Here is a 288,358-nt window from a genome sequence, read left to right as displayed (position 1 = left end):
TCCCAGTTCTCCAGAGGAGTCTATGCCATCTTTGGATTCTATGACCAGATGTCAATGAACACACTGACGTCCTTTTGCGGGGCACTGCATACGTCTTTCATCACGCCCAGCTTCCCAACAGATGCTGAGGTTCAGTTTGTCATCCAGATGCGTCCAGCTCTGAAAGGGGCCATCTTAAGCCTTCTGACATACTATAACTGGGAAAAATTCGTATATCTCTATGATACCGAACGAGGTAAGAATACATTTTTTTCCAGATGGTTTCTGTTAGATACTTGCTTTAACTACAATGGTTTCCACCAAGGTCCTCTGCAAACACTCACTCCTTCCACGGCCAGCTCAAGCCCGAGTGTACCGGGAAACGTATCTGGGTTTTTTGCAGGCCCGCAGTGAGCTCCGAGCAAACCGGCTCTAGAAGCTCCAGCCGCGGCCTGTGAAAGGTTCCAAGAGCTTCCACCAAGCGGAGCTGCGGAGCAAACAGGTCTGTCCAACCTGTCCAAGGAAACCCCTCCTACTGAACTGTGCAGGTCAGGCAGAGCTACCCAAAAGCCAGCCTACCTGCGTGACTACGTAACTAGTAGGATTGTTCCATCCAAGAGGGGAGGGGTGTTAGATACTTGTCCTAACTACAGTGGTTTCTACCAAGGTCCTCTGTTCCGGCGGGAACAGAGGTTTAATCTTATTGGTCGAAGGGTCTGACAGCTCCCTATAAAAGGGCTGCTGTCAGACTCAACCTTCGCTGGATGGTTCTCACTTGTTGTACTTAATAAAGAGCTGTTGTTACCATTAAGCCTGTGGGTGCCTATGTATTACCCAATCTAACAGTTTCTTTCCAACCCCCCAACCCCCCACGCCTCTTAATGCAAAAAGTGACTTCATATAGGTAGTTCTCGACTTATGACCACAATTGATAATCAATAGGAAGGCCCCTGAAGGAAGTCAACGATTTGAACCATTCATTTGAACGTCATCTGTTTGTTTTGACGCAGAATGCCAATTGGATTGATCAGTTTGATTGAATTCAATCAAACTGATTGAATTTCCTTCGGGATTGAATTTCCAGATCAAAAGTCTGCAGCTTTCCTATGACAGGGTTCTGACGGATGCCCTAATTAAATCATGAGCCTTGAGCCAAGCTTCAAAAGAAATCCTGTTATTTATTAGGAACAACATGTCGGCACATACCCCAGTGAAGTCAACTCTGACCCCACATTATTTACGGCCCAATTAGGACCCTGTTGCCCCCCTCCCCCCAGGGTGTGTCATAAATCACGTTCTCCAACATCACAGCCCCTCTGACTGTTGCAGGTAACCTGGGATACAGCCTTGAGAAAGGTATGCGTGGAATGTGCTTCAGTTGTGGCTGCCATAGTGCTCCATCACTTTCCCCCCCTCTTGCCTATGGCAACTCAAGAGCAGGCCAGGGATGCTTTGCAAATCGACATCTTACTTATAAATGTACAATATCTGGTTGCAGTATTTGGGTGTCTCTAATGCCTGTAATGCTATTGGGGGATGTTATGATGCCGCAGTGCCTTAAACTGCACCCCTCAAACCCCAGATCTTTTCTTCTGAACTAGGGGTGAGCAACTATCAGGAATTCTGGGAGTTGAAGTTCACTGTTTCTAAAAGGCCCATAGTTGCCAATCCCTGTTCTAAAGGGTTGCAAAATGAATTTTTGCCAGCATCTTGAAATATGGGGCAATTTTGGACAGGTTCTCCTAATGTACTGTTAAAGAATTTTCAACCCCTTTTCCAGAACCTCTTCAGTCACAACAGTCAGTGATAATTTCTCGAATTAGATAGTAGGGATGAAAGTTCTTGCATATGTTGCTGCCTTTGCAATGGGAAGGGTGGGGAAGATCTTGGAACTGTCATACTTTTTAATAATTTGCTCTGTCAATTTTTTTATTTTTATTTTTTGCTGCTTCGGGGCACAAGCGCTTCTGGAAGACAATCCGGAACAATTTTCTGTCAGTTCTGGAAATATATTATCATTTAACTATCTCCTCTCTCTCTCTTTCCGCGCGTGTAAACATTATTAGCTTACTAGGGTATTGTTGAAATTGGACAATCGGTGAGAAATTGCAGGGAGCCATTTCTTCCCAGCTTAAATATTGCATTAGTGGGGGAAATTGCATTTGCAAGCATTTTCATCGCAAGCGGCTGTGTTAGCATCTGTCAGAGCGAAGGGAAGCCTGGAGCTCAATCTTAGAATAAGGTGTCACTGGAGCTCTGAAGACGGAAATGATCTCTGTTTCAGATGATTAGGAGTCTGGAATATGCTTTGCCAGCTATGAGAAAGGCTCATGGCACATGGGCACTGTCATTTACTTCCTTACCTTGGCGTCCCATTTTAAGGTGGCTAAGCAGCAAACCTCAGAAAGCGCTTGGCTTTATCTCGGTTTTATCTTGGTGTTATCTCGGCTCAGGCTACCATGGTTGGGGAGTCTGAGGTTAGATTGTGTCCTGGAAGGCATTGCTTAATTTTTCTTCAGCTGCATAAAATATCATTTAACTCTTCTTATGAACTGGAGCATTAGGGCATTGGGGTTTGAAAGAGAAAGGAAGAAAGAAAGAAAGAAAGAAAGAAAGAAAGAAAGAAAGAAAGAAAGAAAGAAAGAAAGAAAGAAAGAAAGACAGAAAAAGAAGGGGGAAAAAGAGAAAAAGAGGAAGGAAGGAGGGAGGAAGGAGGGAGGGAGAGGAAGTGGGGAGAGGAGAGGAAGTGGGGAGAGGAGAGGAATGGAGAGGAGAGGAGGGGAAGAAGAGGAGAGAAGAGGGGAAAGGGAAAGGAAGAGAAGAGAAGAAAAGAATAAGGCTTGTGTCATAGGATAACTGGTCTTTGAAGAAGCAGGGTAGGAAGAGGAGTGATACTTTTCAACTTTGGTATTGGAGAAGACTCCTGAGAAAATCATGGACAGCCAAGAAAATAAGCAAATGCATCACTGAACCAATCAACCCAAAGTTGTCAAATAACCAGGTTTACAATAAGACTCAGCTCTTCGGAGAGGGCTCCAATGCTGGGAAAGATGGAAGGAAAGAGAATAGAATATAGAATAAGACAGTTGGAAGGAACCTAGGTGGTCTCCTTGTCAACCCCCACCCCCCTCTGCTCAAGCTGGAGATCCTATACTATTCAAAACAAATGGCTGTTCAACTTCTTCTTAAAAACCTCCAATGTTGGAGAACCCACAACTTCTGAACTTCTGAAGAAGAAGAGGATGGCCAGCAAAAAAGTGGCTGGAATTAGTTCCCATGGGAATGAATCTTTGGAACACGTAAGGACCACATGAGGGTCAGCTCATCATAGAGCAAATCTAAGATTTGATCTCACATAGTAAATTTTAAAAGGCCAGGCTGATGACCCATAAAGGCATTACTCTGTATACAGTAGAGTCATTCCGGAATTCCTTCGTGGAAACTGGACTTCAGCTTATGGTTTAGTCTTCTGTCCGAACCATGTCCATTATAGTCCCAAAGGTTGCCTATACAGTCTTATGGTTGTCTCAAAGGTGCTTTTTTGTTCAAGAGGCAACTGGATTTTCTGTTTTTTTTCTTGGAGACGTTTCGCTTCTCATCCAAGAAGCTTCTTCAGCTCAGAGCTGAGAGGTGAAACGTTTTCAAAGAAAAACCAGAAAGTCCCGTTGCCTCTGGATAAAGCACTTTTGGGACAGCCATGACCTGGATGATGGAAAATCTCCATAGACATGTCCATTATAGTGGATTGTTTATGATAAGCCATGATAAACCAGCCACGGCTTATCATAGTTTTAAGCCCAGTTTAAATATCAAGGAAGTTCCAGAGTTTGTTTGAAGGGACCAAGAAGATTTTGAGAAGACATTAACTAAGGCTTGAGGGTTGAAGTGGGGTATTCTTGGTGCTTTCTGATGATACAATACAATACAATACAATAGTAGAGTTGGAAGGGACCTTGGAGGTCTTCTAGTCCAACCCCCTGCCTAGGCAGGAAACCCTATACCGTTTCAGACAGATGGCTATCCAACATCTTCTTAAAGACCTCCAGTGTTGGGGCATTCACAACTTCTGGAGGCAACTTCTGTTCCACTGATTAATTGTTCTAACTGTCAGGAAGTTTCTCCTCAGTTCTAAGTTGCTTCTCTCCTTGATTAGTTTCCACCCATTGCTTCTTGTTCTACCCTCAGGTGCCTTGGAGAATAGTTTGATTCCCTCTTCTTTGTGGCAACCCCTGAGATATTGGAACAATGCTATCATGTCTCCCCTAGTCCTTCTTTCTCTTAAGCTAGACATACCCAGTTCCTGCAACCGTTCTCCAATCCCAGCTTCAGGAAGGTTCAAATGATATAGTTGGATAAAAATATACGACATAGTTGGATAAAAAAAAATGTCTAAGGCAAAACAACCAAGTTCAGAGAGCACTAAGGACTCCACGGTAGGGCATGCGAGATGACAATAATCCTAGATTTAGGAAACCAAGCCCAGTACTTGTGAAAATATGGCTACTTGAGAATCTGAGCCACATGTTGTTGATAGGAAGGCTCCCATTTTAATAGATTCTCATTTAAATTTTAATGAGAGCATAAATATGCATGCTTGAGCTAGTCTTTGCAGGGGTAAGATAAAGCATGTTTAATTTTCATAGAGTATATAAATCAGTAAATAATTTAAGGAAAGGATACTTTGTTCACCATGCAAGTTGGATTGTAGTGCACAGGTCTGCTGTTGAAGGCAACTCCTTGCGCATCTAAAATGAGATGAAGGACTCATTTAATTTCTATCCCCATCCCCTATTCTGTCTGGCTGTTTCCTGGAATCAGAGTTGGGACAGGGTTAGGATCTTATTGCTTCCCAACAGGGGTATTCAATTACGTTCCCTACCGATTCGTAAATGTGAGCGTGCATGCATACACCTCCGCTCATGTATATAGTGTTGTGGCCCACCAATGGCTAGTGGCCAGCAGAGCTGGCACAGAGTCGGACAGTGAGGAGGTTGGGGAGGAGCATGGGCCAGTCCTGGAGGCTGGGGAAGGCTCAGACAAGGGCTCTGCATCAGAGGCAGAAACGGGGCTGAGGCCGTCTGGCAGTGATCAGGTGCCTACTGAGCTAGGCAGCAGTGAGGCAGAGGAACAGCTGGAGCCTATTCCCAGTGTGCGCATGCGCAGAGCTGCCAGAAGAAAAGAACAGCTCAGAAATCAGGGTCGACTTGGGAATAAAGCCACAGATGGAAGGAGATTGGCCCTTCCCATAGGACGTAAAAGAGGAGCGAAAGGGGAGTGGGCTTTTGTAGGAAACAATTTGTTCATTTGGTTGTTAGATTCGTTTCAGGAGTGTGAAGATCTGTCCGTGAATCTCAGAGACTCTGTGCCCAGTCTTTCCTTGCACAGCACCTCCTTTGGAAAATATTTACAATGGCAGCTTTCCAAGATAGATAAGGTCTGTAGTCCTAAATATTCCTTTGAAAGACTGTTTACCAGGCCTTGCTGAATGTGAATGAGAGGAATTCACATTCATTTAATAAAAGGGGTTTTGTCGGGACCAGGACTCTGCCTTGTGCTTTCTGGGGAAGCCTAGGTCAGAACACACAGCGTTCCACACTTGCGCTTTTGGCGAAAAAAGGGCCTAAATGAGATGCCATAGAACCTGGGTGGGTGGGTGGCACCACCCGTTATTTCCGTCACCAGTTCGGGCGAACCGGTCCGAACTGGTAGAATACCCACTCTGCTTCCTAACCTGCTGGCTTTGTTTAGGAGATCCAGAATTAGAAGATTGTTTTTTGCACTGATGTCATCTGAAGTTTTATTTTTGTCTTTGGGGAGAAGCTACTCCAAGAACCAGAGAACTGTGTTAGGCAGTTGAGCTCAGAAGAAGCCATCAAAAGAAATAACTCTTTTGATACAGACCATAATAACAGAATGCTGAAAGCTGGCAGCATTTTTCTATCTATCCCTCATAGTTCCAAGGCTAAAAAAGATGTTTTAAATCTCGGTAAAATGATTATGTGATTACAAGAAGAGCAACAACTACGGGGCCCTTGGTGCTGTCTGAGCTTGCTAGTTTTCTTGCAGATGTTTCATTACCAAACTAGATAACATCATCAGTTGAGTGGTTGACTAGCATTGATGATGTTACCTAGTGAGGGAGAAGGAGGAAGAGGAGGAGGAGGAGGAGGAGGAGGAGGAGGAGGAGGAGGAGGAGGAGGAGGAGGAGGAGGAGGAGTAGGAGGAGGAGGAGGAAGAGGAGGAGGAGGAAGAGGAGAAGGAGGAAGAGGAGGAGGAGGAGAAGGAGGAGGAGGAGGAGGAGGAGGAGGAGGAGGAGGAGGAGGAGGAGGAGGAATATTGTTTCCAAATAATCCAATCATAGATTATAAATGTCCTATTATACTGTAACTGGTTTTCTCATTCAGAGGCTGAGGCTGAGGTAAAAGCTATGCATCTTTCATAGCTTGTCCCAAATTCCCTTACGTAATGACAATATAATAGACGGAGGTACTTAGGAAACCCCTTCTGAGTTCATCCTATTCCTGGCCCATTAAAATAAATAAATAATGCAGTGGATTTTGAGAGCGGCTGTCAGTAAACTGTCACTGCTGTGTTCCTTTCATCTATCAAGGCGACAGAGAGGAGATAACACTGCAGCTGCTTTATCGAGTATTTTTGAGGAGAAGGACTCCGGTACAGCTAAGGTGGCTGAATTTCCACCCTCCGGTCTCTTATGAAGACCCCTCGAAATCATGGAATCTACCTTGATGGTTGATCGTGGCAGGGGTTCCCCCCCTGATTTCAATCAAAACCCTGAGCTCCCAATGTGAGAAAATGACCGAGCATTTTATAAAAGCTTTTTTCAATCAAAGTACTTTCTTTGGAGTTTATAATGTGATTCAGATAAGCTGCCAGATCCAAGCAAGCTCCGTTCGCTCACCGTATTGGGGTATTCCCCCCCCCCAATCCTCCTTCATATAGTTCGCTGAATGAGGGAGTTGTCTGAACTGCTTCCAAACATTAGCTGGGCATTCTGGATTATTATTTTTTAAAATGTTTTATTCCCTTTTGCCTAAGCAAGAGAGCTATCCTATCTCCGCTGAAGCCATGTTCCATACTCCCTACACAATGGCCCATTCTATCCGCACCAAAAGAGGAAGTCGTGTTTTTTGTAGGAAAATTCTCCAGTGGATGGAAGAGGTTATTTTGCAAAATCTCGCCCCAAACGAACCGAGGAGCCAAAACATCATGGAAAAAAAAAATTCTCTAGAGATCTGGAAAGCCAGCTGGAGCAAAGGAAATAATAGCAATAGCCCTTTAGACTTATATAGCGCTTCATTTATAGCACTCTCTAAGTGGATTACAGAGTCAGCCTATTGCCCCCAACAATCTGGGTCCTCATTTTATTGGAAGGACGAAAGACTGAGTCAACCTTGAGCCGAACAAGATCGAACTCCCGGCAGTCGGCAGAATTAGCCTGCAATACTGCATTCTAGCCATTGCAGCACCACAGCACGTCCTTCCTTCCTTCCTTCCTTCCTTCCTTCCTTCCTTCCTTCCTTCCTTCCTTCCTTCCTTCCTTCCCTCCCTCCCTCCATTTCCTTCCTTCCTTTCTACCTTCCCTCCCTCCCCCTCCATTTCCTTCTTTCTTCCCTCCCTCCCCTCTCCATTTCCTTCCTTCCTCCTCCCTTTCTTCTCTCCCTCCCTTGCTCCCCATTTCCTTCCTTCCTTCCTTCCCTCCCTCCCTCCATTTCCTTCCTTCCTTTCTACCTCCCCTCCCTCCCCCTCCATGTCCTTCTTTCTTCCCTCCCTCCCCTCTCCATTTCCTTCCTTCCTTCCTCCTCCCTTTCTTCTCTCCCTCCCTTGCTCCTCCATTTCCTTCCTTCGTTCCTTCCTACCTTCCCTCCCTTCCCCATCCATCTCCTTCCTTCCTTCCACCCTTCATTTCCTTCCTTTCCACTTAGCACTATCACTTAGACTTATATACCACTTCACAGTGCTTTTACAGACCTCTCTGCACTGCATGTAGCCTTTGGGACAATTTGGGGGGGGGGGCGTTTTTTTTTTAAAGAGCAGAAATTTGAAGGTGCTGTTGCCTTGTTTATGGATCTTTTTATCCCTGTCTTTTAATTTGGTTTACTTATTTATTTTATTTATTATAACTAATTCCCACACCACTTGTCAAACTACCAAGTAGGGCTGTACTGTATGACTATTATCCTTCTCATCTTTCCTATTACCTATTTCCTTATCTTCTCATGACTATAATTTCCTGGCTTGTACCTTATGATTTTCAAAAATGGTTTTGCTTATTTCCTAGTAAGCATAACATATATGTTAAAAAAGAAAAATAAACGGACTTTCGTGGGCTTTGGACATGGAAATATTGCTTGAAATTATCCCTAGAAGAGGTGCAATTTTGCAGGGAGATAATGAGTTAATTAGCTTGGGCGGGGGGGGGAAGGCTGCAGATTCTGGATAAACTTGGGAGGGGAAGGATCCAGACCCATCTACAAGACTTAACGCTGCTGTTGGCAAAATTATCTGCAGAAGGAGATCTTCTGGGAAGAAAAGGACGAGGTCTTATACAATCAAGTTGAGACAGCAAAGGGCAGCTGAGCCAAATATATGAATGAGTCGTACGGTTAACACCTAATAACTAAAGATTATGCTTTCCTTGACACTGATGCGATAAAGGACAGGATATTAATGGCATCCAACTCATAAACAATGAATGTGGAAGGAAGGCCTGACCCAAAAGAAGAAGTGTTAAAAATAGCCCCGGCTTATGAAACGTCTGAGCAAAAATGTTAATACTGCAGAATTAAATGCCAAGAAATGTGTGTAATTAAGGGACCAAAGCCAAGTTGCAAAGTAGCAGGAAAGCAGGTCTCACCACTAGTAGTAGCAGGGAGGCTGAAAGAAATGTACTGCTGTGGCCCCCTAGCAGAGCTGGCAGCAAATTCAGACAGTGAGGAAGTTGGGGAGGAACATGGGCCAGTCCTGGAGTCTGGGGAAGGCTCTGATGAGGGCTCTGTATCGGAGGCAGAGATGGGGGCAGAGCCGTATGCCAGTTATCAGCTGCCTTCAGAGTCAGACATCAGTGTGGCAGAAGAACAGCTGGAGCCTGTTCCCAGTGTGCGCATGTGCAGACTTGCCAGACGATGGGAAGAGCTAAAGAACATGGGTCGACTTGGGAGTAAGACCACAGGTAGACGATGAATGGCCCCTCCCTTAGGGAATAAAAGAGGAGCAAAAGGGGAATGGAGTTTGCGGGAAACAATTAGTTCGCTTAATTGGTTCGTGACTCTCCGAGACTCCTTGCCAAGTTTTTGCAAATATCGGCCTGGCAGCTCTCCAAGCCAGATAAGGTCTGTGACTATAAATCCTCCCTTGAAAGGCTTTGCTGGCTGTGAATGAGCAGAATTCACAGTAAATTAATAAAAGGGTTTTTTTGTCGGAACTAGGAGTTTGCTTCATGCTCTCGGGAAGCATCGGTCAGAATATGTAGACAGTGAATGGTGGAGAATGAAAGGATTGAAGGAATGAAAGCCAAAGGAGTTATGAGTGCAAGGAATACAAATCCTTCCATTCTCCACCATTCAGTCAGAACTGAAGAAGCTTCTTGGATAGGAAGCAAAATGTCTTCAAGGAAAAATAAAGAAAGTCTAGTTGTCTTTGGGACAACCGTGACCTGGATGACTGGGAATCTCCATAGACATTTATTCCTGGGGGTGCTTCTTATCTTGACTACCTTGGGAGGGTGCCCCCCCCTTTGAGGTTCGTGGGCCTAGAGTGGATGGCCAGCTTGCTTGCTCACAAATTAGTTTCCATCGAGACCTCCTCTTGAACTACTGTATTTTTTTGGACTATAAGATGCACCGGTGTATAAGACACACCAAGATTTCAAAGAGGCAAGTAAGAAAAAAAGAAGTTTTTGTCCTCCCTGGCCCCCAGGAGCACTCTTCAGGCTTCAGCGGGGCTGGGGGAAGGCAAAAATGGCCCTGTTTTTGCGAAAAATGGGAGGAAAATGGGCCATTTTTCCACAAAAACGGAAGTGTTTTTGCTTTTCCTCAGCCCTGCTGAAACCTGCAGAGTGCTGCTGGGGGCTGGGGGAAGGCAAAAACGCCTCAGTTTTTACGAAAAACGCCCCTTTTTCCCCCCAAAAAAAATTGGATGCAGGGATGGGGCTTCAAAAGGCCAAAAATGGCTGTATTCGGTGTATAAGACGCACCAACATTTCCACACTCTTTTTTTGGGGGGGAGGTGCATCTTATACTCCGAAAAATACAGTAATTCAAATCATATCTCCTTTGGAAAAGCGTTGCTGAGATGTTTGCTAATAAACAATGGGGAGAGAATCTGAGAAGAAGTCTCAGATGCCAACATGTGTCCAAATGGAAAATTGATCAAGATTGATACTCTAAGCCAGGGGTGTCCAAACTTGGGAACTTTAAGACTTGTGGACTTCAACTCCCAGAATTCCCCAGCCAGCTGGGGAATTCTGGGAATTGAAGTCCACAAATCTTAAAGTTCCCAAGTTTGGACACCCCTGCCATACACCATATTTGTACCTTATTCGTCACTTTCTTCTCCCTCTTTCCTCCTCCTCCCTCCCTCCTTTCTTCCCTCTGTCATCTTTCTCTTCTCTACTTCCTCTTCCTCTCTCTTTCTCCTCTCTCCCCTTTCCACTCCTTCTTTCTCTCCTCCTCTTCCCTCCCCGGCCCTCTCTCCTATCCCTCTCTTCTTCCCTTACCTCTCTCTTCTACTTCCCACTCTTCATCTCATTTATTTGGTGTATTTCAGCTTCTGAGCGAGCTCCATTTTATGTTGCTGGTATTTATAATTCCATTTCATTATACATATTTAATTTTAACATATATCTTCCTCCTTTTTTTAAAAAAGAAAAAAAAAGTATACATATATAGTAATTGTATTTTTTAACACCGCCCAACCTATTTTTGGCTGAGATATAGACCTGGTTACGATTCCCAGCTATTCTCATTATATTTATATAGTTATGCATCCTTACATGTCCCAAATTTGTGGCGGGAGAATACAACTCTTTTTGCAGCACCTTTGAGCGTAGAAAAAGCAGAGGAAAGAATGAGGAATTCTGGGAATGTTCTTGCCGGCTTGCTTTAAAAGGGAAATCGCCTATAAACTGTCCTCATGGACCCATTCTCGGTGTTCCAGGCTGATGGGCATTTGTTTTCCTGGCAGTTGAACTCCAAATAAGTTCAGGTTCTTGACCTGGTTGCAATAAATGTCCCTCTCCCATTTATCAAAGAAACGAAGAGAACGAATCGCAGAGCCCGCCAGCTGCCTTGGTCACATGGCCACGCTTTTTATTTTTTATTATTTTTTTGCACACTCTCTTTTCTCTTGGAGAAGGTCCATCTGAATGGTCCTGGAGATAGGATCAGCAACGGTTCTGCACCATTGGGGGGTGGGGGCTCCTTATAGCAGTTAGTAAATGAGGGAGATGCTTGTGTTTGCCTCTGTTGTGATTGACCATCAGGTAACACTGGCAGATTTGGTCTGTGTGCATTTCTTTTTGTAACCTGTCCAGTTGTGTTTGCAGTTTTGCATTGTGTGTATGAGTGTACATATACATATAGATATATACATACATACAAATCTGTCTGTCTGTCTGTCTTTCTCACACTCTCTGTCATCTATCTGTCTATCTATTTATCTATCTATCTATCTATCTATCTATCTATCTATCTATCTATCTATCTATCATCTATCTATCTATCATCTATAATTTATCTGTCTCTTTCTCTCTCACTCTCTCCTCTATCTATCTATCTATCTATCTATCTATCATCTATCTATCTATCTATCTATCTATCTATCATCTATCTATCTATCTATCTATCATCTATCTATCTATCTATCTATCTATCTATCTATCTATCTATCATCTATCTATCTATCTATCTATCTATCTATCTATCTATCTATCTATCATCTATCTATTTATTGCTCTGGAGAAATATGGTAGCCTATTGGTGAAGACTCCCACTCGGAAGGCTAAGAGTTCAATCAAGAAGATATCTGTGAACTCCACATAGGCATCAGGAAGGACATCCAGCCAATAAATGCTCAGCTCCATCCATCCGGTCACCTTGACTCTTCCCCGAAATAAGGGGATTTCAGGATAGTAAAAAGAAGAACATTATATAGATTGGTCAGCAATTTTCACCCAATGCTCTTTCCACAAATGGATATATTTTTGTCTTCCTCATTCAATGCAGTGAGTGAGATTCAACCAGGGGAAGGCAATTTAGGATCACCCCTACATACAACAAGTAGGACTTGTTGGGCAACTGCTTGAAATAAAGACGTGTTTTCCTCGGGTTGAAATGAAGGAGTTTCAAGAATCCAGGAAAAACAAAACAAAACCGCTTCTCTAGTTGTTGAAGTTGTTCCGTGTTGTATATGGCGCCCTCCGAATCATCTTTTCCCCACTAAGATCCCTGCAGTGAGTGTGTATGTCTGTTCATAATCTAAAGGTTCATGTTTGACCCGCACCTCTAAAATGAACATGAATCGTGGGTTTGTATTTATCTATATTGTGCAAAAACGAGCTCTTGATTGTCATTCAAATGGAGAGCTTTGTGAATAGCTCATTTAAATTTCACAGCACCTTAATTGCAGGTTGATTAATACGGAATTCAGCCATACATGCTAGTTCAGAGAGAGGGAGGGAGGGAGGGAGGGAGAGAGGAGGGAGGAGAAGAGAGAGAGAGAGAGGGAGGGGGAGAGAGAGAAGAGAGGAGAGTAGAGAGTGGGAGGGAGGGAGAGAGAGAGAGAGGAGAAGAGGGGCGAGAGGGGAGAGTGAGGAGAGATAGAGAAGAGAGGAGAGGAGAGAGAGGGAGAGAGAGGGAGGGAGTGGGAGAGAGAGAGGAGAGGAGGGAGAGAGGAGAGGAGAGAGAGGGGGAGAATATGACATTGCCAGTACAAAGCTGATTGCTAAAGAATAAGATGATCCCTGAGGAAAACTATTCATAGCTTGCTGTTTTTTTAAAAAAAAAACTCAGTACCTTTTAAAAAATAACTTATTTAAATGAAAATTCTCAGAAACAAAACATTTTTTATCTGCTTGGGGTAGTTTCTAAATATGTATTTATATGCATATATGTTTGTGTGTGTATGTGTACACACAGAGAGAGAGAGAGAGAGAGAGAGAGAGAGAGAGAGAGAGACATATATATATTCGTAGATTTTCACGGGTGTAGGTATGCTGGTCTTGTTGTATTTGGGTCTTTTCCTGTGTAAGATTGAGATTGTCTTGGCAACGTTTCAGCGAGGTCTCACTCGCCATCTTCAGGCTGGTGTTTTCGGCTTCGTGTTTGTGTGAGTAAAGTGTGGTCGGAGCTGCCGTCTTTCTATAAATCTTGGTGGGGGTGTGTGGAGTGCTGGCCCCGTTTCAGCAAGTGGATTGATTGGCTGTGTGGTTGTATCATTATTGGTAGATTGGTGCTGATTGGTGATGGCTGTGTGTCCATTGTTGTTTTGTGTTGTAACGGCCTGGGTGGTGGGTGGGGCTTGTTTGTTGACTAGGGCTGGTTTCCAGATGTCTGGTAGGCGGGATAAATGTATGTAAATATGTATATGTATATATGTATATGTATGTGTTTGTATGTATGTACACACACACATATATATATATACATACATACATACATACATACATACATACATATATATATATATATATATATATATATATATATATATATATATATTACAGGTGCAGCTTAGTAAGAGGAAAAGGGTATATTTTTAAACCATTGCTGATGAAGGTTAAACATCAAGAGTCTTTTGATGACACAGGAAGACAATTCAGATAGCCCAATATTCGATTTTTCTAGGACATTTATCTAAGGCACAGTAAGTAACACAGAAATTCATACTTTATGAATTCTATTCTAATTCTAATTCTATTCCTGGCTTGATTACCATAATCTGCTGTGATTGTTTCTTCAAAGGAATAATGTTTATCATTATTTAAACTCAGCAGTTGGGAGACTTTAATTTTTTAAAAGAACCATCTAGCATTATGCAGGCAGAAGTATAAAAAAATTAATTTGCTCGGTAAGTAATTTAAGATGATGTATGCTTTGGAAATTATTTTTATTTATTACACTTTCCTTGCATATTTTTGCCGGTAGGAAAGGCATGAATCTTTCTGTACCACTGTCGGTGTGAGGGAGATTCCACTGAGCATTTTAAGCAAACTAGTGTTTGAATCCAAGTCCTTGAACACATATTACAACTGTTTAGACGATGTGATGGAAGGAAAGCTCATCGTAGTGAAGATTTAGCATCGCTCCAGATTTTAGCTGGGCTGCTGGAAGTCGATCTGATGTAGAACAGAATAAAAAGGAATGGGAATTGGATGGGATGGGACGGGACGGAACAGGACAGAATAGAATAGAATATGAAGAGCAGAGAATAGAATAGAATAATATAATGTAGAATAGAACAGAAAATAGAGTAGAGTAGAATAGAACAGAGAATAATATAATGTAGAATAGAACAGAAAATAGAGTAGAGTAGAATAGAACAGAGAATAATATAATGTGGAATAGAACAGAATATAGAATAGAATAGAATAGAATAGAATAGAATAGAACATAGAATAATATAACATAGAATAGAACAGAATATAGAATAGAATAGAATAGAATAGAATAGAATAGAATGGAATGGAATAGAATAGAGAATAATATAATGTAGAATAGAACAGAGTAGAGAACAGAACAGAACATGGAATGGAATGGAATATAAAATAGAATAAGAAGGAAGGAAGAGAGGGAGAGGGAGAGGAGAGGGAGGGAGGGGAGGGAGGAAGGAAGGAAGGAAGGAAAGAAGAAGAGAGGAACGGAGGGAGGGAGAGAGGAAGGAAGGAAGGAAGACTTGCCCTTATAATTGCAAATGTATCGTTAAAATATGTTCAAAGTAGGGAATCTTTTTTTTTAAAAAAACTAGGAGAATTTTGATGAATAAGGAAGATGATTTGTAACTCACTCAATCAACCTTTTTTGTGCCATTCCCTGGATGTATCTTTTGAGGGCCTTTGAACAGACTTCAGCTGTTTTCTTTTTAAGCAGCCGCTGCTCACCTCCTGCTGAAAACTACCTGATTATAGAACTATGCAGTTCCTGACTTCAAGCCTTCCCGGAACAGAGATCAACCGTCTCCCCCAGCGACCTGGGATTGTCCTCCAACCCACTAATTACTAACTGCAGGATTCCTAATTAGATCCCTTTTCCTTGCATAAATACATAAACAGGAGCAGGCCGATAATCATTTGCATCTTTCCACTTCGGCGCCAGCCAACACCAGTTGTTGTTGTTATTGTTGTCTTTTTGCAAACTCCCCTTTGCGATTTTGCACTTGCCAATTCTCAAGTGTATTGTGAGCTCTTCATGGCAGCTATCTAGCCAGCCACTTTCTCTCTTCAAATCTCAGCCATGTCATAGGTTTCCATGTGAAGGTTCCCCCCTCGCACATATGTGCTAGTCATACCCGACTCTAGGGGGCGGTGCTCATCTCCGTTTCAAAGCCGAAGAGCCAACGCTGTCCGAAGACGCCTCATGTGGCCGGTATGACTAAACTCCGAAGGTGCACGGAATGCTGTTCCCTTCCCACCAAAGTTGGTTCCTATTTTTCTACTTGCATTTTACGTGCTTTCGAACTGTTTGGTTGGCAGAAGCTGGGACAAGTAACGGAGCTCACTCCATTACGCAGCATTAGGGATTCGAACCGCCAAACTGCCGACCTTTCTGATGGACAAGCTCAGCATCTTAGCCACTGAGCCATTTCCATGAGGGAAAGCTGTGCCGAGAGAGAGTGTCCTTGCAGAATGACCCAGGTTCTTTCTCCAAATCAGCCTAACGTCCTGCCTGGATGATACGTAGTTACATCAGGAGAAATCAACCAACATGAGCAGTGACATGACAGCAGTGTTACAATATCTCAGGGGCTGCCACAAAGAAGAAGGAGTCAAACTATTCTCCAGAGCACCTGAGGGCAGGCCAAGAAACAATGGATGGAAACTCATCAAGGAGAGAAGCAACCTAGAACTAAGGAGAAATGTCCTGACAGTGAGAACAATTAATCAGTTGAACAATTTGCTTCCATAAGTTGTGAATGCTGCAACACTGCAAGTTTTCAAGAAGAGGTTGGGCAACCATTTGTCTGAAATGTATAGGGTGTCCTGCCCGAGCAGGGGGTTGGACTAGAAGGCCTCCAAAGTCCCTTCCAACTCTGTTATTCTGTAGGGCGCATGAAGGTCTTACCCATTTTTGTATCATTTGAGATGCCTCCGGAGTCACACTTCTGATATCTGGCTACAACACTGAACTCAGAATTGATCTTTCCTTCTCCTCCCTTTCCTCTCTCTCCCCCTCCTTCGCTCAAAAATATAAATCAAACCTGGAATCATCTTTACATCTCTACTTGGATTAATCCCCCTAAGCTCTCCGGCCTTCTCCAAATGGCAGCAAAAATAAATCCTGCCCTTGTGAGGTCACCACATCCTTGATCTGTCCACTGTGGTCCTTGGAAGTTAAAGGAAGAGGAAATAAACGAATCCAAGCCCTGTTCTGAGGAAAGGCATCGAGTCTTGGCCAGCGCCTGACAGAATGAGATACATCATTATCTCAAGAAAACAGACAGTTCCTTCTATCTCGCTGGCAAAGGGTGGAGGCACATCAACTTGTGACAAAAAGTGGAATTGTCCTTCAACTTGGCTGCTCCTGAGCCAGTAGATGTTATTTAACCAAAGAGGGGTAGCTGTATTTATATCTTCCCTGTCCAATTAGTTCTTAACGTCTTTTCTTCTTCCATAATTGTGTGTGGAGCTTCCGAATAACAGAGTAACAAAGATGGAAGGGACCTTGGAGGTCTTCTATGACGACTCCCTGATCAAGCAGGGGACACTATAGCATCCGTGACCCAAGAGCCGCGGTGGCACAGTGGTTAGAGTGCAGTACTGCAGGCTGCTTCTGCTGACTGCCTGTTGCCAGCAGTTCGACAGTTCAAATCTCCCCAGGCTCAAGGCTGACTCAGCCTTCCATCCTTCCAAGGTGGGTAAAATGAGGACCCAGATTGTTGGGGGAAAGTTGCTGACTCTGTAAACCACTTGGAGAGGGCTGTAAAGCACTCTAAAGCGGTATATAAGTCTAAGTGCTATTGCTATCCTTGACAAATGGCCGTCCAATCTCTTCTTAAGAAGTGATGGGGCCCTCACAACTTCTGGAGGAAAGCCATTGCATTGATTAATTGTTCTGTCAGGAGAAATTTCCTTCTAAGTTGGTTCTGTTCTTGATTGCTGTCCATCCATTGCTTCTTTTCCTGCCGTCAGATGCTTTGGAGAAGATGTTGACCCCTTTTTCTTTGTGGCACCCCCTGAGATATTAGAAGACTGCTATCACAGTCCTTCTTTTCATTAAACTAGACCTACCCCAGTAGATATCATTTAACCAAAGAAGGTAGCTGTATTTATGTCTTCCCTGTCCAATTATGTCTTAAGGTCCCTTCTTCTTTTATAATTGTGTGGAGCCTCAAACAGGAGCAGCTTGGAAGCCCATCATCCATGTCTTTCTGTTTGGAACCCTTCCTTCTCTCTCTTTCTCTCCATTATGGGCAGCGGAAATATGTCAGAGGTGGAGGAAAGTTAGGCAGAAAAGGCCTAATCTACGTGATTCGCTCTGGGAATAGACCCAGGGCCTGTCATAGAAATCTGCATCTGACTGAGGATATGTGTCACTGTAGCCATTCCATGGAAAGCTTTCACTGGCTCCCTCATTTGCTTGGTTGCTTTCAGTAGGCACCACATCGCCCTGCGATGTTTAATCAAGCATGATCTGTGTGCTTATGTGCTTGTGTGAGTTTATTTGGCCCATCCCTGCCAGAAGGAGAATAAGAAGCTAAGAATCAAGAGACTTAGAAGTTGTATTCTACAATGTGTATTCTCTCTGTGTGTGTGTCTTTCTCTCTATGTGTGTCTTTCTCTCTCTTTCTCTGTCTTTCTCTCTCTCTCTTTTTCTGTCTCTCTCTTTCTCTGTCTCTCTCTCCGTGTCTTTCTCTCTTTGTGTGTATTTCTCTCTCTTTGTGTGTATTTCTCTCTCTGTGTGTCTTTTTCTCTCTGTCTTTCTCTCCCCCCCTCTCTCTGTCTTTTTCTCTCTGTGTGTCTTTCTTTCTCTGTCTTTCTCTGTCTTTCTCTCTCTCTCTCTCTCTCTCTCTCTGTGTCTTTCTCTCTGTGTGTGTCTTTCTCTCTCTATCTGTCTCTCTTTCTCTGTCTTTCTCTCTCTCTTTCTCTGTCTTTCTCTCTCTCTCTTTCTCTGTCTTTCTCTCTGTGTGTGTCTCTCTCCCGCTCTGTCTCTCCCTGTCTCTATCTGTCTGTCTGTCTGTCTGTCTGTCTGTGTGTCTCTCTTCCGGCTTCTGAAAAAGACCAATGTTTATACGCTTTGGGGATGTGACTAAACCAGGTGTGAAGCTCTCTTTTTTTTTTCATCTCAGCTAGTGATCTTCCTGGAGGACAAATTTGGTCTCAGAGGAAAGGGCTTGGAATAGTAGATCAGATGTGGTATTTGTTTCTGTTTAACATGTACCTAAGACAAGTCAAAGGCATGCTGTACTGTGGATGATCCAACCTCTTAGGATGTGGTTTTTAATGCAGCTCTTCTTTTTTTCCATGAAATGGGCAGTTTTATGCGTGATGGTTAACAACCATCATCATCTTCTTTTAATGATCCCCAGAATCCCTTGTGGGCTGGAGAACTGAATGGAGCTGAGCATTGATTGGCCAGATGCTCCTCCTGTCACCAATGCGGAGTTGGTTTTCAGCAGATCTATTCTCATTGTGCACAGTGTGAGAAATATCTGCCTCTACCTAGGATTCAACACACAGCCTCCTGATTGTGAGGCGAGAGCTCCACCTCTAGGCCCCCGCACCACTCATGAGGGTTAGCAACCATTGCCACAACAAAATGCTAATGGATGAGTGATTTCTTGATGTGCAGTAGACGAGGGCGTGAACAATTTTCTCTTGTGGTCAACGGGTCAAGCTAGTGAGTTCTAGTGCCACCTTGAAATGATAGAAGATGGTGACTTCTAGTGCCACCTTAACCATGAAAGCTGGGTAGGTGATTCCCTCTCAGCTCAGCTTACCTCACCAGGTTGTTATTGTGAGGGGAATAGAAGAAAGAAATATGAGCTATATTCACTACCTTGACTTATTGACAATACAATACAATAGCAGAGTTGGAAAGGACCTTGAAGGTCTTCTAGTCCAACCCCCAGCCTAGGCAGGAAACTCTATACCGTTTCAGACAAATGGCTATCCAACATCTTCTTAAAGACTTCCATTGTTGGGGCATTCACAACTTCTGGAGGCAAGCTGTTCCATTGATTCATTGTTCTAACTGTCAGGAAATTTCTCCTTAGTTCTAAGTTGCTTCTCTCCTTGATCAGTTTCCACCCATTGCTTCTTGTTCTACCCTCAGGTGCCTTGGAGAATAGTTTGACTCCCTCTTCTTTGTGGCAACCTCTGAGATATTGGAACACTGCTATCATGTCTCCCCTAGTCCTTCTTTCTCTTAAGCTAGACATACCCAGTTCCTGCAACCGTTCTTCATATATTTTAGCCTCCAGTCCCCTAATCCTCTTTGTTGCTCTTCTTTGCACTCTTTCTAGAGTCTCCACATCTTTTTTACATTGTGGCGACGAAAACTGGATGCAGGATTCCAAGTGTGCCCTTACCCCAGGCATTTATAAAAATAATTAAAGGTGGGGTAGCAATAAATAAATATTAGAAAAATATGTCAATCAAGTGCAGGCAGTCTTCAACGTACAACCAAAATGGAGCCCAAACTTTCTGTTGCTAAGTGAGACATTTGTTAAATGAACTTCGTCCCGTTTTACTACTTTTCTTGCCACCGTTGTTAAGTGAATCACGGCAGTGGTTACCTTAGCGATCTGGCTGTTAAATGAATTTAGCTTCTCTCATGGACTTATCTGAAGGCCACAAAAGATGATCCCACGAACACCCACCCACACCCTGGGACATTGCAACCGTCATAAATATGAATCAGTTGCCAAGATCTGAATGTTGATCACATGTCCATGGGGATACTACAATGGTCGTAAGTGTGAAAAACAGACATAAGTCTGGTGTCTGGCCCATGACTGTAATCAACTGAATTGAAGAGTCAAAAGTCATTGTTACTGCCATTGTAACTTTGAACCATCACTAAAGGAGCTGTTGTAAATTGAGGACTAGTAGTGATTCCAGATTCCAGATTTTTTAATGGAGGACTCTTTTGTTAAATCCAAAGCTTTCAAGAACATTTGCGTAGACATTAGGAATTTTGCAGATGATCATGTGTCTCTATTTTTAAGGATCCTGGTCCTTCAACTTTGCAGGTTGTCTTAAGAATAAGAAGTACAACGTTCTGTAGATGCTTATAGAATGTTTTTGTTTTTAAAATGTTTATTCGTTAACAGATAACCCATCATGACAATAATAATGTAATAATAACTCTAACTGGTAAAAACAATTTGGATATAAACTATAATATGGGACCTGGGGAAAAGATTTACTAATTTTATTAATATTTTTCTGTTTAGATTTTATTATAAAGATGTAATCTCTCCTGGGTACTTATAAATTCTAGCAATAAATTTCTGTCTAGATTTATTATGATATAAATATAAATGATTCTAGACAAAAGCACGTTTAAACAAATATAGTTAAATGAGAATGATGGTATATTGATGGTATAAAGATTTTTGATTTAAAATGTACAATTCAATATGAATGAAATATAAAGAATGATTGTAGTAACGCACGAAATTTATTTGTAACCAATCGACATGCTTTCTGGAAGATGTAATGAAGAGTGTTTTTGTGTGTGTTTTTTGTTAATTAAAACAATAAAAATAAAGAAGTACAACGTTCAACACTTTTAAAGCACACATAGTAAAGCAGCAATCGTTTCCCCCCCCTTAGTTTTTTTTTTTAAAGATGTAAATTTCTACTTTAATTGCACTTGGAGTTTTCAGCTATCAAATGAGTCATTTGTAAGCTGATGAGTAACCAAGCCTTGTATCTACTCTTCTCTCTGACAAGTAGCGGAATTGTAATGCTGTCTCACCCATCACAGCCATCGTTGTAAAATACGATGTTAAGGAAGGCTGGATTCATTGTATTCTACATATGTAAATCTTCTTGTTTTACCAGACTCTGGGGAGTGTGGGGGGAAAACAGACAGCATTCCCAAGCACAACATGTATTAATTGTGAGGTAATAAAGTGCAACTCGTGAAGATCTAAAAGATGCGAAAGTCAAGGCATCGTTGAGGGAGTCTGAAAACCTCGTTCAAAAGTTAGAATTTAAAACAGGCTGTGCTTCAAAGAGCACAAAAGCAAGCAAATAAGTCTATTAGCACTTTTACGCATCATGAGGACGAAAATCCCACATCAGTAGTAAACTGTGGAAAAGTTGCCACCATAAGGAAGGCTGAGCGCTAAAGAATTAAGGCCTTTGAACGATGGTGCTGGAGAAGACTCCTGCGAGTCCCTTGGACTGCAAGACGATCAAACCGGTCAATCCTAGAGGAGATCAACCCTGACTGCTCTTTAGAAGGCCAGATCCTGAAGAGGAAACTTAAGTACTTTGACCACCTAATGAGAAGGAAGGAAGGACTCCCTGGAGAAGAACCTCATGCTGGGAACGATGGAGGGCAAAAGAAGAAGGGGACGACAGAGAATGAGGTGGCTGGATGGAGTCACTGAAGCAGTAGGAGGGAACTTAAATGGACTCCGGGGGATGGTAGAGGACAGGAAGGCCTGGAGGAACATTGTCCAGGGGGTCGCGATGGGTTGGATACGTCTTCACAACTAACAACATTGATCGGGCAAGCTAGCTTCCATGTAGTCAGCATGACTAAATATGTCCAGATGAAGCCTTCAAGTGAGTTTTTCTACTGTACTGTAGCTTCTCCGTCATCTTCAAGGACAGGTCAACCCAAAGCTAATAATAGTAGTCTAGCCGAGATGTGACAAGGCACGAGTCAGCTCCTTACATGTGCAGGATTCCATCGTCTTTCATCCCCAATGAATGGGAGTAGCAATGACACAATTAGCTGGCCCACAAGTTCTCTCTCCTTGTATGGAAGAAGACTCTCTTGACAGCAGAGCTGCTCTTGGTGTCAGCTGGCTACGGAGCTATAACTTTGAAGGTCCCGTAAAGGAGAGAATTATTCAATGCTCAGGACGTAATCCCATTCACTTATTCTAACATGTTTATCTCAGCCCTAGGAAGGAAAGAAGGAAAGAAGGAGGGAGGGAAGGAAAGAAGAAGAGGGAAGGAAGGAAGGAAGGAAAGAAAGAAAGAAAGAAAGAAACTTCATGATAGCCTTCAAGGGAAATTACACTTTCCCAGTTGCTCTGCAGTCAGCTCTCTGGAGTTTGACTCAGTCTGCTTAAATCGCAGCCTCCATTGTTCATGGGAAGTGAATTGCCCACTTGCGAGCATAAACTTCCCACTGCGACTGGCTTTGTTCCTTCCCCGCTTCCTTTCTGTTCTGTTGAAACGGCTAAATGAGTCGATATTACCTTAATGGGAGCTTTAGAATTGTTATTTAATATGATTACTTTTTTTTTTAAACACACCACATGAAATTTTTGAAAAAATGAATCTGGGTAAAAAGCACAGGTCCCTTATTTTGCGCCTTGGATATTCACCGTAATCACTTAATTGGCATTTTCCTACATCTGGGAATGTAGTCTGTGCCATTTTAAACCCTTTTATTGGTTCTCATCCTGCTCCAGTTTTGGAAGCCTGGTAACCTAGAGGTCAGAAGACCTGGCTTACCAGACCTAGGTCTGAAAAAGAAATAACATCCCTTTCTCAGAAAGTCAAGGACATCTTGCCCTGCAGCTGGAGTGACGTGACTGGGAGTCATCTTCAGTTGGGACTGGGCCTGATTGGGCCCTGTGATGGGCATGTGGGTGCTGGGCAGGGACTTAGATTTTCATTTGGGTGAGGAAAACCTGGAAGCTTTCAGATTTGGGTTTTCCCAGATGTGCCAATATGACATCTCTAATAGAACTTTGAGGACCCTCAGAGTCTTCTTTGGTTGCGGGTGTTACTTGGAACCCTGGCATTAGGACGGGGATGGAAGCTTTGGGCTGGATAAATACCGAATCAAAGCATCTTTTGCTTCTTCCAGACACTTGCGATTTTAATTCCCACCAGCCCTAGACAGTGTGATTCGATGGGGAAGCTGGTGTCCAAGACTGCTTGGTGGTACAGTGGTTAGAATGCATCATTGCAGGCAAAATCTGCCCACTGCCAGGAGTTCAATCAAAGTTGACTCATCCTTCCATCCTTCTGAGATTGTTAAAACGAAGACCCAGATTGTTGAAGGGAATAGGCTGACTCTGTAAACCACTTAGACAGGACTGTAAAGCACTGTGAAGTGGTATATAAGTCTTAAGTGTTATGGCTATTGTCCTTCCTTCCTTCCTTCCTTCCTTCCTTCCTTCCTTCCTTCCTTCCTTCCTTCCTTCCTTCCCTCCCAGTGGTTATAATGCAGTATTGTAGACTAACCCTGCCCACTGCCAGGATTTGATCCTACGCCGCTGTAGCTTGAATCAGCCTTCTGTCCTTCCGAGGTCGGTGTAAAATGAGGAACCAGATTGTTGGGGGCAAGATGCTGACTCTGTAAACTGTTCAGAGAGTGCCGTAAAGCACTATGAAGCGATATATAAGTCTAAGTGCTATTACCCTCTGGAGCACATGCAGTCACCTTCTTCTATGCTGTCCTGGTAGTTGCTATCACAAAATTAAGACTTGGATGCCTATCAGATTTGTTTTCCTCTTTGTGTTTTGCTTTACTAGTGTTTTACTACCCAGGTCACTGATGTTCTGCCTGCCACCGGAGGTGGAGCTTATTTTTAATTCCCCAGCCTAGGACTTTGCTTCGTGGCGATCAAACTTCTAAATAAGAGCTCCTTTAAAACCCAGAACTTGAGTTTTCATGTCTTGTAGCTCCTCTCTTCCTCTTTGTTTTCATTTGCCTTAGGTTTCTCCATCCTCCAAGCAATTATGGAAGCTGCTGTGCAAAATAATTGGCAAGTGACAGCCCGATCAGTGGGAAACATCAAAGATGTCCAGGAGTTTAAGGCAATCATCGAAGAAATGGACAAACGGCAAGAGAAGAAATACTTGATTGATTGTGAAGTGGAAAGGATAAATGTCATCTTGGAACAGGTGAGCACCAACTTGCTTCCTGCTGGACGTATTTCTTGCATACCTTCTTATGATGAGCGTTGCCCCACTGTCTTAGGGAAGGTCATCTGGATGAGGGAAAGAATGTCATGCGCCCTTTATTAGATGCTCTAGGTCTCTGGGTCTCAGTTCCAGGATCTCATCACCAATGGAGAGAAGAACTCCGATCCGATCTTGAGAAATCTGTTTCTCAAATCCCTATACTTCTGAACTCAGTTGCAGTTTTTAATATATGGTATCATCCAGTGGTGGGTTCCGGATCCCGTCGCAACTGGTATGCTGCTTGGCAGAGTGTCGCGCAGGCAGCATACGCTGAGTGCGTGTGCGCAAATGGCCCAGTTGGGTCAAATACAGGTAAGGAACGCGGGCGGGTGGGCCTCCAAAGCACCGTACCGGAACAGCAGCAAGCACCGGTACGCCTGTACCAGGGTGTACCGGCCAGAACCCATCAATGGGATCATCATCAGTTAACGACCCCATAATCCCTGGCGGGGTGGAGTCTGGGTAACTGAATGGAGCTAGCAGAGCGTTTAATGGCCGGATGCCTTTCCCTGTCGACAATGCAGAGTTTTGTTTCAGCAGATATATTCTCATTGTGCCCAGAGAGAGGCTACCTACGCTCGAACTCACAGCCTTCTGATTGTGAGGAGTGAGCTCCACCTCTAGGCCACTGCACCGCTCTAGTTTTTAATATATGGTATGCCAGCAAAAAAAAAAAGTAAGAAAGCAGCGTGACCAGCCTACTTACCTGTAGTAAGCCAATAAATTTAATGAATGAATGAATGAATGAATGAATGAATGAGGGAGGGAGGGAGGGAGGGAGGAAGGAAGGAAGGAAGGAAGGAAGGAAGGAAGGAAGGAAGGAAGGAAAGAAGGAAGGAAGGAAATTTTCTTTGACTTTCCCTTCCATGGACACTTGATATTTTATTTTATTACTTTTAATATATTCATTAAATTTCTATGCTGTCCATCTCACTATCTGAGGTGACTCTAGGCAGCTTCACTATATAATTTTAAAAAAATAGAAATATAAAAAGCATTCTAAATATAAAACCAGCATAAAAACCACAAAAGATTAAACACAGAGTAAAAGTCCATGAGTTTAGAATGGAGCAGGGGTGATGCTTTCTCTGTCAGTACACCCACCACCTCCAGCTTCTCCACCAGGGTCCCAAACCAACCAACACAGTCAGGTTTTAAGGCTCTCCCAAAAATCTGGAGACGGATCTCACCTCTGGTGGCAAGATGTCCCAAAGGGCAGCAAAAAGGTCTTCTTCTGGACCCCACCAGCCAGTAATACCTTGACTGATGGGGTCTTCAGAAGTCCCCTTCTCTGAGAACGACTAGAACGGGTCATTCCCACTGTGGCAAAATAGTTCCTCAGATATCTTGGTCATTTTACTCCGCTGAGGTCATTGAGCCTGCACTGTCCAAACACATTTCAGCGATCCCATGGCCGGCATGATGTCATGGAGCTCTTAACTTATCTTCGCACCTAAAGTGGTACCTATTTATCTACGCGCATTGGCATGCTTTTGAACTGCTAGTTTGGCAGGAGCTGAGGCAAGGAGGGGAGCTCACCCTGTGGCGTGGTACTCGAGTCTTGAACTTGGGCTGCCGGCTTTCCAGCTGACAAGCCCAGCATCTTAGCTTCTGAGCATCTGTGCCATCCAGCAAATATCCTGGACCTATGCCATAAAGAGCTCTAAAGATCATTTTATGCTCCTTCTTCATTGGCTTTTCAAAGCAGCTGTGTCTTCCCCCACTGAAGATATTTTCAAATCTTGCACATTAATGGAGGAAGAATTCAGGATCCACTCAAATTTCCTGACATTGTGTAAGAGTTGTGGTTGGGTGGGGCTTGTATCTCAGTATATAAATTCCCTACCAATGCATGTATCATCAGACAGAGTGGGTGATTGTCTTAAGGTAGGAGAAACAACCTCATTATTTAAAAAAAAAAAAATCAGCTCGCTGGCAAGCTCTGCTGTCAGCGGATGGAAATTATTTATAAAAAGTTTAAATATTCTAGGTTGCAAATGAGTTTAAACATTATTTATGGATAGCTTAAATATTTTATAAACCCACCGCACGGGGGGCCTGTCCCTACTGTTTTGCAAAGCGCCTGGTATGCTGCAGTTATAAATAAACCAGCTTTACAGCTCAGAATTCTCTAGAAGAAAAAATACGGACAGCCTAACCGCATCCATTTGACTCTGCAAAACTTTCGTTCTGAGGAGCCGTAGCCTGGAACTTCGTCTAATATTAGAAAATTCATTTTTAAGTCCATGATATAATTGACTGGGGGGGGGGGGGCGACGATCAGCGAGTCTTCTCTGTTATAAATAAATTGGAAGGAATGATTCTGACAGCCTTCGGTTTCCAATTAAGCCTTAGGATTAATCTCCTGCGGTAACACGGATCCCTGGTTTACATTTGGCAGTAAGCAATAAGGTTGCAAAAAGAAAATAATGATTATTACCGGGTCCACGATATTATTTCTTCTGGAGATGGACAGCTGAAAGTTAGCAGTTGTCAGCAATTGTGAATAATTGGTTCTACCTTTGGTTTCTCGACCTTGAAGATGGGAGGATTTCTATTCCCAGAATTCCCCTGGGAAGATTGCTGGCTGGGGAATTCTGGGAGTTGAAGTCCCCACATCTTAAAATCCCCAAGGTTGAGAAACACCGAACTACATCATACAGAATGGATGGGGACCTAGTAGTCAACTCAATCCCTACTGGAGATCTACATTTCTACCTGGCCTTCAGAATGTTGTTTTCTTACCTGCTGCCTAGCAATTGAGCCCCACATTTCTGTTGCTAAGTGAGACATTTCTTAAGTGAATTTTGCTCCATGTGGTGACATTCCTTGCCACCGTTGTTAAGCGAATCACTGCTTTTGATAAGTCAGTAACCTGGTTCATGGGTGAATCTGGTTTCCCCATTGGCTTTGCTTGTCGGAAGGCTGCAGGAGGGGATCCCTTGAGCGTGTGACACAGCAGCGGTCATAAAGATGAATCCATTGCCAAGTGTCTGAATTGTCATCACCTGATCATGGTTGTAACTACAAAGGTTGTAACTTTGAAAAACGGCCCTAAGTCGCTTCCCCCCCCCCCCCGTTGCCGTTGTAACTTGGAACAGTCTTTAAATGAACTGTTGTATGTTGAGGACTACCTGTAATATGGAGCACCAAAATATCTCTGGGCGATTTGAGATATAAACGTGTATAAACTCGTAAACTTCAGCTCATTTATGGTGTGCACAGGAGTCGAAATACTTGTGTTTGCAATTTGGCAGTTCGAATCTCACTGGCTCAAGGTTGACTCAGCCTTCCATCCTTCTGAGGTGGGTAAAAGGAGGACCCAGATTGTTGGGGGCAAGAGGCTGTCACTGTAAACTGCTTAGAGAGGGCTGTAAAAGCACTGTGAAGTGGTATATAAGTCTAAGTGCTACTGCTATTTTCCTTCCTTTCTCCTTCCCCTCCCCATCCATCCATCCATCCATCCATCCATCCCAGCTCAAGGTTGACTCAGCCTTCCATCCTTCCAAGGTGGGTCAAATGAGGACCCAGATTGTCGGGGGACAATATGCTGACTCTATAAACCACTTAGAGAGGGCTGTAAAAGCACTGTGAAGCGGTATATAAGTCTAAAGGCTGCTATTTTCCTTCCTTCCTTCCTCCTTCCTTCCTCCTTTCCCTCCCCATCCATCCATCCATCCATCCCAGCTCAAGGTTGACTCAGCCTTCCATCCTTCCGAGGTGGGTAAAGCAGGATAACTTATACCACCTCAGACAACTGACTGTCCAGTCTCTTCTTAAAATCCTCCAGTGATGGAGCACCCACAATGTTCCACTGGTTAATTATCTTCACTGTTAGGAAGTTTCTCCTTCATTCCAGGTTACTTCTCTCTTGGATCAGTTTCCAACCATTGTTCCTTAAGTCCTGCCCTCTGGTGCTTTGTACAATAATTGGATGCCCTCTTCTTTGTGGCAGCCCCTCAAATACTGGACGACTGCTATCATGTCATCCCCGAATTCTTCTTTTCTTTAGACTAGCCAGACCCAAAACCTGCAGCCATTCTTCATACGGTTTAGTCTCCGGGCCTTTGATCATCTTAGTCGCTCTTCCCCTGCCTTGAAGATAAATATGATTGCCAAAGCGGAGACACTCAACCACATTTTCATGCAATTGCTGGAGCGTCTCTCTCAGTTTTCTCTGGGCTTAAAAAAAAACCACGAGAACGTGCAAACAGAGGAAGCGAGGCATGCTTTCTGCTGTGTGCTTTGGTGCTGCAGGAAGGCCTGATTAAATTATTATTAAATTCATTTGCTCCCGAAGGCCTGATGTCACTGTGCTCGATTGGTTGTGATAAGCCTGCCTCTCCTTCTCTTCAGATCCTCCAAATATTTCTTGATGACTTACATGCCATTTGCCTTAAGCTAGAAGGACGGGCTGATTTTTTAAAAGCACTATTTTTGGGTTCCATTAAGCTTGGAGTTCTGTTTGAAGAAATAAAATAAAATAAAATAAAATAACGGGTTGCGCGCCTCCTGGAAATGCTACATTTCCTCACGCGGACGCCGTCTGGGTTCAACCTGCGTGCAGCCCTTTGAATCTCTGCTGGAAATCTATTAGGTTTCGCAGAAGCTCTGCAAAGTGTTGGGAGCCTTGTGTTGTGGATCCAACGAGGTGGGGTTTGGATTGAGCCTATCTGCGTCAGGAAAGGTAGACGATGGGATAGGCCAGGCATGTCCAAAGCGCGGCCCGGGGGCCAAATGTGGCCCTTTTTCAAATTTCAAGCGGCCCGCAGTCTCTTCTCCCCACTGGAGTTATTTGTTTAGTCTTTCATAAAATACCGTATTTTTCAAAGTATAAAGATGCATCTTTTTCCCCTCAAAAAAGAGGCTAAAAATCTGGGTGCACCTTATACACTGAATACAGCATTTTTTTGCCTCCCAAAACTCTGCCCCCTTCACCAAAATGGCTGTGCATAGCCTTTAGGAGGTTTTCAGAGTGATCCTGGGGGCTGTGGAGGGCATAAATGAGCAAAAAACGGGCCATTTTTTGCTCAACTTTGTCCCACCTAGCCCCCAGGAGCACTCTAGAAGCCTCTTAAAGGCTATTCATGCCCTTTTAAAAAAAGCCCATTTTCGTGAAAAATGGGCCATTTTTGGGAGAGTGCAAAAACTTTTTTTTTAATTTGCCTCTTCAAAATCTTGGTGTGTCTTATACTCCGAAAAATATGGTAGTTAATTCGCATTTAATGTTAAGGGTTCAAAGAATGTCAGGCTGAATGATCGGCCCCACACATTTTCACATCACCAAATCTGGCCCTCCTTGCAAAAAGTTTGGACACCCCTGGGATAGGCAGACTAAAGGGATAGGGGTAGTCCTTGACTTACAACTGTGGCTGAGCCCCCACATTTCCATCACTAAGCAAGACAACCCGTAGAGTTTAAGCCAGAGATGTTTTTATTGGGTATTCTACCAGAGAAATACAGTAAAGAAGATTCATATTTGATTGTACAAATACTAACAACAACTGCAAGAAGTGTACTTGCACACAACTGGAAAGCACACAAAATCCCATCGGACAGGGAAGTAATAAAGAAGATATTAGATTGTGCAGAAATGAACAGGTTAACACTGAGAATAAAAGACAAAGAGGAATCAGTGTACTACAGGACATGGGGGCGACTTTACGCGTGGTTTGAAAAAAAAAAAGGCACAAATAGAAAGAAAAAGGAACAAAACCTGAAATAAGTATCTCAGACGACACGCGATTAATACAGGGGGAGGGGAAATAAGAAAATATTAAAATGTAAATATACAGGCGGAAAAATGATATGAATTGACATATGATAAATAACAATTATAAGAATGTGTATCTAAGAATGAATTTGAAAGGAAAAATAAAAAACTTTTTACAAAAAAAAAAGAAGCAAGATGGCGGTTAGGAGAGTTGTGCCCCACTGTGCGCCAGAGTTGACTGCTGCAATGCGCTCTACATGGGGCTGCCTTTGAAGAGCTTCCGGATGCTCTAGTTGGTGCTTCAATGGAGAATCCGGATTCATTTAACATCCGTGTTGTTAACTTAACAACTGATTCACTTAGCAATTGTGCCCCACCCCCCAAATGCTAACAAAATAGAGCAAAATTCACAGCTGTCTTGCTTTGCAGTGGAAATGTTGGGCTCGGTGGTGGTCGTACGTTGAGGACTACCAATAGAGTCTTTCCACACAGGCCTTTAGCTCGGTCTTTGAGAAGTCCCGCTAGAAGAATGAAATATTTTAAGGAATATTATAAAGGCAGAATATTATATTTCCCTGCATGAGAAATGCAGAAACATGTTTTTTTAGAGGAAGAAAGCAACCCCGCTCTCCTTAATAGCCCTCAGCAGATGCCAGCACTTAAGACATAAAGAGCTTATTGAAAGAAGCCAAGCACCTAGGAAGCCCCATTCATAAGCAAATACCCTCACCCAAGAGCCAAAACAGGAAATCCATTAAGCCATGATAGGAATTGCCCAACACCCTTTCAGATCACAAACCATTCATTGCATCATCTCAGTTGCACACACACACACACCAAGCAAACTTCAACCAAACCTGGGAGCTCAGACGACCTATAGAGCCAGCAATGACCCCTACATAACCCCTAAAGGTAAAGGTTCCCCTCACACATTTGTGCTAGTCGTTCCTCACTCTGGGGGTGGTGCTAAACTCCATTTCAAAGCCGAAGAGCCAGTGCTGTCCGAAGACATCTCCGTGGTCATGTGGCTGGCATGACTAAACACCGAAGGCGCAGGGAACGCTGTTACTTTCCCATCAAAGGTGGCTCCTATTTTTCTACTTGCATTTTTATGTGCTTTTGAACTGCCAGGTTGGCAGAAGCTGGGACAAGGAACAGGAGCTCACTCCATTACGTGGCGCTAGGGATTCAAACCTCTGAACTGCTGACATTTCTGATCGACAAGCTCAGCGTCTTAGCCACTGAGTCACCATGTCCAGCAGTGGGATTCACTTCCCTTCACTACCGGTTCGCAAAAGGAGCATGCGCCCATCTTCTGCACATGCGCACCGCCTTCTGCGCATGCATAGAAGTTCGCACATTATGTCGGGGCAGGTGGGCAGAGCCTCCTGCAGCCACCCCCAATACTGGTTTGCCCAAACCGGAGAGAACCAGTTGAATACCACCTCTGACCATGTCCCTCATAACCCCTACAACAGCCAATAGAATACATGTTCTTGAACAGGAACAGGAAGCTCAAGTGCAAAGCCCAAGAGAAGGTATAAAAACCCCTCACTCTGAGCCCCATGGTTCAGCTACCCAGAGCCCACGTGGTTTTGCTTCATCATTAAACAATCTTTCCAATCAGCCTCCATGTTTCCAGTGTCTTTCCCCTGACTTGGAACTGAACTCGTTGGATATTTCTTCCAAAAGTACCATCTTTTCTGTTCCTTCAAGTCCACCTTGAAGTTGCCTGCCCTAAAGTTTTGGGTTGGTTTTTTTTGGGTGGGGGGTGGGGCATTCTTCTGGCCCAAGTGAGTTGCTCTTTTTGTCAACAACTTTCAGATCTGCTGCAGATCCAGAAGTCTTTCCCCTGCCCCCTAAAGACAGGCTGGCCAGAGAGAAGTAATTAATGGCCTGCTTTCCCTTCGCCCACAGGAGTGACTGAACTTTAGGGCAGGCAGGAAGGAAGAAGCGGCAAATCTGTGTGTGGGTAGCAAGCATTCAAAGACCAGCTGCAAAAAAAAATTGCTCCCACTTAATCTCGGCAGGAGAATGACACATGAAAGATAATTTCTGGAGATGCAGAAGCTCTAGTTTTCTTTTTTTACCCCCCATGGATTGAAAACCAGGTTTTGAGAAGCTTTTTCTCCCATTTATCAAACCGATTTCTGATGTTCATTTCCATCATTCTGCCTCACCTGCCTACCCCAGGTGTCATTTTTTTGTTTCTTTTGGAAAGGTTTTTTTTTTTAATTTGAAATTTAAAGAGAGAGGGAGAGAGGAGAAGAGAGAAGAAAGAGAAAGAGAGAAGAGAGAGAAAGAGAGATGAGGGAGACATAGAGAGAGAGGAGAGAGGAGAAGAAAGAGAGACAGGAGAAGAGAGAGAGGAGAGAGAGGGAAGATAGAGGAGAGAGAGGAGAAGAGAGAAGAAAGAGAGAGAAGAGAAAAGAGAGATATGAGAAGGGGAAGAGAGGAGAGAGGAGAAGAGAGAAGAAAGAAAGAGAAGAGAGAAGAGAAAAGAGAGAGATATGAGAAGGGGAAGAGAGAGGAGAAGAGAGAAGAAAGAGAGTGAAAGAGGAGAGAAAAGGGAGAGACACATAGAGGAGAGATTTTTCAGAAGTAGGTTGCCATTGTCTCCTTCCTAGGGCTGAGAAAGAGGGACTGGCCCAAGATCACACAGCTGGCTGTGTCCCTAAGGCCGGACTAGAACCCATGACCTCCTTAGTTTCTACTTTGATGCCTTAACAACCACATCAGAGGTGGGTTCGACCTGGATAGGGCGAACTGATAGTAGCGGCGAGAGGAGGCTCCGCCCATGCGCCCATCACGCACATGTGAGAGTACGCGAGAGCGTGAGAGTGAACCAGTAGTAAAAAATTCAGAAACCCACCACTGTGCTTCACTAACCTCTCCCTCAGGGGAAATTTAATCCAGCACCTCTGACGACCACCGAGTCGGCAAGGCTGAGTTAAAGCAAAATTCAGTATAAAACATGATCTCAATAAAATGTATGGTTTAAACTTTTCTTTTTGGTCAAAATTTACCCGATTGATTGCCAGGATGACAGCGTCCGTGCGCCAGAGGCCACGTTTCAGGAAAAAAGCGAGCAGTTGTATTTAAAGTTCTTAACAACGCATCTCATTCCTTAGCAACTCATAGAAATTTCTCCATGGATACCTCACACGTCTCAAACTGTGGTGCTGTTTCATATTATCGGCCTCCAGCAATACTAGATGCGTTTGAAGCAAATTCTTCTAACATTTGCCTGATAATCCAATATACTGCGCTGGGAAAGCATGAATGCAAATGTCGAGACGGTTTTGCAAAGAGGGCCATTAGTGGACACAAAGCGACGACTTGCAGGTCAGGGGGCAATGGAAATCCATTTGTGAAGTTTCTCTCAGCCTGCGTACACACCAAAGCCTGGTGAGAAGACTTGTGCTCCTTAGACGCACAACAAGAAAATAGCTGGTGTGACCAGGGGTGTCAAACTTGATTTCGTTCAGGGTTGTGTTTGACCTTGTGGGGCTGGGATGGGCGTGGCCAGGATGCAGGGGTGGGCAGCTACGGGTTTGCCTGCCTTCGGGAGAAGCCATAGCTAACGTTATGGCCAGTTTGGAGAACCTCCAAATCCCACCCCTGGCTGGCCCCACCCACCATGCCCCGCCCCTGCTACCCCACTCCTCCTAGGAGTCTCCATGTGGCCCGTTTTGGATGCAAGGTAAGTGCAGGGCCTGCGGGAGGCTCCGGGAGGGACAAAATGGACCTCCTGGAAGGCTTCCGGAGACCAGGGGAGGCAGCTTTTGACCTCCCAGAGGCTCAAGAAAAGCTCCTGGAGCCTGGGGAAGGTGAAAACATCCCCGCCACACCATGGGGCAGGAGGATGACTACGCCCACCATGGGCATGGCCACCCAGCAACCAACAGAGAACCCATTGGTGAAAGTTTTGAAGCCCACCCCTGGGTGAGCGTGGCCAGCTCGATGTCACTCATATTGGGGACATCTGTGGTGGCTCAAGATTAAGTAACAGGTGCCTCTTGAGTAGTCTGATGGATTGTCCTATAGATAAGTACATCTAGTCCTTGACTTACAACCACAGTTGATCCCAAAATTTCTGTTGCTAAGCGGGACAGTTGGTCATAAGTGTGAAAATGGTCACTACATGAATTGTTGTAAGTTGAGGACTACCTTTAGGGCTAAACATCTCAAGAAGATCCTAGAATCCCAGCTCTCCATCACATTAAGAGCAACTTTGCCATTAGATGTGTTCCTTTACAAAAGACTTTAATTTAAATGTGGAATATGCATGGAAACTCTCCTTGGCTAAGGGCATTTCCCTGTTTGGGGACTTTAGTAATAGAATCCATGCAAATGTCCTCCAAAAATCTTTCTCTTGAAATTGAAGAGAGTTTTATTTCTGCTAAGTGCTTCATCTTTTTTTTCTCCTCCTTTTACACAGGTTGCAGCCCTCAGTAAAAATTCCAGAAGTTACCACTACATGCTTGCTAACCTGGTAAGTTCTCTATGCACACATGTGCATTACATATACATGTCCAAAAGACATCCAGTTATTCTTATTCTTAATATATACCTGCCTAATTTGCTTTCCCTCCCCCCAAAATCTCACAAACAAACAATAAAATGCATTGATCCCTTGATAGCATCGTGTGTCTCCAAATTTTTCACAGGGATGCCCACATATACACATCCCAAAATGAGAACATAATTAGACATATTGATGTATATATTTATTAGGCGAAAGCATTAACTTAGAGAATGGGAACAGTGGTTCAAATAATTAGAAATATATAAGGGGATGTTGTTTGCAAAAATGCTTATAGAGATGCAGGGGAAACATTTATGTTGTTTTCTGTTCTATTCTGTTCCACTCCGCTCCACTCTACTCTTATTTCTGTTCTTCTTCTCTTCTCTTCTCTTCTCTTCTCTTCTCTTCTCTTCTCTTCTCTTCTCTTCTCTCCCCTTCCCTTCCCTTCCTTCCCTTCCCTTCTCTTCTCTTCCTAGTCCAGTCCAGTCCAGTCCATATTTAATAAAAACAAAATATAACCAAAGAAGTGAGAAACTTAATAAGGTCAATCTGCAGTGTTCAGGCCCTCTGTCCACCAGAGAAAAGTGATAACATAAGAATTAGCCCTTTGTTGTTGTTGTTTTAAAGAAACTGAGTTATGTGGGGCTTTAATAATCAGCACTGAAAATTGAATCCAGAAAGGAAGATGTGGAGGTTTAACCCATGACATTTAAACAGAGATTCTGAAACTCCCATTAGAATGTATCCAAAGTACATGGTGAGAAACTATTTTTCAGTTTGTGGCTTCTATACCAGGCTGTGCACCAATCTCCAACATGCTTAGTAAATACATTGAAGGGGGCTTACTTATTTTAATCATTTAAACCAAACTGTATCATTTGTATTTGCTCTCAAATCATAACAGTTTGATAATCCAAATCTCTTTTTCATAATACAAAACTGACTCTTGGGAAATACAGTGCAAAGCTTAGTTACTTTATACTTTGTGATAAAAAGTCAGAGTTAATCCGTAATTCCATCTAGTCAAATTGCCGAGCTATTTAAACAACTCACATCTCCAATTTTGGCCATATAGCTAAAGCTGATTGTGAAGAGGAGAAGTGATGATAATAACAATAATGGGCAACTTATTTAAAAGCTTGCAAGTGATGTCTATTTTTTTTAAATGTTAATTTGCATTCCGATGCATTTACGTGCACTTTCAAAGGCCTTCCTTGCTATACGCTATGCGCCAAACCCTAACAAACTTTGTGGGTCAGTGTTAGAATTTAGGTGGTGCATCTAAATAGGCTTCTGATAGACTTAAGAACCATTTTAGTGTATTGGTTAAGGTATCAGGCTAGAATCTGGGAGTTCTAGTCCCGCTTAAGGCACAAAAGCAAATGCATGATTTTGGGCCAGCCCCTCTTTCTCAGCCCTGGGAAGCAGGCAATGGAAAAACAGCTTCTGAAATTTTGCCAAGAAGGCGGCAGGTAGTTGCCCAGGAGTCTAGAATGATCCGTTCTGCTGAACCAGTAGTGGAATTCAGGCCCTGGGTCGTAGAACTGGCAATGACCCAGGCCTGCCATGTCCCCGAACCGGTTCCCTCACTGCCACTGGGTCACCACCATTTTGGTTTTTAGTGGCTGCGCGTGCGCAGTTTACTGTAAATTGTTTTGCGCGTGCACGAAGAACGATTTACATTGAACAGTGCACGTGTGCGCATTGCGGATCGGTAGTAAAATTGGCAGCCACCCACCTTGAAGTAGAGGGGAGGAAAGGAGTAGGAGAAAGGGAAGGAGAGGGAAGTGGAGAAGAGGAGAGGGGAGAGAAGGAGAGGAAAAGGGAGGAGAGGGAAGGGGAGAGAAGTAGGGAAGGGAGACAGAGAGAGGGAAGGAGAGGGAAGCAGGGGACAAGGGAAGGGAGAGGAGGAGAAGGAAGGAGACCGAAAGAGACTGACTGTCGTAACATTGAAAATGTGCTGCATTAGAAAGGAAAATGTGTAATAAAAGCATTTTTTTAAAAAAAGAAATTATTTAAAAAGGACAAGAATGGGAACCCACCAACTGGACTCCGCAAATTAGCAGCCCATTTAAACCCGTGTTTCTTTTCTAAGGTCAGCGACCGTGTGTGTGTTTGAATGCTTCCAAGCTGGCCATCAACCCCTCAAGTGTTTCCATTCTCTTTCAAGGGTTTCACAGACATCTCGGTGGAGAAAGTGATCCAGGCCGGAGCCAACATAACTGGATTTCAGATTATTAATAATGATAACCCACTGGTCCAACAATTTATGCAGCGGTGGGTGAGACTCGATGAAAGGGAATTTCCTGAAGCCAAAAATTCTCCATTAAAGGTAAGTTTGCAGACTGTTGGAAAGAGGGTGGGGTGGAGGTGGGAAGGGAAGGGCCACCGTTTACAGAAGGCACAGATTTGTTGAATCCTCTTTGATGTTAGCTCACCTATGGATGCTGTGGGTTGAGTGATAAACTGTTTGTCAGGGTTCCAAATAGCATCCAAAAGTAAATCAGAGTCCAAGGCAAAATAGTGCTCAAAGTTCCAATTTATTAAGAGAGTCATGTTGGCACATCTGGGAAAACCCAAATCTGAAAGCTTCCCGGTTTTCCCCACCTAATTGAAAGTTCAAGATCTTTCCCCCTACACCCACCAGTCCATCACATGGTCCAATCTTCCACTGCCTTGTTGGCAGTTCCACCCATCCAGTTCTGGCCAGGTGCAGAGGTGCAAAGAGAAAGGATGACCTTGGCTTTCTAGAAAGAATGTTGTTATGGCTGCACAGCATCTAACTCCGTACAATCCCCCCCTTCCATTTTCCCACAATGGAAAATGCATAGTAGAATAATAGAAAGTGGGCAGGCCAAAGATCGAAAACAAAAGATGGCTGCATGGCTGACACTGTTATTTGCTTTGAACAAATAATCTAGTCCTCTGGATCCATAACCTCCATATCCTCTAATAAGTCTTAAACTTTGGTTGACATACTGCAATGATTTGATTCAACCCAAACCTATTGTGATGTAGGGAATCAGTGGTCTACCTTGAAGTCCTGGGAAGCCGCTCCCTACAGCTTTATTTCTTCAAATTGCTGCTTCTCAGAGATGTTGACATCCAACTTGCCTACTGTCCATCTACAGTAGGGATGTCCAATCTTGGCAACTTAAAGTCCTATGGTCTTTGACTCCCAGCATTGCTCAGTTGCTAAGGTTGGCCACCTGTGATTTACAGTGTCCAGAAGTAAAATTTGATAATCTGGAAAGAGAAGTTGGAATGGCTGATGCAGATAATAAGATGATCTATGATAGATCATCTCTCCTACATTCCTCAGTACGTTCAGCTATTTAGTCCCCCTCCCCACTATTCTGTGGAATGAAGGAAGGGCGGTGGGCAGGATTTTTTGCTATTCTATGAGTAACTCCAGTGATAACTCGCAAGTGGGTAAGCTGGGAGAAAATGGGATGGAGTTGACGGACTGATAGCATTGTTTGGGAATTCCCTTCCAAAGGCACAGAAAGGGGGACAACTGTGGATTGATTTTGAACTGCATTACGAGGTTGAGGAGCTGATATTATTTACTGAAGTAGGAAGATACGGTATAAATTCCTCCCTCCCTCCCTCCCTCCATGAATGGTGGCCCAAAGGTGCTTTTTCCACGGGCAACTGGACTTCCATTGTTTTTCCTTGAAGGCATTTCACTTTGCATTCAAAAAGCTTCCTCCGTTCAAAACCGAAGAAGCTTCTGGGATGAGAAGCGAAACATCTTCCAGGAAAAAAAACAAAGAAAGTCCAGCTGCCTTTGGGGAAAAAACACCTTGGGGCCAACCATGGATGAGTGAGACTCTACATAGACACGGATGGTTGACCTTTGCTCTTGGATGCCAAAAACAAAACAAAACAACACACGTGTCAGGGAGGCCAAATGGACAAGAGAAACCCAAATTATTCTTCTGAACAAGGAAGAACAGCATGGCATCTCCCCTCTAGCCACAGCTGTCATGCTGGGACGCCAGCAGGCAGCTTCATAACTACGGTAACCTGAAAAAGCAGCGATGCATAAAAATCCAACATGCATTAAACCAGGTCGAGTGAGCAATTCGTACATTTTATCAGCTGCTTAACTGGGGATGGTGCGCTTCGCGTACTGCGGTGGGTTTTTTTGTTCTGTGGACAGAACTCTCTGTTTCCTTGCTTATTTCTTTTTTTTTTAATTGATTTTTTTTATTAAATACATTTCTTAGTGCTTAATAAACATGTTGTTATCCGGGTATTTAATTTGCTTAACAATACAAATTTACATTCTTCATCTCCACCCCCTTTTCTCTCAACCATTGGTAAAATAGATTCCACGTTCTATATCTTCTTCCTTGCTTCGGTTTGCATCTTGCTTTTATTTGGGAGCTCAAGAATGGAACATACATCACTGTCTACTTCTTTCTCCCCCGACAAACAACGTTACGAAGTTGGTTGGGCTGAGACTGAGTGACTGGCTTAAGTCACCCGCGAGCTTCTCTGGCTCAAGGTGGACTTCAGCCTGGTGCTTTTGGGTCTCAATCCAACACTGTAAGAAGTTACAGAAAGCGCGAAAAAGTAGGGCCGGAGCTGATGCGAACCAAGGTGTTGTGGCCTGCCAGCAAAGCTGGTACCAGATTCAGACAGTGAGGAGGTTGGGGAGGGACATGGGCCAGTCCTGGAGTCTGGGGAAGGCTCTGATGAGGGCTCTGCATCGGAGGCAGAGAGGGGGCCAGAGCCGTATGCCAGTTATCAGCTGCCTTCAGAATCAGACATCAGTGAGGCAGACAAACAGCTGGAGCCTGTTCCCCGTGTGCGTATGCGCGGAGTTGCCAGACGACGGGAACAGCTAAGGAACATGAGTCGACTTGGGAGTAAGGCCAGAGGTGGATGGTGAATGGCCCCTCCCATAGGGAATAAAAGAGGAGCGAAAGGGGAGTGGAGTTTGCAGGAGACAATTAGTTCATTTCTGCATTCTTGCGACATCTGAAAGATATCGGCCTGGCCACTCTCCAAGCCTGATAAAGTTTGGTAATTATGAACTAATTTGAAAAACTCTGGGCTGGGACTTTGCTAGAGAGAAATTCACTGTAAATTAAATAAAAGGGGTTTATTGAGACAAGGACTTGGCTTCGTGCTGCTAAGGAAGTCTAGGTGAGAACACAAGGTTGATCGCACAAAGTCATAAAGAGGAGCTCTGAATCCTAACTTAATCCTCGTTAACTAGAGCTAGTTTGGGAAAGAGCTTTTTCTGCAGAAACGAATCCTTCCGCTGTTGTCTTTCCTTATTTACTTATTACATATACTGTATCAATGAAAATGACTCCCAGTGGCTTACTCAGAAAACAAAAAGAACAATTTAAAAACCTTTCCCCAGCTCGTGTAAAACCCACAGGAACTCATAAACGGCAGTGATAATAAACGATAGCAATCAATCAATCACCAACCACCACCCCCGAACAAAAATAGCCACTCCCACGAAGCAGGTCACACCTACAGAAGAGGTTCTCAAATTTTTTGAAACCTACCACTGATTGTAACATAAATAGTATAAAGAATAATCCCTATGCCAGTAATTAGTAAAAGAAAAGGGAAGAAGGAAGAAGAAGAAAAACTAGTCATACGTTTCCACGTCTGCATGGAGGGATTGTAATTGTGTTTAAGAGTTTGACCCTAACTCATATTTATGACGGTTGCTTTGTCCCCGGGGTCATGTGATCTGCTTCTGCAACCTTCTGACAAGCAAAGTCCGTGGGGGAAGACTGATTCACTTAATGACTGTGGCAAGAAAGGTCATAACATGGGACAAAACTGACTGGATAAATCTCTCGCTTAGCAACAGAGGTTTTGGGCTCAATTGTAGCCATAAATCGAGGACTACCTGTACTGTTAATGCTGGGAAGCATTGTCGATTTGTAATACACAAACAAGTGTTTATTAAAGTGACAACCCCACCCTTCAGAGCAAAAAAGAAAAGAAAAGTAAATTTGATTAGGAAATAAAATTGGCTAGAGATGAGAGCCTGGGTGTTTTAATTTATTCAATATTTCACCAGCTCTCTCTCGTTCCCACACCGGCTTCACATGTTCATGCATTTGTTAGCAGCATATGAATAAAATAGAAAATTAGATCTGTCGCTCGGTGTGATGCGGAAAGGATGGCAGGACGGTTTCTGATAATTGAGGCAGCCTGATTGGAAAACTGGGGAGGGGGGGCCCCCATTGCCGAAAGACAATTGCAGGTTGATGTAAATGTTTAATTGGACGGCTATTGGAGAACAACAGTTGGAATTCTTTGTGCGAAAACAGCTAGCGAAACTCTGGGGCATCTTACAGCAAACGCTGTGACAGCTGATGACCTTTAGGTTTTGAAAACAAGGAATCACCTTTGCTTAAATCCCTGCAAAACTACATCGGGTGTAGGAGGTTATGAAGCAAAGTGGGGAAGAAACATATCTTTTGGGTTAAGGAGGCAGGCAATTGGTAGCTCAAGCTCTAGGTTGGACTGGTAAGAAGAAGACCAACACACGTTGGTCAAGGTAGAAGGCATCTGCCAGCATCTTATCTTTTCAGACCAAAAAAACTTCCAACAGCCTGAAATGTGGTCACATAACTGTGTTTGTGTGTGCGCGGGTGTGCACGCATGCATGCGCCTGGCCATCAGAACATTGGGACCAGATTGAAAGATGTGGGAGGTCCATTGTAACGTCAAACAATTGCTAAGGGACCTGTCGTATGTCAAGGGCTACCTGTAATTCTTGAAAATTAAGCACTGATTTCATTTTAACAGAATAGCAGAGTTGGAAGGGACCTTGGAGGTCTTCTAGTCCAACCCCCTATTCAGGCAGAAACCCTATACCATTTCAGACAAATGGCTATCCAACATCTTCTTAAAGACTTCCAGTGTTGGAGCATCCATAACTTCTGAAGATAAGTTGTTCCACTGATTCATTGTTCTTACGGTCAGGAAATTTCTCCTTAGTTCTAGGTTGGTTACGTGTAGTTTCCACCCATTGCTTCTTGTCCTGCCTTCGGATGCTTTGGAGAATAGGTTGACCCCCTCTTCTTTGGGGCAACCTTTTAGATATTGGAAGACTGCTATCGTGTCTCCCTTAGTCCTTCTTTTCATCAAACTAGACATACCCAGTTCTTGCAATGTTTTAGCCTCCAGTCCCCTAATCCTCTTTGTTGCTCTTCTCTGCACTCTTTCTAGAGTCTCAACATCTTTTCTACATTGTGGTGACCAAAACTGAATGCAAATATTCCAAGTGTGTAGCTACAGAATGCTGATCCCAAAAATACAATTTGTTCAGAAAAAGAAACAGATCTTTAATGTCAGAATGCTTCCTATCTTTTTATCGGAAGTAAATATGATGCATTTTTGAAAAAAGAAAAGAAAAAAAACCATTTATAGATTTTTACCTTCCTACAAGTGGGAAGGTTTATCAGATTTATAAAGTCGATGAGAACTGTAATTTTGAGCAGCGTGACAAAAAACTGTGGAAGTATTTTTGATTAAAAAAAAACCCAACCCAACTCCTGGCAATGGACAGAGTTAGCAATAGCACTTAGACTTATATACTACTTCATTGTGCTTTACATACTCTCAAAGCAATTTACAGTGCCAACATCTTGACCCTGACAATCTGGGCCCTCATTTTACCGACCTTGGAAGGATAGAAGGCTGTGTCAGCTTTGAGCCGGTCAGGATCGTACTCCTGGCAATGGGCAGAGTTAGCAATCGCAATAGCACTTAGACTTATATGCCACTTCACTATGCTTTACAGCACTCTCTAAGTGGTTTACTGTGTCAACATCTTGCCCCTCATTTTACCGACCTCAGAAGGATGAAAGGCTGAGTCCACCTTGAGCCTGTTAGGTCGAACTCCTGACACTGAGCAGAGTTAGCCTGCAATATTGCATTCTAATCACTATGCCACCACAATGCTATTACTCAATGTTATTTAAGGAGGGAGATGATAAAAAAAGACTTGCAACATTTACAGGATGAAGTTCACTTACTTGTCTCTTTTACATCTCTTTTAGTATACATCTGCGTTGACCCACGATGCGATCCTTGTCATAGCGGAAGCCTTCCGGTACCTCCGAAGGCAGCGGGTAGATGTATCCCGGAGAGGAAGTGCTGGAGATTGTTTAGCAAATCCAGCCGTGCCTTGGAGCCAAGGGATTGATATTGAGAGAGCATTGAAGATGGTAAGGATATAAAGTTACGGCAGCTACTCTGTATTGGTTAAGTGGGAAAGGCCTTTGGGAAGGAAGACAGAAAAGATCGGAGAAGAGACAGCATAGCCCGCAGCTGCATAATGGGAAGTTCAGAATAAACCCTCCCCTGAGGGATTGGGTTGAAAAGGTGAGGGCGGTGAGAATTGTACTCACGGACTTGCAGGATTGATGCCAGGCTTAGCCAGGAAAGGGACAGGAAAAGGGAATCGGGCAACTTGTCACTGCCAAGTTGCTGCGGTTAAGTCAACATGGCCAACTTGCTTCAGGACAACTTGCCACGGCCAACTTGCTGCGGAGGAGCGGGTGCATAGTGGCGGAGCTGGACTGGGGCGACAGCTAGCGTGCTCGCAGAAAGGACAGTGTGTGTGGCATAGGTTCGCCATCACGGACCTATATTTTTCTTGTTACACGCGTTCGTTTTTTCATGTATTCATCTTATTTAGTCATTTTAGATTGACCCGTCTATCTAATATGCAATGTTTTTTGTATATTTTGCAAAGTTACTCGAACCATTAAAAATTTCTAAAAAAAATGTTTATTTTCTCTTCCCCTCCCCCCCCCCCCCAAAAAATCCCAACCAGAAGGTAATGGAAGCGATAAAATAGCATTAACAGATATATAACACAGGAACACACGCAAAAATGCAGAAAATAAACTGCACTGCAGAGGAGGCCCTGAAAATCAAAATGCACTTTAGCAGGCCCTGGAGAAACAAAAGGGAGAAGAGAAGGAAAACCTATTTTGGTTTTGGAAAGATATTAATGAAGATGCCCAGCATATTTCTTTATTAAAGGCTTTCATAAATGCTCACTCAGAGGAGAGCTAGACAGCTGAGAAGGACACCCCTCCCCCTTACGAGGAGGGGAAGAAGATACAGTTGGCAGAATTAGCCGCAAGTGGATAGGTCACCCTTCTGTCTTTTGCATTCCCTTGGTGACATGATTAAGGATAAATCCACCTGCTCTTTGATGTTGATGGAATTGCTAAAAAAAAATGACTTTTTGTGAAACCGTGGTTTTTGCATACTGGCCAATGCAGGGATGCTTCCTGTATCTTGTTATGTTGCAATTTTATCATTGTCAAGGTTCAGGTTCAAGGAATGACAGGAAATATCCAGTTTGACACCTACGGACGTAGAACCAATTACACAATTGATGTGTATGAAATGAGACCTGGCGGGCCACGGAAGGTATGCCACAGTTTGTTTGTTTGTTTCTTTCTTTCTTTCTTTCTTTCTTTCTTTCTTTCTTTCTTTCTTTCTTTCTTTCTTTCTCTCTCTCTCTCTCTCTCTCTCTCTCTCTTTCTTTCTTTCTTTCTTTCTTTCTCTCTTTCTCTCTTTCTTTCTTCTTTATTTATTTATTTATGCCTCCTTCTCTTCCTCCTCCTCCTTTCCTCCTCCTCCCCCCTCCTCTCCCTCCTCCTCCTCCTCTCCCTCCTCCTCATTGCAATGGCCTTTTCTTTTGATGCAAACTATTCTACAACTTCCAATTCCTTGGCTAACCCAAAGCATCACCTGGTACCAAACAAGGACAATCTTTCTTTCTTTCTTTCTTTCTTTCTTTTTTTTCTGTCTTTCTCTTCCTCTTTATTTATTTATTTATTTATTTATTTCTTAGATTTTAGACCGCCCCTCTCCCAAAAAGGGACTCTTTCTTTCTCTCTCTTTCTTTCTTCTTTCTCTGTTTATTTATTTATGTCTCCTCCTCTTCCTTCTCCTCCTCCTCTTCCTCTTCATTGAAATGGCCTTTTCTGTTGGTGCAAACTATTCTACAACTTCCAATTCCTTGGCTAACCCAAAGCATCACCTGGTACCAAACAAGAACATTGCTTGCTTTCTTTCTTTCTTTCTTTCTTTCTTTCTTTCTTTCTTTCTTTCTTTCTTTCTTTCTTTCCTTCCTTCCTTCCTTCCTTCCTTCTTTCCTTCCTTCCTTCCTTCCATCATATCTATCTATCTATCTATCTATCTATCTATCTATCTATCTATCATCTATCTATCTATCATCTATCATCTATCTATCATCCTTCTAATCTACCTATCTATCTGTATACCTATCTACCTATAAATACCTGTAACTCAAATTCACTATCTAACTTGTCAATGCTCTCTTCAACCATAGGCTGGTTACTGGAATGAATATGAGCGATTTGTGCCTGCAATTGATCTTACTGTGTCCAACGATACATCCTCAGTTGAGAACAGAACCATTGTGGTGACTACCATCCTTGTAAGTTGTTACCTCCCTTTAGCCATTCTTTTCTAATCTTGATTCCTTTGGGTCAAATTCAGCTTCTGATGCTTTCCTGGACACACAGATCTACGTAGTTTTCTGAACAATGATATGGATTGGTTGCTCAGCACTTGATTTTCCCAAACTTTGATTGTTCTTCCTACTTTCTGAACTGACAGGCAGATCAGGTTTTCCTTAGCATGTTGGTGTTTGAACTTATAACTTAAAATGAGCCGTGGTGTCCCAGTGGTTAGAGTGTGCTGTATTGCAGGCTACTTCTGCTGACTGCTGGCTGACTGCAATTTGGCAGTTTAAATGTTACCAGGCTCAAGGTTGACTCAGCCTTCCATCCTTCCAAGAGGGGTAAAATGAGGACCCAGATTGTTGGGGGCAAGAGGCTGACTCTGTAAACCGCTTAGAGAGGGCTGTGAAGCACTGTGAAGCGGTATATAAGTCTATGTGCTATTGCTATTAAAACCAGAGGGTTGCAAGGGACCTTGGAGGACTTTTAATTCAATCCCCTGATCGAGTATCTTATGTCATTCCAGACAAATCACTGTCCAACTCTTCATGAAAACCTCTCGTGATAGAACGTGCATAATTTCAGGAGGCAAGCTGTTCCACTGGTTAATTGTTCTCCCTGGCAGGAAATTTCTCCTTAGTTCTAGGTTCTTCCAGCTTCTTTGGTTGGGATTTCTCCCCGTTCACTCTAACGTTGATGCATTTGAAGGAATCCCTTCCTTCTAACTTATTTTCTCCTTGTGTCATTTTCCAGGAAGCACCCTATGTCATGCGCAAGCAGTCACCTGACCAGAAGGAAGGGAATGAGAAATACGAAGGCTATTGTGTTGACCTCGCTTACGAAATTGCAAAACACGTTGGGATTAAATATGTCCTGTCGATTGTTCCTGATGGGAAGTATGGAGCAAAGGACTCTGAGACTAAAATGTGGAATGGTATGGTGGGTGAGCTGGTCTATGGGGTAAGTCTTGATATGTTGTGGTTTTGCTACTCATTTGCCTTATGACCATATCACCAAAGTTAAGTGGATCACCTCTCCATCTGTCTTTCTTGGCAAAGCTGCTTAGATGTACAGTATCCTGCAAGAATATCCTGCAAAATCCACGTAGATGAACCATGTTGGCTATCCTTATGGGTGTCCTTAGCTCTGTGATTTCAGCTGTTCACCAGTTAATGGTGTCGACCAACTCAAACATGCAGGTTTGCTGAAAACCGTTTAATCATGTCCCGGAAGAGTTCAAACTCCTATCAGAATTCATTGCCCCAGGAAATAATGGGGATTCTAGCAAGAATTTCCTCTTCATGGCTGCCCTCAAGGAACTCTGAGAGTGAAAATTCTCTTTGTAGCAGCTCCCTTTATAATTCTGAGAATTAATGGTGAGAACAGCAGATTTTGTGATCTGAACTCTCGCTGTTTCATTGGCAAGGAAGAAATGGAATTGATCATCGGTAGGCAGCCCAAACATGAAATGTAGAATTTTGAGAAGGCCGTATCTTACTCCCACCTTCTTATGTTGTTCTCCTATGTTAATTGTGCTTCATTTCCTCTTCTCTTTAAACAGCTCTTGGCATTGTTTAAGTGTGAGTGACAGAAGAATAGCGTCTCTTTAGAATCTTTGTTCAGACTTTCCACAGCTTTGTGGCGTTTCTATTCATCTTTGGGTTGGTTTTGACTTCTAAGAGAAGGCTCAACCCTTCCACAAAATTGCATTTGATAGCATAGCTTGAGGTTCTCCTCCTGGCATTTTCAGTGCCAAAATATAGGGTATTTGCATCAAGCAGAAAACTCTGTCATGAAAAATATATTCTTAGCATTGTTAAAACGGTTCTCACATGAAAGAAACAGATGCTTGTTCTAAAGGCAGAACACAAGCGATGCTTTAACATTACAAGGATGTTGGCATTAGGTTAAACAAAATTGGGTGTGCTCCCTTGCCATCCGAGCTCTTGAGGAATTAGAATAATTGGAAGAGGTCACTGCTGTATCCTAGGCTTCGGGTTAATGTGCCGAGTAATATTTGGCCCGATTTTTAACCTCAAAGAATGTGACATGGTAAATAGTGGATGAGTGATATGAGCTTGATCTCTCCCAGCAAGGATTTGTAAGACACCTGGTGTCTTTGTGATGTAAATGTTCTCGCTCAGTTTGAAAAAGCAATTCCTCTCCATACCGAATGTCACCATTCAGATTGTTTCGGTATACACATCAGGAAGCTGTGTCTTCACGGACAGTCGTTCAATCATCACAGCCTTTGAAAAAATCTGCAGAGTGCTTTAAAACAGGCATGCAATCAGATCTTGTCAAGGAATTGTGCAGCAGCTGTCCAAGTGAAGCCAAAGACACTGACGCCAACATGGAGTTTAATATAAATCAATATATTTAACATTCATATTTGCAGCAGACAAGTTAGTTAAGAACACAGGGATGTTGTGAGGTAAATCAAAGAGCATACAGATCTCACAGAAAAAAAGGCGGGAAATAAGGGGAACTCTCCCTTACACCCACAGCAGCCAATCATAGCGTAGCTTGCCTCACGCAGGAGCCAAAACTCTCCAATCAATCAACTACAGCTGTGTCTTCCGTCCCATTGTACACTTTACTGTTCCAGCTACTAAATTTAATATCCTAACAGATCTTATATCTGTGTTGACTAAGAAAGAAGCCCCATTTTATCTAGTAGACTTTGCACTGCAAAGCACAGCTGATCCTCTGTATCATTATTCATCTGTACGATCAACAAGAAGAGATTGTTGCTCAGTGAAAGTATTTAATAAAGCATCTTCTATGTTCATTCGTTCCTAACCACCCAGAATCACTGGCAGCATATAAATGCAATAAATTATGATTACGATTAGTGTTAGGCCTGCCCAAGGTAGATATATTTATAGGATATTTAATTCTTTTTAGTGTTAGGTTAGCTCCCCTAAATGAAGTTCCTCTAATAATAAAATAGAGAGCTTTTTTTCTTTAGCAGAAGCAAAAGATTTTCTATTCCCTTTCCCCCTTCCATGAGTAATTTGCATTACTTTGATATGCAGTAGCTTGCAAAAAATATTCACAGCAAGAAGAAAGCTAAACTAAACTTCACAAGCCAATACTCTAACAAGCTAAATTCAGCAGAGAGGCTTCTGTTTAATTGGTTGTTGTTGTTAACATTGCCTTTATCCAACAGGAAGGGTGTGATTTAAGTTCCATTGATGTAACCTTTAGCAAAGCTGTGTTGCAACCAAATACATTTCACTGTACCTAGGGATACAGCACAAGGGATGCGGTGGCTCAGTGGCTAAGACGCTGAGCTTGTCGATCAGAAGGTCGGCAGTTCAGCGGTTCGAATCCCTAGCGCCGCATAAATGGAGTGAGCTCCCGTTACTTGTCCCAGCTTCTGCCAACCTAGCAGTTCGAAAGCCTGTAAAAAGGCAAGTAGAAAAATAGGAGTCACCTTTGGTAGGAAGTAACAGCATTCCATGTGCCTTTGGCGTCTAATCATGCCGGCCACATGACCATGGAGACGTCTTCGGACAGCGCTGGCTCTTCGGCTTTGAAACGGAGATGAGCACCACCCCTTAGAGTTGGGAATGACTGGCACATATGTGCGAGGGGAACTTTTACCTTTTAGGAATACAGCAAGATTTGATAGGCTACAGAGCCAGTCTGGTTTAGTGGTTAAGGCACCAAGCTAGAAACCAGGAGGCAGTGAGTTCTAGTCCCACCTTAGGCATGAAAATTGGTTGGATGACTTAGGCCAATCACCAGGAGATGGTGAGTTCTAGTCTCACCTTAATCATGAAAGTCAGCTGGGTTTCTTCTTGGACCAGTCCCTCTATTTTAGCCCTGGGAAGTAGACTTCTGAATTCTTGTCTAGAAAACTGCAAAGACAGATTCAGCTGCCTACAAGGACACAAGATACAGGGAGAGATGGCTGGCTTTGGTCTTCTGTGAGACCTCAGTTTTATGCCCTCCATCATTTTACTGTTTATACTCTATTTTACAACTACCTCCCGAGACCGCTTGCCTTCCTATGGTCATGACCCAATAAGGCTTTGTGGATTTGGGGAGAGGTTATGCCACTTGCAGATGCGCAAGGACTCCAAGCGAGTCTTTCCGCTTGACCCCTCCTTCCAGCCTAGCTGGAAATTCCCCAAACCAAAGCCTGTTATATTTGAAGATGTCCAGATGATTGACCGCAATTATGTAAACGAAATAACTTGATGGAAATGAATTAAACTGGTAAGAATGGCTTCCATTTTGTCCATTTATTTATTTTTAATGCCCATTCAGTTCCAACTGGCACTCTTTCTATTTGCTACAGTTGTCCATTCAAGGAAAGCTCATAACAACACAAAGGTGTGTAGAACCTGAGGTACCTCCTGGGAACATGTGGCTCCCAGGGACTCTTCTCCCAATTGCCACCAGCTTATAATTTCTGATTGCTAAATAAACTGCTAAAATGAGAAATACTCAGATAAGGAATTGTAGCTGCTGCTGACAACGTTATCCATTAGTCCTACCCAACTCTTGGCTATTCTATGGGCCAGGTTTTCTCCACATCTTCTGATCTTGGACTACTTCTTTGAGTTGCTCCATGGTCTGGCTAGCATCAGTTGTAATGGTGGAATAGTCGCTAATAGTTTTCAGTTAAACAGTTCAAATGAAGCTAAGTTTTGTTCCTACAATGGCAGCATTCAAGTCTTCTCCCCCCCCCCTAAATTGTAGAGCATGTCATTCAAAAATTAGATGTGGCCAGATTTAAATCTCATCGTCAAGTTTTGAAAACTTCAATTGCCTGTTGGTACCGGTCCCTTTTAATCTTCCTTGGAAGATATCGAAGCACATGCTACTCTTACGATCCAACTCGTGATATTGTCGGAGATATTTTGATCTGCACCAGATGCATCCTGTGAATGAAGAAGGGCTTATCGCTAACTCAACTTTTGCACAAATGCCAAGGTTTCATAGAGTGATTTGGCTCCAGCCCAAACTCTCATGACTTCTTTTGAGATCAGTCCAACTCAGAAGGCTGATTCAGGAATGTCTGACTTGGAGCCCAAGCAGGAGTGCACTCCTCCATCTCGCTCTCTCTATGGGGACCCTTGCCAAGTTTTGCTGAACTGAGCAGAAAACGTGTTGCTTTTAACTAAGCTAAGGATTTTTCATACGTTTCTTGAACTGGGGAATGGCCAAGGCAAGGAAAACATAAATGCATGATGTTTGCTTGTACATGGCCATTTGCTTAAAAACAAAAGGCATTAAATAGGGAAGACCCAATTTGCAAAGTTCAGGTGAGGGAGGTAAGTTGTCCAGAACACAAACTAGTTAAGTCCAATTGGTAAAAATAAAATAAAATAAAATAAAACCCCCAGATAGTTTCAACTTCATGATCCAGTATTTTTACACCTGCTTAGCTGCTGTTGTAGGAAGTTGGGCTAATTACCTGTGGTGGATTTGGGGGAGCAAAGGCATCAGTAAGGGCTGTTGGTACAGACTCTATTGATAGATAGGATCTTGTGTTTAGTACAGCCCAGTTTATAAAGCAATCAAGCAAGGTTCTTGATGCTTTTAATTCCAGGCCATCAACTAATCCACTCAACTCTTCTTCCTGGTTCTTGAAAGGGAAAAAGGAAAGCAGCAGGGTGGATCCTCAAAATAATATTTGGTGACCCACCATGAAAACATCCTTCTCATTCTTTTCTCAGATATGTTCATCTCTTATCTTCCCAGCCGTTGGGACTAGTAATGTTAGTTACTGAGCTAAATGGAAGCTGGATGCATCAGGAGTTTTACTCAGCATCAAATTCCAAAACACACACAATCTCTGCCCAAGAGTTGTCCATCACACACCCCAACCCTCACCCCAGCAGAAGACCAGAGAATGCCATATGGAAATTCCCTGGAAAAAGGAAGGCAATGCCTTCATAATAAGCTCACAATACATTTTGAGGATTAAACATCTTGATCAGACTAATATATGGGTCATTGGCAATGCACTTGGGCTTCCTCTCCAGAACTTAGAAATGTATTAATAAAGTTAAAAGCAAGGATCAGGGTGTTTCTCCCCATACCTTCCCTCTGACATGCATTGTATATATAAAAACTGATTGACAGTGGTTATGCTAGCAGGTATGGGGTGACAGATCTGAAGAAACTCAGCTTCTGTCAGGCTCAAAAAAATCAAGAAAGACATACCGAGATTCTTCTAAGCAAGTTTCTTTATTGTTGCTCACCTGTAGACAGAATCTTGAAAGACTAAAGCAAAATACTTGTATCATTAAAGATCTGGGGCAAAACTTTTCTAGGGAGGAGCTGCCTTAACTCTCTTCCTCCAACCAAATTATTTAAACTTCATTGTCTCTTGGTCCTCTGGAATGCAGCCCCTCCCTCCTGGGATCCAGACTACATTCTACCTCAGTTTCTGGCATAACACGTCCACCCAAGAACAACCAAGTGGAATAGGTACACAAGCCATGTTTTCATCTCATCTGTCACAGATTTGACAGCTCTGTAAAACAAGCTACAGCCGAGCCCCATAGCCAGCGGACATGAATTGAATCCATATTATTAATTCTCGGGTCCTGAGAGAAAAAGGTTTCTGCTTCGCTCACAGCCAGGATTAGAATTTCCCTAGATTTTGTCCGGGAGCCATTTTGGATATGTATGGATGTGTTTAGATTATGTTGGTTGCTTGGCTCTGTGTTTTTCATTTGTGTGCACCACCCAGAGTCACAAGCACGAGATGGGTGGCTATATAAATGCCATAAATAAATAAAATCAATTTATTGTTACTGCATGACAAAGGGAATTGGTGGAGCTGGCTTTCTCAGTTACACATCTCTCCAAGTTTATGCAGCCTTCATTGCTACTTCTACGTCCTAAAACTCCTAGGTGATTTTAAGGCAAAGCCCTCCCCCATCCTCCTTTTTCTGCAGTGGACTCAAGATGAGACCACGAGAAGAGCATGATTGGATGAAGCTAAGGACTCCAGCCCTCCAGAATTCCTGGTCTCTAAAAAAATGACCAACCCAGACATGTTTGGGAAACATACAACGAGTTGCAGGAACATGGCTACCTCTTCACCTCCTGCTTCTTAGATCCTTGGTCTGGCCAGTCTATCACTAGAGTAGAACATACTGCTTGCAAATCTGTCAGAGACATGTTGAGTACTTGGGTCTCTTCCAAAAGCAGGAAGCATAAGGAACTGCAGATGGCCAACCAAGCCAGAGCAGCTTCCCCTGTGAGGTAGAACGTGGTAAGAGCTGAGGCATCCCATGTCAGAGTGGTGAGGACTGTTGTTGTGTTAAAACAAAGATACCTTGCTGTAATTTTCTCTTCTTCTTTTCTTTTTTTATGTCTGTGTTCTGTCTTTCCAGAGAGCAGATATAGCTGTGGCCCCATTGACTATAACCTTGGTCCGAGAAGAAGTCATAGATTTTTCCAAACCTTTTATGAGCTTGGGCATTTCTATCATGATCAAGAAGCCCCAGAAATCTAAACCGGGGGTCTTCTCCTTTCTGGATCCTTTGGCCTATGAAATTTGGATGTGTATAGTCTTTGCGTACATTGGCGTCAGCGTAGTTCTCTTTCTAGTCAGCCGATTCAGTCCTTACGAGTGGCATTTGGAAGATAACCAGGAAGAGCCTCGAGACCCTCAGAATCCACCTGATCCTCCCAATGAATTTGGAATATTTAACAGCCTTTGGTTTTCCCTGGGTGCCTTTATGCAGCAAGGATGTGATATTTCTCCAAGGTTGGTTTTTGGTTTCTTTCGTATTCTTCTTCTACACCCATCACCCTTTGTGCATTTTATGGTTGGTTGGGAGAGAGAACCATGGTGCATATACGTTTCTCCGAGACGTCGTCCGATCCACTCGCCAAAGTTGTCTTCCCGATGCACGTAGTCCTCGACTTACAGCCATCCGTTGCCTGGCCGTTCGAAGTTAGAACTCCCGCGTCTTCCCTTTTCACATTCCCGTATGGCCGTTTTTTCACACGGACACCCGGTGCAGGCATTCCCACGGTCACATGATCAAATTTCAGACGCAGGGCAATGGACTCCTACTGATGATAGTTGCGGTGTCCCAGGGACACGCGCAGGGGTGAGCTTCAAAAATTTCAGAAACGGGTTCTCTGCTCGGTTGCTGGGTGGGCGTAGCCTAGTCGGCCTCCTGCACCACGAGAGGGAGTGCTTTTGCCTTCCCCGTGCTCTGGAGACTTTCCTTGAGCCTCTTGGAAGGCAAAACTGCCTCCCCCAGGCTCCAGAGACCCTCCGAAGGGTGGAAACGGGCCTGTTTCCAACCTTCCAGAACTTCTGGGAGGCCCGTTTCCCCCTCCCGCTCCCTGAGCGGGAGGGGGACCCTTCCCTCACACCCAAAACAGGCCGCATGGAGCCTCCTGGGAGGGGAGAGGCAGCGTTGGAAGGTGTTGTGTGTGATGAGTGGGGCCAGCCAGGGTTGGGATTTTAACCGGCCATAACGTTAGCTACAGGTTCTCCAGAACCTGGACGAACCCGTAGCAAGCCCATCCCTGATCCCCTTTCGCGACCTTCTGATGAGCAAACTCAATGGAGAAACCAGAATAAACCTAACAATCATGTCACTAATTTAGTAACGGTGGCAGGAAAGGACATAATGTGGAGCAGAAACTCCCCGAACGGGTGTCTCGCTCAGCAGCAGAGACTTGGGGCTTCATTGTTAAGTCGTAAGTCGAGGACTACCTGTATATCCTTCGCTGACAGAAGCATCCTCTGTCAAGCGGCTGTCACCAAGGATATGGCTAATCGGTGCCTTTTTTTTCCTCGCGCATCGCAACCAGAACTTATATCCACCATGTCGAGACTGTAAAATGCACTGGGTTTTCTTTTTCTACATTCTCTTGGCGATGCTTGGAGAGCTACCGTGTTTTTGCTGCATAGCTCATTTTTTACGGTCATCCGCTTGGTGCATGTCACACTTTGATTTCTGCTTTGCAAGACGGTGGCTAATGCTTGGTGGAGCTCACATGTCGTAACAGCATTTAAAATATAAGACATCCTCGTGCTTTGCTGTTCGTTGCTGCCTGTGCTAACCTTTTCGGTCCTTCTCTGTGGGTTTTTGTTTGCTTGCTTTAATTTTGTCAGATGCTTTTTTTTTTTGTCGTGACCCTTTTGTCTTTGATTTGTATCATCCCTGACACTCAGGGCACGTTGGTTCCTCCATAGATCCCCTTTCAGAGAATTGCGATGTATTGAATTCTGTGCCTCTCTCCCTCCCTCCCTCCCTCCCTTCCTCCCTCTCTCTCTCTCTCTCTCTCTCTCTCTCTCTCTCTCTCCTGTCTCTCTTTCATACACACACTCTTTCCGTCTCTCTCACACACATACACACCCACACATTCCTCTCTTTCCCTCTCCCCCCTCTCTCTTTCTCTCTCATACAGACTCTCTCTCTCTCTCTCTCTCTCTCTCTCTCTCTCTCTCTCTCTCTCTCGTCTTTCTCTCATGCTCAAAGATTTCTCTCTTTCTCTCCCCCTCTCTTCCCCCTCTCTCTCGTCTCTTTCTCTCATGCCCACACATTTCTCTCTTTCTCTCTCTCTCCCTCTTTCTTTCTCTCTCTCACACTCTCTCACACTCTCTCTCGTCTCTTTCTCTCACACCCACACATTTCTCTCCTTCTCTCTCTGCCTCTCTCTGCCTCTCTCTTTCTTTCTCTCTCTCTCTCTTGTCTTTCTCTCACACTCACACATTTCTCTCTCCCTCTTTCTCTCTCTCTTGTCTCTTTCTCTCAAACTGACACATTTCTTTCTTTCTCTCTCCCTCTTTCTTTTTCTCTCTCTTCCTCTTGTCTCTTTCTCTCACATTTCTCTCTTTCTCTCTCTGCCTCTCTCTTTCTCTCCCTCTCGCTCTCCCTCTCTTGTCTCTTTCTTGCTCATGCAAACACTTTCCATCTTTCTCTTTCTCTCTCTCTCTTTCTCTGTCTCCTTCTCTCTCTCTCATACACACACACACATTCTTTCTCTTTCTCTCTCCCTATCCCTCCCTCCCTCCCTCTCTCTCTCTCTCTGTATGTGTTTGTGATTTTGGCAATTATCCCAGCAAAGGTCAGGGAGCCAGAAATTCAATGGTAATGGGGAAGGTCCAGCAAATAACCAAAGTCTAGCATATGGAAAGGAACACCGTATAATTAATTATCAGTCCTCCTTTTTTTTCATGAGAGGACAGAGATCAGCCTCTAGAGGGATAATTTAGCAGGTCCCCAAAAAAGGCAACCTGGAATGAGGTTAAAAATGGATTCTCGTTCTAAATGATAGGTTTTTATTTGGAGCTCTGAAATCCACTGGTTTTCTTTTATTGTACATGGAACTGTGCACGCCTCATCTTGTTGGCTCGGGGACTTAGAGCAGAGCCTGTTGTTTTTGACAGGCGACTGTCAAAGGGCAACGCGGTAGGACAATGTGGCCAGTTTAAGATGCGTGAACTTCCAGAATTCCCCAGCTAGCGTGATCTGAATCACTCAAGAGGGCCAAGGAATTCTGGGAGTTGAAGTCCACGCACCTTGTAACAGCCATAGTTGGAAAATGCTGCTGTAGGAGATGAAGGAATAGTTCAAAAGCAGGCTATCTCTGGCCACTTCCACTTGAAATCTGTCCACCTGTTCAAAATCAGCTTGTTGTCTATCAAATCACATGATGTCATCTGGGAACTGAGTTAATTACTGGCTAATGCAGACTATTTCACATGGCAGCAAAGTTTTGCACTTTGTGGACTCCAATTCTTTGTCCTGTGAGACCCATGGGAGGTCTGGCCTCCACCCTAGCTCCTTCCTTCCTTCCTTCCTTCCTTCCTTCCTTCCTTCCTTCCTTCCTTCCTTCCTTCCTAGATGTTCAGTTGCTTCTCAAAGTTTAGAAGAAGGAATGTGAAGGTGGTTATGGGCTGCTTTCAAACTACTTTGGAAGACTGGGGGAGGATAGAAATGATGGCAGTAGTATGGAAATATATTGGTAGTTGTGGAGAAGACAAAAGGAGAAGCTCATTGTCCAAGAAGTCCTCATTTTGGTTTAGAAGTATCTGTGTTGTGGCCTCTTGGCCACTGGCCCCTCCAGCAGCCGAATCAGAGGAGGAGGAGGCGGTGGTGTGGGAGTCTGGGTCAGCATCAAGGCAACCTGAGAGCTCCAAAGGGGAAGAGGGAATGGAACTGTCAGAGATAGAGACAGAGACAGAGCTTGGGCAGTCCATCAGTCTTCAGATGGAGAGTCAACAGCCCCTAGGTTTGGAGGTGGCTGATGAGGAAGAGGAGGAACAGCTGGGCCCAGTGCCTGATGCATGAATACACAGAATGTAGAGGAGAGGAGAGCAGTGGAAATCTATGAGCTGATCCTCAGGATGGAAGAGCGACCACTGCTAGCGAAGCCTCACCCTAGCTCTGGGGATAAAAGATGGGGGGCAGAGATGAATAGATGCGGCAGACAACTACAGTATCTTCCAGATGGACAGAAGGTGTGAGAGAAACTGGCACTCCTAATAAAGGAATCGTTGGTTCAGCTACAGAGGGTTTGGTGTTTTTGGCGAGCTGGGTCAGAACAATCTGATTGTCCATTTGTGGGAAGTCAGGAACTGGATTAAGTAGATGTCATTTCAGTCATTACAATTACTCTGGGATTAGTTGCATAACGATTGCAAGGATACTACCACAATTCTTTGGGGCCCATAACAAATTAGTGGAGGGCTGTTTGCAGAAATAAGTGGCTTTACTCCCCACCCTCATAGCACAATAAGCAAAGGCGAACTTTTGTGAAGAACTTTAAAGTTTAACCTGAACTGAATCGTTCCTTTGATCCATTTCAACTTGGATCTTTTTTTTTTTTTTTTGGTCCTCTGTTAATGCAATGTTTTACAGTCTCTTCTCCATGCTGAGACTGTTCTTAAAACCCGGATTTAATTTGGAATCCCAGGCAGCAGGAAATATCTTCCACGGCACTAAGCAGTCGGCCGTTCTATAATTGTTCCTCCAGTCTTTCAGTCTTTATGAGCAAAATTGACGGAATTGGGATTATCCTCTTCTCCCGTCATGGGTCTAGTTTAATCCACTTTGTCCTTGGATAAACACTGCCGTATTCGGAATAGTCTTTTTGTTATTCACAAAAGAGCTCGGCGTATGTGTGCGAGGTTTATCCAGGCCTAACATGTCTGCTTAGAAGTGCAGTGCCAGTAGCTTTCCTTTCCTTTCCTTTTTTCTTTCTTTCTTTTTTCCTCGTTGACCTTTTAGAAACATTTGTTTTGCAAACAAATGCTTTATTGTATTCAATTAGACTGGAGTCTGCCAAGCCTGCAATCTTTCTCTCTCTCTATCTCTCTCTGAACAGTTTATTTAGTTAGTTACAGAGCAAATGAAGGGACGCTGAGCTTGTTGATCAGAAAGGTCGGCAGTTCCGCGGTTCGAATCCCTAGCGCCGCGTAACGGAGTGAGCTCCCGTGACTTGTCTCAGCTTCTGCCAAACTAGCAGTTTGAAAGCACATAAAAATGCAAGTAGAAAAATAGGAACCACCTTTGGTGGGAAGGTAACAGCGCTCCGTGCGCCTTCGGGCGTTTAGTCATGCCGGCCACATGACCACGGAGACGTCTTTGGACAGCACTGGCTCTTCGGCTTTGAAATGGAGATGAGCACCGCCCCCTAGAGTCGGGAACAACTAGCTCATATGTGTGATGGGAACCTTTACCTTAGAGCAAATTGAATGGCTATCCGTTTCATACAAAGTGACTTTGGGCAGCGTGCAACCATTCAAACAAAGCAATAAACGTAGATACAAAATTATTTTAAAAGAGCCATTCAAAATACAACTGTCCTGCACAGGAGAGAGTCAATATTAACCACAATGGTGGAGCCATCTCAATGTGTCACACTCAGAGGCCTGATGAATGTAGCCAGGTTTTGGAGGACTTCTGGAACATCTGGAACTAAATTCTCACTTTGTGGCAGAGGAAAATGCTCCATAAGGTGGCTTGGAAACATGTATCAATATACAGATGAGGACATTTTAAGTTTTAAAGTATTTTGGCTAGAATTCAAAATATAGTGGAAGGATTTGGGAGATTTGAGAGGAAGTTGGATAGACTATTGTTTCCCATAACAAAAGATGATGGGGTTGGAGCCCCAAAAATTAAAGAAGAGAATAAAGACATAGGAGATAAAGATAACAGATGAACTTACTAATGGAGCAAACCTGGGTGAAAGTGGAAAGAAGGGAATATGGAAAAGCGAATTTGACAACCTGGAGCTCTATCCCTCTTTTCAAGAAACACTTCATTGTTGTGATGAGATCCAGCAGAAGCCACGGAAGTTCTTCAAGGGATTCTTGTGGCCTCCAGTGTAACACTGGGATCCTCCAAGCCAGGATTCTTGGCTAGGATTCTGGGCCAACCTGTTTTGGGCATCCAGTCCAAAACTGGTGAATCTTACTGGCGCTTGCAAAATATATGGTCCATGCATGATTTTTCTCTTGGCTTCTGGTAATTATGGACTTCCGGGGGTGGAGGGATATCCAGAGGTAGCTATCTCATTCCTTCCAATCATTAGCAGAGGCTCCAAAACTACCTTTCCTCTGTAATGAAGATAAACCATATACATTTCAACCAGTATTTTTAGGACTAGACATATAAACTGAAATGTCCATCGATGTTCATTGTAGAACAATGTTTTTCAACCTTAGCAACTTTAAGATGTGTGGGCTTCAATTCCCATTTGCTGCCTGGGGAATTCTGGGAGTCAACGTCCAGCCGTCTTTGCAGTTACAAAACACTGGTTTAAATAATGTGCAGAGCGAATTAACCTGAGAGACTTAAGCCAGCTTCCCCCAGGCTCCAAGAAGTTTGTTTGTGTGCTATCAAGCTTTGTTCTTTTCCAACCAAAGTTTTTTTCCCATTGTTCCCTCCTGTTTGAGCGCAACTTCTAACTTTCTCCTTGTGCATGGATGCTTTGCAGTTGAATCCTACAACCACAAGTGCAATTTTGCTGTTTGCGTGCTCTAAAGGTAATGTGTACCGCTAGCATTTTAAATTGCTGTTGACCATGTACTTAGCCATTAATGGACCGGGAAAATAAGCATAGGGCATCATGTGGAAAGCTGTGGGCGCTCAATTGGTTGGCTGGTTTCCATTTCACTTGTTCTTCTTCAGTGATCGAACCTCATCGCTAATCTTTGTTAAGCGTCTTAAGATAAGCCTTTGGTGCATTGTATGGCACTTTGGGTTTCAAAGGCAGGAAGCTACTGCAGGGGTCAACAACCCATGGCTGTGAAGCCACGTGGCTCTTTCATCCCTCTGCTGCGGCTTCCTGTCACCGGTCAGCTCCACAATTGATAGGACTTTCAGTTAGGACAGGTAGAGGAAAAAGGGACACCGTGCTAGGAGGAGACTCTATGGTGGGGAAATTGGACTTCCAGTCGGAAGAAGAAAAAGGACGCCTTGCTAGGCGGAGACTCTATGGTGGGGGAAAAGGACTTCCAGTCGGCTCCAGTAGTGAATGAGGGGGGCTTCCGGTTAGGACCTGTGTGTTTAAGGTTGCCAACCCCTGGTCTAAGGGATACACAGACACACAGACACACACACACACACACCAGCTCACCTTGCATCTGTCTGCAGCTTTGCAAGGCAACACCACTCGGCATGGTCTCCAGAAAAGATACATTCACTTTATAGGATAGCAGACACATGTTTTCTTCCTAGCCCCATACCCTCTGAAGCATCATTTGGCCTTTGGGTCTGAAATACCACACAGCTTTCATTTTTTTACTTATTTAGGGAACTCAGGTTTTTATACTAGATGGGACATTTTCCGCCACTCCCCTTTGGGGAGGTTTGAGAAGAAAAGTCCACAGCCTCATATGATCTTGGGAAGAATGGATGTCCTTGAAGTCGGTGGCCGACCCTAGCTCTTTCCCATTGGCTGGAAGTTGCGTATCAGCAGGCAGTTCTAGAGCTGAGGCCAGATGGGGAAGTCAACAAAGCAGCCTTCCTAGCTAAGCGTTATACGGAGCAATTATCATTATGGAATTCATAATTATAGAAATAATTCTTGGCCAGTACTTAATCGAAACTGGCTGAAAAATCCATCCGCAGATGACTGCGCAGCATACAATTGGGGCTTAGGGGGATGAAATCCACACTGAATGCTCAATTAAAGGGAAAAAGAAAGATCCAGAAAGTTATTTTTACGACTGACTACCGAGTTGCATGAAGCTTTGGTTTGCCTTGAGCAATTTTTTACATTTTCCATCGTTGCAGAATTGTGTGTTCTGCCAATGACTGTCAAATGCGGCCAGTTGCCAAGTGCCAAAAATGTGATCCTGGGATCACGGGGTGGGGGAGGGATGGACTGACCTCAAAAATCAAGTCCTACGTCCCTTTTTTGGGGGTGGGAAGGGATCCGTCCTAACTTTGAACGGTCACTAAGTAACTGATGGTAAGTAGAGGGCTACCTGTACTCTGACCCAAATATGTTCTGCATTTAGGCAAGAAAACTCAAATGCACAGGTATAGTATAGGTGGCACCTTGCTTATAATATTGAGAATTACTATAACATCCGATGGTTTTGCCCTCATCGATAGCATCTTAATACTTTAACTCCACACAGCAGCCTAAATCTTTCTCTCGAGATATCTCTTTGATTGGGCAATAATCTTTGAAATCCCTTTATTGATCCTTTAATTGCTATCGATGTTTAGAGCTTGCTTCTTTTTTATATATTTTTTATTTTGTTTTACCCAACTGGTACCCAATAGGAAGTCACAGACGCTGCAAGCAAAGGAGTTTGTGTAAACTCCTTATGGGTGATTCCTAAAATTGCTTTTGGGACTAAAGCAGAGGTCGGCAAACTTAAACACTCAAAGAGCCATTTGGACCGGTTTCCCACAGAAAAGAAAACACTGGGAGCCCCAAAGGTCCTAACCGGAAGTCCCCTGTTCAATTCTGGAGCTGACCGGAAGTTCAGTTCCCCCACCATAGAGTCTCCTCCTAGCACGGCATACTTTTTCCTCTAGCTGTCATAACCGAAAGCCCCATCAATTGTGGAGACAACTGGAAAACCCTCCCCTTGTCATAGAGTCTTCTCCTGGCACACTGTGCTTCTCCCCCCCCCCCCCCCGCCGGAAGCTCCTCTCAAAATTGTGGTGCCGACCGGTGACGGAGCCGCAGCAGAGAGAGGAAAGAGCCACATGAGGCTCCAGAGCCGCAGTTTGCTGACCCCTGGCCTAAAGAGATCTGTCTTTTCCAATCATAAGGAATACGATTCATACATTGGGGCTGTAATAATGACCATTTCAGGGGTGGCCTTCAAAAATTTTAGCAAGGGGTTCTCTGCCCGGTTGATGGGTGGGTGTGGCCATGGTGGGCGTGGCCTAGTCGACCTCCTTCACCATGGCGGGGGGGAGCCCTTTTTGCCCTCCCTGGACTCTGGAGTCTTTTCTTGAGCCTCCAGGAGGGCAAAAACAACCTCCCCAGGCTCCAGAGGCTCTCTGGAGGCCTTCCCAAACTTCCAGTAGGGTGTTTTTCACCTTCCCCAAGCCTCCCCGCGCGCCCTGCACTTACCTGCATCCAAAAACGAGCTGCGTGGGGACTCTTGGGAGGGACAGGGTGGGCGCGGCCAGCCAGGAGTGGGATTTGGGGGTTCTCCGAATGGCACAGAATCTTAGCTAGATGTTCTCCAAAACCCCTGCGAACCCCCAGCAGCCGGGAACAACTGGGTTTTCTCGGTTCGATATTGTGAATGCGGAATAAAACTGAATATTTCCATCTGTGATTGGTGGTGAGACAACACTGAGGCCGCTCACTGGCGTTAGTCAACTGGTGAGGCATTTCGTCAAAACAACCCCGTAAGACTTTTGCTGATTACCAAGGGGGAGGAGAAGACTTAGAAGTAAGTGGATAGAAAATGGGGTGAATTATGAAAGAAAGAAAAAATGTTTAGCTGTATTTTAACAGAGAGTGATAAGTTGTTAATGTTGGTTATACTTGCAGGGAGCCCTATCATTTTTCCTTTCTGCTTTGTGTGTATGTGTGTGTGTGTTTTTCCCATCTGAACTGTTTCCGGCCTTCCAGAATTTCTGGGAGGCCCATTTCCCCCGCTCCCTATGTCTCCGTGCACTTACCCTGCATTCAAAATGGGCTGCATGTAGACTCCTGGGAGGGGTGGGCGGGGCCAGCCAGGGTGGGATTTAGAGGTTCTCAGAACCAGTCATAACATTAGCTATGTGGTCTCCTGAACTCGGCCAAACCCGTAGCAGCCCACCCCTGGTTACAAACAGCTTGCTTGTCGTGTTTGGGTCAGAATAGATAACCAGAGTTCATCACCACCTACATTTCATAGACCTCAATTTCCCTCTCTTGCCTACCTCCGATTCTTGCATGGAATTCCTCACCGCCTGAATTCGTCGCAGCAAAACAGCCAGAGAAGTGGCCCATCTTTAGTTTTTCCTTTCTTGCCTTTAAAAAAAAAACGCAGTTACTGTACGGTGGGAGAAAAATAAAGATGTTTGCACATCTCTCCTGTGAGAGCTGCCAGCTGAAAGGGAAATCTGGAGCTGAGGTCTCTCACCTCGCAAATCACGTTTATAAATTATAAATGTTTGTGCTTTGCAATCTTGACTTGCAGACGGGCGGGCTCTAATTAACGTCAAACGGGCGCTGGCATCTCTCCCTTGCAAGAGAATGCAGAATTCTGATAAATGGGACGGAAACTTGGGTGGCAGACAATCTTGGCTTTCTTTCTTTGTTTTAAACGCATAAAACGGCAAAGGGAATTTCCGTTTTAACTGATAAGGCGAACAGGAGGACAGGAACTACTGTTGCAGCCAATAGGATTGGAGTCCACAGAGAGCCGCTCAGAATTAAAAGCAGGATGCTGGAATTTGCCACCCTGAGTCCTTTTGGAGAAGGGCGGCATATAAATCCAAATAAACAGAAAACATACAAACAGAAACAGAATTTGGCAGAAATAAGAGCAAATCTGAGATATCCTGTTAAAAGTGGTACAATAATGTTGCTTAACTGTTTAGGCCATGGTTAGCTGACTCTTAGCTGGTTTATTCAGTTTTTCTCTGCTTCTGGTTTTTCACAATGCCTTTAAGCTTCACTTTGGAGACTAAAACATAATGATGAATTGGGCTTGGCTAGTCTAGTGAAGAGAAGGACCAGGCGAGACAGGAAAGCAGTCTTCCAATATTTGAGGGGCTGCCACAGAGAGGAGGGGGTCAAGCTATTCTCCAAAACACCTGAAGGCCAGACAAGGAATAATGAATGGAAACTGAACAAGGAGAGATTCAACCTAGTTTGATGAAAAGAAGGACTAGGGAGACATGATAGCAGTGTTCCAATATCTCAGGGGTTGCCACAAAGAAGAGGGAGTCAAACTATTCTCCAAGGCACCTGAGGGTAGAACAAGAAGCAATGGCTGGAAACTGATCAAAGAGAGATTCAAATTGGAAATAAGGAGATAGTTTCTGACAGTGAGAGCAATCAATTCGTGGACCAGAAGTTGCCTTCGTAAGTTGTGGGAGCTTCATCACTGGAGGTTTTCAAGGGGAGATTGGACTACCATCTGTCAGAAATGGTGTAGGGTCTCCTGCTTGGATGGGGGGGGGGGGGGGTTGGACTAGATGACCTACAAGGTCCCTTCCAACTCTGTTAATCTGTAATCTGTAAATTTTAGATAAAGGACCTGGGTTTGGCCACACTTCACACTGGATAAATAAAACCATTAGCGATGTGGTAGCAAGCATTGTCTTTCACACTAGACTTGAATTACAGGTAGTCCTCTGTTTACAACGGTTCATTCAGTGCCTGTTTGATGTTACAATGGCACTGGAAAAAAGTGACTTACGACCGTTTCCCACAATTACGACAGTCGCAGCATCCCCCTGGTAATGTGATTAAGATTCAGACGCTTGGCAACGGACTCATACTTATGATGGTTGCCTTATCCCTGGGTCACGGGGGCAAAGCTCGCTTAACAATGGTCTCGCTTAGCAACAGAAGTTTCGGGCTTGATTGTGGTCATAAGTGGAGGACTACCTAGGCAGTGTTGTGACATTTCAACGCCCGGAATGTAATGCTCGGTGAATTTCTAGACTCCATTAACGCCAACATTGGTTCTCTTTCTTTTTATTCCCCATCTGTTTGGACCGTTCTCTTCCTGCGGAAGGCCGAAGACCGGCATATAGCAAAGTAACCGCCTCTCCAATCTCTTAGGTCTCTCTCAGGGCGAATCGTGGGCGGAGTTTGGTGGTTCTTCACCCTCATCATCATCTCGTCCTACACCGCCAACCTGGCTGCCTTCCTCACGGTGGAAAGGATGGTGTCACCCATTGAAAGCGCGGAAGATCTGGCTAAACAGACCGAGATCGCCTACGGGACTTTGGATTCCGGTTCAACCAAAGAATTCTTTAGAGTAAGTGTCTCGTATCCTTCAAGGGGTTATGAAGTCCTGGTTGAGGTCGGCAGGTGAGCTCGCTGTGGGTGTCCAGACAAAACCCCTTTTATTAAATGAATGTGAATTCCACTCATTCAAATTCAGCAAAGGCCTGGTAAACAGTCTTTTAAAGGTGAATTTATGACCACAGACCTTATCTAGCTTGGAAAGCTGCCATGTACCATATTTTTTGGAGTATAAGATGCACCTTTTTCCCTCAAAAAAGAGGCTGAAAATCTGGGTGCGTCTTATTCACTGAATACAGCCTTGCGAAACACCGCCCCTTCACCAAAATGGCCGGGCATAGCTTTTAGGAGGCTTTCAAAGTGCTCCTGTGGGCTGGGGAGGGCAGAAATGAGCAAAAACCAGGCCATTTTTTTGCTCAATTTTGCCCCCCGCCCCAGTCCCCAGGAGCACATTATAAGCCTCCTAAAGGCTATGCATGCCCTTTTTTGATGAAAAAACGGACCCGTTTTTGCAAACAAATGTGCTGGTTTTTGCTTGTTTTTGCCCCCCATCCCCCATGAGCACTCTACAAGCCTCCTAAAGGCTACTCATGCCCTTTTTTTGGAAAAACAAATGGCCCTGTTTTCGCAAAAAACGCTCCATTTTTGGGAGGTCGGCAGAGGGCCAAAAAAACTTTTTTTAAAAAAAAATTGCCTCTTCAAAACCTTGGTGCGTCTTATACTCCGAAAAATATGGTAAATACTTTCCAAACGCAGTGCCATGCAAGGAATGACTGGGCACAGAGTCTTTGAGATTCATGGACAGATCTGCACACTCCTGAAACCAATTGTTACCTGCAAAAGCCCCCCTCCCCTTCCACTCCTCTTTTGTTCCCAATTGATAGGAAGGAAAATTTGTTAAAGCAAAGCCAGATCAGTTCCGGGTTGTGGAAAGAGTATTCCTTTAGTCCAGTGCTTCTCAATTATTTTCTGTCATGCCCCCCCCCCAGGAAGAAGAAAACATTTCGCGCCCCCCACACAACTGTAAATAGTATCATTTGTCTATAAAATTGTTATAAGTACACCTCTGCATAACACTGTATCCTTATTAACGTATAAGAGAATAAAAAAAGAAAGAAATGTGGATCAATTTACAACAAAGAAGAGCTTTATTAACTGTAGCAGAAAAGATTTAAAGGAGCACAGGATTTAAAGGAACACAATATTAAAAACACTTTAACCTGCAAAACAAAAATATATAAAATAATTTGAGCTGAGCCCCCCTTTACGGAGCCTCGCGCCCCCGCTGGGGGGCCCGCCCCACTATTTCAGAAGCACTGCCCTAATCCTAAGTGGAATTTTCCCCAATGGGATTTTCCCATGTATTTTGCCAGGAAATGTACATAAGGCAGGCTCAAAAGGCTTCCCCCCTCCTAACCATACCGATGGGCTCTGAATCCAATGGCAGTGTCGGTTTTGCTCTGTGAATTCGTGGGGAGCTAACCCTAACCCTAAGTGGAATTTTCCCCAATGGGATTTTCCAATGTATTTTGCCAGGAAATGTACATAAGGCCGCCTCAAAAGGCGTCCCCCCTCCTAACCATACCGATGGGCTCTGAATCCAATGGCAGTGTCGGTTTTGCTCTGTGAATTCATGGGGAGCTAACCCTAACCCTAAGTGGAATTTTCCCCAATGGGATCTTCCCATGTATTTTGCCAGGAAATGTACATAACACATGCTCAAAAGGCATCCCCCCTCCTAACCATACCGATGGGCTCTGAATCCAATGGCAGCATCGGTTTTGCTCTGCGAAGTCATGGGGAGCTAACCCTAACCCTAAGTGGAATTTTCCCCAATGGGATCTTCCCATGTATTTTGCCAGGAAATGTACATAACGCATGCTCAAAAGGCATCCCCCCTCCTAACCATACCAATGGGCTCTGAATCCAATGGCAGTATCGGTTTTACTCTGCGAAGTCATGGGGAGCTAACCCTAACCCTAAGTGGAATTTTCCCCAATGGGATTTTCCCATGTATTTTGCCAGGAAATGTACATAAGGCAGGCTCAAAAGGCGTCCCCCCTCCTAACCATACCAATGGGCTCTGAATCCAATGGCAGTGTCGGTTTTGCTCTGTGAATTCATGGGGAGCTAACCCTAACCCTAAGTGGAATTTTCCCCAATGGGATCTTCCCATGTATTTTGCCAGGAAATGTACATAACGCATGCTCAAAAGGCATCCCCCCTCCTAACCATACCAATGGGCTCTGAATCAAATGGCAGTATCGGTTTTACTCTGTGAATTCATGGGGAGCTAACCCTAACCCTAAGTGGAATTTTCCCCAATGGGATTTTCCCATGTATTTTGCCAGGAAATGTACATAAGGCAGGCTCAAAAGGCGTCCCCCCTCCTAACCATACCAATGGGCTCTGAATCCAATGGCAGTGTCGGTTTTGCTCTGTGAATTCGTGGGGAGCTAACCCTAACCCTAAGTGGAATTTTCCCCAATGGGATCTTCCCATGTATTTTGCCAGGAAATGTACATAACGCAGGCTCAAAAGGTGTCCCCCCTCCTAAACATACCGATGGGCTCTGAATCCAATGGCAGTGTCGGTTTTGCTCTACGAATTCATGGGGAGCTAACCCTAACCCTTAGTGGAATTTTCCCCAATGGGATTTTCCCATGTATTTTGCCAGGAAATGTACATAAGGCAGGCTCAAAAGGCGTCCCCCCTCCTAACCATACCAATGGGCTCTGAATCAAATGGCAGTGTCGGTTTTGCTCTACGAATTCATGGGGAGCTAACCCTAACCCTAAGTGGAATTTTCCCCATTGGGATTTTCCCATGTATTTTGCCAGGAAATGTACATAAGTCCGACTCAAAAGGCGTCCCCCCTCCTAACCATACCGATGGGCTCTGAATCCAATGGCAGTGTCGGTTTTGCTCTACGAATTCATGGGGAGCTAACCCTAACCCTAAGTGGAATTTTCCCCAATGGGATTTTCCCATGTATTTTGTCAGGAAATGTACATAAGTCCGACTCAAAAGGCGTCCCCCCTCCTAACCATACCGATGGGCTCTGAATCCAATGGCAGTGTCGGTTTTGCTCTACGAATTCATGGGGAGCTAACCCTAACCCTAAGTGGAATTTTCCCCAATGGGATTTTCCCATGTATTTTGTCAGGAAATGTACATAAGTCCGACTCAAAAGGCGTCCCCCCTCCTAACCATACCGATGGGCTCTGAATCCAATGGCAGTGTCGGTTTTGCTCTACGAATTCATGGGGAGCTAACCCTAACCCTTAGTGGAATTTTCCCCAATGGGATTTCCCCATGTATTTTGCCAGGAAATGTACATAAGGCAGGCTCAAAAGGCGTCCCCCCCTCCTACCCATACCGATGGGCTCTGAATCCAATGGCAGTGTCGGTTTTGCTCTACGAATTCATGTGGAGCTAACCCTAACCCTTAGTGGAATTTTCCCCAATGGGATTTCCCCATGTATTTTGCCGGGAAATGTACATAAGGCAGGCTCAAAAGGCGTCCCCGCTCCTACCCATACCGATGGGCTCTGAATCCAATGGCACTGTCAGTTTTACTCTGTGAATTCATGGGGAGCTAACCCTAACCCTTAGTGGAATTTTCCCCAATGGGATTTTCCCATGTATTTTGCCAGGAAATGTACATAAGTCCGACTCAAAAGGCGTCCCCCCTCCTAACCATACCGATGGGCTCTGAATCCAATGGCAGTGTCGGTTTTGCTCTGCGAAGTCATGGGGAGCTAACCCTAACCCTAAGTGGAATTTTCCCCAATGGGATTTTCCCATGTATTTTGCCAGGAAATGTACATAAGGCAGGCTCAAAAGGCGTCCCCCATCCTAACCATACCGATGGGCTCCAAATCCAATGGCAGTGTCGGTTTTGCTCTGTGAATTCATGGGGAGCTAACCCTAACCCTAAGTGGAATTTTCCCCAATGGGATTTTCCCATGTATTTTGCCAGGAAATGTACATAAGGCCGGCTCAAAAGGCGTCCCCCCTCCTAACCATACCGATGGGCTCCGAATCCAATGGCAGTGTCGGTTTTGCTCTGCGAAGTCATGGGGAGCTAACCCTAACCCTAAGTGGAATTTTCCCCAATGGGATTTTCCCATGTATTTTGCCAGGAAATGTACATAAGGCAGGCTCAAAAGGCGTCCCCACTCCTAACCATACCGATGGGCTCCGAATCCAATGGCAGTGTCGGTTTTGCTCTACGAAGTCATGGAGAGCTAACCCTTTAGTCCCTGACCCTCTTGCCTTGATCAGCAGAGTCGCTTTCCGTGGTCCTTCAGCTATTTTCCAATTTATATTTAAGAGGAAGGGAGGGAGAAGAATTGTTGGCTGAGGAGGTGTCATGAATGAACATGGACACGCCAATTCCCTCCCAGGATCTAAACAGAAACCCCTCTTAGAGGAAGAGGTGAGCGTGCAGGGTTCCATTTTGGGGACAAAGCAGACTTATATTTTAAACCTATCTGCGTTCTCCATTAAAGGGGGGTTAACCATTCCGAGGCAGTTTTCCTTCGAGCAAGGAGAATCTGGCATTCGACATGACGGGTAAAGGGAAATAGAGTGGAATCCAGCCTGGAGTTGCTGTTGGGAGAGTGGAAATTAATTTACTCTGACAGCAGAGCTAAAATAAGTCTGTGTGTGTCTGACAGCTGAGGGTCAGGCCAAGTTTGGGTGCCCCAAATTCCATTGCGGTTACATCAATAATTTCCTGGGGATGGATGGAGACTCAGTTTAAACCGCATGGTGTGTGTGTGTGTGTGTGTAAGGGTTTATCTTTTAGTGCACTTGACTCCATAGGTACAGAAAGTCAGGCTGTGATTTGCCCACCTACGTACATAGTCTATAAGGAGCGATGTGCCCCACTGTTGTTGACCTATTTTGCACAGCATATAGAGACGACTTTAGGAAGCTCATAAACTGAAAATGCAAGTGGTTGTCAGTTGCGAAGTCGTGTCCAACCCATCGCAACCCCATGGACAATGTTCCTCCAGGCCTTCCTGTCCTCTGCCATCCTCTGGAGTCCATTTAAGCTCACGCCGACTGCTTCGGTGACTCCATCCAGCCACCTCATTCTCTGTCGTCCCCTTCTTCTTTTGCCCTCAATCGTTCCCAGCATGAGGCTCTTCTCCAGGGAGTCCTTCCTTCTCATTAGGTGGCCAAAGTATTTGAGTTTCCCCTTCGGGATCTGGCCTGCTAAAGAGCAGTCAGGGTTGATCTCCTCTAGGACTGACCAGTTGGATGGCCTTGCAGTCCAAGGGACTCACAGGAGTCTTCTCCAGCACCAGAGTTCAAAGACCTCCATTCTCCAAAGACCTCAGCCTTCCTTATGGTCCAATTTTCACAGCCATACATTGCAACTGGGAAAACCATAGCCTTGGCTACACGCATTTTTGTTGGCAGGGTGATGTCTCTGCTTTTTAGTATCTAGATTTGCCACAGCTTTGCTTGGCGACTTATAAATGTATTATGAAATGCTGAGGCTCCATAGCAACTCTGAACATGAGAACTTTTGCTGTCATTATCCGCGGCACACATTTGGTCCGTCCCTTTTCAAATCAGGTTTATAGGGTGGCCTGCATCACAGGGGATAGCAATCAGTTCAGTGATAAATTATGCACTTTAAAATTAGTGCTTCCTTGGTGGTGGCAATTTGCCCTGCCAGTCACTTCAATTACAAGTAAACTCTTCGTTTAGTTGACAAATGAGATGAAAAGATAACGGTTAAAGCAGAATGCCTGTTAAAACTGAATGGAGGCTTGCCGATGTGTCAAACAGCAAATGAGATTTTACACATGCATATTTTATATATTTTATGCACGCTTAGAATAATGACTAGGAAATTATACAGGCCTAGGAAGATAAAGTATATAGACGTGTTTCCCCTCTTGCATCCAGTGTCCAGGAAATTGACATCGGTTAAACCGAGAATTTACTGAATTGGAGAGGGAAGAGCTGTGACCATGTTTTTTTCCACGCAACGTTCCCTTCACTGTGTAAATCTACCTTTATTGCCACCTTCACTTCAAACAGCAATCCATCCTGAAACCCTTAACCGTTTTTTTTTTTCTTAGATGAAAGGATTTTAAAAACATTTTGATTATTTTTCAATCTTGGTGATAGCCAGGCAACATGCTTAACGACAGTTAATCCCATTTTGCGCACGGCAGACTCAACCACAGAAACTAAAGAGACAACCCGGGTTTCCGAATACACTTGACTGAATTGTGGCTGGCTAATTGGTGAACATAATTGTGTCAACTGGAACCCGCTGAGTAAGCTATTTTCTACTCCATTAAGGAAGGATCTGTGCCTGGAAACACACAGGGCCAAAGCTCCTGAGCCAAATTCTACACCTGAAGCGTGAAGATCAATATCCCAGGAACCCGGTACTTGAGAGGCTGTTACAAAGAAGAACGGGGTCAAATTATTCTCCAAAGCACCAGAAGGCAGGACAAGAAACAATGGATGGAAACTAATCAAGGAGAGAAGCAACCTGGAATTAAGGAGAATTTTTCTGACAATGAGGACAATTGACTAATGGAACAGAAGTTGCCTTCAGAAGCTGTACGGTGCTCCATAACTGAAGGCTTTTAAGAAGAGACTGGACAGCCACTTGTCTGAAATGGTATAGGGTCTCCTGCTTGAGCAGGGGGGGTGGACTAGAAGACCTCTAAGGTTCTTCCAGCTGTATTCTATTCTAACTTTATCAGGAACACCATCAGGGCTATGAGTTGGCCATGGTGCATTGGCTGTGGCAAACTGACCGTCGCAAAGCGAATGTGGCAAGTTGGCTGGGGCGAATTGTCCCATTCCGACCAATAGATGACCTTCAACACTGATGGTCACTAGGTATATTTGCCAGATTCCTGTCTCTCTTCTGCCCTTTTCCTCCAGTATTTTTGTTTAACAGACAGCAACTTTTCTGGCCTGGTTGAGAACGTCAGTGAAGATAGCTAAGCCTTTATATCCGTCAGCATGTTTGTACAACTCTCTTATGCTTAGCGAGATTACTGTAGAAGCGACATACAAACAGGAAAACTGGGTCAAATGTCCTGGGCAATTAACTTGGAAGGGATTAAGTTTAGCTCCAAATTGAACCAAACCATTTTTTGTGTGCAGTTACATTAACATGTCTGGCATGCTCTATCTTCTAAATAATGGACTACAGAGTTAATTAATTCTGTGATTGGGAAAATGTCCTAAAGACACCTCTAGGCATTCTATCTCTGGGTGATTTCTGCCCTCCCGGTCTCTGTCTCACACACCCTCCATAGCTGTACAGTGACCCAAGGAAGATGAGTTGGTTACGACTCCATAACATCACTGTAGACTTTTTTCTTTTCATTCTGTGTCAGCCCTCAACATCAGTTTTTCTCAGCCTCAGCTACTGGAAGACATGTGGACTTCAACTCCCAGAATTCTTCAGCCAGCGCAGGAATCCTGGGAGCCAAAGTCCAACACCTCTTCAAGTTGTCATAGTTTAGAAACCCCGCTCTACCTCCTGGAGAGATGGGGGATTAAACTAGGAAATACCGTATTTTACAGAGTATAAGACACACTGGACTATAAGACGCACCAAGATTTTGAAGAGGCAAATAAAAAAAAGTTTTTGCACTCTGCAGACCTCCCCAAAATGGCCCGTTTTTCACGAAAACTGGCCCATTTTTTGTCAAAAAAAAAGAGGCATGCATAGCCTTTAGGAGGCTTGTGCAATGCTCCTGCGGGCGGGGGGAACATAAGCAAAAAACGGCCCATTTTTCGCTCATTTCTGCCCTCCCAGGCCCCCAAGAGCATTCTGGGAGCCTCTTAAAGGCTATGCACGGCCATTTTTGCAAAGGGGGCAGGGTTTCGGGAGGCCACAAAATGCTGTATTCAGTGTATAAGACACACTCAGATGTTCACCCTCTTTTTTGAGGGGAAAGGGTGCGTCTTATACTCCGAAAAATACAGTAGGTGCCTCCAGCATCTGTTGTTAAAAGACTGTAAACTTGGCCATGGATTGATTGATCAGGACATCTCGGTGCAGGGAGTTGAGGCAGCAACCTGAGAGAACAGATGTTTCTGTCAGTATAATGCCGATGTGTCCAAAGTGAACGGAAGAAATAACCATCTGGATTCCAACAACTCATGGCAAGTTCAGGACTTTGGAGAGCTCTACACATGGAGTTACAAACTGAAATAGCTGCTAATAGAAGAGGTGTTTTTCACGTCTCTTTGTGAACTATTAAAGTTTTACGGTTGGCTAAGCGGCAGCATTTTTAGCTCCATTCAGCCAGCTGCTGCTTCTAAATTTTCAGAGTCTCTGGTCCCTTCAGGAGTTGCAGCTAAGACAACGCAGAGGCTACAAGGAACGTCATCTTCTGAGTCTTAACTATGGAAGATCTCTCATGGAGATCTTGGCTAGCGTATGATCACAGATGTTGATGGCTTCCTTTCCATTTTGAGGGACTTCATGACAGTCAAAGACTTTATCAGAGCTCTGTTGAGTTCTTGACTCCGAAGCGGTGAAAGCATTTGAGTAAGAATAAGCATGGGGTCAATGGCTAAAACAAGAAAGCCATTTCAGGCATAGAAGCCAGCTGGGTAATTTTGGACCAATCTGGTGAGTTTTAGTACTGCCTTAGGCATGAAATACAGCCAATCGGGCCAATCACCATTGACTGAGAGTTCTAATCCCACCTTAGGCTGGAAGCCCAGCTAGGTGACTCTGAACCCATCACCAGGAGACAGTGAGTTCTAGCCTTGCCTTAGGCATGAAAGCTGGCTCGGTGACTTTGGGCCAGTCCCAACCGACCTCACAGGATTGTTGTGGGGAAAACAAGAGGAGGAAGGAGCATTATTATGTTCGCTACTTATAAAGTAAGTACTAAAACCAGGGGTGAGATTCAGCCAGTTCGGACCAGTTTGGGCGAACCGGTAGCTCCGACATCAGGTGGGCCTGCAGACTCACGCCTGTGCTTTACTTACTTATATCCTCTCAGCTGATAGCGGATTGCCACACCTCAGCTATGTTACTCCCCAGAAGGAAGGCACCATATTTTCAGACTATAAAACGCACCATAGTATAAGATGCATCATGATTTTGAAGAGATAATTTTTTTGAAAAAAGTTTTTGCACTCTGCAGGCCTCCCAAACCCTCTGCATGCCTCATTTTTTTGCAAAAAAAGAGGGGCATGCACAGCTTATGGAGGCTTGTAGAGTGCTCCTGGGGGCTGGGGGTCCAAAAATGAGTAAAAATGGCTGATTCTGTGCTTGTTTTTGCCCTCCTCTGCCCCCCAGGAGCACTTTGCAAGCCTCCCAAACCTTCTGCACATCCATTTTTGCAAAGGGGGCAAGGGTTCGGTGGGCCAAAAATGCTGCATTCAGTGTATAAGACGCACCCAGATTTTCACCCTCTTTTTTGGGGGGGGGGGGGAAGGTGCATCTTATACTCTGAAAAATACGGTAAGTTTTGTTAAAACTTTTTAAAGTTACATGTAAGGTAAGTTTTGTTGAAACTTGAATGCGCAGAATGGGCAACCGGTGTGGGCACACACGGAGTGCACACACGCACAGCACATAATCAGTGAACCAGTTGTTAAATCGGCAGGATCACACCACTGACTAAAACTCTAATAACAACTAAATAAATCTTCTCCAGCATTGCCAGAAGCATAATCCAACCCTGCCTTCTTAGAGAGACCACAAAAGTGACGTTCTCCCTTGCTTGTCAATTTTATTTTTTGGAAGGAGAAGAAATAAAGACAGTGGAGACGAGACTTCCCCCAGCAATTTATTTTGAACGAACAGATGGTGATGAATTGTATTCACCCCAGTCCTGGGCCACGATCCAGATAGCAACCTGCTTTCCGTGACTGGAACCGTCCCCATCATTCTAAGGCGACGACAGCCATTAGAATCGAAATGCTGTAGGTCAAGCTTTCCACCTGCTTTGTACGTGTGCCCTGAATTCTCCCCGTTCAATTTCCCCTGGTAAAAGGTAGACGTGGCGAATAACTCCCGTTTTCGTGTCTCTTTCCAAAGCAAAGGACCCGCAGCCTTCCATTTTGATCCTAGGGGGTTTAACACTGACAAATTACCCTCATTCCTTTTGGGCCACATTAACATTTACGAAGGAGGTGTGCTATTAATTGTGATCAATAGGTAAAGATAAAGGTTCCCCTCGCACATATGTGCTCATCATTCCCAACTCTAGGGGGTGTTGCTCATCTTTGTTTCAAAGCCGAAGAGCCAGCGCTGTCCGAAGACGTCTCCTTGGTCATGTGGCCGGCATGACTAAACACCGAAGGTGCATGGAACGCTGTTACCTTCCCACCAAAGGTGGTTCCTATTTTTCTACTTGCACTTTTACGTCCTTTCGAACTGCTAGATTGGCAGAAGCTGGGACAAGTCATGGGACCTCACTCCGTTATGCGGCGCTAGGGATTTGAACCGCTGAACTGCTGACTTTTCTGTTCGACAAGCTCAACCACTCAGCCACCGCCTCCCTAATATGCGATCAATAGCGAATGCCAATATTCAGCCTGATTTCGCCACTCGTTTTGTCCTGACATTACGGAAGACGGAAGACATTTGCATCTCTTTGAAAATGGGATCAAGTTTGTAATCTGGGCCTTAACAAGGAAATCTCTTTTTTCCCCCCCTCTCTAAGCTCCTTTTCTGTCATGAGCTTCGGACGGTTAGTCCTCATGGCTCTGCCTACATTGGCTTTGTAATTGACCAATTAGGCCTGGCCTGACCGAATTAGGTCCGGTCCTTAAGCCTGACAAATAGGCTTTTCTGTGAAATTGGCTTCCCTCTGGAGGAGAAAGCTGTGGGTTCGAGATTGGTTGCTAGTTCGTGCTGAGAAACATGCCAGTCGCAGCCTGGAGAGTCAAACAAGCTTCTTTGCCTCAAGCAGTTGCCATTTTGTGAGGGAAATTGTGACATTTTCCCTCAGCTTTACAAATGGAGAAAATGTTTCATCCTAGCAGAGGTAGCACTCCCCCCCCCTCCCAAAAAAAAGATCATTTTCATTGAGAACACAACCTGGAGGAATAAAAAAAAGGGATAGAGCAATTCACAGCTCTTGTCATAATTTCAAAGTTCATTGCAAGTGATGGCCTTCTAGCAACCTTCTATCCACCTTCCCCAAGAATATTCCTTATATACCCTGTTTCCCTGAAAAGAAAACCTCCCAGGATAATAAGCCCAATTGGGCTTTTGAGCACATGTACTAAAATAAGCCTTCTTGCGAAAATAAGCCCTCCCTGAAAATATTGTACCACAGCAGCAGCCATGAGGTGACCACGCTCGCCACTTCCTGCACCTCAAAAATAATAAGACCTCCCCGAAAATAAGGCCAAGCGCTTATTTGGGGGGGGGGGGGCGTTCAAAAGAAAATAAGACCCAGTCTAATTTTCAGGGAAACAAGGTATATTCCTTCACTCCAATATATTCTTTAGCTCAGGGATGATTTTTCAAGGGGTCAGCATCAGGTATCCACTTGACCTTCTCCATAATTAGTAAAGAATGATTGATCCAGTCATCAAATCTTGAAAGCCTTCAGCGGCTTCTTGCATGACCGTTGACTCTCTTGAATAGTCTTGGCCTCTGTGTCCTCACCATAATTTGGCAGCGTCACCCAATTAAGATTCACCCGGGTGTTTTGAGAATGCTGAGATGTTTGGGGACATCCACGTTCTTTCTCAAGGTGCCTGGCCTTGAGTGCAGGCGCAAATGGGTTCTCAGCTTCCCTGTTCTCCATCAAGCTGTCATTCCCCCCCCCCCTCTCCCGTTTTCCCATCAAGGTTTAGCACTCACTGGCTCCCCTATAACCTCCACCCCACTAGCCTTTGGCGGCAGGATGCCAGTGAGGCGCTGGGCGGAAGATGGGAGACCTGACAATATCCATAACATGGCAACATCCACCCGATCAGGTTTGGGAAGCAGAAATCAAGTAGAGGATCAGCTAATGGGTTAAGTAGAGGATCAGCTAATGGGTTAAGTAGAGGATCAGCCAATGGGTTGAGTTGGAAGTATCACAGTAGCAAATTCAGTCAATGCCCACAGGAAGCCACTCACATGCTGTTTCAGTGTTCTACTTTTGGGAGAGCAATTGTGAGATAATGGTAATGACATTGCCCGAAACAACTAAGCTTTCATATCTTCTTCTTCTTTCTTTTTTTTTCCTGCCCCCAACTTACTGTACTCTTTATATAACTGGGCTGAATTAAGTCACATGAATAGGCACTCGTTAGAAGATAATATATCGCTTTTAATTAAGGGCACAGTGTGCAGCCAGCAAAGTACATTAGCTGATTAAAACCCCTTTTTGGTCAGTTCAAATCTAACGGCAATTAAAAGGCCATCAGATGACTTTTTAAAAAGGTAAAGGAGATTTCGAGAGGAATTCTGGCTCAAACTACAGGTGAGCGATCGTTTTTGAGGACACACATTTCCCCCCCCCCCGCTGGTCAGATTGTTAGTTATGAAAGGTGTGTTTGTTTAGGTTTTCATTGAAGTTTGTAAAAATAGTAAAGGCAGAATATATATAAATAAATGACCTCTCTCTCTCTCTCTCTCTCTCTCCCAACCACCCTTTCTCTCCCTCTCCTTCTCCCTCTCTCTCTCTCTCTGTCTCTCTCCCCCTCCCCTCTCTCTCTCCTTCTCCCTCCCCCTCCCTCTCCCTCCCTCTTTTTCTCTCCCCCTCCCTCTCTCTCCCTCCCTCTCCTTCTCCCTCCCTCTCCTTCTCCCTCCCTCTCCCTCTCTCTCTCCTTCTCCCTCCCTCCCTCTCTCCTTCTCCCTCCCCCTCCCTCTCTCCTTCTCCCTCTCCCTCCCTCTCTCCCCCTCCCTCTCTCTCCCTCTCCCTCCCTCTCTTTCTCTCCCCCTCCCTCTCTCTCCCTCCCTCTCCTTCTCCCTCCCTCTCTCTCCTTCTCCCTCCCGCTCCCTCTCTCTCTCCTTCTCCCTCCCTCTCCCTCTCTCTCTCCCCCTCCCTCTCTGTCCCTCCCTCTCCTTCTCCCTCCCTCTCCCTCTCGTTCTCCCTCCCTCTCCCTCTCCCCCTCTCTCTCCAGAGATCCAAAATTGCCGTCTATGAGAAAATGTGGTCATACATGAAATCGGCAGAGCCCTCGGTGTTTGCCAAGACCACGCCCGACGGGGTGGCCCGCGTGAGGAAATCAAAGGGAAAGTTTGCATTCCTGCTCGAATCTACCATGAATGAGTACATTGAACAGCGAAAGCCCTGTGACACAATGAAAGTTGGTGGGAACCTGGATTCCAAAGGCTATGGTGTAGCAACTCCTAAAGGCTCAGCATTAAGGTGGGTGGAATAATATAACAATCTCCATGTTGTTATAGTATTCCACCTACCCTGATGTATTGTGTTGTCTTTCTTTTTTCTTTTTCTTTCTTTCTTGTGGATTTGAGGTAAACATAAACAGTTTTTTCTTAAAAACAAAAATGAAAAACAAAATATATTTTTTTAAAAAAAAACAGTATTCCATGGAGTTAAATACGATGGTAAATTACGGTTTTGTTGACCTGAATGCATCCATATATATTATATTTTGCCCCCTAAATGTTCTCTCCGTGTTGTCCCTCCGGATGGCTGCTGTTTGTTTGTTTGTTTGTTTAACTTGACCGTCCAGTGGCTTTTTTTCCCCCTCTCAATTTTAAATGTTCAAAGCCCGAGTTTAAAAACCACCCTATGTGACGAATCTTAAATTGCATGCGGTGGTGTCCTCGTTGTGTTTTTCCTTCCCTCCCCCCCCCCTTCCTTTTTTTCCTTCCTTCCTTCCTTCCTTCCTTCCTTCCTTCCTTCCTTCCTTCCTTCCTTCCTTCCTTCCTTCCTTCCTTCCTTCTTTTCTCTCTCTCAAGGCAGTCTCCCTCATCCTGCACACCTCAGAGTTTTCAGCAAATGTTTACGTATCCTTCCAATTTCACCCCGCCATTTGCTGTAACCAATCCACGCTCTCTAGCGCCACCTCCCTGTGGGAAAAGAAAACGACACTCCGCTTTTTTTAAAAAAACCAAACCAAAGCACTTTAAAACCAGAACCAAAAAAAATAATAATAATAATCCATTTTTTTTAAAAAAAAAAAGATATATATTTTTTATCCTTCTTCTTCTTCTTTCTGGCACAATTTGTCCTCCTGCTCCTTTCCTTTCTGCGTTTGAAACACCTTTTAACCGAGCGTCGCTGCATTATTCTTACGAGTTATGTTTTATCGTTTCAAGAAATGCTGTAAACCTGGCAGTATTAAAACTGAATGAGCAAGGCCTGTTGGACAAATTGAAAAACAAATGGTGGTACGACAAAGGAGAGTGCGGCAGCGGGGGCGGTGACTCCAAGGTCAGCCTCAATGTCACCACAATCGGGTACCTTAGTCAAGAGTAATCGGCAAAGCTGTTATTTGACGCATCGGGGGAGGGACGCAAAGAACTTTTATCACGGAGACCTTGTCCTGAACCCGTCAAAGCCGGGTCCCTCACTTGCCTTGTAGCTTCTTCCAATTGGACTGTCTCCTCTTCTTCCTCCTCCTCTCTTTTATTGAACTAACAGGGAGAACTTTGGCCCTACTGGGTTGGCCTGGGCTGGACGGGACCCGCAATATGGACCGGAATAGCGATAGCAATAGCACTTAGACTTATAGGCTGCTTCGTAGTGCTTTTACAGCCCTCTCTAAGTGGTTTACAGAGTCAGCATATTGTCCCCCGACAATCTGGGTCCTCATTTTACCCACCTCGGAAGGACAGAAGGCTGAGTCAACCTTGAGTCGGTCAGGATCGAACTCCTGACAGTGGGCAGAGTTAGCAATAGCCTATAGACTTATATACGGCTTCACAATGCTTTTACAGTCCTCTCTAAGTGGTTTACAGAGTCAGTCTATTTCCCTCACCAATCTGGGTCTTCATTTTACCCACCTCAGAAAGATGGAAGGCTGAGTCAACTTTGAGCCTGGTGACATTTGAACTGCCGATCTGCAGCTAGCAGTCGCCTGAAGTAGCCTACAGTACCGCACTCTAACCACTGCACCATCTTGGCTCTAAGCTGTTTACAGAGTCAGCATATTCCCCCCGACAATCTGGGTCCTTGTTTTACTGATCTCAGAAGAGCGGAAGGCTAAGTCCACGTTGAGCCAGTGAGAATCGAACTCCAGGCAGTGGGCAGAGTTAGCAATAGCACTTAGACTTATGTATACCACCCATAAAATGCTGTAAAGCACTGTGAAGTTATCTTCATAGTGCTTTACAGCATTCTCTGAGTGGTTTACAGAGTCAGCATATTTGGGTCCTCATTTTTACTGACCTCAGAAGGATGGAAGGCTGAGTCAACCTTAAGCCAGTCAGGATCAAACTCCTGACTCTGGGCAGAGTTAGCCTGTAATACTGCATTCTAATTACTGTGCCACCACAGCCCTTAAAATGTTCAGGAACCACAGCAAAAGGGCTGATAGGTATCTATTTACTTAAATATGGGCCGCCCAACTCCGATGGACTCTGGGGAGTATAAATTCTTTTTTTAAAAAACCATGAAAGCAACATAAAGCAACATAAAAAGCAATATTTATGGGGAGAAATATTTGGAGATTAATGATCTCTCAGATATCCAGGCCTTATGCCATACATTTGAATATGATGACTCTCCAATCCTATAGTTAATTATTCTTTTCCCCCTCACTATAGCAATAGCACTTAGTCTTTTTATTAATTTTTTTTTCTTTTTTTATTTTCAAAACAAACACAACACATCCTTCTTTACATACTGTAGAAAGTGTATCAGTTGGTTACAAAAAGGCTTTTGTGCATCTCTTCCAGAGTCAACAAACATAATTCATATTAACTCAAGTATTTTAACTCAGATATTTATACATGTTACCATCATACCTCCAATTTCATTTGACTATAATTGTTTAAACGTCCTTCATCATAAAATATACCAAGATTTAATACATAACCACATACTGGCATTTCATTTACTATTTCTAAAATCCTCCAATAACACTGAATCCTTATGTCCTATTCTAGCTAAACATCCATAATATTTAATAACAAAGTCTTCTAATCCTCCTTTCCAAATTGGCCGTTTTCTGCTCGGTTTTGGCCCCTTCACCCCCCAGGAGCACTCTGCAAGCTCCCTAAAGGCTATTCATGCCTTTGGGGGGGGGGGGAACAGGCCTGTTTTTGCGAAAAATGGGCCGTTTTTGGGAAGATTGCAAAGTGCAAAAACTTTTTTAAAAAATTTTCCTCTTCAAAACCTTGCTGCGTCTTGTACTCCGGTGCATCTTATACGCCGAAAAATATGGTAATTCTTCTCTGCCCCACAGGTGGGTCAGACAACAGCACCCAGGAGCCCCAAAGCTTGGGTCTGTAGTTCACCAACATGTAACTTCCCCCATTTCTTGTCCAATCTGAAAACCCCGCTGGCATAAAAAGACACTTAATAGAATTAATACCATCCGTTGAAAGTTAATTCCACAAAAGACCCCGTTAAATTTTTTGAAGGTTGCAACGGGAGGGAAGAAAGGAAAAAGAAATAACCAACTTCCTTTTTTTCCCGCCCGCTAAGAAAAAAAAAAGCATAAGCACTTTCTGTAGTTAAGCAGCCTACTTACGGCAAAATTATTAATAGCAATAAAACTGCGCGAGGAAGTTAACTTGGTCCCCGCGTGGATCCCCTCATAAAGAGAGATTTTATCAGCAATCATTTCCTTTAATCATATTTGGATAACTACAAAAAAGTGTAACGTGATTAAAACCAAGGAAGATGCATGTAATTTCCCTTTTCTGTTTGCTAGGACGAAAATCCAAGTGGGAGAAAAAGGAAATATCAGTATCCATTGGCACTCAAAGAAATCGTCTTTCTAGCTTAATCTTTGAGGTAGTGGATCCTATGCAGCTAAGCAAAACGTACTTCCAGCTGGCTCATCCCTTCAAGTAGTCCTTGAAGACAGTTGGGCCTAATTTCCATCGCTCAGCAAAGCGGTTATGAAGGGAGTCACACCTGATTTCACAGTCTTTGTCTGGATGATTTTGATTGTAAGCAGAAGTGCTCCAGAACCATCGAAAGTATGCCTTTTTTTCCTTGCTCCTTCAGTGAAAATAAGAAAATTAAATTCATTCGATGTATGAGGGGGTCGCGTATTAGGGACACAGAGGCTCAGTGGCTATGACACTGAGCTTGTCAATCAGAAAGGTCGGCGGTTCGGCGGTTCGAATCCCTAGTGTCGCATAACGGAGTGAGCGCCCGTTATTTGTCCTAACTTCTGTAGTTCGAAAGCACGTAAAAAATGCAAGTAGAAAAATAGGAACCACCTTTGGTGGGAAGGCAAGAGCGTTCCGTGATCCTTTAGGGTTTAGTCATGCCGGCCAGATGGCCAGATGACCATGGAGACATCTTTGGACAGCGCTGCCTCTTCAGCTTTGAAACAAAGATGAGCTCCGCCCCCTAGAGTCGGGAACGACTAGCACATATGTGGAAGGGGAACCTTTACCTTGTCAGGGGGTCCTTGGTTCTCTCTGGGCTTGCTCGTTTTCTTGCAGACGTTTCATTACCCAAACTAGGTAACATCATCAGTGCTAGCAAGGAGTGCAGTTTGCTATCAGTTGATATTCTTCTGCCTTGCCTGTCAGTGTTGGTGTGTGTGTGTGTGGGGGGGGACACAGTCTTAAGAGATTCTTTGGTTGGGCTGTTTCCTGTTGGCTTCATTGGCAGTTTCTTGTTTGGGATATTCTTTACTTGTGCTGGAAGAAATGTCCTTCTGGGTTCATTTCCAAGTGGGGAAAAAGTCACTGGATTCATGGAAGTTGCTTGGAAAGAAGGTTTATTGATGATGGACAGGACCACGTGGTTTGAGGTCCTGGGGAAAAAGGGGGAAAAGATGCTGAGAGTGCTCTGGTTTTATGCCCTCTCTGGGCTTTTGAATTTGAGCTTGAATACTGATCCTACCTTTGTTCGATCTTGGGCGAGGCCATTTGCCTATGAATAGACCTAGCTATCTTTTTATCTCTTCAGTTCGGACATCTTCTGTGGGCTATTGAGGAGGGTGGGTGTTGTATTCCTTGTTTTCCTCGACCTACGACCCGGAGGGGCTACTAACAGTGAGTCTGCTTCCTGCCTAAACACACGTTTCTCCATTTCTCGTCCAGGGAAATAGAACATTCTGCCTTTTTAATACTTCCTAGAAGGGACGCGGTGGCTCAGGGGTTAAGACGCTGAGCTTGTCGATCAGAAAGGTCAGCAGTTTGGCATTTCAAATCCCTAGCGCCGCATAACAGAGTGAGCTCCTGTGACTTGTCCCAGCTTCTGCCAACCTAGCAGTTCAAATGCGTGTAAAAATGCGAGTAGAAAAATAGGAATCACCTTTGGTGGGAAAGTAACACTGTTCCATGCGTCTTCGGCGTTTAGTCATGCCGGCCACATGATCACGGAGACATCTTCGGAGAGTGCTGGCTCTTCGGCTCTGAAACGGAGATGAGCACCGCCCCCTAGAGTTGGGAACAACTATGTGTGAAAGGAACCTTTACCTTTACCTAAATTTCCTAGACTATTTCATTCTTCTAGGAGAGGGGTGGGTGCTAACTTCCTACACTTGATTGTTGTCTGATGATAACCTTGGAGTTAATCTATGCTGATCTGGGTGCCGATTGCTGGTGGAGAGACTTTTTATTCTTTTTTGGGGGGGGGGGGCAGGTGATTTTTTTTTTTGCATGGTCTATAGACGTCGTTAATGTCTAATCCAAATGTATGTTGGCAAACAGATATCGTTTGCCGACCCTCGTAACCCACGTGAGGAAGTGAAAAGGGAAATAAGGACTTTTCTCTCCTGATTCCATCACTGCAGATTGCTCTTCCTCGCTTGCTTTTTTGTTTGTTCTGGCCACGCAAAGCTGCTTTTAAGTCATTTCCAGACTTAAAGCTCAAATCATCCAGACTGCCTCCCCTGGGAATACAATATGGGTCAGGCCATTTCGAGTCTCATCAAAAGCTTCAGAGCGGCCCATTACAGTTGTGTAGGGAGGTGGCGGCATCTCTTCTTTCCTTTGTATTTACTGCCTCCTGTAAAGAATTTTTTCCAAAAAACCAGGGTCCCATCTCTTCTGCTCTCTCAATGGATCGCAAAACATTCCTGTCCCTCTTTGAATGGTACCTGTAGTTGTTGCTCAAGGTAGCTTCAGTTAGTATAGCCGCATCCTAATTTTCCTCTATCCTTCCATGCAACAGGCGGTAAACAGGGCTGAATGTATGTGGGGTGTTTTCATCCATCCTGTCCATAAAAAGGAATTCCGTATCTTGCTGTTCTGGTTTCATTCTCCCCGCCTTCCTTGCTTGGCATTTTATAACGTTGTACCTACCTACACAAACCTTTTATGTCAAGTTCTTCTGGTGACCTTAAATCAGCAATTCATAACCCACATATTTCCACCCACTCTGCTTTTATCATCGTCGTGAAGTATTGGCAATAATAAAGTGACAGGCGGGTTAGCTGCTCACGGCTTGAGGATTCTGATGCGGAAAAGAATCCCGAAGCTTCTACAAGTGGAAGAAGAATTTGTGAAGATTTTGTGAAGAAGTTATTTGTGAAGGTCGGCATCGTCCATGCAGTTGTCTCCTTGGGCTTCTGAGGGGCCAGGGTCTCTCTCCCCATTTGGGTGGGGGGAGCGAGCCGACCATAACAGTGTCATGCAAGCCCTCCTTGCGTGGAGAAGGTCTGAGCTTCAGTCAGTCGGATTCTACTTATTGTTGCAGACTTCGGACATAGGAAAGTTTCCACAATTGGCTGCCTTCCAGTTCAGTGGTGGATTCCTACTGGTTCAGACTGGTTTGGCCGAACCGGGAGTGGTTTGACGGCCTGGGTCTCTGGAACCGGAAGTGACCCAGGCCTGCCACGCTCCCAAACCGGTTCTCTTCTGGTACCGCCATTGTCAGGGGAAATTTCACCCTGAGCTAATGAGGTGTAGACCGTTGGCTTTCCTAAAAAGCATATCTTCAGAAAAAGCGAAAAATAAGACCGGATAACATGTTCTAATTAAAAACAAACTTTAATATGAAAATAAAATGAAAACAAATCTATCTAATTGTTACATTTTGGCAAGAGCAATTGTCGTCCACCTTCTTGGCAGACGAACAGAAGTTCAAAAGTACAGAAGTCTCTGGAATGTGTGATGTATTAAGAAACGTGTTAAGAAGCATGCGCAGCAAATCATTGTCAGATAAGAAAAACTTCTCTACAGTATAACTCATAATAGAGGCTCAAAGTAGACAAACAAAATAACGTAGTGACAGCCATCTTGATTTTAGGTCCGGCACATGCGCAGAACAATTTTCTTTGAAAAATTCCTCCCCCCCATTTTTTAACATTCTGCGCATGTGCAGACCTATTTCTATGCAATTTATTTTTGCGCGCACCAAACCAACAGTAATGCCGGCAGAAACCCAGCCCTGTTCCAGATGTGTTGAAGGTGTTAGGTCCCTGATGGCAAACCTACCGCAGGCGTGCCAGAGGTGACACGCAGAGGCCTCTCTGTGGGCAGATGCGCCGTTGCCAGCTGCTCTTCTGGTTTCTGGAGCACTCAGGCATGCTGGCCAGCTGCTCTTCACAGGCGCTGGAAAACAGCCTGAAAACAGCCCCAAACACCAAAAACCCAGGCTGGTTTTGGCAGCGTTTTCAGGCCATTGTGGGGCTGTTTTTAGGCTGTTTTTGAGCCATTTTCAGGTCATTTTCTGGGTCATTTTTGGCTATTTTCTGGATCATTTTGGGCCATTTTCAGGCCATTTTCCAGGCTCCTTTCAGACCATTTTTCAGCTGTTTTCAGACCATTTGAGGGAATTTTCAGGCTGTTTTCAGGCTATTTTGGGGATCAAAAACGGCTCCAAAATGGCCTGAAAACATCCCCAACATTGGCCCCCAAAACAGCCAAAAACAGCCAAAAACAGGCATGTGTGGGGCGGTCAGCTGCTCTGTGGGCCTCTAGCAATCTGGTGCACATGCATGCTCATTCTGGTTTGGGTACTCATTGCCAAAAAGGTTTGCCATCACTGTGTTAAGTTGAAAAATGAATCAACCAATGGATCAGTGGAATGACTTGCTTCCAGAAATTGTGGTTCAATGCTCCAACATTGGAGGTTTTTAAGAAGAGATTGGATGTCCATTGGGTTCAACTAGAAGGCCACCAAGGGTCCCTTCCAACTCTGTTATTATTCTGTTAAAAGTGTTGGCTTTGTATGAATTGGGCACTTGAGAATGAAAAATGAGTAGCAATTTTACCAAGTGGCAACTTCGTCTAAGTTCCCCGAGTTGGGAGAATTTAATTGTTCATATTAACCTTGCTACAGTGAAGCTGGAGTTTATTGAGATGAATCATATATACATATACATGTGCATATGCATGTATGTATGTATGTATGTATGTATGTATGTATTGTGTCACAACCCCTGGTATGCACAAATATGGGAGGGAACACACTGCTTCCCCTTTCTGTCTTTCGGCTCACTCCAGGAGACCATCCATATATATATACTATATATGCTGGTCTTGTTGTATTCAGGTCTTTTTCCGTGTAAGATTGAGATTGTCTTGGTAACTTTTCGGTGAGGTCTCACTCGCCATTTTCAGGCTGGTGTTTTCGGCTTTGTGTTTGTGTGAGTAAAGTGTGGTCGGAGCTGCCATCTTTCTATAAATCTTGGTGGGGGGGTGTGTGGAGTGTTGGCTTTGTTTCAGTAAGTGGCTTGATTGGCTGTGTGGTTGTATCATGATTGGTAGATTGGTGCTGATTGGTGCTGGCTGTGTGTCCGTTGTTGTTTTGTGTTGTAACGGCCTGGGTGGTGGATGGGGCTCGTTTGTTGACTAGGGCTGGTTTCCAGATGTCTGGTAGGTGGGAGGTATCGTCACGTTTATTCATGCTGTGGGGGTGTTTCTCTATTTCGATGGCTTCCATAATTATTCTCTTGTTGAGGTGTTCTGTTTTGGAGATTAACCTGGCTCCTTCAAAGTTGATTTCATGTCCTGTAGCTTTAAGGTGCTGGAAAAGGGAGGAAGTTTTTTCTTTTTTTTCTTACTGCATTCTTGTGTTCTGTGATGCGTGCATTTATTCTCCTGTTCATTTGTCCTATGTATGAGGTTGGGCAGATTTTGCATGGTATTTCGTAGTCTCCTTGGTTTTCTAGCTGGATTTTGTCTTTGGGGTTTCTTAAGATGTTGGGTATTTTTTGGTCAGTGTTGAAGGCTGTCTTGACATTGTGTTTGTGGAGAATTTTGCTGATTTTATCTGTGGTGCCTTTGATGTAAGGGAGGAGGGCGATGCCATTGTCCTGTTCTGTGTCTCGGTTCTTGGGGAATATATATGTGTGTGATTTAAAATAGTTGTCTGCCTCTATCTAACAAATATTCACTCATTCAAGCAGATTAAAGAACGTTCTCCGTGGAGCATATTAGGCACTGGAGGAGAGATTAAAATAAAAAATAATAAAAAATTGCTTGGCCAAATCAAATGTCACTTATGCAAAAGGATAAACTGGGACACAAAAGAAACCTTTTAGGAGTAATCAGGTCATCTGTATGATTCAGAGAGCCAGGAAACTGTGCTTAGGAAACACCTTGGTACAAAAAAGGCATAATATGGCTATTGCTTTTGACTTAAAAGTGCTTGCATGTATGCAAAGCAAGACATACATTCCATAATAAGTGGATAAATTAGTAGTTGGTAGTCCCTGAATGTTGGTTGTTCTTTTGCAGACACAATGGTGCTGTTTTCAAGAGGGAACTGGACTTTCTGGTTTTTCCTCGAAGACGTTTTGTTTCTCATCCAGGAAGCTCAAAGCTGAAGAAGCTTCTTGGATGAATAGCAAAACGTCTTCAAAGAAAAACCAGAAAGTCCAGTTGCCTCTTGAAAATAAAGCACCTTGGTGCTCTCTGAAGCTTGTTTGTTCTTGTTGTGACCTGCCAGTGGCCAGTGGAGCTGGCAGCAGATTCAGACACTGAGGAGGATGGGCCCGTCCTGGAGTCTGGGGAAGGCTCGGATGAGGGCTCTGCATCGGAGGCAGCCTGGGAATTCCGAGGGGGAAGAGGAAATGCAGCTGGCAGACCTCAGATGGAGAGTCAGCAGTCCCCAGGTCTGGGGGTGGCTGGTGAGGAAGAGGAGGAACAGCTGGGCCCTGTGCCTGATGCGCTTATGCACAGAAGGCAGAGGAGAGGAGAGCAGTGGAAATCTATGGGCTGATCCGTGGGACAGATGAGCCACCACTGCTAGCAAAGCCCCACTCTAGCTCTGGGGATAAAAGGCAGGGGGTGGAGATGAATAGATGTGGCAGACAACTATCTTCCAGACGGACAGAAGGTGAGAGAGAAACTTTTTACTGGGGCTGCTGGCACTCGTAATAAAGGAATCTTTGAGTTCACTTCAGAGGGTTTGTCGTGTTCGGGTCAGAATATCTACAGCAGTTCCTCAACATCTGGCAAACTGTCATTCCTAAGAGGAGTTAACCTTTTCTTCTATCCCAGAAAAAAGCTTTTTCTGAGCAATCATGAATAATGGATGCACACCTGGTCGTATACACCTGGCCAATAGTTTTCTTTTTCCATGTCAGTGTTTCCTCCTTTTCTCTCGAGCAGTTGAAAAAGTTCTTACCTGCAAGCTTGTTATTTTTTTTTTTTTTTTGCTGTACAGTACGGAGTCCAAAGTCTGAAATTTTACAGTATGAAAGAGGCTGAAGAATCATTGTCGATCTGCCAGCTTATAGCCCTCTTTACCTGACACCTTTCCTTAATTGCACAGAAAGCAATTGAGCACAATAGTAATTCTGTCTTTTCCTTTATATCATCAACAGCAGTCAAATTGTACAAGGGATTTTTGTGTTCTTTTGAAAAGGTGTTCCCCCCCCCCCCCGAGAGAGGGAGATTATGGAATGCCGCAGACGAAGGTCAGTTGGTAGACGGAATGTTTACATAGTTTAACGTCCCTTTTCTTGACTGAAATAACGCACATACACGTAAACGACAAAAGAAAGCCTGCTATATTACGGCCTTCAAACAAACCTTGTTGGATCTCACTAAAGGCAATATTGTTTGATCAAGAGCAAGGGCTGCCAGGTTCCCTCTTTGCGCCATAACGCTATGGAAATACCTCTGCAAAAGCAAGAGGTCTGAAGTGATTGTTGCATGGCAGATATTTCTACCAAGCAAGTCAATGGAAATTTACCTTGATGTCTCAACATTGGCAGCAGTGCCAGGAAGCAGAATAACATAATTATAGAGTTGGAATCGAACCCACTGCTCAAGCAGGAGACCCCATAGCATTCCAGAAAAATGGCTGACCAATCTCCCATTAGAAACCTCCAGCAATGTTGTTGTTAGTTGTGAAGTCTTGTCCGAACCATTGCGACCCCTTGGACAATGTTCCTCCAGGTCTTCCTGTCCTCTACTATCCCCAGAGTCCATTGAAACTCACGCCGACTGCTTCAGTGACTCCATCCAGCCACCTCATTCTCTGTCATCCCCTTCTTCTCTTGCCCTTCATCTTTCCCAGCATGAGGCTCTTCTCCAGTGATGAAGCACCTACAACCTCTGAAGGCAAGTCTTTCCAGAAGCCCAGCATCTTAGCCACTGAGCCACCGCATCCCTAAGAATTTAAATGTATGCACCCCCCAAAAAAACTACTCCATTGACACTACATTTGCCATGACTAGGAGAACATCATAGGCTATATGGATCAAAAGCTAAATTTGCACCTGGGAAAGAAAACGAAACAAAAATGCATTCCATCGCAAAGGAGGAGTCTCATTGCGGGAACAAATAACTTGATGGAAAATGGAACAGAACTATTTAGAAAGACGCTGCCGTCCGTAGCTCATCAAGGAAATGCAACTCTTCTATAGTTCGTTTTTCTCACATTAAGAAAAACGCCAACGAGAAATCTCTCGCAGATACGAAGCTCTACGCCCTTCGATTGAAAACTCAGCAGACTAATTGAGATTTCGTCTTTCGGTGGGGGGGGGGGGTTGAATGGCTGATGAATGACTGCATTCAGCTTCTGACTTTGAAAGCTTTCGCTGGTGAAAAGGAAGTGAATAAGCCATCAGCAGCCAAGGTTTGCATTCCAAATCCCCCCCTCCCTTCCCAGAAAGGTTGGGAAGGCAAAACAACATCTGTTTCATAAAGACGCAGGGTGTCCGAGTGTCATCCAATGTTAGCACCTCGATGCAACTTCAGATCACCTCCTCAAGGTTGCTGCACCCCGCCACTCAGGAAGAATGGGTGGGTGGGGGGAATAGGGTTGTTTTTCCTTGTGCTTGATTGAGAGCAAAACAAAAGAAAAGAGGTTTTCTGACCCAGCTCCATAGCCATGATGAACCGTCTGTAGTTGAAGCAATGATTTCTTTACTGGAGCGCCGGCAACCCTGCCAAAAAAGTTTCTCTCTCACTGCAGGCTAACAAAGTCTATCTGGCAGGGAGCTGAATAGTTGTCTGTCACACCTATTCACCCTCTGCCCCCTGCCTTTTATCCCCAGAGCTAGGAGATGGTTAGACAAGATAGGAAGCCTTCTCTCTGGATTTTTAATCTCAGGGTTGAGATTCCTTGAGCAGAATATGTAAACGTAGCTTATAGTTGGTCGAAGTGTGGATTGGTTTGTTATTGATCTGTCTCTGGATGTTTCCATATTTCTCCCAATTCGGTTTAGCATAGGAAGTTGGAAACCACATCACCCTATCAATTGGTGCTTGCTAGGTTCCATGGCAAGTTCCCTCTTTGCGCCATAACGCTATGGAAATACTTCTGCAAAAGCAAGAGGTCTGAAGTGATTGTTGCATGGCTGATATTTCTACCAAGCAAGTCAATGGAAATTTACCTTGATGTCTCAACATTGGCAGCAGTGCCAGGAAGCAGAATAACATAATTATACAGTTGGAATCGAACCCACTGCTCAAGCAGGAGACCCCATAGCATTCCAGAAAAATGGCTGACCAATCTCCCCTTAGAAACCTCCAGCGATGTTGTTGTTAGTTGTGAAGTCTTGTCCGAACCATTGCGACCCCTTGGACAATGTTCCTCCAGGTCTTCATGTCTTCTACTATCCCCCGGAGTCCATTGAAGATCACTCTTACTGCTTCGGTGACTCCATCCAGCCACCACATTCTCTGTCATCCCTTTCTTCTCTTGCCCTCCTCTTTCCCAGCATTAGGCTCTTCTCCAGTGATGAAGCACCTACAACTTCTGAAGGCAAGCCCTTTCCACTGATTGATTGTTCTCACTGTCAGGAATTTTCTCCTTAGTTCTAGGTTGGTTTTCTCCTTGATGAGTTTCCATCCGTTGCTTCTTGTCCTGACCTCAGGTGCTTTGGAGAATAGTTTGACTCCCTCTTCTTTGTGGCAGCCCCTGAGATATTGGAAGACTGCTATCATGTTTCCCCTTGTCCTTCTTTTCATTAAAGTAGACATACCCAGTTCCTGTCACTGTTCATCATATGTTTTAGCCTCCAGCCCACTAATCATCTTTGTTGTTCTTCTCTAATTTCTTTGTGCGTTGAGAGAGAAAACGTTTTCCAGTGCAGTCTTCCAGTTACTGCCATGCATGCGCACACCTTGATCAGCTGGCTGGCATTCATGCTTATGCCGGAAAATGGAAGAGTAGGTCTTCTGGTTTCTGGCACTGCTGCATGCACAAAGGCCAGCTGATCGGCATATGTCCATGTGTGCCAGAAACCTGGAAGGGGAATGTGCGACACCATACGTGCCAGGTGACATGGCTCCTTGTTCTACTTTAGGCACATGTGCCAGAGGTTCACCATCGCGGGTCTAATCTGTGCCTCTTCTTCTTGACTACAAGGTCATTCCCACATGCCATTACATCAGGACCCTGTAGTGTCTTTTTTAAAAAACCAAAGTCTTAACTTCTTGCAGACAGTTGATGTTGCCTACAGATTTGAGAAAATGTTTGATCTTTTCTTTTGACCTTGTGTAGAGAAATCTGGATATTCTTGAATTTCTCACCAAATAGCTCGGTGTCAGGAGAAGGGATGGCAGAACCTAGAGGTGGAGTTAAAAGAGGAATCAGCCTAGAATTCCCACGTAGTCACAAGCAAGCAAAGTCCAACTCTCCTTGAATTCCGTGGGCCCTTCTTCTCCAGCCCCAACCGGGTGCTAACCATTAGTTGTAGACGATTCTTCTACGTAGTACTTTTAGCACAATATGGTTGAACAGGATTTTGACATGTGGCCGTGACATGGTGGTTGTAAAGGTTATTTGAACCAGCCGGCTCCTTTTGTTCGTTCTGTTAGCTCAGTAAGAGAGCCTTTGAGGATTAAAAAGTCTGTCTCAAAGCTACCGCAGGCTGACAAACGGTATCCACCGTGCAAGCCAACCTACCAAACGGGGAAATCAGATCCCACGCTTTCCACGGAATGGATTTAACAGCATGTGCCGATTACTCAAAGCGATATGGGCAGGACCTGGTGATCGAGTGGTGCTCTAGAAGTTTAAACTTTCTTGATAAAGGGGTTTGATCCAGTTTGCCTGCAGTATGAGCTAAATATTCCTCTCTCTATATACATATATATATATATATATGTATGTGTGTGTGTATATATATATATATATATGTATATCTCTATATACACACACTGCTAGCCTTACTAGAGCTATATCTTTTGACGTTTGCAGCCAGGAACCCTGCTTTATCGCTTTGTATAGTTTGAAAGTAGTTTAAAGCTTGAATAACATAAAATAACATCATATAATGTTATTTATGTTATTTCCCACGTAAAGAACTCCTGTAAACCTTGCAGTATTGAAACTCAGTGAACAAGGCATCTTAGACAAGCTGAAAAACAAATGGTGGTACGATAAAGGTGAATGTGGTGCCAAGGATTCCGGAAGCAAGGTCAGTTTTTGCAGTTTGCTGAAGGATTTTCTCTGATCCCCCTCCTCCTCCTCCTCCTTTTTTTCTTTTCCCACTATTCTTTTTCAGCCCTCGTTTGATCTGTCCCCCCAAAGTTATTCCGAAGCTCCCAAAGGATCACCCTCTCAGTAGAGAGTTAGCTAAAGCCTGACTTTCTTTATTTTTATTTTCCTTTGCAATATTAAATATTTTGCAGGGTTTTTTTTTTTAAGCATTCGGTGCAACTTCATTCTTGCATTCTTCTCTCTCTCTCTTGCTCTCTCTGTGTCTCTCTTTTTGGTTTTTAAAGTCGAGGGTTTTTTTGTTTTTTTTTTTACACATTTTAATTTTTCAGTCCTTGGAATGGACCAAAGTCACTCCGTATGTTTAAATTAAACTATCCGGTGGCTTTTACATCTCACGCACATTTTTTTTTTAAAAAAAAATGCCCCAAGTTTGCCTTTGATGGAAATCTTTATCCGCTCACCATTTGCAAAAGGCCCTTAGAATTTATTCATTCATTTATTTGGTAACTTCCTTCTGAATACAGTAATGGGGCAAACACAAACAAATCAAGAGACTCACAAAGACTAACCCTGATTGTTTTCGAGCGGATAGTTGAAAAAGCATAAGACATCCCCACCCCCACCCCAGAAAGACCTGGAACATTAAAAAAAAATTTGTTTAAATAATGCATTGTTTTATTGCAAATCCATTCCATTAAGTGTAAGTCTTTATCTTCAGAAGGTTAAGCAGAGAACTATTTTTTATATACCAAAGGAGACTTTCATTGAAGACTTAGCCAAAAGGATGGTCTAACTTTCTTTTTCTTTGCAATAACACGTCCCTACAATATTATTATCATTATTAATTATCATTATGATTATAATTATTGCATATGGTGCAACTCTGTTCTTTCTCTCCTCTGTCTTTCCATCTTTTTAAAACCGAGGGGTTTTTGCTTCTTCAAATTGGCCCAAGTCACTCAATATTTATTAAAAAGTCCCCTCGTGGTTTCTCCGTTTTGCCCAGATAAATACGCAACACCAACAAAAGACACCGATTTTCACCTAGAAATTTTGTCGCTTCTTTCTCTATATGGTAAAAGGAAGGGGGGAAAAACACCCCAGAACATACCCGAGTACTAAAAACGAGCATTTTTGAAGAGGATAAAGTATTTAATAAGCCTAAAACATCCTCTTATTTCTTCTTGTTTTTTTAAAAAATCTAACATTGCGTTGTTTTATTGCAAACTCATTCCATCAACGTTAGCCGTTCGGTTGCTTTTTTAACAAAAAAAAAAAAAAAAAAAACCACCACGAATTATTCATCAAACCATTTTGCTACTGTATTGCTACATTCCATACCAACAACTTTTTTTTTTGCAATCTCAGACTTTGATTTTCCTTTCTTTCTTTCTTTCTTTCTTTCTTTCTTTCTTTCTTTCTTTCTTTCTTTCTTTCCCCCCCCTCTTTTTTTCTTTTTAAACGGTATGGCTTTCGGCTTAATAGACACACAAATTATGTTGCTGGGGTGTTGTTGTTGATGATGATGATGATGGTGATGGGAGAAGCCATCCTACGGCTGGACATTAAAACAACAACGACAGGGCTCCGATTCCCAGTTTTTTTTTTTATTTTTTTTTATTTTGGAAGAAAGCACTTTCTGCCCACTTGGGATCGCAACATCGGAGAACGTATTTTAATGAGACCATTGGAAAACCCTCTTCCCTTCCCCCATCCCAACTATTCAAATCACATTTTTTTGGATGCACTTTTCGAGGCACAGAGGGATGTCCGGCTCCTAGTGTAAATAAACAGAAAAGGAATATTTCTTATTTGTGCCTTTTCCCCCCCCCCTCTCTTTTAAACAACAACAACAACAAAAAGGTCATTAGGTCATTTTCCTAATCGGCAGTCTTGGATATTTTTTTTCCCCCAGAAGGCTCCATCTCCTGGCCCTGCTGAAGTCATGAGATATGTATTGGTTTCAGGGGGGCTAGGATATAGCCTTTTCAATTTCAGTTGACTTGTGGGCCGATGGACGTTTAAATGCACCACTGCAGGGTTAGCCTCATCGTAACTCCAAATTTGAAATGGGATCAAGCGGAACTTAAAATTCAACAAAGAGCTGGGCTTCTCAATATGCCCTTGACTTTCTCTTCAGATTATATTGGGGGAAAGGTCTTGAAGGGATTCCATATGAGAAGCTGATTCGAAAGACCGCTTGTAAATAAAATAAAAATAAAAAACAACCCGGCTACTTACAGTTACTCTTACTCTTACGGTAAGCGGAGGCTCAACCTGCAAACTATTGATAAAAGCAACAGCTTTCTGTAATATCTGCCAGTTTGGTCTGGAATCCAGATTGACATCAACCGCTCAGGCCTTGCCTACGTGAGAGAGTTGTGCTGGTTTTAAAATGAGTCCGTTGTGAAGCTGGATCACACCCTTTGTGTGGACAGGGCTTATGGGGTTGTAGATTTTTCGTTCAACACGGAGGAACTCAACGTCCCGTCTCTTCGTTGCTGACTTCTAGACCCTCGGTTGGATTTCTTTTTTTTTTTTTTTGCAGGTCACACCCCGTTAATTGGTTTTGCTGGACCACGTCCCCACAACGTTAAAGTTGTTGGGTGTTTTTATGTTTTCTGACCAAGTTAGGCTTCCCGAAATATTCCCTTCTTTGGAAGTCGAGAAAGGGTTCCGTCCACACTGGGGACCTGAATCAGTTTGACTGCGATTCCGATTCACGCTCAGTGGTACCAGCACAACTTCCTCATGTTGACAAGACATCTGATTTTCTTTGTGTCACAGCTCAAAGTAGGAGGAGTCGCCATAACCGAGAACCAATCCAGCAGCAAAATGGTTACAAAGACGTTTCAGACAAAACAGAAACCCCAAAAGTTATTTTCTTCCCCTTTTTCTGACTTAAGGATTTGCAAGCTCAGAGAGTACAGAAATCCATCTTATTTTTGGGCTAGAGTTATTGTTTTCTTTCTTCGTTCGGCCCTGACGTTCAGACCGAAATTTGCGTTCGCGAGCTCAGCCTGCCCAACATCTTACGACATGGCTATTAGGATGCCAGGGAAAATAGTCAAATTTGGATGATCGATCTATAGACTTCAGTTGAAAACCGTTTTCAAAGGCCTTTTTCTCCTCCCTCTTTTTTTTTTCTTTTTCTTCTTCTTCTTCTTTTCCTTTTTTTTTTTTTTTTTGGAAATTCTTTAAATTCACCCTGCTTTCTTCAGCCCCACTCCAGTGGCAATATCTGACACATTCCAAGGGATGATTAGATGATACACAGTCATATTCACCATAACAACTGTGAAACGTGGTTAATAGCACAGAGATGACGTTGTGTCCTTGTGCGTAATTAGCACTCACGAAATGGATGGGGGATGGGGGGTGGGGGGGTGGAATGAAACTTTCTTTTCTGGGAGTGTTCCTCTTATAAAGCCTTTTTATTTTATTTTTTATTTTTTTAATTTTTCTTTTCTTTTCTGGGGCATGATTTGTAACTTTAATCTACCAAAAAATGTTGATGATTGTATTTTGAAGGATGTGGGTGAAGAATAGCTTTACGCTCAAACGCAGGAAAAGCCTTAGGTTCTCGTATCAAATCCCTCTCGTTCTTTTACCTAAGTAACACAATGTCCACCTGTCTGTTGATTTTACTCCTCTGAAGCTAACCGACTGGTTCGTTTTTCTTAGGACAAGACAAGTGCACTCAGCTTGAGCAATGTGGCAGGGGTCTTTTACATCCTGGTTGGAGGCCTTGGGCTTGCCATGACGGTGGCCTTGATAGAGTTTTGTTACAAGTCTCGGGCAGAGTCCAAACGAATGAAACTCACAAAGAACACACAAAACTTTAAGCCAACTCCTGCACCCAATACCCAGAATTATGCCACGTACAGAGAAGGATACAACGTGTACGGAACAGAAAGTGTAAAGATCTAGTGGTATGGCTAAAGGTTGAGTAAGCAAACCCACTGGGGTTTTTTTTTTTACGTGTTTTGGTGTTTTGTCTTCTCCCTCTGCATCTGGAGTAACGTTTTAGGATTGAACATCTAGGACATTGGACTGCAAGATGGCTAGAAATGCCCTTTTCTTGATTTGCAAAGTTGATTGGATTGACTCTTAAATCATTTGTCAATCAACAATTGTTAGAGTCCATCAATGGAAGGGGCTCGTTCATTGATACATCTTTGGGGAGTCCTTGGTGGCCCCTTGAGATTGGCTGCTTTATTGCAGACGTTTCATTACCAAACTGGAAAACAATATTAATGCATTGATAGTGTTACCTAGTTTGGTAATGAGACATCTGGAATAGGTTTGGTTTGGTTATCAAGTTCAGAGAGCATCTCACCCAAGCTACAAATATTTTCATCTATCAACACACCTCTTTTTCTGGCAGAAGGACTTGCTGTGATAAAGCGCAGTATTTAATATTAAAGCCATATTTTTACATAGATTAAGTCTTAGCTGGAGATGGGATGATATCCATCTTTTCCATGGCGTGACACCTTTTCCTCAGGAAATGGACATTGGGGATTATTTATTTCTCAAACATGATAAATCATTTCCCCCTCTCGGTTCAGAATTCCAATAAATTGTAGTAACGAGCAGAGAAGTCCAGCTACTTGATTCAGCTTTGGAGAGCCATACATTAAAGGGAGAATTACTATCAAGGCTGAAATGCCATCCAATTATTTCAACAGAAAAGCAGTTATCTAAGAGTAGCATCACCAAACGAGCAAGGAACTTTAAAGCAATGTCTATTTCACTCAAATTGTGATTGTTCGCCCATCAACTTGACACGCTTACATTGAGCTGTATAAACTCCTTAGTTCATTTGTTGCATTCAAAGAAGTGGGATTCAAGAGTGGGGTTCGGCCGTTTCGGACCGGTTTGAGTGAACTAGATGTTAATTTTAATCTGGTTCGCTGAACTGGTAGTTACAAAGACGCGGCTGAGCCCACCCTCCCCTCCCAGGAGTCCCCATGAGGCCTGTTCATTTTGCCAGGTAAGTGCAGGACCTGTGCAGAGTCTCTGGGGGGGGCGAAAAACAGGCCTCCCAGAAGTACAGGTCTGTTTCTGGACTCCGGGGGGGATTCTGGAGCCCGGGGAAAGCCGTTTTTGCCCTTCCGGAGGCTCGAGGAAAGCCTCTGGAGCCTGGGGAGGGCAAAAAATGCCACCCCTGCCACTGTGTGGCCACCGTGGCCAAACCCACCCAGCAACCGGGCTAAATTTTTTCAATCCCACCCTTGGTTACACATACACACACACACACACACCCCGCACACCACCAAAGCTAGCAATTTAAATCCAAAATTACAGTTAATTCTTAAATAACACGAATCCGTTGCTCCTTTGCAGAGTCTTTAAATCTGGGTTTGAAGTCAGTGTCTCATTTTTTTTCCCCTCATTAGTTCTGCAGCCCTACATTCAATCTGGTTGAAAATAATAACCCATCCAGAAGCAGACATATAAAATGATGCTGTTGATATTTTCCCCGTTTTTTTTTTTTTTAAAAACCCCTTCTATATGTGATATTCACTTGTATGTATGAAAGGGAACTGTGGAGCAAGGGTAAGTACTTTTTTAGAGATCTTTCTTCTGTTGTCCGATGGAAGAGAAATTTTGAGAAGTTCTAAGTCTCTTTGTTCTCTTTTGTTCTCATAAAAACAGACGGCTGGCAAAATAAATAGTCACATTTCTCCTTTCCATAAAGTGGAGGGGCACTAATTCCACTTTTCCAGACCAAAAGAGCAGCTTTGAATCTTGGTTTCTATCATCCAAGTCAGATGTATGGTGATGTCTCCTCTGTGGTCATTGCTACTACATGGGGATTCTCCATCATCCAGGTTACGGTTGCCCCAAAAGTGCTTTTATGAAAAGGGTTTCCTGCCTAGGCAGGGGGTTGGACTAGAAGACCTCCAAGGTCCCTTCCAACTCTACTATTGTATTATTGTAAAGGCAACTGGACTTTCTTTGTTGTTTTTTTCTGAAGAAGAACTGAAGAAGCTTCTTGGATGAGAAGCGAAACGTTTTCAAGGGGAAAACAAAAACCAAGAAAGTCCACTCTGCCTTTTGGAGAAAGAACCTTTGGGACAGGAAATGAATACCTTGAACAATCTTCTCAGGCCAATGATTTGGTTTCTACTCAGGCACATTGCTTACTCCAAAATCTTAAGGGGGCAGCCCCCAAAAATGAGAAGGGTAGACCGTTTGAGTTATATCACTGAACCATAGAAAATTAGGGGGAGGAGAAGAAAATTTAGTGAGGTGGTGATCCAGTGCTAGGAGTCAACTGGTGTAACAACCAGTTCATTGAGCGCGCCTGCACGCCAAACTGCGCAGTGCATTTGAAAGCAGCGCTAAAACTTACCTTTTCCAGAACTCTGGGTGAGTAACCAGTCTGAACCATCTGAATCCCATCCCTGAGGTGATTCCTCCTTTCTCTGGTGTTTGTTTTCCTGGTCCCTGCGTCTGATTTTGCTTCTACAGCTCAGCTTTTTTGTCATCTCGTTACAGATTCTGCATTTTATCATGGCTTGCAAAGGGAGGAACAACCGAGATTCCCAGTTACTTCAGTGATCCTGGTCACCTGAGCCAATTTTACTCTCTCTCCCGGGTGTCGGTTTTCGACACGATACTGAGGATGGTGCCAAGAACTTTTCACAGGATTCTTCTTTTTGTTTTTTGTTTTTTTTTTGTTTCTGTTTTGTTTTCCTTCAGTGCCTTAACAGGAGATTCTTAAGACTTTAGAAACAATGCAAACCATCAGAGAGAAAAAATAATAATATTTTTGCTTTGCTTGAAAAATGAACAAAAAACCTGGCAAGAGACTAGTCCGCTCAGCAGACAATATTCATAAAGGCAGAGACAGAGAGAGACAAAACAAAGACGTGGAAAGCATTCTTGTAAAAACGAAAGAAAGAAAGAAAGAAAGAAAGAAAGAAAGAAAGAAAGAAGAAAGAAAGAAAGAAAGAAAGAAAGAAAGAAAGAAAGAAAGAAAGAAAGAAAGAAAGAAAATCAAAACGTTTAACAGAAGCCATTCTTTGATACCACTGCACAGAAAACATGAACGATCTTTAGGGGGGAAAGGAAGGATTTTCACGCCCCCTCTTTCTCTGCTTATTAAAATGTTATGCTGTTCCTAATACACCTCAGAAATCCACTGCTTCTCTTCCTGGAACTGTCTGTTCATTGAAATTTGGGATATTTTCATGTTATTTTCCTGCCATTTTATTCTTTCCAGAATTTTCTGTCTACCATCACTCTTGTAGACCTCATATATATATACATATATAAGGTCTACGCATACACACACACACACACATATCATCACCATCATCTTTTAATGAACCTGTGATCCCTTGCGGGGTGGAGTTTGGGGCAACTGAATGGAGCTAAGCGCTTACTGGCCGGATGCCCTTCCTGTCGCCAATGCGGAGTTTTATTCAGCAGATAAATTCCCATCATGCCCAGAGAGAGAAATATATGCCTCTACCTTGGATTGAACTCACAGCCTCCTGATTGGGAGGTGAGAGCTCCACCTTTATGCCACTGCAACACACACACACACACACACACACATTCACACACACACACACACTTCATTTCAACTGTTCTCTTAAAAGTCACTTTGGAGAGAGGAATCAAGCCGGTAGGCAGGTGTCCCAGCCATTTTAGTGACCACCTCCAAGTGCTTTCTTAAGTAATAATAATGATAATCATACAACGATCCAGTAGAGCTTTGAGAAGTAACTGACCCCAATGTTGTTCTCTGCGATCTTATCCCCTTAGAAACGTACTTATATCTCTTCAGAACAAAACTGATTTATCACTGAATATTGAAAGGACCGGCGGGCGAGAACAACCTGTCTCTCATCATGCTGTTATAGAAGCCTTGCTTGTCCATCTCTTGTCACCTTTGCATTGTCATTTAAACAAGTAACTTTAGCACTGTGCTCAGGTGAAGCAGTTGTGGTTTTCATCCTCGCGTCGCAAAAAGAGAGAGAGAGAGAGAGAGAGAGAGAGAGAGAGAGAGAGAGAGAGAGAGAGAGAGAGAGGAAAAACAAAGACAGAATGGTATATTAAAGGGGACCAGTTTCTGTAACTTACTGTAGTTATTCTCAGCTGTTTCCCACGGCTATTTGCTTTCTCTTTAAATAATAATTTTAAAAATCATCTTGAGTTTTATAAAGAGTATATAATGCATTCCAGAATTCGACACTCAAGATGGAGAGTTAAGCGTTACTGCCTTACAGTTTTTCAGACGTAAAGAAGTGTGTGAATCCATCCAAAGTCCACTTACGTTGGAGGGCTCAGCGGTAGGGTTGGAGGATTAATAATAATATTAATAATTCAGGTTTAATCACTGATGATTCTAATTAAATAGGCTTTCAGGTTTTCAGCGTTGCGGGGGGGGGGATGAAGGTCTTGGAATAATGGGAGGCGAAGAAACGTAGGCAGAGTTGTGCGAAACGAATCAGGCTGGTTTTGAATGGCAAAATGAAACACACCTCCTTTATCCATCCACCATGAAAAGATAAAACCACAAATAAGTTTCAAAAGAAAAAAAGGGGGAAAAAATCTGCCTACTAATTACCTCTAATATAAAATGTGACAGCTCTGCAACATTTCATTAACGACATACTGGATATTAATTCAATTTTAAAATGTCAATAAGACATAGAGATAGATAGCTATATTTTTTTCTTTAAAATAATAATAATAATAATAATAATTTAAAAACAAGAGAAGACAATGTTTGAAATAAGTCGTTGGAAATATATTTGATAGCTTATTCAAAGGAAGACAGAAGATCTTTGATAATATATTTGATAAGTTCATTATAAGACAAAGAGCCTGTAGAAATAAAATGGGGGAAGTGCTCATTTCATTGTCACAAAAAAAAAAAAAAGGAACATTAAAACAAGAAGAAAATTTGTGCGGGAAACATTTTCTCCTAAAGAACAAGCTGGCATTCGCACGCGTGTGTGTGTGTGGTTTTTTTTTTTTTTTTACAGAGATGTTAAGCAAAAAGAAATTGCTCTTTTTCCTGAAACTGTGATTTTAAATTTCTGAATGCTATAATGTTCCAGCAAAAGGAAATGCAAAATGCTGTGCAAAAACATGTTGTATTTAAGTAAAAAAAAAGAGAAAAGAACAAAAACAAAAACAAAAAATGGGGGGGGGGGAGGGAGACATTTTCATAGAAGCTGTATAAAAAGAAATGTATGTTTAACAAATGAAAATAACTTTTTCAGAGTGAAGGCTTTATCCCCAGTGATAAGTTCGGTCAATGGGTTGTAATTTTTTTTTTTTAAAATGTGCATGTTAATTTAAAAATGGGGGAGGGGGAGTATCAATTGCTTAAAAAAAAATCTGCTACTAATTTGAAGCTGTGCAGACGAAGCAACAGCACCTTCAAAGGCATTTTTTTTAAAAAAATGTTTTTGTTTCCTCTTTCCTTTTCTTTGCCTTTTTTTGTGGGGGGGGGGATTTCGAAAAGTAATTTTAGGTTGTTTCTTGATTGGTTGTTAAAAATTGCACTTCATGAACAGAAGAAGAAAAAAAGCAGAAGAAGAAGAGAAAAACCTTGCCAAACGAACTTCTGGCTAACTGCATGTGTGAGCATCCATTCCCGAGCCTCGTTTGAATGGGGCGTTGTACAAAGAGTTTTAATACATTTTGTAAATAAAACTGTAAAGGAAAGATTTTTTTTCTTTAAAAAAACAATCGAAAAACAACACAACCCCAAATACACACACAAAAAGCAGCTCATTTCTGCATTTTCTTTTTTCTAAAAAAAAAAAAAAAAACAGCAACAAAATTTAAGCAGACATTTGGTTGAATGGTTGCGTGTGGGAAGATTGTTCGCCAATTTTTATCCGTGGGAGAATGTGGTTCCTTAGGAAACTGCTTTTTAAAAAGAACTTCTAGCCCTTCAGAAGTTGTAGGTGCATCGGGTGGGTATGTGGGAATGCAGAGTAACAAGTGTCGTTTTGATTTGATGGGTGGGTTGCTATGGATAGTGGAGCATGGAAAAACAACAACAAATCAACCAAATTCAACCAAATGACTAAATTAGTCATGCCTACCATGGAAGAAGTGGTTCAGTGGCTAAGACGTTGAGCTTGTCGAACAGAAAGATTGGCAGTTCGGTAGTTCGAATCCCTAGCACCGCATAACGGAGTGAGCTCCTGTTACTTGTCCCAGCTTCTGCCAACACAGCCGTTCGAAAGCACGTAAAAAATGCAAGTAGAAAAATAGGGACCACTTTTGGTGGGAAGATAACAGCGTTCTATGCACCTTCGGTATTGAGTCATGCTGGCCACATGACCACGGAGACGTCTTCGGACAGCACTGGCTCTTCGGCTTTGAAACGGAGATGAGCACTGCCCCCTAGAGTCGGGTATGACTAGCACATATGTGCAAGGGGAACCTTTACCTTACCGTAGAAGAAGATGGAATCGGATCTCCATCGGATATAGGACAGGTTGGTCATTCTTTGCGTTCTGCAAAGAGAAATACCTCAGCAAACGGTAGAATCTGCAGAAACTGAATTCTGTTGCAGAAAGCAAGCAGGATTATTTATTATGATTAGCGTGTGGCATTGTTACAGTAGCCGCAATGCTATTGCAGAGTAGGAGTTCTGCTTGCCAAGATACCAGCCCTGTTGTGGGACACGCCGGGGGGGCTTCCCAGGGTGTATCACAGTAGTGCCTGCCAGAACCCACTCCTGGAGTCAAGCTATTCCCCAAAGCCCCTGAAGGTAGGACAAGAAGCAATGGGTGGAAACTAATCAAGGAGAGAAGCAACTTAGAACTAAGGAGAAATTTCCTGACAGTTAGAACAATTAATCAGTGGAACAGAAGTTGCCTCCAGAAGTTGTGAATGCTCCAACGCTGGAAGTTTTTAAGAAGATGTTGGATAGCCATTTGTCTGAAGTGGTGTAGGGTTTCCTGCCTAAGCAGGAGATTGGACTAGAAGACCTCCAAGGTCCCTTCCAACTCTGCTATTCTATTCTAAATATTGGAAGACTGCTAACATGTGTCCCCTGGTCCTTCTCTTCACTAGGTTAGCCATGCCCAGTTCCTGCAACCCTTCATCGTAAAAAAAGGTTCGCCATCACTGGCCCAGGCTAATACAATCCTTGAGGCATTGAATCAAAATCACGCAGTAGATGGCGAGAAAAACACTCCCTTCTTCATTCACTCCTGTGCTGAAAACTTCCCTTCCCAAATACCATGTCATCCCGCCCCTCCCCGTTTCAATGGCAGCCGAAAGCAAGCAGCAAAGCAGAGGCTGACAGTACCGCTTTATAAATCCTTAGTAAGACCACACCTGGAATGCTGCATCCAGTTTTGGTCGCCACATTGCAAAAAAAAGATGCTGAGACTTTGGGAAAAGTGCAGAGAAGAGCGATTAAGAAGATGAAAGACCCGGAGGCTAAAAAATATATCAAGAATGCTTGCAGGATTTGGGTTTGGCTGGTCTAGAGAAAAGAAGGACTAGGGGAGACATGATAGCAGGATTCCGGTATTTGAGGTCAACTTATTTTCCAAAGCTCCAGAAGGGCAAGGCAAAAATGAATGGAAAAAACAATGAATGGAAACCACTCAAGGAGAGAAGCAACTTGGAACAAAGGGGAAACTACCTAACAATGAGGATATTAACTTCAGAACTTGTGGGTGCAACATCACTGGAGGTTTTTAATGAAACACTGGACAACCACCTGTTGGCAGGGGTGTCCAAACTTGGGAACTTTAAGACTTGTGGACTTCAACTCCCAGAATTCCCCAGCCAACATGGCTGGCTGGGGAATTCTGGGAGTTGAAGTCCACAAGTCTTAAAGTTCCCAAGTTTGGACACTCCTGGTACAGGGAAAGGATGTGAAATAGGCATCATCACAGCAGCGTCACGAGACGTATTGCGACTCTCCCCCCCTTCGTTAAATTGGGCATAGGCGTAGCCAGAGTGTGATACATCCAGGCCGCGAATTTGACAGCCCTGGTGTAGGTTCTCCTGCTTAAGCGGGAGGGTTGGACTAGAAGACCTCCAAGGTACCTTCCAGCTCTGTTCTGACTGATTGATTTCTAGGTGGTTTTTGGAAAAGCTCTGCTCTGAAGATTGGGAGAGTCCCAGCCTTCTGGATTGGCTCCTGGATTACGTAATATTATTTTTTTTAGAAGTATAAACTTTTAGAGAACTCTTCAGGTGTTGATCAGCAAATCCTGAGTTTTGGTTGGGGAAAAAAATAAAATAAAAGCTGGCAGAATGATTTTTGCAGCAGATGCGATGAGGTTCCTAGGTGGGCAGACAGCGAGGAGAACAGTTCTCCAAAGGTAGACATCCCCATACCCTGCTAGAAGATTAAAAAAAAACTGAGTAATGTGCATTTTTGACATTTGTCAGCTAGCTACAGTCACCTCTGCACAACATGATGAATCTATTTTTGTCTCGACTCTCCCACATGAAAATATATGGTATGCAGTAATTCCTGTTCGGGGGACAGAATTATGTTCCTTGTTAGCAACTTCATTTCGGGCTTAAAATTAAGTTGGACTGAGGTGGGCGGGTTGGCTATTTTTCCCATTGCTCTGAACATAATTTCCCTTTTTAAAAATATATATATAGATATCTTTTTCTCCGGACCCAATGCAAAAACACATGAGAAAAACAGCAAGCAGAACTGAATAGGTACCTGTGCAATATAGTCTAATCACCTGAACCCAGAGGTCAATATTTCTAGCATGTTACCAAGAAGGAGACTCTTAATTTGCGGATGATTTACAGGATGCTGTGTGAAAAGACCTATGAGGACAGACGAATAAATAAACTCTTGGGTGCACAAGATTATCTCTTAGTCAGAGATCCCAGCTGCCCTGAGAAAATAAGAAAAAGAGGCTGAAAGAAACTTCAGATGGCCACAAAGAGTCATTTTGGGACTCACGATTCCGCCAGCTCCCCCCCAAAAAATAGAATTTCCCAAGCTTTGAATAAAGAACAGGCACTACTCGATGCCCAATTCTGGAGAAATTCAACCCATTTTACTGTTTCCATTTAGTAAATTCCGGTCATTTCTGCCTTTAGAAATAATCACAATTGTAGCTGAAAATGTGAGAATTGAGAAGAGAAAGCTTCTGTCTTTATGGATTTGCTTTGCTCTTGTTGAGGTGGTTTCCATTAAAAATGAGGGCTGTCTTCAAAATCATCATCATCATCATCACCAAAATAAACTGAACTTCTGGAAACAAAACATAAAGATTGACTCAGCCTTCCATTCTTCCGAGGTGGGTGCTATTGCTATTGCCCTTCCTCCCTTCCTCCCTTCCTTCCTTCCTGCCTGCCTGCCTCCCTCCCTCCCTCCCTCCCTCCCTCCCTCCCTTCCCACCCAGTGGTTAGAATTCAGTATTAAAAGATAATTCTGCCCACTACTAGAAGTTCGATCCTGACTGGCTCAAGATTGACTCAGCCTTCCATCCTTCCGAGGTGGGTAAAATGAGGAGTCAGATTGTTGGGGGGCAATAGGCCGACTCTGTCAACCGCTTAGAGAGGGCTGTAAAGCGCTGTAAAGTGGTATATAAGTCTAAGACCTATTGCTATTACTGAGATTGCAGCCTAGCACGAGGTCTGACTTTAGTCATGGTTGATGATTTCCATGGGCTAGCCAGACCTACCCAAATTGGGCTCACGAGTAAACCCTAAAGGGAAGGTTACGCTAAGGGAACTTTTCCGTTGTTTGCAATGGATTGGCTGCGATCCCTGGTAATTTATCATTCTTTCGCTGATCCGACAATCTTTGCTGAGCGTTGCCCTTTGGCTATACCTGCCAATGATCTGGAGGGAGGGAGCAATTTGCCAAAAAGCTGTGATTGCATTGCTTTTACATTCACTGGTTCGGGAGCCTAGTAATTTTGCAGCTGACATTCAAGACCTCCTCTGAATTGGAAATCTTTCTGCTATAAATCATTTTTTTTTAATAAAACAAAGATGCCTACCTATCTGTTCCTATCCCCATCCATAACGTTTACGCTGACATCCGTTGCTGACGTCAATTCTATTTAATGCCATGATTCTGCTTAGGTAAGCGGGAAGCTTCTCTTCGTATTCTGCCAGAGAGGTGGGAAAACTCACTTTGTAGCGATTACAGACAGAGTGAATTACAAATCACCAATAACTCCAGATTTCTTATTACAGCTACTTTTTGAAAACTACAGGAAGATCTGTAGAAGTTCTCATTCGTCCAGGTCACGATTGTCCCAAAGGTGTTTTTCTTCAGGAGGCAACTGGACTTTCTTCGGGGTTTTTTTTTTTTTTTTGAAGACGTTTCGCTTCTCACCCAAGAAGCTGGATGGCGGGGAATGGAAGGGTTGATACTCCTGGAGCATCAATGCTGGAGATTTGCATTCTTTTGGAGGATCTTTGAAGCATTTGGAAGTTTATCTCTGTCCTCAGGGTCAGCTGAGTGGTGCAAATGGTTCCTGTTGTCTGCAATTTTTCCTCTGGAAATCCATTCCTCCTCCCACACCATTCCAAGGGTCTTCATCCCAAATTGTACAGCTAAAAAGTCCGTAGAGATTCTCACTCATCCAGGTCACGGTTGTCCCAAAGGTGCTTTTTTTTTTTTTTCAGGAGGCAACTGGACTTTCTTATATTTTCTTTTGAAGACGTTTCGCTTCTCACCCAAGAAGCTTCTTCATCTCTGAAGATCATTATGCAAAATGATCCTATCTCCAAATTCTGTTAAGGGTCTCCCAACTTGGACATGTTAAAAGACTTGTGGACTTGCATCTGAGGCTTTTCTCGAGCCTCCGCAGGGCGAAAATGGCCTCCGGAGGACCTCCAGCAAACAGGCCTACCGAAAGTTTGGAAGTCCAGAAAAGGGTTCGTTTCCAGACTTCCGGTAGGCTCATTTTTCGCCCTCCCAGAGCCTTTGCACTGGCTCTGCACTTACCTGACATGATAAACGGACCGCATGGAGACTCCTGGGAGGAGAGGGGCGCAGGGCACAGTGGGCAGAGTCAGCCAGTCCTTCCAACTATTGGTTTTGCGAACGAAATTTAAATTAACATCCAGTTTTCCCGAACCGGTCCGAATCGGCTGAATCCCACCCTCTGATAACGTCACCATCTTTCAGGCGATAGGGAGCAAAAAAATGCACTGGAAAACTTGGAATGTCTTCTTTCCTTATTCGGGTTGTTCACCATGCAAGGTGGAGAAGACCGCAGTGGACAGAAACAATGTTTATTTATTGAGGAAATGGTTTTCACGTTTTGGTATGGAAAAAAACGTTGGGGCCCATGCCCCGCAGGGGGACAATTTGATTTTTAATGGGGGCAATTTGAACCTTTTTTAAACCAAGTTAATGGCCCTTTAGGCTTTTCCTCTGCGTGAGTGGAGTTTACTTTTTGAGTAAAGTAAGAATTATATGTCACGGCAAGGGGGAGGGCATCAGGATTTTAGAGATGCTTAGGTGGGGCATGCCCAAAAAAATAAAAGGCTGGGAACCACTGGTTTAAAAGAAGAAGAAGAAAAAATATCACTGATGTTACGGGTACCGGTTTACTTCACAAGATGAAGTAAGTTGAAGGAACAGCATCCTAATCGAAGAACTTCACGGTTTTATTGGCTCCCGGTGGCCTCTAAGCCTTTCTGGAACATTTGTTTTACAAAGCTGTTTCCTATCTTTTTTTCCCCTTTGTATAATTTAGAGCAATGCTGACATGCAGTGGTCAGTTCAGTCCACCACTAAATATTGGTTTTTCTTCCCTTGGTCTCTTTTTAGCAGTAGGAGCCTCAGAACGGTAATATCCGAATAACAAGAGTTGGAAGGGACCTTGGAGGTCTTCTAGTCCAACCCTCTGCTCAGGCAGGAAACCCTATACCATTTCAGAAAACGGTTGTCCATCTCTTCTTAAAAACATCCGATGATGGAGAACATATCCTGGCCATTCCACTGGTTAATTGTCCTCACTGTTAGGAGGTTTTCCCTTAATTCTAGGTTGCTTCTCTCCTTGATTGGTTTTTTTCCATTGCTTCTTGATTGCCTTCTGGTGCTTTGGATAAATAAGTTGACCCCTTTTTCTTTGTGACAGCCCCTTCCACTCTAAAATACTGGACTACTGCTATCATGACCCCCTAGTCCAGTGATGGCAAACCTGTGGCACGTGGAGCCATTTGTCAGGGCACGCGAGGCACACATGCACGCTCTGGCAAGCTGAGTTCGCCCTTTTTTTACTGCTCCGGAGGCTTCAGGGAAGCGTCCTGAAGGTCCCTCAAGCCTCCGGAGCGCTCAAAACGACCCTCTGAGCACTTCCGGTTTGCCCGGAGGTTCATTTTGACTGCTCCAGAGGCTTCAGGGAAGCATCCTGAAGGTCCCTGAAGCCTCCGGAGGGCTCCTATAAAGCCTCTGGAGCCTGGGGAGGGCAAGAAAAGCATGCAGAAAATGGGGGGTCACACCTGTAGTGGTGCATGAGCACTTGGGTGTGTGTGTGTCACGCATTGCATTATGGGTGCGGCACGTCCACACACAACCCCCCTGCGCTCCCCCCACTTATGGCACGCGAGGCAAAAAAGGTTCTTGAGAATCAAAGGCCCACCTTCCAAACTTTAAATTCATTCTCTCCTTGTTTTTAAGCTCCTCCTTTTATCAAGGCATCAAGCGTTTTAGGGTTATGCTTTTAATCTCCTGGAAAAAAAACTTTTAAAGTGAGGACGGGCTGTATCTAAACTTGATAAACCAATTGTACAATTTTTAAGAGTCCGTATTCAAGGACACTCATTATTCCTTTAAAAAAAAAAAAACACCTCCTGTAAATGAAGTTAAACGTTGAACTTACCACGTAAACTTTTCTCAGCAGGACAAATCGTTACAAAATTGATTTCAAAGCCTCAATGGCCTTTTAAGCGATTAAAAAAAAAAATCACCCGGACAAACAATGAAGGCTCAATTGTTATCATCACTTTAGGAAAAGAAAGCCTGCCAATTCATTGTAAAATCAATGTTTTCCTTCCTGAATTGCTGACGGACGAAATAGTGGAAGAGACGGTGAGATTTTCCAACCTTCATTCTATCCATTTAAAACAAAAAAGCAAAAAATAACCACCCGCATTCTCTTATCCTTTGTATAAAAATAGGGAGCCGTAAAAAAAAAAAAGCTTATTTTTGCAAAATCTTTCGTCCTTTGAGAAAGATAATTACTTCAATCATCCAGATTGCTACAAAGCCTTCCGCAGCAAGTTGGTTAAATTGACAGGTTATGTCTTCGATTTTTTTTTTTAAATTGTTGTCGCTCTTTTATTACAAGGTACTGAAATCAGACATTTCCTATGGTTGCTTTTTCAATGCTTTTTTAAATGACTGAAAAGCCAAATGGATTTTTTTTTTTCAAAGAGGAGGAAGAAAAAAAAATTGGGTAAATTAGGTCTCTGCTTTTGATCAAAGTTTATAGGTAAGAGCGCAGGAATTAGACAATGTCAGCTCATTTTTTCGATGCGGCAACATATTTGCTAGTAGGGACATCGTTCTAAACATCTTTTCAGACATCGCAAACAACAACAACAAAAAAGAAAATATCGGGAAAGGCCAGGAAATGTAACCACCACCTTCGGGACGCTTACTACAACCTGCAAAATTTACTACAGCCTTTATTGTTATTGTACATCACGTATACAAGAAACTGGTTAATTTAAAAATGTTTAAAAGTTTTTTTTTTTTAAAAAAAAGACAAGACGAAAGTCAAAAACACAGCCCCGCCTGAATTCCATCCGGCCCGCGAAAACCCCGGAATAAAAGCAACGCACACAAGGATGTACGACCCATTGAGAAAAACTATTTTTTTTTTATTTAGAAAAAAGATTACACTGGTAGAATTTCAGATAAAAAAATTGTTTTGTTGTGGTTTGTGTGTTTTTTTTAAAAAGGTCATTCTGAAACTTTTTTTTTTATTATTATTATTATTTTTTTGGGGGGGTGGACTGAAGTCCCCACCGATATAAAGTTCTTGTAAGCTGTTAATATTGAAACCTAATTGGTCTGAATTTCACGTTCGGAAGAAAGAAGCTCCCCAATTTATTTTAAAAACATTATGACAAAACGTTAAGGAGCATCGTGAGGAAGAACAGAACACGGGGCTATCCTGTTGTCTCCTTTCTTCTCTTTCTCTCTCTCTCTCTCTCTCTCTCTTTTTTAAACAAGCTCCCCATGGTGCACATAATATACAAATATTTTCCTTAGCATTGCTTGGAAAGAGTGCCCCATTTCCCCCCTCCCCGCCCCACAGTTTTAGTTATTAATATTAAAAACAATAAATAAAAACTGGATTTTTTCTTTTCTTTCAATGAGGTAAAAAAAATCCAAACGTTCAATATTTATTGTTGGGTTTTTTGTGTTTTTTTTTAGTTTTCCAAACACCTAAAATAACGCGTTTCCAATTGAAAATAAAAATAATAATAAAATGACTAAACGCAGGAAGTATTTTGGATAACCTAAAGTAAAGAACTCTGTACATGTGTGGGGGGGGAAACACCCCCAAACCCCTCATTTGCAACGATGGCAACTGTTGGCAGCACATTGTGCTAAAAAATATGGAACAGGTAAACACTTCCAGCCAGTACTGAAAATAAATGTTTTTAAGAAACTTAAGCGACGATTTTAAAATTACAGTAATGTACAACTCAACCATCAACATCTTCAGCAACGGGAGAGAAAATAAAGCAGAGAGGTGAATAATTTAAGGAGATGGAGACAGGTCCTCTTCATTGACAGTCTTCTGTGCAATCAAAATTCATGTCTGGTCGCAGCTCACCATCTTCTCCTCCGAACGTCACCTAAGAGAGAGAGAGAGAGAGAGAGAGAGAGAGAGAGAAGTGCAATTACTATGTTTTAAGAAAGAAGCGGAAGCTGAAATAAGTTTAAGTAACTAGAAGGGTCCACCACTGATTGTTCGGATCTAGGCTTCCTTAAGAAGCATGAAGCAGAGTCTAGATCCCGACGAAACCTCTAATGCACAGGTACAGTACAGGTGGCACCTTGCTCAGTAGTAGTAACTGTGAGAGGGATCTTGGAGTCCTAGTGGACAACCATTTATATAGGAGCCAGCCGTGTGCAGCAGCTGCCAAAAAAGCCAACACAGTTCTAGGCTGCATCAACAGAGGGATAGAATCAAGATCAGGTGAAGGGTTAATACCACTTTATAAGGCCTTGGTAAGGCCACACTTGGAATATTGCATCTAGTTTTGGTCGCCACGATGTAAAAAAGATGTGGAGACTCTAGAAAGAGTGCAGAGAAGAGCAACAAAGATGATTAGGGGACTGGAGACTAAAACATATGAAGAACGGTTGCTGGAACTGGGGTATGTCTAGTTTAATGAAAAGAAGGGCCAGGGGAGACAGGATAGCCATGTTCTGATATCTCAGGGTTTGCCACAAAGAAGAGGGAGTCAAGCTATTCTCCAAGGCACCTGAGGTTAGAACAAGAAGCAATGGGTGGAAACTAATCAAGGAGAGAAGCAATCTAGAACCGAGGAGAAACTTCCTGATCGTTAGAACAATTAATCAGTGGAACAGAAGTCGCCTCCAGAAGTTGTGAATGCCCCAACACCGGAAGTCTTTAAGAAGGTGTTGGATAGGCATTTGTCTGAAGTGACGTAGGGTTTCACCCTGGGAACAGGCTCCAGCTGTTCCTCTGCCTCACTGCTGTCTAGCTCACTCTCTGCCTCTCTACCCATTCGTCTCACCTAACTTACACAAAACCACCAATTCCTTCAAAGCCATTCTCAACAGGAATGAGGTGCAACTACCTGCTTTATTTCCAACGAGAAGTCCCCCAAAATAATTATGCTCACCTTGGTCAGAATAGTGCTCATTATCTGTGCTTGTCTGAAGATTTATGGGTGGATCTAATGTTAAGGGAAATCTTTTTTAAAAAAATGCTTAGAAAACCATTTCAACCAATTCGAATAATAGCACAGCAAAAGGATATTGTTTCTTCTCTTCTTTGTTCCCAGTACTATCCCGTTTTTCTTTCTTCTCTGTTTTTTCTTTATCGTGCCTGGACTCCTAGACAAAAATGAGATAAAATGAAGGGGGGGGGGATTAAATGTGACTTAAACACATCATATTTTAGCAGGTTTCGTATGAATCGGGGAAAACTGAGGGATTTGGGGGGCGTGGGTGGGTATAAACTAGTGAATTTGTTTTTCCGAAACACTTTACATTTTTTGCATTCCTCTTCATTTATTCGATAGTCCCGAATCTATTAAGAGTGTTCTGGTTCAGGGGTCCCCAACCTTTCAGACCTCAGAGACCACTAAATTCATCATTTAAAATCCCGCGGACTACTAATATGGTCCGCCTAATGAGCGGCTGGGTGGGTGTGACTAGATGGTCATGTGACTGGGTGGGTGTGCGCCTTGCCAGCCTTTACTCACCCCTCCCCTCCCAGCCACTTCTTGCCTGCCCGCCTAGGCTCCCTAGGGCCCCAACAGGAAGCAGTTGCTGGAGCTAAGCAGCCACCAGGAGAAAGAGTTGGCGAAACAGCTCAGTTCAAATTGGATCTGACCGAGGAGGAGGCTCAGCAGAAGCACCTCACTGAGGACTACGAGCATAGGCTTTCCAAGCAGAGGGAAGACCTGCGGGAGTGCAAGGCCAGGTACCGGCGCCTAGAAGCTCAGTGGAATGAGATGGTCACCCAGTTCCAGGCCATGATGCTGTCCCAATGGAACAAGGCCCTCCAGCTCTTCGCCACCAGCAACGCTTCCCTCCGGCCTTCGTCCAAAGCCCTGAACCAGGAAGCTGAAGCAGGCCCCAAGTCAGAAATTCTCCCCCCCCTCCAACCGGCACGAAAAGACCACAAAAGGGGAGACTCTCTGCAGCAACACAAAAACGTTCATTGCCCTTATCTGTCCCAGGGGCCGTAGTTTGAGGACCCCTGATTTAGTGCAATATTAAAGCATGCAAATAATTTTTCTGCGGAACACCAGAAATTTCTCGCGGACCACCAGTTGGTGACCGCTGTTCTGGTTAACCAAATCTGGCCCAGAAGAGAAAAATAAGCTTTAGAAGGTACCGAAAGTCCAATATTCAACCTAATCGAGTGAAAAGGAGATTGTATCTGGTGACCGTCAACCAGAAAAATAAATAAAACAAAACTGCTTTACCTTTTTGCTGCCAGAAGAGCTTTTCTCCATCTTTTCAACTTTGATGGAATCACCTTTCTCCTTGCTTGAAGATTTTGACTTGTTCTTCTCTTTCTCCTTCTCATTGGAACGAGGGGGAGAATCGGAAGGACTTTCACTCTTACTGTGTTTAGAAGAACCGGCTGGACAGAAGAAACAAATGCGGTCAGTAAGCTACTCGTTCTTCTGACCCAGGCTTCCTTAGAAAGCAAGAGCAAAGTCTCGGTCCCCACAAAAACTATTTTATTTACATGACTGTGAATTCCTTTCCTTCACAGGCAGCAGGGCTTAGCACACAGAAGAATGTTTACCTATATCTCATCTTGTTAGGAGTGCTGGCAGACAACTAGTGTCCAAACACAGAGCGAAACAAAACTTGGCACAGTCTCTCTTAAAATCACAAACAGAACTTTCCAGACCAATGAACAAATGGTTTCCTGTAAAAGCCCCCTCCCCTTTCATTCTTCTTTTGTTTCCTATGGGAGGGGCCAGTCACCTCCAAGGTGTGACTTTATTCCTAAATCGATTCTACTTTGTTAGTTGTTCTTGTCTTCTGGCAGCTCTGCGCACGAGCACACCGGGAACAGGCTCCAGCTGTTCCTCTGCCTCTCTGCTGTCTAGCTCCCTCTGTCAGGCCTGCAGTCATATTCCATTTTTAGGATCTTTGGCCTGCCACACTCTCTATTATTTCATTATGCTGTTTCATTAGTGTAGTAATTGGGAGGGCGGAATAGAAAGGAGTAGAATTGTGGAATGTGTTGTTGTCAATTCCTTTCTAGAAGCCCAAGGTCATCTTTTGTCTTTGCACCTCTGCACCTGACCGGAACCAGCTGGGTGGCCGAAGAAGATTGGACCATGTGATGGATTTATGGGTGTGGGGATAAGATCATGAACTTTCAACTGGGGGGAATCCCAGGAAGCTTTTCAGATTTGGGATTCCGCAGTTCGTTGCCAACATGTCTGTCTTATTAAATTGGAACTTTAAGGATAGCTCTGCCTTGGACTCTTGATTTCATTCTGCATGATATTTGGAACGCTGACACCCTCTCTGCCTCCGACGCAGAGCCCTCAGCTGAACTTTCCTCAGCCCCCAGGACTGGCCCGTGTTCCTCCCCAACCTCCTCACTGTCTGATTCCGCTGCCAGCTCCGCAGGCCGCCGGCAGACCACAGCACCCATGGAGCCAACAAGGCATGATCAAGGGGAGAAGAAGAAGCAGGAGTAGACGTACTTGTTCCGTTTTCCTCTTTCCGACGCTTGGTTGAATCTTGGGGAACTTCGCGGTCATTGTTCGAATGATCCTAGATGGGTACATCATCAAGACAAAGGGTGTTTTTTTTTCTTTTTTTAGAAACACCAGTTTGCAAATATTAGGCTTAAAACGATCTGAGCTGTTTTATAAGCTGTGGCTTTCTTCCTCCTCGGTTCTTTTTAAGGATAAGCTTCTATAGACCAGGGGTGTCAAACTCAAGGCCCGCGGGCCAGATCCGGCCCATGGGGTGCTTAGATCTGGCCCGTGGGGCCACCACGGAAACAATAAAGGCCCGGCCCCACGGTACTTCTACCAGTGAAATCGGAGTTCCATTTTTGCTGGCAGAGGGCTCTAAAAGGACATCACAGGTGAAAACGGTGTCCGGGAGCGGGGGGGGGGGGAACACCTGTGTCCCCCCCACAGCTCCATTTTTGTTGGCAGAGGGCTCCAGGCCATCACGGCTGAAAACAGGGTCTGGGGGGATGCGTGCATCCCCCCCCCAAGCTCCGTTTTAGCTGGCAGAGGGTTGCAGGAGGTCGTTGCAACCCCCAGCCCTGCCCAGGCCGCCACAGGTGCCACTGACACAAATGACGTCAAGCTGGCCACGCCCCTGAGGTCAAACACAACCATCTTGATGTGGTCCTCAATGAAATCGAGTTTGACACGCCTGTCCTACAACAGTTCCAACAAAGATTTTTTTTTTTAAATTATTTAAAAAGGCTGGAGAGAAAGGGTTATCTTAAGCATTCAGTGTCACGAGTATGCAGAAATCACCAACCCTTTTTCGGTCTTTCCTTTCCTTTTCATCTTTCTTTTCTCTCTCTCGGGATCTTTCCCTTGATTTGTCCAAATCTTTCTTGTCTACTTCTCTCTCCTTACTTTTGGACAATGCCGGAGCGGCGTGGTTAATGTAGTGCTGTTAAAGTCAAAAGCAAGATCAAAAAATTACTACATCGCTTCCAGAGGCTATTCACTCCATCTTGCACCAAAACGCTGGCCTATTTCTCTCTCTCTCTCTCTCTCTCTCTCTGGGGTAGATTGTCTCATATCATGCTGGAAATATAGCGAAAAATTACAAAACGCAACCTAGATATTTGTATTTTTTTTTTAACCACGACAGTAAAAATCCCCTCTCAAAAGAGCACTGAGATCACTTTGAAGGCGCTTTAAATTTCCTAAGTCTGAAAGAAGAGAAAAAACCGAGGATGAAGAGAGGAATTCAGTCATGTTCTAAATATTGAGCTGTGAGTTCTTTAAACAAGTAGCCACAGCAGCTCATTTGGGTGACAAGCCTCTTCTGCTTTGTTTCTAGCTACGGTGGTTCTCAGGGCAACTTTTTTTCCTTCTGGTTTGTTTTCGTGTAGAGTGGGAAGGCAACGGAACCTTAGATCGATCCATCACCAAACAATGCTTCCTAATGAAATCGCAAATCCTGCATCTGGCCATAATGACAGAAACAGCTGCTGAGGTTTGGAAGGAGCAACGATTCCTTTCTCGGGTCACAGAAGGTAGATTCTCAGAGGGCAGATTCTGGAAGGTCACACAACATCACATGCTAAGAAAACGCTGGGAGTGGCTGACCCATTGGAGCCCAGTTTTTTTTTTTTTGGCATTGTAGGAGACGTCAGGGTTAGGAATGGAAACAGAAAGCTAAGCTCTACATTCCCTCCCTTGTAATATCCTAAACATGAAAAGAATGGGCCCCATGCAGGGGTGAAATGCTCTGAAGTCTGCTACCGGTTCACTTTGCACGCAGGCGCACGGCAGGCGCTGATCGTCGGAACTACCTGTTCAACCAAACCGGTAGTAAAGAAAAATGCTACCAGTTCAGGCGAACCGGTAGTTCTGACGATCAGCTGTGCGACGATCAGCTGTGCCGCCTGCTTTCTAAATCGCTCGGCACAGCTGATTGTCACACAGCTGATCATCCGAACTACCTGTTCGCCCAAACCGGTAGCACTTTTTTTTTTTTTTACTACCGGTTCAGGCGAACCGGTAGCATTTCACCCCTGGTCCCATGTCACGCTGCAGAAATTCAGATATAGTGCCCTCTGTGATCAATGATGCTCCTGGGTCTTGCTGGCTGGAGAATTCTGGGAATTGGAAGCGCACATATCCTAAAACGCTTATGGTTGAGCAACACTGCAGTGGACTGTGCCTTCTACTAGCTCACACCATCTACCAGTGGGCTGCTGCCGCTAAGGAAAAGAGGCTGTTGTGGGTGGCAGATGTTCTTTTGGGGTAAAAGGAGTACTAGGGGACGACATGATACCTGTGTTCCAATATTTGAGAGGCTGCCACAGAGAAGAGGGCATCAACCTATTTTCTAAAGCTCCTGAAGGCAGAACAAGAAGCAACGGATGGAAACTAATCAAAGAGAAAAGCAACCTGGAATGAAAAAGAAACTTCCTAACAGTAAGAACAATCAACCAGTGGGACAGATGTTGCCACCAGAAGTTGTGGGGGCTCCATCACTGGAGGCTTTAAAGAAGTGATTGGACAGCCACTTGTCTGGAATGGGATAGCGTCTCCTGCTTGAGCAGGGGGTTTGGACTAGAGGACCAAAAGATTATCATGTGACACATACATACACACGGTGACATTGCAACAATCAAAAATATGAGTGGTTTGCCAAGTGCATGAATTTTGATCATGTCACCACGGAGATGCTCCAATGATTGTTAAGTGTGAAAAATAACAGAACAGACTTGGAAGGCACCTTGGAGGTCTTCTAGTCCAACCCCCTGCCTACGTCACTTCAGACAAATGGCTCTCCAACATCTTCTTAAAGGCTTCCAGTGTTGGGGCATTCACAACTTCTGGAGGCAACTTCTGTTCCACTGATTAATAGTTCTCACTGTCAGGAAATTTCTCCTCAGTTCTAAGTTGCTTCTTTCCTCGGTAAGTTCCCAATTGTCACGTCACGTTTTTCATTGCCGTTGTAGCTTCAAACGATCACTAAAGGAACGGCTGTAAGTCGTAGAAAGTCTTCACTGTAAGGAACCGCCAGGTCTCTGGAACAGACCGCGAAAGACTGCCTGCATGCCCGAAAGAACGCAACGCTGCCTGCCATAACCGTACGCCGCTTACAATCTGGCCAAGCTGCGCTGCGCTCCTTCGCCAAAGCTTTGCTGGACCTCGCCGTCACTGCGAATGCAATTGTTAAAAATCGGAAGAGTTGAAAGGAAGGGGGAGGGGGGGGCAGAAAGACTCAAACCTTAGCTGCGGAATCCTTGAGTTCGCTGAGGTTGTCCTGTGGGAAATGAATGGAGACGACACGTAAGCGCAAAGGGTTCTCAGAAACCACTGGAGCCTGGGACGATCGAGGCAGAACCTCAAAACAACAGAACAGAACAAAACAAAAAAAGAAGCAGCAGCAGCAGCAGCTCCCCTCTCCGGGAATTAAAAACAGCATTAATACATTCTTAAGACAATTGTATGCACATGCCTAGGCTAATTACGCATCGATCAAATCAGCTCCCGAGCATTAGGTGCTCTTCGTGGTTTGTTTTTATTTTAAATGACATTCCCCACTAACCCTCAACTATCTATTCTCTACCAAAACTATCTTAAGTTCTAGCCCAATCATCATCATCTTTGTTTAACGACCCCATAATTCTTTGCGGGGTGGAGTCTGGGCAAACTGAATGGAGCTGGCCCGACGCCCCTCCTGTTGCCAATGCGGAGTTTTGTTCAGCAGATATATTCTCATTGTGGCCCAGAGAGAGAAATATCCTACTCTACCCGGGATCGAACTCCCAGCCTCTTGATTGTGAGGCAAGAGCTCCCCCTCCAGGCCACTGCACCACTCCTATCTTAAGTTCTAACCCAAGGATGGGGAGAAATTGCAATTTTCGTGTACATTTAAGATGGCCTTTGGCAATTAATTAGGGCATCTTTCGGAAGCCTGACAGCCTTATTCCCCCGCACGGTTCCCACTCTCTTGAAAGCAAACGTTAAAAAAAAAAGCAGACATCAGACTAGAAATGACGGCTGGACTTCCCGCCACAGCTAGCTGTCGTTACAACTGGCTCCCTGAAATGCAACGCACCCCAGCCCAGAATCAAGGCTTGTTCTAGAACCACGGGGGGCAAGGGCCCTGTTCTAGCTATTCTCTGTTTCAAGCCAACTTCTTAAAAAGACCCTTTAAAAAAAAGAAAACAATATTTTTTTTTCTTTAAACGTTGGCAAATCAAGAGCGACATCCCCACGCGGCCCAGTGCGCGGACGAAGTGATCGGTTAAACTTACAGTTGCAACGCTTCAACGTACTGCAAACTCAAAGAGTCCGTGAGGATGGGTGGGTTTTTTTGGGGTTTGTTTGTTGGGGAAATAAAAAGGAAATAAAACACGGAGCAAACGAATTTGCTACCCTGAGTCTCCAAGAAGGCTGCAGCCCGGGAGGTTTTTTTTGTTTTGTTTTAAAAGAGGCTTGTGCTGCGCTCGGCTGCTGTTTTTTTTTTTTTTGTCAGCTTCTTGAGTGGAAGGCTGGGCTGCCCCATCTGGTTTTAACGCAGAGCGGAAGCTCAACAGCGTGAGTAACTCAGCGGGAATAGAAACCTCACAAGGAGGTCGGGCAAGGGGCTGCCTGAATATGCACAACTATAGGAAAACTCATCATCAAGGCGAATTTATTATTATTATTTGTAAAAAAGAAAAGCAGGACTTTTCAAGACTTTTCAAAGGCTTCTCTCTGCTCCGCTGGAAGACGGTCAATAGGCAGCCCGATGAAGGTGTAGTAAGACGCCTCTGCTCTCCCGGTTTCCTCCACGAATTCTTCAAAGTTTACCAATCAAATTCTTCCCGATCAAGGCAGGGAAAAAACAACCACCAAAAACCCTCACGCTCCGCTCGGCGTGCCGCGAGAGATTCGTTGGCTCGTAGCTACCACTGCACTCCAAACAAAAAAATTCTATCTATATATGTGTATATATACGTATGTATATATAGATATATCTGGCTGTTTTAAAAAAAAATGGTGAGGCACTTCTGGCTTGGTTTGCACTTTTTTTAAAAAAAAAAATACGAAAAAATAATCTTGATATTTCCATACTCTATTTACAACGCTTCGTGCTAGGTCCTTGAAGCTTTAATTTCTTTCGCTTTTTTTTCTTTTTCCTCTAATAATCATCATCGTAATAAAAGAGGTTTCAATTTGATTTACTCTTCAAAATGGCAAAAAAAAGAGTCCACCGATCCATCGAAAGGAATGCATTTTGTTTCGTTTTTTTAAATGCATCGGGGAAAAATATATATATGCATATATATATATATATATATATATAAAACACCTCCAAAGGCTTCGACCCGGCACCAGAACTTGAAGGAAGGACGTTGACACTGGTATTCCGTGTTAGATGAGAGCCTAGAAAATGGGCGATGCCTTCCTCAGGCCATACTAACCTTTACACTTGAGGAATGTGATGGAGAAGAATGGGTATCTATTTTGCGACGTTTTTGTTCTGAAAGACAAGGTTGGGGGGGGGGGGGGGACAGAGAGAGAGAGAAGTTTGGGAGGTTAAACCTGTCCAGTCTGCGTAAATCGGATGTCAGGTTTCCTAAAAATGCCCTAATTGATTCATGAGCTGAACTTTATCTCCTTCCCTCCCATCAGTCTGTGTCATAAATCACATTCCCCAATGAGGTGCACCCTCCCAAGCTTGCTGCAATAATCTGAGATACGACTCTAGCCAAAAGTATGCGTAGAATGCGCTCCCCCCGCCCTTCCCTCACCATGACAACTTTAGGAGTTGACATCGGGTCTCCGTGCCGGAGAGTCTACAAAAAGACGGCAGATCGAATTTCTTTGCCACATCGACAGCTGGCTTAACATGACTGATCGGCTAACTGGCTAAGGCCGCCCTCCCAAAATGGGCGAAGCTCAAAGGGAAATGGGATTGAAGATCGAGATGGACTGAGAAGCCAGTTTACTCCCAATGATTAAGGCAGCAGGCGAGAAACCAGGAGATGGTGAGTTCTAGTCCCACCTTAAGCATGAAAACTGGCTGGCTGTTTTTAGGCCGATCACCAAGAGACAATGTGTTCTAGTCCTGCCTTAGGCATGAAAACCCGCTGGGTGACTTTGGGCCAATCACCAGGATACAATGAGTTCTAGTCTTGCCTTAGGCATGAAAACCCGCTGGGTGTCTTTGGGCCGATCACCAGGAGACAATGAGTTCTAGTCCCGCCTTAGGCAGGAAAACCCGCTGGGTGTCTTTGGGCCAATCACCAGGAGACAATGAGTCCTAGTCTTGCCTTAGGCATGAAAGCCGGCTGGGTGTCTTTGGGCCGATCACCAGGAGACAGTGAGTTCTAGTCCCACCTTAGGCATGAAAGCCGGCTGGGTGACTTTGGGCCAATCACCAGGAGACAATGAGTTCTAGTCTTGCCTTAGGCATGAAAGCCGGCTGGGTGTCTTTGGACTTTACACGGAACTCACTGCTGCAGCTGAGGGTGCAAAATCTGTGTTCAGTGCTTTTCCTATGAAAATTAAACGCTGACCCAAACGAAAACAAAGAGGGTCAACCTACCCCTTTCGGAATCTGACGTTTCTGACCGGGGAACAGGCGACTTCAAGGACCCAGCAAGTGGAATCTTCTCTCCTCCTCCTCCTCCTCCTCCTCCTCCTCCTCCTCCTCTAATGACTTCCTTGGATTTCATCTCCTTGCTCACTTCTCGCTCTCTTGATGGCTCCTTCTCTCTCTCCTTTTCCACCATTGATTTGGACTCAGCGTTGCTCACAATAATCTTGGATTTTTCCTCTTTGGATGGTTTTTCTTCCCGCTTGATCTTCTCCTTCTCTTTGTCAGCCTTCGGTGTCTTTTCCTTGGCCTCTCTTGCCTTGTCTTCTTTGTTCGCCCTCTCTTCCTTTGGCTTCTCCTTCCCGTCTTTCCCGAGCAATTTAGTTTCAGGAGTGCCGGCTGGGATTTTCTCTTTCTTCTCCTTCTCTTTCTCCTTCCCGCATTTCTCTTTGTCCTCTTTCTCTTTGACAAGTTTGCTGCGACCGAGACGAGGAAGCCAGGGTTAGAAATCAGAACAGTTTCAGCAACCCTCTTAGCAATAGCTGTGCAGGTTTAAGTCCTTGACTCACGACCATTTATTTAGCAATTGTTTGAAGTTACGATGGCTCTGAAAAAAGTGAGTTAGGACTGGTCCTCGCGCTTAGGACCGTCATAGCTTCCCCCACAGTCATGGGGTCCTAACCTGGGTGCTCGGCAACCCGGCATGCATTTACGATGGTTGCAGTGTCATGGGGGAAATCACATGACCAACATTTGTGACCATCCCAGCAACCAAAACCAATGGGAAAGAGGCTGGCATGAAATGCTACAATCTTATAGCATCTATAATCTGGTTCGGAAATGGGAGCTTGCGTGCGGCATGCGCAGAGCCTCTTTGACGACGTCTGGGCGGGTATGAAAAGCCTCCTGCCATTGCCACTACTGATTTGTCTGAACCGGGGCGAACTGGCAGAATACCACTTCTGGAAATAGGACAACCAATGTCATTAAACTGTGTGCAGTCACGCGATGTCTCCCTTAATGATGGCATCGCTTAGCGGCAAGAGTTCCGGTCTCAACTGCGGTCATATATCGAGGACTACCCTAACTCCTAAAAGGCTGCTTTTATCCTTTTTTTTCTAGCCAATGCTTCCTCCCGCTAGGAATTCCTGCATACCAAATACACCAAGGCAGCTAACCCCCTCACCTGGTATTTCCATTGCTGGCAATCACCTTGGGCGCCGCGTTGGCGGCTTTGCTGGCCACTTTAACCGCGCCCAGAGACTTCTCCTTCAACTTATCTGGTTTCAAAAAAAAAAGGAAGAAGGGGAAAAAATTACCGACGTCAATTCAATGACAGTGTCAAAAGTTTTGGGATATGGGTGACAATCCGTTAACATCCTAGTAAATCACCTTTCTTGTCCTGGACAAGTTGCAATGACCATGGAGGTGGATTGTGAGGTGTTTTGTGTGTGTGTGTGTGTGTGTGTGTGTGTGTGTGTGTGTGAGGAGAGGAAGAATGGATGATGAAAAATGACACCATGGACGTACTGAAAATAAACTCCGCAAATAAGCCACAGCCTTGGTGTATACAGGATGATTATTTGGCTTGTTTAATTCATCGAAAGTGTCCGTCCCCCCAGAGTTTAAGGCATAAATCGTCGAAATCCATCTTTATTTTAACTCTAGTCTTAACAAAGTAGTTTCCTGCGACAATACAGCGTGATATTTAGCATATGTGGATCTTTCTCTTGGAATCAATGTTCTAGAGAGAGTTCAGAGGTACCAAATGTGCAAATCACCAGTAAGCGATAACACGTTTTGGTTTCGTGCATTAGGCGAAACCCAAGTTTATATTAGCTCAGGGGTGTCCAAACTTGGGAACTTTAAGACTTGTGGACTTTAACTCCCAGAATTCCCCAGCCAGCCATGCTGGCTGGGGAATTCTGGGAGTTGAAGTCCACAAGTCTTAAAGTTCCCAAGTTTGGACATCCCTGTATTAGCTGATCAATTGAAATGAAGGCTTGGTTTCAACAAAGGGAAATCATCCCAGTCGTTTGCTTGCAAATCATGGCCTGACGAGTAAGACAGAAATACACACATACGAATGTAAACTAGCCCTTTCCAAGGGCAATTATGAAAACAAAGCGGTCGGATTTTTGGCACGTAGAATAAGAGCTTTTGGCTGCAAAAGGAAACAAAGGGATTCAGATTCGGTCCCCATCCCAATTAGAGGCAAAACCTGGATGGCTGAAGGCATTTCATACCTTTGGTTTCGTGATTTTCCAATTTGTTTTTAACCTGCTTGGAGTCAGACTAACAAGAGAGTGGGAAGGGACCTTGAAGGTCTTCTAATCCAAGCCCACCTGCTCAAGCAGAAAACCCCTGGACCATTCCAGACAAATGACTGAACTGTTTCACCTTAAAAACCTCCAGCACTCACAATTTCAGGAGGCAAGCCGATCCACTGATCAATTGTTCTCACTGCCAGGAATTTTTTCCCCTTAGTTCTAGGTTGGTTCTCTCCTTGGTGAGCTTCCATCATCATCATCATCATCATCATCATCATCATCATCATCATCATCATCATCTAACAAACCCCTTTAGGGGTAGAGTTTGGGCAACGGAATGGAGCTAGCCGAGTGTTTTTAAGGGCCAGATGCCCTTCCTGTTGCCAATGCGGAGTTTTGTTCGGCAGATAAATTCTCACTGTGCCCAGAGAAATCCCTGCCTCTACCTAGGATTGAACTCAGAGCCTCCCAATGGTGAGGCAAGAGCTCCACCTAGTGGCCACCCCACTACTCCCCGTGATGAGTTTCCATCCAGTCGCTTAAATGACCTGGGCGACTCTTCACATCCAAGAAACAATACATCCAAATCATTTTATGTTCACACACTTTTGAGTACATTTACCATATTTTTCGGAGTATAAGACGCACCGGAGTATAAGACGCACCAAGATTTTGAAGAAATAATTTTTTAAAAAAAAAGGTTTTTGCACTCTGCATGCCTCATTTTTTGTGAAAAACGGGGCATGCAGAGAGTTTGAGAGGCTTGTAGAGTGCTGCTGGGGGCTGGGAGGGGGGATGGGGACACCAAAACGAGCAAAAAATGGGCCGTTTTCCACTCGTTTTTACCCTTCCCAGCCCCCAGGAGCACTTTGCAGGCCTCCCAAACCCTCTGCACGTCCATTTTGGCGAAGGGAGCGGGGTTTCGGGAGGCTAAAAATGTCGTATTTGATGTAGAAGACACACCCAGATTTTCACCCTCTTTTTTTGGGGGGGGGGGAAGGTGGGTCTTATACTCCGAAAAATATGGTACGTGTTTATGCAAATGAGGTAACCACAGGCAAAGGATGCAATTGACATATATTTGCCTCTGTCTGAACCCTGACATCTGCATCTCGGACATTCAAGGGGATCTCCTGGACTGAACCCTCCTCCCTCTTCCCGCAGTTACTCCATTAAAAAAAAAGAAAAAAAGAGGATTTGGCAACGATGACGGCAAAGACCCACCTGCCTCCTCGGCGGTGCTTTCTTCCAATTTAGCTGGGTTTATCATGAGCGTAGGGAGCCCCGCTCCCCCTGGCCCGTTTTGAACCATGGCGGGCACCGCGTTCCGGGTGGGAAGGTCCTTCTGATGGAAATCGTTTTCAGGAACCATTTTTCTACTTTTCAGTTGGCCAGAGTAGCTGAAAGCCGCACACAGGGTTAAAAAGGGGCAGTACACACAGGCAGAAAAGACACACACACACACACGCACGCACACTCTTCTCTCTCTCTCTCTCTCTCTCTCTCTCTCTCTCTCTCTCTCTCTCTCTCTCTCTCTCTCTTGAAAACACTGCTGCTCAGGAAAGAAAGAAAAATTAGGGATTTTTGCTACCGCCATAAGTACCGTCTTTTTCACTAAGGCTCAGTTTGGTACAAACCGCTTTGTGTGTGGTCTCAAGTCTCCCGCAATTGCTTAATAGCAATAGCACTTAGACTTATATACCGCTTTAGGGTGCTTTTACAGCCCTCTCTCTAAGCGGTTTACAGAGTCAGCCTCTTGCGCCCAAACAATCTGGGTCCTCGTTTTACCCACCTCGGAAGGAGGGAAGGCTGAGTCAACCTTGAGCCTGGTGAGATTCGAACTGCCGAACTGCAGCTAGCAGTCACCTGACGTAGCCTGCAATACTGTACCCTAACCACTGAGCCACTTCGGCATGAAACCTAACAAGACCTCCATTGTCAAAGCTGCCCCAAATTATTCCTCCCCCCCCCCCCCTTTTTGCCTGTGCTCTAAACTGCTGGCGTGTTAAACAGAAACACGGAAGTAGCCTTAAGAAGAAAAGAAACAATTCGGGGTTTTTACGGTTGTATTTGTACAGGTAGCCCAAAATGTTTGAGCCCAACATTTCTGCGGCTCAGGGAATCATTGGTTAAGTGAATTTCGCTCCCTTTTATCTCCTTTCTTGCCACCATTGTTAAAGCGAACCAATTGCATTTGCCCCTGTGCTGCCCTTCTACCAATTTGGGATTTGGCACAGGGGCATGTGGTTCTCTTAAGCCCACTTGGGTGGGGGGAAACCTAGAAACTTTCAGATTCGAGCTTTCCCAGATGTGCCAATAGGACATGTCTAATGAAACGGAACTTTGAGGAAACTGAAGCCTCGGAGACTTCTTTTGTTGGGGGGTGTTACTTGGAGCCCTGACAAATTCTTGGGTTGGTTAAAATCCAAGGTATTTTCTTATGGACATATAAAACATTTTACAATTTTTTTAAAAAAACCCACACCAACACCCACTACCCCCGTCCCCTGCATGACTGATAACGACAGTTTTTCACCGTCAGTCAAAACTCAAACTCAGATCAAAAGTTGATCTAAAAATTGAGCTTCCGCAGCGCGTTGGGGGTGTCTTTTTGACAGACAGCTTAAACTTGGGTTTCTTGGAAAGGGAATTGTTTTGTTACCCCATGGCTAACGCATAGAGGTCTGGTCTCTTTTCTTTCTCTTCCTCGTAAATCTTACGGACTCTTCTTTCTAAGGCTTGGCCCAGGTTCACCACCTTTGGATACCACGGCAAAATTTTGGTCAGCACGATCAGGATATTTCTGATATGTGTATATTCCCCCGTTTCCAGACAGTGTACAGATGCCTGGAAAGAGAAAAAGAAAGCAAGAAAATAACACCCAACACTAGGCGTTCCTCGCCACGGCTCAGGCCCGGTTCAACGCCATTCCTGAATTTACCTTGGTTAACTTGTAATGCCATTTGTGCACCACGTGCCGGAAATTTTCATAGTCTAACTGGTCGGCTTTGTTCACAGCGTCGTAACCACTGGATCGCAGTACAGTGATGAAGCCCGGATAGTTACCACATTCCTGTGTGGAAAGAACGGGAAAACGTAGGATAGCAATAGCACTTGGACTTATATGCCGCTTTACAGTGCTTCACAGCCCTCTCTAAGCGGTTTATAGAGTCAGCCTCTTGCCCCCAACAATCTGGGTCCTTATTTGACCCACCTCGGATGGAAGGATGGGTCAACCTTCAGCTGATTTGGATGGATGGGGAAGGGAAGGGAGGAAGGAAGGAAAGTAACTATAGCATTTAGACTTATATAGCACTTCACAGTGCTTTACGGCCCTCTCTAAGTAGTTTACAGAATCAGCCTATTGCCCCCAACAATCTGGGTCCTCATTTTAGCAACCTCGGAAAGGTGGGTCAATCTTAAGCTGATTTGGATGGATGGATAGGGAAGAGAAGGATGAATGAAGGAATGAAACTACCAATAGCATTTGGACTTGCTTCACAGTGCTTTAAGGCCCTCTCTAAGCTGTTTACAGGTTTACAGAGTCAGCATCTTAGCCCCAACAATCTGGGTCCTCATTTGACCCACCTCGGAAGGACGGAAGGCTGAGTCAACCTTGAGCCTGGTGAGATTCGAACTGCCAAATTGCAGGCAGCCAGCAGAAGTAGCCTGCAGTACTGCACTCTAACTTCTGCGCCACCGTGGCTCTTTGGATGGTCTTTTGCCACTATTGAATTATCTCCACTGACTCCCGATTCCTTTCCAAATATATATTTAAGGGAAGACTCAATCATCCAGGCCAAAGAGGTGAAATCATGGCAACCGGATCAACAGTTATTAAAGCGGAGACATATTTGTTATTCATCCAAGCAAATTCCTCAGTCAAAATTCAGAACGAACCTTTCGAGCGTCGTTAGAACGCAACACACCAAATCCTGCCACACCGACCGCGGGAGGGTTTTTCCCTCCCTTGAAACACAATCAGGTGTTCACGTATTTTAAACGTACCTTTTCATATACGCTTTTGTCGCTGTGCCATTGGGTTACAGTATCTAGCATGCAGCACAAAAATCTACCATATCGACTGGCTTCGTTTTCCGTGCAGCTGGCTACTGTGTAGATGATATCGGAGAAGACCTAGAAGAAATGTGGGCATTAAAAAACAAGCAAACATGTTATGCTAAAAGAAAGGGGTTTCAATTTCCCTAACATTTCAAGGTGTTTTTTTTGGGGGGGGGGGAGGGGTGGTATTGGTTCATTTAAAACACACACTAAAGAAAAATCTTAACCTGGGATTATCAGTCTGGGACTTTGTAGGTGTTTATTTTGTTAAAATGAAAGTATGGGGGGGAGGAGGGAGGGGTGGTGGTGGGGAAACTAGGCAAGAGCAAAAATCTGGCAACCAGGGGTTCAGCCATCGTGTAAACCTGTGACCAGCTACTTCTTTCATTACTAATCTGCTAATTTTGCTGCTAATCTCTTGCTGTCTAGAGTAAATAAAACAAATTAAAAATCTTCCAGTAAAATTTATTTGTACTTTTATTATTATTATTATTTATTATTTCTTAGATTTTTAGACCGCCCCTCTCCCAAAAAGGGACTCGATCCAGGGTTTCTGTATGAGGGAGATAGGTACTTTTTAAATTAGATGATAGATAGATAGATAGATAGATAGATAGATAGATAGATAGATAGATAGATAGATAGATAGATAGATAGATGTAGGTAGGTAGGTAGGTAGGTAGGTAGGTAGGTAGGTAGGTAGATAAGATAGAGGGGGGGAAGAGAGAGATGGGTGAGATTTAGGTAAATAGAGATAGATAAGATAGAGAGAGGGGGGAAGAGAGAGACAGAGAGAGAAATAGATAAGAGAGAGAAGGAGGGAAGGATATATATGGGTGAGAGATAGGTAAATAGATTAAGATTGATGACAGATGATAGATGATAGATAGATAGATAGATAGATAGATAGATAGATAGATAGATAGATAGATAGATAGATAGGAGAGAGAGGGAAGAGAGAGATGGGTGAGATTTAGGTAAATAGAGATAGATAGATAGATAGATAGATAGATAGATAGATAGATAGATAGATAGATAGATAGGTAGGTAGGTAGGTAGGTAGGTAGGTAGGTAGGTAGGTAGGTAGATAGATAGATAGATAAGATAAGAGAGAGCGGGAAAAAGAGGGACAGAGAGAGACATAAAAGAGAGACGGAGGGAAGGGCATACCAGGGGTTGTGACACAATACATACATACATACATGCATACATATATATATGAGGTAGGTAAATAGATGAAGATTGATGACAGATGATAGACAGACAGACAGGTGGATGAATGTAGACAGATAGCGATAGCGATAACATTTAAGACTTCTATACTGCTTTATAGAATTTTAGTCCTCTCTAAGCAGTTTACTGAGTCAGCCTCTTGCCCCCAACAATGAGAGAGAGAGAGAGAGAAAGAGAGAGAGAGGGAGGGAGGGGATTCTAAGGGAACGGGAGGCCAAAGTTAAGAATGACTTACTCTGTCGTAACAAAGCAACGTTGAAAAATTGGGAGTTTTCTGTTGATGCACAAGTTCCACAAAGCGAGCGCAGTAAACAGCATCGATGGCCGAAAAGATACAGCGAGGAAATATACACAGCTGCAGAAACTTGGTTATAGTCTCGTTTTTCGTCGACTCTTAAATTTTTTTTGAGAAAAAGAGGAAATGAAGTTACTTTTCTTCAACTGTGCCTTAAGACGGCATTTCTCGGCCCTGGGCCCTTTTAAGAGATCTGGATTTCAATTCCCAGGATTCCAGAGCCAGTGTTGGCTGGGGAATTCTAGGAGTTGGAAGTCCAGATGTTTTAAAGAGGCCAAGGGTTGAGGGGGGGAAAAACTCCACCGAGGACAGGACTGAGGACGCCCCCCCCCCCGGCAACTTACTCGCAAGGAGCCAGTTGTCCTTTTCAAGCTTCAGCCTTTGCAACACCCGTTCCACGTGATCCAGCTGCTTCTTTTCCTCTTCTAGAAGTTTATCCTGGAGAGCCGTGCATCGTTCTTTCTCTTTCTTCTTTTTATTGGGAGGCTGGAGGGGGGGGAAAAATAACCACACACACTCACATTCACAACTCAGTCCTTGCTTGCCAAGTCAATCTGCACGTCTCAAAGGTGCTTTTTCCAGAAAGGCAAGCGGACTTTTTAAGAGTTTTTTTTTTCTTTCCTTGAAAAAGTTTTGCTTGTCATCCAAGCAAGCTTCTTCTGTTCTTCATCGGAACGGAAGAAGCTTCTTGATTGAGAAGCGAAACGTTATCAGTTCTTCAGAACTAAAGAAGCTTTTTTGGTTGAGAAGCGAAACGTTTTCAGTTCTTCTTCAGAACTGAAGAAGCTTCTTGGTTGAGAAGTGAAACATTTTCATCTCTTCTTCAGAACTGAAGAAGCTTCTTGATTGAGAAGCTAAACATTTTCAGTTCTTCAGAACTAAAGAAGCTTCTTGGTTGTGGAGCGAAACGTTTTGAAGGAAAAACAACAACAACAAAAGTCCAGTTGTCGGGAGGGCGGGGGGAAAGCACCTTTGGGGCAACCATAACCTGGATGATTGAGAATCTCCATAGAATCCACCTATTCTGTACCTGTACATTTCGTTTTTCTTGCCTAAATGTAGAACCTTACTCTTTTCACCCTTGAATTTCATTTTGCTAAGTAGTGCCCAATGTTCAAGCTTGTCAAGATCCATACGTACCATGTCTTGATTGTCGTCGATGGCTTTCATCTGGACTTTGAGCTTATTGACTTCCCGTTCGTAGCTACCCCGGGGCACCGCCAGGTCGTACATGGTCAGGGACCAGAAGGTGGCGTAGAACTGGGGACTGATATCATCCCAGACCTTCGGAAGGTGCAAGGAGATCACCGCATCGTGGACAGGGGCCATCACCAGCTCGCAGGACGTGATGTATTTGTGGACTTTCTGCTGTTGCTTATTCCCCTTTTCCGCTTTCTTCAACTCATCGTACTTTGACTGGTAAGGGAAAAGAAAAAAGAAAATACTAGAATATATGTGTGTGTGTGTGTGTGTGTGTGTGTATTGTATTTGTGCTGATAAATAAATAAAGGGAGACTAGTATAGATCTATTTCAATCTATTTAGCTCTCATCAGCTAGCCATACCCTTACTGGGATTTGAACCTAAGGGTATGGCTAGCTGATGAGAGCTAAATAGCTTGAAATAGATCTATACTAGTCTCCCTTTATTTATTTATCAGCACAAATACAACACAAATGTAACAAAGGCAACATTAAAAATATGGTTTTCTGCCTGGATGGTCTCCTGGAGTGAGCCGAAAGACAGAAAAGGGAAGCAGTGTGTTCCCTCCCATATTTGGGTATACCAGGGGTTGTGACACAATACATACATACATACATACACAATACATACATACATATATAATCTATATGGTCAAATCTACCATGTTTTCCCGAAAAAAAGACAGGGTCTTATTTTCTTTTGACCCCCGAAATACAGTATTTTTCGGAGTATAAGATGAACCTTCTTCTGTTAAAAAAGGGACTTAAAATCTGGGTGCGTTTTATACACTGAATACAGCATCCCCAAACTCCACCCCCTTTGCAAAAATGGCTGTGCATAGCCTTTAGGAGGCTTCCGGAGTGCTCCTGGGGACTGGGGAGGGCAGAAATGAGCGAAAAACGGGCTGTTTTGGGGAGATCTGCAGAGTGCAAAAACTTTTTTTTAAAAATATGCCTCTTCAAAATCTTGGTGTGTGTCTTATACTCCAGTATGTCTTATACTCCGAAAAGTACGTTATGCGCTTGGCCTTATTTTCGGGGAGTACTTACTATTTTTGAGATGCAGGAGGTGCCGAGTGCTGCTGTGTTGCAATATTGAAAGTCTTCTAGTGCAACCCCCGTTTAGGAAACCTGCTACCCTACTACTCATGAGGCTTTATACCATTCTGGACAAAAGAGTTGTCCAATCTCTTCTTCTTAAAAACTTCCAGTGTTGGAGCACCTACAATTTCTGGATTCGAGTTGTTCCACTGATTAATGGGTCTCACTGCCAGGGAACTTCTCTTTAGTTCTAGAAGTTTGCTTCTCTCTTTGATGAGCTTCCCACCCATGGCTTCTTGCCCTGCCCTCTTGATGCTTTAGAAAATAGATTTGACCGCTCCACTTTTTTTGTGGCAACTCCTGAGATACTGGAAACACTTTGAAGTCTTAAAGTTGCTAAGATTGGGGAGGCTTGCTGAAGACTGTGGATGATGCCAGATGGTCATTTGGGGGGGTGGGGGGGGCGTCAAGAAAAGGGGACGCTGTGCATAGGAGGTGTGTACTCACCGAAATGTGGTGGGCGTACATAGGCCTTGAAAGGAAGAAAGCAGCGTCGTGCGGAGTGTGAAATTCGTTGCAGAGGACGTCGATAGAAGGCACTCGCTTAATATAGTCCTCTGTGCTTAAATTGGATGCCAAAAATCCGCCAAATTGTACCAAAGTATCGTGGCACTAAAAGAGAAAAAAACAAACAAACACAAAAGAGGTAAGGCAAGGACCAGACTTTCTTATCAAGAGGGCAATTGCCCAATTTGAAACACGGGTAGTCCTCGACTCACAGCGGTTCATTTAGTTACCGCTCAAAGTTACAACGGCACTGAAAAGTGACCTAGGACCATTGTTCACATTTACAACCAGTTCGGTGTCCTCATGGTCACGTGGTTAAAAACCTAGACGCTTGGAAACTGGCAGGTACTTATGATGGTTGCAGGGTCCCGGGGTCACACGATCCCCTTTTGCGACCTTCTGACGAAGCAAAGTCAACGGGGAAGCTGGGTTCACGTTAAGAACTGTGCTACTTGCTTAACAACTGCGCTTATTCACTTAGCAATCGAGGCAAGGTAGGCCGTAAAACGGGGGCGTAAGTGACTTAACAACCGCCTTGCTTAACAATGGAAATTGTGATGGAGAGGAATTCCTGCAGAGCGCAGGTAATCCACCCACCACCAATTCCTTCTCCGTTAGCCTTCAGGCAAGCATGCAAATCCAACCTTCTGACACTCGTCTGCCTGTCGGGAGTATTCTAAGCATTTTAAGATCATTAAAAAAAACAACAACAACGACACGAGTCTCATCGGCTTGCCTGATCGTAGAGCTTCCCCACCAGTTTCAAATGTTTCTCCCCTCCTTCTTGAAAGATGACGCCGTTGCGCTGCTGAGCCATGAGAAGGCACAGTGGGAGGGCGAGATCGTGGTCCAGGAGGGCGTCTTTTAATCTCTGAGAAGATTTCTTTGTGTTCCTAATCTGACCGAAATAGCCTCCCTGAGCAAAAGAAGAATAACAATTTAAAAAGGTTAAGTAATAGAACAGAATAGAATAAAATAGAATAGAATAAATATTGGAATAAAGAATGGAATAGAATAAAATAAATATTGGAATAAAGAATAGAATAAATATTGGAATAAAGAATAGAATAGACTAAAATAAATATTGGAATAAAGAATAGAATAAATATTGGAATAAAGAATAGAATAGACTAAAATAAATATTGGAATAAAGAATAGAATAGACTAAAATAAATATTGGAATAAAGAATAGAATAGAATAAATATTGGAATAAAGAATAGAATAGAATAAATATTGGAATAAAGAATAGAATAAATATTGGAATAAAGAATAGAATAGAATAAAATAAATATTGGAATAAAGAATAGAATAGAATAAATATTGGAATAAAGAATAGAAGAGTAAAATAAATATTGGAATAAAGAATAGAATAGAATAAATATTGGAATAAAGAATAGAATAGAATAAAATAAATATTGGAATAAAGAATAGAATGGAATGAAATAAATATTGGAATAAAGAATAGAATAGAATGGAATGGAATGGAATAGAAGAGAATTCTTTATTGGCCAAGTGTGATTGGACATACAAGGAATTTGTCTTTGGTGCATAAGCTCTCAATGTACATAAAAGCTACAAGAAACCCACCTTCCTCGCCAATGACTGCAACTTGAAACACAAAGAACAAACGTACAGTAAGTTTCAGCTAAGTCTGTTGCTTCCTGGCACACTTGAAAATCACCCATATTTTCCTTTCCCTTCAACAAGCAACACATACCTCTGCCTTCAGCTGCTCCCCGCCAGTCATGGCTTCCAGCTGTTCCATGGTCATTTCTTCGGTGATTTCAATTCCAGCCATTTTTTGTACCACTTCTTTCAAAATGAGGAGGTCAAAACTACAGGGGAAGAAAAAAAAAATGAGGCCAAACTAAGAAATGGATTGCATGGAGACAAAACTGATTTTACAGTGCAAGTGTATATTACCACAATCTTATCAGGACCCTCCCATAACACTTTCTGAATTTTTTTGTGTCTGTGTCTGTCTGTCTGTCTGTCTGTCTATCTTCCATCCATCCATCCATAAGTGCCATAGTGGCAAAGTAATTAGAATGCAGCATTGCAGGGTAACTCTGCCCACTGCCAGGAGTTCGATCCTGACAGGGTTGACTCAGCTTTCCATCCTTCTGAGGTCAGTAAAATGAGGACCCAGATTGTTGGGGGCAACAGGCTGACTCTGCAAACCGCTTAGAGGGCTGTAAAAGCACCATGAAGCGATACATAAGCCTAAGTGCTCGCTCTATCTATGTATCTATGTACCTACTTATCATGTTTCCCTGAAAATAAGACAGGGTCTTATTTTCTTTTGGCCCCCAAAATAAGTGCTTGGCCTTATTTTTGGGGAGGTCTTATTATTTTTGAGGTGCAGGAGGTGTCTGTGTCTGTCTATCTATCTATCTATCATCTATCTATCTATCTATCTATCTATCTATCTATCATCTTTCTTTCTTCTTTCTTTCTTTCTTTCTTTCTTTCTTTCTTTCTTTCTTTCTTTCTTTCTTCTTTCTTTCTTTCTTTCTTTCTTTCTTTCTTTCTTTCTTTCTTTCTTTTTCTTTCTTTCTCATCTATCTATCTAAAAATTGCCCATGTCCCTCATAGGGTGATTCTGGGCGATGTACAAATGGAAATTGCAGAGATGGGCGGCAAACAAATTTAATACATAATAATGCTTTATATCGAAAGCACAAACTGCTTGTCTCCACTTCGATACAAAATGAGGACAGTTGCTGCAAAGACACGCCCCAAACTAAACCACCTTAGAGCCGGAGGAACTGCATGCATTCCACAGATGTTGCAATATGTTTGTTTTTTTTAAAAATGCAATTTGACCTGCACTCCTTCAATCTCCTAATCCAGGAGCCGGAAGGCAGTCAAAAGAGCCCCAGCTGCTCACCCAGCCATCCATGCTTTGAAATATTAAAGCATATGTAGTGCTGTAATGTTTCATAGGATGGCTGTGAAAAAAACAAAGACAGCTACGGAGGTGGAGATCCTTTTGAGAGCTCTATGCAACGAAATTTCATTTTCATGTATGCCGATCCGTGTACATTGAAAGTGACCATAAAGTCATTCTCCTTTCCACTCACCTTTTTCCTGCCTTGAGTTGATTTGCCACATACTGGAGGAGTCCGGCAAGTTCTATCGGGTATTTTCGAAAAACAGCACCACAGAAACTCGCTAAGCCTGAAGTGAAAAGAAATTTTAGACCAGGGTAAATACCTAACAACATAGTCCTGAGCTTAGCAACCCAGAAATTAATACTTTTGGTACCTGTGTTATGTAGTTCCCAAATATTCCAGCAGATGAATTATCTATCATCCATCCATCCATCATTTCTCTCTCCATCTTGATTCTATCTATCATCTATCTATCTATCTATCTATCTATCTATCTATCTATCTATCTATCTATCTATCTATCTATCTATCATCTATCTATCTATCTATCTATCATCTATCTATCTATCTATCTATCATCTATCTATCTATCATCTATCTATCTATCTATCTATCTATCATCTATCTATCTATCTATCTATCTATCTATCTATCTATCTATCATCTATCTATCTATCTATCTATCATCTATCATCTATCTATCTATCATCTATCTATCTATCTATCTACTATCTATCATCTATCTATCTATCTATCTATCTATCTATCTATCTATCTATCTATCTATCTATCTATCATCATCTATCTATCATCCATATCCATCCATCCATCCATCCATCCATCCATCCATCCATCCATCCATCCATCTAATAGCTCTAATATCTCTATCATCCATATCTACCAATCATCCATCCATCCATCTATCTATCCTATCTATCATCCATGTCTGTCTGTCTGTCTGTCTGTCTGTCTGTCTGTCTGTCTGTCTGTCTGTCCGTCCGTCCGTCCATCCATGTTGGATGTGTGTGGAAAGCATCTAATGGTAACTTTTATTTAAGGTGGCATTTTTCACTGTTTTGTAAACCCCTCCGTGTTCTTCCTGAAGACTGCTGTAGAAGTAAATCCAGTGAAGACCAGCTGCCTCCAGTCATTTTAGCTGGGTAAAACATACAAAAGACAAAGACTTACTCTGAAGCCAACTAGAGATAGTAGTGTCGTCGTGTTTCATCCTCTCTTTCTCAGGATTTGCCAAGGCTTCAATTATGCAATCTTAGAGGACATTAAGCAAGAATTCCACCTGAGTTGTTAATGTTAGCATTAAAAGATATTACAGGGTGAGGATCAGCTGAGACAAATCTGGCAGAAGAGAGTATTTGTAGCTTTGAGTGTTTGGTGCTCTCAGAGCAGATGTTTCATTACCCAACTAAGTAACTTGAACAGTTACTCAACAGTCGTGGCACGGATATTACGTAGTTGGGTAATGAAACATCTGCAAGAAAACTCTGAGAGCACCAAGGATCTTAAATTCAGTTCTTAAGGGAAGGCATCAAAAGGCCTGCCTCTGGGCTGTTACATTTCTTAGTAAACACCACTAAGGAAGGAAATATTTATCCAGGATATTATAATAAGGGTAACACATATTTGGTTTTACACATCCTAACGGCAACTAGGATCGTATATGCACAATGTTGGAAAAACCCAGAAAATCCTGCAGATGATACTATAATCACAGAGATGGATAGGTTAACCCTAAAAATTAAAGGAAAAGATTTGGATTATTTTACAACATGGGAAGTATTCTACAATTGGTTAAAGGACAGATACTGAGGTTGGAGGATTGGAATTAGGTGAAATATGGAAAGAAAAACAGATGAGTAAATATTGTGATGTTGTATAATCAATACTATAATGGAAGATAAGTATATGTTGTAAAGATGACTGATGATAGTGCATATTTGCTTATATATTATCGCTTATTTGTTCATGTATGCATGCATGTATGTATGTATGTATGTATATACAGTATATATATGATTATAACAACGATATGACGATGTTTGTATGTTAACGCCTTGAACAGTGCTCAACACAGAAATGGAGTGTATGATATAAAACAATAAAAATATTTTTTTTGAAAAAAGGAAATATTTTTCTAGCCCTGCCATCACCACCCAATACTGCTAATTCTTAAAACGAAGTAGGAGAAAAAAACCCCACTCTTTAAGGAGTGTTTTTGGGGAAAACTGCAGTTATATGATGGGGTGGATTACTAGATCGCAAAATTAAGGCTTAATTCTACTGAACAATGATACTGGCTGCCACCTTTGATCCCCTGTAGCTAAAATTTAATGTTTGTGCCGTGTGGCAAAAAGAAGAGGAATTCTTACCGCCGTCAAAAAGGTGCAAGAAAAAAAAGTCTGAATTCAATACGGCAAGAACTTTTAGCCCTAAATGGTGAGCAATGAGTCACCCTGGAATTATTCAGTGAGGAACAAGAGAAATGGAAAACACGACAGATCACAGTTCTTGGAAACTGGCAAAGGATACAAGCCAAAACATCGTAGTTTAGTGAAGTGAGGTATTTCAAAGAATCAACCACTGGAGTTATTAAGTTATCGTATTTCTGGATCTGGGACAAAATCTGAAAAGAAGAAGTAAAAGTGAAACGTTTAGAGATATATTTGCACATTCGCGAGTGTTTCACAGCCTCAGAGAAATTATTTCTGTGATTTGCAGGTGGTCCTCGGGTTATAACCACTCATTCAGCGACCAAAGTTACGAAGGAACTGAACGAGGGAGATTTGGGGCTGGTTATCAGAGTTTCAGCCATTGCCCTGTCCATGCGATCATACAATTGTGATGCAGGCACTTGGTGAGACACAGGCATATGATCATGACTTCTGGATGCCTGCTGGCTTTCCATACGTAAAGTCAATGGGGAAGCCAGTGGGAAGGCGAAAGTTGCTCTGGCCACTTTTTTTGCTCATTTACGCTCTGTAGCACCACCCTGTGGCACACAGACAACACACACGTACACATACAGACATACATATATATGCCACTTGTAGTCCTCATAGTTCTCACCTGCCGACCTACACGCCTGGGACCCCTGCCTTTTCCTGCTTAATGACCGGTACAGTCCTGGGGTTACAATGGCAACCAGGATTGCTGGTCTTGCTGTTTCTAAGCAAGGCAGTCACATCATGTCAAGCTGAGGACCAGATTGTTGGGGGCAATAGGCTGACTCTGTAAACCGCTTAGAGAGGGCTGTGAAGTGGCATATAAGTCAAGCTGAGGACCAGATTGTTGGGGGCAGTAGGCTGACTCTGTAAACCGCTTAGAGAGGGCTGTGAAGTGGCATATAAGTCTAAGGGCTACTACTATTTATGACTAAATCACTTAGTGACAGAAATTCCAGGCCCAATTGCCATTGTAACCTGAGGACCACAATCTCTTCTCACTCAATCCTTGCCTTTCATTTATACATTTACAATCAAGTTACAATGCATTAGTAAGACTACTTATTGTAAAATTTTGATAAACAAGTGCCGTTTTTGCACTCGGTATGTTTTAAACTACGCAGCTTCGGCACATTTGCTGCGACAACAGATACATATCGCAACTTATCTTGCCACCTACATAGTCAAATAAAATGGTTGGGTTGCTGTGACTCAGTTTCCCAATTTGTCTTCCAGAAGGCTTTACGTTCTCCTTCGTTAAACGCCTGTAAGAAAATACTGTACTTTAGTTCCTTTCTTTGCTAATTACAAAGAAAATTAATTTACTCTCCTATGAATAAAGTCTTAAGATTGTCCTCTCCAAATTCTGGGGAAAACTGCATATATGGTCACATTTCATATGTTGGAACTTAAAAGGTGTAAATCAAAATAAGAAATCGTACTTGTGTGACGCCAAGTATGGATTTTTTCCAAATGCAGGAAAAAATTAGCCAGATTTTAATTCATCCCTTATTTTATTATTCAAGCTGGCGTTATTTAAACAACAATTCCTGAGTTTCACACTGACTACAAGAGGTTTTGCTCAATGTTATACCTCAGGAAATAGAAGCCTGGTGCTCCAGTCAAATAATTTAGTCAGCAACCCTATACATCTTACGTTTAATCTCCTCTGAGTAAAACAGGATGCAAAAGAATATATATGCTCAAAACTAACTTTATTAGAATACCAACAACTGCCTTGAAGAAATTAAGAAATTAACTTTTGCAAAATGAGTGACCAACTGTACTCATGACCAACTGTACCCAGCATGATTTAGAGGACTAATAGAACGTTCCAGAACGTTCCATGCTAGACGTATCCAGAACGTTCCATGCTAGACCTATCTAGAACGTTCCATTTCAAGGCGTCTGGTTTTGCATACACTTAATAGGAATGCTTATTCAAACAAGGGCTTAACTTACTTCATTATGTATTTGGCTCTGTCAATTATCTGAGCTTTAACTCTCACTAGCAGTGGATGGCTATTGTATGTTTCGTTCTTCCATTGGCCGTAGAGACGATACCTAGAACAAGATGCAGGGAGAAAAGGAATCCATTTATGTGTTTCCCATGTATTAAAAAGCATTAAAATGTTGTATTTAAAACATTAAAATGAGTTTTTCCAAAAATAAGACCCTGTCTTATATATTATTTGCCACCCAAAAAGACAAAAAGGTCTGATTTTTTGGGGAGGGGGGGTTGTTGCCCACTGAATCGCCTCACTTGCATGCGTCGGCCCCCATCCCACGGCCTCCTTTTTACAATAATACAATAGCAGAGTTGGAAGGGACCTTGGAGGTCTTCTAGTCCAACCCCCTGCCTAGGCAGGAAACCCTATAACGTTTCAGACAGATGGCTCTCCAACATCTTCTTAAAGACTTCCAGTGTTGGGGCATTCACAACTTCTGGAGGCAACTTCTGTTCCACTGATTAATTGTTCTAACTGTCAGGAAGTTTCTCCTCAGTTCTAAGTTGCTTCTCTCCTTGATTAGTTTCCACCCATTGCTTCTTGTTCTACCCTCAGGTGCCTTGGAAAATAGTTTGACTCCCTCTTCTTTGTGGCAGCCCCTGAGATATTGGAAGACTGCTATCATGTCTCCCCTAGTCCTTCTTTTCATAAAACTAGACATACCCAGTTCCTGTAACCGTTCTTCATATGTTTTAGCTAGCCTGCACCCTGGAGTGGGCGAGGTCTTAACCAGGGCTTATTATTGGGCATATATGTTAAAAATCAAGCTAGGACTTACTTTCGGGGTAGGTCTTATTTTCGGGGAAACGCGGTAGGTAATTACTCACCGGTGCTGGTATGGAAATGTTTTAAACATCCCCCAGAGTTCCTCAGACATGCATGCGTTACAGTCCATCAGGGAAAGAGAAGGAAGCAGAACCTGGTCGGTGATACTTAGCAAGCAGCTGAATAGTATCTCCTGGGGAACCGGGAAGAGAAGGGGAAAACCAAAAATTTAGTAAAGTGGGGTCCTCTTTGTAATTTGCTCAACTTGATTTTTCTTTACAACTTCGTCAGGCCCAAAGGTGCTTTTTCAAGAGGCACAGGAAGCCATGAATATATGCCTGTTATACTGAAGGCCTTAACATTTTTCATCTTCTTCCTTTCCTTAAAACCAGGTTTATTCCACACCCATGCAACCTCTGATTTGTTGGGAGCATTGCTTTCTCAATTCCATCAAAGGACACTGATCCTTTATTAATGCACTGGACTTTTACCCCTGCCCTAGAGAGAGAGAGATCTTCACCCAGAAGATGACTAGAATGGCAGGCGATAAGAGTCAACCTGTTCTGACCCCCCTTCTCCATGCCTGTGAATAAACCAGAACACAGGCTTGGCTGTTTGCTACTGTTTAATTACTGAGATAACGAGTCCTTGGGCTGAGGGCCCAGACAACTCATGTTCAATAAAGCAACCCAGATAATTCAAATGAAGCAACGCAGATAGTCCAAATGAGCAAATACGGCTAGAATACACAGACAGATTTTCTTAACTACTAATTCGAACCGTTGTTTCCTGCAAATGTCCCCTCCCAACGCCTCACCTATAATCTCTCTTGGGAGGGGCCAATCCACAACCACCTGTGCTTAATCATATCTTCTGTGAGTCTGCCTACGGAGTTGCTGCTTCCGTTTCTCAGCCCTTCTCAATCTAGCATCAGGGACAAACTGCCTTTGATCCTCCCTACTGCTCCATGCCTCAGGCGCCTCCTGGTGGCCAACCAGCCTCTCTGGTCCCTGTTCTGAGTCTGAACCCTGCACAGGGTCCTCCACATCGTCCAGGACAGACTCATACTATGGTTCTTCGCTATCCGAGTCCCTCAGCAGCTCAACCGGATCCTGCTGGGCCACAACACAACCCTATGGGGTGTTGCTTGTACAATGCCCACAACAAATGTCCCTGGATAAGCTGATGGTTAGTTCTATCTTGCATCAAATATTACAAGGCCTCTCAAGGAAGTTTTTTTTTAAAAAAAAGAACCTACCATTTTCTCTCTGTCCTCTTGTTTGTTTACGTCCAGCTGGTACTACAGGAAAAAGAAGGCAGGTTAACTGCTAAGATGTCATGGCTTCAGACCAAAGAGACTATTCCAAGCATGTTAATGAAAACCTTTTCCAAGTTTCAGAGGGAAACATCCGAGTCAGAGCAATCATGGTGGAACTAATTTTTTTCAATCTCTGAATGGGGAAAGAATGGGAGTAGCTCCTCCATAATGTGGCATGCAGGAGAAGGAGAACTTGAACTATGGATCTCCAACCTCAGTTGGCTACAATAACGCTCTCAAATTACTCTGCTTATATGTCAACCGTTAGAAACACCCCGACCCGCATTTTAAATCCTTCACTGCTTGGTGACATTGGTATGGCATCTCTTTCCCACCTTGGTTAAACCCACAAAGGGGGATGAACCAAGCATTGGTTAAAGCATCTGTTTTATTCAGCAGAGATGACATCTGCTGAATAAAACTACGCATTGGCGACAGGAAGGGCACCCGGCCAGTCAACGGCTCCATTCAGTTGCCCAGACTTCATCCCCGTAAGGGATTATGAGGGTCATTAAATGAAGATGATGAATTCTTTGCTTCCTCATAGCTGTCCTGGAAAAAGAGAATGCAAACTTCAAGGCTGCTTATTCACATTATCCCACAGAGGAGTCGAGCATATCTGCAAATCAGGGAAATGTGACAACAGGGCCCTCGTTTGCAAGAAGCGAGCAGATAGTGAAGACATTTGGTACCAGCGAACTAAAGAACAAAGTCAGCTCTCAACCCTACGCTGTGTTTTTATTTTGCAAGACATCTGGAGATCAGCTCCCAGCAACCTGCCAAATCCTGACTTGGGTTTACAAGAGCTTCTCTAATTAACAGATGTTTAGAAGATAAATTTCACTGCACTTTGCACAGGATGCACTCTAACCGCCTGTCAGCTGTTTAACGGTGAAATTATATCGAGCACTTTTGTTGTATGAAGATGATTATAATTTTCCTCTCACACCAGACTGACAACAGCAGGGCTTTATTTCTTAGGCATTACTTGCATGGGTTAACTAGTAGCAGGAGAATTCCCAAAAGAAACGTGACCGAATCGGGCATGAAAAACGTCAACTCACTTATACAGTTTTAATAGTCACTGTTTAAATTGGCCATTTAAGATAGCAAAGTCGATGTTAACTCAGTTTTCTCTTCAACTTCTTGCTTTTGAAATAGCTTATCGATATTATTATTATTATTATTAATTATTAATTATACGATTGTATCACAGTGGCCAGTTGTTTCGCCGGATTTGGTTTTGATTACTAGTCGGGCCCCACCCAGGGGCCTAGGACGTCGTAACGTATTTTCGTAATATATGTGCGGATCCAAGCAGTGCAGCTTTTTGCATTTGACTGATGGTGATTTTGTCAAGTTTTAACTGTTTTAAATGTAATTCCAGTGCTTTTGGAATAGCACCCAGTGTGCCGATTACCACTGGAATTACCACTGCTGGTTTGTGCCATAATCGTTGAATTTCGATTTTTAAGTCCTGGTATTTCGCGATTTTTTCATGTTCCTTCTCCTTGACCCTGCTATCACCTGGTATTGCGATGTCTATTATTATTATTATTATTATTATTATTATTATTATTATTATTATTATTATTATTATTATTATTATTATTATTATTTGGTTAATCTTTGGTAAGATTTACAGCCTTTGGGACTGGTTGGTAGCTAAGCAGCTCGAGTCTTCTTCTTCTTCTTCTTCTTCTTTTCTTCTTCTTCATCATCATCATCATTATTGTTATTATTATTATTATTATTATTATATACTTCATTCATTAAACATGAAACTCAGTCAACTGAACATTCAAAATGCATCACAAATACCACTGACTGGTGCTAATGGTTGGTACGGGTTGCTGCCAGCGTCCTAGGTATCAACCAAGTACCTTCTTAAAATTATTATCATTATTATTATATGGTTAATCTTTGGTGAGATTCACAGGCTTTGGGGCTGGGTGGTAGCCTAACAGCTCGAGTCCTAACCCAGGACCTAGGAACTGTTAAGGTAACATCGGCGGATATAAGTTTTTCCAAGTAGGGTGGTTTTTTGTAGAGTCAGAATGTTCAAGTCTGATAAATTTAGAATTTCCAAATAGCGAGGTAGCCTTTTAGGCATTGCTCCAAGGGCTCCAGTTACAATCGGGACAACACATGATTTCTTTTTCCACCGTCGCTCAACTTCAATTTGCAAGTCCCGGTACTGCGCTTGTTCAGTCGGGTTCGTCCATCGGCACCTTGAAACCTACCTCCTTCATAAAGGCTTTCCCAAGACGCAACACTTTTGCGAAGAGAATGGGATCGTGGGAGAGATGCGGGCCGAGACAGCAAAGCATGTTGAACACTTCTTTCCTCAAGTCTTCAAAATGTTCGACCGGCTTTGGCGCTCTCTTGTTTTGCAGAGGGGGGACCGGGGTTCCTTTGGCACCTTTGAGGACTCCGACTCTGAAACGAGAAAGGCAGGTTCTTCAGACGGTTCTTGAAATGTCAGGTTTTGGGGAGGGCTTCTCAAAAACGCCGGGCAGGGCAAGAGGTAACCCTTTCCCAAGCCAAAGGCTTGAGGCAGGGGTGTCAAACTCAAGGCCCGCGGGCTGCTTAGATCTGGCTTGCAAGGCCGCCCTGGAAACAGCGAAGGATTGGCTCGGGATACCTCTGCCAGCGAAAATGGAGCTCGGGAGGACTGCCCTCATCACAGCCTTCCCCAGATTCCAGGACTGGCCCAGGTTCCTCCCCAACCTCCTCAGTGTCCGAATCTACTGCCAGCTCTGCTGGCCACTGTCGGGTCACAACAACCACCCTATCAGCTACGAATTCTAAAATGAAGGAAGTTTCAATTACGGAAGCCTAAAATTATGCGGTTTAATCAATTTATTCAGCATGCAGACCCCATTCACCTTCGATAGAGAGGCTCAATCATCACGTGGAGAAGCTGGCAAAGAGCGAGAGCGATGGGTTTGTGTGAAGTTGCGTAAAACGGAGGCATCTGGTCCATAATGCTTTGCGCGTGCTGCCAATCACCGATTTTTAACATGGCTTCTAATAAACCCAGTTTCTGGTTATCTGGTGGCTGAAAAAAATAACCAAGCAGAGGAAAGTAACTTTTGTTTTTTAAATTTATTTTTATATATTTATAAAGGCGGTGTGTGTGTGTATGTTCCAGCATAATTCTGGAACACCTCGAGCAATTTCAACCAAACCTGGTACACAGAGGGCTCTGTGGAAACAAATACTGTGGGGGGTAAGACACCCTTAAGATCCGTTGGGGTGTGTGTTCTGTTACGATGCAGCCTGTTGTGCCTTAAAATGGCTTCTACTGTACTGCTGTAAAATGGCTTCTCCAGCGCAGTGGAGTTGCCATAGTAACGGCTTCACAGTACTCCACAAGGGGGCTCCCCCTGGTAAGGGGGAAAATCCATCATTAGAAATTACGTTTGGTCCAGACATTTTCCCCCTATAAATAAATACCCAGACAATGCCGGGTTATCGGCTAGCCTGGTTATAAAAAAAAAAAATCCAGATGCCAGATTAAACCATATCAACACAGGTAGTCCTCGACTTACAGCCACAATTGATCCCAAAATTTCTGTTGGTAAGCGAGACACTTTGCCCCATTTTATGAGCTTTCTTGCCACTGTGAATCATTGCAGTTGTTTAGTCAGGAACACGGTCGTTGGCTGCAATGGTCATAAGTGTGGAAAACGGTCACAAGTCATTTTTTCAGGGCAGTTGTAACTTTGAATGTTTGATAAATGAATTGCTGTAAATCAAAAACTAGCTGTATAGACTTTGGCAGTCTAATCTAAGATATTGCGTATGAGAGCCCCACTCTATCAGGAGCAGAAAAAAAATATATATATTCAGTTCACGTGTCTTTCTGTCTGGGGCTAAAATAGAGAAGACTCCTTTCCCATCATCCACATCTTCAATGCAAGTCAAAGCAAAACCGATTCCCACAATCACAGCTTGTTAAAAACGGTTGCCGGATTGCGCACTAGGAAAATTCCATCTAGCTGTATTTGCCGATGATTAGCGCCTCCAATCGGATCTCACGGCAGGAAGCCTGTGCGGCTGGAACTCACCTTTTCCATTTTCTCCTCTTCCTTCTCCTTTTCTTTCTCTTTCTCTTCCGTCTTTTCGGAAGAGAGCACAACCATGGTAAGTTTCCTTACAATTAGTTTCGCCTCCCCGATTTCCCGTCTGTGTTCTTCGAGGATAGCGTGGTCGGATGGCAGGAGCTGGAGAGGCAAATTTGAATATTAGCTTTCGCATCCCGGCTCTCTCATTGATAAATATAACGGGGAACTTGTACAAGATTTTGAACCTCGACCAATCTAGAACTCAAACGCCTTTTGATGCGAACATTTGGTCCTTGTACTCATTGTTTGCTACTTAACGCACAAGCTAGAACCTGTGCCAGCTGCCTTATGGCTCACTACATTATTCCTTACGGGGGGGAAATTGTTTGCCACTCATCAGGAAAGTAAATTTATTAGGAAGAGCTGTGGTGGTGCAGTGGTTAGAATACAGTACTGCAGGCTACTTCTGCTAACTGCCTGCAATTTGGCAGTTCGAATCTCACCAGGCTCAAGGTTGACTCAGCCTTCCATCCTTCTGAGGTAGATAAAATGAAGACCCAGATTGCTAGGGGGGGGGGGGCAAAATGCTGACTCTAAACCGCGTAGAGAAGGCTGTAAAACATTATGAAGGGGTATATAAATCTAAGTGCTATTGCTATTTTCCTTCCTTCCTTCCTTTCCTTTCCTTCCCTCCCTGTGGTTAAAATGCAGTACTGCAGGACAATTCTGCCCACTGCCAGCAGTTTGATCCTGACCGGCTCAAGGTTGACTCAGCCTTCCATCCTTCTGAGGTGGGTAAAATGAGGACCCAGATTATTGGGAGCAATATGCTGACTTTGCAAACCGTTTAGAGAAGGCTGTAAAGTACTGTAAAGCGGTATATAAATCTAAATGCTATTGCTATCATATTTGGTACCATCATGCCTCCTAGAACCAATTAAGAATGAGTACCGAGTTATCACTGTATCTGGAATAACAAAGATTTAGATCCAACCTTCTCCAACCTTAAAGTGGCAAATGCAATGGAGAAGACCTCTCCCAGTAAGTATTTATTTTTATTTATTTGATCTCTATAGCTGCTCATCTCAGCAAACGACACTGGGAGGGTCAGGGTAGAACCCAAATAACGGTCCAAATCCGATACAGTACCACTGTCAACCCTAATCAATATAAATTCATTATATGCATATCAAAGGAGATATTATGCAGTAAAAGAAATAGCACTTAGCAATAGCACTTAAGACTTATATACCACTTTACAGTGCTTCACAGCCCTCTCTAAGCGGTTTATAGAGTCAGCCTCTTGCCCCCAACAATCTGGGTCCTCATTTGACCCACCTCAGAAGGACGGAAGGCTGAGTCAACCTTCAGCTGATTTGGATGGATGGGGAAGGGAGGAAGGAAGGAATGAAGGAAGGAAAGTAACTATAGCATTTAGACTTATATAGCGCTTCACAGTGCTTTACGGCCCTCTCTAAGTAGTTTACAGAATCAGCCTATTGCCCCCAACAATCTGGGTTCTCATTTTAGCAACCTCGGAAAGGTGGGTCAATCTTAAGCTGATTTGGATGGATGGATAGGGAAGAGAAGAAGGAAGGAAGGAAGGAAGGAAGGAAGGAAGGAAGGAAGGGAGGAAGGAAAGTAACTATAGCATTTAGACTTATATAGCGCTTCACAGTGCTTTACGGCCCTCTCTAAGTAGTTTACAGAATCAGCCTATTGCCCCCAACAATCTGGGTTCTCATTTTAGCAACCTCGGAAAGGTGGGTCAATCTTAAGCTGATTTGGATGGATGGATAGGGAAGAGAAGAAGGAAGGAAGGAAGGAAGGAAACTGAGATTAGAACTGCCAAATTGCAGGCAGCTGGCAGTCAGCGGAAGTAGCCTGCAGTACTGCACTCTAGCCACTGTGCCAGTGTTATGTTTTTCAGATTTCTTTCCTAAGTATGAGAGGATGGCTCATTCTTTTATGGGGACTGTAAATATGCTCCTAAATCATGGATTATGAGAGAAAAGCCCCGCATTTGGGAGGGATTATCTTCTGCACTTAACGGAACGTACATTTTGTTGCTAAGTGCAAAATAAATAACTTACGTGCACGTAAAGATCTTCCAGATCTATTAAGTTATGTTGCAAAAGGATGGCAGCAACTCTGTACAAAGAGACCGGAGTCTCTCCATTTGGTTCCTGGAGAGAAAAATATATATATATATACACTTTTAGGATAAGTAGTTATATTGTTAAGATCAAGAGTGTCATCTTTCATTAGTAGGTTTTTTAAAGGTTAAGTCAGGGATTCCCGAACCCATGGCCCATGACCGAGGCGTGGCCTATCCGGAATTGTTAAGGGGGAAGGGGGGGGAAAGGGGGAGGCCAGATTCGTTTAACAACCATTTGACTAATTTAACGACGACATTGCTTCCCTCAACAACCGTGGCAAGGCAAGTCGTAAAATGGGGCAAAACTCAACAAATGTTTCACTTAGCAACAGAAATGTTGGGTTCCTCGTAAGCCAAGGACTACCTGCATTTCATAGTGAACAAAAAATCACTGAGATAATGGAAGGATTTTAAGGCGTGAACTTCTGCGGTACCTGATAAAACTTGAATTTGAATCCAAGTATATGGCAGAGTGTTTGAGGTTCACACATATACATATACGACTCTATCAAAGGTACAAAAAATTCATCATATTCTGGTCGACATTCATAGACTTCCAAGATAATATCCAACACTCGATTAGGATCCAGGTTAAAACATCCTATTAAACAGATGGGAGTTATAAAAATATTACGTTTATTCAAGACAACTAAGCAAACGAAATTAAGAAAGTATGGTCCTCTATCGAATATTAGTTTACCAAATATCCTCAACGGTGATTAATATCAGGAATATTTTTTTTAAGCTGGGAAACTAAATTATAGAGGAAAGTGCAAGAATTGGGAGACACGAATAGAATAGAACAAAATTGAACAGAACACAATAGATATAGGAGGGAATAGAGTAGAGTAGAAAACAGGGAATGGATTGGGATGGGATGGGATATGGCGGGATAGAACCTAACAGAACAGAATATAGAGTAGAACAGAACGGAATAGAAAACAGGGAATGGATTGGGATAGGATGAAATAGAATAGAATGAAAACTCAAAATGTAGTAAATCTAGGACATACAGTAATATAGGGAAAACTACAATTAGAGAATTTGTCTCAGAAAACATGACTTACCTATTAAAGATTTAATGTTCTCTAGGATCAATTCACTAGTGATATTTCCAGATAAATCTTGTCCCAGTTCAGCAATCAGTTTTGCATAGCCTTCGTTCTCTTCTCTTAATAAATTAAATTTCTGCTGCTTATAACTACAGTTCAACAAATGAATAACAAAGGAAGCATGAAAGTTAGAAAATCAGAAGTTGGAATAAACTGGTCATTTGTCTGCCTTATTTGTTTAATAAATTTATATGGGTGCCCATCTCAAAAAATAATAATAATACATCACTCTGGGCAAGTCGTATAAGAGAGGATAAACGTTAATTCAGGGGTGTCCAAACTTGGGAACTTTAAGACTTGTGGACTTCAACTCCCAGAATTTCCCAGCCATGAAGTCCACAAGTCTTAAAGTTCCCAAGTTTGGACACCCCTGCGTTAATTGAAATAAGGGGGCTGTCTCAAAACCCCAAGACCAATGACACAGGTAGGTGTTGAGGGATTTCAGGAACATTAAAAGGGATGGAGCTTTGCGGAATGTTAACGACATACTTACAAAAGTTTTGTCTTTATTTTCACGGATTTCTGATTAAACTGCTGGGACTGCTTGATAAGCCCTAATGATTCCAGAGTTTCTGGGTCCAGACGCTCTTTCAATATAGTATCGGAAACCAGGTTCTGTAAAGAAAGGGGACGCGCGTTTTATTTACAACTGGATTGAAACTTTATTTGGCCAGAGTTGTTGAGCAAATCCTTGCAGTTGGTTGAGTGATTCTAGCTAGCCTTGCTTCTGACCTCTGGCATAGCTGTTAAGCGAGCGGTTGCAGTTACTAAGTGAATTATGTGGTGGTTAATCTGGGACTTTGCTTGACGGAAGCTGGCTGGGAAGCTTACTAATGGTGATCACATGACTGCGTGAATTTTGATCATGTGACCATGGGGAACGCTGCAATAACCAGCCACAAGTCCCTAAACAAACGATTGTAAGTTGCAACTCTTCCAAGACAAGCAGAATAAGGGCAATTAAATGGGGAAAGGTCAGGAAAATAACTCAATTTGATCCGGTGTCATTTATCCTGAATTAAGATTCAGAATTACAGTCAGGATTTTGGTGGAAATCCGGATCTAATCCCAATGTTCAGCAGAGGCGTTTCCGTTATAAATTGGGCAACAATAAAAAGTGTGGGACGTAAGTCCTAAACATTTCCAACATGCACATTTTGATAACTTCTCTTCTTCTTCAATTAAGCTTTGAACAGCAAATAAAAAAAATAACTCACCAAGCAAGCTAACACCAACTGCATGAACTGGTCTCTTTTGCTTTTTTCTTCTAAGCAACTGGTTTCGATGTCTACAAAACCAACAAACAGCATCCAATTACGAAGGGCTCATATTTATCACGAAAGTCGCTGTCCAATTCAGCGGTATCCAACCTTGGCAGCTTTTAAGACTTGTGGACTTCCAGCTCCCAGAATTCCCCAGCCAGGTGTCAGTGCCTGGGGCTACCTTACAAGACTGCGCTGTGGAAGTTACTATTGGTCTGGCAATTTCAGTGATTAAAAATTATACATAATACGTGCATACATAAAAACTAGCTACCATGCTGAACATGGAAAATAATTCATTGGCTATTGAGCATGCTCTTGACGTCACAGGGATCCTATATATCTACATAACTGTATATTTGTGTTGTATTTGTACTGATAAATAAATAAAGGGAGACTAGTATAGATCTATTTCGAGCTAATTAGCTCTCATCAGCTAGCCATACCCTTACTGGGATTTGAACCTGGGCTGTATTATATCTTAGGCAGGAGTCTTAGCCACTAAGCTACAGGCTCGCCTCCTTATCAGTTGAGCCAGGGAAATAGGTATGTATTTGTGTTACAACCCCTGGTATGCCTAAATATGGGAAGAAGGTCACTACTCCCTCTACAAACTGTATATTTTTATATTTATCTATCCATATATCTATATCTTCCTAACTATGTGGATGCTTCTTCAGACTTTCATTATTCCTCTGTCAAGGGCTAAAATTTCTTTTTTGCAATCCTCAGCCTTTATGATGGCTATACTTTTGTGCAAACCCTTCAATATATACCTTTCAAAACAAATCACTCAAGTCTTTCCTATCGATTCTTCCTTGAAACTGTTAAAAGCAGCCACACTGAGAAAATTAAAGGAAGGAGACCTACCTAATATGCAGAATACATCAGCCAGAATGGAAGGCATATCATCCCGAAATTCCTGTTAAAGGAGATTATTAGGTGAGAAACATTTTTTAAAAAAATACATCGATCTGGGCCTGCAGTTAAGGTCGACATATAATCCTAGGGCTGCAAGGGACCTTGGAGGTCTTCTAGTCCAACCCCTGCTGGCCGTAATAAAAGATTTATACTATACTGCTCAAGGCAGGAGACCTTATACCATCCCGGTCAAATGGTTGTCCAATTTCTACAGGTAGTCCTCGATTTACATTTAGTGACCAAAGTTACAACGCTGCTGAAAAGAGGGACTTATGACTGTTTTCCACGCAACCATTGCGGCATTCCCTATAGTCACGTAATCGAAATTCAGATGACTGACTCAGTTATGATGATCGTAGTGTTCTGGGATCGTGTGAACCCCTTGTCAAGGGTTCCAAGAAACACCCCCAACGAAATGAAACTCCGAAGCCTGAAGTTCCTCAAACTTCCCATTTATTAGATATTGTCATGCTGCCACATCTGGGAAAAGCCGAATCTGAAAGTTTCCAGGTTTTCCCCACCCAGTTGAAAGTTTACAACTCTTGCCCCACAGGCCCAACTCCATCACGTGGTCCAATCCACTAGTTCAACGTAACCAAAGACAATCTTCAACCACTCCCATGCAGGTGCTTAACAATCTGGGGTCCTCATTTTATCCACCTCGGAAGGATGGAAGGCTGAGTCAACCTTGAGCCTGGTTAGAATCGAACTGCCAAATTGCAGGCAGCCGGCAGACAGCAGAAGCAGCCTGCAGTACCGCACTCTGCTACTGTGCCCCCAGGGCTCCATCACACTTACAATTCCCACTAAACTGGAGCGTGTGAGGCCAAAGGCAGTTGCGTTAGAAACTACCGTAGTAGAAATAAACACTTACTATGATATCAGTAAGAACATTTGATGCTTGGTCATGCTTTAGATTTCCCTTGACAACGTGGTACGCAAGCTCATAGAGCGCCTGCTGGACACCTGGAAGACAAGACAAAAGGGGGACTGAATAATATATTCCAAGGAATATTACTGATACATATTTTAAAACCGCATCGTATTTCCTCAATGTTAAGTTATTTCTAAATTCTTTGTAAGTTGCAGTTGTCGGTTATGGAAAAGGACATGACAGATTTTGATTTTTCTTTACAGTTTGACCTCAGTTACGGAAACCTCCAGGCTTTTTACTCACCTCTAAAAGTTGCATTTTCAGAAAGAACGCGACACAGCTGCAAGCTGAAAGGAAACGAACATTGTTTAGTATCCAGAATCGATGAAGGCTTTGCCTGGCGCAGGGGTCGGCAACCTTAAACACTCAAAAGAGCCACAAAGGTCCTAACCGGAAGCCCCCATTCAATTCTGAAGCCGATTTCCCCACCATAGAGTCTCCTCCTAGCACGGCATCCTTTTTCCTCTACCTGTCCTAACCGAAAGCCCTATCAATTGTGGAGCCGACCGGCGACAGGAAGCCGCAGCAGAGGGATTAACGAGCCACATGTGGCTCCAGAGCCGCAGGTTGCTGACCCCTGGCCTAGCGAAATCTATTCTTGCGGCTATTCATAATATTTTAATGTTCAATCAAACGCTGGGGACAAATCAAAAGGAAAACACTTAGGTCAATTTCCTGAGAAAGGATGCCATTCAACAGCTACCTATATTGTGGCTGATTAAAGGTCACGCTATGCTGGGCCATTGCATTATTATGGTCTGTAATTCATGAAAACCCCTTCCTTTGTAAGAAATACACTCAGACCTAGGAAATGTTTAAAAGAAAATAAGAACTATGCCCTTTGATTGCTACATGCAACTGGAATAATATTTTGAACGTAGATTTGAAAAGATGATTATGAAGCTTTAAATGATCATCAACAATTTAGGTTAATTTTAAGTACTGTTAGCAGAATGAGGAACTCTGGATATGTACTGGAGATCCTTTTTTAGATGTTATCAAAACCTTATTTCTTTTTTTTTAGTGAATAAAAGTTTTGTGGAGTTTTTTTTTTTAATTACAACTTTGCCAGCAAGAAAACTCTCCTAATTACAGAATGCTATAAAAACCTAAACATTGGGAGAATTACTAAATTTTGGATTTAAGCTTTAATGACATTTTAAATTACATTTTCATATTAGACATTAGACATACTTTTAAAAGCCTTTTATTCAAATGGAACATCTATGTTGTTGACGCTTTGAAAGCTGAATTTTGTTTCTTTAAAGTAGTGCATCCAAAATTTGAGCTCTTAAATCCAATCTGATATTCAGAAATTAACACTTCACTACACAGTCAAAGCTCTAATTGTGAAGGACCGTGGATTCTTTTCTAAATTTTGAATTTCAGGCAGTTTCTCAGAGATTCTAAGAATCTACTAATAGCGTCTAAGCATATTATTGCTTAAAGACAAACTCACTCTGTTTTTAAGTTTTACACAAAGTGAATTTGTCCTTAAGCAGGAATTTGTAAGCCAAGCACTAACAGAAAAGGTTCTTTTGACATTCTTTCCTATAAACTAAAATAAAATCAACATTTGTCTGCATTTTTTGCTGTAATAAGTACGAAAGAAAAATACTGAAATTGACTGTCATGTAAAATTATGGAGGAATTGCTATTAATCACAGGCTGTCACTACTTATAGCAATAGTCACAGCTGTCAGCTAAGCCAGGCAAACAGCTGTTCTATTAATTGACAAATCAGTTAGCAAAGAGGATGGGTGAAAAAAAAGAGGGAGTTTGAAACATTCCATACACAAGTGGTGATTGACCAAAGTTGCTTTGAAGTTTTTCTATTGTTAATGTGATGCAAACAACAAAGATCTGTCCCTAATTTCTACCAGATGAATACAATGACTGAAAACAAAAGGCCACTGATTACAGTAGTCCTCAGTTTACAACCGAGCCCAACATTTCTGATGTTAAGTGAAAGTTGAGTTTTGCCCTATATATTTATTTATATTTATTTATATTTACACACACACACACATATATACACATATACACACACACATATTTATAAATATGTGTGTATAAATAAATACACACACACAAAAAAAAATTTTGACCGCAGGTATCAGAATTACATTTTTAATGTGTGCCAAGGTAGTCCCAGAATAAAGTGGCAATAAAAGTTATCTCATCTATCTTATCTACCAACTTTCTCACCAGTTATTAAGTGAATTACTGCAGTTTTAGATTAACAGCACTGCTGTTAAATGGATCTGGAATCTCCTTGAACTTTGCTTGGGTCGCAAAAGGGGATTTACACCAGGACACTGCAACCGTCGTAAGTATGAACCAGTTGCCAAGCATCTGAATTTTGATCAGATGACTATGGGGCTGCTGCAACGGTCTTAAGTGTGAAAACAGACTCAAGTCACATCTTATCTTTGAACGGTCACTCAAGGGATTGTTGACCATCAAAATTGAAGTGAACAAAAGAGATCACAATTTTGCATTCCTCTTGGCCGTTAATTCACATTGTGGGACTGTAGGATCTGGGATTTTCAACTGACTGGACCCTTCGTGTTTATCAATGTTATGTCTTCCATTTCAATTTCCCAACTTCCATCCACTAGTTCTTCACTACTGTCTTCCCTTCCCTCCATGTTAGCTGAAATTTGCAAGCACCAGAAGGAAGTACATATGTCTTCATTTCAAAACTGCCTTGGCAACTGGTGAACTCTGTTGGGCTTGTGAGAAGATTGGGAAAAAAAAAAAGATCCAGAAAAGCAGTAGATGATTTCTTGTATTAAACACGATACAAACTAATTCAGCATTTTTCAAAGTTGGCAACTTTTAAATGTATGGATTTCAACGCCCAGAATTCCTCAACCTGTAATTCCTCAACTTTTGGGAGCTGAAAACCACACATCTTTTAAAAGTTGCCAAGTTTGAAAAACGGGGGATTAGAGGATATAAAATAATAATAATATTGGTGTAATATATGCCCTTGAGATTACCACTCTGTAAGGTGGAGGTTATGTACACTATATGACTTCTTTAATTAGTGTCAAATCTTTTAGGAACCTAATACCTTACTCATGATGGAATGGGTTTAATTTTGCTCTCTGTTCTCTTTGAAGATTATACACTTGGAATGTAAGTTTCATCTAAGAAGGACCTACTTATAATATCAGAATTAAGGCCTATATCTAAAAAAAACACTGGAGCGATTCTTCACTAAATACTTGAAAAATCTCTACGGTAATAACCATGTGAAAAGGAGTATAGATTTGCCATCCCTAGTCTGGTTATGATAAAGAGAAGGCAGTTTTTTTTAAAAAAAATGAATATATTTGGGAAACTCTGTTAAAGCCTTTTCTTAATTCGAAATGAGGAGACGTCAGATAACCTAATCAGGCCTAAAATTGTATGGCTCATTTTAATTACTGGACTTTAGATGAAGAAAACTCCCAGTTCTTAGCGAACGTTGAACGACTAATGCCATGTTTCCCGAACTGTCGCTCTGAATTTCCGCAGGTTATTTTGAATTTTCAAGGGAAGGGCCTCAATACTAAACACCTGTCGCATAGTGCACAAATTACTAGCCTAATATCACTATGCTTCCCTCAAAAATATTAAAATATTTCATTGGTGCCCTGGTTAATTCATGGTTCTGTTACATTTCGGAGTTTCCGAGTTGCGCTGTTACGTCTCGGAAAAACGGTATCACACCACGAAGAATCCCAGGGTGGCGCGAACCGAGAACATTTTGAAACCTCTCTACTAATTCCTCTACACGGGGATTGTAAATAATTGCAGCTTGTCCCTTATTGGAATTCTACTCGTCCGTTGGTTTAAAATGCCCATTTCCAGCATTAATCTGCCTTAGCTACATTGAATCCTGATGCTAACGCTCTGCGCCTTAACTTCCGTTATCGGTCACAATATCCTTTCCCGCAAATGAAGGTGTTCAGATCCATGTTTTAAAGCGAGCTGGGTCTTAAATTGGCAACAGAAGTTAAGAGGACAAATAATAGAGCACACCGGAGAGTTGACAATAAGGGGCACTAGGGAAATACCAACCGTTGTGTTTGTGCACAGATAAGTTACATAAACAAGTCAATGCTTCTTATCCAGATTAACCCTATTTAGCAATGTTCTCCTGCAGAAATATGTGCCTATTAAAACAGTTTCCACGGCTGCATTTTCTGGTCTAAATCTTGTCACAAAAAATCAGATGCAAATTGTAAATTCGGAGGGTTCAGAAATACAGCCAAGTGGCAAGTCGGTGACCAGTCCATATTTTTTAAAGCAACAACATTGTTACACCATGATTTGGCATCCTAATATTATCTAATATGTCTTTCCATCTGGAAATTGACCATTAACATTACCCTACAACTGTACAGTAATGGCCAAAATTGTGGAAACCTTTTGGGAAAAGTGTAGAATATTTTTGAGGTTTGATGGCTAACAACATCACTTTTTCTGCAGTAGTACCATAAAATCATATATCCATGGAAAGATAATTTAATCAAGAATGTAATGCCACAGAGTTTGTTCATTTATCTGTATTCTATGAAAAGTTATAGCCAAATAGAGCCAGCAATCAAACCCAGTTAATAGAAGCAATCATTCAATCTTGGTTTCACATTATAACAGCTGCTGAACTAAAAAACTTGTTCACTTGATGGGAAGACTTTGTAGGGCCGTAATTCATGCTAAAGCTAAAGGTTACTCAACTAAGTATTAACTCACATGGTAATAATTTTTGCATATCTCATTTTTTTTATGTGTTTCACTTTTCTTCTTTATAACTGCTATTGTAATAATCCTACATAAAAGGTATTGCATTACATTCTTGATTAAATTATCTTTCCATTGATAGATAATTTTATGGAACTACCCCGCCAAAAAAGTGGTATTATTAGCCATCAAAACCCCAAAATACTTTTGGGAAATACTTTTCCCAAAAGGTCTCCACAATTTTGGCCACTACTTGTATGGTAACAGGGGTTATTGTGATTAGATTAGCGTACATTGCTTCATTATTTACACTAGTTTCTTCCTTATCAATAAAAACTGTTAAAATAACCCAAATGATTATCAACGAGCATGTTAGTGTTACGTGCGAACTAGTTATTTTGGATTGTTCTTGACTAACGTGTATATTTTGGGGGCTTTAAAAGGGAAATATTACAAAAAATCTTATTTGTTTATCAATCAACCGTAGATAGACTTGATCAAGGGGAAAAGCAGAAGAGAGGATTCAAATTTACTTATTCATTCTAAGTCTTAATTTCTTAAGAATCCCGGCTTTGTGTGAGATGCAGTACAACTAATGCGTCCTCCAAGGATTTTCTTTGCAGACTGAATTAAACTGGGGGATTCATTATCTCAGAAAATGAGACAGCTAGCTTCTTTTCTCAGTTGTAGGTGGAAATGAAAGAAAAAGTTCCATTATTCTGAATTTTACAAACAGTCATAGCAATGTATATTGATATCCGTGTATATAACACAACATTTTGATTCTGTTTTTGGGGTTTTACTGGTAACACCTGCATTCATTTGGTATGTTTTTCCAAAGTTGCTATACGTGTCCTATGAACAGCAAAAGGCGGCTTAAAGATATTTCGGTTAAATAGAAACTAGCTGGGATTTGAGCACATTAGCAGTCATTAGCTGTGACCCCTAATGTGCTCAACTGAAGGAGCCACGCTGTGCATGATAATAGCACACTGTAAAATAAATTAAAATAGATACATGGACAAAGCCTCCATACAGAGGAATGCAAGTTTCACAGGACGACACTGAACAGCAGAAACAGTCCTCACTGAACTCAACTGGACTTTGTTAGAACATTTTGGATTTAAACAAAAAAATCCTTTAAAGATGTTCTTGTCCCCAGTCCATGACCCTGATTTAAGGGATTTAACAGAATGACAGAGTTGGAAGGCACCTTGGAGGTCTTCTAGTCCAACCCCTTCCTCAAACAGGAAACCCTATAGCATTTCAGACAAATGGTTGTCCAATCTCTTCTTGAAAACCTCCAGTTGGAGCAGCCAACTGATTTCGTTAACTCGACTGTTGCGTTAAGACAGACAGACCAACCATTAGCCTTGAAATCTATGAATCTCATTAAGAGAATGAGGCAAAGTATCCCTGAAAGGATTTAAAGGCAGGTAAAGAATAGAGGGGGTGGGAAAGGGGGGCTCCCCTATATTAGCGCTTCATTTTCCTAAGAATATTTCAATAGATGGCTTTCCTTTGTGTGAATCCTTTTTTTTGCATGTACGAAGAAGCAGCATTGGAAGTCAAAATAGGCCAGAAGAATCAGAATCAAGCTGGAAGAGACCTTGGAGGTCTTCAACCCCAGCCCACTGTCCATGCAGGAGACCTTATACCATTTCAGATAGATACTGTCCAGTCTCTTCTTAAACACCTCCAGTAATGAAGCACCTACAACTTCTGGTGGCAAGCCGTTCCACCGATTAACAGAATATCAGAGTTGGGAGCGACCTTGGAGGTCTTCTAGTCCAACCCTTTGCTCAAGCAGAAGATCCTATCCCACTTCAGACAAATGGTTATTCAGTGTCTTCTTAAAGCCTCCAGTGTTGGAGCATTCACCACTTCTGGTGGCAAGCTGTTCCACTGGTTTACTGTCCACACTGTTAGGAAGTTTCTCCTGAATTCCAGGTTGCTTCTCTCCTTCCTTGAGTAGTTTCCATTCATTGTTTCTTAACTTGCCTTCTGGTGCTTTAAAGAAATAAATTGACCACCTCCTCTTTGTGGCAGTCTCTCAAATACTGGATTACTGCCTTATCATATCCCTCCTAGTCCTTCTTTTCTCTGGACTGGCCAAACTCAAATCCTGAAATGCCGCTGGGCTAAGAAGAAGCCCAAGTGACAGATATTTGACAAGTCTGGAAAAAGGAGAGGAGGGGAGGAGAGGGAGAGAGAGACAAGGAGAGAGAGATGGAGGGAGACAAGGAGAGAGAGGTGGAGCGAGGAAGAGAGAGGGGGGAGGGAGGGAAAGAGAGAAAGTAGAGAGAGGTGGAGCGAGGGAGAGAGAGAGAGAGAGAGAGAGAAAGAAAGGAGAGAGAGAGATGCAGAGAGTGAGGGAAAGTAGAGAGAGATGTAAAGAGGAAGACAGACAAGGAAGAGAGGGATGGAGTAAGGGAGAGAGAGAGAAAGTAGGGAGAGATGGAGTGAGGGAAAGAGAGAAAGTAGAGAGATAGAGGGAGGGAGGGAGAAGGAGAGAGAGAGCAAGAAAGGAGAGAAGGAGAGAGCAAGAAAGGAGAGATGGAGAGAGAGAGAGAGGGATGGAGGGAGGGTGAGAGGGAAGGGGAGAGATGGAGTGAGGGAAAGAGAGAAAGTAGAGAGATAGAGGGAGGGTGAGAAAGAAGGAAGAGAGAGATGGAGCGAGGGAGGGAGAGAGAAGGAGAGAGAGAGAGAAAGGAGAGAAGGAGAGAGAGAGAGAGGGATGGAGGGAGGGTGAGAGGGAAGGGGAGAGATGGAGCGAGGGAGAGAGAGACAAGGAGAGAGGAGGAGAGAGAGAGAGAGAGAGAAAGGAGGGGGAGGGAGGGAGAAAAGGGAGGGAGGGAGGGAGAGGGGGAGGGAGGGGTGGGTGAGTGGGATGCTCAGAGGGGAGGGGGAGAGAAAGAAAAGGGGAGGGGCCAGGGGGACTCATTCCAGGGCTTTGAAAAAAAAAGGATGCAAGGGAGGCTGCACTTTCTTTCCGGCGGCCTGGAGACTCCAACTCCCAGAATTCCTGCCTCCTTTACAGCCCAGGGCGAGGCGGGCGGAGGATCCTGGGGGTTGAAGTCCCAGAGGCCGGGAAGGCGCCCGATGCGGGGAGGGGGAGGGAAGGGGGGGGCTTTGGCCTCGCGGGGATGGGAAGCAGGGAGGGGGGGCGGGACAAGAGGGGGGGAGGAGGGGGCTGACGGACGGACGGCCTGGGCGGGCGGGGGGATCGGCTGGAGTCCGGCCCACCCACCCATTACGCTTCTTCGCCCCACCCCCCACAACTCACAACTCGCTCTTGCCGGATTTCTCCCAGTTGCGGATCCATTCGGCCGGGAGCGCCGCCGCCACCATCGCGGATGTCGCCGCCGCCATCTTCCCCGTGTGGCGCGGAGGACCCGGATGCCAGAACGACGACGGGCCCTGCGAGGTCAGAGGGGACGGCGGAGAACGGCCGCGCGGGGCATGCCGGGAAAGCGAGCCCCGCATCGCGCAGGAAGAGGAGGGAGGGAGGGAGGGAGGAGGAGCAAGAGGTGGCGGTGTAGGAAGAAGAAGAGGAAAGCAGCGGCGGCGGCGGCGACGTCAAACAGCAAACTGCAAACCCTCGCTCTCCACCCCAGGGAGCCGAAGCGAGGGAGGCGGAGAAAAGAAAAGGCTGCGGTAGGTGAACCACAGAATCAATCCTCAGCCCCAGAAGCTGCGTTTCGTTCGCTTCGCTGTCCGCTAAATGCGGCGCCTTTAGAAGCCTCGGGTGCCGGCTCCGGCAACACGCGATTGGTTGGATGGCTGCACAGGTTCGAAACCGGGTTTAGACAAGCCGTAGGTTGTGCGGAGTCCAGGGACGGTGCATTATAGTCGTCTGGATTTTGAGCCGCCCCCCCCCCCGCTCCCCATGATGGGGTGGTGGTGGTCCGTTATATCAGAGGTGGGTCTCGACCTGAAGGACTTTGGAGTGGGTTAGGCTTCTAACGCCCAGCAAATAGCTGGGCTTTGTGGGGGAGGGGGATTCTGGGAGTGGAAGGAGTGGGGTGGGACTAGATGACCTCTGGGGTTCATTCTAAGGCTTGGTAATCTGTTTAAAAAAATCAAAAGTCCAAGCCTCCTAAAAGTTGGTTTTGCAAGACTGTGCGGTGCATGTCCCTAAAACATGCAAACCCGGATTGAGGTCGGATCGGTGCGGGGTTCAAATCCTACCCCCCACAAAGCGAGCAGAAGAAACCATGGTTAAGCTCTTTTTAAAGTTGGCTAGGATTTAGCATGATGGGTGAATTGACTTTTTTGGGGGTGGGGTAAGCTGCGTGTTTGCCAAAGAAGACCATCTGGAACAGATCTCTTTTTGCATTCCAACTAGCCCATCCCAACCCTCCCTGGCAAAAGCTGCCTAGTTGAGGGGTCCCCGTGGGGCTTGGCAATCCAAACGAGCCGTGCATCATGTCTGGGGTGGGGTGGGGTGGGGTGTGGGAGAGAAGAAGCATCAGTTGCGTGGGGGAAGGACTTTCTGACCAAGCAACCCCCAAATTTGGGCTCCAAGATGATCTTAGGGCATGATCTACACCAGGGGTGTCCAAACTTGGGAACTTTAAGACTTGTGGACTTCAACTCCCAGCAGAGCTGGCTGGGGAATTCTGGGAGTTGAAGTCCACAAGTCTTAAAGTTCCCAAGTTTGGACACCCCTGATCTACTCCAACCCGTGATTCCTTTTTGCAATCCTGAGGTTGAGATTCTCCATCATCCAGGTCCAGGTGGTCCCAAAGGTGCTTGTTTTTTCAGGAGGCAACTGGAATTTTGTTTTTTTTTTTCTTTTGAAGACGTTTCACTTCTCCTCCAAGAAGCTTCTTCAGCTCTGACTGCTTGATGGAGAATGGAAGGATTGATACTCCTTGCAGGCAAGCTGGTCCTCTGCATCCTTTTTTAGAGAGTCGCTGAAGCACTTGGAAGTTGGGAAAGGTCAAACTCCCAAGTGCTTCAACGTAATCCTTCCATTCCCCACTCTCCTATAGAGTTGAAGAAGCTTCTTGGATGAGAGGTGAAACCTCTTCCAAAGGGAAAAAAACCCCAAGAAAGTCCAGTTGCCTCCTGAAAAAATGAGTCACCTTTGGGACAATCCTGAGCTTGCCATTCCCAAGACAGGGCTCAACTCAGGGTGCGGGACAAGGGTCGGGTGGGGTGGTGGAGTGTTTCGCCTTGCACCATCCACTAATTCACTTCCGGACTGCCACGGGATCAGCGTGGCGCTCTCTCCGCCCATTCCATTGCAGTGGCGCTTTGCACCCGGGATTAGAATAGAATAGAATAGAATAAGATTCTGAATAGGATTCTGAAATAAAATGGAATAGAATAAGGAAAGAGAATAGAATAGAATAAGGAAAGAGAAGAGAATAGAATAAGGGAAGAGAAGAGAATAAAGAAAGAGAATATAATAGAATAGAATAGGTGATGGAATGGAACAGAACAGAATGAATATAGGAGAGAATATAATAGAATAGGAGATGGAATGGAACAGAACAGAATGAATGTAGAATAGAATGGAATATAGAGTAGAATAGAATTCTTTATTGGCCAAGTGTGATAGGACACACAAGGAATATGTCTTTGGTGCAGATGCTCTCAGTGTACATAAAGAAAAATAAAATGGAATACTTTCAACAAGAACCGTAAGATACATCATTTAGTGATAGCCAGTCACAGGTTACTAATAAGCAATCAAATTATACTAGGAAACAAATGAAACAATATACATTTTAAAGATAACAAGCAACATGGTTATAGTCGTAAGTGGGAAGACATAGATAATAGGAAGAGAGAGAAGAAGAATAGTAATCCAGTCTTAGTGGGTAATTTGACGGTGTTGTGGGGATTAGTTGCTTAAGCAGAGGGGTGCAGGCTTTGCACGTGTGAACGCGCTGCGCCTGCTTTCCGGGTCTGCGAGCTCCTGCAATCCGAGTTAAACGGGTGGGGGGGGAGAAGCGAGGAGCAACCTCGGGAGACCCTCTACCCCCGCCCCCCCCCCCATGCATTTTCCCCGGGGGACCCTCCGGATTGCTGCATCCAGCCGATGAGTCCTCCGTCCGGCGGGGCGCCCGATCCTCCGGCAGCTCCTCCCCGAGGCCGCGGGGAGGCGCTTCTTCCTTCTCGGGGCGGCGGAGGGAGGTCCAGCAGCCATTTTTCGGACTGGCCGAGCGCGTTCCCCGGCGGAGGGCGGCCGGACAAGCGAGGTGAGTGCGGGCGGAGGAAACACCCCTCCCCATCCTCCCCGGCCGGGGTCCTGCGGGTCATGGGCTTTGGAACCCCGCTTCTCTGCGGGGCGAAGGGCGAACGGACCCCGCTTGGGCGACCTTCTGCACCGGGAACACCCCTCCCCAGCCGGGATCCTGCGGGCTGCGGGGCATGGGCTTTGCGATCCTGCTTCTCTGCGGGGCGAAGGGCGAACGGACCTCGCTGGACGCCCTTTTGCACCGGGAATACCCTTCCCCATGCTCCCCGGTCGGGATCCTGCGGAGAATGGGCTTTGGAACCCCGCTTCTCTGCGGGACGAAGGGCAAACGGACCCCGCTTGGGCGACCTTCTGCATCAGGAATACCCCCTCCCCATGCTCCCCGCCCGGTATCCTTCGGGCTGCGGAGCGTGGGCTTTGCGATCCCGCTTCTTTGCGGGGCGGGCGGTGGGGGGCAAACGGACCCCGCTTGGGCGACCTTCTGCATCGGGAACATCCCTCCCCGTGCTCCCCGGCCGGGATCCTGCGGGCTGCGGAGCGTGGACTTTGACCTTTCTTTGCATTGCAAAAGATACGTGAGCGCGGCGGGTCGTGGGAATGCCTCTCCCCGCAGGCACGCGGGGGGGGGGGTTCACAGAAGGCGAATCCCCGACAATAGTCGGCCTGAATTCTTTTTTTTTTTCACCTTGCCAGGCCCGGCGAGGTCGAAAGGGAAGGGCGGAAATCTCTTGATCCCGGGGGTTTCCTTCCTTCCACCCGGGTGGAGTCGCGTTCCTGCGTGGGAATTCCCCCGCCACGCGTGTTAGCTGCAGGCCTGCCTGCTTTCGCTTTTGCTCCCGCCGCCAGTTTCGTTTTCCCAACTTTTTGGGTTAAGATGATTTAAGAGACAAAAGGGATTAGGGGGCGTTAAAAAAGCAAAATACAGCAGTGGCCAAAATTGTGGAAATCTTTTTGGGAAAAGTGTGTGGTATTTTTGAGGTTTGATTTTCTTTTGGAGTAGTATTGCCAAATTATATATCAATGGAAAGTTAATTTAATCAAGAATGTAATGCAATAACTTTTATGAAGGGTTTGCTATAGCAGTTATAAAAAAGAAAAGTGAAACACAGAAAAAATGAGATGTACAAAAATTATTGTTATAGAAAAAACAAGATATGCAAAAATTAACACGGTGTCAGTTAATAGTTGGGTAACCTTTAGCATGAATTATGGCCTTACAATGTCTTCCCATGACGCAAACCAAGTCTTTTAGTTCTGCAGCTCTTTATAATGTGAAACCAAGATGGAATGATTGCTTCTATTAACTGGGTTTGATTGCTGGCTATATTTGACTACACCTTTTCATAGAATACAGATAATTGAACAAACTTTGTGGCATTACATTCTTGATTAAATTATCTTTCCATTGATATATAATTTGATGGTACTACTCCAGAAAAAGAGGTGTTATCAGCCATCAAACCTCAAAAATACACTTTTCCCAAAAAGGTTTCCATGATTTTGGCCACTATTGTAGGTTATTTTTGCAGGCGTAAAAGTGCCTTCTCGCGTAGGAACGTGAGGACTCTCGCCCTTTGCTCAGCGGATTAACCTTTGAGGCTTAATTTTAGGGATTTATGGCTTGGCAGTTGGAAAATGTCTTTCCCTATGGAGTAGTTGAATACATTCTTCCTGGGATAAAATGAGAATTGAGATTGGTGGAACCTGCCCAATGTTTTTCAAGACTCAGCATCATTTCCTGCTCGTCTCCCCCCCCCCCCTTACCAATTAGTAGAAAGTAGCATGGCAAGAAGAACTAAAGAGTCTCTTGATGCGGGTGAAGGAGGAGAGTGGGCTTGAACTGAGATCATGGCATCTGGCCCTCTCAATCCCTGGCAAATAGATGGGGAAGAAATGGAGGTAGTGACAGATTTTATTTTCCTGGGCTCCAAGTTCAACGCAAATGGGGACTGCAGCCAAGAAATTAAAAGACGCTTGCTCCTGGGGAAGAAAGCTATGGCAAATCTAGACAGCATACTAAAAAGCAGAGACATCGCCCTGCCAACACAACTGCGCATAGTCATGGCTATGGTTTCCCCAGTCGCAATGTATGGCTGTGAACCTTGGACCAGAAGGAAGGCTGAGCGCCAAAGAATGGAGGCCTTTGGACTCTGGTGCTGGAGAAGACTCCTGCGAGTACCTTGGACTGCAAGGCGATCCAACCATTCAGTCCTAGAGGAGATCCACCCTGACTGCTCTTTAGAAGACCAGATCCTGAAGATGAAACTCAAAGACTTTGGCCACCTAATGAGAAGGAAGGACTCACTGGAGAAGAGCCTCATGCTGGGAACGATTGAGGGCAAAAGAAGAAGGGGACAACAGAGAATGAGGTGGCTGGATGGAGTCACCGAAGCAGTCGGCATGAGCTTCAATGGACTCCAGAGGATGGTAGAGGACAGGAAGGACTGGAGGAAGGTTGTCCGTGGGGTTGCGATGGGTCAGACACGACTTCGCGACTAACAACGAAGCATGGCAAGAAGGAAGAAGAAAATAAAAACCTTTGCAATTCCCTTTCTGTTAAAAAATAAAAATAAGAGGAGTTTTTTAAAGGTGTTTAAAAAAAAAAGATTTGTCAAAACCTTTGTAATTCCCACCATCCCATCAGAGCTGAAGAAGCTTCTTGGAGGAGAAGCGAAACGTCTTCAAAGAAAAAAAATCAGAAAGTCCAATTGCCTCTTGGGGGAAAAAAAGCATCTTTGGGACAACCAAGACCTCAAGGCCGGAGAATCTCTGTAGACACTTTGCAATTTCCTTTCTATTAAAAAACAAATAAGGGGAGATTTTTAAAGGATTTTTTTTTTTTAAAAAATTAGATTGGTCAAAACCTTTGCAATTTCCTTTCAGTTAATAATAATAATATAGGGAGGTTTTTAAAGGATTTTTTTTTTTAAAAAAAAATTAGATTTGACCCCTGGTGTCAAAATAAGACAAGTGTGGAAAAAGGCGGTGGAAACACACAACCCATCCCCGTTAAGTCATGTGTTGTGGGAGTCTGCTGTGAGAAATTTCCCAATCTTTCAAACTGGTTTTTCCATTTTGTCAGCTGACAAGAAAGGAAAACAGAACTCTGGATATTCCGCCAGGGAAGCATCAGCTTTCGTTTGCCATTAAAATAAATTTTAAACTTTCTGTTAGGCCGGCTTGCTTGAATTTGCTAAAACGAATTTGCTAAAACGGAGATGGGCGTGGCCCGCGAGGCCTCGAGTTTGACACCCCTGCCCTAACTCTTCCCAAGATAATTGCTTTGTTCGGTGAATTTTGGCACGGCCAAAAATAAGTGGGATGCTTATTTTGTGATTTTGCTTGTCCAGTGATGGGAGCGTTTTCTTCGCAGTGTCTGTTGTCTCTTTCTAACCTTACGTGTGTGTGTTTTAATTTTATTTTAGGAAATCTGGAGGAAACTCCGTCCGCGAGAGGGATGATGTGTAATGGCCCCATTTTGGAGGATCCTACACCAGACATGGCTCAGTTGGTTTCCAGGCAAGAAACCTTTGCCGGTTTCCCAAGTCGCTGCCCCGTTTCTTCCTCGGACTTAGCCCAGGCTGGCTTCTTTTACACCGGAGAAGGAGACCAAGTCCGATGCTTTAGCTGCCTTGCGACCCTAGAAGGATGGGAAGTGGGGGACTCGGTGGTTGGAAGGCACAAAATCGTCTCTCCCAACTGCCACTTTATCAACGGTGCCGACTTCGAAGAGGGTCGTCTGCTTTCCGGGCTGCCAAACGGTCCCCATGGAAGAGAAGCCGCCACTTCCGTCCCGCCGGATTCCGATCTGTCTTCCGATTTCGAGGCCGATTACTTGTTGAGAACCAGGCAAGTGGTAGATCTCTCAGGATCCCCCTATCCCCAAAACTCAGCCATGTGCAACGAAGAGGTCCGGTTGAGATCTTTCCACCACTGGCCTCCTTACGCGCCGGTCACCCCGGAAGATCTGGCCAACGCGGGGCTCTATTACCGAGGCGTGGAGGACGAAGTGGAGTGTTTTTGTTGCGGGGGTAAGATGAAAAACTGGGAACCGGGTGACCAGGCATGGTCGGAGCACCGCCGTCATTTCCCAAGATGCTTTTTCGTCCTCGGACACGATGTTGGGAACGTGGCCCATCCCCCAGGGGATGGACAACTGGATAGAAGCAGCATGCAACGGGGGCCTCCTTTTTCTCCTCCTCTTCATAACCCCTCCATGGCAGATTTTGCAAAGCGCCTCCAGACTTTTGGGGCGTGGAGTTACTCGATGAGCAAGGAGCGGCTTGCTCAAGCTGGCTTTTACAGTCTAGGTAAGTAGAAGGCGGATTTTGCAATGGGCAAAAACCCTTAGGTTGGGTTCATGCAATCTCACCCCATCTCCCTGCCAACTCCAGCATACCGCCTTAGAAATCTGTTGGGGCCTGGCAGCGGCCTGCAGAGCTGGCAGCAGAGTCGGGCAGTGAGGAGGTTGGGGAGGAACATGGGCCAGTCCTGGGGGCTGAGGAAAGCTCAGACGAGGGCTCTGCGTCGGAGGCAGAGAGGGAGCTAGATAGCAGTGAGGCAGAGGAACAGCTGGAGCCTGTTCCCAGTGTGCGCATGTGCAGAGCTGCCAGAAGACAAGAACAACTAAGACAGCAGAGTCGACTTAAGAGTAAAGCCACACCTTGGAGTTGATTGGCCCCTCCCAGAGGAAACAAAAGAGGAGCAAACGGGGAGTGGGCTGGTGCCGAAAACAATTTGTTCCTTTGGTCGTTTCAAAGAGTGGAAAGTTCTGTTTGTGACTCTAAGAGACTCTGTGCCAAGTTTTGCCTTGCCCTGTGTTGGGAAACTAGTTATCTGGCAGCTCTCCAAGCGAGATAAGGTTTGTGTTGATAAACATTCCTCTGAAAGACTGTTTGCTAAGCCTTGCTGTCTGTGAATGAAAGGAATTAAGTCATGTAAATAAAAGAGGTTTTGCCGAGACCAAGAGTCTGCTTCTTGCTTTTTAAGGAAGCCTGGGTCAGAGCAGAATGACCTATTGTTTATTGTGGTACAGGCAGTCCTTGACTTACAACCGTTTGTTTAGTGACCGTTCAAAGTTACAACAGCCCTGAAAAAAAATGACTTATGACCGTTTTTCACATCTACGACCGTTGCTGTGACAGTCATGTGATCCAAATTCAGATGCTTGGCCACTGGCATGTACTTATGATGGGTTGCAGTGTCCCGGGGTCCCGTGATCCTCCTTTTGTGACCTTCTGACAACAAAGTCAACTAAGGCAGGAAAGGTCATGAAACGAGGCAAAACGTGCTTGAGTAGTGTCTCACTCAGCAACGGAAATGTTGGGCTCAGTTTTCATAAGTAGAGGACTCTCTTTTTTTCTTCTTTTGTTTGCATTTTTGTGTCATCTTCTATGAGCCCCCATCTCGTCTTTTTCAAACCAGGATCTGTGGCTCATCGCTTCTCAGCAAACCAGGATTGAAAGCCGAGAGCTAACCACAGCTCCTGGCTTGTTAAGGATAAATCAAGACGCCTTGTATGAAAATTTGGCGCAAGTAACCACAGAAATTTAGCCCTTCCAAGAGACGGCAACTGGGAATCATTTTCTAGCATGTAGCTGTGGTCTCTCACGGTTCATCCTTACGCATCCTGGATTGTTTTTAACAGCTCTTGATCTGAAAATAAGCTGCTGTTGATCATTTCGGCAAATGTTCAGCTGAAAGAGGTGTATTTTTGGACTGTTTAATTGCAAGAGAATGTCGTACGCGGAGTATTTGGGATAATTCATGGAAACCAGGAGTCTTAAATGGTAGTGCATTTCCCCTCTTTCTTTCTTTAGGGCATTAATGGGTTTACCCATTTAACATCTGCGCAAGACATCTTGCCTTTGAGCTGATCTTTCTAATCTCATTTGAGTTGAAACCTGCAGGGAACTAAAAATAGGAGCTGTTAGAACCGTTATGGCGAACCTAGGCCACAGGTGGCACACGGACTCCTCTCTGCGGGTAGGCGAGCTGTTGCCCCAGCTCAGCGCATGGGTGCGCGCCTCCCTCCGACCAGCTGATTTTTGGGGTTCTGCACATGCGTGGAAGGCGGGGCGCATGCGGGAGACGGTCGCATATAGGGGGTCAGGGGGGGGTCACGCACGCATTGCATTATGGATACAACTTCCGGCACACAAGGACGAAAAGCTTAGCCCTCGCTGCCTTAGAAGATTAATCGTAAAATTCAAACACCTTCCGGCACTGATTTGCATTAAAAGATCGAGGATTCATAAGTAGCGTGCAGGTAAATCCTCGCTTTATGACCACAGTTGAGGCCCCTAAATTTCTGTGGCTAGGTGAAAACGTTCGTTAAATTTTGGTTTTTCCCATTTTATGATCAGACTTGCCACTGTTGTTCAGTGAACACTGTAGTTGGGAAGTTGGGAACACGTTTGTGAAGCAAATCTGTTTTTTTTTCCATTGACTTTTGCTTGTCAGAAGGTCGCAAAAGGGGACAGCAGGTCCCTGGGACATGGCAACCGTCGTAAAGATGAGTCGGTTGCCAAATGTCTGAATTTTGATCGCATGGCCATGGGGATCCTCTAATGGTAATAAGGGTGGAAAACGGTCATAAGTCACTTTTTAGACTGCCATTGTAGCAATAGCGCTTAGACTTATATACCACTTTACAGTGCTTTATTGCCCTCTCTAAGCGGTTTACAGAGTCGGCGTTTTGCCCCCAACAATTTGGGTCCTCATTTTACCCACCTCCGAAGGATGGAAGGCTGAGTCAACCTTAAGCCTGGTGAGATTCGAACTGCCAAATTGCAGGCAGCTAGCAGAAGTAGCCTGCAGTACGGCACTCTAACCAATGTGCCACCACGGCTCCTAATTGTAGCTTTGAACGGTCACTAAATGAACCCATTGTACCTGTATTTGCAGACAAAAGAGTTTCTGTTCATGAACAAGCTGCTTTTTCCAGGTATTGTCGACAGCGTTGAATGCTTCTCCTGCGGTGGAGGGTTGAAGGAATGGAAGCCAGGCGAGGATCCGTGGGAGGAACACGCAAGATGGTATCCCGGGTAGGAATATTTCATTTTTTTTTTCCAAATTGTATCTTGAGATGGGAATCCTTAGCTTGGAGATATCCAAAACCCGATATGTCAGAAGTGGAAAGTTTTGGACTCTAGAACAGCGGTCCCCAACTTTTGGGAGCACTAAATTCATCACTTTAAATCCCGCGGACCACTAATATCAAGATCACGTGAAGTGTTAATACCACTTTATAATGCCTTGGTAAGGCCACACTTGGAATACTTCATTCAGTTCTGGTCGCCACGATGTAAAAAAGATGTGGAGACTCTAGAAAGAGTGCAGAGAAGAGCAACAAAGAAGATTAGGGGACTGGAGCCCAAAACATATGAAGAACGGTTGCAGGAACTGGGTATGTCTAGTTTAATAGGACGAAGGACTAGGGGAGACATGATAGCAGTGTTTCAATATCTCAGGGGTTGCCACAAAGAAGAGGGAGTCAAACTATTCTCCAAGGCACCTGAGGGTAGAATAAGAAACAATGGGTAGAAACTCATCAAGGAGAGAAGCAACTTAGAACTGAGGAGAAACTTCCTGACAGTGAGAACAATTAATCAGTGGAACAGAAATTGCCTCCAGAAGTTGTGAATGCCCCAACACTGGAAGTCTTTAGGAAGATGTTGGATAACCATGTGTTTGAAACGGTATAGGGTTTCCTGCCTAGGCAGGGGGTTGGACTAGAAGACCTCCAAGGTCCCTTCCAACTCTATTATTGTATTGTAATATGATCTGCCTAATGACTGGCTGGGTGGACGTGGCTAGGTGGTCATATGACTGGGTGGGCGTGGCCAACTTGATGTCACTCACATCAGGGGGTGCCTCCCCAGCCTCTACTCGCCCCTCCCCTCCCAGTCACTCCCGGCCTGGGTTCCTTGGGGCCCAGTTGGGGGAGGGGAGGGAGCAGGGTGTGCTAGGAGGAGACTCTATGGAAAGGGGTGGGTTTTCTGGTCAGCTCCACAATTGATAGGGCCTTTGGTTAGGACAGGTAGAGGACAAAGGACGCCGCGCTAGGAGAAGACTCTATGGTGGGGAAACCGGACTTCCGGTCGGCTGCAGAATTGAACGGGGGGGGGGGGCTTCTGGTTAGGACCTTCATGGCTCTTTGAGTGTTTAAGGTTGCCGACCCCTGGTATGGGGTCTCCTGCTTGGACAGAGGGATAGACTAGAAGACCTCCAAGGTCTCTTCAAACTCTGTTATTCTGGACAACTCTGGCGGGTGGGATGGAACCCCCAGAGGTGAGTGAGGGGTAGAAAAGGGGAGGTTGTTTGAAAGCTGACAGTTTACCTTGAATGCCGCTCATAGAATCATAGGACCAGAAGGGACATCTGAGGTCTTCTAGTCCAACCCCCAACCCAAGGAAGGAGTCTTTATCCCTTCTGCTCTTAAGGATGCTTTGGGGGGAAAGTTTTGTCAACAGCAGGAAGATAATTGAGGCCACCTAATCAGACGTCTTGTCTGAATGCAGTTTTGAAGGTACGTGCAACCTATCCAACTTGCTTAGGGCACAGTGGGTTGTGGGTTCAGATCAGGGTGGTTTGTTAATTGAAATGTGTGAATTCGATGACTGCTTTGTTCCGGGTCTTCGGCTTGGCTCATTTTGCTCCCACCTTTTGTACCTAGGTGCAAATACCTGGGAGAAGAAAAGGGACAAGCTTTTGTGAACAGCGTCCATTTAAAGCCTTTGCCCCAGGAATCAACTGTAAGTCTGCCTTTCCTTGTTGGAGTGTCTCTCTTCTTTCTTTCTTTCTTTCTTTCTTTCTTTCTTTCTTTCTTTCTTTCTTTCTTTCTTTCTTTCTTTTTCTTTCTTTCTTTCTTTCTTCCTTCCTTCCTTCCTTCCTTCCTTCCTTCATCTCTTTCTCTTTCTTTTTCTTTTTTCTCTTCCTTTCTCTTTCTGTTTCTTTTGTTTGTTTGTCTCTTTTCCTTCCTTCCTTCCTTTTTCTTTTTCTTTCTTTCTTTCTTTCTTTCTTTCTTTCTTTCTTTCTTTTTCTCTTTCTTTCTTTTTCTTCTTTTTCTTCCTTTCTTTTTTGTTTTTTTGTCTCTCTTTTCCTTCCTTCCTTTTTCTTTTTCTTTCTTTCTCTTTCTTTTCTTTTCTTCCTTTTTTCTTTCTTTTTCTCCCTTCCACCCTCCCTCCCTTCCTTCCTCCCTTCCTTCCTTTCTTTCTCTTTTTCTCTTTTTTATTTTTTTCTTTGTCTCTGTTGTCTCTCTCTCTCTCTTTCTCTCTCTCTCTCTCTCTCTCTCTCTCACTTTTTCTTCTCTCTCTCTCTCTCCTCTTTGCTTCCGCCATGCACCCAAGCCAACTCTGCAGGGACTCTAGTTTTCGGATGAATGTGGATTTTAAATCATGCATGCATTGAGCCAATTAAATTAGTAGAAAGGCTTGAGTTACTATCCCGCGGTCTCTCCAGCTGTCTTCCCGTGAGCAGATGGTGTTCCCATCCGCAGCTGAAAAGGTTAATTGCTGCCACGAAAAAGGCCACATTTAACTGATGTGATTCCTGCTTCCTTGTTGATGGCGAGCGGTCTAAGCGATTTCCTCGCACAAATGAATTGACAAATGCAAACTGTGATATTTGTCAGTTGAGGATGTTGGATGTATCTTGTCACTCTGGATGTGTGTGTGTATCTTGTCTATTTAGAGGATAGAGGTGGAGGAAGAGAAGAGAATGCACTACTCCGTTTGAAGGATTTGAGGGATTTATAGGTTAGCTATAAATATTCCCCATAAGTTTAGGAATGTCTGCAAAAGGGGGGCATGAGGGCTCAGCCGTTAAAAGACGCTGAGCTGGAGAGCTGACGGACCGGGTTTGAGACCCTGGCACCACACAATCGGATGAGCTCTCATTACTTGCTCCAGCTCCTGTCCACCTACTGTGTTTCCCCGAAAATAAGACCAGGTCTTCTATTAATTTTTGCTCCAAAATTATGCATTAGGTTTTATTTTTTCGGTTGGGTCTTATTTTGGGGGAAATACGACAGCAGTTCTAAAGCATGCAGATGCGAGTAGATAAATAGGTACCGCTTCGGTGGGAAGGTAGCAGCGTTCCGTGCGCCTTTGGTGTACAGCCATGCTGTCCACATGACCACGGAAATTCTCTTCAGACGACGCTGGCTCTCGCGACTAAAAAACGGAGATGAGCGCGCAAGCCTAGAATAGACACCTTTGCATTTCTGCTTGCAAATGGACTCCTGATGCTTCCTGTGCAAGGATTTCTAGAGGAAAAAAACACAACTCGTCTGTGGAATAATGTTGTCGGTTCACTTCCCACCATTTGCTCTTTGCCTTTCCCCTGTCTTTTATTCCTGAATTTTATTCCTGCGAATCCTGAAATGTCTCTGGGTTATTTCTCCTTGGGGGATGAGACCATCTGGCCACGTGCTGTTAAAATTACCTACCGGTTGGCTCAGCCCCTTCTGCAACACATCTCCCCCTCCCCATCCTTATTATGTAACCCTGTAAGCCAGTAGTTCTCAACCTGAACAACTTTGAAGATGTTTGTACTTCAAGTCCCAGAATGCTTTGGCCGTGAAGTTGCTAGGTCAGCGTAAATAAACTGTACTAGAAGCCACTGATTGTGACTGATTCCCCTCACAAGCATTTACTGAATGAGCCAGCAGAAATTTGATTCCAATCCAGGGCAACATTCTAAAAAAAAAAAAAAAACATTTATTTGTTTCTTTATAGACAGAAGAACCTGAGAAAGTTCTAAATATTGAAGGTACGTATATCCTGAACGACTCCATTGCGATCAGTTCTAATTACTTGCTGTCATCGGGAGTCATTGCTTAATTTGCATTTTTTTTCTAATTGTGTTTACAAATATTTTTCAAAGGGGGGCAGGAGGGAACCAACCACACCTGTTGGTTTAGTTTGGCAAAACTTTCAGGCTAATATTGGTGTAAATTAGGACAGTGGCAAGGGTGAAATACTCACGGTTTGGCCGAACTGGTAAAAACAATTGTCCTTGGTTCTGCGAACTGGTAGGTCAATCGGTAAGCTGCGCGATTGTTGGAAACTTTTGTTGCGCTTTTTAAAGCATTTTTTTTTCCTGCAGGAAAAATGTTTTAAAAAGTGGTGGTGGGAGGGGTTGCTGCAAAAGAGAGAGAGGGGGAAGGAAAAAGGAGAGGGAAGGAGGACCACAAACCTGGCACTAGGCGCAGCTTCAGAGGATACCTTGAAAGAGCACAGCAATCCAGGGCTGGAAGGGACCTGGAGGTCATCTAGTCCAACCCCCTGCTTCAGCAGGACATTGTTAAAGTGAGTTTCTGACTTTTGACACACCCCCAGTCACATGGCTATATAGCCACGCCCACCCAGTCACATGACACACACACATACCCCACCAAGCCACGCCCACAGAACGGGTAGGAAAAAAAATTAGATTTCACCACTGAACAGCGTATGTAAGTATTGATCCGATCTTAGGATATTTTAAATTTGCAGCCATGACAACTACCTGTAAGTAAAATCCTGAACCTTAGTTAGAATATGCTTTTATTTAGAAGGAAACGAGTTCTTTTTTGGATCTTATTTTAATTCAATAATAGGGATTCATTGTCAGAAATAATAGGAAGGAATTTTATATCCCCAAGAATGCAGTGTTTGGGGATTCATTTGTCTGAATATACAGCGAACTGTCCTGTTACTATCCATCAATTAAATGAATAATGGAGATTGGGGGTTATGATTTTATTATTTGTATTTTGTTATTTTTATTTCTTTTATATTGTGTTTTCATTTCCTGTGAGCTGCCTTGAGTTGCCATGTTCTGTTCATTTTCTATATTCTATTCCATTCCATTCCATTCTTCATTCCAATATTAAATCTATTCTATTCTTTTCCATTCCTGTTCCATTCCATTCCATTCCACTCCACTCTATATTCATTACGTTTCCATCTACAAACCGTTGACTAAATACTGGTACTCCTCAGCCTACAAGCACAATCCAGCCCAGCCCCTCCGTGGTGAAGCAGTGGTGAAGTAAGCTTTGCCCCCATTGTACGGCCTTTCTACAGGGGCTAAGTGATTCGCTGCCGTGGTTAAGCGGGTCACACTGTTGTTAAGTGAATCTGGCTTCCCCCCTTGACCTTGCTCATCAGAAGGTTGCAGAACTGGATCGAGTGATCCCGGAGACACTGCAAACCTCGTACGTCCACGCCCAGTTGCCATGCGTCTGAATTTGGATCACATCACGGGGATGCCGCAACTGAGTGACGCGATGGCCTAGAGGTGGAGCCCTCGCCTCACAATCAGAAGGCTGTGGGTTTGATCCTAGGGAGAGGCTGATATTTCTCTCTCCGGGCACAATGAGAATCTGTCTGCTATATAAACTCCGCACTGGCGACAGGAAGGGCATCTGGCCAGGAAGCACTCCATTCAGTTGCCCAGACTCCACAAGGGATTATGGGGTCCTTAAAAGAAGATGATGGGGATGCTGCGACGGTCATAAGTGTGGAAAAACGGTCCTAAGTCACTTTCCCCCCCCCCCAAGGGTTACCTTCCAACAGCCGAACTTAAAGGAACTGTTATAAGTCAAGGACTGCCTGTATTTCGAGCTTAGCGTCACATGCGGTTACGGCTGTCCGCCGAGCTCTGCTTTTCCTTTCCTAGCTGGGCCTTCTTGCTTTCACGAGATTTTTATCTCTTGCAGACGAAGAGCATCTGCAAAGCCAGGCGGTCCAGAGCGCGTTGAAGATGGGATTCAGCGCGGAGGAAATTAGCCAAATGGTGGAGAGGAAGGCGCACCTTTCGGCCGAGCGCTACCGATCAGTGGAGGCGCTGGTCACGGACTTAATCAGCGCCCAGAGGGATAATACGCCCAGCGCGTACTTAGAAAACCATCTGCAGAAAGGTGATTGTTGCAGATCCCAGGGAAGGGATTATGGCAAACTCAGTTCTGTAGAGATTCTCTTATCATCCAGGCCATGGTTGCCCCCAAGGTGCGTTTTCAGGAGGCAGCTGGACTTTCTTCGGTTTTTTTTTCCTTTTAAAGGCGTTTCGCTTCTCATCCAAGAAGCTTCTTCCGCTCTGACTAGATGATGGGGAATGGAAGGATTTATATTCCTTGCAGAGAGATGGTCCTTTTAGAGCAGTGGTTCTCAACCTTCCCAATGCCGCGACCCTTTAATACAGTTCCTCGTGTTGTGGTGACCCCCAGCCATCAAATTGGTGTCTCGGTTTCTAAGACCATCAAAAATATGTGCTTTCCGATGGTCTTAGGCGACCCCTGTGAAAGGGTCGTTCGACCCCCCAAAGAGGCCCCGACCCACAGGTTGAGAACCACTGTTTTAGAGGGTCGTTGAAGCACTTGGAGGTTTACCTCTGTCCTCAGGGTGACCTGGTTCCTGTAGTCTGCATTTTTTCCCCTGGAAACCTCTGGAAATACAACTTGGGATGAAGACCCTTGGAATGGTGTGGGAGGAGGAACGGATTTCCAGAGAGAGAGAAATTGCAGACTACAGGAACCAGGTAACCCTGAGGACAGAGGTAAACCTCCAAATGCTTCAACAACCCTCCAATAGGATGCAAACGACCAGCTATCTGCAAGGAGTATCAATCTTTCCATTCCCCACCATCCAGTCAGAGCCGGATACAAAAGAAAGTTGCTCCTGAAAAAGCACCTTTGGGATGAACTCAATTAACGGCAGAACTTTTGTTTGTGGTCAGATGTTTGGTGGAAAGATTGGAAACGTGCAACTCTTTGTTTGTTTTCTTTGTTTGTTTATTGGATTTATATGCTGCCCTTCTCCCAAAGGACTCAGGGCGGCGTACAACATTAAAAACAAAAACATATTACAAAAGTTAAAAAAGAAATTAGATAGACTACCTTGATAATGCCTGAGCTTTTCACAAAGAGAGCAGCTTCCCCCCCCCGCCCCACAGCTACTAAATATTAAAACGTCCTTGCTGCTAAGTGTCTCACTTAACAACAGAAATGTTGGGCTGAGTTGTGGTTGTATGTCGAGGACTGTCTGGAATTGTAAAGTTTTATCGCAGGTTCTAGTTTCAGGACTCCCAACTCGCCGGGAGCCCAGCAGGTTCTCTGTTTCCAACTCCTAGAGTAGTGGATCCTGTCTTTTTTAAACAACCCCCCCCCCCACTCCTTGGTGAAGGGATCTCATGAAATCTCTATTTTTATCTCCCCTCCCTGGCAGATCTCAGTACAGAAGAGAAGTTGAAACGTATGGAGGAAGACAAAATCTGTAAGATCTGCATGGATAAGCTTCTCTCCGTGGTCTTCATTCCTTGCGGACACCTGGCTTGCCAAGAGTGCGCAGAGGCGGTGGAGAAATGCCCCTGGTGTTGCAAGGTCATTGCAAACCGGCAGAAGGTCTTCATGCCTTAATGGGAAGTGCCGGTGGGGAGAGATTCCATGAAAACAAAACCAACAAACACCCCCCCCCGACCCCCCTCAAAAAAAATCCAAACGCTGACCCAGATCCACAGGTGTCTCCTCCGAAATGGATTTAGCGAGGATTGGCTCTTGAATTGGACGCACGGGGGCTGCGCGGGGTATGAACCGGCAAGAGGAGGGTGTCGATTGGATTTTCCATCCTCCTATTGAATTAGAGGCGCTTTTAATCGGGGCGCCTGAATCGGAGAGGATCTTGCGATCGGGTGTTAAAATGTCAGGGCTGGAATCTTTTCGGGTGTTTTTGTCATGTTTTCAGGGGTGGAGAAATATCTTGCAACTGTTGGGGTTCTTGATGGGGTGTTTTTTTTTTTTTTTTGGAGGGTTTCTTTTCCCCCCCTTGTAGAGTTTATCACCGAACCTGCAAAAGGGCACTCAGAACTGGACGGGTTTGGGCAGCTCTTGTCGACTTTATAATCTGTGGGCTTCCGACTCCCAGCATTCTGGGCTGAGGAATTCTGGAAGTTGAAGTCCCACAGGTCATGAAGTTGCCCTCTGCACTCACTGAATAGTCTCCCCCACCGCCGCCCCCCCCCCCAAAAGGCCCTTTTCTCCCTTAAGGTTCTTTAGAATTGCTGAACTTGCTCCCCAGGCCAGTCTGAAAGTTGTGTTCTTTTCATTGTGCTCGCCTGCCATGCCAACAACTCTGCCCATCCCTTTTCCAGTCCGAAGTGGTATTAAGCCAGACACGCAAGGCCAACACAAAAAGCTGGATGACAAAAAGGGTGTGAAGAATGATTGTAGAACAAGAGAAGGGGTGGACCTTGTACGTCGCTGATTTTTCCATCTGTTCAAAGGGTAGACTTTTTTTTCTCTCCCAAGGGCAGCAACGCCGATAGCTCGGTTTTACAAACCCAATCCCCTTCCCTGGGGTCTGTCTCTTGGAAGGAAGGTGCCAATCACACGGCTTTTTCGTTGACCAGTTGCAGGAAAGAGGGGATACCCCCTTTCTATCCCAGTTCAAAGGCTCACCTAGGTTTTCGCGCGTCCTCCACAGGTGGAGTTGCACAAACTAGGATGGAAACCTGACTTAAGTTTCACATTTCGGGTTTTCACAAAGGCACATTACGTGTAACTGATGCTTTGGGGTCCAAATGTCAGCGTCAAAGTCCTGACTTTGGACGGCGAGTCGTACGTCGATTGGGGTAAGTTGGGGTCGTGCATGTCCTTGTTCCTTTTCTTCCGTAGATTCGTCCGGTGGATGAAGCAGAGTTTTTGAGTTTTTAATCATTTATGGGTAGAAGAAGTGAGCTGCTGTTCTGCTCTATACCGGATTTCCCCCCTGAAATAAAAGGATGCACCAGGTAGATTGTTGATGTTGGTCTATGTGGCTTTGAGAAAACACGGCGATAAGTGGAGGGAATACCTGAGAAATGGATGCCACTCTTTAATTCAAGAGTTAAGAAGCAGGTGGTCTCTGTTTCCCCCCCCCCCCCTTGCACTAGATACTAATGTTTGGTAGGAAAACATAAAACCGAACGTCACATTGATGGATTTTGATCCCCGTTGCCTCTTTATGGAGGAAAGAGTGAAGGCCGTGTAACACATTGAAATAAGAGAAGAATTGGGATGTCTGGTTTTTTAAATTGTACTTCTTCGCCTTCCTGAAATTGCTTGTAGGGATTATTGCTAGAATGCAAAAAAAATCTCTCCAGCACCCAAGGATAATGAACCCCCTTTTCGAGATTAAAATATTCCTCTTCTTCCACATTTGGGGCTTCCCGATCAGGGAAATAAATCCACCTGCTTTCCTAGTAAATAAATCCATCTTTCGCTACTCCTATCTCTCTCAAAACAATCTAGCTCTTTGACCTTGTTCGTTTGTTCCTTTTTTAAAAAACCGCTGCGTTTTTTTAATTTATTGACATTTATTTTGAAAACTTATTTTTAAAAAAAAACACTTTTCGTGGCACGAAGCGAGATGGCTGGAAGCAGGTGTCACAACGGAGCACGGGGGGGTGTTGTGGTCTCTTTTGTAAGAGTTGTGGGTGCAGGAAGCTGCTCTGTCGTTTTGGGTTTGTGCTTGTTGGAACACTACTTTGTGCTTGTTGGAACACTACATTTGCTGTCGCAGCCCAAAGGGGTGGATTTACAACTTCTGCTGACACTTTAGGGCAGGGGTGTCCAAACTTGAGAACTTTAAGACTTGTGGACTTCAATTCCCAGAATTCCCCAGCCAGCATGGCTGGCTGGGGAATTCTGGGAGTTGAAGTCCACAAGTCTTAAAGTTCCCAAGTTTGGACACCCCTGCTTTAGGGCGATTGCAGGGGGTGGGGTGGGGGAAACCCAAAACTGACAGTTTGAACTTCATTCAGAATGCTGCTAAAAAATCACACACACAACTTCCTTTCCAACTAGCAAAACCAGATAGTTTTAAGGAAGGGGGAGGGGGGGGGAGAATGCTTTAAGCACTTGGATGGTTGCCAATTTTTATTTTTTTTAAAAAGTCTTAATTTGATTTTGGGGGAAGGTTCCCTGATCTGCTCCACTTATTTTACAGTTATTTATAAGCGGCATAATTTGAAGGAGATCTAACACAGCTCTACCTCCCATGGCCAGATCTGAACTAAAAAAAAAACAACCCACCAATTAAAACATGGCAAAGAGGTTTGTGTGTGTGCGGAGGGGGGGACGACTCACTGTTGTCTCCCACACACACACACACACACAAAAACACATCTTTGTGGGTTTTGTTTTAATCCCTTTGTTCACTTAGAGCAGGGGTGTCCAAAGTTGGCAACTTTAAGACTTGTGGACTTCAACCCCCAGAATTCTGGGAGTTGAAGTCCACAAGTCTTAAAGTTGCCAACTTTGGACACTCCTGACTTAAAGAATAGTAAGAACTTGTTTTACACAGGAAGCTGTCCCGGGCCGGGGGGGGGGGGGGGGCTGTTCTTCACGACAGTTGACTTTTTTTCACCCCTTAAAAAGTTCACGAATGCATCCGGGGAAGTTTTATGAGCTATGCATACGTTGCGTGTAAATCAACACGGAAACATGGAACTTTGGAAACTTGAGTTGTGTGTAAAGAATGACCTGGGTTGTAAATGATGACTGTTGAAGAGCAAAGAGATGAAATTGTTGACTTGAGAAATTATATTCCAACGTGTTAAGAAAGATTTATTTTTTTAGATGTACTACAAGGACTTAATATAATTATAGAATTGTTTTGCAGTTAAAACTCAAGTGACTATTTTTAATAAAGTGATTTATTATTTTATGTTCTGAATGATGGCTTTTTTTTTACTTAAGGCACCGGACCAGTTCATATGTTGAGCCCTGACTCTTATCACTCTTATTTTTCCATCTTTCTCAAGGGCCTATGTTTCCCTTTTCTCTCCAGCGTTTAATTCATGTATTATGTTAACCTATGGTTTATTGGAACTAATTCAGTTAGATAGTTAAATCATAATCAGAATAGAGCTGGAAGGGACCTTGGAGGTCTTCTAGTCCAACCCCCTGCTCAAATAGCCTTTACCATTTCAGACAGGTGGCTCTCTAGTCTCTTCTTAAGAACCTCCAGTGATGAAGCTCCCACAATTTCTGAAGGCAACTTCTGTTCCATTGGTTGATTGTTCTCACTGTTAGGTTTCTCCTTAATTCCAGGTTGTTTCTCCTTCTTGATTAGTTTCCATCCATTGTTTCTTCCCTTCTAATGGTTTGGAAAATTAGTAGACCCCTTCTTCTTTGTAACTTAATTAATCATAGTCATCTCCCTCCCTCCCTCTCCCTCTCTGTATCTATAATCTACCTACCTACCTACCTACCTATTTATCATCTGTCAATCATTATCATCTATCTGCCAATGGAACAGAAGTTGCCTTTGGAAGTTGTAGGAGCTTCATCACTGGAGGCTTTCAAGAAACAACTGGAGTGCCATGTGTCAGAAATGGTGTAGAGTCTCCTGCTTGGGCAGGTGGGTTGGACTAGATGACCTACAAGGTCTCTTCCAACTGTGAATCTGTCTGTCTGTCCATCCATCCATCATCTATCTATCTATCTATCATCTATCTATCTATCTATCTATCTATCTATCTATCTATCTATCTATCTATCTATCTATCATCTATTCTATCATCTATCTATCTATCTATCTATCTATCATCTATCTATCTATCATCTATCTATCTATCTATCTATCATCTATCTATCTATCTATCTATCATCTATCTATCTATCTATCTATCTATCTATCTATCTATCATCTATCTATCTATCATCTATCTATCTATCTATCTATCATCTATCTATCATCTATCTATCTATCTATCTATCTATCTATCTATCTATCTATCTATCTATCTATCTATCTATCTATCTATCATCTATCTATCATCACCACTACAAAATCTTAGCAGCATATAGTATATAGCATGAAAGAATTCTCTCCCAGATGGAGAGAATTGGAAGCTTTCATGAAGAAAATGGACAGCCACATGTCTGGAACGGCATAGCATGAGCAAGAGGTTAGACTAAAAGACATCCAAAGTCCCTTCCAACTTGGTTATTCCGTTAATAATAGGTTAGGAACAGTATTGTAGCGGTAATGCACAGATACTGCTTTCACCCCAACAGGTGGTTGTGAAAAGCATGACAAAGCTCCATTAACACGTGTGTGTGTGTGTGTGTGTGTGTGTGTGAGAGAGAGAGAGAGAGAGAGAGGTGGGAATTGCTGATCGCATCAGCATATGAGCTGTCTACATTCTGGCATTCAGCTCACTTACGGGATGTTTGATAGTGGTGTCATTTCATGCGAGTGGATTTATCTGCCCGAAAGAAAGGCCTCGACTCATTATTTAAATGGCCAAAAAGAAAAGAAAAAATGCAGCCGGAGATCAAATTATGCCGCATTATTCCGATTCGGGGGCTCGACGGGTAACGTTGCTTTTAACTAGCTCCGAATCATATTGGGTCAGAGCATAATTGCAGAGTTTGAGAGCTCGGAAGGGAGCTGTAGTGCATCTAATGGGCGGCTTCCTTTTTAAGAGCCCGGCCATTCGGCGCAAACGCCTTTGCTGAATTCCATTGGAAGAGCTGACCTACCGTATTTTTCGGAATATAAGAAGCACTTTCTGCCCTGCTAAAAGAGGCTGAAAATTTGGGTGCGCCTTATACTTCGAATGTAACCCACCCGCCGGCCCTCCACCCTTTCGGCCTCCGTACGTCCTCTTCCTGCAGCGGAATAAAACCTTGCGATAAAGGTAAATCATCACCAGGGGATGGGAAAAACCGGGAGGATTGTGTTAAGCTTCACTACAGGCGGTTCTCGACTTACAGCAGTTCGTTTAGTGACCGTCGGAAGCTGCAACGGAACTAGAAAAAAGGGACCGATGGACTTTTTTTCACACTTGGGACCATTGCAGACATCCCCATGACGATGTGATTTACATTCGGATGTTTGACGAGGGTTCACATTTATGATGGTTGCAGAGTCCCGGGGATCATGCGATCCCTTTTGCGACCTTCGGACGGGCAAAGTCAATGGGAAAAGTCACTCAACAACGGTTCTACTCATTTAACAGCTGCAGTGGTTCACTTAACAAAGGTGGCAAGAAAAACCGCACAATGGGGCAAAACTCACTTGACAAATTTCTCTCTTAGCAACATAAATTTTGGGCTCGATTGTCGTAAGTCGAGAACGATCTGTATCAGCAATTAAACGGAAGATGTACGGTAACCTTATGCACAGAGCGGCAGTATTTTGGACTATTGTTTCCATAATCCACTGACATTGAACGGGCAGAGGGTGATGGGTGTTATATCCCAAGGCAGGTCAGGGAATCTGGATTATTTCTGGGCTAATGTTACTAGCATGCTACACCTCTTAATTTGCATCTACTTTAAAGTGGGTAATTGATCATTTTCATCGTAATGACTTCAAGCACTCAAGATGGGATGCATAGATTTACATCCCTCCCTGTCCATTTTATCCTCACAACAATCCAGCAAGGTAGGCTTGAGCAAGGCAACAAATGGCCAAAAGTCTGGAAGGAATCTGAATTAACCGTTCCTCTTGCCGTGATCCTCCTGGGAATAACTGCATATGTGCCACTAGCTTTTTTTCTTTGCTTTCTTTGATAATTTTTTTTATCGGGAAAAATAGAACAAAGCCCAGAAACTACAAAAATTGCGTCTTTTTACAACATACAGGACTAAAAAAATAAACGAAAGTGAAACTTTTGAGGCTACTGCGGTCCAAAAAAGAAGAAGAGTTACTTGAAAAAGATCAGAGAGAAACAGCTGCAGGGGAAGATAACATAAACCAGGGGTGTCCAAACTTGGCAACTTTAAGACTTGTGGACTTCAACTCCCAGCAGAGCTGGCTGGGGAATTCTGGGAGTTGAAGTCCACAAGTCTTAAAATTGCCAAGTTTGGACACCCCTGACATAAACTAATGGATTACTAGTAGGCAAAGAGATAGATTTTGGTATCTGCCAGATTCCTGATCATTAGATCAAGCAAACAAACGACCAACTGACTACACTGGCACACAAGACATTTATAAGCTAAGGAGAATAAAGGTAAAGGTTCCCCTCGCACATATGTGCTAGTCGTTCCCGACTCTAGGGGGCGGTGCTCATCTCCATTTCAAAGCTGAAGAGCCAGCGCTGTCCGAAGACATCTCCGTGGTCATGTGGCCAGCATGACTAAACGCCAAAGACGCATGGAACGCTGTTATCTTCCCACCAAAGGTGGTCCCTATTTTTCTACTTGCATTTTTACATGCTTTCTAACTGCTAGGTTGGCAGAAGCTGGGACAAGTCACGGGAGCTCACTCTGTTACACGGCGCTAGGGATTCAAACTGCCGACCTTTCTGATCGACAAGCTCGGTGTCTTAGGCACTGAGCCACCGCGTCTCTCCAGGGGAATAGGACAAGAAAATCCTGCTGCTGATGTTACCTAGTCTGGTAATGAAACGTTCAGAAACTAAATTGAAACAAGCTTGAGAGAGCAAAGCACCTGCCGAAAACATCTTCCCACCCCCTCCAAAAAAAACCCTCCAACATAGGTAGTCCTGGAATTAAAATCATTTGTTTAGTGAGCCTTCAAAATGGCAAGGGCACTGAAAAAAAATAATAACTTCTAACGCGTTTTCACACACAGGACTACTACAGTCTTCCCAATGTCACCCGATCAAAATTCAGGTGCTTGGAAACTGGCATGTACTTCTGCCAGTTGCAATGTCCCAGGATCACATATTCACCATACGCAACCTTAAACAACAACCTTGGAGGTCATCTAGTCCAACCCCCTCATGCAGGAGACCTGTACTAGGGATTTGAACGGCCACCGAGTCCGGCTTCCAATAAACAAAGGGAATGGGGTGGGGGAGGGCAGCCAGATTCACTTTAACCACTGCATGATTCACTTAGTGACTGCAATGCTTCGCTTAACAGCTATGGCAAAAGATGCTAAGCGAGGCTGGCTGGGGGATTCTTGGGAATTGAACCAAGGCTCCAAGGTTGGAGAGACTTTGATTGCAAGCAGCTTGATTCCAATTGCATCTTCTTCCAAAGCCAAAAAAATGCCCCCTCTCTTCTTTTTTGCCCCCCCCTTCCCCTTGAAAATTAGGGGGAAGCCCCTCCTCTTTCCCCCCCTCCCCCACCTGGGGCGCTACGTGCCGCTCAGCACTTCCTGCGCGCTCGAAGGCAGAACAGGCATGGGCGGGGCCTTCAGGGCCGATGACGTCACGACAGAGAGAAAGGCGTGGCGATCCGATCAAGGGAGAGGAAGAGAGAGATAGCGCATGCGCGGCACCTTGTTTACCCCGTTTTCTCCGCCAGCCCGGACTGAGCACAAGGGGCCGCTTGGCTGAGCAAGCGAACGCGCGCGCACTCTCTCTCTCTCTCTCCCTCCCCCCTCCTGCATTCCTGAGTGCTCCCAGCAGGTGCCGCTCTAGGCCCGTCCGAACGTGGCGAGCTCGGTGGCCGCCAGGTGGCGCCTGCGCCCTCCATTCCCTCGCCAGCCGCCGAGCTGCGAACACCCCAAACAATCCCCAGCGCTGCCGTTGAGTCCTCCGCCCGCCTCGCTGCCCCCGCCGCCGCTCTTAAACCGGGGAGAGACCAGACGACCCGCCACCACCACCCCGCTCCTCCGTGCTTTCCCTCAGTAGGCCTCGCTTCGGCCCTCCTCTTCCTCCTCCTCCTACGGCGGCCTGTTGGATTATTTCCCGCCGAGCGGGCCTCGCTCACAGGGCCTGGGAAGTGTCTGAGGTAAAAAGACGACGACGACGACGACGGGAAACTGAGCGAGCGAGGGAGATCGCGCCGGGCCTCGTCTTGTGGGGGAAGAAAAGCAAAGCCGGAAGGTCGACGACGACGACTAAGGCGCGGAAGGGCGGGGGGGGGAAGGCGCGCGGAGGAGCCCCAGGCAAGGCCCCGGTCGGCCAGGCCTCATTTCTTCCCTTCACCGAAGCGGGGGTAAGTCGGGACCGTGGCGTCGAAGCTTCTGGAAGTCTTCCTTTGCTTCCCCCGCGGGGACGGGCTACTTTCGGCGCGGCTGCCTCCGGGCCTCCTGAGGGAAGGGAGAAGGGAGGGAGGGAGCAAGGCCGAGCTGAGGCAGGCAAGCAAGATGGAGGACGCGGCGGGGCCGAGCAGGCCGGGAGGAAGGCGCTTCCTTTCCTTCCCTACCCCCACCCCCGTCTCCCCTCCAGGCCGCGGCGGGGTGAGGCGAAGGCCGAGCTGGGAAGGGGTGGTGGGGGATTCCCCAAGGCCGGAGCCCCGAAGGACGATCTCCTTCCTTCCCCCCCTCCCCACTTTCTCTCCCTCCTCCTCCCTCCGGCCCCGCCTGCCGGGAAAGGCCGAGGCCCCGCCGCCGCTGGCAGAGAGAAAATGGAGACGCTTCCCTTCTCTTTCCCCCCTCCCAACCCCCACACTTCGAGGGGAGAAGGAAAAACGGGGCCAAGGGGGGCAGAATCGCTCTCCCGCCCGAAGCAGGCCAGAGAGGCGCGGACCCCGTTGCTCTGGCCGTGGGAACGGGGGGGGGAGGGAGAGGGGAGACGCGTGCCGGGCATCCCCACGCGCGGGGACGCGGGGGCCGGTTGGGGGTGAGGAGGGTCCGGGCTCAAGTGGGAAGAAGCGGCGGGGTGAGTCGTGAGAAAGCGTCGGGCGGGGGGGAGTTCGTTCCCTCGGTCGCCAAAGTCTTGTTTTGCTCCTTCTCTTTCCTTCCTCTCTAATTCATCTATTTTTCTTCCCTTCCTTCCTTGTCTATTTTTCCTTCCTTCATCTCTCAAGTTGTTTTTTCCTCTCTCCCTCCTTCTCTAACATCTGTTTTCCTTTTCTTCCTTCTTTCCCACCTTTTTATTCTTCCTTCATCTATTTTTCCTTCTTCCTCTAGTCTTTTCCCTTCCTCTCTCCCTAACTCGTCTATTTTCCCTTCCTTTCCCTAAATTGTCTTTTTCCATCCTCCCTTGCTAACTCATCTATTTTTCCTTCCTTCCTTCCTTATTTTTCCTTCCTTCCTCTCTCCTTAACTCATCTATCATTCCTTCCTTCCTCTAAATTGTCTTTTTCCTTCCTTCCTTGTTTATCTTTCCTTCCTTCCTTCATCTATTTTTCCTTCCTTCCTCTAAATTGTCTTCTTCCTTCCTTCATCTATTTTTCCTTCCTTGTCTATTCCTTCCTTTCTTTCTTCATATATTTTTCCTCCCTTCCTCTCTAAATTCTCTTTTCCCTTCCTCTCTAACTCATCTATTCCTTCCTTCCTTCCTTCCTTGGAAGCGAACGAGGGGCTCTTGGGGTCCATGACAGCCTCCAAAGGGGAAAGAGTTGTTATGGGGGGGTCTGCCTGCTGCTCCCTTCCCCAAGAGGCCTGGCGATGCGGGGAGTCGCGCCTGTCCTCCTTTTCCGGGGAAGAAGCGCTTGCCTGCCAGCCCCTGTTTCGCCCCCCAGGTGAGGCATTGCAGCCGGACCAAAGTCCCCTTCCTTCCTTCTGCTGACTTTCGGGAGAGGGACGGATGAGGAGGGGAGGCTTCCCTCCCCCCAGCTTTAACCCCCCCAACTCCCTATTAAACCCCCGCCGCCCCCAATCCTTGGGGACACCCAACACCTTCCTCCGTCCCTTTCCCTCCTCCCAAAGCGGGAGGGTTGTCGGAGCAGTTGCGCGGCTTCTGCCGGGTTTCAAGCGGCGCTTTGGACACGTCGCCTCCCCTCCTCCTCCTCCTTTCCCCCTGGTCTCTTTATGGTGGCCAGTTTCCTAGTCGGGCCGAGGAGGAAGGGGGAGGGGGAAGCGGCCCTTTCCCCGAGCGCTTTTTGATGTCTTTTTGATGACGGGTGTCCCGCTGGGTCGCTGGCGGGGGGGGGGGGCAGGGGAGCGGAAGCGGCAGGCTGTTTCCAGCCTTTGGACTCCCCCCCCCCTTTTGGCGCCAGTTTTGGTTGAGATCTCGCTGGTCGCCCCCCTTCCCCTCCCCTCCCCTCCTGCGCGCAGTCCAAAGCCAGCTCTCACCCAGGTAGGAGTTGAACTGGTGGAGCTTTTGTTTTTTTAACCCCCCCCCTCTCTTTAAGGAATGGAGAAGAAAGTTGCCTGTGGGATTTTATTTTGCCATTTGGTGGGAAGTAAAAATAAGCAAGGTGGCAAGAAAAAAAAAGGGGGGGGAGAAATCGGGTATAGCAAGGCTGTCCAGTCGGTTTCTTTTGGGGTGGGCAGCAGGGTTGAGAAGGAACCTTTGACTTGAGCTCCTAAAAGGCCGCCAGGGCAGGCTTAGACGACCATCCCCCCTACACTCCCCAAACTCCCCCTCCCCAGTTGAACTCCCTTTCAGGACGAGCGGGGATCAAAAGCCTTTGGCTGGGTCAGCCGGCCTAAAGAGTCCCTGCGGCTGTCCGAGGTTCTCCACGCCGCGGCCGCAGTCCTTATTCGGCGGTTCCTGTCCCTGAGTCGGGGGGGGGGGCAAGGGCAAGGGCGTAAAGGAGGAGGCGCCTCGGGCTGCCACACCCCGTGTTTGTTTCCTTCTTCTCCCCGAGAGGACTGGCTGGCTCGGGGTCCCGCTCCCCTTTGCAGGTTCTGGCTGGGTTTTGCGCAGATGGCCGGCGGAGCCTGGCATTTCCTTGTTGGAAAGAGCCTCTCCCCCCCCCCACTTCCACCCCCAAATCTCTCTCTTTTTGCCAGCCCCCGGGGAGGGTGGGGAGTCAGGTTACCGAAGTGCGTCACACGCTCTTTCTGGATGCTGGGGCCTTTGCTCGGCAGCCGCTTGGCTTTCTCCTCCTCCCCCCCTCCTTTATCTCGCTAGCAGCAGGCATGCATAGCCTGGTTTATGGGGAAGGGGAAAGCGGGGTTGCAAAGTACTTGAGGGGGTTTAGGACCCGCACCCGTTGGCCCTGCTTTGAAGGTGCGCTTGGAAAGTCTCCTTGCAAAAACCTTTTGGGGAGTGGGGGAGGATTGGCAAAGGAGCAAATGTTAAGGTGTCATTCTTGGGAGGGGGACACTTAGTTTAAGAAGCTGCGTAATGGAGGGTACCCCATAAAGTTCATCCGGAGGCTTTTAGGGCAGAACTTTTATTGAAGAAGCCGGGTCTCAAGTATGCCCTGTTTTTCAATTTAGGCTGTGCCTGGCTTTTATTGTTATTATTTTTTTGCCATTCTCCAGATGTCTTGGTGACTTTTTCTCTAAAATGACAAATATCTTGTAAAGGAAAGGCACTCTAGCCCCTCAAGAACAAGGTTGTGTTTTCCATTATATAACAAGAATGCTTGAAAGCTTACAAAACATTTGTTAATGTTGGAATATATACAGACTTCTGGGAAACTGTTTCAATTCTGTGAGTAAGAAAAAATGGCTGATAAGTGAAGCATTGAAGATTCTACCATTTATTACAGTTGTGGATTTGAGCCACCATACTAGAGTGGCATTTAAGGTGGCAGTAGGTTGATTTTTTTTTTCTGGCAGAAGTAGCATGCCTAGCTTTTCCTAGCCTTCACATAACCAATTAGGATTAAAATATTCAATTATGTACTTTTCTCTCTCCCACACATTTTCATGGATACTAGAAGAAGACATTCTTGTGAAAATTTGTGTGAATATCTTTAGTGGTATAAATTAAATTTTACTTAGACCATTGATGCATAAGTATACAGTAACAAATCCCAAGTACAGTATTTTACTTTGCCCCCAAAACATAGAACTGTCGCACCACTTGCTGCTGTCCATTTTTTTTAACAAGATATGGAAACCAGTTATGATTTGGAAGTTATGTTTGTTGGTTTCTTTTCTCCGATGAAGAAATGCAGCCAGTAAATTAACTTGGCAAAAATATGGGAGGTTATATTTTAGTTACTCTGGTGAATCTGTTACTTTGCATATCCCAGTATATGTGGTAGTTTTGATGGGAAATAATAACAAATCATAACAAGTTTAATTTTTCTAATGTAAATTCATGGCAGACTGATATGCTGATGTAGGTGTGACTGGAATTTTGTTTTTCAAGTGTGAGACTTATTGTGCTGGTTACTAGAACTGGTTTTATATTCTTATTCTAATAGTGTCTTCTCCAAACATCTGTGGGAAGGCTATCCTAGTCTTTATTGCAAAATCCCAGGTGATAAGGTTACAAACACAGATCTACGTAGTCTGATATCAAATGACAACATGACCTATTGAATCATTTACGTTTTAGCAGAATGATTCAGATTTAGTGAAATAGATAGGTAATGAAAAATATAGATGTGAAATTGCTTAGGTAGGATTATTTTGAGAATGTATTCATTCATAAGAAAATATATCTGCAGTCAGTTATTTTCTTTTGGCACTTTTCACATATAGATATAATGTTGGGATATGCTTATTCTGAGAAAAATATTTTTCTCTTAAGAGAATTCTATGTTGTGGGTCTGTTTCTGGAAGTAATATTCTCACACTCATATATTTCAATTTATTTGAACTTGCAGTCATTTGCAGCTCATATATAATCCCTCAAAACGTTATTGACTTTATGTACAAGTTGTTAAGTTCAGCATACAATAGGCTTAATTTCATGTTTCAAAGACAGCTCTAACAATAACAGTGTGAAAACAATTGATTTTCTCTTGTCTTCCTTTTAAATAGAAATTGCAAATGCAATTTTTATACATGGGGGAGAGGAGGTTGTAGCAAGATATTGTACACTTAGTTCTTGCACATTCAATTCCATACCTGACATGTTCTTTGTCCCTTTGGGGAGAGGGGGCGGTCTATAAATTAAATAAAATTAAATTAAAAATTTGTATGCTAAGAAACAAAGAAAAAAATTAAAGCTCGTGGTATTTTTTTATATTTCCCCAGACCATTTCCCTATCTTACAATCTTATATATCTTGCTATTATTGAAACTCATGTATTCTAGGTCATTCAAATTACCTAATTTTGTGAATTATCATTTAAATAATTTGCCTTTGGAAAGTAAGATTTGACCCCATTAACAGATATAGGCAAGTGAATAGGTTCTTGATTCACTGGTTTTTTTTTTTAAACTAAAGTGCCAATTTAGTAGTCTCCAGAATAAGGACTGTTTGCAGATGATAAGCATTTCATGTGTGTGTGTGATATAATGGCCTAGAATAGATAATGTATATTTGACAGTTGCTCTTTACTATAAGCACATTCACTTCACATTTTCTGAAACTATTGTTCATTTTTTTTAAGAAAGCATATTTCATTCCACAAATTCATAATGTTCTGTGTCGAAAAGCATTCCTATTATTCCTTGTACAGATAGGCACTTAATATATTGTAAGTTCTATCATAGTTCCAAGTCAGATCCTCCTGATTATAAATTTATTATGCCATAGCGTTTCACCATATTAGGATTGGGTCACTTGCTAAAGTGATGTAGCTACTCAGCCATTTAACTACAGACTTGAGCAGAAATGGGCCCTCTGTTACACTACTAATCAGCTCCATCAATTGAAGTATTCACACATTTATAACAGTTTGATAAACATGTTTGTATGTTCTTTAATCTGTTAAAAAATTATTAGCTTGCTTACAGGACTGGGTTATTGAAGCTTAGAATTATTATTGGAGTCAAGGATTGGGTTTTTTTTTATCCATACCCAAATAGTTTATTTTGCTTTGATTTATTATGTTCACTTAGACCTGCTTGAACAATTTTATTATGACCTTACCCTTCTTGGCAGCACTTCGGCCCTCTAAAGAGTTCTTTGGTAGATTTATAGACAGTATTTGCCCTTGCTAGAAATCCCTAGTTTAATTTCTTTTTAAGTGAAGACGTTGGTGAGCATTGTTAGTTGGAGAACGAATGGATAAACCGTATACTTACCTTAAAAGTTTGTGAGCCAACACTGGTTACTTCACTGGTTACATGACTAATCACCTAGTCACATCTTAACTTTTTATTGTTTGGAAATTTGGATACGAGAACACTCCGGTGATAGCCTCTGTTACATCCCAATTTATATAGACCACCTGTTAGCTTTTATGGGAGTGAGTTTGGTTCACTTTGCTGCTGCTTCCACAATTTTGAAAGTTTCCCCATTTGTTGTGTTTATATTGCTGTGTGCCAATCTGCAGGGGCCAAGGGTTTCCCTAGTTGATTGTCAAGTCAAAGAAACCATTTTTGTTTTTATTCTGCAGTCATCCTAGTCCTAACTCAACTCCAGCTCTTGATGTAGGCACTGTTGCTACTTCTTTATGCTTAAGCAGGGGTGTCAAACTTGATTTCATTGAGAGCCACATCAGGGTTGTGTTTGACCTTGGGGAGCTGGGTGTGGGTGTGGACAGGTAGACGTCACTCATGTCGGGGCGCAGGTGACCTGAGGGCTCTGCCAATGAAAACGGGCTCCTGTGCTCAGTTCTCAGCTGCGATTGTCTCCTTCAACCCTGTGCCAGTGAAAACTGAGCTCAGGAGGGCCGCACACGACCCTCCCTAGCTCTGTTTTTGCTGTCAGAGGCACCGTGGGACAGTCCTTTGCTGTTTCCAGGGTGGCCCTGCAGGCCAATCTAAGCAACCCGCAGGCCAAATCCGACCCCTGGGCCTTGAGTTTGACACCCCTGGCTTAGGGGTCTCGCAAGTGACTTGCTTTTTAAAAAAATAATAAAACTCCTAACATTTCAGGCTTGGGTGAACCATTATTTGTGCATGATTAATGAAACAAAGTGTAACAGATTTGCCTTTTTAGAACAGGGTAGTGATATTTATATCAGGTGGTATCTTTTTGTATGCAATGGAAGCCTTCTTCCATCTTTTGTAAAGTAAAATAGTATTAGCCAGCAGCCCATCTTCAAATACTTAGCAGCCCCTGGGTATTGGGAACAATACAGTATTGTATATAAACATATTTCCATGGTCTTATGGTGGCCAGAGCTTGCAGTCTTCCTATTGAAGGCTCTGTCTAGCATGGAACCTTAAACTGTATAACACCTAATTTTCAGATCCTTTGGAAGATGGTTAGATGAGACAGCTAGATCAGTGAATTATTGATTCGGCTCATCCATATTTGCAGTCTCCCTTCCCCAAACTTAACCCTGATAATGTCTTTGGGCTTAGCAGGATTATCATTGACCTAATGTTTTGCTCTCAGAAAAGCTGAATTGATAGTTACATATTGTTTGATAGAGATGAGAATGAGAGTTGGCCTTAGAAGATGAAGCAATAGAATATCTTGTATGTATAGGTGATTAAACACCACCTCCCCATTGTGATTCTTAAAACCATCTGCATTTAACTTAATCTTGGATTATTTTTAATCTTTTTTTTTTTTGTTTAAATATTGTATACATGCTAAAGAAATTATATGTATATTGAAATCCTGTTGTGTGTCTTTAGATTCCATACAGGTGGGCACTCAGGTCACTATGATTATGTATTTTTAACTATGGAATTTAATTTTGGGGTGGTATCTAGTATAGTATATACAGAAATTTAAAAAATTGGCCTTATTCTCCTTGGTTGTTTATTTCTGAAGTATTTTATCTACTCACCATGTAATTCTATGTACAGTACGTTAAAAATCATATTACCTTCAGGAAGCTTTTGTTTAAAACTCCAGCCTGAGGAGATAATTAGATAACTTAGAATTCAGCACAACAACATTAGCTTAGATCCAGAAAGTATAAAAATTAAATGTACGGAGCTGCAGCATTTTATATAACCTGCAAATTATTGTACCAACATACATCTGGAATATTTGATGATATTTTGCTTTCTGCAAAACCTGTCAGTTTACATTGGGTTTAGCAAACAGGTTGTTCCAAGGCAAAACGTGTTGGTTGGCGAGTGATGTATGATTCGTACAGGCTGGTGCCTTTCAGAGGGTTAAAAAAATCCTACAGGAAATGGAAATCAGTCCTTTCATTCCCAGAGCCCATGCAGGTTTTTTATTGACTCTCTTCCTCTAGCAAATGCAAAGGGCTAACCCTAATTGTAAGTATCCATTTATGTGTCCCTTGTATGTTCATTTCATATCCTATCCTTTAGCCTGAAAGGCGCCCTGAGCAACTTAACAATAAAATGCAGAGGATCCCCGCTGTAATACATTAAATCTAAAAAGTTCTGGAAAAGAAAAATAGTTTGCATTTTAGAAGAGATTCCTGCCTCAGAGCAGATCAGTTGCTTTTGAGGGTGGCATATTGATGTATAAGCTTTTGGGCTGTTTAAGAAAAAAATGCAAAAAAGTGGTATTCTTTGGTTTCTATAAACACGAACCCTTTTGATTTTTGCTGCTTTTTTATTCTATAAAAGTACATTGTGAAAATTATAAACAGAATTGTTGCAGTTTGGAATAAGCTTTATATTTCTATATCTGGAAAATGGTTGTTGATACTACTCCAACATGAAGATGTAGAAAATATATTATGATTTTACAGATTTTGTATGTTCGGTATATGTAATTCTGCCCAAGATTTCAATTAATATTTCTGATTTGAAGAACTCTATATATATAAAATAAAAAGCTCCTCTGTTTGGAAAACTCCAAGGCAAAATAACTAGTTATTAATAATATATACTGAGAGTAATAATATAGCTTTACTAATTGTAGATATGAAAGTTAATGTTCCCACAAGTAGACCAATATCATGGAGCTAAAGACAGTGTCATGTCTTTTTAAAATCATAATCACTAGAAGATGCATTTTTGTCCACTCCTTTAATTGACATGACATACTGCATTTTCCGCACAAGCAGGCATTATATATTGCTAACTGAAATCCTGTAATATTAATGTTTGGGCGAATGAAGCAAGACTATTGATTATACAACTAGGTTTAACAAATGGGTAAACATGTTAGAAATGTTGATCTCCACTAATATTTTTATGAGAATTGCTCTAATTAATTACTAGAGTTAAACTACAGCTTTCATTTTTATAGGTTAACTTTAAAACACTGATTTGAAAAAGAATTATCTAATTTAAACATGTCTCAAATAAAGCTTAATATTCGTTTAGTGAAATCATGTTTAATGTCTAAAAAGCATAATGTCTACAATTCTTTAGAGAACAGTGTTATCCATTTTTTCCCCATTCAAACACCTATTTAGTTCAACGGTATACAGCTGCCATGGCTAGAAGCAATTAATTGCTTATTAATGGTCCATGGAGTAAGGCAAGACTGCATGAGGCAGAAACTCCTAGGTAGCAACACTGAGGAAGGGCCATAATTCAGGGGAAATGCTTTGGACAAATGTTCTTAGGATCAGCCCTTAACAGCAGTAGGTAAAACTGAAAAATTGGCATTAATTACTCTAGAAAGCCATTTCTGGTGAAAAATATCACCCTAGATGTGTTGGTGGTTTTCTTCTATATGAGTTGGCTTATGCAACCATTTATTGGGAAGCAGTGACAGGACATGTACCTTGCAGGCTGATATTCCAAGTTTCAATCATAAAAGTCGCCAGAAGGTCAAGAAAGTTTTTGCCAGTCACAGTTGACTCTATTGAATTATGGTAGATGAAGGTGTGATCTGACTTGCTATAAAAATGATGGTGCTTTCTCTATTTGCATGTGCTCTGATTAGAATAGGGACAGATAGACGGATGGTCTTCTAACATTTTGGACTACTCTTTGATTTATCATTGGCCGTTCTCCATCGTGGCTGAGAATGGTTGCAGTTCAAATACTTGAAAGGCCTGATTCAAAAAATAAATCTTTCCATAAAAGTTGAGATAAATAAAGAAAAGCAAGATAACCATTGCATATTACATCATCAGAATATTGTCATGGTTTACAGCAAGATCTCTCAAATTTTGAGCCATTGTGGATTTGATCTTGATACATAATGGGACACAAGTTGAATGTTGGGTTCTGATATAATAGTGGTTCTCCTACTGTATCAGCTTCTATTTGCAGGTATTACTAAAGGGTAGGATAATGTGATCATTCTACTCCTCTATGTAGAAGAATACAGTAATACCTTGATAAAAGATTGTAGGAACTATTAAGAGAGGAGAAACAACTTAGTCTTGGAGAAGGGGATAGTATGAGTAACTCAAAATGATCCTCCTTTGATTCTGTTTCTTTCTGCTCAAATGTCATTACTGAAAAGAAGAGACTCAACATTTTTTCAGTTTTCTGTGCAGTGTGAAAAAGCAATGGTATTGCTTTAAAAGTTGCAGCAACTTTAATAGTTGGATTCTTTAAGAAACATAAACCATCTTTTTACACTTCTATGGAAGCCTGAAAAAACCTAGGCTGCCTAAATGAATGCCAGGGAGATGCTGTCTTGTAGTAAACCTCTTGTAAATCATCACTAAACAGAAAGTTTGGGAGGACAGTATTCAAAAGGCCAGTAGATGATTGTTGATAAAGTCAGTGAAAGTTGAAATTACATGTATTAGTTGAAATTAAGTTGGTTATGAAATATAGGCATTAGAATGAAAACATTGGCTGTTGTGATAAGCTTCAGAATTAGCATTAAATGATTATTATTCGAATGATGTTTTAAATCCTGTTTGATCATTAAGTATTAGTTAATCATTACCTTTATATGATTCAAGTTAATAATTAAAATATACATGGTGTTAAATTTCATATTGTCACACACATTAAAATATTGCCTATTCTCCCTGGAATGTAGGGGTAGTATATAAAATTCAGGGTATTCCAGGATTTATGGGTTACTGCTGTTAAAAGAACAAGACATTATTATTCTGTCCTGGAAAATTCAAAATCTGTTGATCAGGTAATCATGCCCCTCATTAATCTTAGTACATAATTTTTTAAATATTTGCTGGTATGCATATGGTTAATAAATTTCACATAAATTTATTAACCTAAAAGAACATGCATAGTTAATTTAAATTGCAGTGTGATCTTAGACCAAAATAAGTACTGTTTAAAGGATAGGCTTTAAATGTATAAAATCATTTGATGCCTAAAATTAATCATAATTAAAAGAAGGACACAGTCATTATAGCTTTAAAAAAACCTATGGTGGGAGACCAGCATGAGTAAAGTTAGCCCAGCCAGCAGTGAGAATGTTCACTGACATCTAAAAGTAGACTAGAAAAAAATGGGAAGTGTGGCCCATCAATTTATTTTATAATCAGACTCTGGTGAAAGGCATTATAGGCTTCCTGAGAAACCTAAGCAAGGTAGCTGTATTAAGGGATAAAGGTGTAATTTTTGAGTGCAAGTCTACTTGGCTAACTTAAAGTTTGGTGAATTAGAAAAAACCTTTATATCTGGTTGAGTAATACTAACTGCATTATATAATTTGACGATTTCATCTGTTGTGGCCCGATCAAGGAAACAATATGTTTTGATCCAAATTTTAAAATGCTTGGAAATAAATTTAGTATGTAATCATATTACATATTAATGTTACATGGTATTGGTGATTAGAATGCATGTAGCTGGAAATAATACCTTTTTGAAATAATATATGAACTTTCCAGCTTACTTAGCTTGGAGCAATAGCACTATGTGGTTATAAAAGCATAGTCTGCTCAGATGTTCTCTCCAGACAAGTATTTATTATTTATTACATTTATTTTCATACTATATATTCATGAGATATAATTTCATATATTGTATACATGTATCATAAATATATATTTTGATATGTTTTATATGTGTATATACATACATATCTGTGTATGCACACATATACCACAAACCTTTTTATAAAATCACCAAGCAATCAGCACAAATCATTATTCAAAGTATCAAAAATCTATAAAAAATTAAGTGGCTGCCTAGCATCGCTATAAAAAAGAAACTTCACAGATTATAACTGCGAAAACTAGCTAAACAAAACAGCGTTGACAGTCTTTGGAAATATTTGAACTGTTTTGCCACACTCTAGAGTAGATTCAAGTTATACAGGTGAAACTCGAAAAATTAGAATATCATGCAAAAGTTCATTTGTTTCAGTAATGCAACTTAAAAGGTGAAACTAATATATGAGATAAGACCCATTACATGCAAAGCAAGATAGTTCAAGCCGTGATTTATCACAATTGTGATGATTATGGCGTACAGCTCATGAAAACCCCAAATACACCATCTCAGAAAATTAGAATATTACATGCAATCAATAAAACAAGGATTGTACATAGAACAATATCGGACCCCTGAAAAGTATAAGCATGCATATGTACTCAGTACTTGGTTTGGTCCCCTTTTGCAGCAATTACTGCTTCAGTGCGGCGTGGCATGGAAGCTATCAGCCTGTGGCATTGCTGAGGTGTTATGGAAGACCAGGATGCTTCAATAGCGGCCTTCAGCTCTTCTGCATTGTTCGGTCTCATGTCTCTCATCTTTCTCTTGGCAATGCCCCATAGATTCTCTATGGGGTTCAAGTCAGGCGAGTTTGCTGGCCAATCAAGCACAGTAATCCCACAGTCATTGAACCAGGTTTTTGGTGCTTATGGCAGTGTAGGCAGCTGGAAAATGAAGTCAGCATCCCCATAAATCTCGTCTGCAGAAGGAAGCATGAAGTGCTCCAAAATCTCTTAGATGGCTGCGTTGACCCTGGTCTTGATTAAGCACAGTGGTCCAAAGTCCTGTTGCTCAGTGGTCCAAAATCCTCTTTTCTGATTTTAAGTTGCATTACTGAAATAAATGAATTTTTGTACGATATTCTAATTTTTCGAGTTTTACCTTTAACTGGTTTTCTTCCAGGAATTAGCAACAAAACTAGTTGGAATTAATTTGCTGTAAAAATCACTTCGCATTTGTTAACCTACATTTTCCCCCCTGTTTGTTTGTAAGATAAAAGCCATATTAAACCTCTAAGAGGAAACTTTTCTGATCAAACCCAGCTTGCTTTCCTTTCGCTTTCTCATTTGCTCATAAGGACACATTCCAAAGGACATCCTTCTCAGCAATGGTGCCATTGTGATAACTTTTTCCAGCCTGGGAAAAACACTTGCTAGAAATAAGGGTTGTGGTTTTTTAGAGTACTAAAGTGGGGCAACCTTCACAATGACAAAAGAAAGGCACATCAGCTGTGTTATGTTGCTGGAGAGTGTGCTTACAAAATGTGTATTTTGTGAACCTGAAGAAAGGCTATTCGTTTGCACTCTCAGCAATTGTTTTAGATGTGATTGTGAAATCTGGCAAGAATGTTGCCTGTATAAAGCAATGTATAATTTTTCTGGTTTTTCTAAAACCTGATTATTAAATACAGTTAATACTTTACTTACATATAATCTGTAATTCATACTGTTTGGTTAATATAAAATGGGAAGCAAGACATGACAGTTAGAATCCCCAAATACTTTTCAGTTAACCGTTGTTCACAATTGTATGGTACAGTCTAAAACTAGATACTGTTCATAATAAAATGGTAGTGTTTCAAAAACTTGCCTTAATTTAGCTTTATTAAATTATAGCCCGCTTCTTCAACACCCTAATAGCTTTGGATCTTGAGACAAACATCAGTTATAAAAAGCATAAAACCCTGCTTGGGTTCTCACTTATTTAGGATTCTTCCCTCTTCAACGTGGTGAGATCATGATAAGGAATCTTGTAGATAATTGGATGAAATTTAATCTTGTTAACTGTACCCTCCCCACTCTAGTAGAAGGGAGGGCAGAACTACTTAAAAGCTGCCTTGTGGGTAAAGCATGGAACATCCCAGTCAACTACTTTGTGTAAATAACTCCCACGTGAACTTCCACCCTTCATTGTCAACAGCATTAATCATCATGTAGTATTATAAGTTACCCATAGCTAACACAAAGCACATTCTTGTTTTTAACAACACCCTTATGATACATGAGCACAAGTTTCATGTATCGGAATGTAAGTGGAATTTTAAGCAAGTAAACATGAGAAAGAAAGGCTCAATCCTAGCCTACCACCCTACCAGCAGCTCCCAGAACCCTCCTGCTGGACAAAGAGAAAGGAAAACCACTTTTCTGTAACCAAGAATATAGAAACGGTTCTGAATCTGTTTTTACAGACTGGAATTCATGCTGAAGCCACTTCAGGTTAATCTTAAATAGTTTGGATAAGAATAGCCCTTGGCGAGAATATTATGTGACGAGCTTAGATTGAATCAATAGGTGACGGTGCTACAGAAATACATTTGTGAAATCCTTCTGGGTAAATTATCCACCTTGGAGCACAGGGATTTTCTTAGTGCAGCAGCCCCCAATCTTTTGGGCACCAGGGACTGGTTTCATGGAGAGAGGTTTTTCCATGGATCGGAGGGGGTGTGGTTTCACATCCCACAGATGGGGCTTTGCTTGTTTGTGCGGCCCAGTTTCTGGCATGCTACAGCCCAGTGCTGGTCCACGATTTGGGGATTAGGGGCCTCTAGTGAACTGAGAACTCTTGAGCAGTGTACGTAAACAGGCAATTAGCAAGAGCCACGGTGGCTCAGTGGTTAGAGTGCATGACTGCAGACTACTGCTGATCACTGGTTGCCAGCAGTTTGGAAGATCGAATCTCACCAGGCTCAAGGCTGACTCAGCCTTCCATCCTTCCGAGGTGGGTAAAATGAGGACCCAGATTGTTGGGGGCAAGAAGCTGACTCTGTAAACCGCCTGGAGAGGGCTGTAAAAGCACTCTGAAGCGGTATATAAGTCTAAGGGCTATTGCTATTTTCTTTGGTAGTTGTGCACATACAGCTGAAGGAAGTGATAAGTTGCAGTCCTATATATTCTGACCACTGTGTGCGATTGAGCCATGATAAACACAGCCCCCTGTATTCCCTTACTGGCCATGCTCCCTGGAATTGCTGTGATTTGGAATTTAGCAACATGCAGTGAAGGAATATCAAGCATCCATTTTCCCAGTGATGGTCTTGAATTATTCAGAGGGCAACTGCTTAACCACTGAGAAAAGAGTTGTCTCAGTGTTAAATTTGTGCAAATGTGCTGTTTGTATCTTTAAAATACAAATATTTAAACTTTCTGAATTTTGAGACTACTCATTTGAAAATATCAACACAAATGGGAAATGTAAACTACGTTAGAAAAGTGGAGTAGCGGCCTGTAAACTTAATGCTGCACTTCCATTCTTTTAGTTTTAAGATTTATATAAACAAATTAGCTTTACCAATGTACAAATACGAACTATTAAAATTTGCAACCTTAATTTAAAAAAACAACAACCCAACCCTGCAACTTCTGTTCCAAGCAAATAACTTATCCCCACTTTTATTTTTAAAGTGGCTTTTGGGCAGGAATAGTTACATTACTAAAAATCCCAGCCAGTTCAATTAAGGTGTTGCGTATTTGAGAAATGTTGTTTAGACAATTGCCAAACACGCATCTGCTCCATTGGCGGTATTTCCTGTCAAGAAGTGACTTGATCAACCTCTGGTTGACCTGTCTTAACTTGAGTTTTGGATTAGAGCTCCACCAAGTGATCTTTCAGCATGATACATTTTCTTTTTTTTTTTAAATAAGCTGATTATTATGTTTTAGCATCCCTTAGTGGCAGTTTGAAATGCAGCTTTTTTCACCTCCAAGCAATTCTCGAACTTCAGCCACAAATGAAAAATCTAGGTTTTAGTTTCACTTGAATCGGGTTTAAAGTGGATGGCATATATTTAAAGATAGGTGTATGGGAGTTTTAAGACTTTGTTTAATAAATGGTAATTCGGAGCTTTATGCAATTTGAAGGTCATCTTTATCGAGGGGGAATATTTTACATAGAAGTTGGAATTTTAAGACCTTTCTGACATTATTGTATTGAGATTTGATGCAGAATAGCAATGCATGCTGAACCATTGCAGACAAAGCATTTGTAATGCATTTCTTTGCAATCGACTTAAGTTTGCTGTGTTTCCTCATGAGAAACATGTTTTTCAATAATCTAAATAGAATTCTTTATTGGCCAAGTCTGATTGGACACAAGGAATTTGTCTTTGGTTTATACCTTCTCAGTGTACATAAAAAGAAAAGATACATTCATCACGAATCATAAGGTACAACACTTAATGATAGTCATAGTGTACAAATAAGCAATCAAATCATACTAGGAAACAATAGGATACAAGCAACAAAGTTACAGTCATACAGTCATAAGTGGGAGGAGATGGGTGATAGGAAGGATGAGAAGATTAATAGTAATAGTAATGCAGACTTAGTAAATAGTGCAACAGTGTTGAGGGAATTATTTGTTTAGCAGAGTGATGGCGTTTGGGGAAAAAACTGTTCTTGTGTCTAGTAGTAGTTCTGGTGTGCAGTGCCCTATAGTGTCATTTTGAGGGTAGAAGTTGAAATAATTTATGTCCAGGATGTGAGGGGTCTGTCAATATTTTCACAGCTCTCTTTTTGACTTGTCAGTATACAGGTCCTCAATGGAAGGCAGGTTGGTAGTAATTTAATTTAATTGTATAGTAAAGTCCTCACATTATTATAAAATTGGAAGTCTATGGAGATTCTTGGTCATCTAGGTCATGGTTGACATAAAATTGGAAGGGGCCATTTAAGTCAACAGCTGTAACCTGCTTAGTTAGTCTAGGTATTCAGATGAAAGTATCTCTGTTTGGCCTCTACTACCAGCGAAGGGGAACTGATGACAAGTAGTCTTCGACTTACGACTGCAATTGAGCCCAACATTTCTGTTGTTAAGTGAGACATTTGTTAAGTGACTTTGCCCCATCTTACGACCTTTCTTGCCACAGTTGTTAAGTGAATCATTGCAATTGCTAAAGTTAGCAATATGGTTGTTAAGTGAATCTGACTTCCCCATTGACTTTGCTTGTCAGAAGGTCGCAAAAGTTGATCACATGACTTTGGGACATAGCAACAGTCATAAGTATGAACCAATTACCAAGTATCTGACTTTTGATCATATAATCATGGGGAGGCTTCAAAGGTAACTGTGAAAAATGGTCATAAGTAACCTTTTCCAGTGCTGTTGTAACTTTGAATGGTCACTAAATGAACTGTTGTAAGTCGAGGACCACCCGTAGAGGTAGTCCTCATTTAACAACCACTCATTCCACAGCCATTAACTTACAATGATGTTGAATGATCAATAGTTGTGATCTGATGTTGCAGTGTCTCATGGTCATGCAATAGTATTTCAGCCTTAAATGTACATGGTTCAGTTTTGCACAAATATTAAACCCTCTGAAAGATCCTGAATATGATGAGAGCTTGCTCTCTGAGAAGTAGGGGAAAAAGGAAGATAGAAACCATCATTTTTAAAGGAAATAAAACCACTTGCATTATTTTGGTCAGAAGCACTTATATAACGAAACGGTATTGTGATCCTTTTATGTACATGTGCAAAATGACTGCATTTGGGATTCTGCATACAGTTGTGGTCAGCCAGCCAAACAATTACCAAGCAGCTTCAAGAAAAGATTCCCCCCCAAAATATGACTAAAATAATGACGATTGAAGTACTTTTCTAACAATGTGATTATGTCCGTGACATATTTTATAGAATTTTGGAGCATTTGTTTAGATGGAAAACTCAAGACTATTTTTTTAAAAAAAACTTTTTCATATTTTTGCTTGACAGTTGGGATGCTCATTAGACCCAGAGAAGGTTACAAAATAAATAAAATAAAATAAAAAAGGTTAATGGGGAAACATTGTTGCATTGTTAACAAAGCACAGGAAATTGGACAACTTCCATTAACTGTTACTTTGTTTTTGACAGGCATAGACTACTACAATAATCGAAGAAAGTGACAAGCAAGTACGGCTATTATCAACAACTGTTTTTTGAATGTATTTCTAATACAATAGTAGCCCAGAAGATGATAAAGAAATGATAGCAGCTCAAGAACCAACAACTAATTTTGCCCTGATTCAGTAAGTAACTTAAAATTATTAATATCAAATTAGAGAGTGACAATAAAGTTTTCATTTTGCTTTTCTTTGTAAAACGTAGACGTAGGGAAAAAACGTATTTTCTTTGGTTTGTGGTTTAAATTAACTCCTATGATTCCTCTATTTACTGATGAATGCTGGCAACTTGTGGATTTGAATTTCCTCATTTAATTTGAGTTGTGGACCGAATATTTTTCTTTTTAGAAAATTCCTATGCTTTCCTATGCATGCAGTATTGAAAAACTAATTTAAGTGAATGTAGCATGTCCAGAGTATATTATATTGCATCAAAGCAATGATATAAACATGATATAAAGTGGAATAAATATGTAAAATATTTCTTTCCAGGGAATCTGAAACACACTTTTCTTCAGATACTGACTTTGAAGATATAGAAGGAAAAAATCAGAAACCAGGAAAAGGAAAGGTGTGTGTATCTCACATTCTCAGTCTATGTATGAGGTTGTAAGAGTAGCAGTAGTTTAACGTTGCTATATGAAAAGGCAGTGCATCTGTGAGATTATTTAAATAAATTAAGAATGTCATAAAAACACTTGACTAAAACTTGACTAAAAAAGCTGGCAACACCTGAGACATATTCTCCTCTGTATTGTGCTTCAACTTTTTATTTCATTGAGTGGATTGTCAGGTCATATGTAAAATGGTGGCACAGTGGTTAGAATGCAGCATTGCAGGCTAACTCTGCCCACAGCCAGGAGTTTGATTCTGAATGTCTCAAAGTTGACCCAGCCTTCCGAGGTGGGTAAAATGAGCACTCAGATTGTTGGGCGCAAGATACTGATCTGTAAAGCGCTTAAGAGGGCTGCAAAGCCCTGTAAAGTGGAATATAAATCTAAGTGCTGTTGCTAAATGGGAAGGGAGGGAGGGCAGGCCCTGGTGGCACAGTGGTTAGGATGCAGCATTGCAGGCTAGCTCTGCTCACTGCCAGGCGTTTGATCCTGACTGGCTCAAGGTTGACTCAGCTTTCCATCCTTCCGAGGTCGGCAATACGCTGACTCTGTAAACCGCTTAGAGAGGGCTGTAAAGCCCTGTGAAGTGATGTATAGGTCTAAGCACTGTTGCTATTGCTAAACAAATAAAGATTTCCCCTCTCCAATTTTGTCTGACTTTAAGCGACAGTGCTCATCTCCATTTCTTGGCTGAGGGAGCCAGCGTTGTCTGAAGACATTTCTGTGGTCCTGTGGCCAGCATAGCTATACGCCAAAGGCACACACACAATAACGTTACCTTCCCACCCAAGTGGTACCTATTAGTCAATTCACATTTTGCATGCTTTTGAATTGCTAGGTGGGCAGGAGCAGGGGCAAATTTTGGGAGCTCATCCCGTTGCGAGTATGTCAATGAAAACTTAACACCCCCCCCCCAAAGATAAACAAACCAAACTCCCTCAACATATCCATTTATTCAAGTAAAAAAATGCACATTCTTATTTTTTTTACCCGTTAAGTTGCTAACCTGGGCTTTTCCTTCGTACAGACCTGCAAAAAGGGGAAAAAGGCTGCAGGAGAAAAAGCCAAAGTTGGAAATGGAGGAGGAAAGGGAGGCGGACTAAATCGAATGAATGGGCATCATCAGCAGAATGGTGTGGAAAACATGATGTTGTTTGAAGTCGTTAAAATGGGCAAGAGTGCTATGCAGGTAACTCTACTTATCAAAAGTGTTGTTGTTTTGAGAGTGGGGAGGAAATATGTTTCAGTTTCAGGTCAACTCCATCTTAAAATGTACTCCCAGTTCCAGATTTCTTAATGAATATCCAAATAATGATTTGAAGTTCACTTATTCAACACGGTTTTAAAACTAAGCACAGTTTCTACAGCATGCTGCTATAATCATTCTATCAATCAGTTTAATGAAAAGAAAGACTAGGGGTGACATGATAGCATTGTTCCAATATCTCAGAGCTTGCCACAAAAAAGAGGGAGTCAAGCTATTCTCCAAAGCACCTTGAGGGCAGGACAAGAAGCAATGGGTGGAAACGAATCAAGGAGAGAAGCATCCTAGAACAGAGGAGAAATTTCCTGACAGTTACAACAATTAATCAGTGGAACAACTTGCCTCCAGAAGTTGTGAATGCTCCAACACTGGAAGTTTTTAAGAAGAGATTGGAAAATCATTTGTCTCAAATATTATAGGGTTTCCTCACTAAGCAGGGGGTTGGACTAGAAAACCTCCAAGGTCCCTTCCAGCTCTGTTATTCTTTTGTGAATGTATAGACCCAAGGCTTTCTGGAGTTGACTCTCCCATAGACTTTATTGATAAACACTTGCATGTATATTTATTTGGGTGTCACCCCATTGTTTGAGACTTGGGCTTGCAGCATAATTTTAAATACCTGTGTTTTTTCCTAAAATCAAATATAGTTTATATCTAGAAAAGAAGTGGGCATTGCTGGTCTATGACGATAATAAAGATTTGATTTGAAAAGTAGTTTGATTTGATTTGAAAAGAAGACCCACCTTGTAATTACACTACTGTAAATAGTTGCAGGACAGATTTAAATTGAATCCAATATGTGCAATTTACTTTTGTCCGTTTTAACTTTTAACCCTGTTACAAAGTAAAGTAGGTCACAAATCAACCTTAGGCAGACATGAGGATTGTCTTAAGCTTCGACTAACCTTGGCTTAAGTTTATCAGACTCTTTTGGAAAAACCAATACACCAGTTTTTGGTTTCTGAAAACAATGTTTTGGAGAAGTGGGACAACCGTGGAAACCTCGGGGTATAAAAGAAGAGTTTTGGGGTGATGATTGTGTGTTTGTAGATAGAGAGTAACAATAAGCATCCCTAATTTAACGCTGGCTTTATTATCTTAGTCTGTGGTGGATGACTGGATAGAATCCTACAAACATGATAGAGATATAGCGCTTCTGGACCTCATCAACTTCTTTATTCAATGCTCAGGTTGCAAAGGTAAGATTTCTATTGGGGGGTGAGTTTTATTCCATATTAATTTAATTTAAAAAAATCTTCACGTCCCTTATTTGCTAGTATTCTATCCCATTACGACTAGAACTTCCCATAATAAATAGTACTTTTCGCAATTCCTTTATAATGTCTCTTTTCTCCCTTTTTTCAACTACTTGAATATAGTGGGGGTTTTCCCCCCTCCAAATTTACAATTGTATTCTGGCTTTTCAGAGACTGAGAGCTTGCTGATGCATGATGCGTATTAAAAAAAAATGTATGTCACTTTTAAAAGAGTTGCCTATGTAGAACTATCAAATTGCAGTTATTCCTATCTATGCACTTTAAACATTTCAGTCAGAAAAGGACACATTTTGTTTTGTGGTGTTATTGCCTGAACAGCATTTTTTAATCCTTTGAAGTTTGAGATTTCATGGTGTTCCCATTCTGTGATTTCTAGGGGTTGTAACAGCAGAGATGTTTCGACATATGCAAAATTCAGAAATAATTCGAAAAATGACTGAAGAGTTTGATGAGGTAAAACGGAGGTGTTTAAATTTACATTTTCAAAACTCATTGCTATATATGTCTTAACATTCTTTATACTAAGACGTTTCTGAAGTAGCAACTGTGGCTCTTTCAGTTGAAAATGCATCTTGTTTTTGTGGTTTCTGTTCCTGCGACTGTTTTTTAAGTGGATTCGTGGGAGGTGAAGAATTAACTCTGGAGGGCAGAGGGAATCTCAGTTCATTGGCAACAGTGATAATGTTTCAGGTAGCTGAGTATCTTTTCAACTTAGCACTTCCCTTTTAAGAACATATTTATTAACAGGATGTATAGGAAAAATCGTTGGAAAATTCTGTGCACAGGTAGTCCTCAACATATGACCGTAATTGAGGCCAGAATTATGGTTAGAAGTCATGCTGGTCATTAAAAGAGTCACCATGTGATTGTACCTAATTTTATGATCTTTTTTCTGGCAGCTGTTAAGTGAACCACTGTGGTTATTAAACACTACAGTGGCAAATCCATTGTCTGCAATGGGCATTTTTTGTAAATGCTAGTTTCCCTGCAGAAAATATCTTAATTTAATTTAATTTAATTAGCACTTCTAGACCGCCCCCTCTCCCAAAAGGGACTTAAATTGCAGTCATGTGACCAAGGGATGAAAACAGTCATAAATGCAGATCAAATTACCGTGGGAGTGGTCGCTAAGCGTCCATCAACTTCCTACATATTTTTAACTTTTTTACATTAACTTTTTAATTACTTTCTGGTTGCCTTTGTTCTGGTCTACAAACAAAAGGTAAAATAATGTTGAGGGGGGGGGGGGAAACGCAGTTAAAATACAAATCTTGTCTGTTGTGAAATACATATCCGTGTGGAAGATGAATAAGATCTCTCTTGGTTCATTGGGACATTTTAACCTTTTACTTGAATTAGCCAGATAATGCAATGCTTTTTGTGCAATTGACACATTCTGTATTTTAGGACAGTGGGGATTATCCGCTCACCATGGCTGGTCCCCAGTGGAAGAAATTTAAATCAAGTTTTTGCGAGTTCATTGGCGTGTTGGTCCGGCAGTGTCAGTATAGCATCATATATGACGAATACATGATGGACACCGTGATTTCACTACTTACAGGACTATCAGACTCTCAAGTCAGGGCATTTCGACATACTAGCACACTGGCAGGTAAAACATTCATCTGCTTGATTTCTTTTTTTAAAAAATGCTGAAAGTCAATCCCAACTGTCAAATCCTTCTAGATGGTTTGAAATATTTTCATTTAAAAGAATTTAGGTTTAGGAGTCTTAAGAGAAAACGACTTGGGAGTGATTTATTTATTTATTTTGCCTACGTTTCTATATGTATCCTTCTCTTTGGTTTTCTTTAAGCAGGGATAAACCCAGGTAGTTTTAAAGTTAAAAATTAAAGAATTGGCCAACATGCTGAGCTTGTCTTAACATACCTCCTCTAACTGCTTGCTCTTGCTATGCAAAGTGATTCAGGTGGAAAACTACTGCTTGAGAGATGCTGCTCTATTTCTTTGAAATACAAATTTAACAAAATAAAATGCTTCTCCTTGTGAAACTTGTCAAGAACCCACCCCAGCATCCCTTCGATGGAAAAAAAAGTTATTGCTCTGCAAGGACAGAAGGATGTTACAATTGATTTTTAGCCCAAGTGAAGCCTCCATCACCAGTTTTTTCGCCTCCGGAACGGCAAAGTCAGGCTTCCCAAACCCAGCAGGTTAAATTTGCTTCATAATCGCTCTACGGAATGGACAGTTAACCTCAAAGTGTGCCCTGATTTCCTCTCTGAGAAGACTAGAAACTACTTCCTGCTCTAAAAAGAAACATTTCCAGAAAGGGATGAACCTTCAAACCATCATTGAAACTCTCGTATGAGTCTTATTTTGGAGTGGGAGGAATAAACCGATGCAAAGACTAGACCATCCAGTTTCTCACGCAGCAGTTTGATAACTATCTTCAAAGAGCAGAAATAATAAAACAGCCATTAAGTGAATGAGAATGAGGTTTCCTGGGGTGCTTTCCAGCCACTTGTTCAAAGTTCAGTGCATTATACCATAATAACTGGCCCTGGAACAATTGTTACATTCCTTCTTGAACAAAAAGAGTTAACGTAAGCCCTTTAGTAACTGAGCCAGCGTAATTCAGTTCACTTTCATGTTTCTTTTCAAAAGATCCTAAGTAGTCCATAAGTAGATAGATAAATAAGATAAATGAATAAAATGAGAGTGCAAATGTGAAAGGGTGAATTTTAATTGACGTGAATATTTTGTCCTGGGATAAAATATGGAAAGTGTTGCCTGAATTTTGTATTCCTTCTCAGTTTTTTTGTGTGTGACTAATCTCTTACCCTATCCCTTCTCTGTAGGTAGCTAAACCATTCAGTTAATGAATATTGCCTTTGTATAAAATAGATTCCTAATCCTGAAATTAATCATTCAAAACCTTACTAAAATTTTATTTCTGTTCCTTTTCTGATAAAGAAACCATTCAGTTATGAATATGTCCTTTATATACATAAAATGGACCCCTAATCCTGAAATTAATCATTTGAAATCTTACTAAAATTTATTTATATGCCACTTTTTCTTTTGACACTTAAAGACAGCATGATTTAACCCTCTCTACTGCAATCCCCTCCCCCAAACAACAATCCTGCACTTGTGTTTAGTGTAGTATGGCATTTTTGTATCCATATCATTTTTCAGGCTTGTTGATTATATTATTCTATACATTAGGACTGATTTTCATTCTCTCTTGGCACTTTACAGCTATGAAGCTAATGACTGCGTTAGTAAATGTGGCATTAAATTTGAGCATTAATATGGACAATACACAACGACAGTACGAGACGGAACGAAATAAAATCATTGGAAAACGAGCTAACGATAGACTGGAACTCTTGCTGCAGAAAAGGAAGGAGGTTAGAATGGTTACCTGACAAAGAGGGAACTATGGGAAATATTGGTATCCCCCCCCCCCCATGAAAAAGTTAGAAGTAAAAGTTTATGAAAAACTTTCCTGAACTTTTCAACTGAAAAAAAAATGCTATCATTTGATGCCTGTGAAATACACAGTTATCTCTCTGCTCCTGGGGTAAATCTGAAGAGAGATATGTTGTCCCAAAGACTTAACCCAAGTGAAAGGAAGGGGCAAATCTCTAAGATTCAATTAAAACAGATTTTCATTCCAACTCTTTATTTCTTCTGCCTGACCCTTAGAAAGAGGTAAATTAGGGAAAGAGGTCTTCTAGCCCAGGGGTGTGCAACTCTGGCCTCTTTAGGACAGGTGGACTTCCAACTCAGAATTCCTGAGCTAGCCATATACCTGTGATTGAAACCTTCAAACAATTATTAATTTTGCATTGTTTTATTGCCTAAGCATGTATCTGTAAAACTGCAGCACGTTCATTTAAGTATAATCTTTATTGTCATTGTACTTAAATACAACGAAATTGGTTTGCCATTTGTCAGTTTCTGTGTTTTTCAGCTTCAAGAAAATCAGGATGAAATAGAAAACATGATGAATGCAATTTTTAAGGGTGTATTTGTTCATAGGTACAGGTAAGTCCAATTGCTGTGTATTTAAGCTTCATTTTAAGATGCATTCTATTTTTTTTCTTTTTAACACCACACTTCATTTTCTTTACGTATTGTTCCTTTTCAGGGATGCGATTGCTGAGATTAGAGCAATATGTATTGAAGAAATTGGAATTTGGATGAAGATGTATAGTGATGCCTTTCTCAATGACAGCTATTTAAAATATGTGGGGTGGACAATGCATGACAAGGTAAAGCATTGAATCCTACTTTCTGCTGCAATTTATTGAGCAGAGAAAATAAGGCACAAAAATTGATGCCTCCCTTTTTCTTAATCCACATTGTAATAATTGATTACTTTTAAGAGAAATAATTCAGTTTTACATTTCACGAGTTCAGTGTCCAAATGATCTAACAGCAGGGTGTAAAATCATAAGGCTGGATTTCTTTTCTAGCTGGGACAGAATAAAACTTTTTTTTTTCAAATAGCAGCTGTTCTGTGCCTTGGTTTTCAATCTGTTTCAAGGCTGAATTGAAAGTGGTGTAGTTAAAACTGTGAACTTTCTCAGCTTGATGTAGTTTGTTTCATTTATGTAGAAATTAATTTTCCATTGTAATTCAGTATTTAACAAATGGACCCAGTAAGAGAAACCACAATATAAATGTAGACCTCTCAAAACTAATTAACATATTGTCCAGTATTGAAAAATGAAAAGTTAAGAACTGTTATTTTATTTCCTGATTTTTTTTTAGCAAGGGGAAGTGAGACTCAAATGTCTTACAGCTTTGCAAGGGCTTTACTATAATAAAGAACTGAATTCAAAATTGGAACTCTTCACCAGCCGGTTCAAGGTAAGTGTTCATTCTCTTTCCCTTTTAATGAAATATTCTAGGCTTTTCATTATAATTTTTAATTTTACAAGCTAAATGTTCTTCCTACTAGGACAGAATTGTGTCAATGACTCTTGACAAAGAATACGATGTTGCAGTGCAAGCAATAAAACTACTTACTCTTGTTTTACAGTAAGTGTTTCAAATCCTATTTCAAATAATATGGTATTAATTTGTCCTTTTTGTATAAAAGTAGTTTCTGAAACCTTCGAAGACAGCAATTTTTTTAGGGTGTCATGTTACAGTTGGATAAAAATGTATGAATGATTTTGTGTTGTCTATGCTGCTAAAAGTTTATGGAGACTCTAGTGAGATTCCCAGAGGTCCTTCTTTGAGTTCTTCGGTTATTTAAGTATATAGACATGAAAGCTTGCTTTAAATTGAATATTTAGAATTTGGGTAATCTACAGTTAAAAGTAACCTCCTCTATTTTATTCCAGTAGTATTTTAAGTATTTAAGTACAGATAGTCCTCAATTTACCACCAACTTGACCCCAAAATTTATGTTGCTAAGTGAGGAATTTGTTAAGTAAGTTTTGCCCCATTGTACGACTTTTCTTGCCACATTTGTTCAGTCAATCACTGCAGTTGTTAAATTAGTAACCCGGTTGTTAAGTGAATCTGGCTTCCCCAATGACTTTGCTTGTAGGAAAGTCGCAAAAGGGGATCACATGCCCCAGGACACTGAGACCGTCATAAATGGGAGCCAATTGCAGTGGTGGGTTGCAGGCGGTACGCCCCAGTATGGTGCTCCGGAGAGCCCACCCACCCATCCGAGCTCCTTACCTGCATTTTGAGCTCTTTGATGCTTATGCGCACAGGGCATATGGCGCCTGTGTGATACTCCGCCGAGCAGCTGGAGCGTCACAGAGGCGTGGACACATGTGTGTGCTGCGCGTGTGTGCGAGCGTGCATGTGGGGGACGCTGGGCCCCGTTGCATCGTACCGGTTGCACCGGGATCTGGAACCCACCACTGGTCAGTTTCCAAGCATCTAAATATAAATCATGTGACCATGGGGATTCTGCAAAAGTCGTGTGTGAAAAACGGTCACTTTTTCCAGTGTTGTCGTAACTTCAAATGGTCACTAAGTGAACTGTCATAAATCAAGGACCACCTTTTTTGCTTGCCCTTTTAACAATTAATTGCTGTATTTTTAGGAGTAGTGAAGAAGTTCTGACTGCAGAAGACTGTGAAAATGTCTATCATCTGGTTTATTCAGCTCATCGGCCAGTGGCTGTAGCAGCAGGAGAATTTCTGTATAAAAAGTAAGGAGAAAGTGACATTTCATTAAACCAACTATAAGTTGTGAATTAGGCACAGCTGAATCACTGAGCCATTTAAATAAAGTTTGTGGTTCCCCACATGGGGAATTGGGATTTCCTCTGGAGCGACTAAGAACTAAATCTGTTGTGTGTCAACAACACTTTTATTTTTAGCTAACTACAGTTATGCTTCTCTTCCCCCCCCCCTTTTTTTTTTTTCCTGGGAAGGCTTTTCAGTCGCAGAGACCCTGAGGAAGATGGAATTCTTAGAAGAAGAGGAAGGCAAGGTCCAAATGCTAATCTTGTCAAAACATTAGTATTTTTCTTTTTGGAAAGTGAGGTATGTACACATTCCTTACTTATTTTGTCAAGCTATTCTTCAGAAGTGCTTTGTATGTGTTTTCCATTGAGCCAAATTAATTTCCACTTGTTAAGAAGAATTGCCTATGACTGCAATATTTTGTAAACTGCTTAATCCATATGATTATTGTACTAATGTATTGTAGAACCTTAAGTAAAGTTTCCTTTAATTATTGTGTAGTTGAATGTAGTTACGGGAGCTTTGTGTAAATTTATTAGTGTCCAAAGCTTTTTAAATACTCTTGCAAGACATGGCATCTTTGTAGTTCTGATTCTATTTATCTTGTGTATGCTTGTTTATAAGAACCTCCGAACTCATCCCCAAACTCTGCTCAGTATTAAGAACATCTTAATGTTAATGATGTAAGAATGTGGGAGAGAGGAAAAATAGTAATGGCCTGTTTTTCCAAGAGGGTTGCTACCCAATAAAAGATCATTTGGATTGCAAAGCCAATTGAAATCCAGTAGATTTTACAAACAAGTTTTGATTGATTAAGAGTAATATTAAAAAGTGAGAAGACATGATGGACCTGAGGCAAATAACACAACATTCTTAGCATAGTGCTCATGCCTTCTACAAGTACCCTGTTTTCCTGAAAATAAGACCTCCCCGGATAATAAGACCAATCAGGCCTTTGAGAGCATGCGTTAAAAGAAGCCTTCCCTGAAAATATTGCAACACAGCAGCAGCCATGAGGTGACCACGCTCGCCACCTCCTGCACCTCAAAAATAATAAGACCTCCCCAAAAATAAGGCCAAGCACTTAATTTGGGGGTCAAAAGAAAATAAGACCTTGTCTTATTTTCGGGGAAACACGGTGTACATTTTCTCCCTTTAATTACCAATGGTGTTTGCTTTTTTTAATAACACTTTGGGGAAGCTTTTTATAAAATGCACAGTAAGCAACTCTGGCTCTTTTTCAGTTACATGAGCATGCTGCTTATTTGGTGGACAGCATGTGGGATTGTGCAACTGACCTTTTGAAGGACTGGGAATGTATGAATAGCCTTCTGTTGGAAGAACCCCTAAATGGAGAAGAACGTAAGATTTCACTCTGTTTTAAAAGCATGTTTTAAAAGGCATATGCCAGGATAGGTGTCCCTAACTTCAAGAAAGTAAAAGGAATTCAATCAAATCATACAAGCTACAATTGAAATAACTTAGAAAACTTTGAGTAAGTTAGTTTAGAAATTGTGATCATATTGATTTGTGTTTTCAAAGAAATGCCAGGTGATACGTCTCTAAAATGAATTTATTTGCAGAAATGAGCAGTTAAAATGATTAAACAGTAGTAGTAACTTCTAACTATTGCTAACATATTTCGTCACATATAAAAATGGAGCAGTTATTTTATTAAATCTTTAAATTCCAAAGAAAACTTAGATTAAGAGGCTTTCCAAATGAGATTTCAGGCATAGGAATTTTAAGTATTCCTTCTAGATCAGTTTGTTTTCTGTTTAGTTCTGGTATCATGACAATAGCTAATTTATTGTACTAATCTATAAGTTTGAGGTACAAAACAAAATAATTGATCAGCAATTCTTGTGATTAAATCTTATGATATGTTCAAGAGTTTCTTAACATACATGATTAAAAGAAATGACATTTTTCTTTTTCTTTTTAATTATTTTAGCTTTAACAGACAAACAGGAAAGTGCACTAATTGAAATAATGCTGTGTACAATTAGACAAGCAGCTGAATGTCATCCCCCTGTAGGAAGAGGCACAGGAAAACGGGTATTTTTTTAAAAAAAAATGTTATAAATGTAATACTAATATATTATCCAGCTAATTTTAATGTGTTTTTTTTTCAGATCAGAGAAAAATGAAGTTTATTCATAGTTATCCATTGTATTTGAGTTTTGAGCCAGTGTGCATTACATCAGCAGTAGAATTACAGTTGTTGAAAGAAACATCAAGATAACCTATAATTTCAAAGAAAATTATGCACTAGCCTTTAACATTTCATATTCATTGTAATATTACTGTGTGCAATTCAAAATAAGTGTATAATCTCATCTCTTTGGAATCAGAATGCATGCCTACAGTAGACAGTGAAAACATGTTATTTTTAGCCTCAGTAATCTTCTATTTCTGGGGTCAGAGTGAACCATTTGAAGGTCTTGAAAAATCCCAAACTTGTTTGCTTGATAACAGTCATAGCACTTAATTCTAATTTTTAGGTAAAAATGTTACACAGCAAAATTCTGGTGACTGTTTAAAAAAAAGCCCTACAACAGAATTTATTTGCAACGCTGTCATTCTAAAGCTGCTTGGCCATCTACTGCATTCTCTTTCTTGAGCATATGTTAGTGAAAAACATCTTGATTCCTCTGAATGGTGACCGAAATAATTCCTTTAGAATAACAGAATGTCATGTTTGGAAGGACGCTGGAAATAGTTTCTTAATTCTGAGAATATGGATCCTTCTTGAAATGTAGTTGAATTTGGCTCCTGTACTAGATATTGACTATTAATGAATCGCATTTTGGGATTGCATCCCACAGATGCTGATAATACCAGTCCTTTAATCCTGCTGATCCTTATTTTTTTATTTTTCATTTTATTACCTAGGTCCTTACAGCAAAGGAGAAAAAAGCCCAGTTGGATGACAGAACTAAGATCACAGAGCTTTTTGCTATCGCACTTCCTCAGCTTTTAGCAAAAGTGAGTGTGATTTTTGTTTTTGTTTCTATGTTGATGGTATGCTAGGCCAGGGGCTGGGATAGAGCTCAGAAGTACGATGGGTTTATTTCACGCTACCTGATGAATCTGATCTACTAATGGTCAAAACAAACTGGCCCTTGATAAGAATGAATGGAATTCATGGGGCCTGTCTCTTGTGGAGCATAGTGACTCCCAACTGATGAAGCATTTGACCCTGCCCTCAGGCTCCTCCTGCTCTTCCATCTCCTACAATGCTTAAGTCACAGTTGCATAAGAAGGTTGTCTTGTAACAAAGTAAATAGTTGATTAGCCTATTGGTGACAGCTCTCCATGTTTTCAAAAAGAGTGGGGTTTTTATTTACCTCTCCCTGGGATTTTGCTAAAGTTTTGTGAAACTTGGTGACGCATTCAGATTATTTGTTCTAATGACATTTACTGAAGAACGTTTGCTAATTCTGATTCCCCGTTGTCTACTGTGTTTCTCCAAAAAGACGACCCTCCTTGAAAAGGAACCCTATCACGTTTTTGAGTTTGTGCGATCAAATTAAGCCCCACCCACAAAATTTAGACCCAGCCCACCCCTGGGTGCAGGGGGTGGAGTGAGGCACACAGATAAAAAATAAGCCTGGGGGGGAGGAGGGGGAGCTGCCCTACTTACCAGGCCTCGCACAACTCAACACCTGCCTCGCCTTCTTCTGTGGAAGGCATCTGAAGGCAAAACAGAGGCCAGGGCGATGCGTGTGAATGACAGCAAACGGCAGAAGAAGTGGGCCAGCAGCAGGCTCCTGCTGGGCGGGGCTGTTGGTGCCACCGCCGTGAGTTGAGTCAATAATTAGAACCCTCCTCAAAAAAGGCCTAGCCACTTTTTCAGGGGTCAAAAGAGAATAAGGCACGGCATTCTTTTTGGAGAAACACGGTAATACTGAACATTTTAGATTTCTTAGTGAAGCTCACTTTTGGAATTGTGAAAAGTGAAACACTGATTTTATGGGGAAATGTTTGGGATTTAATGAATTGCCATCCATCTCCACAGTATTCTGTAGACGCTGAGAAAGTCACCAACTTGTTACAGTTGCCACAATATTTTGACTTGGAAATCTACACAACAGGGAGATTAGAAAAGGTAAGACAAGTTAAAAGAACCAGATGAAAACTGAACAGATCTTTTGACCCAAGGCTGGCCGGCCCCCGCGGGGTCTGCAACTAAGCAATGGCTGTTTGTACTATCACAACAATTAAGCCCAGTTCCTTTGGAGCAAGGGGCTGTGATGGCGATGAGCGAACAGGAATTTGAACAAGCACATCAGAAAATCGATGGTCGGTTGATTCTTTTTTTTTTCTTTTCTTCTTTCTATCTACTAGCATTTGGATGCCTTATTACGACAGATCCGGGATATTGTAGAAAAGCACACAGATACTGACGTTTTGGAAGCTTGTTCTAAAACTTACCACGCCCTCTGCAACGAGGAGTTCACCATCTTTAACCGAGTAGATATTGCAAAAAGCCAGCTCATAGATGAACTAGCAGATAAATTCAACCGGCTTCTTGAAGATTTTCTGCAGGAAGTACGTATCTCTCTCTCTCCCCCCCCCCCCTCTTTCTCTTCCTCCCTCCCTCCCACCCTCTCACTGCCACTGTCTACCTCCCTCCCTCCCTCTCACTGTCACTCTCCACCTCCCTCTTTATCTCGCTCCTCTCCCTCTCCCCCCCCTTTCTCAATGTCTCCCTCTTCATGCTAACCTTTTGTCTCCTCTTGCTTTTCATTGCGCTGTGCAAAATTGAAAAGCCCAGATAAACAGACCGATTGCCTGTGTATGTTTCTCAAATAAATAAATACACTTCATGTATTGGTTTAATACTTCTTAATATTAAAATAGAGCAGAAGGTCATCCTTTGACTTCTTGAAATCATTGGCTGAATTGCAACTCTACAACTTTTGAAACCTAGGGAGAAGAACCTGACGAAGACGACGCCTATCAGGTCTTATCAACATTAAAGCGAATTACTGCTTTTCACAAGTAAGTAAAGCAACAGCTTGTCCACCTTTCACTGGTCTTAATTTTGTTTCTTTATGAGAGGCTTTAGGAATTGTTTTATTGTACGTACATTTTTTTAAAAAAAAAGGTCCACTCATTTTCGGTTTTGTTTCAACTTCTGCTATGTCTGGCTAGGATCGCTCTCCTGAGAGCAATATTAGACAGTGTAAAGATGATACCAGGACACTACTACGCATTCTATACAGTTAGATTATTTAGTCAGAATAACAAATATGTTTATACATGCATCTATGTGACAATCCTTTAAAAGAAAATAAGTTGGGGGCAAAAGTAAATGGTGTAATGGTTAAAGGGTTAATGGCAGGAGACGGTGAGTTCTAGTTGGGCCTTAGGCATGAAAGCCGGCTGGGTGACTTTGGGCCTTTCACCAGGACACGGTGAGCTAGTCCTGCCTTAGGCATGAAAGCTGGCTGGGTGACTTTGGGCCAATTCCACTCTTCCAGATGAGCTCACCTTCTGGGTTGTTTGTTTTGGGGAAAATAGGAGGAAGGAGTATTAGGTATGTTGACTTATAAACAACAATAAAACTGGGATGAAAATCAAATAAATAAATGGCCAGAGCTTTGCATCTCCACAGATTGGAGCTTTATGCTTACATTGGAATTCTTTTGACAGTAGCATGTAACAGAACCCGATTACAAAGGGTAGTCATTCAGTTGTTCAATGACCACAGTCACTGCTTGTGCTATCAGTTCAGGACAGTGTGAGAAGAAATAGTGAATCGGAGGCCTTCATGCTTTTTTAAATTTTTATTTTCAGTGCACATGATCTGTCAAGATGGGACTTGTTTAGTTGTAACTACAAGCTACTAAAAACGGGCATCGAGAATGGAGATATGCCTGAGCAGGTTAGTAATTTTTTGTTGTTGTTCCTTTGAAAGGACAATATAAAATAATAGAGCAAGCTGAGAACGATCATGCCTTACTCTCAAACTTTTCCTGTCTTTTTCTTTTTTGAAACACAGATAGTTATTCACGCACTGCAGTGTACTCACTATGTAATCCTCTGGCAGCTAGCAAAAGTAGCCGAGAGCAGTTCTACCAAGGTAAGTGCTGGCGCCACCGGAAAAATTTCAGTCGGTGGGAATGGGGTACAGGTAATCCTCGACTTAACGACCACAATGGAGCCCAACATTTCTGTTGCCAAGCAAGACACTTGTTAAGTGTGTTTTGCCCCGTTTTACTTTTGTCACAGATGTTAAATGAATCACTGCAGTTGTTAAGTGAATAACATTGCATCTGGCTTCCCCAATTGACTTGCTTGCCAAAAGATCCAGTGTCCCAGGACACTGAAGCGATCAAAAATACATGCCAGTTCCAAATATTGATCACGGGACCATGGGTATGCTGCAGTGGTTGTAAGTGTGCAAAAACGTTCATCGGTCTCTCTTTTCCCCCCCTATACTTAGAACTGTCTGTAAACACATTGTTATAAGTTGAGGACTATTTATACAAAACCCAAATATGATGGGCCGTTGTACAAACTTTCGGGGTTCCTCCTTTGGAAGCAGACAATATACTTAAATTCTGTTTTTGCGTGTATATATATATATATGTGTGTGTGTGTATGCATGCACACTCAGATATACTTAAATTGGGATAAAAACTCCATTTGAAATACACAGGGTAAAAAGGGATGCTGAGCTTGTCGATCAGAAATGTCGGCAGTTCGAATCCCTAGTGCCGCCTAATGGAGTGATCTCCTGTTACTTGTCCCAGCTTCTGCCAACCTAGCAGTTCAAAAGCACGTAAAAATGCAAGTGGAAAAATAGGAACCACCTTTGGTGGGAAGGTAAGAGCATTCTGTGCGCCTTCAGCGTTGAGTCATGCCGGCCACATGACCATAGAGACGTCTTCGGATAGCACCGGCTCTTCGGCTTTGAATCAGAGATGAGCACCGCCCAGTAGAGAAGGGAATGACTAGCACATATGTGCGAGGGAACTTTTACCTTTACCAGGGTAAAAAATAGCTGGCATTGGAGTAACATGAGAGTTATTTCCTCTTTGCAATAAGAAGCGGGATAGAAAGAAGGTGGAATCTCTTTTCTGATTTGCAGAAGTAGGGCCAGTGAAAGATCAAACGATCTGAATTGTTACAGGAACTTTTACTGTTCCCCTCCATAGAAAAACTTATCACATTTCTTTTTTTTAAAAAAAATGCTCACTTCTATTCATCATGCAAGTATAATTCAAAATAAACACACTCACTGTTTAATATCATTTCATTTTTAAGGAGGACCTTCTACGCCTAAAGAAACAGATGAGAGTTTTTTGTCAAATCTGTCAGCACTACCTTACCAATGTAAATACTGCTGTTAAAGAACAGGTTAGTCACGGATTTTAGTATCTGACCATTAGACGCTTTTAATGTAATGAATCCTTTTTCACTGGCACTAACCATTGTGTGTAGGAAAGTGCAGCATTATTTGTGTGCCCTGGTTGAAACAGATCTGAAACTCCTTGTTTGATTTCAAATTTTGCCCTGCCAACTGTATTGAAACGGGAGAGGTCTGTATACTTCTTGAAAGGGCAAAACCTAAGAAGGTGCCAAGTCATATATTTGTATAAAAGATAGCATAATTTCATTACTAACAAAGTCAGTACAGCTAAGGTAAATGTACACAGTAAATATAAGAAAAGATAATGCTGTAAAAATCAATAATAAATCTGTTAGTTCCAAATAATGACTTTGAATGACTTCTATTCAACGAGACAGCTTTGTATTGTGACAATACGTTTAAAAATGTAGTCGGTTGCGTTAACACAATTTTCTAAGCGTCTATGGAGATTCTCAGTCATCCAGATCATGGTTGTCCCAAAGGTGCTTTTTTTTCAAGAGGCAACTGGGCTTTCTGGTTTATTTTGAAGACGTTTAGCTTCTCCTCCAAGAAGCTTCTTCAGCTCTGACTGGATGGTGGGGAATGGCATTCCACTGATTGATTGTTCTCACCATTAGGAAATTTGGTTGGTTCTTCCTTTGGTTAGTTTCCATCCACTGGTTTTTGTCTTGACTTCAGGCGCTTTGGAGAGAATAGCTTGATGACGCCCCCCTTCTTGTGCCAGCCCCTCAAATATTGGAATACCGCTATCAAGTCACCCCTGGCTCTTCTAGACATACCCAATTCCTGCAACCGTTCTTCTTATGTCTTAGTCTCCCAGCCTAAGAAAAGCCAGAAAGTCCAGTTGCCTCTTGAAAAAAGCACCTTAGGGTAATTTTCTCAGTGCAGTGGTTCTCAACCGTTTCTTCACCATGGACCCCCGAGACTTAACACAAGATTTAAATCATAACATTTCATCAAGCCTCCACAGACCCTCTGTGATGATGTGTCCTCCCCCCCTCTAGAGGTCTGTGGACCACAGGTTGAGAACCACTGTTCTAAGGGCCTAGCTTTCTAGAAGCTTGACTTGTGATAAAAATTTGTGTTTTTCTTCCTTCCTTTCTTTTTTAACAAGGCCTATCATTCCTTCCCTTGCAGGCCTTCACTATTTTGTGTGACGTGTTAATGATCTTCAGCCATCAGATCATGTCAGGTGGACGTGACATGTTAGAGCCATTAGTTTACACTCCTGATTCTTCCTTACAGTCTGAGCTCCTGAGTTTTATCCTTGATCATGTCTTTATTGACCAAGACGATGATAGCAACAGTGCAGGTATGGGTTCTGCAGAGATGCGTCTCTACGATTTCTTTTTCGTAGCAACAGGTTCTCACGTCTCTTTTTCTCCCTGAATTGTATTTTTTTTAAAAAAATAAACATAGCCAGACACGGAGGTTACAACAGGAATTGCAGGGTTAGATCTTGGTCTCCACGGAGTGTTTAGTTGGTCTCCAAAGGATGGTGCTTAGTTAGAAAAGAGTAGGACTTTAGTCCTGTCCGCTTTCAGATGTAGAGATACAACTTGCTCAGCCTTACTTGTCCTGCTGAGGTTTTTCCTATGAGAAAGTCTGGAATTATGTGTCTGTGGAGATTCTCAGTCATCCAAGGTCATGGTTGTCCCAAAGGTGCTTTTTTCAAGAGGCAACTGGACTTTCTGGGTTTTTCTTTGAAGACGTTTCACTTCTCATCCAAGAAGCTTCTTCAACTCGGAGAGCAGAAGAAGCTTCTGAGAGAAGCTGAAGAAGCTTCTCGGATGAGAAGCGAAACCTATTCAAAGAAAAACCAGAAAGTCCAGTTGCCTCTTGAAAAAAGCACCTCCGGAATGATGTGTTTCTCATATGCAAAGGCGAGAGCCCTTGAGCTCTGTTTTCATCTTATCTTGGGTCACTTTGCTCTTGAAGCTATAGTTTACATTTTTCTGATGTGTGGAGTCCTTGGTGCACTCTGAATTTTTATAATGCATGTCTGGTAAGCTGTTGTGTGAACTTCCTTAAAATCCCATCGCTCAGGTGATTGGGGGGAAAAATGACTGGAGGTCTGAAAACAAGCTTTAAAACTACCAGCTACTCTTAAGAATTTAGGTTATCTTTTTAAAGGCTTTGTTAATTTGTTCATTTTGCAACTCAGAAACATATAAAGCCTCTTTTTAAGTAGTTCATTTCAAATTAATACTAATGGGGACTTTACCACTTTAAATAAATCTTTTAAGTCTGTTTTTGGTAGCTCACAAAGCATGCTATTCTTTCTCTTGCTATGAACTGTTACCTCGTTAAAATACTGCAGGGCAAAACCAGGTTATAAAGATGCAGTTGATACCACAATCCTATTGAAATGCTTGTTCCTGAATGAATGCTCATGTACATGCTTTTCCCCCCCCTTCTTTGTGTTAAAGATGGACAGCAGGATGATGAAGCCAGTAAGATAGAAGCGTTGCACAAAAGAAGAAATTTGCTTGCGGCTTTTTGTAAACTTATTGTATATACCGTGGTGGAAATGAACACGGCTGCAGATATTTTTAAGCAATATATGAAGGTAATGAAAGCCTACAGGGAAACAGGATCTGAGTTTCTCATATAAAAATAGGGAATGAATGTGGTTGTATTAAATCTCTGGAGGCTTCTTTCTTCATTATTAAGGGAGTCCTTCTGGATAACTCTCATTGCCTTGGCTAAAGGCAGAAATTAAATGAACATATATTTAAAACAAGTTACCGTGTAGTTCCTCCAGTTTGAAATGAAACTACTTTTACTTCTGCTCTTCGCCTCCCAACATTTTTTCATGCCTCTCACAAAGGAATATATTTATTCTAATTGAAACTATCTTTATTTTTTATCGTGATAGTATTACAACGACTACGGAGATATCATCAAAGAAACAATGAGTAAAACGAGGCAAATAGACAAAATTCAGTGTGCAAAGACATTGATTCTCAGTTTGCAGCAGGTATGTTTTTGCTATTTCACATAGTTATATTGGTTATTGGTTAAAGACAAGCCTTATTAAAAAAAAAACTAAAGAGAGTCAATGTTAACCGTATATGTAATCCTATTGGACAAGTTTTATGAATAGCGATAAAAATAAGCAAAAGTGCATAGAAAGACCTATAGTATAATTAGAATAGTATTCTGCAGGTTAGGCAAGTTTCAATTTCAAATTTAAAAAGTAGAATTTCTGAAGCAATCAACTTATTTCTAATGAAATAAGTAAGAGATTCTTCCCACATTTGAACAGTTCAACGTCCAGTTGAGTTGCTCAAACACTTGAAGAATCTCTTAATTATTTTTAAACAATTTCAAATTGTTTAAAACGTGTAGAATTTCTGAAGCAATGAGATCACGACTAATGAAATAATTAAGAGATTCCTCACACTTTTGAACAGCTCAATTTGACATAAGCTTTCATTTTTGAGATCTTAGGTACCACTGTAAAGCAGGGTGACGTATCACTCCCAAATTATCCTAAAGAATGGGGGAACAAGAGGAATCACCCATAGAGTTTCCTATTCCAATTCTGCCTCTTATTGTGAGGGAATCGTAGACAGACTACCCGTAGAGAACTTTTGTATTCAGATGAACCAGAAAAACTACATTCAGACATTTCATTGATTTATTTCTTGCCATTAAGTGCAAGAGGTTAGCTTGTAATTCAGTAAACTTTACAGTTGGTTTTTATGAAGTAGTCTTTAAACCTATTTTCATTCCTGCATATTTGCTGAAATGTAAGCCAAATATAATACTGAAAGGTTTATATAAAACGTCGTTTGAAGTCTGGTTTTTGTAGGAGTTTAATAATGTTAGGAAAGCCAGAGAGAGGGAGGGATGGAGGGAGAGAGAGGGAGAGAGAGTGTGTGTGCATTAAAACACTACTGAAACTGCTGTTCAGTAACACAAGTTGTATTATGATTGGGAAAAAAATGTTTTGTTTACGCAGCTTTTCAATGAGATGATCCAGGAAAATGGGTATAATTTTGATAGATCCTCGCCGTCTTTCAGTGGGATTAAGGAACTGGCTCGGCGTTTCGCTTTAACGTTTGGACTCGATCAGCTGAAAACAAGAGAAGCCATTGCTATGTTACACAAGTAATGATTGACTTTTTCTTTACTTTGCAAAGAATTGAATTTCCCTCCGTCATCCTTTCCCTTGTCACCATCAGATGAAAAGAGTCCCCCACCAATAAGCAAAATTGATCAGACATGAAATAAATAAGATAGTTAAATATAGCTTACCCTTAACACTGTTCACCATTCATGATCACTCCTATGCTGTAGTCAGAATGGGAAGAAGAGAAAACATTATTGATAATAAATATTAAATAAATAAGTGGTTGCCATCAGATAGGGTCATAGATGTTGGGTTCTGATTCCTGTTCTGATATGATTTTACTAGGTTTCTTTGCTGCTCTATTAACTGACTTTAAGCTTTTATATAGTGTTTTTAGTCTGTTCTAGATTATTCCTACTTAATGAGGATAATTTCAGACACATTTTGCGTACCAATTTAACCAGCATTCTTGATTACACCAATCTTGCTCCTGTTAATCTGCCCGAGCTATAGAATAATAAATTCGAGAAAAACAAATTAGAACCAGCGCATCTGTCGGAATATATTGGGTTTATATGTAAAAAAAATATTTCGTGTAGAAAGCTACTGGTTTCAGGCAGTTTGTGTCTAAACCAAAATTCGGGGGCTATGGATAGAAATAACGGTTACTCTGGTTGGAACAAGATTTCAGCAAGTGGCTAAGAATGGAAAAAGCCAAGGAAACAGCAGTGATTTCTGAGCAGGGGAAGCAGGCCCCCAGGGGAGCTGGTGGGATATGCCACGCTGAGAGGTGCTGAGGAGGTGACAAACTCACTCTGGTTTCCCGCTGGGTTTTGTTTCCACTCAACCACAACTCGGCTGGTGTGGTTTGGCATGATTTCCAGACTGTGATGCATTTGGGGTTTGAGCAAAACACTTTTTTTTTTCCTTCATGCACATCTCTGAGATTTAGATTTGTCAAATGTTCAAATCCTGGATCTCCTCTGGCTATGACTCAGTCTGGTTTTGACCCCTTTCTCACTTGTAAGAGGCATATAATTTGCTCCCTGTGTCTTAAATATAGCAGCACTGATTGAAATGTAATGCCGTTTGTTCTTTTGAAATATTCAGGGTTTGATGTCAAGCTCTTTTGTGTCAGGAAAGCACGATAAAAATACTCTTAGCGATGCTCATTTGATTTTTTTTTTCAGAGATGGGATAGAGTTTGCTTTTAAAGAGCCTAACCCACAAGGAGAAAGCCATCCACCTTTAAATTTGGCCTTTCTGGATATATTGAGCGAATTCTCTTCCAAACTTCTCAGGCAAGACAAAAAAACAGTGTAAGTGTTTTACAGCTATTTTCACTGTGTTTTAGAAGCTTAGTTAAGGGATTTTTTTTTATTTTCAGTGAAAATAAAATAGGGTGGGCAACTTCTCACTGATTTTTCAGGGTAAGGAAGAACACAAATTTCTATCTGGAACAGGGAGAACAAAGAAATATTTCTTCTGGTTCATTCCAGTTGTAAAAATCTATCATTTATCTAACTCTGTTCCAGGTTTTCCAGGTTTTTTGTAATTTTATTAGTAGAGAGGAAATAAAAAAGATTACTTGACACATGTTGTTTATGGTGGGAAAAATATATTATCAGAAAATTGGTGACCATACAGATCACCCATTATCTCTTCTACATTAGAATTTTGAACAGCAGCAGTAACTACCTTTAATCATTCAATCAATCAACTTAAAAGACTATCCAGGAGGTATTTGTAGTAATCCCTTGCTCCTCCTTTCTTTTGAAGGTACGCTTATCTGGAGAAGTTTATGACCTTTCAGATGTCACTTCGAAGGGAGGATGTGTGGCTTCCACTCATGTCTTACAGGAATTCTTTGCTAGCTGGGGGTGATGACGACACAATGTCAGTCATCAGCGGGATTAGTAACCGAGGGTCGACAGTAAGGAACAAGAAGACAAAACCAGCTACAGGGAAGCGGAAACTCCCTGAAGGTTTGCAATTATTTATTGTGGCTTTCCTTGGTGTCTAGAGTCTACACAGGTAATCCTCCACTTACAACTATTCATTTAATGGCCATTCAAAGTTACAACAGCACTGAAAAAAGTGGCTTATGACCGTCACATAAGTGATGCATGGTTCACTTCACAACTGCAGAGATTCGCTTAACACTTGTGGGGTGGGGGGAGCTTGTAAAATGAGGCACAGCTCACTTTGTTAGCCACCTTGCTTGGCAATGGGAATTTGGGGCTCAGTCATGGTTGTAAGTAGAGGACTATCTGTATTTATATCCCCTACATTGTGCCATAGATCAAGAGCCTACTTGGTTTGTTTCCCATCAGAATGGTGCCTTCTGGTTTGGAAAATTTAAGATTAACACTAACCAAGATTACATCCCAGTTATAATCAGACAGATGTTGTAGACCATGCTTTGTAAGCAATGGCACCCACTGCTTATTTGAAGGCTAGTGTCATGATCCCGACTAACAAACACAAGCAAATCAGAGCTCTGAGGCTAAGGTTGTCGTCTTCCTCTAAGAACTTCTTTCTTGGGTACATCATATTGGCACGATCAAATGGAAAACCAGCTCTAAATGTTTCCCGCGGTTTCAATATAATTAAAATAGGAAAGAACTCCCTCCCCAAAAGTCACAGGTCACGTTGGCCAATTAGGTTAATTGGCGGGCTCTCCAGGCACCACTCCCCGTCTCTATCCACCACCTCTAGAGATGACCTTGGTTCCCGTGAGAAAGTTCTGTGTTTTGTCTAGCAATGCATTTCATCCTCCTCCCTTTTCTCCCACTCTGTGTGGCAACGGAGAAATAAGAAAGGTAGGTTTGATTCATAGTTGACAGCTAGGCTACAGCACTGCTGATGATACCTAGTTTGGCAATAAAATGTCTGCAAGAAAGCTATCGAGCACCAAGGAGCCCCCACGGATCACCGATGCTGTCCGAGGAGCCCACGGATTCTGAATTGATGCAGAGCTGCTGCTTTGTCTTTGCAGCTGAGGAGAGCAGCAGCAGCGACAGCCTGTGGCTGAACAGGGAGCAGGCCATGCACACGCCCATCATGTTACAGACGCCGCAGCTCACTTCCACCATTATGAGGGAGCCCAAAAGGTTGCGACCGGAAGAGAGCTACATGGGTGTCTACCCCATGCAACCCGAGCACCATCAGGCGCCCATCGACTACAAGTACATGCTTGCTTTTAATTGGGCCTTATCCCCCCCCTGCTCAAACACCGCACCTGTCCCCTTTTTTTGTAAAGAAAGGTGTCGTTCCTTCCAGTACGCAGGTAACATGGATGCTGGCTCAAAGACAGCAGGAGGAAGTAGCCAGACAGCAGCAGGAGAGGGCAGCGATGAACTACGTGAAGCTGAGAACCAACTTGCAGCACGCCATGTGAGTACACACAACGGCTGTTTTCCCCAGCTGGGCACACTGGCTTTACACACCCTTGCACACCGGTAGTTAGAAATTGGGTTGCAACAATTTTATATGAAGAGGGTAAAAGTCTTCTTAAGGAGCATTAAACTTTTCCCTCAAAGATAACTTTTCTGGATAGAAAGTAGAACTCTATTATTGATGCTTCAGACAAACATCACCAATCTATGTATCGTTTTACCAAGAAGAGAAATGCATTTTTTTTTTTTTTGCCAGTTGCTCTCCCAATAAATATTGAATGATGCTGAAGATGATTCGACTAACACGGAAAATTAAACCCTCATGTGAAAAGTGAGGCTAAGCCTCTTCGCAAATGTTAATGCTATTTTCATCCTAAGAATTTTTCCATACGGGGCTGGCAGTTTTTAATGCTTGAAAGAGCACTTGGTGTTGCGTGACTGAGTGACACTCATATCCATGTTTCAATGTTCTTTAGTCGACGTGGCACTAGTCTCATGGAGGATGACGAAGAGCCCATCGTTGAAGATGTGATGATGTCATCAGAAGGGCGCATCGAGGATCTCAATGAAGGCATGGACTTTGATACCATGGACATAGACCTAGTAAGAATCAGTTACTTACCCCTAGTTGCAAAATATATACATATATATATATATAAACAAACAAACCAACAAACCATTCTCCTTCCTTTAGAAGATTGGTTATATTCTATAATAGCTTTTTCCACTTAAAATATTGATTTGTCTTAGTTTAAATGCTGAGCTCTTGCAAACCTGGAGGGAAACACATTCTCTAATGGCTCTGCATGAATAAATACAATTAAATCAACCCAATACACTGATAACCTGGTTTGCCTTTTAGCCACCATCAAAGAACAGAAGAGAAAGAACAGAGTTAAAGCCAGATTTCTTTGACCCTGCGTCAATCATGGATGAATCTGTAAGTAGGATGGGATCAGTTTGGGTGAATTGCGGTTTCTTTCCTCGTTGGGGTATCAGACGTGACCCTTCTAAGTGGGGTGGGAGGTTAGGCCCTGCTAGGGTGGCTGGCGTGCTTCAGAATCCTTAGGAATAATTCTGAATTATCTCTGCTGCTGGGAATGGGCAGATCCTTCACCTTTCCTCTGAGACTAGGGAGGAAATCAATGATCATGGCAGGAGAGGAATTCCGTTGCAGTCTTTCCCAGAGTCCAGGGCCAAGGAGACTCATCATGGCCACAAACTTTGATGGCTACCTTAACATTAAATTACCATATCAAAGGCTGCAATTAAAATGGTCACTGAAAACTTGCTCTAGAGAACATGCATTCCAATAAAAGGTGATGTTGCTATTTCTTTGATTCCTCTGTTAATGTGTTTCCGCCCCCCCCCCCCCTCAAAAAAACCCACAAGGTTTGTTCTGTTCATATCTGAGTGGGTCTCAGGTACAGGTAATTCTTGACTAAGGACTACAGTTGAGTCCAGAATTTCCATCGCTATTATAAGTGAGCCCTTCCTTCCTTCCCTTTCTTCCTTCCTTCCTTCCTTTCCCATGTTTGTTAAGCAAATTACTTAATCTAGGGCCGGTGATAAGTCACTTTTCAATGTTGTCATAACTTTTGAGCAGTCACTAAACGGATGGAAATGAGTCAAGGACTACCTGTGTTACGGGAAAGGTTCCCCTCTTTGCCTTGCTGGTTGCTTATCGCCAAACAGGAACGGAGGGGAAAATCATAATCATAAATGGGATAATTTTCATATGACTTTACTTGAAGAAGCCTTTTCAAAGCTTCCTCGCGTTCCTCACGTGATACAATATGGATGAAAGAAACTCTGTGCATAAATTAGAAATATATATGTATATAAATAGTGTCCTTAGATGCCACCACACGAGGGCAGCACATGTTAAACATGATTGAGCAAAGTCTTGTACTTCTTCTTCTGTTGTTGTTGTTATAAGTGTTGGGGTTGTGTTGTTGTTTTTTAAACAAAATTCAGAACGAATAGTAGCCATGTTCTGAAGGTCTTTCAAAATAATGATGTCCTGGATTTAAAACTGTCTTTAGAATGGTAGAATTAACATGGTCTGGGAAGAAACAGGGTCAATTTGGAAGGTTTTAGCTTCCATCGCTGATTTCTTTTTGAAATAATAAATATTTGAATGATAAATATTTTGTGCATATTCTAAAAGTATTTTCACAAAAAACCTTACAGTTTGATCTTTTCCTCTTTCTTCCAGGTTCTCGGGGTGTCAATGTTTTAATACTAGTTCAGCCAATAACTCCGTGGTAAAGTCATTTTCTACTATGGAAGAGGAGATTTTTAAATTTAAAAAGTGTAGATAACAGTGATATTCTGAGCAAGATATTTTTTCTCTAAGGAGAATTGATGTACTTACAAAATCTAGTACATTGAAGGGGCAATTTTCTTTGCCTGAAACAATAAAGGACAAGTAAACGACTTGAGGATAAGCTATTCTTTCTGTTGGGAAACCAGTATTTTATTTATACAATGTTTAGTTTATTTCCAACTCATAATATAAATATCACTTTAAAAAAAAGAATAATCCTAGCATCAAAGAAGTGCTTAGTGTACGCACTTCTGTCATCTGTTGAACATACTCAAGCAATTATATATATATATATTTTCTAGATTATCATTCAAAGCATCAGGTGAAAATTAAATGGGATGTTTTGATTTTGAAGTTTGGAAATCTGTGTAATTAGATGAAAGAAAAGCATTTTGATGTGATGTTTAAATTCTGGTCAACAGAAACTTTGGTTGTGATAATCATGGAAATAAATTACGAGTGATTTTTTTTTTAATTCAGAAATTATTATAGAATATTAAAAAAAAAAACACGCCAAGGCTTCCTTGTTACATATTCATGAAATATCCAAGAATCATAAACTGCCAGAAAGCACTGATACCATTTCAGCTTACCCATCTCTAACCCTAAGAGTTTGCTTGTCCTTTAAGAAAAGCAAATGTAATATTGTGAGATTCCTTCCAGTAGTGCCACTGTATTTTGTCTCCAAATAAAGAAGCTTATTGTAGTATGTTTGCAGAAAAAAAAATTCTAAACAAAAATATACAGCTTATTAGAGTGTGGGAATAGGGGTCTAAATTTTAAATAAAAAAGTATAAATATATATATATATATATATAAAATTGGTGCTGATTTTATAATTGCGCAGTTTTAGTTTTTTCTTACTTTTAAATTCCAACTTAAAAATTATGAGGTTTCAGAAATATATTGAAAGTTTAACAATGTTTAAAAAAAATAGATTTAAGCATGAGAACTCATGCTTTAAAATGATTTTTAAATTTGTATTTTATATTGTTTTATCTATCTCTGTCTTTGCAAGCAGTCTTCAGGTTAATGATACTTCTAACAGGTTACAGGACATTTCTTCTGTTTGTAAATTGAATTGGGTAACAGAACTTCATCAGTGCCCCCGTCACATTTTTTAAAAGCTAAGCTTTAAATGAATTTCATTTCTCCCCCAACCCCCCCAGTTAAATTTTTTTAAAAAAATAAAAACCTATGGATTTATGTCATTTCAACCTAATTCATTTTTTGCCATGCTAAGGCAGCTAGACGACATTTAAAGGAAATATTAACTTATAACACAAATGTATATTTTTGTCAGTTGTCTCTCAGTTCTTGAGGTATATTATTTCTAATCATTCCATGCGCCTTAATATGCTTGCAATATGATAATTTCCTCAGATAAGCAAATAAGAAGAACCTCTTAGACAAAAGGAAAAAAAAAATTAATCAAAGCTTGGGCTGTGGTAGCCATAAACCATAGATTCTCTAAAGGATCCTGATGACGTAATTATTTTGAAAATCATGATGTAATACACAGAGCCAGTTTCGCATAACTCCATTTTGCATAAATATTCACGTGTCCAAAATACTGCCTATATTTCTTTTCTTTCTTTTTCTCTCTCTCCTTTACACCACTGCGTTTAAATAGAACTGCTGAGAGGACTGTATATATATGATTTTGTTGATTTTTTTTTCTTACTCTTTCTTTGTGAAAGCAGTTCTTACAGCTTTTATGTTTTCAGACTAAAAATGTTTTATATATTTACCTTAACCTGTTGTCCTCCACATTCTATCGTCCTAATTGTACTGTTTTCTGATTTGTATTTATGTCTTGAGACAAGTAACTTTTTGAATAAAAATAAACCTACAGTATGTTGTAAGTTTGATCTTTTTGAATCAAAAGGTAGAGGAAGAAAATAAAAAGAGTGTGAATGGTATAAAAAATGTTATGTTTATAAGAATTAAAGCTTTTTCCATGTCTTTTAAGTGTTTGTCTCAGAATTGGGATAATGTATGGAAAACTGCACTGTTTTATATTTGTAATAAATTGTACAAGTTTTTAAAATGTGAATAAAGCACTAATTGGGTTAATAATTTAAAGTAGAGATGTTATGCGATTATGATTGGTCTTAACTATTTCTTTAGTTGGAAAACGACGGTCCCCTCCCCGTTCTGTCTCCATGTATAATAGAAGAACAGAGTTGGAAGAGACCTTCGAGGTCTTCTAGTCCAACCTCCTGCTTAGGCAGGAAACCCTACACCACTTCAGACAAATGGTTATCTCATCTCTTCTTAAAAACTTCCCGTGTTGGACCATTTACAACTTCTTCTTTATTTAATACTCTCAGTAACAAGTGGGCAATTTAGGCTCTTTAGATAGAACTGATATTTTTGGAGACCTGATCTCAAACTCTTTTTGACACAGGTGTATGTATGCAGTGGACACATTCCCACAAAATGTAATCATTCAACTGTCCCCCTCCCCCTTTTCCTGGAATGAGATCCTTTTGGCAAGACACTTTGCCAACAACTGAATTGCAGAATAAGAGTCAGAAGGGACTTTGAAAGTCACCTAGTCCAACTCCCTGCTCAAGCAGGAAACCCTAGACCATTCCAGACAATTGGTTGCCCAATCTCTTGTTAAGCACCTCCAGCGGTCGAGCCACCTGCAACTTCGGAAGGCGAGCTGTTCCACTGATTAATTGTTCTCACCGACAGCAAATGTCTCCTTCATTCTAGGTTGGGTCTCTCTTGATTAGCTTCCATCCATGACTTCCTTTCCTGCCCTCGGGTGCTTTGGAGAATGGGTGGACCCCTTCTTCTCCCTGACAGCCCCTCAAATATTGGAAGGCTGCTAACATGTCCGTAGCTCTTCTAATAAGCGTGTGTATACTCCTGCTGAGAAGTGAAGAAGGTAGGTTGAAGACAACTTCACAAGACTATCTGCCCTAGAAAAAGTTGCTGTCGCGGGCCTTTGTCAAATTCAGCTAGCAGTGGGACGGGCTTCAGACCAACAAGGATTCCTTTGAATGCAAAATCTACGGGAACAATGCTTTCTTTACCACCAAGCTGTTTGCACTTAACAGCATTAAAATAATGTTTAGGATAGAAATAGACAACCTGATGGTTCAGGGCACCCACCTACAAATAGTCCTTGATGTATAACCATTCATTGAGCGACTGAAGTTATAACGGCCCTGAAAAAATGACATTATCTAATTGGGTAATGAAATGTCTGCCAAGAAAACAAAATTTGGAGAGCACCGAAGACCCCCCACAGTCGTCCTTTTCAATTCCACAAAGCCCACTTCCTTCTAGTGCTGATGCTGTTACCTAGTAGGGTAATGAAACCTCTGCAAGAAAACAACCAAACTCCAAGAGCACCAAGAAACGCACAATCCCATCCTCTTCCATTCCACAAACCCCACTTCCTTCTAGCGCTGATGCTGTTACCTAGTTGGGTAAGGAGATGTCAGCACGAAAAGAACCAAGCTCAGAGAGCACCAACTTTGCGCTACAAATATTCTCTTCTCATTGGCAAGATAATCACGCTGAGTAGCTATTTTTATCCAGGATTGGATTGAGGCCCAAAGAACAAAAACTAAACAAAAATACATTAAATGTTTTGATTCCTTTCCCCCTCCTAGTTCTAATCCTTGGACTTCACATCCTACGCACACTTTCCTCCCCTTACGACAAGTTTCCATTTGCACAAATTAATGCCTCCATAAGCAACAGGCCAGGAAAAAATACAGAAAACAAGTGTGGAAAACACGAGCAGGTTTTAGTTTCTTTCTGGCACGCTGCAAAACACTGAATTATATTTAATTGCAAAACAAAGTGTTGTTTAATTGCACGTCAATAATAAATGTTGCTAAAAAAAATCCAATAAAGCAGGAATTATTTTGTCAGTTGCTTTAATTTTGAGAATGCTGAATTGCTGGCAATAAGCAGGCCTGGCTTTTTAATGATACTATTATGTTACTAAAAAAAATGGAAATAAAAGCAGGGGCAGACCTCAGGAAACGATTGTTTAAAGTAGATTGGAAGAAAAGTCGAACAGGAATTTCCTTCCTAAGAGGAAGGTATGTTGTCGGAGGGAAAATGCAAATATTATTCAGTGCATATAGGCCACGGGAAGCAGGAAGCCGATGAGGGAAAGGTCTGATACAGTCTGCCATGCAAACAGGAGAGGACACACATTTTGCTTATTAGTAATGTTTTTCTTTCCAATGCCAGGATAAATCACCAACCCATGCGCTGCAGGAATTTTGTAAAGCACTTTGATCCACAGTCCGCCTCTGGCTCGATAGAAAACAACTTCCTTTCGCTTCTCTCAGCCCTGGTCCCCTTCCATGCCAAAAGTTTTATTGAATTTTTCACCACAGATCAACAGAGTTGGAAGGGACCTTGTAGGTCATCTAGTCCAACCCCCACCTCACCCAAGTGTTGTGGACCGTCAGTGGCCTTTTATTAATGGACTGTGAATTCTGCTCATCCACATCCAGCAAAGTCTTTCAAGGGAGGATTTACAGTCACAGACTTTATCTGGCTTGGAGAGCTGACGGGCCAATAACTGCAAAATTTGGCAAGGGGTCTCGGGAGAGTCACGAACCAATTAAGCGAACTAATTGTCTCCTGAAATCTCCACTCCCCTTTGCTGTTCTTTTATTTCCTCTGGGAGGGGCCATTCATTGTCCACCTGTGGCCTTACTCCCAAGTCAACCCCTATTCCTTAGCTCTTCCCTTCGTCTGGCAACTCTGCGCATGCGCACACTGGTAACAGGCTCCAGCTGTTCTTCTGCCTCATTGATGTCTGATTCCGAAGGCAGCTGATAACTGGCATACGGCTCTGGCCCCCTCTCTGCCTCCGACACAGAGCCCTCATCAGAGCCTTCCCCAGACTCCAGGACTGGCCCATTTTCCTCCCCAACCTCCTCACTGTCCGAATCTGCTGCCAGCTCAGCTCGCCACTGGCAAGCCACAACACATATGAAGGGAGCCATCTCTCCGTGCCGCTTCTGGCCAAACCTGCAAGCTTGACCTGACAGCCTCCTGACAGTTGTCAAAATCATTTCATTCCGGCTTGGATTTAACTGCTTAAAATAATATATAGCCTCGGCTTTAAAAAAAAAGAAAAGCTGACTTGGATTTTTATATATAAGTGTGCCTTTAGGGCAGTGTTTCTCAAACTTGGCGACTTTAAGTCCTGTGGACGTCAACTCCCAGAATCCCCCAGCCAGCATAGCTGGCTGGGGAATTCTGGGAGTTGAAGTCCACAGGACTTAAAGTCGCCAAGTTTGAGAAACACTGCTTTAGGGGAATTCATATGTTATGTTTTACATGCAGCCTCAATCCATTGAGAGAAGGAAGAGAGAAACCTCTGGCTGTTTTAAGATACAACAGGCATAAAAATAGAGGACAATTAAATTACTAGAAATTCAGAGACTTCCCAGCATTTTGATTTCTTCCCCTTTAATTTACTCACACGAATTTTCCCCTGATTCAAAAAAAAAAAAAAAACACTGCTCTTTTGCTTGTTTGGATCCAGTTGTAATTCTCCAAAGAACTGACTCTTAGCCATTGTCATTACATCTGTAGGAAGGATTAAAAAAAAAAGATTAAAAATTAGTTTTTTAAAAAACAGTAAGAGAGAGCCACTTAGGACTAGTGGTTAAGGCACCAGGCTAAAAAATGGCAGACCGTGAGTTCTAGTCTTGCCTTAGGCATGAAAGTCGATTGGGTGACTTTGGGCCAACCACCAGGAGATAGTGAGTTCTAGTTCCACCTTAGGCATGAAAGCCATCGATCCTAAGAATTTCCAGGCTGAGTTGGCCATAATAGGAACCTTAAAAATCCCAGTTTGGAAATGTGACAAGGATACATTTGAAATAACTGAAATAACATCAGCAAACAATGGAAGTTAGAGAGTTTTGTTGACCGTGGGAACAACACAGAAGGGTGATATTTTCCAGATCATTAAAAAATGCTCAAATTGCTATCTGTTTATTATCCAAGGTCACGAGTGTTGAAGGATGAAACCTTAAAGAAGCTGAAGCTGAAATTGCTTAGGAGGCAGACTTCACTATAAGAGAGGTGGTATCTCTTTTAAGGTATGAAAGGTGCAATCCAGAAATAAGCAGACTCAGTTAAATTCTACACGTTGGGCAATGAATCAAAGACCTGGGATTAAGAATCTTTACTTCTGTTGGAAGAAATATCCATCTGGTACAGTTCCAAGCCGGGAGAAAGATAATTAATTCATCCATGCATTCATCCATCTTCCATCTAGCCATCCACCCACCCACCCACCCACCCTAAACTACTTTTCCTTACCTATCTGAGTAAATCAACATACATAGGCTGAAACATCACCCCAAGCTTAGAATCATTGAGAATTATTCTAAGAATCCAATATTTAATAATGTCCCAATATCTCAGGGATTGCCCCAAAGAAGAGGGAGTCAAGCTATTCTACCAAACACCTGAGGGCAGGACAAGAAGCAATGGGTGGAAACTAATCAAGGAGAGAAGCAACCTAGAACTAAGGGGAAATTTCCTGCCAGTGAGAATAATTAATTAGTGGAACAGAATTTGCCTCCAGAAGTTGTGAATGCTCCAACACTGGAAGTGTTTAAGAAGATGTTGGATAACCATTTGTCTGAAGTGGTGTAGGGTTTCCTGCCTAAGCAGGGGGTTGGACTAGAAGACCTCCAAGGTCCCTTCCAACTCTATTCTATTCTAATCCAGATACCTGGAACTAGTTGCGTACAAATTTTGCTTTCCAACACTCCTGCATTTTTCTGGATTGGAGCCCATTCCAGCATTATGTTTTCCACCGTGATTTCCATTAAATTCCTACCCTATACGCACACACACCCTGAAACCTTGGGGAGGGGGGGAAATAAATGCCTCTTTTCTTTTCTTTGGCTCGGTGTGGTTTTTGTTTTCCACCTGGCACCTTTCAAGAGGAGCCAGCCAAGTCCTGCTTCGTGACGGCGAGCCTGCTTATTTATGCAGCCCGCGTTGCGACAGGCGGTGGAGCAAAATGTGCTCGGGGGAGCAAAATCGGGGTTCCCATGATCACCGAAACAAAATAGTTCTGGCAAGGTCCTGAGAAAGTAAGGAGAGGAAGCGGGAAGAAAGCCCAAAGGAAGCTGGCAGGAAACGATCTACCGTTGAGCCTTCTAGGGACTGCAAGCTGGAACAACAAGGAAGATCTGTTTTGCAATGGCCCGAGATGTTGCAGAGACCCACAAACACAACAGCGCCAAAGACACGCTGGGTGGGGTAGAGAGAAGCATTGTCTGGACATGAAAACAGGCCCATGGAAGGAGATCTCAACCACTGTCCTTTTTTGAGGGATAGAATTTGAAGGCCATCAATAAAGAGTTTCAAGTTGGACAACGACTCATCTAATATGAGGATTCTTGCTCTGGAGACAAGGTTGGACTAGAACAGGGGTCAACAACCTTTTCGACTTCAGGGACCACTAAATTAATAATTTTAAATCCCGCGGACCACTAAAATGACCTGCCTAATGACTGGCTGGCTGGGCGTGGCAAGGTGGTCATGTGACAGGGGTGTGTGTGGGCAACTCAGTGTCACTCACATCGAGGGGTGCCTTGCTGGCCTCTACTCACCCCTCCCCTCCCAGCCACTCCTCCCCTCCCTGCCCAGGCTCCTTAGGGCCCCAATAGGAAGCAGTTGTTGGAGCTAAGCAGCCACCACGAGAAAGAGTTGGCAAAACAGCTCAGTTCAAATTGGATCTGACCGAGAAGGAGGCTCAGCAGAAGCACCTCACTGAGGACTAGGAGCATGGGCTTTCCAAGCAGAGGGAAGACCTGTGGGAGTGCAAAGGCCAGGTGCCAGCGCCTGGAGGCTCAGTGGGCTGAGATGGTTAGCCAGTTCCAGGCCATGATGCAGTCTCACTGGAACGAGGCTCTCCGGCTCTTTGCCACCAGCGGCGCTTCCCTCCAGCCTTCACCCAAAGCCCCACACCAGGAGGCTGAAGCAGATCCCAAGTTCGAATTTCTGCCCCCCTCTGAACCTACACAAAAAGACCCCGAAGGGGGAGACTCGCTGCAGCAACACAAGCGTTCATTGCATGTATCTATTCCAGGGGCCGTAGTTTGAGGACCCCCTGATTTAGTACAATATACAAAACGCAAATAATTTTTCTGCGGACCACCAAAATGTTCTCATGGACCACCAATGGTCCACAGACCACCAGTTGGTGACCGCTGGACTAGACGACCTCCAAGGTCCTTTCTAACTCTAGAACTCCAACCTCACATTAGTATCTTTGAAGTTTTTCTCTATAATAGGACTTGGAAAAAGAGACTAACTTCCTAGAGAAGCAACACCCCCCCCCCTTTTTTTAAAAAAAAAATTCATCACTATTTCTGATTTTTTTCCCCCACTCAAAGCTGCAGGTTTTATTTTATTCTTTTGCTACCTCACGGATGGTCACGGGATTATAGGTGGAAAGAAAGGAAGGAAATAGCAAAGCGCCTATTTCAAACAATTGTAGAGAATCAATGGAGACAAAGAAGAGGATATAATGTTCCAAGGGATAATGGAGATAATTGCTATTTCCTTCCCATCTAATATTTAGCATTCAGAAAAGACCCTTTTCCCTCCCGTACAATAAATAATTGGTATACAGAATGTCTGGCCAATTTTATCCCGAATAGTGAGAACATTAACAGCCTAATCTATTGTTCATTATCGAGAGAAAAGCATAAGCAGCATTTTCTTCAAGCAAATTCATTATTCATGAAAAATGGTACCAGTTGCTGCTAATTACGTGTCTCTCTCTTTTGCCCGGATTGTGAAAACTAATTGTAGAACCTTGATAGGATAAAGATTGAAAAATTATCCATCAGAGGAAGCGATGAAGAAAGAGGATGGCGAAAGAAACTTTGCTTCCTCCCATAAACGCTCTTTTCTCCCTTTGTTTTAAACGTAATGTTTGTTCGTAATAAAAACTGTTTTCCAAAGGACGCACCTTAGCAATGTAGTTGTAAAGTTTACACCTAGTATCACGTTCACGTACCAGACTTTTAATGAAATGTTAAGAGAAACATTTTTAAAAACCCTCTATTCCCCACCCCCACCCCAATGGTAATCTGACAGGCAAAATTCTGGTCTACCACAAATGTGTGTGTGTGTATGTGTGTGTGTGTGTGTGTGTGTTCCAGCATAACTCTGGAACAGCATAACTCTGGAACGCCTGGAGCAATTTCAACCAAACCTGATACACAGATGATTTACCCCCTGGAAACAAATACTGTGCGGGTAAGACACCCCTATAACCCCTCAGGGGTTGAGTGTTCTGTTAAGATAAAGCCTGTTGTGCCTTAACGTGGCTTCTACTGTACTGCCGTAAAATGGATTCTACTGTACATCACAGTGGAGTTGCCATGGTAGCGGCTTCACAGTACTCCACAAGGGGGATCCCTCTGGTAAGGGGGAAAATTCAACATTAGAAATTACGTTTGGTCTGGACATTTTCCCACTATAAATAAATACCCAGGCAATGCCGGGTTATCGGCAAGTTCCTGATAAAACTCTCCGTATCCTCTGCCACTTTGAGAAAGGTAAAGATGAAGGAATTTAAATTTTCTCACATCTGGGAGGGCCACATATTTTTTTTTTACTCCTGATATGAAAAGAATGTATTTTCCAATGAACAGTGCAGTGTTTGCAATCTGCTTCCATGCTGCAGCCTATCAGTTCTGCTCTTTTCTTTTTTTCTTTTTTCAAAATGCTTTATTGACCTGTAATGAAATCTAATTACTTCTCCTCAAATCTGGAAATGAAAAACATTCAGCCGGCTGAAATAACATGCCGTATCTGTAACCAGTGCTCTGGCTATTAATACTGGCTGTTTATCTTCAGTAATGAGATTGAGAGATTAAACAGCCAGCGAGGGGGAAAACACTCGGCCTCTCGTACATAGCACTGAACTTTCTGCGGCCGAGAGCTTCACCCATCACTCCACAAAGAAATTGTCCCGGATGTCATCCAGATAACGACAAGAAAGAGAAAGAAAATTGGGCGGAAGAAAGAAAATCAAAGCATAATGCAAGCAGTCCTCAATTTATAACAGCTTGTTGAATGACCGTTCAAAGTTAGGATGGCGCTGGGAGAAAATGTGATTTAGGAGGAGCATTTTTCATGGGACAGTTGTAGCACCCCCCACTATCAAGTGATCAAAATTTGGATGCTTGGCAACTGGCATGTACTTATGACGGGTCATAAAAAGATGTGGAGACTCTAGAAAGAGTGCAGAGAAGAGCAACAAAGATGATTAGGGGACTGGAGACTAAAACATATGAAGAACGGTTGCAGGAACTGGGTATGTCTAGTTTAATGAAAAGAAGGACCAGGGAGACATGATAGCAGTCTTCTAATATCTCAGGGGCTGCCACAAAGAAGATGGAGTCAAACTATTCTCCAAGGCACCTGAGGGTAGAACAAGAAGCAATGGAGGAGGAGGGATTGCAGAATATCTTTGGTTGCATCTAAAACTCATGGAAATCTGGGTGACCGAACAGTCTGAGACGCCACAGGGAAATTGTTCTTTTAGTCCTGATTTATGGCGGAAAGTAAAAAGTAGAGCTCTCCTGATTTAACTCAATCCCTCTAATCTGTTTTTAAAAGGAAGATATTTTTAACCACCACTGTGGTTTTTCTGACTCCTTTGCACTTCTTCAGAGTTTAAAAAACCTCTCTTCTTCAGTACTTAGTGGCTAATCTCAGAACTTCAGATATTCAACATTTCGAGGTGTTATTTTCCCCAGGCATTTTCCATCCGCGCTAAAAAGGAGACAAGGACACAACCGAGACAGGAGAGAGACAAAGAACACGAAAGGGAAAAAAAAGGAAAATAGAACAGTAAGGAACGTGGTCCACTTGGAGGAGATTAAGGAGTTGTGCTGTGATGCTTCAGCAGCCTCCACGATTCAAAGTTTGCTTTTCCAATTCCAACATCACACTCCTAACAAGTGAAGAAAACATTCGCCAACTTCTTGATGAGGATGATGTTCCTCCATTGTGTTCAAAGAGGACCTTGACATCTAACTGGTTGTGGGCTGCCCACGATGTGTCCGCAGGTGACGGGTGAGACCTATACAGGCCTGAAGCATTCTGCCACATGTCCGGCAGACACGTGTGGGCACCATTGTTGCAGCATTTGCAGTCTGGCTTTGCGGAGTGCTTGCTTCTCTTGCGCTGTGGTTGTCCTTCTGTCCTCAGATGCCTGGCAGCCTTGGTGGATCAGCGGGCGCCATGTCGATCGGTCTTGTGCCAGAGTTTCCCAGGAGGTGGCGTCGATATCCAGGGACTTGAAGGAGGCTTCCAGTATGTCTTTGTATCGCTTCCTTTGTCTCCCATGCAATCGCTTTCCGTGTGACAGCTCACCACAGAGGAGTTGTTTAGGGATGCAATGGTCTGGAATCCTTGCAACATGGCCTTCCCAGCGTGTCTGGGCTTTCATCAGCAGGGTGTGAACTGATGGCAGGCCTGCTCTGGAATGGACTTCTGTGACTGGCACCTTGTCCTGCCACCGGATCCTCTTCGGAGACAGGTCATGTGGAAGTGGTTCAATTTCCTAGCGTGCCTCCTGTATACAGTCCCAGGTCTTACTGGCATACATCAGGGTAGTTAAGCGCTACTGATTGGTAGACTTTGAGCTTTATAGCAAGGCTTATTCCACAGCGTCCCACACTTTGGTCAGTCATCTACCAAATGCAGAGCTTGCATTGCACCCCAATGCCAACCCCAATGTCTGCACGGGAGAGGCAGAGGTGGGTTTCTATCAGTTTGCACCAGTTGAGGCGAACCTGTAGTGGTAATCTGGCCAGGGACGCAGAACCGGGAGCGACCCAGGCTGGCCACGCCCCTGAACCGGTTCCCCCGTCTCTGTTGCCATTGCGGGCATGTTTTTAATTCATTTCTCGTGGACTTCACGCATGCACAGAACAATTTACAGTGAAGTGGGCACGGGTGCAAAGAGAACCGGTACCGACCTGGTAGGAGCCTACCCCTGGGGAGAGGATGCTGCCAATCCCAACATGACACTCCTAACAAGTGAAGAAAACAGTCGCCGACATCTTAAGGGCACAAACAAGGAAACCAATGTGCTAGTTTAGGAGAGAGAGAGAGAGAAAAGACAACCAAACAACATGCTTCGTAAAAACCTCACTCGCAGTTCCTCGCAAAAGGGGAATTTGATGTTCAAATCAAGCATTGTCTCACAGGAACCTGATTCTCCAGCCTTAGGAAAGGAACTAATCGTTTATAAGGTGGCAAGAATGCTAGAATTTCAGCAAGAAGCACTAACTCTTTGACCCACGGGGAGGATGAAGGAGGGATTGAAAAAAAATAAAAACTAACAGAAGAAAATGCCCTCTTCACACACAGATGTTGCCTCCCTGCATCAAAAGAACAGATGAAATGACTCACTAACAGCCTCCGTTGACTTCGTTCACTCCAGCCCAGGTGAGAAATGTTTTAGAAGCTTTGCAAGAAAAATGTAGAACAAGATTCAGAAGAGTATAGCTATCGGGTTTGGTCCCAAAGGGGCTTTTTCAAGAGCCAACTGGACTGGCTTGTTTTTTCTTCAAAGACTTTTCACTTCTCATCCAAGAGGCTTCTTCAGCTCTGACTGGATGGTGGGGAATGGAAGGATTTATACTCCTTGCAGGCAGCTGGTCATTTGTATCCCTTTAGAGAGTCGTTGAGGCCACTTGGAGGTTTGTCTCTGTCCTCAAGGTTTGGTGATGGGGCTTCCGTAGTCACTACCATCAGCCATTCACTCATTCCCAACCCTCCGTCACTGTATGGATCAGACTTTAGAATAACATAGTTGGAAAGGACTTGGAGGTCCAACCTCCTGCTCAAGCAGGAGACCCTGTACCAAGTCTTTTCTTAAAAGCCTCCAATGATGGAGCACCCACAACTTCTGAAGGCAAGCTCTTCTACGGATTAATTGTTCTCACCGTCAGGAAATTTCCCTTTAGTTCTAGGTTGCTTCTCTCCTTGATTACTTTCCATCCATTGTTTCTCGTTCTGCCTTCTGGTGCTTTGGAAAATAAGTTGAGCCCCCTCTTCTTTGGGGCAACCCCTGAGATATTGGAACACTGCTATCAGCCTTCAAGGTGGACTCAGCCTTCCGTCCTTCTGAGGTCGGTAAAATGAGGACCCAGATTGTTGGGGGCAAGAGGCTGACTCTGTAAAGTGCTTAGAGAGGGTGCTGTAAATGGTTACTTTTTCTGTAAACTGCTGAGGGTGCTTTTTCAGAGAGCAAGTTTCTCAGCCATGAGTAGCAATTGGAAAAAACAATATTGTGTTACCTAATCTGCATGTGGTTTAGCTTTCACAATAGCTGAAAAAACAATTCCAATGTTGTTCAGCCAGTGTGCCTGTTGTGTGCAAAGTTACAGTTTGTCTCCGGTGTCTCCCCTTCCCACCTACCCAACAGAAGAACTAAAAAAAAGACCCTCCCATATCATGGAATACACATTTGCTCCTTCCAGAGTGTTCATTTCAAGATGATGCTGGAAGCATTCTTCAACGGAATGGAGAACTATAGATATATTCTCTCTCTCTGTCTCTGTCTCTGTCTCTCTCTGTCTCTCTGTCTCTCTCTGTCTCTCTGTCTCTCTGTCTCTGTCTCTCTCTCTCTCTCTCTCTCTCTGTCTCTCTCTGTCTCTCTCTCTCTGTCTCTCTCTGTCTCTCTCTCTCTGTCTCTCTCTCTGTCTTTCTGTCTCTCTCTCTCTCTCTCACACACACACAATTCGTATCTGCATCCTGCAGTCATTGATACAAAACAGTATTGACTGATCTATTTTTGACTGCGTCGGTGTCTCCTAGGAATCGGGGAATCATTGCGCAGTTGCTCAAAAGGCAATGCTGCAAACTGTCATTTGTTGCCCTTTGGACACCAGTGTCCTCTGTTTACACAGCGTGACTCACAAGGGGGAGGCGGTCGTAGGCAGGAGAGGAGAAGGTGTACGTAAAGAGTCGTGAAAGGGAAAGGATGCGAGAGGATGCTTCTGGCGCAAATGCTGTGCTGGATGAGACCCAGGGAAGCCTTAGTCCCAAGATAATGGCCATCCCCTCCCTCCCTCCCTCCCTCCCTCCCTCCCTCCCTCCCTCCCTCTCTCTCACTCTCTGATGAATCTACCTTATGCCAGGAAAAAATGCAGAACAGAGAGGCAAATAGGTTATACTAGAATAACAGCCGTTCTTTCTCTATTTCAAAATATTGCCCATCTGGGGACCAGGTTTGGGGACCAAATAATAAAAGACTGGGGCCAAGGATTTGTGGGGTTGCACAAGTAAAAAGATGGCATGATAAGGCCTGAGAAAAGAAATCAAATATTTCCTATTCTGCAGTCAGGAGAACTCAATGGTGTGTTATGCGACAGACGAATGCCAGCCTATCGTAAATCTCAGATTTACAAGACAACCATCCGCCCTGTTGCGCTGGGTGGCACTGAATGCTGGGCAGGAACAACAGGGACTGAAAGCTCTCTCCATGCCATGGAAATGCGAAGGCTCCGCTGGATATCGGGCATCTCCCTTCTTGACCATATCCCGAATGACACCATTCAACAGTGTTTTTGGTGTGGCACCAATTACAGTGAAGATGAGAGAAGGCCGACTCCACCGGTATGGACACGTCCAGGGAGCATCGCCTTTCACCGTGGCAAAGACTGCCTACCAATTAGAAGTTAATGTCTGGCAGAAGTTAATGTTTTAACAACCGGTTCTCTGCCCTAATGACTGGCTGGGTGGGCATGGCCGGCTGGGTCATATGATTGAGAGGGCGTGGCAAACTCTACGTCACTTGTGTGGGTAGTACCTGTATGGGACAGGCAGGGTTGGGGATCAAGGGATCTCTGGTGGGTGGGGGGCGGGAGTGTGGGAGTGTGTGAGAGAGATAGCATCAAGCTAGACTGGGAAAGCTGGCTGCAAGAGGAAGAGAAGCTGGATCAGCTGTTGGTGGGGCATTTATTGGGTGTTTTTCGGGCCGTTTTCAGACCGGTTTTGGGGCCGTTTTTCAGGCCAATTTTGGCCACTGAAAAGGCTTTGAAAAGCAGAGTGCATAGCTCGGTTTCTTTCTTTTGCAAATGCTACTGTTCAGTTGTCACGTGCCAGTTCATCCGTGGCTTCCAAAGGGTCTCTGATGAAGGATGAACGAAGGGGCACCTGCCGGGCCTCCCACCCAACCTCCCACCCCAACTTTGCAAAACTTCAGTCCATCCTCCCTCCAGCCTGTGCCTTGTTTACAGTCACAACAGATGCTTAATGGCTGTTCTCTTTTGGGGATACGAATCCAGAGCACGTCTACGCGAGTGCAAATTGTGCAATTAGACAGGATCACATGAATTATGCATCCAACTTTGCCTTCAATCTGTTCCTGGGTAGGAGCTGAAGAATGCCATAAAAGCCGAGAAAGAGGAAAGGCCACAGTGAAATCACCACTTGCAAGATCAGGGAAAGAAAAACAACAACAACATGACTCGAAAAAGGTCCCAGCAGGTTAGTTTGTTTTGAGGGTGGGGTCAATGAGATTCGAAGCTCTCTGCCCCTTGAAGCATTTCCTTCCATTCTTCTATTCTGGTGCTTTGTCTTCATTGAGGAAAAAAAGGACATAAATCTGGGGAAACACAGACAGGAAAGCATCCCAGGGTTTTACTTTTAACAAACCCCACTTTACTGAAGCTGTTGGAGATATTTTTTTTACAAAAAATATTGTTCCACACAATGTTGTGCAAAGCAATTGAATGGATGGTGAACCTTTGATGGAAATGTAGCTTCCAAGAAATGGTGATTCAGTGATCATCATGTAACGTGCAGGAATTGAGAAGGATCTAAAATTGCCCCCTAATTCTTCATAAACATTAAATAAACCAAATTTCTCGAAGTGGCTGAATAGTTGATAAACAAATCCTTCAAGCAAGGCATCTAACGTGAAATGTATTTTAAAAACTGGGTTAGTGACTAGTCAAACCAGATTGGGAGGAAGGTTGCTTAAAAAAAACATGTTTCCCTTTGCAAAAACCACTTTACTGGTTTCTGGACTGGGTTGTTGGGAATTTTGGCATTCTCAGTCCTTAACTCAGCCACCACCAACTTATTTTAACTACTGACTTCTCCAATCTAATAAAACGAACATATCATAGTGAATATATATTATTTAATAATAAATAAATGGGAAGGGAGGAAGGGAGGGAAGGGGAAGGAAGGAAGGAAGGAATAACAAGAATAGCAGTTGGAAGAGACCTTTCACTATACCAAATATATCCAAATATATTCACTATATTTGGTACAGTTGGGGAAAGGAAGGAAGGAAGGAAAGAAGGAAAGAAAGAAGGAAAGAAGGAATAACAGAGTTGGAAGAGACCTTCCACTATACCAAATACATCCAAATATATTCATTATATTTGGTACAGTTGGGGGGAGGAAGGAAGGAAGGAGGGAGGGAGGGAGGGAGGGAGGGAGGAAAGGAAGGAAACAGTACCTCAAAATTCATGTTTTAAAAGAACTAAATTAGACTAGTTTTTCTTTTAACACATTCCACAGTCTACAACCAGGAACATTTTTCATTATTTCAGTATTATTTACCTCACCCATCATAAATCTCCCAAAATACAGCCGCAAGCAAACGACTGACTGTTACCTTGATTTGATGTCCCTGGCAAGAGAGATGGGTAGAAAGAAAGGAGGGAAGCCAACTCCGAGTCCTTGTCACTTTGAATTATTGTGTAAACTCTAGGGAAGAAAAGGTGCCTTTTCCTCATGAAGTTATTAAGGAAGCAGCTGATGGTTCATGAAAGGGAGAAGCAGCGGAAACTTCTGCTACCCCCAAGAAGAAGAAGCCAGACAGAAAATACAGAGCTGTTGATATCACTTAAGATGAATCATTTATTTATATTATATATATTTAGTGAATTAAAAAAAAAGATCCAACACTTATAAGTAAGTATCAAGGTAACAACTACAAGGCCACGGAGCAGAGTTTTTGAGCACTGCAAAGTAATGAGTCACCCAGGCAAGGCTGTTCAACAGTTGTGGGAGCTTCATCACTGGAGGATTTCAAGAAGCGATTGGATTGCCATGTGTCCGAAATGCTGTAGGGTCTCCTGCTTGGGTGAGGGGTTGGGCTAGATGACCTACAAGGTCCCTTCCAATTCTGTTAATCTGCTAATGTTCAAAGCTGTTTAACCCCATCCTGGTTCCTTCAAGTGGTGACCTCCAAAATGCAGAATTGTTAGCTGGGACATTTCTGGGGCATGGACCTCTGGGGGGCTCCAGGTTGGTGAAATTTCTCATATATTTCCACGGTCATTTCTCTCAGTTTGCGCATGGGGCCAAATAGATCTGAAATTCATGAGATCGAAGGAACACATTTAATGTAAAGAAGAAAAGAAAAAGGAAGGAAGGAAGGAAGGAAGGAAGGAAGGAAGGAAGGAAGGAAGGAAGGAAGAAAAAAGTACAAGAAAGCACAGAAAATTAAAGAAAGGAAAAAGAGGAAGGAAGGAAGGTAAAAGTACAAGAGAATACAGAAAGTTAAATAAAAATGAGCCAGCAGTGTGCAGCAGCTGCCAAAAAAGCCAACACAGTCCTAGGCTGCATCAACAGAGGGATAGAATCAAGATCATGTGAAGTGTTAATACCACTTTATAAGGCCTTGGTAAGGCCACACTTGGAATTCTGCATTCAGTTTTGGTCACCACGATGTAGAAAAGATGCGGAGACTCTAGAAAGAGTGCAGAGAAGAGCAACAAAGATGATTAGGGGACTGGAGACTAAAACATATGAAGAATGGTTGCAGGAACTGGGTATGTTTAGCTTAAGAGAAAGAAGGACTAGGGGAGACATGATAGCAGTCTTCCAATATCTCAAGGGTTGCCACAAAGAAGAGGGAGTCAAACTATTCTCCAAGGCACCTGAGGGTGGAACAAGAAGCAATGGGTGGAAAATAATCAAGGAGAGAAGCAACTTAGAACTGAGGTGAAACTTCCTGACAGTGAGAACAATTAATCAGTGGAACAGAAGTTGCCTCCAGAAGTTGTGAATGCCCCAACACTGGAAGTCTTTAAGAAGATGTTGGATAGCCATTTGTCTGAAACGGTATAGAGTTTTCTGGGGTTGTACTAATAGACCTCCAAGGTCCCTTCCAACTCTACTATTGTATTGTATTGTATTGTATTATAGAAAGAAAAAAAGTGCAAAACAATGGCTTCTAATATTGTTCATAGCAGTTGTAAATACAACTATATTTTAACCTTCTCTCTGAAGTTACGCCATAATACTTTTCTTCCTACAATCTATTCTTATCATCAAAACTATAAATAACAATTCATATATTTTTAAAAAACGTTTACAGAAGAAAGTCCATAAGAGGTTTCCAGGCACCAATAAACGTAGACCGTTGCCTTTTCTCTGATCCAAGAAGTGAATGTCTCCATCTCACCAAGACCCTTTTGTCTCCATCTATTCCCCATCCTGGGGAGTAAGCCTCGAAACTAAAGTCTCAGGATTCCAATGGCTCTGCTTGCCGAATGCGTTCAGTGAAATCCCCCTCTTAGACTTTGACAGCTGCCTAAATGATTTGCATCAGAAGCTTCCTTTAGCAAAGGCATTTTCCTGAACCGAGTGCCCCAAAGTCAAAATAAGGAGGAGGGAGGGAGAGAAGGAGACAGAGGAGAAAGAGATAGAAAGAGACAGAGAGAGACAGAGGCAGAGAGAAAGAGACAGAGAGAGAGACAGAGAGAGAGAGAGAGAGAGACAGAGAGAAAGAGAGACAGAGAGACTGACTTAGCAATGTGTACTTGTTCTGTCAAGACTTAACCAAACTGTTGAATGAAGATCCATTATGACAACTGCCAAACACTCCTAGAAGCTCAGTTTAGGGCGACATCAGAAGCTCTCTCTCTCTTTTTTTGTATCATTGACAATTCTCCAACGATTAGTAATTTGGGCCAGAGGTCAGTATGAAAATCTAAGAAGCTAAGAAGCTTCTTCCCTTTCAGATGCATTAAATATATAAGCCCAACGCAAACCTTTCTTATACGACCAAATCAATGGTGGGATTCATTATTTTTTTACTCCCAGTTCTGTGGGCGTGGCGTGGCTTTTACCTTTACCTTTATTCAATATTATCTTCTTGGCAATATTGCTTTTCCTGTGTTTTGAGATCCAGATAAAAAAGAATAACGTTAAAAGGTTGTACTTGTTGTTTTTGACACCTTCCTCAAATTTTGGATGGCTCAATTCAAAGGCTGACAGCATTACCAACTCAATCCAATGTCAGCTACCCTAAACAACAACAACGACAAAACAAAACAAAACCTTGATGCTAGAGAATGTCAAAGATTAAAATAGACTTCTGAAGACAATGTGGAAACAGTAAAATGGAATGAGAGCGTAGAAGTGTGCTCTTGTACGCCAATCTACTCAAGGATTTGGTCATAAATCAAACTAGGGAGATACAGTTGCGCCACAGAAGAAGCAAACAGTGTGGAGAAGGTAAGTCATTTATAAAAATGTAATTGTTTGCCAGCAAGAGAAGAGAGCATGTGATCAATTCTGTGCAATTTTCAGTCAACTCCAAAAGCAAAAGTTGGAAATGCCTGGGAGGCCAATGCATCCTTCAAAACAATAGCTTTTCAGGTGCTAACTTCCTTGCCTCTTTTTTGAGTTCAGAAAGAATAGAACGTACGCAGAAGCGATCGTTTATTGTGGATACGGAGAAAAATAATACTGAGTTGGTTTAGCAAAAATTGTTTGAGCACACAGCCTCCCCTTTTCTACCTGGAAAAGTGGCTGAACCTCTCCACGATTGTTATACAACATCAAAGGGATCAGAGAACCTGAAATTTAATAGACCTCTTATACCGATTTGCAGGAATTCTGAAAATTAAACCTTTATAAAACAGACTTCGAAGATGCTCGAGACAGCTATGGCTTTGGAACAATTCATGCATTGACACCAAAGATGTGCATCTAAGAATGTATTCTTTGTTCGCTTTCAAATCTTACAATTATTCATGGGTGTTTCTCTTCTTATTTGATATTTTTGGTTTTTATCCATCACACAGACCCATTTTACAGTCTGAGTCTCCTGTTAGCAGAACTGCTGTGGCTTGAAGGCGTTTTATGGGTTACCATGTTGCACAAATCCAACCGGTTGTTGGTTTTATTTGATAAACCACGAATTAACTTGGACACCGCCAATATGACTGAGTTGGCAGAAATATTGGCTTATCCAGGGGAACAGAAACCATAATATTTGAAATCTGAATCTGAAATTTACCGGTCATTTTGAACCTGTTCAATGGACTTATTCAAACAGAGCCAGTTTGGTCTAGTGGTTAAGGCTCCAGGCTAGAAAGTGGGAGACTGGGAGTTCTAGTCCTGCCTTAGCCATGAAAGCCAGATGGGTGACCTTTAGCCAATCATCAGGAGACAGTTCTCTGTTCCCGTCTTAGGCATGTAAGTAGCTAGGTGACCTTGGGCCAATCACCAGGAGACTGGGAGTTCTAGTCCCAACTTTCGCATGAAAGCCAGCCTGGGTGACCTTGGGCCAATCACCAGGACACCGGGAATTCTAGTCCCACCTTAACCATGAAAGCCAGCTGGGTGACCTTGGGCCAATCACCAAGACACTGGGAGTTCTAGTCCCACCTTAACCATGAAATCCAGTTGAGTGGTCTTGGGCCAATCACCAAGATTCTGGGAGTTCTAGTCCCACTTTAGGCATGAAAGACAGCTGGATGAGAATGGGCCATTTCTCTCCTCCCAACTCACCTCACAAGGTTCTTGTGGGGTAAATAGGAGGAGGAAAGATGTTTAGATATTTTCGCTGCCAGGAATTATTTGTAAAAAATAACAAAGGCGGGATAGAAATAAATGAAAATAAAATAGAAACAGAAGCTGTGTGCCTGTACAAATGGCCACTGAAAGCTTGGAGGCAGCTGAGTTGGTTTGGCGCATCGAATCAATTTAGTGCTATATTAGTGTTTTGCCTCAATGGCTTTCAGATCGATGCTTGGTGCAGGTCCACGACTTGCTGAAATGTGCTTTGCTAAATCGCCTACAGATGTGGCTTCCTGGGCCCTGCAATGCCCAACTAAGTCTTCAAAGGCTCAACAGTAAATCAGTTGGATCATCTATAATTTGGATTTGGATCATCTATAAAGGAAAGGTAAAGGTTCCCCTTGCACATGTGTGCTAGTCATTTCCAGCTCTACGGGGCGGTGTTCATCTCTGTTTCAAAGCCAAAGAGCCAGCGCTGTCCGAAGACATCTCCGTGGTCATGTGGCAGGCATGGCTCAATGCCAAAGGCGCACGGAACGCTGTTCCCTTCCCACCACAGGTGATTCCTATTTTTCTACTTGCATTTTTACATGCTTTCGAACTGCTAGGTTGGCAGAAGCTGGGGCAAGTCACGGGAGCTCACTCTGTTACGCGGCACTAAGGGATTTGAACCGCCAAACTGCCGACCTTTCTGAATGTCAAGCTCACCATCTTAGCCGTTAAGCCACTGAGAGCCCCTGTGGATCGTCTATACAGAAAGGTTTAATTTTTTTTGTGTGTGTAACCCAGTTTAGGAATACTCAAAGGAGAGAAAGCCAGAAGATGGGATTATTCCCTTCCGTTGAGGTTGCATGTGGTTAACAGAAACTAAGGCCAGAGAATGTCCAAAGCACAGAGACAAATTTCTCACTTTGTTCCAAGCGGTGGCTTATTGAATAAACCATAATCAATCAGGCTTACAGAAAGTCTAAGCTATAAACTGTGAAGGTCAAAGTACTGGACGAAGAAGAAATAGTTTGCTACCAAAAATAAGGAGGGGGAGAAAAATGCAAACCAACAGATTTTATTCCAATAGCTGACCTTCAGCTCAGTATGTGAAAACAAGGGATGAAACAATGTTCTTCCAATAAAGGTTTTAGTTCTTGGTTGTTGCCCATCCATGTTATAGATATACTGTATGTCAGGGGTAAGCAACTTGCGGCTCTGGAGCCGCATATGTGGCTCTTTAATCCCTCTGCTGCGGCTCCCTGTCACCAGTCAGCTCCACAATTGATAGGGCTTTCAGTTAGGACAGGTAGAGGAAAAAGGACGCCGTGCTAGGAGGAGACTCTGTGGTGGGGGAACTGGACTTCTGGTCAGCAGAGGAAAAAGGACACCACATTAGGAGGAGACGCTATGGTGGGGGAACTGGACTTCTGGTCGGCTTCAGAATTGAACGGGGGGCTTTCGGTTTAGAACCTTTGTGGCTCTTTAAGTTTGCAAACCCTGATATAGATCATCAACGATGACCTTAACGTGTGACCTACTCACGAAAAGGACTTTACTCATAAGTGGTATAAAGAGTGTCTATTCCACATAAAGTATGCCACCTTATTCAAATCACAGAGATTTGCCAGTGACATCACCCACTGTCCTGGGGATTAGATTTAGATTAAATTAGATTAACAGAGTTGGAAGGAACCTTGGAGGTCTTCTAATTCAACACCTCCCCCAAGCAAGTGCTCCTACACCAGTTCTGACCAACCCAGTCTCTTCTTGAAAGCTTCCAGGGATGTAGCTCCCACAACTTCTGAAGGCAACTTCTGTTCCATGGGTTGATTGTTCTCACTGTCAAGAAAATTTCTCACCCTGCAAACCTCAAGGATGTGGAATGTGTATGGAAATTCTCGATCATCCAAGTGATGGTTGCCGCAAAGGTGTCCCCCCCCCCAAAAAAAAAATCAACTGGACTTCCTTGGTGTTTTCTTTGAAACCACCAAGAAAGTCCAGTTGCCTTTGGGAAAATCACTTTTTGGTCTCCAGACAATGGCCGAGATGAAATTACATGGCCCTGCGTGGCCCTAAGTGAGGAAGGCTGGGAGTTGTAGTTTATTAACATCTGGAGGGCCACGTGGTTTTATTCCTGCCATAGATGAGAAGGATGTGTGTTTATTTAAGGGAAGGGATAAGAAGGATGTTTCCATAGGCACGCAGCCAGGAAAGTGTGTTGTGCTTTCAAGTGATATGGTCCTTCGGATGGGGTGGAGAGGAAGGGGTCTTCAAGGTCCCACTTTGTGTAATAAATGTAAAAATCTACACCTAGAAACTCAATGGTGGTTGGGTTGGGGAGAGAAGGAGAGAGAGAGAGTGAGAAGGAGAGAGAGAGAAGGAAAGAGAGAGAGAGAAGGAGAGGGAGAAAAAGAGAGAGGAGAGAGAGAGAGAGAGAGAGAGAGAAGGAGACAGAGAGGGAGAGGGAGTAAGAGTGTGTGTGAGAGAGAGAGAGGGAGAGGGAGGGGGAGAGAGAGAAAATGATTTTTTGCAAAAGCATGGCATGGATTTTAGATGCTGTCTCTTTCATTTAAGGTAACATTATATGATGTATTCCCACTTATTTTATAATTTACCTAGAGTTTTCTGGACTGCAGACTAGGCTTAAAGGGAAGTTGAACCTCTAGAGAGCCCATTGTTAGTAAATCTAATTTTTATTTATTTTTATTTAAGCTCCATAAAACCATTCTCCTATTAAAACCCATCTTGACTGGGAAAATAAACCTCATCCATTTCAAGGGCCCCTTTTTTTTTTTGCTAGCAAACCAAAATTAGAATCAGAGAGAGGGGGAGATGCAGCCCAGCAGAGAGCTGCATAAATCGATGGAGTTTAGCAGCAGGTAAAGCTTAACCAAGGTTTGAACTCTGAGAAAGAAAGAAAGAAAGAAAGAAAGAAAGAAAGAAAGAAAGAAAGAAAGAAAGAAAGAAAGAAGAAAGAAAGAAAGAAAGAAAGAAAGAAAGAAGAAAGAAAGAAAGAAAGAAAGAAGGAAAGAAGGAAAGAAAGAAAGAAAGAAAGAAAGAAAGAGAAAGAAAGAAAGAAAGAAAAAGAAAGGGGAAGGAAGGAAGGAAGGAAAGAAGGAAGGAAAGAGAATAGAAAAGAAAAAAGAGGTTGCTTTCTAATTTCAAATTTTTGTGGAGGGAGAAGTGTGTGTGTGTGTGTGTGTGTGTGTGTGTGTGTGTGTAGCTGGATTTCCAGGTGGTATAAATACAAATTGCTTTGCTTTTCTGTTGGGTGTTTTGTTTTTTTTAAACAAGCCACTGAAGTTGCAGAAAACGATCCCTTAGGATGAGAGCAGGGGAGGTTATATATTTGACAGCACCGTGTGACAAGGCTGCCTGCAACTGTGCGCGAGAGACCGAGAGACAGTGAGAGAAGCTAGCGGCACATGCTTGCTTTGGAAGCTGAGCTGAACGACTTGCTTTAAGATTTGACCTCATCTCTCCCCCCTTCCCCCCACCACCCCGGAATGGATTCATCCCACCACCCCCTCTACAGCGAGTGAGAGTCTTCAGAGGGGGCAGAACTGTGAGAAACCTGCAAAGAAAGGACGAAAAGGAAAGAAGCCAAGTCAAAATCTCAGAAGGACCTGCTTTTCTGCTCTGAGGGGATGGAGACCAGCGGTTGAGGAACCCGGGAGATAAACAAGATCCTATTTCCTTTTTAAAATAGCACACTTTTTTTGCTTGATTTCTGGACTGCCTTTCCTTTCCTTTCCCTTCCCTTATCTTCTTTCCTCTCCTCTCCTCTCCCTTCCCTTATCTTCTTTCCTTTTCCTCCCCTTATCATCCTTCCTTTCCTTTCCCTTCCCTGATCTTCTTTCCTTTCCCTTCCTTTCCTTTCCTTTCCCTTCCCTTCCCTTCCCTTCCCTTATCTTCTGTCCTTTCCTTTCCCTTCCCTCATCTCCTTTCCTTTCCCTTCCCTTCCCTTATCTTCTGTCCTTTCCTTTCCTTCCCTCCCCCCCCCACCATTTAACCTTCAGCTTTGCCAAGATGTCAGTCTCCGGAAAGAAGGAATTTGATGTGAAACAGATCTTGAGACTTCGTTGGAGATGGTTTAGCCATCCGTCTCAGAATGCCACCAGCCCCGGAGTCTGGTTGCAACAGGAAGGATATGAGCATCGAGGGACCTCAGTTCAAAACAGGCTGAAGAATCACTCCTGGGACAGGAGCCGGCTGAAAAAGAACAGCAGCCCTCTTCATCCCAACCTCTTGGCGCCAGGACCCAGCCTGACCCCTCTACCCCACCAGCCGGCTTCTGCCTGCCCCCAGGAGAACCTTCCCGCACCTCTGCAGCTGTCCCGGGAGACACCGAAAACAACGGACAGCCCAGATCTGGCCAAGAAAGGAGAGGGCCACAAAAGCAGCCAGGAGTTGCAGATGATTACAGAAGAGGACATCAAGGAGTCGGCCAAAAGGTAAGGCACTTTTTTGATTGCACAATCGAAACGCCTGCAGTTCCATCTCATGCACCTAAGAATAACCAGCTTGGTGGGAATAACGCTTAGACTTATATACTGCTTTACAGTGCTTTACAGCCCTTTCTAAGCGGCTTACATGTTTACAGAGTCAGCCTCTTGCCCCAACAATTCTGGTCCTCACCCGCCTTGGAAAGATGGAAGGCTGAGCCAATCTTGAGCCTGGTGAGATTTGAGCTGCCAAATTGCGGGCAGCCGGCAGTCAGCAGAAGTAACCTGCAGTATTGCACTCTAACCACTGCGCCACCACGGCCTTCCATCCCAACATTTTGGGGTAAGCCATGTACCCAAAATTAACAGCAGTTTGATGACCCAGGGCAAAGTACAAGTGGGAAGATCTCTGCCTCCGCCACCTCCCAAAGTCTACACCAGGGGTGTCCATCCTTGGCCACTTTAAGACCCTTGCTGGCTGGGGAATTCTGGGAGTGGATGTCCACAAGTCTTAAAGTTGTCAAGGTTAGATTATTACTCTACAATTGGACTCCATAACCACAACGAAGGGAGGTTTTATAAACCGTGATGGGGAAAAAGGATGTATTCATGGCTGGGTCACCTACCCAACCTGGAAGGGGTAGAATTCAATCCAAAGTATTGCTGTAGAAAAGGTGGACTTTTCGACCCAGTGCCTTGCTCTTTAAATGAAACTAAACCGAGTTGAAATGCTCACTTCCTCTGTAGCAATGTAAACAAGGCATTAAAAGCAAAGTTTGTGTGTGTGTGTGTGTGCTGTGCAAAATTAGGTTGTGTTTTGTGCCTTAGATAGATAGATAGATAGATAGATAGATAGATAGATAGATAGATAGATAGATAGATAATAGATAGATAGATAGATAGATAGATAGATAGATAGATAGATATAGATATAGATATAGATATAGATATAGATAGATTGATAGATTGATAGATTGATAGATTGATAGATTGATAGATTGATAGATTGATAGATTGATAGATTGATAGATTGATAGATAGATGATAGATAGATGATAGATGATAGATGATAGATGATAGATGATAGATGAAGATATAGATATAGATATAGATATAGATATAGATTAGATATAGATATAGATATAGATATAGATATAGATATAGATAGATAGATAGATAGATAGATAGATAGATAGATAGATAGATAGATAGATAGATAGATAGATAGATAGATATAGATAGATATAGATAGATATAGATAGATATTTCTGCTTCATCTGTTTTTAATCCCTCGCTTCTTCTCTTCACCTTTTCAATAACTCTGCAAAGCATTTGGTCCTTGGTAAATGAAGCAGTTGCAAATTATTCTTTGTGGCGCTTGGGATGAATGGAATACATTGGGATACTCGGCTCTACCAACATATTTACACCCCCACGCACACATACGCACTCTGTTTGTACAGATGCATGGACACTTCCTGCTTTTAATCTTGCTGCAGCTGTCCATTGCCTCATTCATAAAATATAATTAACCTTGAACTGGGCTGGGATTGCAGCTTTACCAAGATTTGCGTTCAAACTGTGTTCGTCTCCAGGGCAGCTCGTTGTGAGATGAAGCTAAAGTCGCACCCTTAAATGTGAACCCAGGTCCTTGAAATCACGTTCAATGTCTTAAGGATTTAGAAGGGCAAACTTAGTGGGACAACAACTTTGCTGTTAATGAACAATAAACCCCATTCGGGATTCTTGTATGCACGCAGTTATATTTGTGCTTCTTTCTTACCTACCTACCAAGTCCTGTACTAAATTTGAGGGATGAAAAATCTGTCTTTAAGGGTATGATAAATGTGCACTTAAAAAAAAGGACTATGTTTTTACAGCATCTTTCTAAACTATGAGCAAATCAGGATCATTATTTCTGCCCATTTTTTGATATTTGGCCGGTGAAACAGCGGTTAAAGGTAAAGGTTCCCCTCGCACATATGTGCTAGTTGTTCCTGACTCTAGGGGGCAGTGCTCATCTCCGTTTCAAAGCCGAAGAGCCAGCGCTGTCTGAAGATGTCTCCGTGGTCATGTGGCCTGCATGACTAAACGCCGAAGGCGCACAGAACGCTGTTCCCTTCCCACCAAAGGTGGTTCCTATTTTTTCTACTTGCATTTTTTACCTGCTTTTGAACTGCTAGGTTGGCAGAAGCTGGGACAAGTAAGGGGAGCTCAGTCCATTACGCGGCACTAGGGATTTGAACCGCTGAACTGCCGACCTTTCTGATTGACAAGCTCAGCGTCTTAGCCACTGAGCCACTTCGTCCCTCTAGTTTTTATCCCTTTAGGAAGGGATAAAAACTTGAAATCAAAGAGGGATGGCTTAGGGCAGGGGTGTCCAAACTTGGGAACTTTAAGACTTGTGGACTTCAACTCCCAGAACTCCCCATTCTGGGAGTTGAAGTCCACAAGTCTTAAAGTTCCCAAGTTTGGACACCCCTGGCTTAGGGCAATTTCCCCCCCCCCCCCACAAAACCAGACCTTGCCGTTTGTTGGGAGCCTGGACAGACAAAAGAAAGTACTTCTTCCAGTTCTTTGGGTGAGCTGATGGAACTTCCTGCCACAAACCAACAAGGCGGCCACTCACTGAGATGGCTTTAAAAACAGCCCCATTAATGACCAGCTGGTTTGTTGAGAGTTTGATGCGTTGTCTACATCCAGAAAAATGAGTTAGTTCGGTAACATGATTGCCTGCAAAACCTTTAATTTAAAGGCAAAGTTGGGGACATCTGAGACAGGGAATTCCATGGTATATCTGTGTGTCGAAAGCTGCAAGAAGGCAGGGCTGGTGCATGATCCAAACCAAAACTCTTTTATACGCGCATGTACAAAAAAGCCAATGCTTGATCCGTGATATTGTTCCTACGGTGCTGCAGGTTTTGATACTCTCTCTGGGCACCATTTTGCTTTGAATGATCAAGAAAAATGGGCCTAGAGTTTTGAGTACGTAACTGCTTGCTGTGCATGCAGAATGCTGGCCTCTATAGACGTATCACCTTATCTTGTAGTTGTTGTGGCTTGTCGGTCCCTCCAGCAGCCGAATCAGAGGAGGAGGAAAAGGCGTGGGAATCAGGATCAGCATCAAGGCAACCTGAGAGCTCCGAGGGGGAAGAGGGAATGGAGCTATCAGAAATAGAGACAGAGGCAGAGCTTGGGCTGTCTATCAACCCTCAGATGGAGAGTCAATAGCCCCCAGGCCTGGAGGTAGCTGATGAGGAAGAAGGAAGAGCAGGTGAGTCCAGTGCCTTATATGCGGATGCACAGAAGGCAGAGGAGAGGAGAGCAGTGGAAATCTATGGGCTGGTCCTTGGGACAGAAGAGCCACTACTGCTAGAGAAGCCCCACCCTAGGTCTGGGGATAAAAGGCAGGGGGTGGAGCTGAATAGATATGACAGACAGCCATTCATCTCCCTGACGGACAGACTTGTTAGCCTGCAGTGTGAGAGAAACTTTTTGCTGGGGCTGCTGGCGCTACTAATAAAGGAATCTTTGGGTGAACTTCAGAGGGGTTTGGAAGCTGGGTCTGAACAAGAAGTGCTGTACAAAACTGTTCATTCTAGATGCTACTTTTCATGCCATTCTAGATGGCTCGTGGCAAGGAATTCCCTCAGTTTGCTGAAGAAGAGCCTTGGTAGAAAGTCTTAGGAAGCTTCATGCAAACAACATGTTCTGCTGGTTTTAAAAGATCAGCTGAGCATGATGTCATCCATTTATCCAGAACATTCCTTAAAAGTTTTATTTTGGTCTGAGTCACTTTTCAGGAATTCCCTTTCACTATTGGCTTTGCTGAAAAACTGGAGCGTTTCCAGGAGACATGGAAGAATCTGGGCCCTGATCTGACTTTTGAAGAAGACCTTCTTTGATGAGATCTGAGGGGCATCTAATTCAATGTTATCTTCCCACAATGACCCATCAGAAACTTGGGGGATGTTGACCATCGAGGCGAGAGTTGTTTCTTAGGTCAACTTGCCATTATTTCTCCAGCAATTTCTTCTCAGTTCAGAAGGGATAATTAGGAAATAGACTAGACTAGACTAGACTAGACTAGACTAGAATAGAATAGAATAGAATAATAGAGTTGGAAGGGACCTTGGAGGTCTTTTAGTCCAACCCCCTGCCTAGGCAGGAACCCCTATACCATTTCAGACAAATGGCTATCCAACATCTTCTTAAAAACTTCCAGTGTTGGGGGATTCACAACTTCTGGAGGCAAGCTGTTCCACTGATTAATTGTTCTAACTGTCAGGAAATTTCTCCTTAGTTCCAAGTTGCATCTCTCCTTGGTTAGTTTTCACCCATTGCTTCTTGTTCTACCCTCAGGTGCCTTGGAGAATAGGTTGACTCCCTCTTCTTTGTGGCAACCCATGAGATATTGGAAGACTGCTATCATGTCACCCCTAGTCCTTATTTTCATTAAACTAGATATCCCCAGTTCCTGCAACCGTTCTTCATATGTTTTAGCCTCCAGTCTCCTGATCCTCTTGGTTGCTCTTCTCTGCACTCTTTCTAGAGTCTCAACATATGAACTCCACTAATTGATTCATCTACCATGGGAGTAGGATTTTCTCACCCACCTCATCCTTAAGAAGGCTAGAAGCATGTCGAGTTGTGCTGATAATGACGTGAACGAGCTTGAGAAGTTCTAACGTCAAATGGAGCCAAAGATGTCCATGACCAGAGATGGCTCAGGCTCTGATCAGATGGGTGGATAGCTGCTTCCTGCAGAGGTGCCCAATTTCAATTTCAGGTCACACCTGTACTTTCTATGCAGGTGACATTGAATCAGGCTCCCAAACTAATAGAAGCGTAAGCTTATTTCAGGCTCCCGTAATGAGTTCTAATCAGCATCCAAATAAGGTTAGGGTTGACTGTGCAGAAAATCATTAAAATCCTGAGTCTGTAGACTGGCGGTACAAGACCAAGAAGGTTAAATGCACGCATACCTTACTTTCAGAAAATGATGTCCAAAGACCCATGACAGTTTTAGCTTCTGTTTTCTCCTCCTGGGATGATTAAATCAATAGTTTATTGTGCTTTTCTCTATCACAAAAGGGAGACGCCTGGAGAATGTTTATTGAGGTTAGAACACTGATATTCTTTTTAAATTAAAAAAAAAAGGTCTATTTTTTGCTTCTCCATTTGGAATAGCAATTTACCAGGAAAACCCTTTTGGCTTATTGTCAAAAAATACTTACAATCGGATCTTTATTTTTCATCAGAGTTAAAGGGAAAAAAATCTGGGAAATGAGAAAGAAAGGGAGAGATAATTGGTTTGGGGCAGTGGTGAAATTCATTTTTTTTTACTACCGGTTCTGTGGGCGTGGCTTGGTGGGCGTGGCAGGGGAAGGATACTTCAAAATCTCCATTCCCTCCCCACTCCTGGGAGAAGGATATTGCAAAATCTCCATTCCCACCCAACTCTGGGGCCAGTCAGAAATGGTATTTGCTGGTTCGGCGAACTACTCAAAATTTCTGCTACCGGTTCTCCAGAACCTGTCAGCACCTACTGAATTTCACCCCGGGTTGGTGTGTGTGTGTGTGTGTGTGTGTGTGCGTGTGCGTGTGTGTGTGTGAGCTAAACTTAACAGAATGAGAACCATGAAATATCCATTGCTATCTGGAAACAATAACATCTTGCCATTCAGAATGATATGCCGTATGCCGTTAAAATAATTCTTTATATATATAAAACTGCTTATACTCTTATGAGTGGCATTAACAGGATTCACCTATGCAATTCAGTACTGATTTAAAACTCTGACATAGTGGAAGAGATGACTTCCCACAGTTGTGGGAAGTTTGCTGGAAGTTTTCAAGAAAAGGTTGGATGTTCATTCATTCAGGATTATATAAGTTCTCCTCCTCAGTTGGACTAGAAGATCTCCAAGGTCCCTTCCAGCCCGGTGAGTCTATGATTCTATAGTATAGCTAGACATCCAATAACTTCCTGCTCTCTATGTCTAATAATAGCAATAGCATATATACTTATATGCCACTTCACAGTGCTTTATAGCCCTCACTAAGCGGTTTACAGAGTCGGCCTATTGCCCCCAACAATTTGGGTCCTCATTTTACCCACCTCGGAAGGATGGAGGGCTTAGTCAATCTTGAGCCAGTGAGACTCGAACTGCCGAACTGCTGGCAGAAGTAGCCTACAATGCTGCATTCTAACCATTGTGCCAACATGGCTTGGTATAAAGAGAATATAAAGGGGAAAAGAAGAGGAAAAAATAAACATACATCAGCCACAAACAGAGCAACCAAACAATAATAGAAAAATATGTGTATAAAGAATAACGAATGTTAAATATTACTACTAAGATTAACATTACATATAAAATGTCTACCCTGGCTGAATGCTGAAAAGTATATCTAAAATATCTGGTATGTTTTCCCCCTCTTATAAAATAGGTCTACAAGTAATTATAAACTTTCTCATTTAATAATAGGAATAGCAATAGCACTTAGACTTATATACCGCTTCATAGTGCTTTACAGCCCTCTCTAAGCATCCTGGCATCGGGGAAAGACTTAGTTTGTTGCGTACTACAATTTCTTTTGTGAACTCATTCCATACCTATGTGTGCCTGTAGTTGATCTGCAGATTAGAAAGAATGTGTAGAAAAAAATGTTACGATGGGCAGTTTCCCCTGAAGGACCTTAACAGTGGAAATTTTGGGAGCCTTAGGCATAATCGGGGCAAATACTTTGAGTACTTGTTTCTGGTTTACCAACTATTTCAAGCTAGGCAACTTTTTCTAAGAACCTTTCTACTACATTCATGTATCCTTCCTCCCATAGCTTGTCCTGCTTTCCTTCTGTGATTAGTATCTTGCTCTGAATCTGATTTGTAGAATTAATACCCAATTTCCATAACATGGACTTTCCATGTTACAATCAATGCATAGGTGCATCTATCAATACAATGCATCTCTCTCTGTCTCTCTCTCTTTCTTTCTATCGCAGGGGTGTCCAAACTTGGGAATTTTAAGACTTGTGGACTTCAACTCCCAGAATTCCCCAGCCAGGCTGGCTGGGGAATTCTGGGAGTTGAAGTCCACAAGTCTTAAAGTTCCCAAGTTTGGACACCCCTGTTCTATCGTCTATCATCTGTCTACCTATCATTTACCTTTCCATCCATCCATCCATCCATCCATCCATCCATCCATCCATTCATTCATCCATCCATCTATTGTCTACCTGTCTATCATCTATCTATCTATCATCTATCTATCTATCTATCTATCTATCTATCTATCTATCTATCTATCTATCTATCTATCTATCTATCTATCTATCATCTACCTACCTACCTACCTACCTACCTACCTACCTACCTACCTACCTACCTACCTTTCTATCTTTTATGCCATCCATCTCCCACACAATGTTACTCTGAGTGGCTAACAAATTATAAGACAAGTTAAAAACACAGCTAAAATATCAAAACATTAAAAACTATGCAGAGTAGAATATTGTTAAAAACTGTCCAAAAATATACTATTGTTAAAAAAACCCACAACCCCCATGGCCTTCCCTTTCCTTTACGCACTAAGAATGATTTCAGAAACAATTTAAACTACATTTGGACTCTTTCAGGTGCTCTCTGTTCTTTCCTTTTCTAAATGCGGTCATTCACCTCCTCCTAAAGCCAGAGACATGCTCACTGACAATGTAATTTCTGATTTTCCATCACGTCTGGTTTTTTGCTTCTGTTTCTGTTTTTTTCCCTGTCCTCTCTGTCTTAATAACTAGCATCTTTCTTGCCTAGAGATGCACCGTTTCCATGGCCCATCCATGCTGTTCATATTCTGTGAAGCTGGTTTCCTAGCCAACCTCACACACGGTTTCTATTCAGAAAGTGGCAGGATCTGTCAATTTCTTCCCTTGCAATTCTTCTTGCGGGAATCATAAATGTTTGTTCAAATAACAGAGACAGAAAACAACAGATAAAAGCCAATATATAGCAATAGCAAAAACACTTAGACTTGTATACCGCTTCACAGTGCTTTTAGAGCCCTCTCCAAGCGGTTTACAGCCGCTTGCCCCCAACAATCTGGGTCTTCCTTTTACCAACCTTGGAAGGTTGAGTCAACCTGGAGCCTGGTGATATTCGAACTCTTGGCAATGGGCAGAGTTAGTCTGCAATATTGCATTCTAGTCACTGGGAGGGAGGGAGGGAAGGAGGGAAGGAAAGAAGGAAGGGCAATAGCACTTAGATTTATATACCGCTTTACAGTGCTTTACAGCCTTCTCTAAGTGGTTTACAGAGTCAGCATCTTGCCCCCAACAATCTGGGTCCTCATTTTATCCACCTCAGAAGGATGGAAGGTTGAGTCAACCTTGAGCCTGGTGAGATTCGAACTGCCAAATTGCAAGCAGCTGGCAGTCAGCAGAAGTAGCCTGCAGTACTGCCTTCTAACCACTGGGCCACCACAGCAGTTGATCTTCAGTTTACTGTAGGAATTATATTCTCTAAACAGAGCAGAACAGCTGCTAAGCAAAGTAACCTTTAAGGTTAATAGTCTTTCTCAAATATTGGGACACTGCTCTCATGTCTACCCCAGTCTTTCTTTTCTATAGAATAGATGTACCCCACTCCTGCGACCGTTCTTCATGTGTTTTAGCCTCCTTCATCTTTGTTGCTCTTCCCTGCACTCTTTCCAGTCTCGATATCTTTCTTTCTCATCTGCTTAGTCTGATGCATATCCTTCTGTTTGCCTTAAACCAAGAAGATCCAACGCGGAAACAATACATGTTTATTTTAACCATTTCCCTCTGTTTAGAATGGAAAAAGAAACATAACAGAAGGTCCTTACCCCCCCCTGCCATTTATAGTCCGCAAAACCTTTCAACTTTGTGAACATTTGGTTAACGCTTGAGAAAATCAACTTTTTGGAAAGATTCTGCAGACCATACATGAAAAGACAACCCAGTGCATGCAGGAAGAGTAAGGGTAGCAAAATGGTGCTTGGAGCAGACTTCAATCAACGGGCAACCGTACGGTCATTTTTAGAAAGACATAAAACTGTAGAAATGCAGTCTAAAAGCACTTAAGCAGTAATGGACAATTCAAGGTTATTTCATGGCTGAACCAGGCATTTGTGAACTATTTATAGGCGACTGGAACAAGCTATTGGTAAACATGTCCTGAAGTTTAGAAGGTTGTCCCCTACTTCGTGGTGTTAGCCGAGTAACAGAATAGCAGAGTTGGAAGGGACCTTGGAGGTCTTCTAGTCCAACCCCCTGCTCAAGCAGGAAACCCTAAACCATTCTGGACAAATGGTTGTCCAATCTCTCCTCGAAAACCTCCAGCGTTGGAGCATTCACAACTTCTGGAGGCAGGTTGTTCCACTGATTAATTGTTCTAAGCATCAGGAAAATTATCCTTAGTTCTAGGCTGCTTCTCTCCTTGATTAGTTTCCATCCATTGCTTCTTGTAATACCCACAGCTGCTTTGGAGAATAGCTTGACTGCCCCTTCTTTGTGGCAGCCCCTGAGATATTGGAAGACTGCTATTGTATCACCTCTAGTCCTTCTATTCATTAAACGAGACATACCCATTTTCTGCAACTGTTCTTCGCATGTTTTGTCCTCCAGTCTCCTAACCATCTTCGTTACTCTTCTCTGCATTCTTTCTAGAGCCTCAACATATCTCCATGTTTATACTCCAATATTAATGCCTGGTTCTGAGCAATATTGAATTTTAGAAATGCAATGCTCCTATTTTTAAATGTAGAATCTATCATTTATTTTTCCCCTCTAGGCTCTGTCACCTATCCAATCAGTTCTGGTGCAAATAAGAATAAATTAACTGTTTAAACAGCCTTGAATTTCAACAAGAAGAGGGAAAAAAAAAACCAGGCTTCATATGAACTACCCTGAAGTTTCGTAGGAAATTGAGCTGTCACTTGGTTTAATAAATGCTAGACTGTTATCTTTCTTGGCACCTTAAAGTAAACTCAGAATGTCATGCAGTTCAAGGTTATAAATCTGTAGCAGTCGTAAATTTGTCAAACAAATTTCATTTTCAATTCCGTTTTTTCCAAGCTTGATTCAAATAATGTCAAGTTTGATGGAATTGCAGCCATGACTGAAGGAAAAGAGATGTTGCAATACAGTCCAAACAAGATATCCAGGTTTCCAAATTGAATATTGTGGTTTAAAGCAAGATCCAAACTTGGACTATGAGAATGTTATTCCACGGTGATACAGAGAATCAGACTCTGCTTGAGTATAGTTAAAACTGATCAACTCTACTGAATTTCAGAGCCAGATTACTTAAGGCATTAATCAAGTCCTGAATGAATCAACCTATGGCAGGCATTTTTCCATGTCAACATAGGATCCATAAATGAAGGTAGCTATGTGTCTGTGGATGGTGGAACTTAGATTCAGAACTGAATTCTTCAGGGACAGACTCAAAAACAGGAAGACATCACTCTGGCTTCCTACTAGTTCAAAGAGCTAATCCTTCTGTGTCTCATCTGCTAAATATCTCACCATGGTCTCCTTCTACCCTTCTTCTGATTCAAAGACTGATCCTTCTATGTCTCTTCTGCTAAATGTCTCACCATCATTTCCTTCTACCCTTCTTCTGATTCAAAGACTTGGTCCTTCTGTATCTCCTCTGCTAAATGTCTCACCATCTTCTTCCTTGTCAGAGGAGGCTTCTAGGAGAGTTCTTCAAACATTCTATATACATTTATTTTTTTGGTTTTTCCTCTCTCCATTAGTCTTCCCAATCTCTCATTCATTTCTTTTCTCCTTCACTAAAGAATTGGCTTGTCTAAGAGTTTGTGGCTTTCTCATTTAGGAACACACAAAAATTGCTATTTGCCAGAAGCCCGGTTTCTAACTGTGAAATGTCATCCAACCAACTTAGCAAGCTTATTGGCAATTTACTTAATAAAAAAGAACCAAAATAATTGTGGCTGGAACACAATTTGTTATTTATTTACAACACTTCTATCCTCTGGCTCAAAGAGTCCAGGTGAGCAACCTTTCGATAAAACTCATGAAATAATCATCATAGCATAAATATTAAAAGTGGTATAAAAATAAGGAAAAGATAAAATATACTTCGATTCACATATACTATTCTTTTGTTCTGACTCTTGAAATCTAGCCATTGTTAAGGTTCTACAGGATTTGGGGAAGGGAAGGAAAGAAGGATCCCAGAAGAGAAAAGGGAGAAAAGGGAAAGGAGGAAGGAAAGAGAAGGAAGGGAGGAATGAATGAAGGATCCTAAAAGAGAAAGGGAGGGAGAAAAGGGAAAGGGGGAAGGGAAGGGAAGGGAAGGGAGGAGGGAAAGGAAAAGAAGTATTGATAATGCAATGATGGAAGGTTGAAACAATAAAAAATAGTACTGGAGGATGATTGTGCTTTGATTCTTTTACACATCAGTGTCTCACTTATCTATACATTTTTAGCAACAAACATTGCATCCGCACTCAAATTTCCTGTCCAAAATCAGATCATCATAGAATGTCCAGTCTTTTCATCTCATCTCAAGCCTGCAGCCTTTTTCTGTTTTTCTTATCCCAAATGAAATCACACTTCAGTGTAGATTTAGGCATCTCTCCTTCTGTTCACCAGTATTCAAAGCTGTCAATGCCTATTAATTTCTGTCAGCATCTTTTATAATCAGGACCCCAAGAGCAAGCTGACGAATTGCTAAAATACACAAATGAGAGGAAGGGTTTATTCTGAGATCCCCCCCCCCCCATATGGTGAGATATTCCATTGCGTTAAGTTTTCAGAGCAGCCTAGGCAAATTCTGCTCAGCAAGTAATGTAGGACTAAAACTTAACAATTTATAAACAGGAGCTGAATTGGTGAGGTTCTACTCTGATCTTATTATTAGATTAGCTACGGCAGCATGTTCAGTTGTTAATCTGAAGACTCAATCAATCAGTCAATGAAGACTCAATCAATGAAGACTCAATCAATCAATCAATCAAGACTCAATCAATCAATCTTAAGATTTGGCTGGGACGGATCCCAATTTATAAACAGGAGCTGAATTGATGATGTTTTATTCTGAGTTTATTATTAGATTAGCTTCTGCAGCATGTTCAGTTCTTAATCTGAAGACTCAATCAATCAATCAATCAATCAATCAATGAAAACTCAATCAATCAATGCTCAATCTATCTATTTTAAGATTTGGACAGATCCCATCCTTGTTAAAAACTGGATGTTGCTGAACATGTAGGGAGTGATTCTCATAACTTCATGTGTACATCACGATTTGGTTTACACTGCAAGTGAAGTATTTTGTTCTTGATTTTATGTCGGGTTGGGTCTCTCTTATGTCTCTCGGTCTCTGTCTTTGTCTCTCTCTGTCTCTCTGTCTCTGTCTCTGTCTCTCTCTCTCTCTCTTTCCATTCCCTGCTACATTTGGCATCCCTCTCTTCTCTCACTTCCACAATGTCATCTTTTGACAGCAAATCCAGTCTTCAGCATAATCAAAAGAACAGCCTGAAAGGTATTATCAGGACAGCAAGTTACATCTCCAGTGAGGCTGTTTCTACGGAAACCACCGTTTCTAATTATGGTGGGCCTTTCTGACAGCTCATGCAAAATGACACATCACTTTGGAGGTGTGCAACATTCTGCAAACGTTCTCAGCATCTTCTTCGGTTAGTGCTCCATTACCAATGCGCACAACAATTATTTTTGGAGGCTCTTGATATGACAATGATGATATTCGTACAAATGTTGCATGATAGAACCTTAGCTGTACATACTAAGTAGATGAACGCAAGTAGCTCTCCATGCATCACAACCAGAAGTCTGTGGCAAAGGGATCAAGTGGGAATATGCGCTAAATATGCTAGGAAATTCCTAATTCTACCACAAAATACAGTAAATCTGTCAACTTGGCTTTAAATCCTGTTTAAATATCCCTCTGGTTCACTTCCAAGTGGGGAGAAAGACACTGGAAACATGGAGGCTGATTGGAAAGATGGTCTAGTGAAGCAGAACCACCAAGCACGTGTGATTCTGGGTAGCTGACCACATAGAGTGGAGATTGAGGGTTATTTATACCCTCTCTGGGCTTTGAATGTGAACTTCCTGTTCCTGTGGCAAGAGCATGTATTCTATTGGCTGTTGTAGGGGGTCATAGCTAACTTTGTAGGTTGTCTGAATTAAGTATGGTGGAAGCTTGGCCTCTTTGTGATGATGTAATGAGAAGGCTTGTATCCTGAAAGAGTGTTGGGACATTCCTATTGCGTCTTCATGGCTTTCCTGCTTTGGATCTTGAGTGAGGGCTGATTCTACCATTCTACCTTATTCTGCCTTTGTTCAAAATATCCTGTCTTCCACGGATGACCAAATCTGCATTTCTAATAGCTGACCACATCTTAGTATCTGCTTGGGGGCAGAGAACTGTGGCTCTGAGCTTCTGTCTCCTTTAAGATTTCTATTTCTGTTTTAGGGGAAATATAATATTTTTAGTATTTCCTAAAATATTTCATTCTTCTAGGAGAAGGATGGTTGCTAAGTTTCTACAATCCCATAGAGTTCATTGCAGCTTGCTTGGAACTAAATGGTTGAAAGATTATATTCTGAAATCAAACTTTTGCGGGCAGAGGTGGTATTCAGCAGGTTCTGACCAGTTCTGGAGAACAGGTAGGAGAAATTTTGAGTAGTTCGGAGAACCGGTAAATGCCACCTCTGACTGGCCTCGCCCCCATCTATTCTCTGCCTCCCAAGTCCCAGCTGATTGGGAGGAAATGGAGGCAGTATCCTTACCCTGCCACACCCACCAGGCCACACCCACCAAGCCACACCCACAGAACCGGTAGTAAAAAAATTTGAATCCCATCACTGTATGCGGGCAAATCCATCCCACTCTATTAAAAATAAGATCTTTCTCAGTTGAAAAGCAGACACAGAATCCAAGCAAATATGGAAAGACATTTTCCTATGCAAACCAGCCTCCCAGTCCTCATCTTTGCCATTCATTTGGTAAGTCATTTTCTTGTAATCATTCTTACCTAAATCAGATATTAAAATGTATAAGCAATTACAAAAAATAAAGAAGATTAATTGCAAAAGCAATTATAATAGAGCAGCTGGGTGAACAATTACTGAATCTTGCATAATTAGATCAGTAGCTCACAGCAATTGCAAATAAATCAGATTTTTTTTTCCAGGCCTCGACCCTTCTCTTCTGGATTGGTGCAATGAGTCCCAGGTTGCAATCCTTCTTCTGCATTTTGCAGCCTTCTGACGTGGGCAACTAATCAAACCATAATTGGCTATTTACTTGATAAGCCAAGCAGATTATTCGAGCTGCACAGCACTAGGACAATTTAATTTATCATCATGTATGTGGAGGCATGTCTCCTGAGATATTTGGATGCATAATGAGATGTTCTTCATCAGGTCACAATTATCCAATCCTTTCAAATACTTCATCAGAATTACCTTTCTAAGAAAGGAATAGAATGGGGGAATCTGTAGTATATGCCAGTCGATTCCTCCAGGAGATCTCCAGGACTCTCCAAGAGACCTTGTTAAAATTTTGCCAAGTTTTTGTGCGCACATGCCCAAATCTTGCCTTCTCTCACCAAAAACCTCATGAAAATATGACGGCCTCATTTGAGATCTCAGGAGGCTTCATGTAACTCGCAAAAGCTCTGATTTTTGTCAACTTACAGGAGACGGATGAACTCTTGAAAGATTTTGAGGGCTCTTTTCCCCCCATCACCCAATCCTTTGTGGATCAGACTGCCTAATGTCACCTGGAACCAACGAAAGTCACTCATCCCTATTTGACAAATGATAGCTTACGAAACGTGGTTCACAAACCAGACAACAAGCCACCGTGTGCTTGGTTGGTTTTCTTAACACGCTGTCTGTATGCCTACGGAGATTCTCAATTATCCAGGTCAGGGGGTCCTCAAACTTTTTAAACAGGGGCCCTATTAACGATCCCTCAGACTGTTGGGGGGCCAGACTGGCTGGCTGGGTGTGGCTAAGTGGTCATATGATTGGGTGGGCATGGCCAATTTAGAAGTACATTTTGTCTTGGTCCTTGCTGTACTTGCTCCTCCCCTACTCACTCACCAGCCTGGATACTCACCGGCGGTGAAAAACATGTTTGTTTGTGTTTGTTTATGTTTATGTTTATTGGATTTATATGCCGCCCTTCTCCCAAAGGACTCAGGGCGGCGTACAACATTAAAAAAAACACAAATTACAAAAGTTAAAAAGAAATTAGATAGAGTATCCAACAAACCCAATTAGTATGAACAATAACATTTTAAAAATTGGATTAAAATTAACAATGAAATCAAGCATTTAACAATTACATCAAACATCTCGAAAGGCTGTTTTTAAAGTGTTTTTAAAGCATTAAAAAAAAAACTTTTAAAGCACCAGTTTACAAGCTGGCAGCAGAGCTGCTTTCCGAGGCAGCAGCAGCCCCTCCACTACTCCACCGGCCTGGATCATATGGCTGTGAAAAACATCCTGAAAGGCTGTTTTTAAAGTGTTTTTAAAGCATTAAAAAAAAACTTTTAAAGCACTACTTTACAAGCTGGCAGCAGAGCGGCTTTTCAAGCCAGCAGCAGCCCCTCCACTACTCCACCGGCCTGGATCATATGGCTGTGAAAAACATCCCGAAAGGCTGTTTTTAAAGTGTTTTTAAAGCATTAAAAAAACATTTAAAGCACCAGTTTACAAACTGGCAGCAGAGCTGCTTTCCAAGGCAGCAGCAGCCCATCCCCCTACTCACCCATCGGCTCTGGAATATGTGGCTGCACTGGCGAGATCACCCCTCAGTCAGTTGGTCCTCCCCAGCAACCTTTGGCAGCAGCGATGATCAGAAGTGCAGCTCAACCAGTGAAATAAGTAACCAGGAGTGCAGCTGGAGTGGATGCTCGCTGGAAGATAAGGCCGATGGTGAGAGGCAGGGTGAGGGGCAGGGCTGAATCCCACCCTTCTGGGGCCGGGTACTTTGCATTGGCGGGCCGTACCCGGCCCGCGGGCCGTACTTTGAGGATCGGTGATCTAGATCCTGGTTGTTCCAAAGACAGCCATATTTTTCAAAAGGCAACTGGACTTTCTTGGTGTTTCTCTGGAAGATGTTTCACTTCACATCCAAGAAGGCTTCTGGCTGAACAAAGGGAGCTGGAAGGATTCACATTTCTTAGCCGTCATCTGTTTGTTAGCATTCTGAAAGTCAGCCGTAAGTTCTCTGTAGCTCTGTTTGCTATCTGTCGCTCTTTGCGGCTTGTACGCCTTCTATTAGGAGCTTAGAGTTGTAGGCGAGCCTTCAAATCTTGGCTGATTCTTTCCCCCGTTCTTTGGCTTTGACAGGGATATAAATAATAGAAGAACAGGCTTTTGTTAAGGAAGCTTGTTTCCCTTTAGAGAACTCCCAAGAAGATGCTGTGTTGGGAAATAATTGGGTTGTGGTGGGTGAAAGAGATAGAACTTGAGAAGATGCTGAGAAGATGATTCAGGAAAAGATTATATCAAGAACGTGCAGGAAATACCAGAGGGACGGCCGCTGTTCTTTCCATTTTCTTTTCTTTGAGGCCCATGGAACTGATGTCCCCAGAGTCCAAGTACTTAGAGGCTACTTTATTTGAGGGAAAGGAAACGGTGTGCATGTAGCTGAGGACAATGAATGGTGCTACAATGAGTACTTTGAGTCTGTCAATAGAAAATAGACAAAACTATTCCAGGCATGGAAGCAAGAGCAGGAAACTACAAAATGCGCCGAAGCAAATGCTCTACACGAGACATGATTTCCAGGGAAAGTTCCTGATCATGCTACAATAAATATTCAACTTGGAGTGTGATGGACTCTACAACTCTGCAACTTTAAGATGGAGCTGTATCTTGATTCTGTCTTTCATTTTAAAATCAATTAAGAGAAGAGCAGTAACCTTCCGCTGCCATGCCCACCAAGCCATGCCCACAGAACCAGTAGTAAAAAGAATTGAATCACACTATTGCTGCATGTATCTTCTAATCTAAGGGCTCAGTCAATTTTGGCAACTTCATCTGAAAAGTAGGTGGACATCAGGAGACACGGAGTGAGATTGCTTCTAATGCTGATTTAGAGACCTGTGCTATTGGTACGTTTTCCACCCGTGTTAACCCCAATCCCTCATGGCTAACTCGCAAATCAAATAGGCATATGAAACCCAAGTTGATTCAATATTTCTAGCCAGACGCCATTTCAGACTTTGAAAAATGACCCTTTGTACAAAACCTTAGAAATAGCAGCCTGGAACTCAACTGGGGTCTTTGTGTTCCTGATTGCTGAATTGTTTTCCTGCCTATTATTTATCTTCTGTAAACAATTTTGCAGGGGTCCCTGTCCCCTCCTCAATGTCAAAAGGAAGAAAGAAGCTGTCCCTTGGTACATATCCTAATGTATGATTCCAAATAAAAATTGAATTCTAGGGGGACATCATTAATCAACCTCCTGGGTCTTTGAATATGGTAATTTCCATAAGCAGCAATTACCTTGTTTAAAGGAGTTCATTTCCTCTCTAACAGGCTATCCGTGAGCAGCTCCTCCTCCTCCTCTCTGGGGGTGAACAGTAATGGAGTTGATACCTGTTTCCATTCCGCAAACCACGCCGAGGAAACCTTCCGCAAGATGGAGAACTACCTGCAGCAGAAGCAGCTCTGCGATGTCCTCCTCCTTGCTGGAGACCACAAGATCCCTGCTCACAGGTACGCATTTTGGCCCGTTCTTTCTATAACCCGGGGGAAAAATCAATCGGCCTGGATAATGTGGAACGAAGAGTGCCGTGCAGGTGTTGGAAATGGATGAAACGCTGCAGTCTCATAAGATCTGATGATGGTCACCTTCTGCTAGGCGCAGAGCAATTAGATTCACACGTGAAAGGTTCAAGTTCACAACTTTATTGTGTTCCACCTATTGCACAAGAATCTCCCCAGATTGCTCACCTTCCCTCTCTCATCTTCCCCTTTCTTTCTCTCTCACACACATCTCTCTATGTAACATATCTATCTCTATCGTCTGTCTGTCTGTCTGTCTGTCTGTCTGTCTGTCTGTCTGTCTGTCTATCGATCGATCCATCATCTATGTATCTACTATATCTATCCATTTATATCTATGCATCTTTATCTTTATATCTATCTATCTATCTATCTATCTATCTATCTATCTATCTATCTATCTATCTATCTATCATCTATATTTATTCATTTCTCTATCCATCTTTTATCTATTGCCTATTTCTATCTATCTATATTATTTGTCTGTCTGTCTGTCATCTATGTATCCATCTATATCTATTCATTTATATATATATATATCCATTTATCTATCTATTTATTTCTCTATCCATCCATCCATCCATCCATCCATCCATCATCTATATCTATTCATCTTTATCTATCCATCTTTATCTGTCTATTTCTATCTATCTATCTATCTATCTATCTATCTATCTATCTATCTATCTATCTATCTATCTATCTATCTATCTATCTATCATCATCTAATTTCTCAGAAATTTTATAGCCACCCGTCTCATCAAATCTATCCATCCCTAGGTGGTGAGCAAGAATATATGATACTTTGCGCAGTGAGATCAAAGAACATTGGAATTAATCTTATTATAGTGTTCTAAAATAAGAACTGTAAGGACTGGAGACATACTTTAAAAGCCATTAGAAGCACAAAGAAAACCTATTTTGTCACCATATCATTGGCTTGCCTGTCCTTCTGGTTATTGTAGAGAAATCCCAACTAATCCAGCTGACTCTTTTGAAATCCCTGTGCTATAAAGCTGTTTGTGTAACTAGCTTCCCAAAGGGTAATAAATGACCCAAATGTCTACTTGCAAAATGAAAGTTAGACCCACATGATTGGATAATTGGATAATTGGATTGATGATTGGATGGATGGATGGGTTTTTTCCTGCCTGCCTGCTTTCCAGCAAGCCTTCCTGCCTGTTGGCCTGGATGTTTGGATGATTGAATGGATTTTTGGATGGTTGGGTTGGTGGGTGGTTGAGTGGTTGGCTGCCTCTCTCTTTGCCTACCCGCCTGTTTGATTGGATGAATGATTAGATGGATGGATGGATGGATGGATGGATGGATGTCTGCTTGCTGCCTGCCTGCAAGCCTGGATGATTAGATGATTGGATGGATGGATTTGTGGTTTCCTGCCTGCCTGTCTTCCAGGAAGCCTGCCTGCCCTTTTGCCTGGATGTTTGGATGATTGGATGATTGGATGGATGTTTGGATTGGTGGGTTGGTGGGTGGGTGGGTGCCTGCCTGTCTGCCTTTCTGCCTCGATGATTGGATGGATGATTGGATGGATGGATGAAGATGTATGCTTCCGGCAGTATCAAGAGCAGACAGAAATAGCATTTCAACTTATATCCCACATCACAGTGCTTTGCAACCCTCTCTAAGCGGTTTATGGAATCAGCATATTGCCCCCAACTATCTGGGTCCTTGTTTTACTGACCTCGGAAAGATAGAAGGCTGAGTCAACTTTGAACCAGTCTACATCGAAAGGTTGGCAGTTGGCAGAGTTGGCCTGCAATACTACATTCTAACCACTGCGCCACCATAGCTCTTGACATTTCTTTTCTTTTTTTTTTCTTTTGGGATCAGGCTGGTTCTGAGTGCCGTGTCTGATTATTTTGCCGCGATGTTCACCAATGACGTCCGCGAAGCCAAAGAAGAGGAAGTCAAAATGGAAGGTGTAGATCCGGATGCCCTGAAGGACCTTGTGCTCTATGCCTACACAGGTGAGTTCTCAACTCGCTTCCATATGCAGCCGTCCCCACGTGTCCTTGTTTAGAAGGATATGGAGCCAAACATTTCCCTGCACTTTCCCCCATCACCTCCTCATTTTCTCACTTGATCTGTTGGCAGAAGAACTGTTGTTCTAGGATCCAATCTGGGTCAGTCACCGAGACCCGAAGTTGAGTCTTCTGAGCTTTCAGACTCACGCTGGATCCCATCCTCAGGGGACTTCTCTCTAGTAGACTGTGTACCTCTAGCAGACACAGGATGTCCACGACACAATTCAAACGCTTGGAAGATTAAGCTTCTCATCCCGATGACCAACCCAGATTGGATCCTACAACATTATCCTGGGGCATTATCCTTCTAGTTAAAAAGAAACACAATAATTTGATGGGATTCTTTTGGGCAGGAAACAGAGATCTTATAAAAGAAGGGAGTTTGTATGTTCTACCGTCACTGTGCAATCATTCCCCTAGCAACCTTCTCGAGTAAGCATGTTTGAACGAAGATCTTCACTCTACTTGAGCTAGTTGGGTTCACAAACCATCTTCACCTGAAAACCTCAAAAACCCAACCCAAGAAATTCTAAAGTTGACATAGCTTAGCTTTGGCCCATCAGCCAGAATGAGCCAGACACCCATTCAGTAAATATTTGACACATCAAATCGAGTTGTTGGCTTTAATACTGGAGGTCACAACAGGGTAAATGGATTCAGAAAGATTGCTACAAAATTGATAAGGTAGACCATAACCTACTACTAGATAAAGTAGAAGAATGTGGGTTAGACAGCATCACCACCAGATGGATTGGTAACTGGCTGACCAACCGCACTCAACGTGTAGTTCTCAATGGAACTGCATCTACATGGAGGGAAGTATGCAGTGGAGTACCCCAAGGCTCTGTTTTAGGCCCAGTACTCTTCAACATCTTCATCAATGATTTGGATGAGGGAATAAATGGGGAACTCATCAAATTTGCAGATGATACCAAGCTGGCAGGAATAGCCAACACTCCAGAAGATAGGCTTAAGATACAGAAGGATCTTGACAAACTTGAACATTGGGCACTATCTAATAAAATGAAATTCAATGGTGAAAAGAGTAAGGTTCTACATTTAGGCAACAAAAACGGAATGCACAGGTACAGTATAGGTGATACCATACTCAGTAGTAGTAACTGTGAAAGGGATCTTGGAGTCCTAGTGGACAACCATTTAAATATGAGCCAGCAGTGTGCAGCAGCTGCCAAAAAAGCCAACACAGTTCTAGGCTGCATCAACAGAGGGATAGAATCAAGATCACGTGAAGTGTTAATACCACTTTACAAGGCCTTGGTAAGGCCACACTTGGAATACTGCATTCAGTTCTGGTCGCCACGATGTAAAAAAGATGTGGAGACTCTAGAAAGAGTGCAGAGAAGAGCAACAAAGATGATTAGGGGCCTGGAGTCTAAAACATATGAAGAACGGTTGCAGGAACTGGGTATGTTTAGCTTAAGAGAAAGAAGGACTAGGGGAGACATGATAGCATTATTCCAATATCTCAGAGGTTGCCACAAAGAAGAGGGAGTCAAACTATTCTCCAAAGCACCTGAGGGTAGAACAAGAAGCAATGGGTGGAAACTAATCAAGGAGAGAAGCAATTTAGAACTGAGGAGGAATTTCCTGACAGTGAGAACAATTAATCAGTGGAACAGCTTGCCTCCAGAAGTTGTGAATGCCCCAACACTGGAAGTCTTTAAGAAGATGTTGGATAGCTATTTGTCTGAAACGGTATAGGGTTTCCTGCCTAGGCAGGGGGTTGGACTAGAAGACCTCCAAGGTCCCTTCCAACTCTACTATTGTATTGTATAAAATGCATTAATGATTTTGTCAAGATTGCACAAACCAAGCTTAGCTGGCTGGGCAAATATTGTTGATTTGATTAAGAACACCATGTAAGTTAGACATTGATTTCCAAACTATTCCCCATAGCTCATGACTTTCCATACTTCTCAAGACCTTTTTATAAAAATGTTTTTCATTTTCTCATGCTCTTCCTTCCCTCCTTCTTTCATTCCTCCCTCCCTCCCTCCCCCTTTCTTTCTTTCTTTCTTTCTTTCTCCATTCTTTCTCCTCCCTCCTTCTTTCTTCTTCCTTCCTTCTTTCTCCTCCCTCCCACCTTCTTTCTCTCTTCTTCCTTCCTTCCTTCCTTTTTTATTTATTTATTTCTCTCCCTCCCTCCTTTCTTTCTTCCTCCTTCCTTCTTCCTCCCTCCCTCCTTCCTTCTTTCCTTCCTCCTTCCTTCCTCCCCCCTCCCTTTCTCCCCCTTCCTTCCTTCCTTCCTTCCTTCCTTCCTTCCTTCCTTCCTATCTTCTTTCTTTCTTTCTTTCTTTCTTTCTTTTCTTTTCTTTTCTTTCTTTCTTTCTTTCTTTCTTTCTTTCTTTCTTTCTTTTCTTTTCTTTTTTTCTTTTCTTTTCTTTTCTTTCCACCCAGGCATGCTGGAGCTCAAAGAAGACACCATTGAGAGCTTGTTGGCTGCAGCCTGTCTTCTCCAACTTTCACCAGTCATTGAGGTCTGCTGCAATTTTCTCATGAAGCAACTTCACCCCTCAAACTGCTTGGGAATCCGTTCCTTTGGAGATGCTCAAGGATGCACAAAACTCTTACAAGTGGCCCATGTCTACACTATGGTAAGGATGGGAACTCAGTCCCCACGTTTGCTGCTTGACAAGGCATTGTGCTGAGGGCTGTGTTGGAAGAGGAATAAGAAGGGAAGAGAAAAATAACAGAATAGCATAGTTGGAAGGGACCTTGGAGGTCTTCTAATCCAACCCCCGTTCAGGCAGGAAACCCTACACCACTTCAGACAATTGCTTTCTTCTTAAAATCTTCCAGTGTTGGAACACTCACAACTTCTGGAGGCAAGTCGTTCCACTTATTAATTGTTGTCACTGTCAAGAAACTTCTCCTAAGTTCCAGGTTCCTTCTCTCCTTGGTTAGTTTCCACCCATTGCTTCTTGTCCTGCCCTCAGGTGCTTTGGAGAACAGCTTGACTCCCTCTTCTTTGTGGCAGCCCCTGAGATATTGGAATGCTGCTATCATGTCACCTCTAGTTCTTCTTTTCATTAAAACTAAACTTCTTTGTGGCTGCCCCTTAGCTATTGGAAAAGAGAGGCTGGGCCAAGAGCAAAGAGGTTCAGATGTTATCCAAAGCTCAAAGACTCCAAACAAGAGGTTTCCATTCCCCTTTAAAACTTTTACTACAGATCTGGACTCTTAACCGTTTCCTGCTGGCTTCCCCAGATAAAATCACTTCCCATAAACAACCAGTGCTATTTTTGAAGTTTGCAACAATTCTTCCCTGGCTCCTTTTTAAAAAAACATCACGAGAGGGCAGGGAGGCGTGGGGTCATCCCCTCTTTTGTCACTCCCACCAAAGGCCCTTTTCTTGCAATTTTTAAAAGAAACTGCATAGTCAGCAAGTCGAGGCACTTAAGAAAACAGTGTTTGTACAGGATCAACGGCTGCTAGCAAGACACTGCCTTAATATGCAGATATCCCTGCATCTTTTCTTTTTTATACAATAAATGTTATACTATACTATATATAAGAGGGACGCAGTGGCACAGTGGTTAAATGCTGAGCTTGTTGATCAGAAAGGTCCGCAGTTTGGCGGTTCGAATCCCTAGCACCGCATAACGGAGCGAGCTCCCATTACTTGTCCCAGCTTCTGCCAACCTAGCAGTTCGAAAGCACGTAGAAATGCAAGTAGAAAAATAGGGACCAACTTTGGTGGGAAGGTAAGAGCGTTCCGTGCACCTTCGGTGTTTAGTCATGCTGGTCACATGACCACAGAGACATCTTTGGATAGCGCTGGCTCTTCGGCTTTGAAATGGAGATGAGCACCGTCCCCTAGAGTCAGGAATGACTAGCACATGATGTGCGAGGGGAACCTTTACCTTTACCTAGACTATATTATGAGTCCACACTGTTAGCATTGAAATTCTATAAAAGAAAGGCTAAGGGACGGCCCTTTTCTTAAGTTAACTATGGATCCAAAATGTTAGGAAACTAATATTTCTAAAGAGGAACCAAAAGAGGCTACTTTTCCCAAACACTTGGGGACAAGACAAGAAGCAATGGATGGAAATGTATCAAAGAAAGATCCAACCTAGAAATAAGGAGTCATTTTTGACAGTCATCATCATTTTTAATGACTCCCATAATCTCTTGCGGGGTGGAATTTGGGCAACTGAATGGAGCTAGCCGAGTGTTTTCATGGCTAGACGCCCTTCCTTGTCACCAATGCGGAGTTTTGTTCAGCAGATATATTCTCATTATGCCTAGAGAGAGAAATATCTGCCTCTACCTAGGAATAAACTCGCAGCTTCCTGACTATGAGGTGAGAGCTCCACCTTTAGGCCACACATCAGAAGATCATTTTCTGGGCACCCACATGCACTCCGGGGGGGCTGCTCTGCCAGTTTCTGGCACATGCACACATACCCCCGTTTCAGCACTCAGTGCCAAAAAGGTTCACCAACAGCGGTTTAGAATCTCCTGTTCAAGCAGGTGTTGGACTCGAAGACCTCCAAAGTCCCTTCCAACTCTGTTATTCTATATTCTTAAATTATGAACACATCTCATTTTATCCAGCAGTATTTTGGAAGAGCCTTACCGTGGGGAGAAAGTGAGAGTATCTCTTGTAAGCCACTGTGATTTTTCTAAGTGGTTGTATACTTTTTCTTTGTTGTCTTCTTAAGGAACATTTCACCGAAGTCATAAAAAACCAAGAATTTGTGTTACTTCCTGCTGGCGAAATTGCTAAGCTGCTTTCCAATGATGACATTAATGTCCCAGATGAAGAATCCATCTTCAAGGCATTAATGATTTGGGTCCAGCATGATTTGGACAACCGGCAACAGGATCTCGGAATGCTTCTGTCTTATATAAGATTGCCCCTTCTTTCTCCGGAGGTAGGTTCTGTTAAAATATTCATGACTGGGAGAGACATGGGAGCAAGGTCAGCCAATGAATAGGCATGGCAATTAAGTCAGCTAATAGGAGCTTAAACAGATCTGAGTCTGTGCAAAGAGTTGAAACAGAAACTTAAGCAGTCTGCTGCTCTGAGAAGTAAACAAGCAGTCTGTTTACTTCTCTGCAAACAAGCAGTCTGTTTACTTCTCTGCTTGTCTGCAAAAATGAAACTAACCACTTGTGTTTGCCGGCAACTCTCCTGGCTTGTGTTTACTTGGAAGAACTACCTGTTGATATTGTACATTTATTCATTTATTCTTATGTAGATAAAGAAGTTAATGAAATCCAGCTGAATCAGTTACCTGTGTGTGCTTTCTGGATTTGAATTTAGACAACAAACTCTGATAGGTTCGAGGTGGTACACTAGGAATATTCTCTGAATAAGTTCTTATGCTGGAAAAGGGGGAAAGGAAGAGAAGAGGGCAACCAATAGCAAAGTGGATAGACTTAATCAGGGTGGAAATGAGTGCAACATTGAATAGGTGCAAAAGATCATATTTATCTTGTCTGGTGGACTTGCCCATTAGCTGCACAGCCTGATTCCTAGTCTAGTTAACTCTGGAAGATTAATAATAGTGTTAATAAGGAATTGCTGATAGAAATGAATTCCTAATTCTTTCAGTACGGATAATCAGATTATGTTTGCCTCAGCTTTTAGCTGATCTGGAAAACAGCCCCATGTTCACGACTGATCTTCAGTGCCAGAAGCTCTTAATGGAAGCCATGAAATACCACCTTTTACCGGAAAGGAGATCAATGATGCAGAGTCCACGGACAAAACCCAGGAAGTCCACCGTTGGTTCTCTTTATGCTGTGGGAGGCATGGATGCCACGAAAGGTAAACCCCACTGTTTTGATGAAGTGGCTTCTAAGATTATATGGAGCCCAGATCAGGATAAATTATTTTGCTGCTATAATATCACTGAGCCAGTTGTACAAAATGTGGGCTAGGGATCCTATGTGTGGTCTACCAAACTTGCTTTTAGGATCCCAAGATCCCACAATGTCTTATATTTAGAGATGGAGGTTAAGTGGATATTACGAGGAAGAGGAGGAGGTAGAAGAGGAGGAGGAGGAAAGAGAAGGGGAGGAGGAAGAAGAGAGAGAGAGGGAGAGAGGAGAGAGAGAAGGAGGGACACAAAGCGAGAGAAAGAGTGATAGAGAGGGACAGAGAGAGAAGGAGGAGGAGAGAGAGGAGAGAAAGAGAGAGAAAGAGAAAGAGGGACACAGAGAGCGGATGGAGAGAGAGAGAAGAAGAAGGGAGAGAGAGAGAGGGAGGGAGGGAGGGAGAGAGAAGGAGGGACAGAGAGAGAGAAAGAGAGGGACAGAGAGAGAGAAGGAGGAGGAGAGAGAGGAGAGAACAAGAGAGAGAGAAGGAGGGATAGAGAGAGAGGATGGAGAGAGAAGAAGAAGGGAGAGAGAGAAAGAAGGAGAGAGAAGGACAGAGAGAGAGAAAGAGAGACAGAGAGAGAGAGAAGGAGGGAGAGAGAGAGAGAGAGGTGGGAAAGAGAGAGAGAGAGAGAAGGAGAGAGTGAGAGAGTGAGGTGAGATCTCCACTTTTAGGCCACCATACCACTCAAGGACTACCTGTATATGCAGATTAAAATAATGCATTATTCTTTTAATGATGAAGCCATTCAAATTAAATCAGCTGATTAAGGAATCATCGTAGGAACGTGATTTCCCATTTTGGGGGGCTACTTTTCTATTTGTGTTTCCAACAGGTACCACCACCATTGAGAAATATGACTTGAGAACCAACAGCTGGATACAAATTGGGACAATGAGTGGAAGGCGGCTGCAGTTCGGAGTTGCTGTGATCGACAACAAGCTCTACGTGGTGGGAGGAAGAGATGGCTTGAGGACATCCAATACCGTTGAATGCTTCAACCCGACAACTAAAGTCTGGACTGTGATGCCCCCAATGTCAACCCATAGGCATGGCTTAGGTAGGATGGACAGAACTGGGATTCATGGAGAAGTATAGTGAGATATACACAGGTAGATTTCCACTTGCAACGATTAAGTGGCGCAGTGGTTAGAGTGCAGTACTGCAGACTACTTCTGCTGACTGCCAGCTGCCTGCAATTTGGCAGTTCAAATCTCATAGATAACCCAATGTTATCTATTGACCTGTCCTGTATGTTTCATCCTAAGGGGTGGCAATGCTTGAAGGACCCATGTATGCTGTTGGGGGCCATGATGGATGGAGTTATCTAAACACAGTTGAACGATGGGACCCTCAAGCTCGGCAGTGGAATTACGTGGCAAGCATGTCAACTCCAAGGAGTACTGTGGGAGTTGCGGCCTTGAATAGCAAGTAAGTGTGGCGAGTTTTCTCCTTAATCACCAATGCATAGGCTGTTCTTATGTTTAATATCCCTTGAAGCAGTTCCCCCCCTACCAAGGCATATTCTCCTCCTCGGTCTTATTAATCTAGTGAAGCACTCCTAAAAGTGAAATTGAGCAAATTCCTATTGGCCAAGGAGATGTTTAGATCTCTTCTGTACTCTTTCTAGGGTTCCCTTCTTCTAAATCTCCCCTTTCCTTGGTGTAGAACAGTGAGTAGTTAACTAAGGTACTCCTCTCTTGTTCTGTCAAAGATGTAGAAAGGGTAGAAAAGTTTTGGATCTGCTAGATCGAAGCAGAGGTGAGATTCAGCAGGTTTGGATTGGTTTGGGTGAATTGGATGTTAATTTTACATCTGGTTCGCCGAACTGGTACTTCCAAGGATTGACTGGCCCTACCCACCCTGCTTCTTTCCTCCAGGAATCTCCACACGGCCTGTTCATCATGCCAGATAAGTGCAAGGTCCGCGCGGAGGCTCTGGGAGAGCAAAAAATGTTCCAGAAATGGGCTCGTTTCTGGCCTCCGGGGGGGCCTCTGGAGCCCAGGAGAGGCCATTTTTGCCCTCCCGGAGACTTGCAAAAAGCCTCTGGATCCTGGGGAGGGCTAAAATGCTCCCCCACCATGTTGCAGGAGGCTGAGTAGGCCACGTTTACCATGGCCACGCCCACCCAGCAACTGGGCAGAGAACCGCTTGCTAAAAATTTTGAAGCCCACCCCTGATTGAGGGTTCTTCCCACCTCAGTCCAAACCAGTCTGGAGAACTGGGAGGTTCTGAGTTTAAGAAAGCAGGAAGGGAATCCAACACTGACTTTTACATCTGATGTTGTAGACCTATTTTTTTTTTTAATCCATGAAGGTTAAATCCATGATCCCCACTGACCCCAGAATGCCCATTCTCCCTATAATGTAAAACAAATTGTCTAACGTTAAAATACAGGTGTCATCTACGTACTATGGAAAGGCGACCATGATTGAAACAGGATGTTTGAGATAAATATTAAACGTAAGGCATTAAGGTTCGGTAGCATTAGTCCTTTTGGCATTCAAAATTTTGCAGATTCAACGTTGGCATTTCTGGGCAGGCTGAGGTAGAGTCCTCTCTGACATCCAGCAGAAACGCCATCCATTTGGGACTATCCCAGATCAAAAGAAGGTCTATTGTAGTCTTTAGTACATTTCACACCAGGCGCCAAGTATCAGGACCTTAAGTTCCAGTTCAGAAGATGTTTTGCTCAACCCTACACACAAGAATGTAATCAGCTAAAAAGTTCAATATTAACTTGTTCAACATAGGGGTGAATGGATTTAAAGAGGGATTGGAGTTACACCATTTGTGGAAACGTAAGGATTCCAGGCTGATGACTCATTTAATTCTGCCTCCAGTTCGGCCTTCTCTTTTCCGACAGTCAACTCTTATCTGTGCTTATTTATTGCCATAGGTTGTACGCAGTTGGGGGGCGTGATGGAAGCTCCTGCTTGAAATCCATGGAGTGCTTTGACCCCCACACGAACAAATGGAGCATCTGCAACCCCATGTCCAAAAGACGCGGAGGAGTTGGAGTGGCAACCTACAATGGGTTTCTCTATGCTGTGGGAGGCCACGATGCCCCGGCTTCAAATCACTGTTCTCGGCTTTCTGATTGTGTAGAAAGGTAGGAGCTAAAAATAGAAAAAAATATATATGTGGGAATTGGGATTGGGCTACGCGACGTATCTGTTAGATCTCAACCAATACTGGTCTTATTAATTGCCTAAATAAATCTACAGTTTAATAAAGTCATGATCCAGCTGGGCAACATTCAAAGGAATAGAAAATAGAAAAACTATCATATATATATATATATATATATATATATATATATATATATATATATATGTGTGTGTGTGTGTGTGTGTGTGTGTGTGTGTGTGTGTGTGTGTGTGTGTGTGTGTGTATATGTGTATATGTGTGTATATGTGTGTATATGTGTGTATATGTGTGTATATGTGTGTATATGTGTGTATATGTATGTATATGTATGTATATATATGTATATATATGTATATGTATATGTATATGTATATGTATATGTATATGTATATGTATATGTATATGTATTTGTGTTACAACCCCTGGTATGCCCAAATTCCAGTAAGGGTATGGCTAGCTGATGAGAGCTAAATATCTTGAAATAGATCTATACTAGTCTCTATTTATTTATCAGCACAAATACAACACATATATGTATATGGGATGCTCAGTGGCTGCTGAGCTTGTCGATCAGAAAGATTAGCAGTTCGGTGGTTCAAATCCCTCCCGCATAACAGAGGGAGCTCCCGTTACTTGTCCCAGCTTCGGCCAACCTAGCAGTTTGAAAGCATGAAAAAATGCTAGTAGAAAAATAGGAACCACCTTTGGTGGGAAGTTAACAGTGTTCCGTGCGCCTTTGGCATTTAATCATGCCAGCCACATGACCACGGAGACATCCTCAGACAGCTCTGGCTCTTCGACTTGGAAATGGAGATGAGCCCTGCCCCCTAGAGTCAGGAACGACTAGCACATATGTGCGAGGGGAACTTTTACCTTTATCTCCTATACTTAAAAAAGTCTTTTTAGCTAACTTTAAATAGTGGCTTTACTATAAGACGTTCTCATACTCCTTTCAAGATTTCGGAAAGACTCCTCAATTGGGAATGATTAAAATATGCAAACATATTTTATGTTGCAAGTCATTGCTAAGCCAGTCCATGTTGCTAAATGCAATTATGATTTAGAGCAGTTCGCTAAGAGATTTCTGCACGGTCTTGGGCATTTATCAGACATCTTTCAAGTAAAAGTAGCCAAAGGAACATTTTATATTGCTACCCAATTTTTTCCATTTCGCATCATAGAATATAACTAACGACATTCTAGACTACGACCCAGGTATTAGTCTAGCAAGCCCTCTAGTGGTTGAAAAAGAAATAATTGGCCATCTTATTTTTTCTCCTCTGTTATTAAAAAGAAGTACAGGGAGTCCTGGATTTATGACCACAATTGACCCCCAAATTCCTGCCGTTAAGTTAGACATGTGTTAAGCGAGTTTTGCCTCCCTTTTACGGCCTTTCTTGCCACATCGTCCAGGGCAGACTCATTCTATGGTTCCTCGCTATCCGAGTCCATCAGCTGCTCAACCGGATCCTGCGGGACCACAACAGATATCTTACTTTAGTAACAGCCATAAAAACAAAGATATTGTCCTTCTCATTGAAGATGCTTTTATTGTTCGCATCTGTTCAGATCGTCTTACCATGTTTTAGGTATGATCCCAAAACCGACACGTGGACCACTGTCGCACCTTTGAGTGTCCCTCGCGATGCTGTTGGGATTTGTACGCTCGGAGATAGATTGTACGCCGTCGGGGGCTACGATGGACACACTTATTTGAACACAGTAGAATCTTACGATGCACAGAACAATGAATGGACAGAGGTAATTTCTTAGTTACTGCATCTCTGCTCTGGTTGCTTCGTTGTATCCCTGTCATGGTGGACCCGGTGGCTCAGTGGTTAAAGCCAACAGCCTGGCTTTGAGACCTGAGTGATGGGGTGTGCTCCTGTTCCTTGCTTCAGCTCCTATCCACTTAATAGTTTGTGTTGTGGCCTGTCGGCTGTCAGCCCCTCCAGCAGCTGAATCAGAGGAGGCATCGGAGACGTTGTAGCCAGGTTCAGCATCGAGGGAATGGAGGTGGAGCCTGGGCCATCCGTCAGCCCTCAGATGGAGAGTCAACAGCCCCCAGCTCTGGAGGTGGTTGAGGAGGAAGAGGAGAAACATCTGGGTCCAGTGCCTGACACACAGATGCTCAGAAGGCAGAGGAGAGGAGAGCAGTGGAAATCTATGGGCAGATCCTTGGGAAGGAAGAGCCACCGCTGCTAGCGAAGCCTCACCCTAGCTCTGGGGATCAAAGGCAGGGGGCGGAGATGAATAGATGTGGCAGACAACTACTCATCTCCCCTGCCGGACAGACTTGTTAGCGGCGAGAGAAAAACCTTTTGCTGGGGCTCCGAATAAAGGAATCATTGCTTCAACTACAGTCGTGTTTGGGGAGCTGAGTCAGAACAGTTTGAAAGTATACAAATAAATACACGAATGAAATGAAATAGAACTTTTGCTAAAAGACAACGATCTAAGCCAGGCCTTCTCTCTTTTACAGGAAGTCCCGGTCAATGTCGGAAGAGCTGGTGCCTGTGTGGTAGTTGTAAAGCTTCCATGATGGACGTCTTCAGGTGTGAGTAGTACATAGCCAAGCACAGCTCCTCCGAGCAACCCTGACCGAAGGGGAGAGCTTATATCCTTGGACAGAAAGACTTTTCATGCTGCTTTCATTTCAGAAGAAGTGACAGGGCTGCGTTAATGGGAAACCAAAGTATGGGAATAACAATTTCTTAAATTCCAAAGACTTTCTCTGCAGGGCGTTCCATCCAGGGGTGGGCTTCAAAAACTTTACCAAGGGGTTCTCAGCCCAGTTGCTGGGTGGGTGTGGCCATAGTGGGCATGGCCTAGTCAGCCTTCTGCACCATGGTGGGGAGGCATTTTTGCCTTCCCCAGGCTCCAGAGGCTTTCTGTGAGCCTCCGGGAGGGCAAAAACGGCCTCCCCAGTGTCCAGAGGCCTTCTGGAGCCAAACTTCCCAAACATCCGGTAGGCCCATTTTTCACACACACCCCGAGCCCCCATGCACGCCCTGCACTTGCCTGCATCTAAAACAGGCCATGTGGGGACTCCTGGGAGGGGAGGGCAGGGCCAGCCAGGAGTAGGATTTGGGGTTCTCTGAACTCCACAGAATAGTAGCTAGACTCTAGCTGCTAGAGGTTCTCCCAAACCCCTGCGTACCCCCAGTAGTAGCCCACCCCTGCTTCCATCATCCATGGAGGTGGACACCCCAGTTCAGGGGGCAGTGCTGGGGACATTGTGTGCTTTTATTTCATTCTTCTTCTTTTTTTGAAAGAGAGCAAGGCGTCTACCTGAAGATAATCCCATTTCTGTGTCGGGCACAGATACAACACGAGCGCCATACTATCTACTTGGCATGAAGAAACAGTAGATGGCCAGTTCGCTTCCTGAACTTTGAACCCCTCATTGCTGGAAAATGTGTTCCTGGCTTATCCCCAGCAGCTCTAGAAAGATCGGATTTGGGCACCCTTTGATTTTTCCACAATGCCGCCGATCTTGTGACCTGACTGGGCATTGTGGAGAATGAAAAGAGTTGAGGAAATGCAGATGATTTGGCAACCGGTCACCTCAGCAAGACAGGTTCACCGATGGATGGAGAACCCCTAGAAGATTCTGTGACCTGGACTTATTTTTGGGATGACGACCCTCCTCTCTGGACTCCTGAGACCATCCGAACGGAAGGCTCATGAAATTTCCTACGACTGGATGTAAGGCACAGATCTTTTTCTTGCCATTCCCAAGATCAATTTGTGAGGAAAAGGTTGTGAGGTGATTGTAAGAGTGGTTTGCTGGGGAAAAGGATGGGAGGAAAAAAAAACTCTCCGTACACAAGGACCAACTTTTGACAGATTTTCGATATGTAAGGGAAGACCCGGCAATTGTTGAGATAAAGTAATTTTCTGTACCTCAAAATAAACCAGACAGCCGTATCAGTGCAATTCGAGCTGGCATTTCTTAAATCCCTGAACTTCCAGACCATACATGATAACGATGACGGTGGCCCAGTGGCTTTTATTTTCTTAAAAATCAGTTTACTGATCTAAAAACCTCCACAGTAGGTAGATCTGCTCTCTTTTCTTTCTTTCTCTCCCCCCCCCCCAAGATGACAGTGACATCGATGGAAATTATTTTTGATCATTTCGACCCAACATGAGCCAACATGACTGGAGGAGGAATTCTGGGAGTTGAGGTCCACAAGTCTTAAAGCTGTCAAGTTTGAACACCCCTGGGTTTTTTTTCTAAAGGGTTAGGGGTGCAAGGGTCTTGTAACATGACAGCTTTAAGACTTGCACACTTCAATGCCAGAGTTTCTGAGCCAACATGACTGGAGGAGGAATTCTGGGAGTTGAAGTCCACAAGTCTTAAAACTGTCAAGTTTGGACACCCCTGATTTAAGC

At 42.9% G+C, this 288,358-nt stretch overlaps 5 protein-coding genes and 1 long non-coding RNA gene across 18 annotated transcripts in view; 5 read left to right on the top strand and 1 right to left on the bottom strand.

The window, feature by feature from the left end:
* Positions 1-99,097, top strand: part of GRIA3 (glutamate ionotropic receptor AMPA type subunit 3) — a 131,022-nt gene extending 31,925 nt beyond the window's left edge. The window contains exons 3-16 of one of the 7 annotated variants that reach the window (XR_014176320.1): positions 1-235; positions 24,069-24,256; positions 34,471-34,524; positions 36,728-36,889; positions 42,606-42,773; positions 43,888-43,992; positions 44,921-45,028; positions 45,807-46,013; positions 52,418-52,794; positions 64,260-64,458; positions 77,532-77,779; positions 78,697-78,811; positions 92,222-92,336; positions 96,044-96,179. The exon at positions 1-235 is cut by the window's left edge and continues 5 nt beyond it. Coding sequence is in view for 6 of the 7 variants with exons in the window: in XM_081964222.1 (XP_081820348.1) it covers positions 1-235; positions 24,069-24,256; positions 34,471-34,524; positions 36,728-36,889; positions 42,606-42,773; positions 43,888-43,992; positions 44,921-45,028; positions 45,807-46,013; positions 52,418-52,794; positions 64,260-64,458; positions 77,532-77,779; positions 92,222-92,336; positions 96,044-96,289 (2,412 nt within the window). In the remaining variant the exon portion in view is untranslated. Of the gene's footprint in view, positions 236-24,068; positions 24,257-34,470; positions 34,525-36,727; positions 36,890-42,605; positions 42,774-43,887; positions 43,993-44,920; positions 45,029-45,806; positions 46,014-52,417; positions 52,795-64,259; positions 64,459-77,531; positions 77,780-78,696; positions 78,812-92,221; positions 92,337-96,043; positions 96,309-98,866 lie in introns of those variants that run through there. The other 6 variants (XM_081964224.1, XM_081964225.1, XM_081964222.1 and 3 more) reach the window with 6 other exon arrangements.
* Positions 99,098-110,167: 11,070 nt separating this feature from the next.
* On the bottom strand, positions 110,168-160,087 carry THOC2 (THO complex subunit 2; the record flags this gene model as incomplete). The annotated part of the gene is made up of 39 exons (XM_081964193.1): positions 110,168-111,175; positions 112,193-112,240; positions 112,330-112,406; positions 113,507-113,667; positions 114,755-114,824; positions 115,554-115,691; positions 117,993-118,028; positions 120,178-120,236; positions 121,305-121,771; positions 122,482-122,575; positions 124,790-124,965; positions 126,228-126,412; positions 126,507-126,638; positions 127,574-127,702; positions 129,096-129,253; positions 129,500-129,641; positions 130,296-130,571; positions 131,905-132,069; positions 132,701-132,880; positions 133,683-133,800; positions 135,049-135,145; positions 136,048-136,128; positions 137,407-137,500; positions 138,499-138,583; positions 139,281-139,382; positions 140,155-140,285; positions 141,351-141,392; positions 143,654-143,849; positions 144,299-144,471; positions 145,484-145,639; positions 147,574-147,666; positions 148,073-148,239; positions 148,706-148,839; positions 149,244-149,365; positions 149,968-150,038; positions 150,883-150,934; positions 151,808-151,899; positions 152,111-152,154; positions 159,888-160,087. 38 exons carry the CDS (start codon positions 160,085-160,087, stop codon positions 112,213-112,215), a joined length of 4,923 nt encoding a protein of 1,640 aa, XP_081820319.1. The 3' UTR covers positions 110,168-111,175; positions 112,193-112,212.
* A 34-nt stretch (positions 160,088-160,121) lies between these two features.
* XIAP (X-linked inhibitor of apoptosis) lies at positions 160,122-178,586 on the top strand. 4 transcript variants are annotated; one of them, XM_081964238.1, is made up of 7 exons: positions 160,122-160,258; positions 166,238-167,122; positions 169,759-169,858; positions 171,490-171,568; positions 173,552-173,585; positions 175,519-175,719; positions 177,023-178,586. In XM_081964238.1, exons 2-7 carry the CDS (start codon positions 166,270-166,272, stop codon positions 177,211-177,213), a joined length of 1,458 nt encoding a protein of 485 aa, XP_081820364.1. In that variant the 5' UTR covers positions 160,122-160,258; positions 166,238-166,269; the 3' UTR covers positions 177,214-178,586. The 4 variants fall into 4 exon arrangements, with proteins under 4 accessions (XP_081820364.1, XP_081820365.1, XP_081820366.1 ...); XM_081964239.1 differs by lacking the exon at positions 160,122-160,258 and adding an exon at positions 160,281-160,523; XM_081964237.1 differs by lacking the exon at positions 160,122-160,258 and adding an exon at positions 162,633-162,813.
* Positions 178,587-179,471: 885 nt separating this feature from the next.
* LOC309397892 lies at positions 179,472-180,499 on the top strand. Its single transcript, XR_014176326.1, has 2 exons — positions 179,472-180,002; positions 180,117-180,499. It is a non-coding gene; the product is annotated as an uncharacterized lncRNA (long non-coding RNA).
* Positions 180,500-185,229: 4,730 nt separating this feature from the next.
* STAG2 (STAG2 cohesin complex component) lies at positions 185,230-231,923 on the top strand. Of its 3 annotated transcripts, none has more exons than XM_081964167.1 (34): positions 185,230-185,493; positions 203,282-203,436; positions 203,803-203,881; positions 204,952-205,113; positions 206,291-206,387; positions 206,842-206,918; positions 207,873-208,077; positions 209,687-209,838; positions 210,405-210,478; positions 210,582-210,705; positions 211,208-211,306; positions 211,398-211,477; positions 212,505-212,612; positions 212,838-212,949; positions 213,894-214,011; positions 214,604-214,707; positions 215,545-215,637; positions 216,671-216,760; positions 217,000-217,203; positions 217,586-217,656; positions 218,455-218,542; positions 218,660-218,740; positions 219,928-220,020; positions 221,171-221,345; positions 222,463-222,602; positions 222,912-223,013; positions 224,001-224,149; positions 225,302-225,430; positions 225,891-226,096; positions 227,110-227,299; positions 227,394-227,507; positions 227,986-228,112; positions 228,372-228,449; positions 229,728-231,923. In XM_081964167.1, the coding sequence occupies exons 2-34, from the start codon at positions 203,393-203,395 to the stop codon at positions 229,749-229,751; spliced, it is 3,789 nt and encodes a 1,262-aa protein (XP_081820293.1). In that variant the 5' UTR covers positions 185,230-185,493; positions 203,282-203,392; the 3' UTR covers positions 229,752-231,923. The 3 variants fall into 3 exon arrangements, with proteins under 3 accessions (XP_081820293.1, XP_081820292.1, XP_081820294.1); XM_081964166.1 differs by having other exon boundaries at positions 185,230-185,700; XM_081964168.1 differs by lacking the exon at positions 185,230-185,493 and adding an exon at positions 188,468-188,606.
* Positions 231,924-254,662: 22,739 nt separating this feature from the next.
* Positions 254,663-287,890, top strand: KLHL4 (kelch like family member 4). Of its 2 annotated transcripts, none has more exons than XM_081964231.1 (12): positions 254,663-255,103; positions 272,666-272,845; positions 274,766-274,902; positions 277,378-277,574; positions 279,648-279,860; positions 280,573-280,759; positions 281,646-281,870; positions 282,079-282,241; positions 283,710-283,922; positions 285,550-285,721; positions 286,443-286,517; positions 287,285-287,890. In XM_081964231.1, the coding sequence occupies exons 1-11, from the start codon at positions 254,679-254,681 to the stop codon at positions 286,500-286,502; spliced, it is 2,172 nt and encodes a 723-aa protein (XP_081820357.1). In that variant the 5' UTR covers positions 254,663-254,678; the 3' UTR covers positions 286,503-286,517; positions 287,285-287,890. The 2 variants fall into 2 exon arrangements, with proteins under 2 accessions (XP_081820357.1, XP_081820356.1); XM_081964230.1 differs by having other exon boundaries at positions 287,236-287,890.
* Positions 287,891-288,358: the final 468 nt, after the last annotated feature.

The sequence above is a fragment of the Natrix helvetica genome, assembly GCF_964273705.1.
Source record: "Natrix helvetica genome assembly, chromosome: 11".
Taxonomy (NCBI): Eukaryota; Metazoa; Chordata; class Lepidosauria; order Squamata; family Natricidae; genus Natrix; species Natrix helvetica.
This window is presented reverse-complemented; position numbering and strand designations above follow the sequence as displayed.

Bases quoted from the DNA above. Each gene is read 5' to 3' on its own strand.
- KLHL4 (XM_081964231.1), top strand. From the start codon at position 254,679: ATGTCAGTCTCCGGAAAGAAGGAATTTGATGTGAAACAGATCTTGAGA. The intron at 277,575-279,647 runs GTAAGGATGGGA...TGTCTTCTTAAG, and splicing joins TGGCCCATGTCTACACTATG to GAACATTTCACCGAAGTCAT. The intron at 280,760-281,645 runs GTAAACCCCACT...TGTTTCCAACAG, and splicing joins AGGCATGGATGCCACGAAAG to GTACCACCACCATTGAGAAA.
- STAG2 (XM_081964167.1), top strand. From the start codon at position 203,393: ATGATAGCAGCTCAAGAACCAACAACTAATTTTGCCCTGATTCA. The intron at 214,708-215,544 runs GTATTTTTTTAA...TTTATTACCTAG, and splicing joins GAAGAGGCACAGGAAAACGG to GTCCTTACAGCAAAGGAGAA. The intron at 226,097-227,109 runs GTTTGCAATTAT...TTGTCTTTGCAG, and splicing joins GAAGCGGAAACTCCCTGAAG to CTGAGGAGAGCAGCAGCAGC.
- XIAP (XM_081964237.1), top strand. From the start codon at position 162,654: ATGAGTCCTCCGTCCGGCGGGGCGCCCGATCCTCCGGCAGCTCCTCCC. The intron at 169,859-171,489 runs GTAGGAATATTT...TTTTGTACCTAG, and splicing joins CACGCAAGATGGTATCCCGG to GTGCAAATACCTGGGAGAAG. The intron at 175,720-177,022 runs GTGATTGTTGCA...CCTCCCTGGCAG, and splicing joins AGAAAACCATCTGCAGAAAG to ATCTCAGTACAGAAGAGAAG.